Source organism: Gadus macrocephalus, chromosome 8 (assembly GCF_031168955.1).
Source record: "Gadus macrocephalus chromosome 8, ASM3116895v1".
Taxonomy (NCBI): domain Eukaryota; kingdom Metazoa; phylum Chordata; class Actinopteri; order Gadiformes; family Gadidae; genus Gadus; species Gadus macrocephalus.
Window position 1 is genome coordinate 23,087,298 of NC_082389.1, and position 288,358 is coordinate 23,375,655.

At 44.0% G+C, this 288,358-nt stretch overlaps 6 protein-coding genes, 7 long non-coding RNA genes, 3 other non-coding genes and 1 pseudogene across 24 annotated transcripts; 7 read left to right on the top strand and 10 right to left on the bottom strand.

Moving 5' to 3' along the window:
• Positions 1-26,808: 26,808 nt before the first annotated feature.
• On the bottom strand, positions 26,809-33,808 carry eif4a2 (eukaryotic translation initiation factor 4A, isoform 2). Its single transcript, XM_060059955.1, is given in 13 exon segments — positions 26,809-27,341; positions 27,343-27,405; positions 27,904-27,983; positions 28,214-28,313; positions 28,421-28,548; positions 28,959-29,113; positions 29,554-29,652; positions 29,736-29,878; positions 29,880-29,902; positions 30,282-30,421; positions 32,400-32,526; positions 32,870-32,921; positions 33,661-33,808. Coding segments are annotated over 13 exon segments (1,218 nt in total). The 5' UTR covers positions 33,690-33,808; the 3' UTR covers positions 26,809-27,262.
• LOC132463732 (small nucleolar RNA SNORA81) lies at positions 28,712-28,895 on the bottom strand. The gene has a single exon (XR_009527131.1). It is a non-coding gene; the product is annotated as a small nucleolar RNA SNORA81 (small nucleolar RNA).
• Positions 29,977-30,043, bottom strand: LOC132463734 (small nucleolar RNA SNORD2). The gene has a single exon (XR_009527134.1). It is a non-coding gene; the product is annotated as a small nucleolar RNA SNORD2 (small nucleolar RNA).
• On the bottom strand, positions 32,272-32,343 carry LOC132463733 (small nucleolar RNA SNORD2). The gene has a single exon (XR_009527133.1). It is a non-coding gene; the product is annotated as a small nucleolar RNA SNORD2 (small nucleolar RNA).
• Positions 33,809-33,971: 163 nt separating the features above from the next.
• Positions 33,972-37,818, top strand: dcun1d1 (DCN1, defective in cullin neddylation 1, domain containing 1 (S. cerevisiae)). Of its 3 annotated transcripts, none has more exons than XM_060059951.1 (7): positions 33,972-34,024; positions 35,118-35,331; positions 35,425-35,593; positions 35,949-36,079; positions 36,207-36,289; positions 36,368-36,464; positions 37,161-37,818. In XM_060059951.1, the coding sequence occupies exons 2-7, from the start codon at positions 35,160-35,162 to the stop codon at positions 37,235-37,237; spliced, it is 729 nt and encodes a 242-aa protein (XP_059915934.1). In that variant the 5' UTR covers positions 33,972-34,024; positions 35,118-35,159; the 3' UTR covers positions 37,238-37,818. The 3 variants fall into 3 exon arrangements, with proteins under 3 accessions (XP_059915934.1, XP_059915933.1, XP_059915935.1); XM_060059950.1 differs by lacking the exon at positions 33,972-34,024 and adding an exon at positions 34,331-34,556; XM_060059952.1 differs by lacking the exons at positions 33,972-34,024; positions 36,368-36,464 and adding an exon at positions 34,333-34,556.
• A 351-nt stretch (positions 37,819-38,169) lies between these two features.
• Positions 38,170-53,794, top strand: LOC132463684 (eukaryotic translation initiation factor 3 subunit A-like). Its single transcript, XM_060059982.1, has 15 exons — positions 38,170-38,259; positions 38,353-38,472; positions 38,860-39,006; positions 39,351-39,509; positions 39,809-39,901; positions 40,084-40,212; positions 40,560-40,731; positions 41,253-41,356; positions 42,469-42,601; positions 50,781-50,975; positions 51,416-51,580; positions 52,032-52,169; positions 52,458-52,666; positions 53,104-53,227; positions 53,657-53,794. The coding sequence occupies exons 1-14, from the start codon at positions 38,170-38,172 to the stop codon at positions 53,155-53,157; spliced, it is 1,908 nt and encodes a 635-aa protein (XP_059915965.1). The 3' UTR covers positions 53,158-53,227; positions 53,657-53,794.
• Positions 53,795-55,274: 1,480 nt separating this feature from the next.
• ccdc39 (coiled-coil domain containing 39) lies at positions 55,275-169,056 on the top strand. 2 transcript variants are annotated; one of them, XM_060059953.1, is made up of 8 exons: positions 55,275-55,513; positions 58,330-58,487; positions 67,157-67,297; positions 67,893-68,072; positions 69,348-69,427; positions 72,796-74,396; positions 75,479-77,148; positions 168,729-169,056. In XM_060059953.1, the coding sequence occupies exons 3-6, from the start codon at positions 67,160-67,162 to the stop codon at positions 72,992-72,994; spliced, it is 597 nt and encodes a 198-aa protein (XP_059915936.1). In that variant the 5' UTR covers positions 55,275-55,513; positions 58,330-58,487; positions 67,157-67,159; the 3' UTR covers positions 72,995-74,396; positions 75,479-77,148; positions 168,729-169,056. The 2 variants fall into 2 exon arrangements, with proteins under 2 accessions (XP_059915936.1, XP_059915937.1); XM_060059954.1 differs by lacking the exons at positions 55,275-55,513; positions 58,330-58,487; positions 67,157-67,297; ... (1 more) ...; positions 69,348-69,427; positions 168,729-169,056 and adding exons at positions 85,751-85,903; positions 86,064-86,792 and having other exon boundaries at positions 73,000-74,396; positions 75,479-75,609; positions 75,812-75,893.
• On the bottom strand, positions 65,603-66,169 carry LOC132463657 (uncharacterized). The gene is made up of 3 exons (XR_009527097.1): positions 65,978-66,169; positions 65,841-65,900; positions 65,603-65,757 (listed from the first exon to the last, which is right to left on the bottom strand). It is a non-coding gene; the product is annotated as an uncharacterized LOC132463657 (long non-coding RNA).
• Positions 98,498-99,566, bottom strand: LOC132463653 (uncharacterized). Its single transcript, XR_009527096.1, has 3 exons — positions 99,232-99,566; positions 99,065-99,095; positions 98,498-98,971 (listed from the first exon to the last, which is right to left on the bottom strand). It is a non-coding gene; the product is annotated as an uncharacterized LOC132463653 (long non-coding RNA).
• On the top strand, positions 111,481-112,329 carry LOC132463686 (uncharacterized; annotated as a pseudogene).
• A 9,406-nt stretch (positions 169,057-178,462) lies between the features above and the next one.
• LOC132463659 (Y+L amino acid transporter 2-like) lies at positions 178,463-210,165 on the bottom strand. Of its 5 annotated transcripts, XM_060059961.1 has the most exons (11): positions 209,722-210,165; positions 209,519-209,620; positions 208,697-209,413; positions 208,114-208,239; positions 207,861-208,005; positions 206,083-206,206; positions 205,714-205,817; positions 205,444-205,540; positions 204,734-204,883; positions 180,189-180,372; positions 178,463-179,665 (listed from the first exon to the last, which is right to left on the bottom strand). In XM_060059961.1, the coding sequence occupies exons 3-11, from the start codon at positions 209,196-209,198 to the stop codon at positions 179,571-179,573; spliced, it is 1,527 nt and encodes a 508-aa protein (XP_059915944.1). In that variant the 5' UTR covers positions 209,199-209,413; positions 209,519-209,620; positions 209,722-210,165; the 3' UTR covers positions 178,463-179,570. The 5 variants fall into 5 exon arrangements, with proteins under 5 accessions (XP_059915944.1, XP_059915943.1, XP_059915945.1 ...); XM_060059960.1 differs by having other exon boundaries at positions 208,697-209,620; XM_060059962.1 differs by lacking the exon at positions 209,722-210,165 and having other exon boundaries at positions 208,697-209,201; positions 209,519-209,715.
• Positions 193,450-197,647, top strand: LOC132463662 (uncharacterized). The gene is made up of 2 exons (XR_009527100.1): positions 193,450-193,768; positions 197,102-197,647. It is a non-coding gene; the product is annotated as an uncharacterized LOC132463662 (long non-coding RNA).
• LOC132463661 (uncharacterized) lies at positions 206,279-207,854 on the bottom strand. Its single transcript, XR_009527099.1, has 2 exons — positions 207,618-207,854; positions 206,279-207,584 (listed from the first exon to the last, which is right to left on the bottom strand). It is a non-coding gene; the product is annotated as an uncharacterized LOC132463661 (long non-coding RNA).
• A 1,066-nt stretch (positions 210,166-211,231) lies between the features above and the next one.
• ripk2 (receptor-interacting serine-threonine kinase 2) lies at positions 211,232-226,349 on the bottom strand. Of its 2 annotated transcripts, none has more exons than XM_060059957.1 (11): positions 225,918-226,349; positions 225,579-225,732; positions 224,006-224,161; positions 223,281-223,438; positions 222,783-222,832; positions 222,350-222,511; positions 221,704-221,789; positions 221,187-221,282; positions 219,352-219,439; positions 214,304-214,546; positions 211,232-211,756 (listed from the first exon to the last, which is right to left on the bottom strand). In XM_060059957.1, exons 1-11 carry the CDS (start codon positions 226,124-226,126, stop codon positions 211,353-211,355), a joined length of 1,806 nt encoding a protein of 601 aa, XP_059915940.1. In that variant the 5' UTR covers positions 226,127-226,349; the 3' UTR covers positions 211,232-211,352. The 2 variants fall into 2 exon arrangements, with proteins under 2 accessions (XP_059915940.1, XP_059915941.1); XM_060059958.1 differs by having other exon boundaries at positions 214,304-214,528; positions 219,346-219,439; positions 225,918-226,348.
• Positions 214,405-219,893, top strand: LOC132463660 (uncharacterized). The gene is made up of 2 exons (XR_009527098.1): positions 214,405-214,546; positions 219,352-219,893. It is a non-coding gene; the product is annotated as an uncharacterized LOC132463660 (long non-coding RNA).
• A 6,998-nt stretch (positions 226,350-233,347) lies between the features above and the next one.
• Positions 233,348-234,606, bottom strand: LOC132462339 (uncharacterized). The gene is made up of 3 exons (XR_009526818.1): positions 233,989-234,606; positions 233,799-233,890; positions 233,348-233,594 (listed from the first exon to the last, which is right to left on the bottom strand). It is a non-coding gene; the product is annotated as an uncharacterized LOC132462339 (long non-coding RNA).
• A 41,440-nt stretch (positions 234,607-276,046) lies between these two features.
• LOC132463663 (uncharacterized) lies at positions 276,047-277,430 on the top strand. The gene is made up of 2 exons (XR_009527101.1): positions 276,047-276,485; positions 276,854-277,430. It is a non-coding gene; the product is annotated as an uncharacterized LOC132463663 (long non-coding RNA).
• Positions 277,431-288,358: the final 10,928 nt, after the last annotated feature.

Consider the following 288,358-nt stretch of genomic DNA (forward strand, 5'->3'; position numbering starts at 1 on the left):
ATCCTGTCAATAATCGGTGGCCGCTTCATTCCGACCTTCATAACGAGGCATAGTGTTACGAGTAGCGTATGTGTGTGCGCGAGAATGGCTGTGTGTGTGTGTGTGTGTGTGTGTGTGTGTGTGTGTGTGTGTGTGTGTGTGTGTGTGTGTGTGTGTGTGTGTGTGTGTGTGTGTGTGTGTGTGTGTGTGTGTGTGTGTTTGACGTCAGCGAGGAGAGCGAGCGGTAGCGGGTGTCTGTGTTTTTTTTAGTGAAATGGCAGCTTCATTTTTCCTTTTCTTTTCTGCAATACAGTGCCAAATAAATATTATTTTGATGATAGCCTGGTGAGACAATAGCTTTCCTTTACAGTAGGCCTAACTTTATCGCTAGAAAAAGTTTCCCCCTTGTCGCCTGAGACGTAGGTCAAGGAGTGGACGTTACAATCTCTGTATAGCTTGTTAGTGTACTGATTCATTATCGCTTCATAGTTAGCAGGAGACATAATTATGAAGGGACAATGAATCAGTACACTGATATTCAGACTGACAAGATTAATAGTCTATGCTCAGTTTATTAAATAGCGTTAGGTTGGACGTAGGCTATTTAATAAACTTAGCGTAGCCTATTCATCCGTCAGTATGAAACGCGACTTGCCCATTCATGATCGGAAGAACGCGTATCGACCACCGTTACTGTAAAATATGCACGTATGTCCATTTAAACTCGATTTTGGTAAAATGTGAACTATACCATCACACTGTCAATATTACGACTACATTTAAAGATGACGTACCAAGTATGACAACGCTACGTTCAACTGCTTTGAAATTAGGGTGTTTTTTTCATTTCCTGAAAAGTAACCGTTTTGGACATACGCGGTTTTAATCGGACAGCGACGATATATGATAGACAGGGCTGATAAGAAGTGAAATTATCTGTGCCTGAAATTATCAAATACATTCGAAGACACCATAGAGAATTGCCTTTCTTGGCAACAATAAAAGGAGCGGAACTCGCACACCATGTAGCCGATGCAACAATACGTTTTTATTGCATAAAAGTGTAAAGTGCAAAACGTTTTCAGTCCCATTCAGGCCATCCTCAGTGCAAACATACAAAGGTAAAATACTTCCTTATATAGACTACGCCGAGTGTGTGGCAGACATGTCAATCAAAAGGTCAGGTAGGTTGACGTGTTGACTAAAGGCCTAACCTATTTTCCCTTTTGACAACATACATGGCTGAGCACAAGCCTGATTTCAGGCACCGCGCCTGAACTCTAACAGCCCTGTACAGATGTCTACAGACATGGGGGACTCGAGTCACATGACTTGACTCGAGTCAGACTCGAGTCGCAAATTTGCAATATCATCCCACTGCAGACACAAATGGGCGTTCTCGTGTGGTGGGGGTTCCCGTTTACGCAGACTGGAACGCCCCCTTCTTATTCTTCGTGTACTACTTCGAAACCATGTAAATAGTGTTGTAAATAAACTTCCAATGCTTTTCAAATCTTATTTGGAAAATAACTTCACATGGTGTATCTTTTTACAATTTATTAGTTACCAGCATTCGTAGTGTTGATCAGCAGTGAAATGGTCCGCCAAAGACGTTGACGTCGCTTAGCAACCGAAGACGTTGGGGTTGACAAGTTACCTGACAGGAACACTGCATACTTCCGCAATCCACCAGTGCTCAGCGGCCAAGCCTGGTATTGCAGCTGTTTAAGCGGGCTGTGGACGGGTCCCTCAAATCATCGGACCCAGAAGTAGATATCTCCGTTCACTCCAATACAAGTGGGGTACAGGAATGTGTCTCCGAAAAAAATGTCTGGATATCAATTAAAGGCTCATAATCACCTTCATGCCGTGTCCTAAAAAAAATTACGTTTTTTCTTTTCAAGACGCCACCTCAAGCGTTTTATTAGCCGTTATCTCTAATTATTTTTTGCTGGGGAAGAGGGGTGTGCAGCTGAAAGGAGTCGTAGTGAAACAAATGGCATCCGAGAGGGCCTAGTTCAGTGCTCCGTTAACGTGTCCGATTTTTAGACTGGTTCAGCTGCTGCTCAATAACTCTCACGGTCCTCTGCTTGCGATCATGTCATGGTCTTTCGGTTTCCTTGTTTTGTTTTGGTGTGTTACCTGAGGCCTGTTTCAGGTAGCTGGTTTTGAGGCAACCCCGAGTTTGTTCGCTCCGAGTTAGTGGAAACTCTGGGTTTTCCGTTTCAGGTAGCAGGTTCAGCGCAACCGAGAGTTAGTTGCTGCGGCAACATACGCCGTGGACCTAACCTGCTCGGGAGGTGGTTAGACCTACTCTGAGTTTGTTGTCTATAAGGCTGAAGGCAGCTCTCCGACAGAAGGAAGTGTTAGAAACGGTATGTCCTTTTCTACGAGAGCCTGTGGATGTAGAGGCTGCGATCCTCAGAAGGAATCTCCGTGAGGAACGATTATTAAGAACCCGGTTGGATATACTTTCTTTTCCTGATAATTTTCTTCACGAGCGCTATCGTTTTTTAGCGCAATCTATCATTTATTTAGTCCACCTTCTCAGTCCCCATGTTAACTGTCAAACGCACCGGGGGCATGCTTTAAGTTTAAGTTTTTTTTTTTTTTTACGCAATTAACACATGTGCAGAATGATCCGCCCCGTGCTTCCCGCCCGCTCTGTACTACATTCACTTTAACGTTGTGGCTTTCCCATGATCAGAGTAGCTGACTAACCACGGACCTATAACTGCTGCAAGTCAAGAAACTAATTTTAAGAATGCAAGGCAGAAAAGACCCTGGTACTGCTTTTAAGCTGTTCTTCTCTACATGCACATGCTCCGCATAATCGTCTGCATTGTTCACTGAAGTAAAACCCTTTGAGTAAACTGTTCAACAAAATAACTTTTCCCACCACAGCCCGTGTTCTAATAAATACAATCTACTTTTTATGAGGATTTCTTTATTTCCTGAAAGCACAAAAAAAGTCATTCATATCGGGTATGTTTTTAGAGCAGGGAACAGTATCCCAGTTTGCACCTCACTCACCTTTAACTTATGTTCCAAAATTTGGATCTCCAAAGCATCCTTTTGCATATTTTGAATTGTTACAATTGCATGGAGGTTGGTGAGGGCATCTGGTTCAAGTAGGGCGATGACGCCATGGAAGAAGATGATTAGACGGTGAAATTATTACTTGAGCGCAGAATATTGCCCCATCCAATTTGCAACATGCTGGGTTGCGTGTACATATTTAATTATTTTGAATAACCAACCTCTTATAAAGGCACTTCTATCCTGGGGGGTGGGGGGGAGGGGGGGGATCAGAGGAGTTCTCCCCAGGGATGCCCTCAGCCACAGGACGCATACTCTGTTGTCTGAGGGCCATCTCCTCAGCCTCTGTGAGGGCTGCAGAGGTGGCCTCTGCTTTTTTTTTCGATTTGCTAACATGGAGGAAAATGTTACCCTAATATTCAGTAAGCGCTATTTTGAAGACAATATATATATATATATATATATATAGGCAGTGTTGGGGGTGGCTGGGAAATGTACTACTTACATTTACTGCTTAAATATAGGCCCATCACATGTTGAATATAGCTGTTAAATTAGGTACAGCAGGCAAAACCGCACAATTGATTTGATTTCAATTCAACATTAGTTTACCTGTTTGAACTATATTTTTGTACTTCATCTTCATTTGCTGCCAAGTCCTCTTGGGGCAACTCCGGGTTGCGTAAATTGACACACACACACATTAACACCATTTACATATTGAATAAGTGGAAGATATTAAACTTTCCTTTTATTTTTTTTTATTTTACTTATTTATTTTACTCACGCATTGACTTGTTCAGCTATTTCAGGCCAAGCTCTCTCTGGGTAACTGCTCGGCATACGCGTTCATTAGAATTTCCAATTCCGTGGGAGAAAGTAAGTGGATCTACGCTTTTGGTCCATGTTTGATCATGTTATCAGAGATCCATTGATGATGGCTCTTTAGAGTCAACAGGCACGCCCTCAACCCAGAGTGAACATACTCAGAGTTGATTAACCCAACGCTGATCACCTGTGGGGTGTTCCACAAAGCCGGTTTTATCACATAACCGGGTAAGTTAACCCAGGGTTTTCGGTAACCCGAGGTTTTCCGTTCCAAAAGGATCACGGTATGTTAGTTGCTATAGCAACATATGCTCTGAATCAAACCTGGTCGGACCAGGTTTTGCGCAGGTTAAGTTTGAAACATAACCCGGTTTTGGGTATTTCAACCGGCGTTCACCGCAGATTTCATGTGTTCACAATGGCATGCCCTTTTGATGAGAGAACTGCTGATATCAGAGCGCAAATTATGCGTGCAATCCACCGGGAGCGATTGATAAGACCACGGCTCGACATCTTGGCATATTGGATGACTTTTTGCTGGAGTGGAGAGATATAGATTCTCGCGCAAATCTTTAATATATTTAAATAGCCTTACATAGCCAACACTACCAATCGAGGACCTGGCCTCAGTTCACTCCAGACTATTTGCGTAGCCCTCAGTTTTTTTCAAATGGTAGTTTTATCTAGGCTATAATGCTGGAGATGCTGAGCACATCACAGTCGTTTCAGATGACCCATCCAAGATTTGTATCGGCCTCCTATCATACAAAGAGCAATATTGTCTGAGTAGGCTACTATGCCGAGAGGCATTTACAACATAAAGTATAAAATAGTCCTAACGGACTTGCATCCACTGGAGAATGTTCGATCGTAGCCGGCGGCTTCATTACAAGCACTGATCCATCTTGATCTGTGAAGTTGATGAATGGTCACTTTTAGGTTTTCTACCCAGTTACCAAAAAAAGAAACATTTGGAATAGTATGCGCTGTGGCAAGCACACGGTTTGCATGTGTTACTTCGAAGGCAAAAAAAATACAAGAAAACACAAAAACCTACATTCAACCAGTGTGGGGTATGGCCCATGACTCTGAGGTGGTAGGTACCTCCAGGTACCCCCTCCATGCCAGGGCGCCCTGGATTTATGTTTATTAACAGCTCCTCCACCGGGGTCAAGACAATTTGAGGGCCAGATCCAGTCTGCCGACTGTCGGCCTTTTCACGATTGGCTTAAAAAAATGGCTTATTTAAATGTATATCAATACGATGGTGGGAAAAGCTTGTTTGTATGTTTTTTATACTTCATTTTTATACTTGATCCTCTGACCGCTTGGAAGCAATCGGAGTACATATTGTTTTAGAAGAAAGGGGTTATGTGGTAGGATCTTTAAGAATGCTTAACTGGGATATTTATATATTCATGGCTCAAATATTAAGGATCATACTTTTGACGTGTAACTAACGCATTTACGCGGTCAGCGATCCGCTGCCAGGCTTTGGTTCTCCGGGTTCCAGAGGTTTTAGCGTTCCCTTTTCTTGTGATAATGTCCTTCTCCTCGTCATAGCTCTCCAGGAGAACCTGGAGTTCCATTTCATTGAAATAAGCGGCCCGTTTCGCCATATCGATCAGGGTTTCCATGATCCATACATTACGTCTTTTTAAGTTTGGCGTGGACGCGCACAACCCTGTGTTAACCAACCCCGAGTTGATTGAACTAATGCATAACCGCTGCTGTGGAACCGAAAACTCTGGGTTGGTCGGCACAGGGTCAATCAACCTAGAGTTCAGCGTTAACTCAGTGTTTGTTAAACCTCCGTTCGTGGAACACCCCTCTGTTCTGAAACCGAAAACACAGAGTTTCTTTTCAACCCTGAACTCTGAGTCAACCAACTCAGAGCGCAGGATTAAACTCAGAGTATGTTAAACCAGCTACCTGAAACAGGCCTCTGTTTTACTTTGGTATCGGTCTTGTTTCTCCACATGTCAGGTTTCCCTCCTGTTTGATTACTGCTCCCTCCCCTAATGTGTTTCAGCTGTTACTCGTTGCGCGCCCTGTGTGTGTTTGGTATTTAAGCCCTTGTCTTTCCTTTGTTCCTTGTCTGATCATTTTAGTTTGTGGTGAGTGTCCTGTGTGTTACCCGCGTCACCCGCGTTCCTTGCCTTTTGAGTTAATAAATTATCCTTTTACCCGAACTGTCCTACCTGCCTGCCTGCCACCCGCTAACCGTGACAGATCATTGTGATTCACCATATATTGATCCATTTATTCAAAAGATCCAAAGAACGGGTGCATTACGGTATCATTTTATATTATTGTTAATAGTCTAACATTTCAGCGTTGGTATTTAACTTTTCATTAGCTTGTTTAGCTACCTATGTATGACAGTTAACAATGTTGGTGTATTACAATTATTTATGTGTGTAGGCCACTCCAACTTCGTTGCTGGTTGAAATGTAACATTTATTTGTACACAAGTTATTGATTGCATTTTTCGGAAATAGTTAGTTGGAAGGACTCTGTTACTTAAGCAGTGTGACACTTTGAGCTTGTATGACGGAGCACAAGTTGGCACAAAGCGCTCAAAACTGCAAAAAGACATTGTTGAATTGTAGACTTGGACCTTGCATAACGGAGCACAAGGCATAGTTTAATAGTGCATTTCTTTTTGAACAGCACATCCGATCAATGACCTCACTAACTGAGTTTAGCTTTATCTATTATTACTTTTATTTTCTTCCCTTTTCTTAATGTTATGTGTATTTCGTTTTTAAGATAAAACAAGAGAAACCCAAATATATCTTATGGTCTCGTATTTATGTAAATGTATTTATATGTTTCTTACATGTTGTGACTGTCTGAGTTTGATGTGGGGTCTATGGTCTCGTTGTTCTTTCTTTCTTTCATGTTTATTTCGAATATGTAGACAAAACAAAAACAACAAATTTTGCCAATTACAACAATAAAGCCATTCAAGAATGAATAACAAAAAAAATAATAATAATAGTGATAGTAAAAAAATAAAATAAAAATAAACATTAATCGTGGCAACCCGGCCCAGGCCAATTAAGGATATTCAGAGCACCTGAGGAACAAGTGGAGAAGCAGGGCTTAAATAGCCCGCTTCTCCACTCATTCGGGGCTCTCCCAGCCCTGGAGCTCCTGCACGGAGAGACCGGTCCTCGTGGGTGACGGGATTCCACCCACGAAGGAGGGGACCGTTGATTCCTCCCAAGGTTTTCAGAATGTGGTGGAAAAACAGTTTTTGAGATAGGAAGGTTTTAATACCTTAAATTTAATACCTTATTCTAGGGCCTAACTTGGACCTCCGCGCCGAAACTTGGCCCGGTCGGACCCCGAGGGCAGGAAGGGGGGGCCCTTCCTGCCCGAAACTTGGCCCGGTCAGACCCCGAGGGCAGGCCCCCCCTTCCTGCCCTCGGGGTCCGACCGGGCCAAGTTTCGGTGCGGAGGTCCCAGTTAGGCCCTAGAATAAGGTATTCAAATTTCAGGGCGGTAGGACCTTCCTATCTCAAAAACTGTTTTTCCACCACATTCTGAACCATTAGGTCTTGCAGGCTACACTTCTGAGGGGCTTTGTCCAAATGACACTCCATTTGGGAAAACTTTTTTTCTCTAAGGGCTAGAACTCCAAATCTCGGATCTGTCGTTCACGGGGCCCCGGGAAATGTGTGTAAACATTTTAGCATCCCTAGCTATCTCGAAAAGGTCGGCAAAGGGGCGTGACCTCCAACAGTACAGTAAATGTAGGCCTACATAAAACAGTGGTTAGTTTCTAATCCCCATTTTTTGTGGGATGGAGGTGTACATTTGTGGCTAAAGGTGTGTAGACACAGTTGGCCTGTGGCCACGTTTTTGAAGTCGGGGGTCAAAAGGTCAAAAGGAGCCGGCACCACGCCGCTTATGAGATAACAAAAAGTTAATGTGTGTTTCTCTCATAACTTTTTGTCATTATTAAAGAGAGGCCTGATTCTCAGATATGCATGTTGGATGGCTAGGGTGTAGGTCTGGGAAGAACTTCTGGCCAAAATCGTGCAAGCGAGCCGCTGGGTGAGTTGCAACGAGATGGAGCACTTGCTGAGTCATTTCCTGTAGTGCTGGAGCCACAGGTTGAAGCGTATGCGTCCTTTGAGACCCCCTTTGATATATAAGAGACCCTATACAGCTTACTTAAATGTTGTCGACTCAGTCACCTATTGCATCACTTCCTTTAGGGCTTCGGCCTCCTAATTGATCATTGTAGTAGGCTATAATTGAATGCCCTCTTTCATATATATATGATACCTCCACCACTGGGACGTGGCAACAATTCTCCAAATCCATATGGGGAGGGGGGGATGCTTGTGGACAGTAGGGATTTACCCTAGACATAAATAGGAAGTGAAATCAGGAGAAGGAATGACCTCTCACAAATATTTATTCAATAAATTGTTTCAAATAACCCTCCCTCATTAAATCAATGAGCTTGGTGTTTTGCTTACAAAAATTAGTTATAGAAGAAGTCTAAACTGCAGAAAATAAACACATCCAAGCTGCCTTTTAAGGATACCTTGGAATATCTGTCTATTTTTCAACCATCGGACCCTAGTTTACGACAAAAACAACCCAATTGACGGCAGCTCCTTTGCCGCGTGGTTTTTAGAGCCACGAGTATTAGAGGGGGCGGTCGATAGCAACCACCATAGCAACCATGACGGTCAAGTGACTGGATTCAGCCCCGTTGAAAAAAATAGAATACCTCCCTACACTCTCAGTAGTAGCTTAATGATATTTAAATTATTATGACCATGAAGTCTTTATTTGCATGGGTTTACATTTCGTTGTGTAGCATGGAAAAATCGGAGAAACACTCCCATTCAGAATGCATTGGTTTACACTTCGTTCTTTGGAGCACGGTTATTTTTATTTATTTATTTATTTTCCGTTTTTGAGGAGTTGAGGATTTTTCTGCAATAATCCAAAATCCAATGGAAAACCCGTTGGCTGTTTGTCAAGGGAACCGAGGGCGACGCTCACTTCCGGGTTTGCCAACATACGTCATCCCTCCACCACTATATACTGTAAAAACACATGTTCAAGTTGAATGATAATGCATGAATCTATTAATGCTATTCATAACAATTATTTTGGCCATGGTGGATCCAGATCTGCTCCGGAGCATTTCTGCACCTCGGGCAACAGCGCAGGGTTGCCAGGTCCTGCCTGCAAAAAACGTCCTGCCAACATACCGTTCAAAATCCACCCAAAATGTCCTAGAAGCAGCCCAAGTTGTTGTTTTAGCAGCAAAATGCATTGTGTGTGTGTGTGTGTGTGTGTGTGTGTGTGTGTGTGTGTGTGTGTGTGTGCGCGTGTTAGCGTGCGTGTGTGCGTGTATGTGTGCTTAGCACGCTATTTTATGTTGAAATGCGACGTAATCCAGTGTTCACGAAAACGTACACTGTCAACGTATGCTTTTGGCGACTGGGTTGGCTCTCAGATAAACGGGTTTCTAACAAGATGATATTTTAGCGTCACAGGGTTTGGGAGGAAGGGGCGGGCCTTCTGAGAGGGGGTTCCGGGGGTTTCCTTCCGGGCGGGAGTGTTGGTTGTTGTAGTTTTCCGGTGGAGCTGTGCCTGCCTGTCCGATTGTGGAATCCAATAAACCTGCTATCAAGCTTACTTCGCTCAATACCTCGCCTGTGGTTATTACAATGTCTTTAAAAGTTACATAAAGTAACGGTTTAATAACACAAACGCAGGAAACACGTGAGCTGCTAGTTTAGCGAAAGCAGCGTCCCTAGCAACCTGACGTCGTTGAAACATGCGAGCGAGCCGATTAAATCTTCCTAATAACTATAAAACTAAAGATCAGACACAATCACTGACTGAAGATTATGCAAGTAAAAAGTATATTTCTCGCTAGAAATGTTATTAGAAACAATATGTAATGTAAGTATAATAAAGTGTATGGGCGTTGTCCTTATACCGGGTTGTATCCTTATATCCTTATAGCCTACTCATCAAATGAATAGATTTAGCAAAAAATGTGAGTTATTTTTTTTCCAACCGTTGATTTGAGTTTTGATCTTAAATCATTTACACCTGAATAAAATGGCTAAAACCCTAAATGCACAGAGCAAAAATATATATGTGGCATACATACCTCCCGCGACCTGTAGAGGCGCTCGTTTTTGATACGCTCCAGTGGGTCGTAATCCGTGGCAGTACAAACGACCTATACGGTCATACAATTTTGCGGACTTGTTGCTTTTTTTGGCTTTTCCCAACGAAATGGTGTCCTGTTTGGGAGGAGTTGGTTCGCTCAACGTGCCGGGTTGCCACATAATGTAAACATATCCGAAAAGGAGTGAGAAGAAGTAAAAACGTATGTACTCCCACCCCTCTTATTCAGACCTGCAAACTCTTCAGAGGAAAAAAGGTGACAGGGTCACGGGGGGATTTTTTTTTTATTGTAATATGCAAATTACACTAGTCTGAGCGTGACTTAACAAAACTCAGCATACTTTATCAAAAATCAATGTCAAAACATCCTTGAGGCTTATAGAAAATATTTTATTCACAACTGTCACAAATTTTTTTTTTTGACTCTTAGCCTGTGGGGTGTTCCACAAAGCCGGTTTTATCACATAACCGGGTAAGTTAACCCAGGGTTTGCGGTAACCCTAGGTTTTCCGTTCCAAAAGGATCACGGTATGTTAGTTGCTATATAAACATATGCTCTGAATCAAACCTGGTCGGAGCAGGTTTTGCGCAGGTTAAGTTTGAAACATAACCCGGTTTTGGGTAATTAAACCCGCAACCAGCAGATTTCATGTGTTCACAATGGCATTCCCCTTTGATGAGAGAAATGCTGATATCGGAGAGCAAATTATACGTGCAATCCACCGGGAGCGATTGATAAGACCACGGCTCAACATCTTGGCATATCGAATGACTTTTTGCTGGAGTGGAGAGATAGGCCTATAGATTCTCACGCAAATCTTTAATATATTTAAATAGCCTTACATAGCCAACACTACCAATCGAGGACCTGGCCTCAGTTCACTCCAGACTATTTGCGTAGCCCTCCGTTTTTTGCAAAAGGTAGTTTTATCTAGGCTATAATGTTGGAGATGCTGAGCACATCTCAGTCCTTTCAGATGACCCATCCAAGATTTGTATCGGCCTCCTATCATACAAAGAGCAATATTGTCTGAGTACTATGCCGAGAGGCACTTACAACACAAAGTATAAATTAGTCCTCAGTGGAGGACTATTTTATACTATAGTCTCCAGTGGACTTGCATCCACTGGAGAATGTTTGATCGTTACACGCACTAATCCATCTTGATCTGTGAAGTTGATGAATTGTCACTTTTAGGTTTTCTACCCAGTTACCAAAAAAATAAACTTTTGGAATAGTATGCGCTGTGGCAAGCACATGGTTTGCATGTGTTACTTCGAAGGCAAAAAATATATAAAATACAAGAAAACACAAAAACCTACATTCAACCAGTGGGGTATGGCCCCTGACTCTCTGAGGAGGTAGGTACCTCCAGGTACCCCCTCCATGCCAGGGCGCCCTGAATTTATGTTTATTAACAGCTCCTCCACCGGGGTCAAGACAATTTGAGGGCCAGATCCAGTCTGCCGACTGTCGGCCATTTCACGATTGGCTTAAAAAAATGGCTTATTTAAATGTATACCAATGCGATGGTGGGAAAAGCTTACCAGTTAGTATGTTTTTTATACTTCATTTTTATACTTGATCCGCTGACTGCTTGGAAGCCATCGGAGCACATATTTTTTTAGAAGAAAGGGGTTATGTGGTAGGATCTTTAAGAATGCTTAACTGGGATATTTATATATTCATGGCTGAAATATTAAGGATCATGCTTTTGAAGTGTAACTAACGCATTTACACGGTCAGCGATCCGCTGCCAGGCTTCGGTTCTCCGGGTTGCAGAGGCTTTAGCGTTCCCTTTTCTTGTGATAATGTCCTTCTCCTCGTCATAGCTCTCCAGGGGAACCTGAAGTTCCATTTCTTTGAAATAAGCGGCCCGTTTCGCCATTTCGATCAGGGTTTCCATGCATGATCCATACATCACGTCTTTTTAGGTTTGGCGTGGACGCGCACAACCCTGTGTTAACCAACCCCGAGTTGATTTGAACTAATGCATAACCGCTGCTGTGGAACAGAAAACTCTGGGTTAGTCGGCAAAGGGTAAATCAACCTAGAGTTCAGCGTTAACTCAGTGTTTGTTAAACCTCCGTTGGTGGAACACCCCTCTGTGCCCTATACCACGAAGCTCGCTGAACATACCCAGGCTTTCTTGGGAAAACCTGGCTCGACAGAGCCGCAACTCGCAATCAGAGTTAAATGGTACCACAAAGCTCACTTTAGATTCAATTAGTTGAACCAGGTTTTCCGCTTTAGGTTCAGTGCGCGTTCACGTGAAAGGGGCGTTTTTTGCGTCATTTTTCTCACCTTTACGATAGATCAAGCAGTCTTTATGAGTATAAGTGAAAAGATTCTGCATATTGTCTATAGAATAACTATGCCAAATGCAGAATTGTTCGCCATTAATCCAAATAGAATGATGATGATTTAAAAATGCATAAGCAACGTCCATCCTGCCTTATTCTATCATTTAGGGAATTCACTTTAAATACACCCTATGTAGGAAATGTCTAGCATGTTTTCAACCGCTGAGAGGTAGCGGCTGTAGCGTAGTGGATTCGTATAAGACCTGGGGTTCAAATACGCCGGTCTATCATCATGCATTTTACCCCCATAGATGTGGTGCCAGCACGGCCTTGAAAATATGGGTTCAAGTTCGAAATAAGCACAAAAATATAATTCCATACGTTTTAGTGAATAAGTATTCCATATGCATGAGAATTGGGACTTTTTAAGCTTCACATAAATTCGCGTCACTTGGGAGTCGAACCCCCCGCTCAGAAATTCAAGACTGATGCGCTACCTCCACTCTAGCACTCTGTCACGGAGACTCAATGCGCAACAGTAAGCATTGTCTACATAAGGTCCAAAAGGACGATCAAATAACGAACACCCTCTGATGAGAATCTGTATCTCTCATGAAGAACCACAATTCCGTTGTTTGCATAATGAAAATAAAGTCTGAAATCTGAATATCGTCAGACAATGCCAAGGGATCGGTTCTGTCCCGTAAAACCCTCTGTCTCCGGAGGGACCATGGACATAATAAAGGATGGACCACGGACTGGAAAATGGCCGCCCATTCATTCCTATGCAAACTGCTCAGTGGCGCATGGTAACATACAGGAGCGATTTGCTTCCGCGGTATGTGGCCAGGACACGTGACCTAGTCCGTGACGTACCGGATGCAGAGATCTTCTTCTTCTTCTAGTTTAGTGGCGGATCATAGTTTTTCCCCATATACCGCGACCTACTGGACTACTACACAGGAGTTTGTGACAAGGACGTTGACAAGGACAAGGACGTTGGCAAATCATACTTTAAATCATACAAATAAATTCAAAGAAAAAACCAAACTAACGAAACAAAATAAACAAAATAAAACAAACTAACAAAATAAATGAATAAATAAAAAAAAAATATATATATACTTAAGGTTAAATTCTTCTAATTAGGTTAGTATCTTTTAGCTAATTTATCAGCAATTTCATTGCCATATATTCCATGGTGGGCTGGAATCCAACAGAACTGAATAACTAAACCAAGGCTTATAATATTTAAAAGAAGATGCTTTACCTCTATCACCAAATCTTCACATATTGAATTATTTGTTATAAAACTTAGAGAGACGCTTTTGGAGGGCTGACCATCCGGGGAAGCTAAATCACGCTAGGAAATGGGTGAACAGTGTGATGAACGCATTTGTTAGTGTAGAGCTAGGAGGCAACAGCGTAGAGCATCCTGGAATAAGGTTTAACTGCTGTGGTTTATACCTAAAAGACAAGGTTCATTTCACCAATAGGGGAAATTAAATTTTTTTAAAAAGCATTTCACAGTCTCTTGAAGCGATAATCCAGAGTGGGTGAAACTGACACTTTTAGGGCCAATGCCTTCAGCCTTCTCCACTCTGAATTGTAATTTCAACAGTTTTCAATACTGTAAGATATAATCCAGGTCCTTAATCTTTATTCGATGATGCTCTTCTCTGCGTATTTGATAAATCAGTAATTATAACCTTTTTGGTAATCATTTGGTAATCATTTGCGTTTATCACACTGTTCATTCATTTCACTGTTCTTCCTCTCATTCCTTTCCTTACTTCTTAGGCTACCTGTCTTTGTTTCCCCTTCCACTCTTCTGCCCCAGCCAAACAGCCAAAAAATGTGTTTTGTTCAAATTTGGGGTGGGGGGTCTTTTAATATAAGCTTTTTTTTATTGTAACACTTGGTTCAAATCCTATTTCTTACACATGCAGCCATTTGGACACCATTCTATGATAGCTGATAACCAAGGTACACACTGTAATACTATAATCAAGAGGACATACAGGCAGTTCAAATAAAAAGAGATAGAACTTTATTGATCTGGAAACTTCATAAATATGTAAGATTGCTCCATATAATACCATAGTAACATAGTAAACGTATGTAGGCCTAAAAAATTCAGTTCAATGTTATTGCTTAAGAAACAGATTCCTTCCAAGTAACTATTTTACGAAGAATGCAATCAATAATTTATATAAAAGTAAATGTTTACATATCGACCAGCAACGAAGTTGGAGTAGCCTACCCAAATATTGAATTGTAATACACCAACATTGTCAACTGTCATACATAGCTAACCATAACCCTGTCATACATAGCTAAACAAGCAAATGAAAATGAAATACCTACCAACGCAACTGAAATGTTAATATCAGACAATTTACAATATTATGAAAATTACGTAGGTCTCCCATAATCATTCAGGTAATCAATACGTGCGTGCCTGTTCCAGCTATTTCAATGATATGTGTGTTATATATCCGTGTTCAACGCCATTCATGTCAAGTAAAGGAAAAATCTCAGACTTTGGAAGTTAATGGAGTTAATGGAAGTTAATTCGGAATTTAATTTAATTCGGAAGTTAATGGAGCCGTGCACTTCAAAATAGGATCATAGCAAGGAGCCGTTTGTTTCAGTACGGCTCCTTTCAGCTGCCTACCCAACGTAAACTGCTAATAAAACGCTTGAGGAGGCGTTTTGAAAAGAAAAAACTTAATTTTTTTTAGAACAGGGTACAAATATAATTATGAGCCTTTGATTGATATCCAGACATTTCTTGCGGAGACACAATCCTGTTCCCCACTTGTATTGGAGTGGACGGCGATATCTACTTCTGGGCCGCATGAAATGACGGACCCCCGTCCACTCCCAGCTAAACAGCTGCAATACCAGGCTTGGCCTCTGAGCACGGGTGGATTGCGGAAGTATATGCCTGTCCTGGGGGCCTGGGAGGGACGCCTGTACGAGAAGTGCGCCGAGGTCCACGGGAACACCCACAAATGGTGACGCCATTGTCAGAGGAGGGGCTAGGAAGCTGCGCACGCCGATTTAAGTAGCCGATCTCCGGCTAGACTAAGCCGAAAAACTGCTCCCGACCAGGTTTGGTTGCGAGCATAAGTCACCATGGTGATACAGCGACGCTAAAAGAGATCGACTTTCGTGGTACAACTAACCCAGGCTTGGAGCTCAACATACCTCGCTAACCCTCTAAGCGAGCTTCGTGGTACAGGGCTCTGGACGAGTGTTTCGCAAGCTCTCTTGCGTTGTTTGGCCGCATGCATGGGCATGCGGATGCGGATGCGCATGCGCGGTAGCCAGGCGACCGTCTCATCCAATGGCGAGCTCAGTTGGCGCTGTGTGCTTCAAGATTCCGATTGGCCCAGAGAAATGTCAATTATAAGAAAGATTCTGAAGCAAGTGCTGAGATTCCGATTGGCCCAGAGAAATGTCAATTATAAGAATGATCCAATAATTTTTCGCAATTCTGGACCCCCCCCCCCCCCCTCCCCAAAACAAAACTCTCCGGTTCCACACGATTCTACGGTGGCGCTGAGCATTCACCAAATAAAAAAAAGTTTCACAGCTAATGTAGCCGTTCTCGTAAAGAAAAGATCTCGTAATTACGAGATAAGGATCTCGTAATTACGAGATAAGATATCATATATTTACGACATAAGGATCTCGTTTACGAGAAAAGGATCACGCCTCTCATTCATCAATAACGTTGCTGGCTAGCTGCAGGCCGGCAAAGATGACGCTATCCGACGCTATCGTATTTAATCTCCTGCTCGGGTTGAGGCATTGGGAAATATTGATGTTCCTTAAAAGTGAGGAGGGCATTAATATAAGTATGTCAACATTGCACAGACATCTGAAATCATTGGCCGGCAAAGATGACGCTATCCGACGCTATCGTATTTTATTTCCTGCTCGGGTTGAGGCATTGGGAAATATGGATGTTCCTTAAAAGTGAGGAGGGCATTAATATAAGTATGTCAACATTGCGCAGACATCTGAAGTCATTGGGACTGTTCAGGAGAAAAGCCCAGTCGGACCTGCTACAAGTGGCTCTCTTCCTGCAGGAGCAGTTGAACCAGTACAGGATGCTTGTTCCATCATTTGATGTGCCAAAGCCCCTCGAATATTGACCCGTTAATTGTTCAGTGGAACCCAGAAGTGGAAATGTTGTTGTCGTGGTGGTTTAAAGGGCATGTGGCTGGCCCCTCACATCGCAGCTCTTAAAAGTTGAATACAGCAGTGCATTATGTGTTTAACTTTATACTATGCATTATTGTTCAGAAAACGTCATACCTCAAGCTCTTTTCCAATTAATGAGCTAAATTGTTTTTATACAAATCAATAAAATATTGTTTTTGTGGGGAAATATAATTTTTGTCCCACTGCCCACATTAGATTTTGTTTTAATATTGGCTGTGACAGTATGTCACGTAATTAATGTATTCAAATTTAAAATACTATGTTCATAGTAAAGGCAAACCCTGTCAGTTGTTAAATTATTTTAAAAAATACTTCACGGTGGTATAATGAGCACGTACCACTGACCGAAGTGATCTGTGTTGGTGCTACACACTGGTGGTGGTTAGTGAGGTTCCCCCTTCCCTGTAAACAGCGTCTTTGAGTGTCTAGAAAAGCGCTATATAAATTCAATTCATTATTATTATTATCTATGGCTTTTATACAACGGTTACTATTATGGCAAAACGAAAGTCATTGACACACTACATTTAAAAAAATAAACAAGAAAGTCAAAGTAGCTGTTTTATTAAAGAATACAAAAAAGTAGTCCCTCCTGGCTGCCTTCAAAATGCACGACGGTCGCTATGCAACACACTTTAGCGTCCCTCCAAGAGAAGGCTCGGCTAGAGCGGTTCGCCGGCAATTTATCCTCTCGCCGTGTGCCTAAGCTTTTGTTAGTCTCTCCATCGCCTTGCTCACTCCCGGAGTAACAACATTTACACCCTCTACATCATTCTACATATGTTTTACTTTGTAACTGTTTCTACTTCCAGGCGCGGAGTGATATGCAAACTTTCACAAAATGATTGGGCGTCATGGCAGTTATGTATACGCTCATTATACAACAGTTATGAACCAATCAGATCGCTGGATTTAGGCCCCCCGTTTTATAATATCATATAAAGAGCTCCGGGAGTCGCATACGGCAACAATCACTTTCTCCTCCATGCTGCAGTTCACCCCGGGCTGCACTGCACTGAGTTGGCCGGTTGAACGCTGATTGGCTGTTCCGTTACACATGTCACTCAGTGGCCAGGCTGTTGAACGCCGATTGGCTGTCATCACGCGAATTACGCGTTGTTAGCTCTCTTGTTAGCGCTCTTCTCGGTCACAGGGCAATCTTCAGAGGCAATCGTCTTCTCACTCCTCTCTCTTCAAGACGGTGTCACGGCACCAAATGTTAGATTTCAGCTTATTTCTAAACTGTTCGGACAGACTCTGCGTTGTGTATTTTCAGTCGTAGTAGTAATTCTTGAAGTCGAAATCAAAGCAGCTTGACAGGTTGGATTAGAGGGTTGAATAGATGGTTTATTCCAGGATGTACAGCGAGATACAGACTTAGGTTGAATAATCTATAGTGACTTGTTCCTTGGCTGTCGAACCCTCTTCTCGTCGAACCAAAGGGTTGGGCGAGTATTATACAAAAAGGGGATACATGAATAACACGTGAACAGACGCACTCTCAGCCTTGATAAGGTATCTGGCCCTGGCTATGTCCCGGAGGACCAGGTCGGTTCAACCTTGTTGAAACATAACAATGGCAGAATGTTGGAGATAACACCTTGTATCAGTAAGAGAGGCCCTGGCCTGTCCCGAGACTAGAAATGTGAACAAAAGAGAGACACTAAAATACACCAATATTCTACAGCGTCAAAGTTCAAATATCTTTAAAGATTGATAGATTGCGGGGAACCTATGTTCCCCGCTTTTCCCAAAAAGGGTCCTATGCTCCCCGGTATGTATGGCTACAGGGGAACATAGGACCCTTTTTGGGAAAAACGGGGAACATAGGACCTGGGGAACATAGGGATGACCCCCGGTAATGTAGCATCTCTCAGAAAACTGGTTACACTTCATCAAGGAAGTAGCCAGAAATAACACGGGGATTGCTACTTTTGGTGTAAGCATGTAGCCATATGACCATATGGGAAAATCCATCGACAGCACCATTAATACATATGGATACAATTTGTATCCGTGAAGCATCCCGTACTGGTTCAACTGCTCCTGCAGGAAGAGAGCCACTTGTAGCAGGTCCGACTGGGCTTTTCTCCTGAACAGTCCCAATGACTTCAGATGTCTGCGCAATGTTGACATACTTATATTAATGCCCTCCTCACTTTTAAGGAACATCCATATTTCCCAATGCCTCAACCCGAGCAGGAAATAAAATACGATAGCGTCGGATAGCGTCATCTTTGCCGGCCAATGATTTCAGATGTCTGCGCAATGTTGACATACTTATATTAATGCCCTCCTCACTTTTAAGGAACATCCATATTTCCCAATCAGGGATGCAAACACATGTATGACAAAAAAAGAGAGAGCTACCCGAAGTCTGAAAAAATATGACGGCATGATATCCTATTATCATGAGAAGGCCTATGCTATATGCTATATGCCTAGAAAGATAAAAAATATATTAGTTACTCAGTTAAAGTGACTTTTTAAACTAAGTTAATTTATTTTCACAAACACACACCTCTGCATTGGATATGTGATCACAGGTACAGGTACTGGCAGTGTAGGCCTGGCACTGTCCCTGATCTTATCTGCTGCTTAGGGGGTTTCTGGAAGAGGGTTTCGGAGAAGCTGTGCAACACTTTGTGTACTTATTGTTGTTGTCACTTTCCTCCGATGAATGTCTGCCTTACAGTGTGAATACAGGGCATGTACACCCCTGCTGGCATAATTAATTTCTTTAATGAAGAGTGTGCATTTAGCACATCCTTTTTTCTATTTTTTTTTGAAAAAGTCAGACAGTGGAAAGTTATGCTTCACTGTATTCACCTTAATCGTGCCTTCTAATTTTAGCCATGATGACCACTTCCAACTGCACTTGCACCCTGCGTCCTGCTGTACAATAAGTGCATCCGACCTTCTCCGATATTTCCCACCACTATCCTCGGGCCGGGTCAGGCCGGGCCTTTGATCGAGCGTTTTTATTTTTATTTGTATCATTGGTTTATTGGCCTAATCTGAGGAGAAATCGATGCCATAAACAGAAATATTATAGGCCTTTATTACACAGGTCTTCTCAATGCCGTGGAACGCTCCGTTCACTTTGGAAGCTAGTCCGGTGACTTGTTAACCCCAGTGTCTTCCGTTGCTAAATGATGTCACCGTCTTTGCAGACAATTTATTATTGCACTGCTGATCAACACTACGAATAATAATAATAATACATTTAATTTAGAGGCGCCTTTCAAGGCACCCAAGGTCACCTTACAGAGCATAAAGTCATCAAAAATCTTTTAAAAACAAGACATTGTGAAAAAATGATGAATGAATGCTGGTAACGAATAAATTGTAAAAAGAATTTTTTTTAGTTTCGGCAAGTAGCCGTGTTATAAGCGGGATCATGCATAGAACGTCGTCATTTTCGAAAATAAGCCCCTTCAGGGCGAAGCAAGACGCCTTCGCTGCGCGTCGGTGTACTGTTCGCCCTGTCGGGTCTTATTTTCCCGATAATGACCGGCGTTCTATACATTATCCCTTACATATATTTAGCTGAGTAAGCCTAGTAACAAATGTGTACAAAGTTACATATGTGTTGAAATAATTGTCGGGTTGAAATCGGGCTAGGGCTCCTAATTACAGTTAATGTGTCGGGTCGGGCCGGGCTCGGACAGAACATGCACGGGCTCGGGGTCGGGCTTGATTTTCTGAGCCCGATCCAAGTTCTACCGTGCGCATGCGCATCCAATATTTTGACGCGACGGCAAGGGCTGTGATTGGTCCCCTAACAAAATCATTTCCGGAATCACTTTTCTTTACCTCGAAGGCACGGGGGGTCTCAGTCAATCAGATTACGGAATATTGACACCTGTACGCGAGCACTGATCGACGCCCCCCCCCCCCCCCCCCAAAAGAAAAACTCTTTGGATCTGCACGAACCACACAGGTCCCCAAAATGTATGATAAAAAAGCGACTCGCGCCAAAAAGCGCGCCGTTTGCATGTCTGCCAATGCCTCAACCCGAGCAGGAAATAAAATACGATAGCGTTGGATAGCGTCATCTTTGCCGGCCAATGATTTCAGATGTCTGCGCAATGTTGACACTTATATTAATGCCCTCCTCACTTTTAAGGAACATCAATATTTCCCAATGCCTCAACCCGAGCAGGAGATTAAATATGATAGCGTCGGATAGCGTCATCTTTGCCGGCCTGCAGCTAGCCAGCAACGTTATTGATGAATGAGAGGCGTGATCCTTTTATCATAAACGAGATCCTTATGTCGTAAATATATGATATCTCATCTCATCTCATCTCATCTCATTTTCTTCCGCTTATCCGGGGTCGGGTCGCGGGGGGAGCAGCTCAAGCAGGGGGCCCCAGACTTCCCTTTCCCGGGCCACATTGACCAACTCTGACGGGGGGATCCCGAGGCGTTCCCAGGCCAGTGTTGAGATATAATCTCTCCACCTAGTCCTGGGTCTTCCCCGAGGTCTCCTCCCCACTGGACGTGCCTGAAACACCTCCCAAGGAAGGCGCCCAGTGGGCATCCTTACCAGATGCCCGAACCACCTCAGCTGACTCCTTTCTAAGTAAAGGAGCAGCGGCTCTAATCCGAGTTCCTCACGGATGGCTGAGCTTCTCACCCTATCCCTAAGGGAGACGCCAGCCACCCTTCTGAGAAAACTCATCTCGGCCGCTTGTACCCGCAATCTCGTCCTTTCGGTCATCACCCAGCCCTCATGACCATAGGTGAGGACAGGAACGAAGATCGACCGGTAGATCGAGAGCTTTGCCTTGCGGCTCAGCTCTCTTTTCGTTACAACGGTGCGGTAAAGCGAACGCAATACCGCCCCCGCTGCTCCGATTCTCCGGCCAATCTCACGTTCCATAGTGCCCTCACTCGCGAACAAGACCCCGAGGTACTTGAACTCCTTCACTTGGGCTAAGGACTCATTTCCTACCCGGAGTAAGCAATCCATCGGTTTCCTGCTAAGAGTCATGGCCTCAGATTTAGCGGTGCTGATCCTCATCCCAGCCGCTTCACACTCGGCCGCCAGCCGATCCAGTGAGTGCTGAAGGTCACAGGCCGATGATCCCATGAGGACCACATCATCTGCAAAAAGCAGTGACGAGATCCTCAGACCACCGAACTGCAACCCCTCCCCACCACGACTACGCCTCGACATCCTGTCCATGTATATCACAAACAGGATTGGTGACAAGGCGCAGCCCTGACGGAGACCAGCACCCACCGAGAACGAAACTGACTGGCTGCCGAGGACGCGAACACAGCTCCGATTGAAGAAGGAGGCCTTCCGGGATATGATATCCTGGAGGACTCCTGACTCGGTTGCAGGGTACCGACAGGCCCGAAGGGCTGCAGCTGCTGCCGTGTCGGAGGCTAAGCAGCGGGTGTGGGAGAAGTTCGGAGAGGCCATGGAGAAGGACTTTCGGTCGGCACCAAAGTGTTTCTGGAAGACTATCCGGCACCTCAGGAGGGGGAAACGGGGAACCGTCCAAGCTGTGTACAGTAAGGATGGGACTCTGTTGACCTCAACTGAGGAGGTCGTCGGACGTTGGAAGGAACACTTTGAGGAACTCCTGAATCCGAATAACACGCCCTCTATGTTGGAGGCAGAGCTCGAGGTTGATGGTGTTTCGTCGTCAATTTCCCTGGTGGAGGTCACTGAGGTAGTCAAACATCTCCGCAGTGGCAAAGCCCCAGGGATTGATGAGATCCAGCCAGAAATGCTAAAGGCTCTGGGTGTTGAGGGGCTGTCATGGTTGACACGCCTATTCAACATCGCGTGGGAGTCGGGTACAGTGCCAAAGGAGTGGCAAACCGGGGTGGTGGTTCCCCTGTTCAAAAAGGGGGACCAGAGAGTGTGTGCCAATTACCGGGGTATCACACTTCTCAGCCTCCCTGGTAAAGTCTACTCCAAGGTGCTGGAAAGGAGGGTTCGGCCGATCGTCGAACCTCAGATTGAAGAGGAACAATGCTATGATATCTTATCTCGTAATTACGAGATCCTTATCTCATAGTTACGAGATCCTTATCTCGTAATTACGAGATCTTTTCTCGTAATTACGAGATCCTGAGTGTGCTAACGGCTACATTAGCTGTGAAACTTTTTTTTATTTGGTGAATGCTCAGCGCCACCGTACGATTCACATGAATGACCAAATTGACCAAGAAAACGGCGATTGTCGCCGAAAAGCGTCAAGTTTGCAGCTTTCAGTATGTGTACGTGATATTACTTTTGAAATATTCTTATTTTTCATGTCTGATGCCATGTGTTGTAAATAATATTCTACAACATGTAGGGAGATTGAGTGATTGACTTGAACTGTTCTCGTATACAGCCACCTAGACGTTCTATTTGATTCTGTTCATAGGTTGGAGGTAATGATCATAAAAACATTTTCAAACTATTCACATAATGGTTTTTGAATGTTTTGAATAGAGTTATTGTTAATGTTAAGACAGTTATTGTTAATGTTGAAATAAAACTCAACTTATGAACTACTCTTTACCGATTTTTAAATGTGGAAACTGGGTTAGATCAGATTTTTGTATGACTTGACTTGTGACTTACTTGACCTGAGCAATGACTTGACTTATGACTTGCTTGATTCTCACCAGTGACTTGAGACTTGCACATGAGTGACTCACTACAATAACTGCCTCTCCTCCTCCCTCACCACCCTGGCCCCCCTGAAAACCCGCTCAGTCTCATTCACCCACACTGCTCCCTGGTTCACTCCTCATCTGCGCCAGCTCAAAGCCACTGGTCGTCGACTGGAGCGACTCTACAATAAGACTCAACTCACTGTACACCGCCAAATGTATTCGGACCACCTCCATCACTACAAGAATGCCCTCACCACTGCCAAAACCTCATACTACTCCAACCTCATCAACACTGGTACAGGCAACAGCAGAGTCCTCTTCTCAACAGTCAACCACTTACTTCAGCCTCCTAAATCTCTCCCTCCAGATATTTCCACCACCCAATGCACTGCGTTCCTTGACTTCTTCAGCTCTAAAATCAACACCATTCACCAACAACTGGCCTCATCTCGCACCCCCTCTGATGACCCACCCTGGATGATCACCTCTGGCCAACCTCTCATCAGCCTCTCTGACTTCACCCTAGTAACAGAACAGACCGTTTCAGAACTCATCCGCAAAGCCAAAACCACCACCTGTCAGCTCGATCCTCTTCCCACCTCCCTTGTCAAAGCATGTCTTCCGTCCATCTCCCCCATGATCACCAACATAATTAACTCCTCCCTCACTACTGGTACTGTACCCCCCAATCTCAAGCTGGCTGCCATCACTCCCATCCTGAAAAAACCTGGTGCTGACCCAACTGACCTTAACCATTACCGGCCCATCTCCAATCTCCCTTTCATCTCCAAAACACTTGAAAGGGTGGTTGCCGCACAACTACAGTCCCACCTCGACATTAACAATCTCCATGAACCGTTCCAATCTGGCTTCCGTCCAAAACACAGCACTGAAACAGCCCTAGTCAAAATCACCAACGACCTCCTCCTTGCAGCCGACTCTGGATTACTCACCATTCTCATCCTCCTCGATCTCAGCGCAGCATTCGACACCATCTCCCACCCTCTGCTCCTTGACCGCCTAGCTGGTATTGGGATCACTGGTGCTGCACTCTCCTGGTTTACATCCTACCTCACCGGCCGTCAACAATTTGTTCAACTAAGCAACCACAAGTCTGGGTGTTCAGGTGTCTCACTGGGTGTCCCCCAGGGGTCAGTCTTGGGTCCACTCCTCTTCACCACTTACCTCCTCCCGCTGGGCACACTCCTCCGTCACCATGGGGTCCATTTTCACTGCTACGCTGACGACACACAGGTCTACATCTCCACCAAACCCACCGCTGCCATCCCCCCCACCTCCCTCATCACGTGCCTGGAAGAGATCCGGAGCTGGTTGAGCAGGAACTTCCTGAAACTCAATGGAAACAAGACCGAGGCCCTGCTCATCGGATCCAAATCCACCCTCACTAAATCACAACACACCCCAGCTCCACTCATAATTATCGATGGATTCCCAGTACCCTTCTCCTCCAAAGTCAAGAGCCTCGGCGTCATCCTGGACAACACCCTCTCATTCGCACCCCATATTCACAACATCACCCGGACTGCATTCTTCCACCTCCGCAACATCGCCAGACTCCGCCCATCACTGAAATCCTAGTTCACTCATTTGTCACATCACGCATAGACTACTGCAACGCCCTCCTCACCGGACTCCCCACCAAACTCATCAACAGACTGCAGATCATTCAGAACTCAGCCGCCCGGATCATCACCCGCACCAAATCATCTGACCACATCACCCCTGTCCTCATTCAACTTCACTGGCTCCCAGTACACTACCGTATCCAATACAAAACCCTACTCCTCACCTACAAAGCTCTCCACAACCTAGCCCCCAGTTATCTCTGCGACCTCCTCCAAGAATACACTCCCTCCCGCTCAACCTCTGCTGGACTACTATGTATCCCCACATCACGACTCACTACAATGGGTGCCCGGTCATTCAGCTGTTCAGCACCCAGGCTCTGGAACTCCCTCCCCCCACACATAAAACAGTCAGACACCATTACAACCTTCAAGTCACAACTCAAAACTCACACACGTCTAACTGATCACTGTTTTGTCTTGTTTTTGTTTTATTTATTTCTTATGTTTATTGATTTATTTATTTTCCACAATGTCTTGTTTTTTTAAAAAATGTATGATGACTATATGCTCTGTAAGGTGACCTTGGGTGTCTTGAAAGGTGCCTCTAAATGAAATGTATTATTACCCCCACCTCTGGATATCTATGTACAATATATTTAGATAGAGCTCCAGGACTCCCGCCGGAGCACCCAGTGTTCTTGAATATTGACAGAACACAGCCAAAAGCTGTGTGTGCCTCACCATTGCGATATAGCCGCTGTTAACATGAGCGCATGGTACCGTGGCCGCTCGTGGCCACCCCCACCTTAAACCGGTCAAAAGAAAATCCATCACGTTTTTGGAAAGCTCATTGTGGCTGATATTCTGCATTTCTTGAACGCCTTCAAATACTGTATTAAGGGCCCACTAACACCTATATATATTAGCATCCAATAGAAGAGATTCACTTTTCCAAGGTCTCGGCAGTGCATTTAGTAACGTCATTGAGTGTTTCATCGACAGCACTTCAACAACTGCATCGGCTCATTAACCAATTGAACAAAAATAGAAATGACGGGGCAATTTTTGTTTTATTAAGACTAGGGATGGGAATCGAGAACCGGTTCTTGTTCAGAACCGGTTCCGAGTCAACCGATTCCTTGGAATCATTAGCAAGCCTGCTTAACGATTCCCCTTATCGGTTCCGGTCGCGGCAAACGCGTTGTGACGTCACACAGACGCTGCTTTGATTGTCGCCGCCGAGGAAGAATCACATTGTGCGTACACACCAAACGCGACGGGGCGACAAGATCCCATACAAAGTGAACGTAGAGACACATAAGGGCGAATCACGGGAGAGAACCGTCGACAAGTTTTTGTTGTGATGACAGCCAATGGTAAGCGTTCAACAGCGTGATAACTGAGTGACATGTGTAACGCAACAGCCAATCAGCGTTCAAACTCAGGGCAGTCCGGGGTGAACTGCAGCATGGAGAAAGTGATTGTTGCAGTTTGCGACGCCAAGAGCTCTGTATATAATATAAATAATATCACAGCCAACAGCTCTGTCGCCTCCGGATGGCCGTAGCGTGAGGAGCTCATAGAGAATGGGCTTCTCGGCGTTTGTTTACCGGCATTGCTATGGTTTCCGGTCTTGTGTGTTCCAACGGTTTATTAGGTAGGCCCATTTAATAAATCTTGTCTAATCGATGCTTCATTTTGTTTATGTCAGTTGAGTTTTTTTACATGTTGAATGCAAATGAGCACTGTTAGCATTCCAAAAGGCACAAGCTCTTACTTGGCAGTTTTCAGTTGCATGGCACATGATGGCATTTGGGCTTAAAAAGCCAAACATATTTTTTCGTCTAGAGCCTAGACCAATTGATTTGAAAATGAACAATTTCCTAATACTAGAAGCACTTCTGATCAGATATTAGAGATTTAATACAAACAAACACATTTATACTTATTTTCTCACCCAATGAGAATCGATAAGGAATCGGATCGATAAGCAGAATCGTGAAATTCTCATCAATTCCCATCCCTAATTAAGACATTCATACAACTGCTGTAACGATTTACAAAAGTATCTTCAAAACGGTAAAGCCACAAACGACAAACAAATAAAAAACTGTTACAAGAGCCTACACATTTACATATATATTAGACATAAGCATAACATAATTTACAGACTTTATACAGCACATGTACTTTTTAGTCCACAAGTAAATAACTAAATGGTGAAGTATATCTAATACACTCATCACTATTGAACATGGAAAGAGATGCCTGCTAGAGACTCTGTTTAAAGACCCCATAGCTATTGTAGTGCAGACCAGCTAACTTTTAAGATGAGAACCTACTAACTGTCCTTCATTAAAGACGCCTCGCTTTTAACGTACGTGAACATTATCCAAAGTAAGATCGTTAAGTTTTCTACTTTTGAATGATATAAACGCGATTGGACGATTTACATCGCCTCATTCAAGAGATCTCCCGGCTCAAATCAGGTCGGCCACATCCATAGGCATCTCGTCTATAGTAGTGTTGTAAAAGGTCTCAATGTCCCGAAGAATCCTCGTCCTCCTCAGTGACAAAGTTGATAGCAACTCCTTTTCTGCCAAAACGACCACCGCGCCCAATTCTAGAAGGTAAAACAAGGCTGTTATTTTTGTTGTCATTAAACTAGGGCTGCATCAGAATACTTACTTGACTGCTATATAGTAGGCATTTTGTAGTAAGTCACAAATACAGGGCGTCCGAATGCTCAGTATGCATTGTGTAGCAGGCAAAAAGTTCCCAAATGCGTACTACCGCCACAGTATAAAACGGTAGGTGACAACGCTATCCGACAATTCAGCCGTAGTCTGTTAACTGAAGAAGGCTGCGGTGAGAAAAAATTAAATAGGTAAATTATCGCAGGTGACTATAATTTTGCCGGCATCTGATGTATGCATGCATACATGCATCGGAAATAGGTCATCTCCAAACATCCAGTGGCTTTTCTGTGGTGTTCGGAGGCGTTCTACGCAAAGTTGTACTACATTAACGGTCAAGTAGAAGAACTGAACAGAAATAGTATATTCTTAGTATTCGGATGCACCCTAGGAGTGGTGTAGTTAGGCATCGGGCTGCAACTTACCTATGAATATAATTCTCTCGATTAGTTGGTAGGTCATAGTTTATGACCAGGGAAACTTGCTGCACGTCAATTCCACGAGCCTTAACCAGAAAACAAATATGGTAATTGCTCTATTGTACTTCTGGTTCAAACTATTTGGACCAATGCATTTGTTGACTGCTTATAAAGCAAGATTTCCAATGTAGAAAAACCTATTGTGGAGCAGACTTTATCACCTCAAAGTGGAATTGCTTGGCCATTTTTAGGACAGTTGCACAGCAATAGACTGGGTAGGAAGTTTAAAGTATTGAGTATCAGAGCGGTCACTCACCAGCAGATCTGTGGTGATCAGGACCCTGCTGGACCCAGACCTGAACTCTCTCATGATGACGTCTCTCTCCTTCTGCTCCATGTCACCATGCTGGGAAGATTAAAGTTAGCATTTAAAAAAATTAAAGTGCACTATCCTTACTTCTAGAAGTGTTGCATTGATATAGCTATTAGATTAAAAAAAAGACACTAGATCTTACAAGAGCAGACACTGAAGTCCCTAGAATGCATCTCGTCAGTGAGCCAGTCGACTTTTCTCCTGGTGTTGAGAAAGATCACGGCCTGGGTGATGGTTAGAGTCTCGTAAAGGTCACACAGCGTCTCGAGCTTCCACTCCTGGTGACAATGATAACGACCAATACGTTAGAATTACCCATGAAACTGGAATGGCTCAATGCATTAAATTATAGGCAAGTATATCGGAATGGTCAAACACAAGTCCTGTTGAGAAGTGAATCATAGTAGATGTGTCCTAACACCACCCAAGTTAAGAAAAATTGTCTGTTGCACAGCATCTTGAGCCAAAGGATACTGGACATTAAGAAAGAGGTCCTCCCATGCCTCACTTTCGACACAGTGCTTATGCTCTCCTTCCATGGTGTACCCATGCTTACACGGCCACAAGAGCTAGGCATCAAAGCCTCGACTGTTGCAGTTTCAGCAGGGTGCTTTAAAAAGAAGGGTGCATTCAAGTGAATGCATTAAAAGTGTGAAACTAGAGACGTCAGTTGTCAAACTCCACCTACCTCTCGTTCAACATTTATGTAGAACTGTTTAATACCCTCCAGGGTAAGCACTTCCTTTTTCACCAGGATGCGAATCGGCTCCCTCATGAACTTTTTTGTCACTTCCAACACATCGGCTGGCATGGTAGCAGAAAGAACCACCTGTTAAGGTAGGGCTGTTAGAGCTGGACTTGAGGTTAAACCTCATCAAGTGGCATGTAAAGAACATTACATTAGATGTGGCAGTAGGCATTGAGACCAGTCAAGGAACAGCAAGAGGTTGGACTAAAGCCCATTTGCTGCACTCTACAATACTACAATACAATACTCTGTGATAAGGTAGGGCAGACGATATTAGCATTTGATGAAATGCTGTTAAAAATAATGCTACAAGGATGGATATCCGGAGGTCTGTATTAAGCCCATCCAAGCGTGACTGGCTTACAAATTTGTCTACCTGCATGCACGCTAGTCATGGTCTAAAAGAGTACATTGGGTGGTTTCTCCAAATTGTCTACCCTACAATATCGCATTTTGCAAAAATTGGATCATACAATTTTGGCAAAGTTATTGATACAGAAGAGTGATTGTGCAAGTTTCCTTATTAGTCACTTACTTGGACGTTTCTGAAAGACCTCATAGATCTGATCCTTGAAACCTCGACTAAGCATCTCATCGGCTTCGTCCAACACAAACATCTTGATCCATTTAGGCGCTAAGCAAATTCATAAGTCTATTATTAGACATTCAATACCTGAGGAAGCAATGATAAGTAGAAACTTGTGATAACGTACTTACAAAGGTATCTCCTATTCAGCATGTCAAAGACACGCCCTGGGGTTCCCACCACCATGTGGGGGGCCTCTGCCTGGAGCTTCTGCATTTCATTGCGGACATTGGTGCCTCCAATGCAGGCATGGCAGGTAGCTCCCATGTAGTCCCAACGCTATTATAACCTTCTGGATCTAATACATAAACAGACAAAATGATGCGTTTCAGTATGCATACAATACAAAAGTAGAAGATGGCATGATTGAATGAGTGATCAGCAAAAAGTTTGTCCCCATTATTGGGTAAGTCCCGAAAGATGAAAAATCATATCACTCATTTCTCACAGCAGGGAAGAATTTTTTACATTCCAAACAGCAGAGCCACATCGCCTTTCAGACCAATGCAGTCACGGACAGGGACTACACCAATCCTAAGAGGGGTCCATCTATTTGTTTTGGATTTTGAGAATGAGTGCTGGAAAAAAATACCTTTGTCTTTTGAGCCACTGTCCCGATTATGCCAGCCTTGGTCTGAGAAACAGTTAAGTTAACCCTGACTTCAGGACCAGCATACCTGCTGAGCCAGTTCTCTGGTGGGGGCCAACACCAGAGCTTGGGTCTCCTTCTGCTCTATGTCCAGCTGTTGCAAGATAGAGATGGCAAAAGTGGCTGTCTTACCAGTGCCGGACTGGGCTTGGGCAATGACATCATAACCTAATTGGGAAGGGAACACACTGAAGTCAACCATCAGCCATGTTATTTCAGACACTAAAGCGAGTAGCGACCAGTTGACCAACCACTCCTGCTTTAAAGCAGTTCAATGTCGTCAGTAGGCTTGGGCGGCATTTTTTGGATACCTTCCACCGGGCTATACTGTATGTGTAAACAAACTAGAAAGCAATATCCAACTTCGTCAAGTGTCTTGGTTTAAGTACAAATCCGGTGTAAAATTTATCTGGGATATGTTTAGTATGATAACGAGTTGGGATGTTTGTTTGGGAGCAAAAAGGCACATGTATACGCATTCTTAAGTTGGCTGTTTTTAGCCGATTCCACCAAAACGCTTTAGACTTGGAACAATGGGGGCATGAGTTATGGTAAAAACTAAAGTTATTTAGAGATTTTGCCATCCGTCAACAACACGCAAGCTGTGTTCGCCAATTTACTGATTGAGTCTTAAACACGAAATGGCGTAGACGCAGGGCTCCAGAGTGCGCCTAATTTGGGCGCACATGCGCCTAGAATTCGGGGGAGTGCGACCAAATATTTTATTTGGGCGCACCGGTGCGACTGAAAATGTATCTGGTATCATTATTTATTTTTTTCTTACAGAGCAGTCTATTCATAATATTGTAATAACCACGGAAGAGGCAGTGAATGAAGTATTGATTAGACAGCGATTTATTAGACACCTAATAAACCGTTGGAACACGCAAGACCGGTAACAATAGAAACGCCGGGAAACAAACCCGCGAAGCCCAATCCAGGGGCCTGTACTACGAAGCTCGATTAGAGGGTTAGCGAAGTATGTTGAGCTGAAACCTGGGTTAGCTGTACCATGAAAGTCGATCTCTTTAAGCGTCGCTGTATCACCATGGTGACTTACGCTCGCAACCAAACCTGGTCGGGAGCAGCTTTTCAGCGAGTCTACCCGGAGATCGGCTACTTATATCGGCGTCCCTTGGCATTGTGTGACGATATTCTTTATGAGAGATACAGATTCGGCATTTATTTAATGGTCAAGATATTATTAATCAATGGCGTAAATATCACACGGTGCAACCGGTGCAGCTGCCCGGGTTGCCCCCCTCCCCCTCTCAACAACTCAGCGCAAGGCAGGCACGGTCCAACCCCCCCCCCACCCCTCAACAACTCAAAACTTGGGTGCACCATAAATACGTGCTGGTGCACCCAAATTAAAAATTTAGGCGCACCAGTGCACCCAAGGAAAAAGTTAGTCTGGAGCCCTGCGTAGAAGGGTGAACTACTGATGGTATCGTTTATAAAATGTCCTTTTTAATAAACAATCTGTACTTTAAAAGTTATCAATGCCTCGTTTTATATTTTAAGACCCTTATTATACTACCAAAGTAGTGACGGGCTACTTCTAGCCTTTTAAGTGGTTTAAATAGCCATTTAGTTCTTACCATAACACATGCCCCCATCGGTCCAAGTTTAAAGCGTTTGGTAGAATCCGCTAAAAACAGCCAACTTAAGAATACGTATACATGCGCCTTTTTGCTCCCAAACAAACATCCCAACTCGTTAGCATATGAAACATATCCCAGATCCATTTTATACCGGATTCGTCCTTTAAGGCCCATCAAATAATTGCTGGATGTGACAGAATTGTCCCCGTCATCCATCGAGTTGGTCCAAACCCAAACGATAAATTTATAATATCTGAAGTAGCCTCATGGAAAGTGACCTGCATTATCTACAGTATGCATTTATTCCTACCATCTGCAAGTCTAAAAACCCTGATGTAACACAATACCGCCCAAGCTTAGTTTAAAACTGAGATTTTAGCAAACACAAGCAATATGGTTAGCCTGAATGATTTTGAGTGATCAGTAGTATAAAAAGTTGTCACCAGTTCAAAGTAAGTCCCGAAAGATGAAAACATCATTTCACTCAAAAGCACTAGGTTGACCAATCAAGAATGTTACTTGATAATTATTGATAAAAATACCTTTGATGCAAGGGATAATTGCCCTTTGCTGGATGGCAGATGGCTTTTCAAAGCCATAGATACCCCTCAGCAGGGCCTCCTTCAGGATCATGTCATCAAAGTTGTCTGTAATTTCAGTCCAGTTGCTCTGAAGGAAGAAGTAGAAAACTACTAAGCAACAAGTAAAAAGTTGTCCGAATTTGTGAATACGAGACCTGCACTTCATTTACACAAAACTAAACGAGACAACCGCTCATATATACAGCATTTGGGAGAAACTAGTTGAAACAAAAATATTTGACTGCTTATAAAGTGATCGATTTCGAATGTAGAGAAACCTATATTCGAGCACAGACCTTAAACTGCCCCAAAAAGGCCACTCAACTTTTGCAAATAAGAGTTATGGGGATTTACTTTTTTTTTTTTATCTAGGGGAAACCTAAAAATGAACGTTTATGTTTTCGATGGCAAATTCTACATTTATAAATTACCTCGATGATGCCACCTGGCTCCATCCCTTCTGGTCCCCCATGGTCTCCATCTCTGGAGAGAAAGGCAAGTCGTTAGAAGACATCCGAGCTTCATAAACCAGCATAAAGTTAGTAAGGATGACGTATTCAGTATACCAGATATCCAACTAGTACTATAAATCTCATGTTGACGGAATCAAACGCGTTGCATAATGTTCTCAATTCCGCATTAAATGTATAATAAAAAATATGAAACGTATTTAAATTATGGGCTTGAGACGGTTTTTTAAATTAGGAAATGTTACCATGTTTGAAACAGCCCGACTGCATTCGCCGGATATTACAGAAGACAATTGTCAGATATCGAGAACTAATCGTTCAATAATGAAACAATGAAACACGTGCACTAATGTTTATAAATCGAATTTCCGCTCATAAAAGGTAACGGGTCGGTCAAACGATTACTCAGCGCTGCATGGAAAACCAGGCCCTCTGGATATCTTCAGGGTACATGGTTCAAATTAAACGTTATAGTTTGGTCGTTTTTGCCAAAATACATTTTTAAACTACGGGCCCACAGCGATAAACATTTTGTATTCGACTTCACAAATAGTATTAAAACAGTGACAGCTTTGTACTCGAGTACGTCGAACAACATGCTAGCAATGAGCTCGGTGAGGCCTGGCTGGACATGCTCAAAGTCACGTTTCTTGAGGTCGAGCTAAGTAAATGCATAACATGTTGAATATAGCCGGAAATGTAACAAATAGGGATTTTAATGACCAATTTAGTAAACGGGCAGTGTCATTTACCTGTTGAAACCAGAAGACTCACTCGACATGGTCTGTTATCAACCTCGGCATGCGGCTGGAAAGATCGCTCATGACGACTGCAGCTGAATTTATATGGCGGGACTATATTCGTTGATGAATGTAAAATCCAATTATATGTATACTTCAAGAATATAACACTCACTAAATAATTAAACTCAAAATGTCATGTTATATAAACCATTTAGAAATCGTGAGCAGTGACTAATTATAATGTAACAAATACCTTTATCTATATTGGAGCGGAAGGATATTGCAGTAGTCAGGAGGTCTTGTGCCAGAGACTGAGGTTAAAATGAGTTCCAGCTAGGTTGAGATTTCCATTTCTTGTGTTTGATTAACTCAAGTAGGTCACACATGCTATCGCTTATTGGAAATTATTATTGAAATAGGCTATTTACCAGATCATATTCAACCAATAGTTATGTGTTGGTGTATTAATTTATTGATGTATTTAAGTGGTCTGAGGAAATCTCTATCTTATTGGCCTATATTGCAACATTATTAATTTTTAAGAAAATTAATTTCTTAGCTACAGTACTGGTTTAAGTTTTTTTTATTAAATATATTGATAATTAAACGTCAAACAAATAAGTAATTGAAACTTCGATTTATTTTTCTTAAACTACTTCCTGTTTTCTATCAAAATAAATGTTGGCTTAGATGTTTTATCTACTCTGGGCAGAACTTCAGTAAGAAAGAGCATAACATGTGTACAATGTAAATTATTGCAACATCTGATCCACTTGTGTCTATTGTTTATTTAACTTTTAATCTGAAGAGAACATATTGCAACCGGAAATATGTATTGTACCTAGTAACTTAGCACAGGCTAGCCAGCTGGATGGAAAAAAGGGAGTCGGGCAATTTCAAACATGGTAAACGCTACCTCAATCAATTGGTTTTTAGCAGTTCCAACGATAAATAGTGAAACACTGTGTTGCTCTAACATATGAATGATTAATCTGAGACAGAAGAGGCACCAAGGAACACGAAATCCCGGTAGTTTTAGCCATCGGTGGTTAATTAGCTAAAGATACAACATGGGGAACACAAGCTAGCCAGTTTAGCTTATTTTGTTATTAATTGTTTACAGCAACTTCCATAATGGTCTACTGGATGTCTTCGTTTAATTTGCAATTATAACGAGTGTTGTATTTTGCCCTAAACCGAAAGTTAATCAAATATCAATGAGGTAGCAAACCCGGCTAGTTGTTCAATGTTTTGAAGAAACAATCTGTGGATCAACATTTTCCGTGAACTATTGATAGTTTCACATATTGACAACACTAGATACCCTATATAACTTTACTGTGTAGATCCATAAATAAACCAATTCAGGTATACACAGGGTTTTGGGACCTGACTGGATGTGCTAGTGTAGAGGTTTGGACCGATGTTCTTCTCGTTTTGAATCTTCTTGTTATTTTTTTCTGCAGAACAAGCTGAAGTCCTCACAGAAGGATAAAGTTCGTCAGTTCATGATCTTCACTCAGTCCAACGAGAAAATTGCGTTAGCCTGTCTATCACAAAATGAGTGGAAGTTAGATGTTGCCACTGATAACTTCTTCCAAAACCCAGAGCTCTACGTTTCAAATTTAAAGGGAGTCTTGGACAAGAGAAGGCTTGAACAGCTGTACAACCGATACCGAGGTACTGTTTTTAAAGCAGATGAACGGGCAGACAATATAATTTGCTTTTCTCCCTAAGACCTCTTCTGTCTTACCTACTCACTTTCCCTCATAGATCCTCAAGATGATAACAAGATCGGTATTGATGGAATCCAGCAGTTTTGTGACGACCTGGGCCTGGACCCGGCGAGTGTAAGCGTGCTCCTTATTGCGTGGAAATTCCGGGCAGCCACGCAATGCGAGTTCTCAAAGCAGGAGTTCATGGATGGAATGACAGAGCAAGGGTGAGAAGAAAACTCCATATGCCAGTTCTGTTGCCAGTGTTGGGTAGCTGTCGCTGCAACGCCTAGACATGTTTAGCCTAAGACACATAGAGCTGGCAAAGATGAATACAACAGGGTAATTTTATTTTTCTTACTTTTTTCATTATTGATAATGTGTTCATATTTTGGTTTTTATTATATGACTAAAATATTAACGGGTCACTGTTCATCATAAACTCCATGCAGCTTGAGAAATATTCTAGCTTGCATACATTGAGGTTGAGGACCCTTATCCCATGCAGAACCCTTCTATAGCCAATACCGCACCAACGTAAATTAGTGGCTTTGGTTCTGAAGCTTGTTTTCTTTGTCTTAGGTGTGACAGTATAGAAAAGCTAAAAGCTCAGTTACCCAAATTGGAACAAGAGCTGAAAGACCAAGGAAGATTTAAGGACTTTTACCAGTTTACATTTAACTTTGCTAAGAATCCTGGCCAGAAAGGATTAGGTAAGTGTTTGTGCTTATGTGTGCATGCGTGTGTATGTGCAAATATGTATGTATTAAATTATACATGTTTTACACTTCCCTTTTGTATATATGCATGCATATATTTATTATATAAACTTTTTTTTAGATCTAGAAATGGCAATCGCATACTGGAATTTAGTATTGGCTGGAAGATTCAAGTTCCTGGATCTGTGGAACAAATTTTTAGTTGTAAGTGAATTGGTATTATCAATATTTCAACCGTCCTTTTTTGCTGGCTAACATCAGTCCATACCTCACTTCCTGCAGGAACACCATAAAAGGTCAATTCCCAAAGACACATGGAACCTCTTGTTAGACTTCAGCACAATGATCACAGACGACATGTCGAATTACGATGAGGAAGGTGTGTACAGAGATAAATTACTCATTTTCTGTGTTTTGGGGTTTGCACATTGTAGTAAAAGGCTGTGTCATACAACTGAAACTTCATAACTTGCCCCGAGGTCATATTCGGACCACATAAGCTTCCTGTTTTGGTCTGTACACACAAACACCAACCCTTTTTTTATTTATAACACCCGTCCCAATTCTATGTATCTTTTTATTTTCTCAAATGTATGTTTAATGCATCCACGCGGCAACATGAGGATGGCCCTTTCAAGGTCTTCCACTTTGAGTTCCGCACCTTAACGTTTTGGTTGGTAGTTAAACACTGGTCGACTCTTTGCTCATACAACCTTGTCTCTCGGCTCCATAACGCTGCCATAATAATTAAAGCGTTCTGCTTTCTCTGACGCTATCATCATCTCCCCACTTTCACTCATGGATGATATCATTGTGTGAACATTGATGGTTTTCAATGTACACAGAAATGGGTTTGTGATGCACCCTGTAGAGCATACGGTGAGTCGACGCTGACTGCAACACAAAGCAGCGTTTTCAGCCCGGGATTGAGTGTGAACAGATATTCAGAACCAAGGGGAAAATATATGTATCTGGCGTAGTGTGTATATGGCATCTATTGTGGGGTTGCATTACTGTGAAAAGCCTTAGCTGTCTGCAGTGTAAAGAAACTGTTCATTTTTTTTTTTTTTTTAAGGCGCATGGCCGGTACTCATCGACGACTTTGTGGAGTTTGCGAGGCCACACATTGGGACCAAAAGTACAGCGGTTTAACAGAGGCAGCCCGCGGTGGCTTCCGGAACATTAACGTTTGTACAAAACCTCACCGAACCTCGGTGGGGAGTCGGGGAAGGGGATTGCACTGAGCTGAGATCTACATTGCCTTTTCAACCCTCAGGACCGAGACGTTTTACAAAGAGACATTTTAAGATATACAACATATATAAAGAAGGCGTATCTCCTCGTCTGTGGAATGGGAGGGGTTGGTTTGGGGGCTTTTATTTCAAATCTAGGTCTTTTTTTCTTTGAGCTCAAACAAACTGAAAAGAAGCTACCATCTTGGAATGATGCAGATCCAGTCCAGCAAGTCGATTGAAATGGGCCTGGCTCAAGGAGCTACTACCTTGTTACACTGGCTTTTGAATCATGATCTGAGAAGTCAGCGAGGGACTCATACTTCGAAATATTGAATCAAATTTTAATACTTTTGAGTGCATACCTGCTACAATTTCTTTAACTTTTAATAAATATTTTGGTGACAGATCAGTACAAAATAGTGATTGTATTTTTTTTGTTTTAGGCATAATGCTGTTTTCAAACACATGTATAAAGACAATAAATATTTCAATATTGTATCTTTCTGCTAAAATCTTTGTTTATTTTTCTTTATGTACAAAGGGCTATACCCTTATTCTCGCTAAATAGTAAATAGTCTGCCATTTGTTCATTAATGCTATATTTAACTCATTAATATAAATGGGATAAATTGCATGTTTCTTTAATTGTGTGTTGGTTCCCTCGCCGCGTGCTGCTCTCTAGTGGCCGCACGGAGCACTAAAACCGGTTGCTACGGGATACTTGGCAAACAAGTACGGGTGGTCGGACCGTGGAGTTTGTCGGAGATATTTAGCTGGATCTAAGGCTGATTTACTTGGGCAAATATTGCTGATATTGATCAGGTCTTTGAATTTAAGTTTTAGGGTAAAATGTCGAGCACCGTTTTGGCTGAGGTCGACTGGGATGGCGGTTTTGCCATACCTGTGGCTAATGCTGCAAACAAGGCTCTGCAAGAGGAAGTGAGTGTCGCAGTGAAGCAATGTCCATTCCCACCAAATTTACAATTATAGTCAATTACATATGTTTATCCTGAGCGTTTTTTCTTCCAATAGGTTATGTGGAAGGAAAAGGAGAAGATTAGGGTGGAAAACGAACTTGAGAGACTGAAAGACAAAAAGCAAGCTTTGTCTGACCACTTGAAAAATGCAATTCAAGAGCTGCCCCGCACTGAGGTCAGTGACACACACTTTTGGATAAGTAACAAACATTGGCTGTTGGCTCACTGATACACAATGGCTGTGGGGACGCTTTAGTCTCGTTATACCACAACTAATCATTTCCGTAACAGCAGAGTCCTCCGGTTCCATTTCTTTAATTGGTTAAATAGGCCTAAAATAAATTCAAAATACATAGAATGCTTTTTTATAAGTCATGGCCTTTATTTATTTAAAGTAAGTAGTACAATTTTATTTCTTAAATTTAATTATTAAATAATACTAAAAGATGCTTTTATGCATAACTGGATCTATACATGACAATTATGATACCAAGTGATTCTTCACGTTGTCATGATTGATAGTGACATAATTTTCCTCCACTGTGCATCCTTTTCGCCTCAGGGTCTGTGTCAGGCCAAGGAGAGCGAGACTGCCTCCGAGAAGCACCTCAAGGCTCTGTCTGAGCGCGAGGCTGGCTGTCTGCACAAGGAGCTGGCCAGGGTAGAGCGCGAGCTGGGACTCCTCAAAGAGAAGAAGAGCTCAGAAGAGGTGGGTTGGTTCTGGTTGGTTTATTTATTCAAATTATGTATCCTGAAGACATTATTTTTTGGTGTATAATGTTAATTGTTACTCAGCAAGCGAGAGAGAAAGCAAGAACCCGTGTGTGACTGATGCATCACATTTAAATATTTCAAGGAAGCAAAAGGTAAAAAATCCACACTTTAATTTCTAAACTAATTATTAGTGTGACTGGAATAGCATAACAAATGCAAAACAACTGATCTGATGTCTGTCTCTCTTCCCATTAACACATGCTTTCACAAACAACATGACGCTTTTTTAAAATATGTAAGTAAAAAAAATATTTTTGATCCTGTTTGAACTCCTCTTAGAACGACATGAGCAAGGCCAGCCAGAAGCTGGAGGAGCTGCGGAGCCAGCTGAACTGGGACCAACAGACCCTGGACGGCTGGCTGGAGGAGTCGGCTCTCCGGGATGAGGACACCATGGCCCTGGTCAAGTTCTCCCAGCAGGACGAGCGCAGGATCAAGGTAACCAAAACAATCCCAAGAGAAGCTGCTTGTTTTAACTGTGATGTTGAGCACCAGTTGGTTTGGAGCTTTGGGTCGACGACGGAAGGAGATTCAGGGTTTAAGAAAAAGTATTGAACATTAGCAATTATTTCTTATTTTTCGAAAGGTTCTTAAAAGTAATAATTCCTTTTTTTTGGTAAACCTTTATCTCTCCAGGTGGAAAACCATTTATATTACAAAAAATCTACAATAGTTATACTATTTTTGTTGAGATATTTTCTGTTATCAATCTTTAATGTTATGTTCTCCTTTTCAAGTCACTCACTTTGGCAATAGAAAAGAAGACAGTGGAAGCCAACCAAAGACGCAAGGCACTGGACAATGAACTGACAGAGACAGTGTCCGCACAGGTAATGCACACAAACAAACATACACACACATGCAAACCACACTCACAGACTATATGTATTTTCCTTGGCTCTATCATTTCAGTACAGGCTTCCACTGCAAATGCACCACCAAATTGATTACCAATTATTGATTATAATGGCTGCATGTCCAAGAAGTCTTTCAAACTGAATCCGACTCCTAGATCGCTTTGGACAAGTCGGCAGAGAACTTCCGCCAGGCCCACCAGGAGAGGCAGGAGCTGCTGAGGCAGTGGGAGAACACCATCAAGCAGATGAAGAGGCGGGACACTGAGATGCAGCAGTGCACGCTGGTGAGTGTCCCCACACAGGGGAAACAAGCCCCTCACAGGGCTTGGAAGTGGGGCAAAGTGGGCGAAATTCAAATCAATCAATTCCAACTTTATTTTATGGAGTGCTTTTTCTGCAAAACAGCAATACAAAGAAATGAGGGAACAGGGAACAAGTTTAAAATAACAAAATGGATTATAATATTTAAAAATCGTCTCATTATCGACACAAATATACATCACATTATATGCTTACTTATTTAAAATGCTTAATTTCTATTGTAGGTTTAAAAAAGATATATTCTCCTCCATTACGTAATTAATTTAGAGTCCAAAAGTGTTATAGTTATGATCGTTTGGCTCTCCTGCAGCAACTGGCCGAGGTCAACCAGGAGGGGCGGGCGAGGTGCGCGGCGGTGAGGGAAAAGAGGGACTTCCTGCAGACTGAGGAGCACAACAACCGAGAGTGTGAGAGGAGGATCTCCAGGGCAGAGCGCCAGGCCTCCGAGCTGAGGCAGGACCTCCAAGAGCAGGAGCTCCACCGTAGCCGGCTGCAGCATGAGGTCCCTTTACTTCTCCGCCTGTATAGGGCTTCAGTTACCAAGCAGCCATCTTAGTTCTGAGCGCTAGCTGGGAGTGGATCCCAACCAACCAGCGTTTCACACCAATATGGATGTTTCATAAATTCGTTTTATTTTTCTTGTCTTTCTAATAACATCCATCACAGACAAGAAAAATACGCATTTTGTCTGTGATTGACAAATTTACCATCTCCTTGTCAAATTCACCATCTTTTATTTAGAGGGTGGTGGGGGCAACTCGTCTTTTGTTGTTATGACCTGTATAACTGTCATTAATTTTTGTATTGCTACTTTAGTAACAGATGTCCTCTCAGGGGTTAATTTAAGTACCAAACTTATCTTATCTTATGTCATAGGATCATCCCCGCACTAATCACAAAAAGCATGGTACGAAAAGCCTTCCATGCAAGTTGTATTTAAAGCTGAACGGATTGAACCCACAACCTCCTGTCCCCCTGTCTCTCTCTGTGTGCCTGTGGGCAGCTGGACAGTGTGAAGACCACTGTGGACAGAACGGCAACGGACGTGGAGTCGCTTCGGACACAGATCACCAGTGTGAAGGAAGAAATCCAGAACAAGACAGTCAAGTCAGAAGCAAACCTTTATATTCTCTATCTACCCTCTCTCCCTCTGCCTATTTCTCTCCCTCTCGTTCTCTCTAGCTCTGTCTCTCTCTCCCCTGCCACACACCTGGGCTCCTCCGGACCTGACCAGGAGACAGGTTGATGTTAATGTTAATGTTGCATTGTTTGGAGTAATATGATCCACAGAGCCGGTGTTCCATAGTTCCATGCTAGCGGTGTGTGTGGCTGATGGCTGATACTTGTATGCCCTGATAAGTGGAAGGGCAAGTGGTGAGCGGTCCCTGTAGGCTGTGATTTTTGATGGATGCCAAGGCCCTTTGAGAGCCAAATAATCTTTTGATTGAAATAATTTTTGAAGGATTTTTTAAATTAACAATCATTATTTCTGTTAAAAACATGACATTTGTGTTTTCTTTTCCTCTGATTGTTTCATTTTCGATCAAGAAGGAGTACATTTGTACTGCTGGGTTTCATTTATTATTTATTTCTATGCTGAACTGCTCCCTGATTGCCAGCATATCCTGCATGACCCTGAGTGTGTCGGGAGGAAAGCTTAATCCCCCTCAGCTTTTGAATCATGTGAGACGGCGCAGCAACGCCCTCTAGAGACTAAATTACACATTTCCCAGGATACAGTTTTATGCAACACTACCAAACGCTGTGATTATCACACCAACTCCTTCATTAAACATCTGTTGAATTATTCCACATTACTTAGAGCAGTTGTCAGGCGGGGCTTCATCATGCCTCGAGACAGAAAATGCCGCTTGCTATAGGAATGTACCCCAGATGTGCAGCCTCACCCAACCTCAGAAGGGAAATAATTAACCTGGGCCCGGTGAGGCTGCTTGAACCAGCCATCAACCACACATACTCCACAGTATAGGTCATATGCCTTTTGCCCATTTGGACTTTAGAACATTTTATGTGAAGCAAAGTACAGTGATTACAGCTGAAAGGTTATTAAAGTCTGAGGATGTTGGGGATTAAACCCAAAAACGTTTTGCTGGTAGTCGACCAAACTTGCCATGAGTCTATCCTTTGTGTAAACTTGCATGTGCTTTTTGTGTATGCTTTGTGTGTTTGTGCTATGTGTGTGCATGTGTGTGGTGCAGACTGTACAAGGCCGAGCTCCAAAATGCCGCTCTAGAGGACAAGCTGAGCAAGGTGACCCAGACGGCCCTCAGCGTGGAGGAGAGAGCCCTGCAGTTGGACCAGCTGCTCAGAGACGAGGACCAGGTCACCAAGGTAATGCCAGTAGTCAAGGCCAGTGCAGGGTACAGGAAGGCAATTCAATTCAATTTCATTTGTATAGCCCTTAATCACCATTTCAGTCTCAAACAGGCCAAATATTTATGTCACGCCCCTGACCCAAGCCTAGCCTGGTCCTACCAGACCATCGTACTTCATTTCATTTGTACAGAAGGTCTGGAACTGCTCAATTGACAAACGTTCACTCACTTGGAGGCGGGTGTCTGTAGAAGTTTTAAAATGATTATGAGATCTGCCCAGTGCCACTCTGGATCTGCCATAACCAATCGCATAGCGTTTGATCATGACCAGTGGAGGCTTCTCCATTGAGGAGAGGGAAGAAAATCCTCCATAACATTGTTGAGAATAAAAAAATGTAGATTGCCCAGACTACTGTAATGAATTAATGCCCTTAAATATGACTACTTTAATGCCTTTGAATACATAATTTTTGTTTCCCTGGGTAAAGGGACATTAGCTCCCCCTATCGCCTATTGACAATTACTTCAGGGTAGGGCTGGGCGATATATCGATATTTAAAATATATCGATATTTTTTCAAACGAGACCATATCGTCAATATCGATATAATTTAATTTGCGTTGAAATTACAGTACATTTGTTCCAAATAACACCAGTTTCGAACCGCGCCTGCCGCCTGCTATTTCGTAACTCTGCTTATGTCTCTCCCGCTCTGCCTCCGGCTCACACACACAGTCTCTGCCTGCCCCCGCCCCCTCCCCTCCACTGACTCACGTCACTTTTTGAAATCGCGAAACATGAGCCGTGTTCGAAATCGTTCACTATTCATTGGGTATTTTAAGTGCACTATATTGTGCATGAAATTAACCACTGAGAATTCGAACACCACTACAAAATGAGGAGCACCCTATATAGTGCACTATATCCGTGATAGGGAACGATTTCGAACACAGCTATGGAGTCCGCCTGCACAAGCAGCTCAGAGGAGCTTGTTTGCAAGCGAAAGACCAACGGCTCCATAGTATGGCAATGGTTTGGATATAAGGTGTCTGACGAATTTCAAAATCACGTAATTTGTAGAGAGTGCTGTCGCAACCAACGGGTTGCAATTCTGTGCATAATATTCCGGAGGCCGGCCAAAAGCACACAGCTTTTGGCCGTGATATTATATATTATAATGTTCTCAAATACGAGGCGGAGGCAGTGTCTAGTCCACGGTTTATTCAACCATCAAACTGTATTCAATTCTGAACGGTAGGAATAGTAATTGTAAATCGAAACGGTAGGTAGGTATAGTAGGTTTCTCACTCCGCGAGACCCAAACATAAAACATTAAAGGTCCCATGACATGAAAATCTCACTTTATGAGGTTTTCTAACATAAATATGAGTTCCCCTAGCCTGCCTATGGTCCCCCAGTGGCTAAAACTTGTGTTTGGTGTAAAACGAGCACTAGCTGCTCTGCTCGCCTTTGAAAAAACAGAGGCTCAAGCGCGCTGATTTGGAATGTCTTTAGGTCTGTCACAAAGCATCTAAGCATCCCCTTACTCTGCCTGGCCCGCCCAGAGACGTTGGCCCGCCAATGAGACACGACCGTGCGAGCGCCACGTGTGTGTGTGAATACACACACTGTAACGCAAGTGTTTCTTGTCGGTTCTTTGACGTCTCTTGTATTTCCACAACGAGACTGTAGTGGGGGTTATCTGAGCCATGGTTGAGAAGGAATTGGGGGAAAGGAACTTTGGCTTTGACTCGCTGAAGTACATGAACTGCGACATGCCTCCCGTGTGTTCTAGAATATTTACAGAACACGGCTAAAGGCTATGTGCGCCTCGCCATTGCGATACATCCACTGTAAACAGAGCGCATGGTACCGTGGCTGCAAGCTGCTCAGGGCCACACCCCCACCCTCCTCCTTGACCCGACTCGCTCCTCCTCATTAGCATTATAGCTACAGACACCAAAACAGTGCATTTGGGGGAAGCTCAATGTGCGACTGGCTCGGAGTGGCTGTAACTCTGCACCACGGCAGAATTTCGGGAACGTCTTTGAATACTGTGTTAGTTGCCCACTATTACCTTTATTAAAGAATACATAAAATAGCATGTCATGGGACATGACATGCAACGCCCCCCCACGCAGTCGTTACGGTTCGTAATATTTCGGAGGCGCACAAAGCTTTTGGCCGTGATGTTAAGTTACATATTATAATGTTCTCAAATACGAGGCGGAGGCAGTGTCTAGTCCACGGTTTATTCAACCATCAAACTGTATTCAATTCTGAACGGTAGAAATATTAATATCAAATCTGCGAGTGGAGCGCGCCGCCGCCGCCGCCGCCGCCCCCCCTATGACTTTTGGTCCATATCGCCCAGCCCTACTTCAGGGAGGACGTTCCTCCCTCAGCCTCTGTTGACTCCCATTCATTTCCCCAAAAGTACTGGCGGCCTGTGAATAACATGGGTTTCAATGGGAGAGAGGAGGAAGGTCCTCCTCTGAGTGGGTGTGACCTTAAGGCGTCTGATTCGCGCAAAATCTGTTCGGGCTGCGCTATGAACCAATAATCAGGATCCCTGGCTGGTGAGCAGTGTTGCCAGATTGGGCAGATTTCCCACCCAATTGGGCTACTTTTAACCACGTTAGGCTGGAAAAATTATCATTGGGCGGTAAATCTGCCCTATCTGGCAACGCTGTCGATAACAAACCCACTCTGCCTGCAGTGCCGTTCAGTCTAAGAGACGCAAAGCAGGTGAAATCATCTGAAGGATAACGAGATTCTAACATTTGCAAGTAAAGTGTACAATGGAAACATTGGAAACAGAGGACATTGTTCATGTTTAATTACAAAGCATTCAATTCATTGAGTTACAGTGTTAAGCTAGCGACCAAAGAAAAAAATCGAGGTCACCAAAAGTAATGGCAACGTCAGTATTGTGGGTGCTACATGGTTTGCTAGGTACTCATGGCTTACTGGTAGCATTACTACCAATCAACTGTATTGCTGGCCCTGTTTGCTAATGAATAATGGCAAATCTCCAACGTGGGCTGTTCATGGTTTCACTGATGTCAAAAATCTTTATAGGGCAACCAAACGGCACGACAAGTTTCAAGTTCACGTTGGTGCTGCTATGCGACATTCCTTGCTAGGCACCATGCCTATAGATCAGGTTGTTTGAAATAATGTTCTTGTTCTTTTACTAGTTTATTACTCTGACCGTTCTGTTTGATATTGTGGAAAGGGTGAATGATTCAGAGCATGATGCATTTTAAATGGCATCACTTTTGGTCTTGAGTCTTTTCTTAAAACAATTGTAACTGAAAATAAACATAGGGAAATAACAACCAATAACTTCTCTTATTGAGGGCAAAAATTGGCCCAGGTTTTTTTATTTACTTGTACATATCAAGAGTAGGCCTGATTTGACTAATGGGCTTTGCATCCTTTCCTTCTGCCCTTGGAGTCCATTTCAAAGACATGCTTCCCACCAGCTTTCAAATTACAGTGATGCCACTGGTGGCTTTGTATCAATTTTATTCACATAACTATCCCTCCATACTATTTTGTAGTTCACCAAAACAAACTGAAACAACTTGAGTCTCACATTCTTATGCCACCATACACCAACAGTGCAAACAGGCCAATTGCAACGAAGCGCGCAGTCCTTCCTCCCTCACTTTAAAAACCACCAGCCGCCACTGGTCATGACGTATGTCATTCGACGGGACCGTCCGGAAGCCACGTTGAGCGCACGCGCAGACTGTACACAAACAAAACAAGATGTAGCGTGAAGATGTCTCTGAACGATAGCTGCAGGTTTTGTTTATCTGATTTAAGAGTTCAAGGAACAATTGTACATTCTAAATTAATATTTCGATAGTAAGGACAGATAATGTTCTTTTATTTAGCAGGTGCATGTGCAGTTTTGTCAAATTGCACAAATTACAAACACATTTACAAAATATGTACAACTGACACCAACCATGATCCTGCAGAAGTACACAGAGGGTTTAAGTGTTAAGCATCACCAAATTTACTGTTCAGACTCAGAGCTACTGACACGGCTCATGAGTGCATCTTCAACATCATCATCTACATTGTCAAAGTAGTTACTGTAATAGATATCTGGGTCAGTTAAATACTTCTCTGAATCATATTGCAGATCCCCATCAATATCCCCAAAAACATCACTGATGATAATTAAAATCTCCTTCACTTGGTCATCCATAAGTGCAAAAAGAGGGGAGACGACAACAACTATCGGGTTAGCATTGCTAGCATTCGCCTTAGCTAACTCCTTGCCCACTAACGGAGCCAGCTGGGAAATCAACTTTTCCTGAACCCGGTGGGGAGAAGCGCCACAACATCATGGCCACCAACCAAACTTAGCAAAGCTTGTTCTTGCTCCGGCTTTAATTGATCAATCTTCGGCAGCGATCCCACAACAGACCGAATAGCTTCTCTCGTATCCTTCTCCATTGTCTTCCTCTGACAACTGAAACTGGCGCGCGACCTAGACGTCATCGTTCTCAGCCACTCCCTCTGTTAGCTGATTGGACCGCCAGAAATCTGGTTTCCATGGAACGCATTCATATTAAGCAGACCCAGACCTAGTACTGAAGTGAAATGAAAATTGAGCGGAAGTAGATAGGTGGGCGGTGCCAGGCTAACCCAAGCCCCCACAAGGGCAAGAAAAAACTCCCTTATCAGCAAGGATGAAATCTTGAGTTGGGTTGGTCAGGAGTCTAGTGGGTGCCATAATTGACATACATACATACAGGCAAAAGTATGTTTGCCTGTATGTAAAAATATTAAATTGATGATGGGGTGCTGGCCGGTTAAGCAAGAGGAGAGTCCAGGCATCCAGACGCAGTCACCGAAACATGCTAGAACGGACAGTATAGTGAATTAGAAGGGAAAATTGCATAGTGGAAATGAATAGCGCTACTAATTTAGTAACTACACAAACAAAAGCACAAACAAACACGCATCGATCTTCACATCGCATCAGTATCTTTTTCGCACCCCAATGTTTAAAATGAAAGGCTCTAGAGGTTCGTTTTTAGCTTTGCTTTAAATAGCTAAACAGCTTCCCCGATTACAGGTGGCAGACTATTCCATAGGTACGGCGCTTGATAGGCGAATGCACTCTGTCCAGCCGATTTCTTTTAACCTTTGGTAACGAAAGAAGGCCAGCTCCCGAAGACCGTTGGGGCCGAGAAGGACTATAAGGAATGATGAGGTCCTTCAGATATGATGGAGCTAATCCATGCAAGGCTTTAAAGGTTAGCAGTAGCACCTTAAAATCCGCCCTAGCAGTTATTCGTAACCAGTGCAGAGAGGCGAGAATAGGGGAAATATGATCAAACATTATTTTTCTAGTCATTAGTCTAGCTGCAGACTTCTGTACAAGCTGTAAACTTCTCGTGGTTGATTTAGGTTGACCCAAGAACACTGAATTACAATAATCCTGTCTTGATGATATAGATGCGTGAATCAGTGGCTCTGCATCTGCTGCAGATAACATTGGTCTGATTTTTGCAATATCTCTCAGACTGAAAAATGCTATTTTAGTTATACTCCTAACATGGTCAAAGCACTGCAGAGGGTCAAGCAGGACACCAAGATTTCTGACACATGCACTCTGCTGGATGGCCAAGCCATCCACACACAGTGGGACTGTCTCAAATTCTCTTGATCCATTTTGAGCCCATAATTATCAGCTCTGTCTTCCCAGTATTAAGCTGAAGGAAGTTCTGTGACATCTAACTCTTCATTGCAGCTAGACAGGACTCAACCTTCTGGATCTGGGCTGAGTCCCCTGATTCTACAGCATGGTTCTCATCGCGGGCGGTCCTGCCCCCTGGGGGGCGTTTGCACAACCTAGGGGGGGGCGCTGGGAACGTGAGATTTTTGGGTGTCAAACAGCGAAGCTGCAAGACAACCTATTGTTTTGGTATGAATTCCTATTATTATTATTTACCTGCCATGAGAGTCTATGGCAGCCCATAGAACGCCTGGTGAAAAGTTGTGAAATTTGGCACACTGGTTCAGGACAGTCCCATTAGCCCATGAAGCAAATTTGAGGTCGCTAGCTCATCAGCTCTAGCGCCACCAACAGGTCTAAGTTGGACATGCATTCATGTCCAAGATGTGCCTGCTCTGCGATCACTTTTTCTCTAATGAGGCCATGAAATCTTCACGGTTACAGGAACATTTATTTAAAAATCATCCTGACAAGGCATCGAAAGATCCGACAACCAACATCATGAAGGCGTCTTACAATATCGCTTTATTAATGGCTAAGTCTGGCGATCTGTTTCTTGATTGGTTTGATAGTGAACTGTTTTTCACTTGATTATTCAGGTGATGTTCATATGTTGTTCACGTGTTGTGAACATGATTTTTGTCCATGCTAAAGTTACACGTCTTGTAGCGTACATTTAATGTTCCTTTTGATTTAAAAAAACTACATTACAATGCTGACGTGGTCATGTTCGATTCTTATCCAGCCTCCTATTGCTTATAACAGTGGGCTAAATCTGCTTTATAATAAAACAGGCTCATAGGTCTAAGCAATGTGGTGTGAGTTTATTAATTATTTCTTTTGGGGGGGGGGTGGCTGCCAGAGGATCAGGGTAAGGTCAGGGGGGCGTTTGGTCATAAATGGTTGAGAACCACTGTTCTACAGGAATAAAGAGTTGGGTGTCATCCGCATAGTTGAAGCCAATTCCGAAGCTGCGGATAACGTCGCCCAAGGGAATAATGTCCATTGCAAAACGCAATGGACCAAGGACCGACCCTTGTGGTGGGACACCAAAGTGTAGTTTGCAGTGCTTCGATTCCGAAACCTCATAGAGCACAAATTGTGTTCTATCTGTGAGGTAAAAATCAAGCCAGCGAAGCTCGCATTTGTATCCAAAGCAAGAAGGATATCATTTACTCTTGTCAAAGCAGTTTCAGTTGAAACAGCAGTTTCAGTTAACGCAGACAAGACAAGGCAGACACTATGGCTTGTGGCACCACTGCGCACAGCAAGCGTTTTCGCCGGTTGTACATTGATCATGGAATGATGCATTGTCCTTAGATTGTCTATCGTTACGTTCAAATGTTTATGGTGTGAACCTCAACCACGTCCAATTATTTGATCTATCGCGTGGGCAATAAAGACTTGAGTGGGAGATGTTTATTTATTCTTTATTTCAAGGATAGCCCCTTGAGATGTACCATCTCATTTTCGAGGGGGTCCTTGCAACAATGACAAATAATACAAAGATAGTAAAGAGTAAGTACTAAACATAAATCAGGACAAGGACAAACACACACGCATACTCACACACCCACGCACACACCAACAATGCCCACCAAAGCTATTCCCCCATCTCAACATAGTACGATCAAATACATTAACATACATTACATACATTGAATACATTTTCTTTGCATGCCCAAGTAAAGTATACAGTACATATTTGTACCCAGATACATGCATACATAGAGTATAGTGGACAAAAGGAAAGCAGGTATGTGAAGAATGAGTCCTAGAGAGAAAATTTAAGATAGATCAGAAACAAGAGCAGGATGTTTTATAATGCGTAACTAAAGATGATTTGAAGAAATGGAAAGAAGTGATAGACCTAAGTGAGGAAGGAAGGTTGTTCCAATCTGATGGAGCTTTGAATTTGAATGCCCGACGACTAATTCCTTTGCTGATTCTAGGTGTAACTAGAAACAGGTGGTCCATGTGCCGTCGGCTGTATTGAGAAGTAAAAGAGATTAAGAGTTGTTTCAAATATGAAGGGAAATTGAAATAAATACATTTGAAGGTAAGTATTGACCAATGGAATTGCCTTCTGGACTTAGGGGCAGGCCAGTTCAGGGACTCATTCATTAGGCAGTGATGGGTTCTATAAGGACACCTGAGCACAAAACTACAAAGACTATTATATAACACATTAAGACGACTTCTTTCAAAGGTGTTACCATAGATCAGCATCGTCCAATATTGGGAATATTAATTGCAATTCTTATCTGGACTTCTTGTGAGAAGCAGTCAACGGAACCATAAAGTGATTTCAGACAACCAAATAATTTCTTGGTGATTGAATTAATATGAGGTTTAAAGGATAGCTGAGAATCAAGCCAGAGGCCTAGATATTTAAATTCTTCAATTTTTTCTGGTCTCTGATATACGCTAGGAGCTGGACATGCAGCTGCAGCACCACCGCGAGGCGCTGTTTGGCCAGAGGCAGAATCTGCAGGCACTCAGGAGCAAGGAGAAGGACCTGACAGCCCAGATACTGGGGAGCAAGGCAGCCCTGGCCAGCCTCAAAGGACACATGGGCAAGCTGGACCAGAACCTCCTCAAACAGCAGGAGATAATTTACAACCAGGTACAGACATGCTGTATATCTCTGGGGAAACATTATTGTTATTGATGACAAACATGCTTTTATCAAATGGGACTCAGAATGAATTGAGAAGGGAGACGCCTGCACAGAGTTGAGTTACAAATTGTGCTTTCACAAATACATTATCTGATTTTCAGTTTCAGATTGTGATGCTCTCATTAAATGATCAGGTTGGGGTTTAGGAAATTGTTCCTACGGTTGTCTACAGGTAGACTGTGGATAATGGGGATGGAGTATCTTCTGTATCTTCTGCCTGGGAGTCCAATCCCCTAGCCACCAGACTATCATGCCTCCATAACATTTTAATACACAATATACAAGTCAGTTCATCTTCCTTCATCATAACCCAAGGCGCTTGGGAAATAACAGCAATTCATCGGTTCTAGAAAGTAAACCTCCTTCTCTGCTCCCCCTTTCCCCAGAACATCCAGATCCAGCAGCTGGAGAGCAAGGTGGCCCGTCTGCTGGGGGAGGTCAACACAGAGGAGAAGCAGGCACTGGAGCAGGAGACGGCCCAGCTGACCAGTGCCCTGGAGCAGAGGACCCGGACCGCCCAGCTGCTCAGCATCCAGCTCAAGGAGCTACAGGTCCTTTTCTGTCCTACAAGCCCTCCCACCCTCCACTGGTCCTCCAGAGTGGCAGAGGACGTCTATCACCAGCGCTTGAAAAGCACGACTAATGCTGCTACTTTGATTGCGTAATCAAAACAATATCGAAAGACGTAGATTGATGACGTCGTCAGTTGTTTCGGACTGGTATCTGACGTGATTCAGACAGAATACAACTACAAATTCTCTTAATTTTAACATCGTTGGAAACAATTGTTTTTTGTACTTTGATACATCATTTGTTTATTTTACATACTTTGAATTGTTTAAAATAGATTATTCAGTGAACGTGCTTTAAAAAAACAAGACCCATATACCTTTTCCAATTGATGGACATTATTATTAAATTGAAGATCAGTGAATAATTTAGAAATAAAAAAAAATCCATGAGGGTTGATGGCTGTAGCCGTTATTATTGTGTTGCTGTCAGGACGACATCCGCTGTGTGAGGAAGGAGGCAGAGAGAACTGGAGCAGAGAACCGAGAGATGACAACCAAGATGGAGGAGCTGCAACTGTTCAACGACACCTCGGACAAGGAGCTGAAGAAGCTCAGGACGACCAAGCAGGTGAGCCCACCTGCTTACCCGATCAAGAACTTAACTTACAAGTAACATGTTTAAAGGATAATACATTTATTAGAAAATAGCACAACCTAAAACTAAACCGAAAGCACCACATTGCTGAGATGGAGGTGACAACTGGTCACTGAACGAGCAATCCAATCCAATTGTTACAACAACAAAAAAAACACGTATGATGGAAGGTCGGTGCACGTTGGAGGTCCGTTCCTAACGTCCCCCAACAACGGCAAAAAGGAAATTAACTTAAGGGGAAGGATCCTCCCTCTGGGCCAGGACACCATGGTGGAGGAGAACATGGTGAAGCTTGCGCTGCGGCGCCTGAGGGACCTGCTGTACAACAGAGCGGATGGCGTGCTGTCCAGGGAGAAGAGGAGGCTGCAGCTGCAGACGGCCATGAAGGAGCGGGAGGAGGAGATCAGAGTCCACCGCCAGATGCTGGCCAAGGAGATGAATATCGCCCAGAAGGAGAGACAGGAGCTCAGGTGAGAACAAGGACACTATTACCCTTGGTGACATCCTATTATTGGTTGTTATTTTAAACAGACTGTAGCATTGACCATGATACACTGCCTAGGTGACTATTACTGGGCTCCTCCAGACACAAGGGCGTAGGGTGGTGCTTAAGATGGTTTAGAGTTTGTAGAGTTTGATTGACAATGATGCATGAGATGGTGATTCATGCTGCCATGTAGGAGAGCTCCCTGTGTATGTGTGTGGTGATGGCTGGTTTAACCTTTGCACATTGATTACTCAATGCACAACAGTTGTGCAGCCTCACCCAGCCCCAGACTTCAATCAGTCTGACTTGGCCAGGTGAGGCTGCTGTAACCAGCCATCATATCACAAACTCCACACAGACGTGGCAGTAATGAGTCCCTTGTTGTCAGAACATAATTCTGTGTCTCTGATTGTGTGTCAGTGTGGAGGTGAACCAGAGGCTGTCCAAGGTCGACATGATGAAGAAGTGCTATGAGGTCTTGACCATCTCCATGGTGACACCCGAAGGAGAGGAGGACAAATCACAGGCTTACTACATCATAAAGGTCAGGGTTTTAGCTGCACAACCTCATCAAACCAGAGTTTGGTTCTCTGGCGGTACGTGAGCGGCTGCCACTAGATGGACATTCCCCGTTGCTTATGCCAATGGTGCATTGCTTTAACCAAGACCTAGACCTTCACAGCCTCAGGAATCTGTAACCCTCTCAAATGGTTAATTTGAGGCATTATAACATCTGAACATAACCCTTACCATAACTAAACATGGATACATTAAGGTATTAGACTAGAGATGGAGATTTATATACTTTGATTCATAATCGTAGACATTGTGATTCGTAAACTAACAACTACAGACGTATAACCAATTCTGGTTACTTATATTCTTATACTACCTAAAGCATATTTCCAGTACCTGAACCTGCACTATATGAACCAGCATCAGAGAAGTCGATTCAGTTTACCCCTCCCCCCAGGCAGCCCAGGAGAAGGAGGGGCTCCGGCGGAAGGGGGACGACCTGGACGCCAAGATCCGCAAGATGGAGACCGAGATCCCAGCGCTGGACAACACCATCCAGCTGGTCAACAACTGCAACTCGTCCTACCGCAAGTCCTTCCACAGAGTGTTCGAGTCCGGTGAGTTAGGATGGTTGATCATCAGCTACTGCGTCAGGGCTTAGATTTAGTTACCTTCCATCTGTTTCGGTGCCCGGTGGGGTGTGGTCACCTGCATGTCCACCCTACTACCGGATGATTCCTTATAAAAAAGTGTTTTCCCGTCAGCACACACCTTTCGAAACGTATCCATGTTTCCACAGCCTTAGATTGACAGAAGATTTCCTGTAGAACCAGTCAGATGTGGTGTAGAACCAGTGAAATGTAGTGTAGACCCAGTGAGATGTGGTGTAGAGCAGACCCAGTGAGATGTGGTGAAGACCCAGTGAGGTGGGGTGTAGTCTAGGGCTTTGACTTTTGCCGAAAAATAATATTCGAAGTTTGTTTGTTCATTAATATTAATATAAAAATATATTCGAATATTTATTAATAATATTTTTACCATTAAATGCCTTCAGTAAGACCTATATGGTATAAAACTTAAGTTGTATATGTTTTTTCCACAAGAGGGCAGTGTATCAGTCAACGTCAAATTGACGTTGACCGCAGCTTGCCGGGATAAAGTGTAGACAGGTGGGCTCTCAAATTGGTGGTTGTCCCTTTGTATGAGAGTTTGGTTCTATATATTCTACATATTACTTTATCCTTACTTGTTATTTTCCCCAATATTTTCCCCAAAGTAGCGAGACACTTTGCTTTTGAAAGGGTCAGGAGTGTAATTTTCGATCTCCTCCTCGGGGGCTGTTGTCGGTGTTGACGCGGCCATTGTTTTGCTATACAAAATTTGCACAAACCAGGGCGCAGCCACCTACAGGAGCCCAGATGACCAATAATAGCCTTGCTAATGAGCTTGCGATTGACAACTTCACCAGGTGTGAAAAAGCCTCGGCATCTGAATTGAAAACAACGTTTAAGCAAAGTCGTATCCAAAAAATAATGCCCATAAAAGGTTTGAATATTAAGGGCTGCCTAATATGTAACGAAAAGAGAGCTGAGCCGCAAGGCAAAGCTCTCGATCTACCGGTCGATCTTCGTTCCTATCCTCACCTATGGTCATGAGGGCTGGGTGATGACCGAAAGGACGAGATCGCGGGTACAAGCGGCCGAGATGAGTTTTCTCAGAAGGGTGGCTGGCGTCTCCCTTAGGGATAGGGTGAGAAGCTCAGCCATCCGTGAGGAACTCGGATTAGAGCCGCTGCTCCTTTACTTAGAAAGGAGTCAGCTGAGGTGGTTCGGGCATCTGGTAAGGATGCCCACTGGGCGCCTTCCTTGGGAGGTGTTTCAGGCACGTCCAGTGGGGAGGAGACCTCGGGGAAGACCCAGGACTAGGTGGAGAGATTATATCTCAACACTGGCCTGGGAACGCCTCGGGATCCCCCCGTCAGAGCTGGTCAATGTGGCCCGGGAAAGGGAAGTCTGGGGCCCCCTGCTTGAGCTGCTCCCCCCGCGACCCGACCCCGGATAAGCGGATGACGATGAGGAGGAGGGCTGCCTAATATTCGTTAAAATATTTATTTATTTTTTGATATTCAAATTATATTTGAATAACGAAGTTCGGAGTCAAAGCCCTAGTGTAGTCCCAGTTAGGTGTGGTGTAGAGCCAGTGAGGTGGGGTGTAGAGCCAGTGAGTCGGTGTAGAGCCAGTGAGGTGGTGTTGTAGAGCCAGTGAGGTGGTGTTGTAGAGCCAGTGAGGTTTGGTGTAGAGCCAGTGGGGTGTGGTGTAGAGCCAGCGAGGTGTTGTAGATAGGCCTGTCGCGATATGCAATAAATCAATAAATTGCGCGATAAATTAAAATGAGCGATAATTTTTTGCCAGCCGCAATAATTTCCATTCGCACTCTTTTTTTTAAATCATTGCTTTATTGGCCTAATCTGAAAAGAAATCTATGCCATAAACAGAAATATTATAGGCCTTTATTACACGGGTCTTCTGAATGCCGTGGAACGCTCCGTTCACTTGCATGGGTAGTAGTCCGGTAACTTGTCAACCCCAGCGTCTTCGGTTGTTAAGCAACGTCAACGTCTTTGGCGGACTATTTCTCTAACGAATAAATTGTAAAAAGACACACCATGTGAAGTTATTTTTTCGTCTTGGCAATAGCCTTGTAATAAGCGGGATAATGTATAGAACGTCGCCGGTCATTCAGGGCGAAGCAAGACACCTCCGCTGCGCGTCGGTCGCCTGTTCGCCCTGTCGGGGCTTATTTTCCCGATAATGACCGGCGTTCCATGCATTATATATCATCTCATCTCATCGTCATCCGCTTATCCGGGGTCGGGTCGCGGGGGGAGCAGCTCAAGCAGGGGGCCCAGACTTCCCTTTCCCGGGCCACATTGACCAGCTCTGACGGGGGGATCCCGAGGCGTTCCCAGGCCAGAGATATAATCTCTCCACCTAGTCCTGGGTCTTCCCCGAGGTCTCCTCCCCACTGGACGTGCCTGAAACACCTCCCAAGGGAGGCGCCCAGTGGGCATCCTTGCCAGATGCCCGAACCACCTCAGCTGACTCCTTTCTAAGTAAAGGAGCAGCGGCTCTAATCCGAGTTCCTCACGGATGGCTGAGCTTCTCACCCTATCCCTAAGGGAGACGCCAGCCACCCTTCTGAGAAAACTCATCTCGGCCGCTTGTACCCGCGATCTCGTCCTTTGGTCATCACCCAACCCTCATGACCATAGGTGAGGATAGGAACGAAGATCGACCGGTAGATCGAGAGCTTTGCCTTGCGGCTCAGCTCTCTTTTAGTAACAACGGTGCGGTAAAGCGAACGCAATACCGCCCCCGCTGCTCCGATTCTCAGATTCTCCGGCCAATCTCACGCTCCATAGTACCCTCACTCGCGAACAAGACCCCGAGGTTCTTGAACTCCTTCACTTGGGCTAAGGACTCATCATCACATGCATTATATATATTTATATTAGAGCCCGACCGATATATCGGCAGGCCGATATTATCGGCCGATATTAGGCATTTTTCAAACTATTCGGTATCGGCATTATAATGGCCGATAAATGAATATTTAAAAAAAAAAGTCCACCAGAGGGCGCTCTAACGCCCCAAACCCGCTGATTCAGGCAGAGTGAATGACGGAGATCGACGGAGATCATCGGTGTTGTTCATAGCTGTGTTCGAAATCATTCCCTATCACGGATATAGTGCACTATATAGGGTGCTCGCCATTTTGCAGTGGTGTTCGAATTCTCAGTGGTTAATTTCATGCACTAAAATTTGAGTGTACATACGATGTTCCCTACTTGTTACTTGTCCGTATACCACAATGCAATGCGGTAGTGTTCTTCCGGAGGAGAAGAAGAAGCTGAATAACCGCGAAAACTAATACATTTAATGATGGAGTCTCCGGCTTTCGTTTAGAGATGTCAACAATTTAATTGGGAGTTAACATAGAAAATGTAATTCAAGTCAAAATTAATAAAAAAAACTTGATCAAGGAAATGTTGCATTCAACATCAATACAAGCTCCAGCTTTCCTCGGGATTGCCCGGTTTGTTTACATGATGTGGGAGCATCTGTCTGCGTCACACAAATACCCGGCGCATTTACTGACGCAAATGACGCTTAGAAATGTTCAGCGTAGTGTCCGAATTCTCGTTTGTTCGTTCCCTATATAGTGCACTATATCATAAACACTATATAGGGAATAGTGAGGGAGTGAACAGGGAATGATTTCCAACACAGCTCATGTGTGCAAGTGTGTTCATGGTAAGTTGGCAACTGTCACAAGACATAGGCCTACATTGCTTGAATAACAATTAAAAGAACATCCCCATCAATTCTCTAAAGTCGATAAGCATGACTTAATTCATGACTACCATGTCCAGTTTTGCTGTTGTTACGTGTTAGTTGAGAGTGAAAAGGATTTAAAGGATAACTACAAATAACCAATGTTAGGGAAATCTGTTTTGTTGCGCGTTTCTGGATTTTTTTTTTTTATATATATCGGCCGATATATCGGCATATCGGATTTTTTAATCACAAAATATTCGTATCGGTATCGGCCTTAAAAATCCTATATCGGTCGGGCTCTAATTTATATATATTATATATATTTAGCAGGGTACTAAGTAACAAATGTCGGGTTGAAATCGGACTCCGGCTCATAATAACAGGGCACAACGAATAAACCCCCTCGTCAAGTGTCAGTCACTTGTTGCATGGTCTGTGTGGGAGGCGGAGCCCTGGTGCGTGTTTATTATTTTTTGAAGCGCAATCGCGTTTACATCCTTTTTATTTAGTGTTTCAATTTTATTTATTGTTTTTGGTGGTGTTTCGTTTTTATTCAAGAGCATTTTTTGTTAATAATAGATTGTTTTTGGTTGTTTTGTTAATTTATTCTGGATATTTTAAATGTCTTCCAGACGTCCAGTCCCAGTGTTCTTTAAAAATAAAAGTTTATTGATCTTCGGAATGGTGTACTTTATCATTATATTAGTTGAAAAACTGCAATATTATCGCTTATCTCAATAATTTCTGGGGCAATTAATCGCCCAGAAAAATTTGTTATCGTGACAGGCCTAGTTGTAGAGCCAGTGAGGTGGTGTAGACCCAATAGGTTGGGGTGTGTTCCAGGCCCGGAGCAGGAGGAGAAGAGCAGGCTGGAGGAGCAGCTGCGGGCAGCAGAGGAGAAGCAACGGTACAGGAGGAGGCAGATCAGGGAGCTGCAGGACGACCTTCAGGTGGGAATGCCTCTCCCCACACACGCATGGCAAACCGTCTATATTCTTAGGCTTATTCCTTCTTCGTTTTTCACCTTGAGTCTCTTTTCCAATATTGAAATATTTGTTAGGAATCACGTTTTTTATTTATTTATAAATATTATATTATGATCTTTGATAGTTAATAAGCCCCATTCTCTGAAACTCCAACTACTTCAGACTTCCTAATTTTAAACTTTATTAGGGCTGCAACAACTAATCGATAAAATCGATAAAAATCGATTACTAAATGCGTTGGCAACGAATTTGGTCGTCGATTCGTTGCGTCGCGCGATTAATAAGTTACTCATAGGCGCAGCACTGTTTACAGCCAGCCGCCGACAGGTTGGTTCACGGTTCATGCACGCCCACAGCGAGCTTCAGTGTGAGCGACCACAGCTTGTATTTGTCATATCTTAAAACTGGACTGTAGGCCTACATAAAAGTGTTGTACCTTCACTGTCTTTGGGTTAAAAAAAACTCCTTCAATACAGTATCCGTCTAGTAGTCCAACCGAAAATTCTGTCAGCTGCTGCTGCTGCAGACGTTGTGCAGACGGGCTCGGAGTCGGCACCGCGTGCATCAACAGTCATTCAAAGCAGCGGTATTAATCACACAACCGGACGGTGTAGAAAGTCAGTTAAAAATAGTAATGCCGTTTTTAAATCCATGTTAAAATCGGCAGGATATAGAGATAGTTTGCTTAAAAAAAAAAAACTAACCAATGGTCACAAACAGTGTCAAATGTGATGTGTTCAGGTCGGCTCAGAAATACGATTGATGCGTTCAAATGCAGCAGTAAAAAAAAAAAAAATGGAGGTTTTGGTGAAGACTTGTTTTCCCAGTAATATAAAATAGATAGTAAAGATAGAATTAATTATGACCTGTTTAATGTCCTATCTTGAACTATCATCATCTTATCAGCAATTAAAGCAATATTACAAGTTCTATTTCAAGGAGTCTCGAAAATGGTATCAATAGGTTTGACCGGTTAACCATGGACATCCCTTATATACATATAAAAGTATATCATACATTGTATGTTTCTTTTTTGTGTTATCCCAGTTATGTTTTTTTAATCTTTTTATTATTTAATATTACTTTTAATAGTTCCGGGACGTTGGAGCAATAACCTGGTGTTTTTACATTTCAGTCTGCACTGTGAATTTGAAGTAATGTTCAGTTTTTGAATAAAGATGCGGCAATTCCAATTTCTTTCTTTTTTTTTTTTTATCCGATTCATCGATTAATCGGAAAAATAATCAACAGATTAATCGATTATTAAAATAATCGTTAGTTGCAGCCCTAAACTTTATTCAAACATTTAACAATTCATCACTTTTTAATCATTATTCTTATGAATTTAAACCTTTTGATATTCAGCAGTTGTAGTTTTCTACTTTCCTCATATATTTTCATTTTGTCTCATTGAGCCCTGCTAAGAGCGTGATGACACCCCCCTGCTCTAGCCCAAGCTGGCTAAAACAAATCTTAAAAGTTTAAACATCATCGGTCCTACAACCTCAATATTGACCTAGAAACACTATGTTAAGCTTAAACTGTTACACTAGTTCTTGTTTCACTGGCACTAAAATTATTAACGATTGGCAAATGCTTGCTTTGCATCGGGCGGTTGTGTTTGGCGACCTTGTTTATATTACAAAGGGACCCAAAGGAGACTCTCCAGACTCGTCTTTTATGCCATTATTAAAATCATGAATTAACTGACATATTTGAAGGGATCGACACATCCATGGGTCTACCTCGTGAGTTTGACCGTGTCAAACTTATAGTAGTCTGAGTTGCAGTTTTTAGAGAACAAGTTTCATAATACAAGGTTGTCTGCTTCCGGTAGGAGCTAAATGTTAATATAATTGAAAAAATGACCCCTCAAGGAAAGAAAGGATGTGAACCGGAGTGTATATAGGGGGAGACTGGTGGTGGAATGAGGTGCAGGTGGGAAGATACACAAAGAAGCTCAGTTGAGGGGAATGAATTGATCCAGATGGGACTGACAGGTTCTTTGAATCAAGGGGAAACGCCTAAGAACATCTGGTGGAGACAGACTCAGACTCAGACAATGATGAATAATGTCTCATACTAATGCTTCTTATCATACCTACACTACCAGGTATAGTATTAATACTGTGTCATACTAATGCTACTTATCATACCTACACTACTAGGTACAGTATCAATACCGTCTAATACTAATACTTGTTATTATACCTACACTACAAGGTATAATATTAATACTGTGTCATACTAATACTACTTATCATACCTACACTACTAGGTATAGTATCAACACCGTCTAATACTAATACTTGTTATTATACCTACACTACTAGGTATAATATTAATACTGTGTCCTACTAATATTTATCATACCAATTCCATGTATTTAACTCAAACTGTATCAAACCAATACTACTCATACCAATACTACATCATACTAATACTAGATAAATAGGCCTATTATACTACTTCACCTACATTCTACTGCTACTACTGTTATCATACCAATACTACTTTTCATGCTTACACTACATCTACTACTTACCATACTAATACTTATCGTAATCCTTTTTACGATCAGAATGCGGCACGTCTGTATATATAAGAAACCAGATTTAATGAAGGAATAAATGGGAACAGAATGGCAAGGGAGACAGGAAGACAGGTGTGTAGGGCAGTGAGGGAGGTAGACAGGGCAGTCAGGGAGGTAGACAGGGCAGTCAGGGAGACAGGGCAGGGAGGTAGACAGGGCAGGCAGGGAGGTAGACAAGGAGGTAGACAGGACTGGCAGGGAGGGAGACAGGGCAGGGTGGCAGTCAGGGAGGTAGACAGGGCAGGCAGGGAGACAGTGCAGGCAGGGAGACAGTGCAGGCAGGGAGACAGTGCAGGCAGGGAGACAGGGCAGGCAATATAATATGTAACATTGCTTAGGGAGTCCAATTCCTCCAATGTAAAGGGTGGAGTGCTTACAACTCTCTGCTAGTTAGCGATCTATCTCTTCTCTACATGTAGTTGTGTTGTGCGAATGCTGCTGAGGGAGGTAGCCTATTTGATTGATTCGCTGAATTGTCCAATCATGTGGTGATAGCAAAAAAGAAAATCGATACCATTGGCCTGGGGTGCACACTTGTGCGACCAAAGGGCGAATTTTCTTGCGCCAATGAAAAGCTGTCTCTGCTTGATAGACAGCAAAAAGTTAGCGAGCTTACATTGACTTCAACGTGGCCGGCACCCCTGACTTGGAGGAGGGCTTTATTTTGAATGACCAATAACTAGCCTAGCCCAAATCATTGACGTTCAGACGCATTTAAATGGTTGCTGGCAGTGACAAGTATATCACACAATTAAACGAGGATAAACGCTATGGATTTTTGTTGATTTATTTTCTATTGATAATAGTTGATTAATAGTTGGCAGATATATTCAAGTGAATATTTCACGGAGGGGCGGCGCCCTAGCGCCCTCTATTGACCCACCGCCACTGTGCGTGAGATAATGAGAATGAAATGCTGCTAAGCGGCCGAGAGCGAGCTTGAAGGCTCAGGATGACCAGGGGTGAAATACTGTAGAAAAAGGTTGACCTGCAGGTGTGTCGACCAAGCAAGTGGGGTGGAATACACAGAGCCCGACACAGAGGAACGGGGCCAAACAGGCTCGCTAGCCTGGGACCAGGCTAGGAGGCCCAGGCTAGGGGGTACAGGCTATGGGGCCCAGGCGAGGGGGACCATGCTATGAAGAGATAGAGAGCGTGACACTGCTGGGCCTAGGGTCAAACAGCATCACTTTTGTGTATCTATTTCATATATTATCTCAAACTTTTTGAAACTATTTTACATTATTAAATGTTTGTGTGTTTGTACTGTTACGAATAATCCATTCAGTCTCAAGTACACAACTCTAATATTTCTCTTGAGTGCAGCTTTTCCCCATTTCCACATGTTTTAGATTGTGTAGCTTCATTAAACAAATATTTGATATTTGCCTGAACCTAAAAGAACAGCCTGAAACATTTTTTCACCTTTCACCTTTCATCAGGAGATCCAACTCAAAAGTATCGCTGTGGGAGGAACAGTCAGGAGCCTAAAGTACCAGATTCTGGAATGTGTCTGTGCCTATTCTGGAACACATAGACACACCTACTGTATTGATGATTAAGACGACTCAAGGGCTAGTGAAGCCCCTAGTGAAGCCCCTAGTGTAGCCCCTAGTGAAGCCGCTAGTGAAGCCCCCAGTGAAGCCGCTAGTGAAGCCCCTAGTGAAGCCCCTAGTGAAGCCGCTAGTGAAGCCCCTAGTGAAGCCGCTAGTGGAGCTGTCACAGCAAAATTGTACCGGGGGCGAAAATTTTAACGCCTACGTAATCCGCGTTCGCCCCCGGTACAATTTTGGTGTGAAAGAGCCCCTAGTGAATTTGTTAATGAAGCCTCTAGTGAAGTTGCTAGTGAGGCCGCTAGTGAAGTTGCTAGTGAAGCCGCTAGTTAAGTTGTTAGTGAAGCCGCTAGTGAGGCCGCTAGTGAAGCCGATAGTTAAGTTGTTAGTGAAGCTGCTAGTGCAGTTCTTAGTGAAGCCCCTAGGGAAGTTGTTAGTGAAGCTCCTAGTTAGGCCGCTAGTGAAGTTGTTAGTGTGGCCGCTAGTGAAGGCCGTAGTGAAGCCCCTAGTGAGTTTGTTAGTGAAGCCAAGACTGGTTACCCCCAGCCCGTTCTGCCGGGACTTTCAATTCGCCCTGCAGAAGGGTCTGGAGAAGAGCAATACCTTATTTTTCTGCTCCCGATACATTTTTGCAGGGGCAAAATTGCGTACAGAGTCAGTTGAACTAGGCTCGTTGATCACGCCTCTTGTGCTGAAGAAAATGACAGCAGCCACCCCAGACCAACGTGCAATCTATTATTGATCTTCGTCTGGCAATAGCCAGGTTAAGTAAAGCCCCTAGTTAGTAGAGCTTAGATCGGGCCCAGAAAATCAAGCCCGACCCGGCCCGAGCCCGTGCACGTTCCGTCCGAGCCCGGCCCGACCCGACGCATTAACTGTTATTATGAGCCCGAGCCCGATTTTAACCCAATTTTTTTTTTAATACATGTCTAACTTTGTACACATTTGTTACTAGGCCTACTCTGCTAAATATATATATGTAAGGGATAATGTATAGAATGCCGGTCATTATCGGGGAAATACGCCCCGGCAGGGCGAACAGTACACCGACGCCCAGCGAAGGTGTCTTGCTTCGCCCTGAAGGGGCTTATTTTCGATAATGACCGGCGACGTTCTATTCATCATCCCGCTTATTACACGGCTACTTGCCAAAACGAAAAAATAACTTCACATGGTGTGTCTTTTTACAAATTATTCGTTACCAGCATTCGTAGTGTTGATCAGCAGAGTAATAATTTGTCTGCAAAGACGGTGACGTCGCTTAGCAACGGAAGACGCTGGGGTTGACAAGTTACCGGACTACTACCCATGCCAGTGAACGGAGCGTTCCACGGCATTGAGAAGACCCGTGTAATAGAGGCCTATAATATTTCTGTTTATGGCATAGATTTCTCCTCAGATTAGGCCAATAAAGCAATGATAAAAAATAAAAACGCTCGATCAAAAGCCCGGCCGAACCGGCCCGAGGATAGTGGTAGGAAATATCAGCCCGACCCAGGTTGGGTCGGGCTCGGGCAAAGAATCTAAACACTACTAATTAGGCCGCTAGTGAAGCCGCTAGTGAAGTTGTTAGTGAAGCCGCTAGTGAAGTTGTTAGTGAAGCCGCTAGGGAGGTCCCGAGTGAGACCCCTAGTGAAGCCGCTAGTTAAGTTGATAGTGAGGCCGCTAGTGAAGTTGTTAGTGAAGCCGCTAGTGAGGCCCCAAGTGAAGCCGCTAGTGAGGCCCCTAGTGAAGTTGTTAGTGCAGCCGCTAGTGAAGCCGTCGGTATTGCTTGTACCATCTTTCTTGAAATGAAAAAATATATATACGTTTCAGTTATTGAAAATGCAAGAACCGATTTGCCAGACTCTGTACTTGTATGTACTTGAGATCTGGATGGTTATGGTTTTCCCAAACAATAATCACATGTTCACTAGTAAATGATACGCTGGAGTCACTTGTCAGCCTCTACCCCTTCACCACTCCTGCACTAAAATGTCCCGGCCCCTATCTAGTTCGCCATTGTTGTCTTTGAAAAATCAATAAAGACTACTACGATTGTGTTACTCGCACTCAAAGGACAGCCTATCCTTCCTGAGCCACTTGTTTTTCCTCTTTTTATTTTTTTCTCTGAATTAAAGGTGTGTGTGTGTGTGTGTGTGTGTGTGTGTGTGTGTGTGTGTGTGTGTGTGTGTGTGTGTGTGTGTGTGTGTGTGTGTGTGTGTGTGTGTGTGTGTGTGTGTGTGTGTGTGTGTGTGTGTGTTACTACTGCCTGTGACCCCCCCCTCCATCTTGTTTGTCTGCTCGTCTCCGTGTGTTATAGTGATTTAGTTATTTTGTCTTCTATGTTCCTGCCCACATTGTAAAGCATCCTTTAAAAATGTATTAGGTGAGTGCTGCATGCAGTGCTCGACTATTGTTCTTCATAATTGAGAGAACTATTGTCTCTCTCTCTCTCTCTCTCTCTCTCTCTCTCTCTCTCTCTCTCTCTCTCTCTCTCTCTCTCTCTCTCTCTCTCTCTCTCTCTCTCTCTCTCTCTCTCTCTCTCTCTCTTTATTATTCTCTACAAACTTTGGGACCTATTTTCTTCCTACATTTTTCACCTAGAGACTCCATTCAAATTTTAAAATATTCAGAATAGCTTGGCTTCTTTTCAGATTTTTTAAATATTTTATACTTTTTAAGATATTCTACTTTTAAAGTATTAACTTTTTTTTAACATGGGAGGATGGCAGAGCCGTCCTATGGTACTTCAACTGTTTAAGACGTAACTAAATCAATTTTCAACCGTTTATCTTCGTTCATAGCATTTAACAAATCGACACCCTTGTATCTTCAATAATATCTTAACGGAATTTCAATATCATTTAAACTTTCTTCAGAATCACAGTTTTAGTTTCAAACCGTCATATTCATAGTGGGTAAGACTGTTTTATTAGCAGGCTTATAGATTTTATATAAGTCTTTGACTGGAAGCTATAGGAATGCAAAAGATGAGATTGGATTTCACAGTGCCAAGTAGAGCGTTTCATTATAATTCCAGGGAGAATCTTACAGAGGTAAGCTGTGATTTAGAAGTGGATGGCCTCTCATTGGATTCGATTTCATCCTGTTTGAGAGAAAGAAGATGTCAGTTTTAAATTGTACAACGCTATCATCAACTTTTAGAGGTTATTTTTAAAAGGTGTTAACCTCAATAGGCCTTTCCTCTTCCCTTTCGAATGCCGCAGACAATGTTTCTCCATCATCTTCCTGTAATGACATTAACGGTTGTGTTCAGAAATTACCAAGACATTATTAATAATCTGTGGAAGGTGAAGAATTGTTACAATTGCATGGAGGTTGGTGAGGGCATCTGGTTCAAGTGGGGCGATGACGCCATCAGTAACTGGAAGAAGATGATTAGACAGTGAAATTATTACTTGAGCCAGAATATTGCCCCATCTAATTTGCAACGCGCTGGGTTGCGTGTACATATTTAATTATTTTGAATAACCAACCTCTTATAAAGGCACTTCTATCTGGGGGGGTGGGGGGGATCAGAGGAGCTCCCCCCAGGGATGCCCTCAGGACCCATACTCTGTTGGCTGAGGGCCATCTCCTCAGCCTCTGTGAGGGCTGCAGAGGTGGACCCCCTCCAGTCTGCCGGGGCTCTGCTTTTTTTCGATTTGCTAACATGGAGGAAAATGTTACCCTAATATTTATTCAGTAAGCGCTATTTTGAAGACATATATATATATATATATATATATATATATATAATGCATTTTGCCTAGGAGTAGCCTTCTAATATATCTAAATCCTATTAAATATTGGCAGTGTTGGGGTGGCTGAGAAATGTACTACTTACATTTCCTGCTTAAATATAGGCCCATCACATGTTGAATATAGCTGTTAAATTAGGTAGAGCAGGCAAAACAGCACAATTGATTTGATTTAAATTAAACATTAATTTACCTGTTTGAACTATATTTTTGTACTTCATCTTCATTTGCTGCCAAGTCCTCTTGGGGCAACTCGGGTTGTTCCTGCGTAAATTGCCACACACACACACACACACACACACACACACACACACACACACACACACACACACACACACACACACACACACACACACACACACACACACACACACACACACACACACACACACACAGTGCAGGGCAATACATTTGACGTTTCAGATTCTTCAGTTCAATTCATTTTACATTTCTGCATTTTTAGCAATGCTTTGCGCCTTTCATTCAGTGGTAACTTTATTTGTTTCCAACCATTTACTTTTTCTTAAATGGTGTGCATGTTTACATTGTTTACTTCTTTTAGACTTTTAACTTTTGTTCAAATCCCTCCAATTGATTTAAGCCATTTAACGTTTATTTATGTCTTAATCTATGTTGCTTTATTAAAAAATATTTTCAACTTCACTTTGTACTACACTCACCGCATTTTCTGCAGGAAATGCATTTTTCTAGTTATTATTGTTATTATTATTATTCTATGACCAGGGGATGAACAGGACCATGGAGTTGCTGAGGCAGGAGGAGCAGGCTGAGTGCGAACGGACGCACAGCGCTCAGTTACACGTGGCTCAGCTCAACAAGGAGGTCGATTCCCAGAAGGAGAAACTGGATCGAGTCACTAAACAGGTCTGCTGTTAGCGCTCCCTCTGTGGCACCACGTCCACAGTACAGTTTAGCCCCCTCTGTGGCACCACGTCCACTGTACAGTTTAGCCCCCTCTGTGGCACCACGTCCACAGTACAGTTTAGCCCCCTCTGTGGCACCACGTCCACAGTACAGTTTAGCCCCCTCTGTGGCACCACGTCCACAGTACAGTTTAGCCCCCTCTGTGGCACCACGTCCACAGTACAGTTTAGCCCCCTCTGTGGCACCACGTCCACAGTACAGTTTAGCCCCCTCTGTGGCACCACGTCCACAGTACAGTTTAGCCCCCTCTGTGGCACCACGTCCACAGTACAGTTTAGCCCCCTCTGTGGCACCACGTCCACAGTACAGTTTAGCCCCCTCTGTGGCACCACGTCCACAGTACAGTTTAGCCCCCTCTGTGGCACCACGTCCACAGTACAGTTTAGCCCCCTCTGTGGCACCACGTCCACAGTACAGTTTAGCCCCCTCTGTGGCACCACGTCCACAGTACAGTTTAGGCCCCTCTGCGTGTGTGCATGCTTGTGCGTTTTGTGTTTGTGGCTTCAAGTTGTCTCTTGGTGTTGCACGCCCCCAGTGTTCCAAGTTGACCAGAGAGACCCGGTCTGCCAAGAGCGGTGCGGGGCGGAGCTTCGAGGAGCGGGACATGGAGCTGAGAGAGACGAGGGACTTCAACCGCAGCGTCGGCCGTACACTGCTGGAGGCGGTGGAGGACACGCCCCCCCTCCGGGCCTCCATCCACCAGTACTTTCTGCAGGTGGTTCTCACTGCCTGTGTCGTTGTTGTTTAGTTTGTGTTTCATGAATGACTCAGTGAAAGCGATTCATGCATTCGTTCATGAGTCATTATTAAGTATTCATCCATTCGTAAGTCATTATTAGGGGTCCTACGAAATCGTAGGAACCCTATTTTAATCGTTGGTATTATTATTTATTTTTTTGGACAACAACTGCCATATCTCAAAAACTGCCAAGGCTTATAGAACTCGTGAAAGGAATTAGGGACAACAAGGATGGGCCAGAATGAACTATAGGTGGCACTTTAACAAGCCATTGAAGTGAAACGTATTTAACAGGCTGCCATTTCCCCTTGGAAAGTGCAATCTGAGAGTCTGACCCATATGGTCAGATCATTATAACTTGATGCAATGGCTCCAACTGGACCAAACATCCACACTGCAACATCTTCGGTGCCGGAAGTGGTGAAGGGTGCACTATATGATGTGAAATTCATATTAATATGGCTAAAGACGGCAGAGATATACATTTTAAACACGTAGGCTTGCATTTGTTGGAAGTTGCTTTCTAAACCGCGGTCTCTCTACAACCTGGCCTTAAATTGTACCCCTTTAAGGCCCGGCCTTCGTACACAGGTAATGTCGCAAACATCCGTTTGACAGTGGATTTGACAAGGTATACTTTAGAAACATGGTTGATTGTTTTAAATCTTGATTTCTGGTAAACCAGTTTTTAAGGCATATCAATGCCATATTACCATACCGACCAAGCTCACCATACCTCCACGAATTGAACACTTCTATTTCTCAAAATGTACTCTGTTCTGCCCTTGGCAAACTACATTTCCTCAAGTGCTACTGCGTCAGACTCATGACCATGGGGTTACTGGTTCAAGTCGACCTCAACCAACTATTCTGTGAGAAATAGCATGACTTCAAATAATGTTGACCATCATTCATTAGGCCATCGCCATACTCCTACAGTCATATGGCCGGTCATAAGGTCATACAGTTGGACCACGTCATGGTTGATTATTATTATGGTATATCGAAAGGTCTGAGCAGATCGCAGCTCAGATTTGAATGGTAAAGAAACAGAGAGGGTTCCACCATTTGCTTTAAACGGTAGCTAGGCAACAAGATGACCTTAGGTGACCTTGGGTGTTTTGAAAGGCGCCTCTAAATTAAATGTATTATTATTATTATTATTAAGATGCCCCGACATAGAGCTAAGGAGCTGATCTTCATGGCGATGAAATCTCTGGGTGTTTTAATCCAGTGTTCTGTCCGAATCAGGCCAACCTGTCCCTGCCCTCCCCCTCCTCCACCCGCCAGAGCTCCAGGACCAGCTCTGCTCGCAGCTCAGTCTCCCTGAGGTGAGACTCCTGCACCACCTCATCCTTACCTCTTCAACACCACCTCATCCTTACCTCTTCAACACCACCTCATCCTTACCTCTTCAACACCACCTCATCCTTACCTCTTCAACACCACCTCAGTACCTCTTCAACACCACCTCATTACCTCTTCAACACCACCTCAGTACCTCTTCAACACCACCTCATTACCTCTTCAACACCACCTCATCATTATCTCTTCAACACCACCTCATCATTATCTCTTCAACACCACCTCATCATTACCTCTTCAACACCACCTCATCATTACCTCTTCAACACCACCTCATTACCTCTTCAACACCACCTCAGTACCTCTTCAACACCACTTCATTACCTCTTCAACACCACCTCATTACCTCTTCAACACCACCTCAGTACCTCTTCAACACCACCTCAGTACCTCTTCAACACCACCTCATTACCTCTTCAACACCACCTCATCATTACCTCTTCAACACCACCTCATTACCTCTTCAACACCACCTCATCATTATCTCTTCAACGCCACCTCATCATTACCTCTTCAACAACACCTCATCATTACCTCCCCCAGCACCACTCCCTCATCATCACCATGGCTACCACCAGAACCTACTTAATCAGGAGAGACTAGTAATTCAAATTAAGATTAATTGACACACATTTAGAGATGAGACCCCATCAAATTATTCTACCTGGGTGATGCTGAGAGATGGTACTGGCAGACTGTCCCAACTCGTACTGGCAGACCATACCAACTCGGACCGTACTGGCGGACATACCAACAGTCTTTTGGCAGAACGCGTGCTACATTTTACGCTCATTTGCATAAAGGTAACTGAAGTTCAACTTTTGTTCCTACCCTTCAACGTGCCTCATTCCCCCGGCCGCAAGCAAGTTTTTCCATAACCCTTTGCCCCGAGCAATATCGTGCAATAGAAAGTGAATAGGAGGCAAGGCCACTCGTTGGATAGGGCCGGCCGGGGACAGTGTTCATACCACATCCCGCCAATCGCGAGGCCCCCTTTGTGACAATTATGCATGTGTTGTTTACGTAGCATAATAATATAGCAAGCAAGCAAGACCTGGGTAAAGGGGGAGCCATTAGGAACTGCATTGTGTTGAGGACAGCGCTGTTGTCGGCTAGACTATGGGCGAAGAAGAAGAGAGTCTGAAACAAGCGACAAGCATGAATGAGAGAGGTTTAAATACTCTATACTCTATTGTACTTAATTAATAGATAATGCATGAGTTCATGATTTGGTGAGAGATGAAGGAGAGGTGCCTGCAATTACCCATCACTTCCTCCTCATCCTCACCTCCAACATCACAACCGCCTTTATCAACATCTTCACCCATACCTCCACCTCCAAAGTTACTCAAAAAAAAACAATACAGCCTTCCTCCTGTCTTTTGGATTTTGCGTGAGTCATAAATCAAATGAGTGTAGTGCTTTTGCCATAATATAGCCATACTATAGCGTGTGTGGGGAGGATAGGATGATCTAGACTGGTTATGGCTCATGGCCCCCAGCCATGAGGCATCCTTGAGCTCAATGCCATATCTCTGGCACTTATTACATGTCATGAATGAAACGAAGAAAATTCATGCATGCATCCTATATCTATAGATTTGTTCCCTGTTGTGTCTTCACTCAACCTTAATTTATCATAAAGTGATGGAAAGCAGGATCTTAAACCTAAAATTACCATAACATATCACAGAGGGATGTATATACACTACCAGAGCATGTGAGCGGAGCGGAGCTTGGAGCGGGTGGTGGAGCAGAGCGGAAGAAATAGGTTGGAGCGGGTTGGAGCGCAGAGCGGTTTTAAATTCAAAGGCCGGAGCGGGGATTTCACTCCGCTCCAGTCCGCTCCGATTTTAACTGCTTCTAGCGGCTTACATGTAGGTGGTTCACGTAGAATAGAATGGGTTTCAATGGGAGCATCCAAGCAACCTGATTGGATAAAACGCGTCACGTGAGACCCTTCCACCCCCCCCGCAACACTGGCTCGTGTGCTCGCGAGAGTAGCAAGATGGAGTTTGGGAAGTACAAAAGTAAAAATTTGAGCGGAGCGTGGAGCGATTTCGCCGGAGCGGCAGGAAATTTAAGATGAGCGCGGAGCGGTTTTGAGCGGAGCGCCCTGGCACAACGTTGAGCGGCAGAGCGAATGAGCGGACATCCTCCTGAGCGGGGAGCGGGAATTGCGCGGCGCTCCGCTCCGCTCACATGCTCTGTACACTACACAAAATGTGTCTGACTTGCATCTAAAATTCAGTGAATAAACCTGGTCTCTGTACCTGGTCACTAGGGATGGGCAAAATGATTATTTTCCGGGACCTAGTTCTTTCAGTTCGGTTCACTATAACGATTCGTTTATTTGATTCGTTCGTTACGTCAGATTACGTCATTTGGCGTCTGCCCCGCCCCCCTCCCGCGAGACGACCATGAGCATAATTTAAACCACCTCTAGGTTCTAACCCCCGTGAAAATCGAGAAGATTTACTATATAGTATTACCGAATGTCCCACCAATATTTATACCACTTGCTTACTCTTTATATTTCATTCATGGTTTTACATTTATAACTTTATTTTACTTTACATTTAATTCTTCATTGTTCAGGCATTACAGAACTTTCATGGTCATAAATAAAAAATACGAACTGCAGTTTAATTTCTTTGTTTGTTCTTGAATTGACGTAGAATGGAGCAAAGACTCCTGGGATTGGGAAATGCGTTTATCCAATAAACAGATGGAGGTCAAGTCTATTTTCGAAAAAATGTAGGGGGATATATGAGTGGCCCCACGTCGAATGGTATGACCCAAGATACGTCAGACAGAGAAAGCACGCATATTCAACGGTACCGCCTTGTCATTCGTTTACCGAGGTGCCATTGCAACACCATTGCTACCTCTCATTGGCTGAATCTTTGAGAACGTTGTAGACTCAATCAATATAAGTCGCGGGGAGACGAAGCTCTGTTCGTTTGTATATTTTATTCACGTGACCATATTTTTGAATAAAATAACCAGTTCTTCTTGTTTTGGGTAACCAGTTCTTGTCGTTCACTTTCGGGATTCGTTCGTTGTAACGAATCGGTCGCGACCGACTCATCCCTACTGGTCACACGCAACCCGACTGAATTTTTTTTTCTTCCTTTTTTTTTTTATAACTTTACCATTGCAAAATTCCGGTATAAATTAACATTATTTACCTAGCCCCCATTTTGGTTCTCAATGCAGCTGGGTGCACTCAGTTACCCAATCCAGCTAGCATTTAGAGCCAAGTTTATTTTGGAACTCTCTTCACCCTCATGTTCTCCACCTATTGTTCACCCCATCTAATACTATGTCCTAGGTCCTCCGCCTCCGCCTCCTCCTCTGCAAGCAACAGTCCCAGGGGCTCAACGCTGTGCTCTCTCACCACCAGGACCCTGGAGCTGGGCCTAGGTCTGTCTGTCACCTCCCCAACTCCGGCCGGGTCCCCGGGCCCAGGCAGCACCAACAGCAGCAGTGGTAGTAGTGGAATTCGCAGCAGCAGACGCAATAGCCCCTAGTGTCGGTTTGATACTGGTTTCCGGAAATTGACCCCCCGTCGGCCATGGATACGTTATACGTCTGTGTTTAGATGATGGAAAGGATTGCGTTATGTTGCTTGTTAAAGGATTGTTAAAGGTAATGTTTTGCCTGTGATTTGTCTTCACACAGTGGGGGATATTCAGTGTATATATTTTTAATTTAATTTAGAGGTTCCAGAAATGATCCCGCATCTTGCTGGAGATTGACATGTTCAGACCCAGCCAGAGAGAGAGTCTGGGGGCTGGGGACAGGGCATCGTAGCTCCCTGTAGGATTAGCCAAACATGTCACATGATATCCCATTCACAGGAAATAGCTTGTTTCCGTGGTCAAACACAACTGGTTGGACAAGGGGGAGGTTCCTAGCCACCTGAGTATATAAAGTCAGTGGGCCGTTGTACACTTTCCAAAGCAGTCCCTCTTGATTCTTCCCTCACCCATATGTTGAGGGAATCAAAGACGAGAGTTGGTGTTCACCTGTATTAATTCCGACAGAGACCACATCCGCACACGTTCACATCCAGACGAGACGAAAAGAATTTCCTGCCAAGTTCAAACTTTCTGGGATTTTTTGAACCCAGACAACATGTTGCTTGGTGTTTTCTTTGCATTTTGGTTGGCACCTTCTGATGTGCAAACTACAAGTAAGGAAAGTTTCGTTATTTATTGTATTCCAGAATAACGAAATAGGCCTAATGGGGGATAAATTATATGAAGACTTTTTCTAAATCATTTCATGTTCTAATACACTACAATTAAATATTGACATAAGTGGAGTCATTCAGCTAATACTGTTCTTTTGTGCTAGCTATGTAAAATATTTTGCGACAGAGCTGATAAGTTCAGTGTATCATCCGATCATTTGATCATTCCATTCATTCATCCAAACAAAAAAACGAGTCAAATAGTTTTTCTGTTTTTTCTTCATGCACCAACATTTTTATAATGGTGTTTGTTTTCCTATTCTCAGCTCGAAACGGATATTATAATAAACAAGGAAACCAAAACTAAATAAAGAATTGACTTATTTCTTTATATATCTTCCCACTTCGCATGCTTTTGCGCATACACAATGTAGCTATAGTTGCTCGGTGTGTGCCAACACACTGGTGTAACACCAAATTTTGTGACCCCAAGTGTGACTCCAAGGGTCGCTGTTGCACATTTTCTGCAACATGCAGGAGTTTGAAGCATAGACAGGCATGAATTCCACGTGCGAAAACATGCAGAAGCTTAAAACGTAAAACTAGTCATTGATCGCTCAAAATAGGTGCATTCATTGCAACGGCTAATTTGAGCAAGTTGAGTGGCTGAAGCAAAACGGTTGATTTGCGTCTGTGCTGGCATGAAGATGATGGCTCTTTCTTTCTTGATACAAACGGTAATTCTAAACAGCCTTTTACACAGTAGTCTATAATAGGAAATGTTCAAAGGTAAATCAACGTAATTAAACACTAGCTTCGGAGAGGCCGTACTAAACACCCTATCTATATTATTGGTCTGTTAAATGCTAATCAAATCAAATGTATTTATTAAGCACATTTAATAACAAGGTGAGGGGGGGTATCTTGGTGGTGGTTAGTGAGGTCCCCCCTTCACTTTAGGCGTCTTTGAGTGTTATTAATTATTATTATTATTCATGTTTAACCTCTGTTTTCCTTTTATTCCTAGTCTGTTTTACATAGTTTTGAATGATGACTATATGCTCTGTAAGGTGACCTTGGGTGTCTTGAAAGGCGCCTCTAAATTAAATGTATTATTATTATTATTATTATCTTATGTTTTATTGCAGTTTATGTAATAAACTGAATTAATCTTATGCCTGCATTTGCATGAATTATGTATGTGTGCTTGCAGTGACTTGGGTGGATTTGCATGCAGTGTAAGGGGAGGGTTGGGTGATTGTAGTGGGTTTAGAGGACAATTTATAAGGGCACCAATTTGGGGCGATCCAAGGTCCCTTTGCCTATGTTTGATGGGTCACAATTCTGTGACAGTCGAATTCTGTGACCCCAGTGTAAATGCGGAAAAATCTCCCAATTGAAATGCCAAATTAATTCACAATCATATTCTCGGACACAATTCAATAGATTTATTTCCGTGAGCGTAAGCACAAAATAGCGTTTTACCTAATTTACAGTGGTTTCACAGAATTTGATTAATAACAATTAGATATATTTATAAAGAAATATTTCAATTGTCTTTTATTTCGTGTATCCTTGGTTATTATAATTTCCGTTTCGATTTGAAAATAGGAAAAAAAACTAATTTTTTGTGCATAAATAAATTAAAAAACGATATGTGACGAATATTTACTTGTTTTTTTATTTTTTCATTTGTATGAATGATTGGAATGATTGGATGATATATGGACCTGATAATCACAGCTGTTTTTTATTCGTTTTTTCTGAATCATTCATGCCATAAAATCAATATATTGCTCTCTATACCTTTCCCTATTAGTGCAGCCTACTTCTGCGACCTCCATGGAATCATCACAAGCGCCTACTGGCACGTCTTTTGCAATCCTCAGAGCGACCATTCAGTCTCAGTCTTCTTTAATTAATCGAGACATTAAGCTACTTTTGGAAAAGGTATATGTCTTATAGCTTCAGTAAGCATTGTGTGTTATTCTAGATTGAAGTCCCCTTCGTCTTTGTTCTTGTACATCTCCATGCCCTTAGCCAGCTATGTACCCTGGCCTAACCAAATCCTGACTATGGCCCTGTCGCCATGCTCTTTAATAGGTGTATATACATTAAGGAATAATACACGGCTAATCTTTTTATGTTTCAGCTCTCTGAAGTCATCCTTAAATTTCGACCAGACCTGAAGATCAAATTAACTACAACATACGTCCCTGTGGTCCAGAACGGGGGTAAGAAGCCTCTGGGTCAGGAGACTCCTGCTCCAGAGCCTCTGGGTCGGACGACTCCTGCTCCAGAGCCTCTGGGTCACGAGACTCCTGCTCCAGAGCCTCTGGGTCAGGAGACTCCTTCTCTAGAGCCTCTGGGTCAGGAGAGTCTGGGTCCGGAGCCTCTGGGTCAGTAGACTCCAGCTCCAGAGCCTCTGGGTCAGTAGACTCCAGCTCCAGAGCCTCTGGGTCAGTAGACTCCAGCTCCAGAGCCTCTGGGTCAGGAGAGTCTGGGTCCAGAGCCTCTGGGTCAGTAGACTCCAGCTCCAGAGCCTCTGGGTCAGTAGACTCCAGCTCCAGAGCCTCTGGGTCAGTAGACTCCAGCTCCAGAGCCTCTGGGTCAGTAGACTCCAGCTCCAGAGCCTCTGGGTCAGTAGACTCCAGCTCCAGAGCCTCTGGGTCAGTAGACTCCAGCTCCAGAGCCTCTGGGTCAGGAGAGTCTGGCTCCAGAGCCTCTGGGTCGGGAAACTCTGGACTATTGGCTCTTCCAACTTAAAGGTGCCCTTAAGGAAGGTTTACGTGCTTAAAAATATGTCCTGCTTTTTTGGGTAGCCATCCTGTATGCAGGGGCCAAATATCTGAGCGGAGCAGTGGCATAAAGAGAGGCATTTGACAATGCTGAATTGTTCTGAATGCTAACTGACTTTAACTTTTAACAGTTTGCTTGTAAGTTATTTGCTTTGATTTGAATTGATCATATGGTATTTATAGTTTAAATAGCTTTTGTTTGCCATATTTGTTCATCTCATTGTAAAGTGTTGCTGCTCACTGATAAAAAAGGTGCATATTATTACAAAATAGAAAAGGACGTCTACGCTAGTCTGCTACATACTATGCTAATTATGCAATTAGTTCACTTCTCAGGATTTTCTTTATTAGTGTGGTTGCTACTGCAAGCACATCTACTGTTCTTTTTAAGTTTTCTTTATTCCTTTTACGGCCCTATGTGCATTTAACTGCTCCTGCATGCTTTCAGCTTAAACCATCCAACTATAGAAACATCAAGCTGTTTGACGACATGATGGACATATCTCTGGCTGAATCCGAATACTTAGTACATACTATTTCTGTTCAGTGTCTACTACTTGACGGTACTACACTTGACAGTGTAGTACGGTCTACAGCTATGCATAGAACGCTTCCGAACATCGCCGAAACTCCACCGGATGTTTGGAGATGACGTATCTCCCCTCAGATGCCGGCAAAATTACCTTGATAAGTTACCTGTTTTCCGTCTTGTCAGCGTTGCTATTCAATTAAAAATGTCTCTTTTTTACTTGATTACTTACTTTACTATTTTACTCTTTTAAATGTCTCTTTTTTTTTTTAGCATTCGGACGCGCTATATTTGTGGCGTACTACAAAATGCATACTATATAGCAGTCAAGTATGAGTATTCGGATTCAGCGTGCGTTTTTCAACCCTTCAACTTTTTTAAACTATTACACCTTTTCAGCTTTATTTTTTTTTTTCAATGGTAGTCAATGTGCCATCTCTGACACTTCAACTACTCAGACATCGTAACTTGGTAAATTTTCAACGTTAACCTTCGTTCAAACCATCTAACAAATCAACACACTTGTATCTTCAATAATCTGAAAACCGAATTTGTTTACCTTTTATCCTTTTTGATAACATTTACCTTTATACTTTTTCAGAATCACAGTTTAAGTTCCATATCGGCTTTGTTTTGATCTCATTGATTGAACCAAAAACTCTGTCAGCTGCTGCGGTGTGCAGACGGGATCGGAATTGGCACCGCGTGCATCAACAGTCATTCAAAGCAGCGGTAGTAACCGCACAACCGGACGGTGTAGAATGTCCCGTCAGTTAAAAATAGTAATCCGGTTTTTAAATCCATGTTAAAATCGGCAGGATATAGAGCTAGTTTGCTAGCTCTATATCTTATATTAAAAACTTATATAAAACTTATATTATATAAGTTTTCAACAAAATAATATAAAAGTATCAATTGTGGTATCAATATAGACTTGGATCGTTAAGGAGTCTAGAAAATGGTATCAATATCAAGAAAAATGAACGATCTCCTGTCATCTGAGTGAAATTAAGATGATTCAATTTCTTTCTTTTTTTTTCTTCTTAAAGATCTTATCGGTTAACGGGTTAACCATGGACGTCCCTTATATACTGTATATATATAAATGTATATCATACATTGTATGTTTTTTTCGTGTTATCCCAGTTATGTTTTATTTTTTTATCTTTTCATGTTACTTTTAAAGACACCCAGTGCAACTTTATGTAAACATTCAATGAAAAATAAACATTCAATTTCTAGTCTTTTTTACACGTAGTAAGTTTCAATAACTCCATACCATTACATATCGACATTCAAGGAGCAAAGATGAGACGTCGTTGTGTGGTGAGAACTGATAGAAAATCGTAAACAACAACAATCGCCGGTGGGGAGAAGCCATTTTTCCATTGACTGGAAGCCTGCTTTATTTATTGTAGGTTACAAAAAATAAAGAAAATGGCGGCATTGTTGTTGTTATCGATTTTGTATCAGTTCTCACCACACAACGACGTCTCATCTTTGCTGCTTAAATGTCGGTATGTAATGGTATGGAGTTATTGAAACTTACTACGTGTAAAAAGACTAGAAATTGAATGTTTATTTTTAAGCCTCGAAAGTTGCACTGGGTGCCTTTAATCGTTCCGGGACGTCGGAGCAATAACCTGGTGCATTTAAACTTCATTCTGAACAGTGAATTTGAAGTAATGTTCAGCTTTTGATTAAAGATGCGGCAATTACAAATGTTTCTTTTTTTATCCGATTCATCGATTAATAGAAAAGATTATCGACCGATTAATCAATTTAAATAATCGTTAGTTGCAGCCCTACTTTAGAGATTACAGGTGAATTATTTACTATTTTTTTTATAAAGGGTTTCTCGGAAATATTGTAGAATTTAAGAAGAAGAAGATTCTTAGGAACTTTGTAGATGTCTCAGGAAACTTCTGGAGTGGTTTTGACACTGCTGACATCTCTATTTTCCTCTTCTTTTAAGCTTGAAGCTCCTAAAGAATGAATTATACTCACTCTGTTCACCCTTGTGTAATTTTATCAAACTGAACATGAATCCTTTATGATTGAAATCTGGAGTAAAACCCAAAGGCATGTTTTAATTCATTCAGAAGAGAGCTTGAGTGGTTCGTTAACCAGCTACAGTCTAGTGATAAGTATATGGCAGTTCCTTTTGTCATTCTTTATGTTTTGAACATAAATAAAAATATGTTAGGAATACAAATAAATATGAATTGACATTGGGTTGAATCTAGGGGATGAATGTCTAGATACCTTACTTTGAGAAATACATATTTTTTGTCTATCTTCACTATAGAATATTTTCTAAAATGCTTCTGGTCATCCAAGTGGGCTTGGATAACCAGCCCAATGTGTATACATTTTACGTTAATCTAATGTTTTTACCTGTCATGACAGCCATGTATGGTTCCAAGAGCTTAATGAAGTCTTTCCGCTTGCCCTTAGCAATATACAGAGAATTGATTTTAAAATCATGTTGCTAACCTATAAATCCCTACATGGTTTAGGCCCAAAATATTTAACTGATATGCCTCCACTACATAAGCCTTTTAGAGCACTAAGATCCTCTGAGACCAATCGTTTAACTATCCCCAGAGTAAACACGAAACATGGGAAAGCAGGATTTAGTTACTATGCAACAAATAGATGGAATAAACTCCCTGAGGATTTAAGACTTGCCCCAACTCTGAGCACCTTTAAAACAAGACTGAAGACTTTTGTTTGCTTTAGCTTCCTGCTAAATCTTAAATACATTGCACTTTCTAAAAAGCTTTCCTAACTTTGCCTTTATTTTCTATTCTAATGCTAAAATGCCCTTTTAACTTTCTATTTTACTCATTTCTTTGCATATGTTTTCTTTTACTTATCTATTATTTTATTTTATTGTATGACAATGTTTATATGTGAAGCACTTTGAGTCTGCCTTGTGTATGAAAAGTGCTATATAAATAAAGTTGCCTTGCCTTGCCTATACGTAAATAGTTCTAGTCCAATACAGTTCGACAGCTCTTTAATCAACATTGCCAGTGTACAAGGATCCTCATTTTTTTCAAACAAAGTGCAATGGCTCTCCTTGCTTGAAGCATTCCAAAGTCCAGTTGTCTGGTCTTTGACGCATGTGGAAAGTCTTTTGGGTACACCCCAAGCACACACAATTGAGGATCCAAAGGGACCCAGATTTTAAACATCTCTGAAAAACATTTTATAACTTCCTTCCAGAAATCCTGGATCCTTGAACATTCCCATAAGCAATGGAATAGTTTCTTTCTCATCTACACATTTTTAACACACATCTGGAATATAAGAAGACATATAATGAAGCTTGACAGTTATGTATGTTCTCCTCAGCCACTTATATTGAAGTAGCTTAAATCGAGTATTTATGGTTTGTTTTTGTGCCTTTAGCTTTATCACAGTCTATCTCATCTATATCATATTTTTTGTCTATTTTCCAAGCGTTTAGTTTATTTAGTGTTGATTCAGTACTATGTGTAACTAAGATACTGTAATATTTAGATGCATGGCCCTCTCTTTCCTAAGTTTGAGGAAGTGTTACTTCCTACATTTTTAACAAAGGGGTCGGTCCATTATATGTTTATGTTTTGTTGACACGTCGTTTTTTAATTGTAAATACTTGAAAAGGTGGGGATTTTTTTTCCTTTTTTTGGGGGATTTGGTATCTGACATAATTGATCAAAAGAAGTCAAAGCTCCATCTACATATAGATCCATTATTTTCTCGATGCCTTACGTATTCCATAGCCTAAACCCATCCTTTTTGCCAGGTGGAAACTGTTCATTACCACAAACAGGAGTAAATCGAGATAATTAGTACATGACTGATCAATGGTTAAAACATATGGATAAAAGGAAATTAGTTGTGGACTGCTCTTGGATTTTACTGCCGCTTTTGATGTCATTGACCACAACATTCTGATTGCTAAACTGAAATGTTATAGGTTTTCATCTTTAGTTCTTGCTTGTATAAAGAGTAACCTCATTGGCAGAACACAGCGATTATTTTTTAATGGCAATTTTTCTGCCAGTGGGAAGATGTCTTGCGGTGTTCCATAAGGGAATTGCTTGGGACCACTTTTATTTTCTATTTTCATTGATGATTTAACCTATGTTGTTAAAAATGCTGATGTAGGTATGTATGCTGATGACTGTACTTTGTTCTGCGCATCACCAACTTCAGTGGAGCTATGTGAAAATCTTCAAGTAGAGTTGCATAACATTACCAATTGATTGCCATCATTAGCATCAGAATCACCAAAAGTAGACATTCTTCTAAATGTTTGCTTAAAAAAACCATTGATGAATCCCATTTAGATCATCAGTAAGTGTGCTTGATTACTATCGGTTCCTATTGTTTGTCAGACATGGTTTCATTTATTCACTGTTCATCTTATTTTAATGATTTTGTTTATTTTTGTTTGTATTGTATTGTTTTATTGTTTGTTTTATTCTTGTTTTATTGACATAGTATGATTTTGTATTGTTGTTTGTTTTAATTGTTGTTGCTTTCTTTGTGGACCCCAGGAAGACTAGCAACCACCTTGTGGAAGCTTATGTTGATCCAAATAAAGAATAAAGAATTTATGCATGTCACCTACATGTTTGTGTGCAGCATACCAAACTGAAATCGTGTTTTTAAGGAGAGGATTTTTTGTATGTTTTTTCAATTTCTTAATTTCTGAGGAGTATAGATATAAACTTATTGGTAGTTCTGACGTTGATGCTTGTTCAATGTATACCCAGGTAGGAAGTGCAGTCGTAAAGAAATAATGTGATTCTGAGGCATAGGCGTCGATTCCGCTGACATGTCCCCAGCAGTTTTTGTCAAGATTCATTTTGTACCAACCACCGAAGAAAACTTGAGTTAAATTATTATCGATTATAACACGGGTCTTCTCAATGCCGTGGAACGCTCCGTTCACTTGCATGGGCTCTTCACAACTTCACCGTTGCTAAGCATAATTGACCGCTTTCAAGGAAAACAAAGGAGTTTTTGCCTCTAATGACGTCTTTGGTAGCACTCCGCAAGTAGTCTGGTAACTTGTCAACCCCAGCGCTTTCGGTTGCTAGGCGATATCAATGTTTTATGTCTGACTATTTCTATGCTGAACAACACTACGAGAATGCTGGTAACAAATAAATTGTAAAAAGACACCATGTGAAGTTATTTTTCGTTTTGGCAAGTAGCCGTATGATAAGCGGAATAACGTGTAGAACGCCAGTCATTATCAAAAAATAAGCCCCTTCAGGGCGAAGCAAGACACCTTCGCTGCGCGTCGTTGTCCTGTTCGACCTGTCGGGGCTTATTTTCCCAATAATGACCGGCGTTCTATACATTATCCCTTACTTGTTACACGGCTCTTCTCAATGCTGTAGACTGCTCAATTCACTTGTATGGGCCTTCCCAAAGTTCAGCTGTCAATTGTTTTTGTTTATTACATGGCTCTCCAGCATATTTGACCGCTGTCAAGGAAAGTGAATTTTTTGCCTCTGATTCACGTCATCTGTATCACTCCACAGTCCGGTAACTTATGAACCCCAGCGTATTCGGTTGCTAAGCGACGTCAACGACTTTGGAGAACTATTTCTCTGCTGATCAACCCTACGCATGATAACAAATTCATTGGACAAAGACACAGTGTGTAGTTTTGGCAAGTAGCCATTACAAATAATACCAATAATCTTTGGCTGGGATGATGAGGCATCACTCAATCAAGTCATTTTAGTAAGTAAGTAAGTTTTATTTATAGAGCACATTTACACACAGCATACACTGACCAAAGTGCTGTACAATAAGATAAAAATAATACAAATAATAATGATAATTAAAAATAACAATAATAATAATAATAAATAAAGATAAAAAGTGAATAAAATACAACAACACAACAATACATAGAGGTCATAATAATACAAAGGGGGAACATTCATTTCCAGGGCATACCACACAGACATGAACAGGAGGTAGGCTAAAAAGGTAAAGGGGCAAGGAAGGCCAGGGAGTAGAGGTGGGTTTTTAGCCTAGATTTGAAGGCAGAAATGGAGGGGGCGGATCTAATGTCCAGGGGGAGCTGGTTCCACAGACGTGGAGCAGCAATGGCAAAGGCTCTATCACCTCTCTGCTTGAGCCGTGAGTGTGGCACATACAGAAGCCCTTTGTTAGAGGATCTGAGGGACCTTTGGGCAGAGTGGGGCTGAACAAGCTCAGTGATATAGGCCGGGGCCAGCCCATTGAGTGCCTTATAAACAAATAAAACAATTTTAAATTGGATCCTAAAAATAACTGGGAGCCAGTGCAAGGAGGCCAGAATGGGTGTGATGTGCTCGTGCCTCCTGGTGCCAGTTAAAAGACGCGCAGCTGCATTTTGGACCAGCTGCAGACGTCTGAGTGAGGATTGGGGGAGGCCAAGGTAGAGGGAATTGCAATAATCCAGCCGTGATGTAATAAAGGCATGGATAACTATCTCGAGGTCGTTGTGGGATAGGAAGGATTTGAGGCGGGAGATCACTCTGAGCTGGTAAAAACTATTTTTGACTACAGTGCTGATCTGTTTGTCAAGACAGAGTTCAGAGTCGAGGATGACACCAAGGTTTCTGGCATGGGGTTTGGCAAGAGGCGTGAGGTGACCTAAGTTTGACAGTGCAGTGTGTCTTGCCTTGGAGGGACCAAAAATTATGACTTCAGTCTTGTCACCATTTAGCTGGAGGAAGTTGTTAGCCATCCAGTTTCTGATGTCTTCAAGACAGACCAGGAGAGATTGGATGGAGTCCCTAGATTTTAAGGGCAAGTACAGCTGCGAATCATCGGCATAGAGGTGAAAAGAGATCTTATGCTTTCTAATAATGTCACCCAGTGGGAGCATATACAGGCTGAAGAGCATGGGACCCAGGATGGACCCCTGGGGGACCCCATATGAGACAGGGGTGGATGATGACAAGAACTGACCAATAGAGACAGAGAAAGTCCTATGTTTAAGGTAAGAGCTGAACCAGAGTAGTGCAGTCTCCCTAATGCCCACCTGCTGGTCCAGGCGGGTGAGGAGGCTGTTGTGATCTACAGTATCAAAAGCAGCACTGAGGTCAAGTAGTATTAAGATGGCATTATCACCAGAGTCCAGAGTGAGGAGGAGATCATTGGTTACTTTGAGCAGGGCTGTTTCGGTGCTGTGAAGGGATCTAAAACCTGATTGAAGAGGTTCAAGTATGTTGTGGGTGGTCAGAAAGGGAGTCAACTGAGACAGAACAGCTTTTTCTAGGACTTTGGAGATAAAAGGAAGCTTAGAGATGGGACGGTAATTTTTCAGGCATTTAGCATCAAGGTTTCTTTAACGGGTTGGACAACCGCATGTTTAAAACATGAGGGGACAGTGCCAGATGTAAGGCATGAGTTTAGAATTATTTGAATTGAAGGGCCAACTGCATCAAAAACATCCTTAATGATAGAGGAGGGAATGGCATCATGGGGGAATGCAGTGGGTTTCATGTGCAATACTAATTCCCGCAGTTCAGAGAGAGAAATGGGCTGAAATTGGTTAAAAATAACTGGTGTACCAAAGTAATCAGGTGGAGTGGGTGATGGGGAGGGGGTAAACAGTGATCTGATGTTCTCCATTTTGTTAATGAAAAACTTAAGGAATTCCTCACAGGTAGCAGTAGATACATCAGCAGCTGGGGAGTTAACAGGGTTGATAACAGAGTTAATAGTGCTAAATAAAATCTTTGGTCTGTTTGAGTGTTTACTGATCAAATCAGAGATCAAATCATTTTAGCCTGAATACTTAGGTAAAAAGCACCAGAGCAGGTTGCTAGTACAATGGACAGTATCAGGGGCCTCATTACAGAAAAAATCCTAACTTCTCATCGTAATTTAAGTTAGGGACTCAAAGATAGGAAAAATCCTAACTTCCTATTACAGAAGCAGTCCTTAACCTGTTGGCCTTTTCCTATCTTATCTTTAGCCTCCTATCTTATCTTAACTTGGGTGATCCTAACTGTTCTTTCAATCAGATTTTTCGATCGGCAATCGTCAGGTTATGTCTGGTTCTGCACATAATGTGAATGAGATTGATATAAGGCTTTAATAACGGTTAATAATAACGGCAATCTTGTAGCAGTACTACGCTCATGGCGGGGATTGCTACGGAAAACAAGAAGAAACACCCAAGGTAAATTCAGTTCAACGCTTTTATCGCTAACTAGCTTAGCAACCGCGGATTATGTTTAAGTTTGACTTCACCAATACATAAGGCAAGAACGCTAGCGCAAAGGTTAGATTTTGGCATAAACCTAACGAGTGGACCACAGATGCACAGAATTTGTATAAACTAGTGTCAGTGTCCACATTTTGGGGGCGGTGTACAGGTAGTGCTACGGTGTAGCAACTAACGTTTTTCTTCTAAAACGTAACAACTATCGCGCTATCGATAAGTGATTTTGAGGAGTGGCTCCATAGTAGGCTAACCCTAACTAGAATAGGGCGAACAGACGTCCCCGATTTTAATTGCCTGTCCCATTGGATATTTCAATCACATTAATATCCAAACTGGAATGTCCCCGGTGTTTCTGCCTCATCGGGACCATGGCCTCGTTTGATTTCTGACGTCTGGTCACTTTAAACTATAAGCTAGATAGACAAAGATAGTTGTTGGACCACAAAATACAGAATATGGACCAGTAAACAGCAAAAGAAAAGCCAACGCTGACAACCCCCCTAACATGAAATCATTTGTGTATAGGCATTTCAACCGGCACAGAGGTGGGCCTGCCTGAGGAGGTCCTTGGGAACGACAGTGCCGAGGTGTCTGAATCAACTGAGGTCATACTGACGTTGATGGATTCAGAGTGTGACAGCAGGACTCTGCCAACAGCAAGAATTATCCCATCACCTGGTAAGTTGATGCTCACTGTTTAAATAAATATGAGGTGCATTTTTACAATGACGCTGTCTCAACTGTAGCTACTCCATTTATGAACAGTTGAGGTTTATAATAGCAAGGCTACTGTTCAAGGAAAATTGTCTTGATTCACAGTTTAAATTCTTCTCTACAGGTAAAAAGAAGAAACACATAAGCCTACAAGAGGAGTTTCTGGAGTTGGAGAAGGAGAAGCTGTTGGTGATGCGAGAGAAATTAAATGTTGAGAAGGAGAGACTGAAATTGGATAAAGAAAAATTTGAAGTATTTTATTTACCACGGGAACAATATTGTGAACTTATTTGAACAATGAAATTAAATAATTTGCACACTTATTTAAATTTGATTGAGTTAAACTGTTAATTTATTTTTTATATTGTTGAATTAAATATTTTAGATCAAATGGGTATGTTTTCTTTTTAATTATCTTATCTAAAATAATGTGCAATTAGGTTATTTCTGGCAGTTCTACCAGTTTGTGCACCATCATGTATGCCATCATGGCCTTCCTCCTCATCTTCAACCATGGCCGGGACGTCCTCAGGGTCCGGGAGATTAGCAATCCTGCATATGTTGTGCAACACAGCATCCCAAAAAAGCCTCCTTAATCTGCTGCAGCTCTTCTCCACAAGGAAACTGAATGTATTTCTTTGCAAGATTGCAGATGGCATTGGTGACCTCCCTGAGATTGCGTGAAATACATGGCTGTGAAACCGAAGACAGGCTTGCAACCTCAGTCTGGAAGTCCCCCTTGGCAAAAAAACTTAGAGCATTTGTTACCTGCACAACCACTGGCAAGGCTCCATGTCTCCTTGTAGGCCTCTCCAGAGCAGGACGTAATTCTTCCACCAAATTCAAAATGAACTGTCTTGGCAGGCGATAATGTGATATTAAAATATGGTCCGGAAAATGTAACACGTCATTATGCGGTCTCAGTAGCCTTTCAGTCATCACGTTTCTGTTTTTACATTCGTCCTCGTCTTCATTGCCACACAGCAGACCCACTAGGAGTGCTGCTGCCATTTTTTACAGTTATTTACAGTTATTTTGCCACCTAACTTAGGGAGCCTAACTTAAGAAATTCTTAACTTAGGATAGTTCTGTAATGGTTAAATTCCTATCTTAAAATAAGATAGGATTTCTTCCTAAGTTAAGTTAGGAAACCTCCTTCTGTAATATCAAAACCCTTAAATGCCTTCCTATCTCAAGATAGGATAGGATTTCAGAGTTAGGAAGTTTCTGTAATGAGGCCCCAGAACGATAACCTGTTGAACTAAATGGATGTGGTAGGCTACACCACCGGATGCATCTGCAGACCACTGCCACATAAATAAAGGTAAGACGCGATATTTAATGCTTAAGATTTGCTGGTGCTGTGGCGGGGTCTTTTGTGTTTTTTGCACTCAAGTGGTCGGCTGTTTTAACTTGCAACTGATAGTCGGTGGAGTCAGTCTCTTGTTGACACAAAGTGACTTTTGGTCATTCTTGCTTTGCTTGAATTCTGGAATAATTGTGGGGGGGAGTGCATGAGTTTTGGTCAGAATGCCTGTGGGGTATTTCCACAAAGCCGGTTTTATCACATTACCGGGTAAGTTAACCCAGGGTTTGCGATAACCCTAGGTTTTCCGTTCCAAAATGAACACGCTATGTTAGTTACTATAGAAACATATGCTCTGAATCAAACCTGGCCGGAACAGGTTTTGCGCAGGTTAAGTTTGGAACATAACCCGGTTTTGGGTATTTAAACCCGCGTTCACCGCAGAGTTCATGTGTTCATAATGGCATACCCTTTTGATGAGAGGCCTGTTGATATCGGAGCGCAAATTATGTGCATCTTCGCATATCGGATGACTTTTTGCTGGAGAGATATAGATTCTCGCGTAAATATTTAATATATTTAAATAGCCTTCTCCAGCCTTCCAACACTACGAATCGAAGACCTGGCCTCAGTTACCAAATAAATTGGACATTTGGAACATACATTGGCACGCACACGTTTTGCATGTGTTACTTCGAAGGCAAACAAAATCCAAAATACAAGAAAAACACCAAAAACCTACATTCAACCAGTACCCTCACATGGCCCCTGACTCTCTGAGGAGGTACCTCCAGGTAGGCTACCCCCTCCATGCCAGGGCGCCCTGAATTTATGTCTATTAATAGCTCCTCCACGGGGGTCAAGACATTTGAGGGCCAGGGGCCGTGTTACAGAAACTTCCTAAGGCCGCGTTCACATCTGGCGTTTTTTTAAATCTGCCAGCACTTGTTTTACATTATATTCCTATGGAGCAGAGCGTTTCTGGAAAAAGTCACGGCCAAGTTCAACTTTCAGGAAGAAAGCGGCCGACGTCAGCCGTCTTTTGGGCAACTGACCAATCACAAGCGGAACATTGACACTTCGTCACGAAGGAAACTCTCAACTGTCAAAACAAGAAACAATGGCAGACAAATCACTCGGGAAAGTGCCGGTGGAGCGATTAATAGTTTTAATTACAGAACATGTCGAGATCTACAACATGTCTAATGGGCTCTATCCTGGATACATAGTAGGCGGGTAACGTCGGGTCTAGAATGGGTTCGTTGATAGGCAATAGAAAAAACGCTCTTGGCGCTTTAAGGGCCAAAAACGCTGCCAGCTTTTCTTTTTGTTGAAAAAACGGTATAGGCTCAACTTTTCCCTATTAAAAAAAAACGCTAGATGTGAACGTGGCCTAACTCGTAAATCCTATCTTATCTGTTTGGTAACTATGGTAACAAGGGTTAGGACCGAATTTAGGAAAAAAGTCATTACAGAACGTCCGATCCTAAAGCCAGTGTTCTTAACTTAACTCCAGATAGGAAATGTGTATTACAGAAATATCCTAAATCACCAAAATCCCAAATAAACGGTCCTAACTTTAGGATGACCCATCAGCTCTCACAACTGTCATAACTGTCATTTACGGTTACAAATTAGCGAGATGGCTGCTCTTTTATTGCATATAGCGCAGCAAAATCGTAGACGTAGGCCTAATGGGGATCTACGAAATATGTTTGTGGAAATGCTTTTGAGTGATCCCAACGATGTTTTACGTTTCGGCGATACAACACTTATAAGCCGGTACAGGCTTCCCCGGGCCATGATCCTGGGTTTGGCCGAGGAGCTACGACCTTTTCTGGAGAGACCGACACGCCGTCATGGGGCTCTGCCTGTTGTCGTACAGCTGACAAATGCGCTGAGACTTTTTGCAAAAGGTGACTTTCAGAGCGAAGTAGCCGATATAGGTAAACTTTCACAACCTACAGTGTCGCGTAATTTAACTGAGGTGGCAAAAGCCATTGGCGCATTAGCCCGATGTTACATTAAGTTTCCAATGGGTGATGAACTCAACATCATCAAGGAAGCCTTCTATGAACACGCAAGGATGCCGGGTGTAATAGGACTGGTGGACGGATCCTTATTACCAATTAAAGCGCCCAAAGAGGATGAAGCTACCTATGTTTGCCGTAAAGGATACCATGCGATCAATATTCAGGCAATAGGAGACCATAACATGCTCATCCGACATTTAGTAGCGAAGTGGCCTGGGTCAAGTCATGACACCTTCGTCTTCAACACAAGGTGGCGTATATGATTAAGACTATTTCCCTAGGCCTATATTGTTAGAAATTTGGTTTTACTTGTTGCAACAACTAGTCTATCTGCAGTGACATCAATACGTATCTGGAGGAAAGTGGTTTGAGTGGATGGCTGCTTGTGGATTCTGGCTACCCATTAAAACGCTTTCTTTTGACGCCAGTAGCCAATGAGCGCACACCACAAGACATGCGGTATGCTAAATAAAAAAGCATAGCTTATATATAAGTATTCTTACATTTGTGTTGTTAGGACACTCAGTTTATGATATTTTCTTTGTATTATCAGATACAACCAAGCACACAAAAAATACAGGGCCAGAGTGGAACGTCTGTTCGGAGTCTGGAAGAGCAGGTATATTCATAAAGTAGTCAAAGGCCTGTGCATGGTGTGTTTCATTTGGAAGGTGTGAGTGCATTGTAAAGCCCTCTAGCTCAAGGCATACTTAGGTATACTAAAGACATATTGCAAGATCTTTCTAAAACTGCATATTTTCCTCATGTTAGATGGAGGTGCCATGACATGACATGAGTGGTGGATATCTCCAATATTCTCCAGAGAAGGTCGTTCTGTTCATCAAAGCGACAGCTGTGCTACACAACATCTGTAGACTGGCAAACCTCCCAGATCCAGACATACCAGATCAGGTTATGGAGCACCCCGAAGAGGCACAGGATGTCCATTTCAATGGAATGAACACAAGAAATCGACTTATATTAGATTTTTTTTAACCTAAATTAAAAATAGAAGCAACACAATGGTCAAGATTACAATTCATTCATTTATATTTCAGTTAAACATTTTTTGCACACTCTGGCCCTGCTCTTCTCCCATTCAAAATTTTCCCTCTCAAGGAGGAGTCGCTCTCTTTCAATGGCGACTCTCTCTCTGTATAATTGAATCTTCTCCCTCTCAATTTCTAGCAGAGCAAGGGTTTCTGGTGATGACTTCAGCGGACGTGTTTTCTTTTCTGCAAAAACAAAGAGAATTCTGATTAGCATACCAATAAAAGGGAAATAATCCTGGTGCCAGATATGTTAGATGATTTAATGTATGCACATTCATCTAATGTCATTTAAGCTATAAACTAATTATGAATGACGAGATCAATGACAGCTTAGCTGACATGACCCCAAGTCATCATCATCACAACGTCTTACAAGTAGCCTAACATCTTACCAGAGGCCTGTTTCAGGGAGCTGGTTTAACATACTCTGAGTTTAATCATGCGCTCTGAGTTGGTTGACTCAGAGTTCAGGGTTGAAAAGCAACTCTGGGTTTTCGGTTTCAGAACAGTGGGGTGTTCCACAAAGCCGGTTTTATCACATAACCGGGTAAGTTAACCCAGGGTTTTCGGTAACCCGAGGTTTTCCGTTCCAAAAGGATCACGGTATGTTAGTTGCTATAGCAACATATGCTCTGAATCAAACCTGAGGGGTATTCCACAAAGCCGGTTTTATCACATAACCGGGTAAGTTAACCCAGGGTTTGCGGTAACCCTAGGTTTTCCGTTCCAAAAGGATCACGGTATGTTAGTTGCTATAGAAACATATGCTCTGAATCAAACCTGGTCGGACCAGGTTTTGCGCAGGTTAAGTTTGAAACATAACCCGGTTTTGGGTATTTCAACCGGCGTTCACCGCAGATTTCATGTGTTCACAATGGTATGCCCTTTTGATGAGAGAACTGCTGATATCTGAGCGCAAATTATACGTGCCATCCACCGGGAGCGATTGATAAGACCACGGCTCGACATCTTGGCATATCGGATGACTTTTTGCTGGAGTGGAGAGATATAGATTCTCGCGCAAATCTTTAATATATTTAAATAGCCTAACATAGCCAACACTACCAATCGAGGACCTGGCCTCAGTTCACTCCAGACTATTTGCGTAGCCCTCCGTTTTTTTCAAATGGTAGTTTTATCTAGGCTATAATTTTGGAGATGCTGAGCACATCTCAGTCGTTTCAAATTACCCATCCAAGATTTGTATCGGCCTCCTATCATACAAAGAGCAATATTGTCTGAGTACAATGCCGAGAGGCATTAACATAAAGTATAAAATAGTCCTAACGGACTTGCGGAGAATGTTCGATCGTAGCCGGCGGCTTCATTACAAGCAATAATCCATCTTGATCTGTGAAGTTGATGAATGGTCACTTTTAGGTTTTCTACCCAGTTACCCAAAAAAGAAACCTTTGGAATAGTATGCGCTGTGGCAAGCACACGGTTTGCATGTGTTAGCCTACTTCGAAGGCAAAAAAAATCGGAAATACAAGAAAACACAAAAACCTACATTCAACCAGTGGGGTATGGGCCGGCCCCTGACTTTCTGAGGTGGTAGGTACCTCCAGGTACCCCCTCCATGCCAGGGCGCCCTGAATTTATGTTTATTAAAGGTCCCATGACATGCTATTTTATGTATTCTTTAATATAGGTATTAGTGGGCAACTAACACAGTATTCAAAGACGTTCCCTAAATTCAGCCGTGGTGCAGAGTTACAGCCACTCCGAGCCAGTCGCACATTGAGCTTCCCCCAAATGCGCTGTTTCGGTGGGCGTGTCAAGGAGGAGGGTGGGGGTGTGGCCCTGAGCAGCTTGCAGCCACCATGCGCTCTGTTTACAGTGGATGTATCGCAATGGCGAGCCGCACACAGCCTTTAGCCGTGTTCTGTAAATATTCTAGAAAACACGGGAGTCCTGGAGCTCTATATCTAAATATTATCATATAGCCTACACAGATATCTATATCATATAATATATATTATCACGGCCAAAAGCTGTGTGAGCCGATATTATGAATCTCAAACGACCGCGTTGGGTTCTCCGACGTTCCTGGTTCTTCAACGTCCACATCAATGTGAATACACACACTGTAACGCAAGTGTTTCTTGTCGGTTCTTTGACGTGTCTTGTATTTCCACAACGAGACTGTCGTGGGGGTTATCTGAGCCATGGTTGAGAAGGAATTGGGGGAAAGGAACTTTGATTTGACTCGCTGAAGTACATGAACTGCGACATGCCGCCGGTTGCCGCGAGGCACCATCGCCCGGCAGCGGGCAGCCGGCAGCAGGCAGCGCGCGGTTCAGTCGACTTCAGGTTGATGTGAAAGTGGAAGAACCAGAGACGTCGCAGAACCCGACAAAGTCGTTTGTGATTCATAATATCGTCTGGAGGCGCACACAATATGTTATATGATATAGATATCTATGTATATGATATTATTTAGATATAGAGCTCCAGGACTGTAACGCAAGTGTTGTGCACTTCCTTGTTATATGGATAACCGTTCTGCTGTTGGTGTGACGTCGGACTCTCGTATCTGGTATTTCTACAACGAGACTCGTATTGGGGGTTATCTCAGCCAAGGTTGAGAATGAATTGGGGGAAGGAACTTTGGCTTTGACTCCCTCAAGAACATGAACCACGACAAGGAGGAGAAAGGGATCTTTGCCGGGCAGCGCTTATGCACCTCCGCCTCCGGCGGTGGTCCCTCAGCGGGGCTCAAGCGGGAGACATTCGCCGCCAACAATCCCTTTCTCCTCCATGTCGTGGTTCATGTTCTTGAGGGAGTCAAAGCCAAAGTTCCTTCCCCCCAATTCATTCTCAACCTTGGCTGAGATAACCCCCAATACGAGTCTCGTTGTAGAAATACCAGACGTGTTATGCGCCATCACACCAACAGCAGAACGGTTATCCAAATAACAAGGAAGTGTACAACACTTGCGTTACAGTCCTGGAGCTCTATATCTAAATAATATCATATAATACATAGATATCTATATCATATAACATATTGTGTGCGCCTCCAGACGATATTATGAATCACAAACGACTTTGTCGGGTTCTGCGACGTCTCTGGTTCTTCCACATCAACCTGAAGTCGACTGAACCGCGCGCTGCCTGCGGCCGGCTGCCCGCTGCCGAGCGATGGTGCCTCGCGGCAACCGGCGGCATGTCGCAGTTCATGTACTTCAGCGAGTCAAACCAAAGTTCCTTTCCCCCAATTCCTTCTCAACCATGGCTTAGATAACCCCCACGACAGTCTCGTTGTGGAAATACAAGACACGTCAAAGAACCGACAAGAAACACTTGCGTTAAGGTGCGAACACACCAAGCGCGTACCTCGCGTACCATGTACGTGCGTAACGCAGCGAAAATGTTGCTTGACCATTTTGTGTAAAAAATGGTCAGATACGCGCGTATCTGACCATTTAAGGAGTCCGAGGAAGGAAACCCAAACGCCGCCGTGTTTGGATGGATGATAGAGCTTGGATCGGGTTAGATTAAATAATCTCGGATATAAATAACAATAATCGGGTTAAATAACTTCACATGGTGTGTCTGGTGTGTTTCCAGCATTCGTAGTGTTGATCAGCAGAGAAATAGTCCGCCAAGACGTTGAGGTTGCTTAGCAATCAGAGACTCTGTCCATGCAAGTGAACGGAGCGTTCACTCTTCGTCATAACTATCAAACCAAACATCCTTCACATTCACCGAGCGAACATTATGAGAGTAAAATGCACATTTCTCGCTAGAAATGTTTCCATAAACGCATTTAATGGCGTAACTATGTTACTATTTTCACTCAGAATAAAGAAAGTTGCCGGCCGTGGCTGCCATGGACATGGCTGCTCTGGAGTCCGAGGTAGGAAACCCAAACGTCGCCGTGTTTGGGTGATAGAGTTTAGATCGGGTTAGATTAAATAATCTCGGATATAAATAACAATAATCGGGTTAAATAACTTCACATGGTGTGTCTGGTGTGTTTCCAGCATTCGTAGTGTTGATCAGCAGAGAAATAGTCCGCCAAGACGTTGAGGTTGCTTAGCAATCAGAGACTCTGTCCATGCAAGTGAACGGAGCGTTCACTCTTCGTCATAACTATCAAACCAAACATCCTTCACATTCACCGAGCGAACATTATGAGAGTAAAATGCACATTTCTCGCTAGAAATGTTTCCATAAACGCATTTAATGGCGTAACTATGTTACTATTTCCACTCAGAATAAAGAAAGTTGCCGGCCGTGGCTGCCATGGACATGGCTGCTCTGGAGTCCGAGGTAGGAAACCCAAACGTCGCCGTGTTTGGGTGATAGAGTTTAGATCGGGTTAGATTAAGTAATCTCGGATATAAATAACAATAATCGGGTTAAATAACTTCACATGGTGTGTCTGGTGTGTTTCCAGCATTCGTAGTGTTGATCAGCAGATATATAGTCCGCCAAGACGTTGAGGTTGCTTTAGTAACCAGAGACTCTGTCCATGCAAGTGAACGGAGCGTTCCCTCTTCGTCATAACTATCAAACCAAACATCCTTCACATTCACCGAGCGAACATTATGAAAGTAAAATGCACATTTCTCGCTAGAAATGTTTCCATAAACGCATTTAATGGCGTAACTATGTTACTATTTCCACACAGAATAAAGAAAGATGTCGGCCGTGGCTGCCATGGACATGGCTGCTCTGGAGTCCGAGGTAGGAAACCCAAACGTCGCCGTGTTTGGGTGATAGAGTTTAGATCGGGTTAGATTAAGTAATCTCGGATATAAATAACAATAATCGGGTTAAATAACTTCACATGGTGTGTCTGGTGTGTTTCCAGCATTCGTAGTGTTGATCAGCAGATATATAGTCCGCCAAGACGTTGAGGTTGCTTTAGTAACCAGAGACTCTGTCCATGCAAGTGAACGGAGCGTTCCCTCTTCGTCATAACTATCAAACCAAACATCCTTCACATTCACCGAGCGAACATTATGAAAGTAAAATGCACATTTCTCGCTAGAAATGTTTCCATAAAAGCATTTAATGGCGTAACTATGTTACTATTTCCACACAGAATAAAGAAAGATGTCGGCCGTATGCTTCTGTCCAAGCTCACTACTCTCTGCCAGTGACGTCGGGTCAAGCTCAACGCTGATTGGCTATTGCGGCGCGTATGAGCATAAAAAGTTAAATTTTTTGAACTCCTCGCGTACATGTACGCGCGTATGTGTACGCGCGTATATGTGCGCGCGTATATATACGCGCGTATATGTACGCGCCTCATACGCCCCTACAGCGAGTAAAATGTTGCTTGGTACGCATGATACGCTGTACGCACCTCATACGCGCGTACACCAATGCTTCCCTATGGAAAAATTGCCGATTTTATACGCGTGGTACGCAGGTGACGCGTTTGGTGTGGCCGTACCTTTACAGTGTGTGTATTCACACACACACATGTGGCGCTCGCACGGTCGAGTCTCATTGGCGGGCCAACGTCTCTGGGCGGGCCAGTCAGAGTAAGCGGAGGAGCTGAGATTCCTCATGACGTCATGAGCACAGATTTCCAAATCAGCGCGCTTGAGCCTCCGTTTTTTCAAAGGCGAGCAGAACAGCTAGTGCTCGTTTTACACCAAACGCAAGTTTTAGCCACTGGGGGACCATAGGCAGGCTAGGGGAACTCATATTTATGTTAGAAAACCTCATAAATTGAGATTTTCATGTCATGGGACCTTTAACAGCTCCTCCACCGGGGTCAAGACAATTTGAGGGCCAGATCCAGTCTGCCGACTGTCGGCCTTTTCACGATTGGCTTAAAAAAATGGCTTATTTAAATTTATACCAATATGATGGTGGGAAAAGCTTACCAGTTTGTGTGTTTTTTATACTTCATTTTTATACTCTGACCGCTTGGAAGCAATCGGAGTACATATTTTTTTAGAAGAAAGGGGTTATGTGGTAGGATCTTTAAGAATGCTTAACTGGGATATTTATATATTCATGGCTCAAATATTAAGGATCATGCTTTGGACGTGTAACTAACGCATTTACGCGGTCAGCGATCCGCGGCCAGGCTTTGGTTCTCCGGGTTGCAGAGGCTTTAGCGTTCCCTTTTCTTGTGATAATGTCATTCTCCTCGTCATAGCTCTCCAGGAGAACCTGGAGTTCCATTTCATTGAAATAAGCGGCCCGTTTCGCCATATCGATCAGGGTTTCCATGATCCATACATCACGTCTTTTTAGGTTTGGCGTGGACGCGCACAACCCTGTGTTAACCAACCCCGAGTTGATTGAACTAATGCATGACCGCTGCTGTGGAACCCAAAACTCTGGGTTGGTCGGCACAGGGTCAATCAACCTAGAGTTCATTAAACCTCCGTTCGTGGAACACCCCTCTGGTCGGACCAGGTTTTGCGCAGGTTAAGTTTGAAACATAACCCGGTTTTGGGTATTTCAACCGGCGTTCACCGCAGATTTCATGTGTTCACAATGGCATGTCCTTTTGATGAGAGAACTGCTGATATCAGAGCGCAAATTATGCGTGCAATCCACCGGGAGCGATTGATAAGACCACGGCTCGACATCTTGGCATATTGGATGACTTTTTGCTGGAGTGGAGAGATATAGATTCTCGCGCAAATCTTTAATATATTTAAATAGCCTTACATAGCCAACACTACCAATCGAGGACCTGGCCTCAGTTCACTCCAGACTATTTGCGTAGCCCTCCGTTTTTTTCAAATGGTAGTTTTATCTAGGCTATAATGCTGGAGATGCTGAGCACATCACAGTCGTTTCAGATGACCCATCCAAGATTTGTATCGGCCTCCTATCATACAAAGAGCAATATTGTCTGAGTACTATGCCGAGAGGCATTTACAACATAAAGTATAAAATAGTCCTAACGGACTTGCATCCACTGGAGAATGTTCGATCGTAGCCGGCGGCTTCATTACAAGCACTGATCCATCTTGATCTGTGAAGTTGATGAATGGTCACTTTTAGGTTTTCTACCCAGTTACCAAAAAAAGAAACATTTGGAATAGTATGCGCTGTGGCAAGCACACGGTTTGCATGTGTTACTTCGAAGGCAAAAAAAATACAAGAAAACACAAAAACCTACATTCAACCAGTGTGGGGTATGGGCCATGACTCTGAGGTGGTAGGTACCTCCAGGTACCCCCTCCATGCCAGGGCGCCCTGGATTTATGTTTATTAACAGCTCCTCCACCGGGGTCAAGACAATTTGAGGGCCAGATCCAGTCTGCCGACTGTCGGCCTTTTCACGATTGGCTTAAAAAAATGGCTTATTTAAATGTATATCAATACGATGGTGGGAAAAGCTTGTTTGTATGTTTTTTATACTTCATTTTTATACTTGATCCTCTGACCGCTTGGAAGCAATCGGAGTACATATTGTTTTAGAAGAAAGGGGTTATGTGGTAGGATCTTTAAGAATGCTTAACTGGGATATTTATATATTCATGGCTCAAATATTAAGGATCATGCTTTTGACGTGTAACTAACGCATTTACGCGGTCAGCGATCCCCTACCAGGCTTTGGTTCTCCGGGTTGCAGAGGCTTTAGCGTTCCCTCTTCTTGTGATATATAATAATGTCCCTTTTCTTGTGATAATGTCCTTCTCCTCGTCATAGCTCTCCAGGAGAACCTGGAGTTCCATTTCATTGAAATAAGCGGCCCGTTTCGCCATATCGATCAGGGTTTCCATGATCCATACATTACGTCTTTTTAAGTTTGGCGTGGACGCGCACAACCCTGTGTTAACCAACCCCGAGTTGATTGAACTAATGCATAACCGCTGCTGTGGAACCGAAAACTCTGGGTTGGTCGGCACAGGGTCAATCAACCTAGAGTTCAGCGTTAACTCAGTGTTTGTTAAACCTCCGTTCGTGGAACACCCCTCTGTTCTGAAACCGAAAATTCAGAGTTTTACAGCTCAGAGTTGGCCAACCTAGAGTTAAGGTTTTAACTTAGAGTTTGTTGAACCTGCTTTCTGAAACGGGCCCCTGAGGGGTGTTCCACGAACGGAGGTTTAACAAACACTGAGTTAACGCTGAACTCTAGGTTGATTGACCCTGTGCCGACCAACCCAGAGTTTTCGGTTCCACAGCAGCGGTTATGCATTAGTTCAATCAACTCGGGGTTGGTTAACACAGGGTTGTGCGTCCACGCCAAACTTAAAAAGACGTGATGTATGGATCATGGAAACCCTGATCGATATGGCGAAACGGGCCGCTTATTTCAATGAAATGGAACTCCAGGTTCTCCTGGAGAGCTATGACGAGGAGAAGGACATTATCACAAGAAAAGGGAACGCTAAAACCTCTGGAACCCGGAGAACCAAAGCCTGGCAGCGGATCGCTGACCGCGTAAATGCGTTAGTTACACGTCAAAAGCATGATCCTTAATATTTGAGCCATGAATATATAAATATCCCAGTTAAGCATTCTTAAAGATCCTACCACATAACCCCTTTCTTCTAAAACAAATGTACTCCGATTGCTTCCAAGCGGTCAGAGGATCAAGTATAAAAAACATACAAACTGGTAAGCTTTTCCCACCATCGTATTGGTATAAATTTAAATAAGCCATTTTTTTAAGCCAATCGTGAAAAGGCCGACAGTCGGCAGACTGGATCTGGCCCTCAAATTGTCTTGACCCCGGTGGAGGAGCTGTTAATAAACATAAATTCAGGGCGCCCTGGCATGGAGGGGGTAGCGGCCTACCTACCACCTCAGAGAGTCATGGGCCATACCCCACACTGGTTGAATGTAGGTTTTTGTGTTTTCTTGTATTTTAGATTTTTTTTTGCCTTCGAAGTAACACATGCAAACCGTGTGCTTGCCACAGCGCATACTATTCCAAATGTTTATTTTTTTGGTAACTGGGTAGAAAACCTAAAAGTGACAATTCATCAACTTCACAGATCAAGATGGATCAGTGCTTGTAATGAAGCCGCCGGCTACGATCGAACATTCTCCAGTGGATGCAAGTCCGTTAGGACTATTTTATACTTTATGTTGTAAATGCCTCTCGGCATAGTACTCAAGACAATATTGCTCTTTGTATGATAGGAGGCCGATACAAATCTTGGATGGGTCATCTGAAACGACTGTGATGTGCTCAGCATCTCCAGCATTATAGCCTAGATAAAACTACCATTTGAAAAAAACGGAGGGCTACGCAAATAGTCTGGAGTGAACTGAGGCCAGGTCCTCGATTGGTAGTGTTGGCTATGCATGGCTATTTAAATATATTAAAGATTTGCGCGAGAATCTATATCTCTCCACTCCAGCAAAAAGTCATCCAATATGCCAAGATGTCGAGCCGTGGTCTTATCAATCGCTCCCGGTGGATTGCACGTATAATTTCGCTCTGATATCAGCAGTTCTCTTATCAAAAGGGCATGCCATTGTGAACACAAGACATGAAATCTGCGGTGAACGCCGGTTGAAATACCCAAAACCGGGTTATGTTTCAAACTTAACCTGCGCAAAACCTGGTCCGACCAGGTTTGATTCAGAGCATATGTTGCTATAGCAACTAACATACCGTGATCCTTTTGGAACGGAAAACCTAGGGTTACAGCAAACCCTGGGTTAACTTACCCGGTTATGTGATAAAACCGGCTTTGTGGAACACCCCACAGGTCTAGTTGGCACAGGGTAAATCAACCTAGAGTTCAGCTTTAACTCTGTTTGTTAAACCTCCGTTCGTGGAATACCCCACTGATGTAGGCTAGATTGGATGGAATGCATGTTGTGATTTGAGAACAGCCAGCTCATGATGTGATACAGCGTTCAGCTGTGCAACAAATATTTTTTTCTTTTTTTTGACGACTTTTGTAGTGCTGTGTGTAGCCACACGTTTGCCCCTTCTGAACTTAAACACACAGTTAATTTCCTTTCCTAGCTCCTCTTGTTTATGTTGGTAGCTTAGCCATGTCATGTCACATTGTCAACATTGGATACATGGAGCAGAACATAGTGGGTCATATGTCCGATGCTTTTGGGAAACGTTTTCTTCATAAAACGTGCCAGACAGATCTTGTATACATTTTATTCCTTAGTAATTAGCTACATGGGTATGCCGTCTTTCAGAACCTTTCATTACCGGCACTGAAGAGAGAAAAAAGAGGGCATCCTCATTGTACCTAGCACTTCTGAAAATGCACTTCCGAATGCGTCTCTGTCCCCAGCACATTTCAAACCAAACTGACACCCATGTGCTGAGGTTAGTTGAGCAGCCATATAGTACCATCTAAGATTGGTCAGATTTAGACCTCCTCTCATTAGGCAAGTTAGTAAGTATTTTTACTGTCTCTCTCGGGAGAGAAATTAGCTTTGGGCACACAGAGCATCGGCGACACATACGTAAAGATTTTACATAGACATCGATAAAAACATGAAAAATTAAAGACAGAAAACATGGAAAAAAATATATAATAATAAATATAACCGCAAGCGGTGATTAACGGGGTCCTAGCAAAATGAAAAGTCAAGAACACACTAATGGAAGATATATAAATATGACATAATTATGAAGGAAAGATGTTGATGTTCCACTTAATGCCATACTGTGCCTCGACTTTCATGTTCAGCTTGTTCATTATTGTCTAATCGGGATTCAAACTCTCAAACTAAGGATCACCAGTACAAGGCATTATCCCATTGGGCCACTGACAAACCTGAAATGTAGCCTCATTCACATGGTGAAAATGTCTATTGATAAGCACGCAACATCCAGAAAACTCCAAGCAAACATTTCTCAAATGAATTAAGGGCTTTCTTAAAAGAAAATACCTGAAAAATCTTTGAATTTCTGGGGAAATTAAACATTTGCTGTCAAGAACACTAACGGAAGAAAAACTAATGCCGCTTTTCCACTGCATGGTACCAGCTCGACACGACTCGACTCGACTCGACTCAGCTCGCATTTTTTGCGTTTCCACCGCGAAAACATGGTACCTGGTACCTGAAGTGGCTGCTTTTTCTAGTACCGCCTCGCTCTAGGTTCCAAGCGGCTGAGCCGATGCTAAAAGGTGACGTCGGCAGACGGCCGGCCACTTATTGGCCAGAGAGTGTGACGAAGTCACGAGAGCGACATGGCAACCATGCTGGTAACAGCCATAGCAGCGCCGCAGCCAACATATATTCCACTTCTTCAACTTCTTCAACATGCCAGCTAATAATAGTAATGTTATCGATGTCCTCCATTGTTGTTATGTGGGTTCTGTCCATGTGTGGGTTGCGTAGGTCTTGTTTGCGTCGCGTACAAAAATACGTCACGGCCCTTTCGCGCAGCCGACCCCGCCCACGTCCAGGAGGTACTATTTGCGGTGGAAAAGCACCCGTGCTGCTACCGTGTCGAGTCGTGTCGTGTCGAGTCATGTCGAGTCGAGCTACATGTGCGGTGGAAAAGCGGCATAATATGACAGAGTTCATTATGAAGGAAAAATGGTTAACGAAGAAGTTCCCCTGAATGCCATATTGTGTCTTGGCCGTCAGATTCTTGGAAACTAATGAGCCGGAATGTTGATTGCCTGATGAATATCAGGTGCTGTTCAATGTTGTGTTTCTTAAATGAGTGGTAATGACAGAATGTCATGCTCAGCTTGTTCATATTGCTCTAACCGGGATTTGAACACTCAACCTAAGGTTCACCAGTGCAAGGCATTATCCCATTGAGCCACCGACATTCCCGAACTGCATGTAGCCTCATTCACAGTGTGAAAATGTCTATTGATAAGCACACAACATCAAGAAAACTCTAAGCACACATTTCACAAGAGAATTAAGGGCTTTCTTAAAAGAGTATAGATCTGACAATTTGCACTGTTAATGGTATCCACCTAATGATAGCCGTATGGTAGTTGGGGCCTGCCCGTAATTCCGACGCCTCATTGTTCCGACATCTCAATGTTCCGAAATATTTCCCATTAGATCTACATGGCACTATTCCGATGGTTCAATGTTCCGAAAACGAAACCCATTGGTCCGAAGGTCCGTTAGTCCGACTTTTCAAATAGGAGGCACATTAGGCCGACGGTTCAATATGCCGAATAGGAAAAAGAGTTTTATACCTCGCTCGCTCCCTCTCTCTCTCTCTCTCTCTCACTGTGTGTGTGTGTGTGTGTGTGTGTGTGTGTGTGTGTGTGTGTTCGTGCCCGTGTTGAGAATTATTAGACCTCCGCTCTCTGTCCATGGTGCTGCAACACCGTGTCGAAATGAAGTGAAGCGTTGTCTTTTTGCCCTCCAAAATTCATCGTGAACGTGATATGTAGGCCTAGGTTTTATTTTGGAGACAGAGAGAGAGTGAGAGTGAGAGAGAGGGGGAGCGAGCGAGGTATAAAACTATTTTTCCTATTCGGCATATTGAACCATCGGCCTAATGCGCCTCCTTTTCGAAAAGTCGGACTAACGGACCTTCGGACCAATGGGTTTCGTTTTCGGAACATTGAACCGTCGGAATAGTGGCATGTCGATCTAATGGGAAATATTTCGGAACATTGAGACGTTGGAACAATGAGGCGTCGGAATTACGGCATGGCACCTGGTAGTTATACAATAACAAAATGGTTATATAGGCAAAATGGGTTGAGACTGTGGGCGTTTGGCTTTTCTATGAAATTGTGGGAAAAGTCAACATTTTTGGACCATCAGACCAGCGTGAAAAAGATTTATCTGATTTTAGAGATTAATATGATGAAAGAATTTTGATTCCAGGTCAATCTGGTAAGGAGAAATAAGGCTAGTTCATATTTTTTTTATATAGCGCCACCTTTGGGTGCAGTACCACAATTTGGGTTTATGGGTAGTGGGGGGTATTGGTATCCACCTAATAATAGTTGTATGGTTTTTTTATACAATAACAAAATGGTCACATAAGAAAAATGGGCTAACTGCTCCAACTTTATTGGCCAATATTTCTCAAATGGAACCAAATAAAACAAATTCTGTTCGAAGATTTTTGTGAGGCTTGGTCTAAAGATTTTACGTGGCGATTTTGGTGAATTTGGCAGTACCACAAATTTGCGTTCATGGTGGGGGATATTGGTAACCATACCTGAAAATTTCAAGAGTTTTCGACTTACGGTATGACTTTTACAGAATTTGAGGGGAAAAAAAAACATTACAGAAACAATATTATTATTTTTATTAATAACAAAGGGATTCAGCTCCATTCGTTTGAGCTTTTTTAAGTATCTGGGGGAGAATCGTATTACAAGCTGAACTAAAATCCATGAACAATAGTCTGGCATAAGCCTTGGGGTTTTCAGTATGTTTTAGTACAAGATGAGTTGCTGTGTTTAGAGCATCATCAGTGCCCCTGCTGTTCTGATGAGCATGATTCTGAGATGATTTACCTCATGCTTTAAAATACCCACCATTATACGCTCAAAAACTTTCACATTATCGAAGTCAGGGCCACAGGTCTAAAATCATTATTATCCTTTGGGCAAGGTTTCTTAGGGACTGGAATAATAATAGCTTTCTTCCAGCTTTTTGGAATTGTGTATGTGTCGATGGAAAGTTGAAAGAGAGGGCTCCAAGCTGGAGTTCACTCCTGGGAAAAAGATTTAAGGAGGAAATCTCCTCTAACGGCGTATTTAATCAGTCCTACTTCAACGTCTCCGGCCCACTAGCCTTTTTTTATATGCAGCCCCCTGAAAACCCTGGCAACCTCCTAAGGGTTAATTACAATTATACTCAGTTCATCACATGTTACTGAGCTCAACACACTGTTACACTCCTCCAAAACCCCATTAATATCAATCACAATTGAATTGCAGATAAAAATCATTCAGCTCATTTAATGGCCTCAGTGATGGCCTCAGCTATATTGTCTATGTCACCATTATCCTGATAAAAAACTGACCAGTCTGTGGCAAAGAAAAAAAGGAAACAAATAAAGTCCACAATAATATCCAAAACAAAACAAAGTACAATAGCTTTAGGTGAAGCTGGGCTCTCCTATCATTCCAGATGAATCGGCTAAAACATTTGTCAAGTTTATCATAGAACATCTTTGGTAATGGCAGTGGGTGTGTCTGAAAATAGTATAAGAATTTTGGTAGGACAGTCATTTTTATTGCATTTATTTGTCAGACTATAGATATAGGCAGTGTGGACCAGCGATTAAGTGCTTCGGTTACCCTTTCTATCAAGGGGTCATGTTTGCTAAGATTATATCACTTAGTTCAGGGGTAATTTTTACACCTAAATACTTAAAACCCTCAGTCGTTGACATAAATCGGGTATGTATACTAGGATTATGTCTTTCTTCCTTATTAAAAAACATAAGTACTGATTTCGAATTGTTAATTTTATATCCAGAAAACCCTCCAAAAAGCTTAATTAAGGTCATTAAATTAGGAATGCAATTTTTTATTTGTCAAGAAAAAAATATTATATTCTTCTGCAAATAAGGAAATGCAATGTTCTATTCCACTAACCGTAATGCCTGATATTCCTGTATGGGTTTGTACGGCCATATATTGCCAAAGTTAATAATAAGGGGGACAGGGGACAACCCTGCCGGGTAGATATCTGTAAACTGAAGGTTTTGATATTGTGTAATTAGTGAATATTTCAACCGTTGGATTTGTGTATAGTAGTTGAATCAATTTAAAAGAAATCTCGCCTAGTCCAAATCTTGGGAGTACATTAAAAAGGTAACACCACTCTATCCTGTCAAATGACAAGCATCTACTAATAACATTGCAGAGTCTGTTGCATTGTAATTCTCATGGAGTATATTCAACACTCTTCTAATATTATGGTAACCTTGTCTTTTTTGTATAAAATCGTGTTGGTCATTGTTAATCAACTGAGGGAGATAATTATCAAATCTGTATGAAAGGGCTTTACTCAGTATTTTCGTGTCACATTCCATTAAACTTATTGGTCTGTAAGACAAGCATTCGGATGGGGGCTTGTTTGGTTTTAATATGAGGGTAATTAGAGCTAATCTTAATGAATATGGGGGGGTCCCTACAGTAAAAGATTATTTATACATGTCAAAAAGTGGTTGCACAAGTTGCTTTTGAAATATTTTATAGAATTCTATCGGTAACCCATGGGCCTGGTGCTTTGCCCCTATTTATGTTCCCTATAGCTTCATAAAGTTCCTCTGGTGTTAATGGGCTATCTAATATAGTTTTGTCATCATCTGATATCTTCTGAAATGTTAACTGTTCAAGGAATGCATTTGGCTCTGTCACATTTTCTGTATTTTCAGATTTATACATTTCATAGTCCCTGAAATTATTATTATTTACCTCTACCTGTAAGTTATTAATTTTATACTAATTGTTCTTTCTGCTTGTATTTTCTTTATTTTCCAAGCTATTAATTTGCCCGCCTTTTCCCCTTGGTCGTAATATGTTTGATTAGTCCACATTAGACTCCTAGCTACTTTGTCAGATGATAATTTATCATATTTGGCCCACAGAACAGACAGATTGTGGTATTTTTCTGGATCATTATCTTTATACATTTCAGTCTCAACTATTTTAATTCGGGTTTCTAAGGTTTGAAACTCTTGTTTGAGCTGTTTAGTTTTAGAGCTTGTGTAACTAATTATCTCTCCTCTTATGTAGGCTTTGAATGGCTACCACCTGATGCTGGCCGTAGTTTCATCTCTGTTTAACTCAAAATATTTGTTAATGCAACCCTCCACAAATTTAACAAAAGCTGGATCCTGTAAAAAAATTCACCTGTAATCTCTTATCTCGAGCAATGTTTGAATCTACCTAGATGGATCTCCATAGAGACTCTTGCATGGTACCTAAATACACCACTATTGTTCCAGCGTTCTTTAACATTAGAAGGTATTTCCATAGAAAACAAAACAAAAGTCAAAGAGCTTCTGTAAAATGTTTCAGCCTCTTGCGGTGCCGCATAGAGATGAATCCTTCCATTATGAAGCACTCAGAGCTTGCAGGGGTTGTGTTGAAATGCGCGGAAAGCATAGATATCAACAAACAGCTTCGTAACAGAGTTAAAATCCACGGTGGGTCCGAACAGTATCCACTGCACAGACCTGATCTTGGCTCCGTCGTGAACGATGTCTTGCTGTCTTGATTCCCGATAAACAAACTCCTTCTCTTGAAAGTTGAGGAATCGGATGAGAATCGCTCTGTTTTGCTTTGGCTTCCCAGATGCTAGAGTGCGGTGTACTCGCTCCAAGGTGAATTTTCTGTCGGTATTCAGCCATCCCGGTAACTTGCTGTTGGTGAAGTCTATTGATTAAGTCTTGTGTATGCAGCGTTCAGCCTCCTCAATATGTGTTGCATTGGAGGAAACGTCCCGTTTTACTTCTTTAACCTTGCATTCCAATGCAGCCATCGAGTTCGCCATGCTGGTCAGACGGGTGTCAAATTGTCTAACTTTATTCCGAAGTCTGACGGAGTGATTTCAGCTCCCTTAACACTACGGCTAAGCTGGCCATGTCGCTAGTATCTGTGTCTCTCGGTGAACCTGGCTGGCTTCAATTCAAAGTTATTTTAGTATCTGCCTTGCGTCCCCGAGTAAAGATTTCACACTGTCTGGTTGCTGAAGTGTCAGACATCTCACCATAGGGGCTGTTTTCAAAGGTTTAGCAGCATATGTTAGTGTTTTTAGGTTAAATCGTGCACTATTGAACATAGCTCTCTCGCCAAGCTGCCATCTTGGTCGCGTCACCTTCGACATTATAGTTGAACAAGTCAATGTATTTTATTCTAGTTTTTCAGACTTTTGGGTGTGTCATATATCATCACCTATCTTCATATCAATTAGGATGACTGAAAAAAAAAAGATAAGAATAGTTTAAATAGTCATCCAATTGACAATGGTGGCTCACGTTCCCACTCATATTAATGTAGGCCTACATAGATCCAAAATAGTTTTTCCATTAGTAATGTTCCTGCCGGAAGGAATTGTGGGACGGCATTATCTCCTTTCCTTTGGTAAAGGATTGTCCAGTGTACCCTTTGCCAAAAGAGATACGAAAGGAAGCATTGAAGCACCTTTTCTGAGCATTTAGAGATTTCAAACAGCTCTTATCATGGCTGCCACTTGGATACTTCCGGGTAATTTCAAGCAGTAAGGAACCTTAAAGAAAATAGCCAGCTGACCGCGGCAGGCATTCCAAAAAGTGTAGGCTTTGTATGCGGCGGTGGCATGTGACAGCCCTCACCAACCCGCAGATTCTCCCCTCAAAATGTTGCACCATTTTTAAATGACCAGTTATAAACTCATTACCAAAGCAGGTGAACAATACAATAAAAAGGTCAGGTATATAGTATAATGTAAGCATAAAACGTTAAATACAATATAGATCTCAGATATTAAACTACTCTCTATTTTCGCAAATGGTTGGACTTCTGACTCTGTACTGCCACCTCGATTTACGTTGGTATTGCTCCGTTTCTCCCGGAGCAATCCGGATTCATAAGCTCAGAGGCGACGGACCTCCTGACGGACAAAACGACCTCCGGGACCGGACGAGAGGGTTCCTATCAGTATTTACCGTAGGGTGTGAATGGGCCTTTAGGCAATGACCCCTCATATGAGAGTAGTTATTCTTCATGCTTGGAGTGTATTGACTATCTCTGTTGTTGACTGCAATGATCATGGCAAGCTGCAATTTAATGAGAATAAGAAATAGAGAACCAGATTAATTGTTGTTTAATTTCAAAAGATGGAATGTGGAATTAATTTAAATCATCTACATTATCAACCACATAATTGAGTGTGTAAGAAGACGAAAGATTTGAATATGCTCTTAAATTGTGTGTGTGTGTGTGTGTGTGTGTGTGTGTGTGTGTGTGTGTGTGTGTGTGTGGGCTTTAACTCTACTAAAATGACTAGCCCAACAGGAGGTGATGGAATTGATGAGTGATCTCTGGGACTAGCATGCTTCTTAATGAGCTAGAGACGGGTTCTTGTTTATATGTAAGAGGGCCTAGAGGACAGACAACATCATCATGGTTCCACCCCAACTGGAAGTGATGCGATCCCTCCCTGAGAGTTCGTCCGTAGATTTAAAGAAACACCATTAATGGGAGCCTGGGGGTGGCAAGGGATTGCTCTGTGAAAACCTCAAGTCTCTGAGCGGCGTTACCCTAAGCCCTAAACCGTTGGCACACCCAGCCAGCCCCAGGGCGTACTTTGTGAGGTATTTCCTGTACCTGACCTGCCAGTGTGCAGAGAGAAAGGCAGCATAATCAGGGACACCACACACCCTGGGACACTCCCTGGTTTAACCACTGCCATCCTTCACATGTTTCGGATAATAGGATCCCATACAATAGACTTAGGATCAGCTTATTTTCCATAGCTGCGTCTATCACACCTCTCCCTTCCAAACCACAGAGCAGACTATTGGATCACACACACACACACACACACACACACACACACACACACACACACACACACACCCCCACCCCCACCCCCATCCCCTCCCCAAAGGACTGTGACACATTAAGAATGGGACACACCTACCATAGAGACTATTTATAAACACAGATTCATCATCTCTTTATTATTATCATAACATCCATACTAAATGTGCCCATTTCTCCAAGTTTGTTTACTTTAATTCAAGCAACTGGAAATACAAACTGCTACAAAATGTTATAGAAGTGTGGTTCCGCAAGTAAAAATCCCATTCATTTTTCCATAGAGGTTTTGATTAAAAGCCATAATGTCGTAACCATCCAAAGTATACTAACCAACGCTGTTATATTGTGAATCGATGGTATGTGCTCCTATATCCACCTTATTCCGCGCGTAAACATGGGGGGCACCATATTGGTTCCGTTTTGTGTTCTATCTTCCGGTTGAGCAACTCTGTCCGTTATCATTGGCACAATACATTAGCAATTTTAGTCAAGATGACCAGCATTATTTGTTCCGTGCGGGGCTGCCATAACCACTGGAATAAAAGACGGGTGCCCTTGCAGCAATACTGTGTTGTACACGGGAAAACCAGGGCAGAATGTTGTGGGGCAACCTTCAATCTTCATCCTCCGCCATCCAGCGATGAGGACCGGCGTAGGTGGATAGAGGCGCCAGAACCCTCCGAAAAAACCCTACTCTGTTCTTTTCATTTTGTGGACGGCAGACCATCAGATCAACACCCATACCCCGAGAAATGGTTGGGATATGTTATTCCTCTGGCGAAAAAGGCTTGTCGGATGCTTGTGAGGCTCCAAGGTAAGATAACATTTTAGCACTAACAGCTATGAATATCGCTAGTCATTAGCCAGCTAGCGTCTAATGAGTATGATCAGCATACCCGTAACTATGCCTTGGCTTGACCTCAATAACTGAATAGCATTACAAGATAAGATCAGGTCGAGGCTTTCTAATTTGATGTCCAGGGCTTGTTAAAGGCATGTTTAAAGGCAGCAAAATGATTAACCTTATCGTTGATAACTTCCTGATGTCTGATGCTGTTATTTCTACAGAACCCTCAACCAGCTCTGCAATCCAGGAGACTAAAGGTACGAACACACCAAACGCGTACCCCGCGTATATAGACGCGTATAAAATCGGCAATTTTTCCATAGGGAACCATTGGTTTACGCGCGTATGAGCTGCGTACATGCGTTACATGCGCTAAAGCAACATTTTACCCGCGTTAGCGGCGTATGAGCTGCGTACATATACGCGCGTACGCGAGGAGTTAAAAAAATTTAACTTTTTACGCTCATACGCATGACGATTAGCATACGGCCAACATCTTTCTTTATTCTGGGTGGAAATAGTAACATAGTTACGCCATTAAATGCGTTTATGGAAAAAAAAATTGCGAGAAATGTGCATTTTACTTTCATAATGTTCGCTCGGTGAATGTGAAGGATGTTTGGTTTGATAGTTATGACGAAGAGGGAACGCTCCGTTCACTTGCATGGACAGAGTCTCTGGTTGCTAAGCAACCTCAACGTCTTGGCGGACTATATCTCTGCTGATCAACACTACGAATGCTGGAAACACACCAGACACACCATGTGAAGTTATTTAACCCGATTATTGTTATTTATATCTGAGATTATTTAATCTAACCCGATCCAAGCTCTATCATGCACCCAAACACGGCGGCGTTTGGGTTTCCTTCCTCGGACTCCTAAATCCAGCGCAGCCACAGGCGCGTAGCTGCGTACGTAGGACCATTTTTGACACAAAATGGTCAAGCAACATTTTAGCTGCGTTACGCGCGTAAATCTTACGCGGGTACGCGTTTGGTGTGTTCGTACCATAAAGGTACGGCCACACCAACCGCGTTACTCGCGTAAGACGCGTATAAAATCGGCAATTTTTCCATAGGGAACCATTGGTTTACGCGCGTATGAGCTGCGTAGATGCGTTACATGCGCTAAAGCAACATTTTAGCCGCGTTAGCCGCGTATGAGCTGCGTATATACGCACCTAACGCACCTACGCGCCTCCGCCCGGAGTTCAAAAAATTGAACTTTCGACGCTCCAACGCGTGATGCTTAGCCGCGATAGCCAATCAGCGTGGAGCTTGACCCGACGTCAATGGCAGAGAGTAGTGACGCTTGCACAGAAGCATACGGCCGACATCTTTCTTTATTCTGGGTGGAAATAGTAACATAGTTACGCCATTAAATGCGTTCATGTAAACATTTTTAGCGAGAAATGTGCATTTTACTTTCATAATGTTCGCTCGGTGAATGTCAAGGATGTTTGGTTTGATAGTTATGACGAAGAGGGAACGCTCCATTCACTTGCATGGACAGCGTCTCTGGTTGCTATGCAACCTCAACGTCTTGGCGGACTATATCTCTGCTGATCAACACTACGAATGCTGGAAACACACCAGACACACCATGTGAAGTTATTTAACCCGATCATTGTTATTTATATCTGAGATTATTTAATCTAACCCGATCCAAGCTCTATCATGCACCCAAACACGGCGGCGTTTGGGTTTCCTTCCTCGGACTCCTAAATCCAGCGCAGCCACAGGCGCGTAGCTGCGTACGTAGGACCATTTTTGACACAAAATGGTCAAGCAACATTTTAGCTGCGTTACGCGCGTAAATCTTACGTGGGTTACGCGTTTGCTGTGTTCGTACCTTAATGGGTTGACTGATGGGATGACACATCATGATGCTTCTACACAGGGGAAGTATGCATTCATGGAAGATCACATCTATGCTGTCAGTGACTCACTCCATTGTCCTCTCCTCCATGACCAGGCAACACCTTGTACACACCGAACTTCTCCGGAATGATCGGCTGTGTCTACTGTACACTGGGTTGTCAGTGGATGCTTTTGAGGCTTTGTCCGACGACCTGAAAGAAGGATGCAGCATCTCTCAGCTACATCCCAAGGATCAACTGTTGATGACCCTGATGGAGCTCCGGCTGAACCTATTGCAGGATGACATTGCAGAGAGGTTCAGAGTGTCTCAGTCTGTGGTCAGTAGGATAATCTCTCAGTGGCTGGACTTCATGGAGGAGAAGATGAGGTGGTATGTTCCATGGCTGCCCAGGGAGACGATCCAGGCAACGATGCCACAGAGCTTCAAGGAACATTATCCATTAACCACATACAATCAAGTTCCTCATAGCTATTGCACCATGTTGTTTGATTATGTTCAGCTCTGCAGCATATGGTGGGAGATGCAGTGACAAGTTCATCACAGCCAACTCAGGGTTTCTGGAGTATCTGCTTCCAGGTGATGAGGTGATGGCTGACCGAGGAGTTGTTATCCAAGATCTTCTGTTTGAACGTAAAGTCAAGCTCGTCCTGCCAGCTTTCACCAGAAGAGGCCTTCCCTTGTCCGAAGAAGACACCACCAACACGAGGCGCATAGCCAACATCTGAGTGCCAATGAGAGGGTCATACGCCGCCTGAAGAACTACAGAATAGTCTCTCAAATAGTGCCCATTAACCTTGCCCCGAAATTTGACTATGTAATCTTCGTGGGGACATTATACAAGAAGATGAGGAATAAGACGTTCAATCAGTTATAAGTTAAATCAGTTGTAATGGTTAATGGTTAAAATGTAATGGTTAAAATGTTGTTACTAATCATTTGCAAAACGGCATCTAACGCTCACAGAGCAACAGGCGACCTTCATTATACTCGTCTGAAACAAAAGGAAGCATGTCTCTGAAATAGAATGCTCTTAGTCTAGCCACAGTCTTTGCACAGAAAGCCTCATCATATGGGATGTGAAGCATTGCCTGTTTTGAATGAGACCAAATCAGTAACTTGTATGCCTTTAGCTTTGTGCAGAACAAGCTAATTTGTACTTGCATGTAGGAGCCGGGGGTAATCATTAAAAATATCCCCATATGACACCTGAGGCCATTGCCACATGTCATCCACCCACTCGGTGGAGTTCATTAACCTCGTGTGGCAAAGTACAATCCCTCCATCCGAACTTTTGACATGTTTTATGTCTCTACCCACGTTAGCCTCTCATCTTAATTCGCCGGGTATTTCAATGTAGCTATCGAGCCGTAGCTAGCCGACCAAAAGTTTCAACACAAAGCCAATAGAAAATAACATTTAAAAAGGGGCGTGGCGGAATAAGGTGGATAGAAGCCACAAGTTAAACGGGCAGCATCTAGTTTTTTCGAAAAATACGTTTTATTTGCGATGTCTTAAACCACTACGCCACTGCCAAACCGCACGGATTCCGTACGGTTTCCGTACGGTTTCCATGCGGTTTAGCACTTTTACCACGCCCTTCTAGGGCCAGTTAGTGGCCTTCTTGGCTTTCCATAGAATCCACACACGGTTGGCCGGCATCAAATAAAGATTTTGGGGAGAAAAAAAGATCATCCTGGCGGCCTTAAACATACTAAACAGCGCCACCTGCTGTTGTGTAGTGTGATTCACAGGACATTTGTTTGTCACGTGACATTTGGCACTAATTTTCCGCCTTGCTGATCCGTGCGCAAATGCATTCCGATCCGTGCGCAAATGCATTCCGATCCACGCGCAGCTTTCGTGTTCCGTACTTGTAGAATTGTTTTGTGTACTTGAAGGATTTTTTTTTGTACTTTGTGTAAAACATACTGTATTTGTTTCTGAAGCAAAATGCATTAGTTTGTGAATGATGTTATGTATTTGCAAACCACACTGAGCGTGTGTGTGAATCATTGTGCGTGAGTAAAACACGTTTTGTGTGTGTGTGAATCGTTATGCGTGAGCAAAACACGTTTTGCGTGTGTGCGGGGTTTTGGCATGATTCTAACGCCTCGTGCCCACTACCTCCGTCGGTTGACTGATCCCCATTGACTTTGAATGGGGATGGACGCGCAATGCATTGTGGATCCATCCGTGCCGTTGGAGCCTTCGGCTCCGTCAAGAAGTTGAAAAATGTTCAACTTTTTCGGCAGCGACGGATCCGTCATCCAATCAGATCGCGTATGCAAATTTAAGCACTGTGACGCGACTCGGGCTCTGACGATACTGGAAAGCGGGAAAGCGGGTCATCTTGCATCGCAACAAGCAGGAAGAAGCGGGAAGAACCCGGCGAAGCGATTTGATTGGCTGACGGATGCCTCTGCAAAGACTACTCCCCCATCAGTCAGCAACGCCTTCCCACGTCCGTTGACTGACGGTGCAGTGGGCATGTAGGGTAACTCCATACCGTCGCCTCCTTGTTCACAATACATACGTCCGTCGACGAATCACATTGACTTTGCATGGGGCACTCGCGAAATGCATTGTGGGTCCGTTCGTAATTTAGGCTCCGTGACCTGCGTCAAAAAGCTGAGGAATGTTCAACTTTTCAGGCAGCGGCAGATCCGTCGGCCAGTCAGATGGCGGTTTTGCAAATAAACTCCACGCGTTTCCTGGATCCATTTTGCAATAACAAGCAGGGAGAAGCAGGAAAAATCCGGCGGAATGATAGGATTGTTTTTGGCCACCTGTTGTTTGCGTCATCTTTTGTATCCACACATCGGCTTTGTAGTGGGAAGCGATTTGATTGGCTGCAGTATGCATCTACATAGACTAGCCCCCTATACGTCAGACACGCCCTCGGCCATCTGTTAACGGACGCATGTAGTGTGAACAAGGCAGTGCTCCGGAAGAAACGGAGCAATACCAACGGAAATCGAGGCGGCAGTATAGAGTCAGATGTCGAACCATTTGCGAAAATAGAGAGAATATAATATCTGATATGTAATTGTATTTAACGTTTTATAGTTTATATTATACTATATACCTGACCTTTTTATTTCATTGGAAACGTGTCCCCCATGGGTTATTATGGTCTTATGAGTGTTGATGAAGCGCGGACAGAACTGGGATAAAAGGCCTTTAAGGTTTTTGCAACATCTTACTGGAATAACCCATATGAAAAACTTCTATAGTTTACTATAGTAAATAAACTATAGTATACCCTATATATACTATAGTAAATATTGTAGTGTTTTTGAACCTTACTATAGTAGTTTTACTACAGTAAACTATAGTATACTACAGAAAATTCTATAGTTTACTATAGTAAATAAACTACAGTACATATACTATAGTAAATATTGTAGTGTTTTTGAACCTTACTATAGTAGTTTTACTACAGTAAACTATAGTATACTACAGAAAATTCTATAGTTTACTATAGTAAATAAACTACAGTACATATACTATAGTAAATATTGTAGTGTTTTTGAACCTTACTATAGTAGTTTTACTACAGTAAACTATAGTATACTACAGAAAATTCTATAGTTTACTATAGTAAATAAACTACAGTACATATACTATAGTAAATATTGTAGTGTTTTTGAACCTTACTATAGCAGTTTTACTACAGTAAACTTCAGTAAACTGCAGTTTTATTGCTACAGTATACCACATATATACTACTACAGTAAACTAGTATACTACAGAAAACTGCAGTTTTATTACTACAGTATGCTACATTATATACTACTACAGTTTACTACATAAACTACAATCTACTGAAGTAAATTACAGAACTTTTATTATGCTTTTATTTTGCTATAGAATACTACAATTACGATACCAAAGTACTATACTGCATTACAATAACTGCATTATGCAGTATTTTGTTGTTCTTTTAACTATGTCATTGTACTTTACCTAATGGATATTTTCAAGTGTATCACTTTTTGTTGTTGCCATTTTTAACCATAGTGCTGTAACAATAATTCACTGCACATAAATTAGGCTTACAACCACCATTAACAGTGTTTTCTATAGACTGCTAAAATACAAAAAAAATAGAACAAAAGTTTAACTTTCTTTAAACAGTTGATAATTTATTGTTTCTGAAATTTGGCAGCATTGTTCAGCTTTTGTCGTATAAATGGTTTTATGTTCGTATCAGTTACGTAGGTGAACTTCAACTTTGCAGCATCTGTGGGAATACACACACACACACACAAACACATACACGAAAGATGTGCATGAGAATGAGGGTATCACTCAACCAACATCTTTTCTCATTTCTATATACCTACTTGTTATTTCAACAAGGTCCTGTTGGGCTAGGCCAGGTTTTCCTTCTGTGCAGCTGCTGGATGACTGGCTTTCAACAATAGTTTTCAACAATAGCATTACATTTCAATGTTGCTATTTTTGCCTTGAGAGAATCATTTTCCCTCTGCAGCCTGTGGTTGTTCTCCCTCAACAGCTCACAAGATGGGTGATGGCACCGAAAATAAAAATTCCATTAAAAAAACAAAACTGACTCACATACACCTGGGCAAATACCTACAGAAGCCAGTTAGAGGGTACAAAGCTTACAGCTGATAGATTACAGGAATATATTGCTGTATCTGTCCCTATACTATAGACTTAGGAAATAAAAACTTTAATTGTAGGTAGAACATTAAGTGCAGACAGTTTATTGCATTAGTGGATCTTACTTCATTCCTGGTTTCATTAATTGAGTTCAGCTCACATGATCCTATGACAAACAGAAGATGTACATAGTTAAGGGTTACATCAAGACTGTACAACAGAGGTCAGCAGGGGGGGGATGAGCCTGAGCGAGTAGACAATGCAGCGGAACAGGAGATGAATACTCAAATATAATCTTGTTAATATGCTTAATAAGTTGACAGAAAGCAAAAAGTCAAAATGATCTGACAGGCCAGGCAAAGCAGGCCAGTTTGCGACCCCATGGTGTACAATATGACAGACAACATTGGGCAGACACATTACAATAATTCACTGATGTTAAGAAGCACTTCCATACGGTGAATATTTGTACATCACTGCACCAATACCTTGCTTTTCCAGTTCCATTAAGACGTTAAGACCTGTGTTTTTTCTCTTCTTCTTCTTCTTACATTGACTTAACTGAGGATCCTTTAAATCATAATGAGTGGTACGTACACTAAATCTTTGAGCGGAATACACCATCAGGGCACACACAACATACCCATGGATGTCGCAGAAAGACTAGCCGTGACACTGAGGATTTTAGCTCCGGGTGGATTTTAGCTTTATCATGGAAAATATTGGAGGCTTCTCAGCCAAACTGTTGGAATATTGGTAGAGAAAAAAATGCATCAGCAGGGGGGGGAGGCTCCGGGCCCTGTTCCTTTGTTCTCCATCAACAACTCATAGGGTCCTGGGTTGACCGGCAAACACTCAGACAGACATCCCTCTGTAGTCAATGACATCAGTCTTACCCTTATATGTAACCCTTTTGTATGTAATTCTTGAACGTATGAGAATGTAATAAGGGAACAGGGAGCGGGAAGTTAAATGGTAATGGTGACCGGGGAGGGCCCGTAGATTTGATTTTAGAGCATTGTGATGGTCAAGGAGGTCACAGATTTTACCTCAGGAACCCCAGACTGGATGGGTGAGTTCCTTGCAAACAAACTCAGGTGATTTCATTACTCTGTGCAGTGACTGTGGGTTATATTCACGACCAGCAGGCTGTAGCGGCAAGCTACAAACTAGCTTCCTGCACAGTGTCCGGCATTTTGTCCGAGGTGTGCAGAGCGTTGTGAGAGGCATTGCAGCAGAATTCCTGCCCTGTCCTACTACTAGCCATTGGGAAGCAATTGCAGCAGATTTTTGGCGCGTATTGGGAGTGTAGACGGAAGCATGTCACGATCAAGGAACCGCCAAATGCTGGGAGTGATTACTTCAATTATAAAGGATCTCACCCCATCGTCCTCATGGCTACTTGTGATGCAAGATATCGCTTAACCATGGTTGACGTGGGAGGGTATGGACGGGAGAGCGACAGCGGTATTTTCCAGCAAAGCACATTTGAAGAAATTGCTCGAACATAAACTGAATCTGCTCCCAACCAGCTTTTTTTTCTGGGTCCAGGATCTTGGCCCCGCACCCAATCGTTGCTGATGCTGCCTTCCCCCTGCACAACAATGCGCCCCTTTTCAGGTATGTAACAAAATATACTAAGTCCACACGCTTTACATTATCTTTTCAAACCATAACATCGAATGCCTGAGTGTGCTGCATTTTGTCAAGTCAAATATTTTTGACTGTGGTGCAATAATGTGCCCGCAATGTTATTTTCTATTTAAATAAGAACTATATGGGGAATAGAGAAGCATATCTTCAATTACTGCATCTCTAGAGCCAGACGGGTAATTGAAAACCCCTTTGAGTTTATGGCAGCACGGTGGCGAATATTTTGCCGGGCGATTGAGTTCCGACCTGACAATGCTGTGGATGTCATCAAATCGTCAAATCGAATGCACCAGACAGCTGCTATGTACCACCGCAATTTACAGACACAGACTCTGCTGGATCTGTACAGCTCGGTGAGTGGCGCAGAGTGGTGTCTGGAGATGCCAGTAACCGTTCCAGCAAAGCTTAATTTGATTTAAGGATGGACTTGATGAGATTATTTCTTTCGTCAGAAGGAGCTGTGCCATGGCATGCTGACATTGAGTCCCATGGCACACTTGGACAGTGATGCTTATAAACTTGCTTAAGCAACTTCTGTAAATAAACATCCATAATTTTCTAAACGTACGTGTTTTATTTCAGTGCAAAGTGACAAGGTGCAAACAATAAAATGAAGTTAAATCAAAACAATTCAAAATATGTGCAAACTAAATGAAGTTAAAGTTAAAGTGCAATAGGGCAATGATGAACCTCTTTCCATCAATATAAATGCCTGAATATTTGGCAGAGTTCACACATGCTGACGGTTGGCATGTAAAATCTAAAATCTAAAGTCTATTAGGATCCCCATTAGCCATTGCACTTGGCAACAGCTACTCTTCCTGGGGTCCACATTTAACACGATTTTGGCCAACCCGGGACAGTGGAGACCGACCTGGGAAGCTTAGGGATGTCTTGCCTGGTGGACAGGGGAGCTGGGGAGACCCAATTTCATATGAAATGGCCTCAGAAGGAGTAGATGTGTCTGAATCTTCTTGAGAGGTTTGGGAGACAGAAGATTGCTCCATTGATGATGTGGATCGGGGTGACTCAGACAATGGGAATGGAGGCCTTCTGGATTCTGTGGTGGTCGATGAGGTCTGTGGTAACGAGACAACAAATAGTTGGCCTTGTCTGTGCATGCCATTACTTTACAATTGTTATACTATGAGAAGTTTTGATTATGGCATGGTATGGATTCTAGCAACTTGAAAGCCGAATAGGACTCAGACAATGTGCAACAAAAACAGAAGATAGGCTAGTTGGTCGTCGTTGTCCATTCTGGTCATTACATTCAAAGTCTGATGACCGAACACAAAACTTCTCTACTTCTAACGGATTACTAGCAAGTACATAAACAGTTTACGGCTATGTAGGCAAAAGTTACATATATTTTTTACATATATTTATATATCAGTCGAAGCATTTCTCACACGCTAAAAACAATATTCTATGATTTGCACTCACTGCTAGTATGCTAGCTAGCCCAAACAAAGGCTGAACAGAAAACCACAGGCAAATATTTGCCTGGTTGTCAAAATTCCACAAGGTAAATATTCGTCAAAGAAAATTTCCATGTGTGGGGCGGCATTCCAGGAGAGAATGATGAACAATGCACACTCTTGCCGCCTGCATCACTGCTTCATTTCGGTCCTTGCAATTTCGGGAAGACACATCGTATAAGTGCGTGTATCTGCGCATTTCCTCTGCCACACACCCTGCAATTTGCTCCATTCTTTTCATTGTCTCTTCTTACAAAAACACAGCCCACTCAGACACTTTTAAAAATGGCGCTGGTTAGGGAAGTGAGAACCGGAACAGCGGATTGCTGGAAATGATGTGGTTGGCGGCAAGACCGGCGCTCGGCAGGGGCCTGCCCGTAATTCCGACACCTTATTGTTCCGACGTCTCAATGGTCCGAAATATTTCCCATTAGATCGACTTGCCACTATGCCGACGGTTCAATGTTCCGAAAACGGAACCCAATGGTCCGAAGGTCCGTTTGTCCGACTTTTGAAAAAGGAGGCGCATTAGGCCGACGGTTCAATATGCCTACATATAAAGAGTTATATCTCTCGCTCTCTCTCGCTCTCTCTCACTCCAAAATACTACCTAGGCCTACATATCACGTTCACGATGAATATTGGAGAGCAAAGTGACAACGCTTCACTTCGACACGGTGTTTCAGCCCCATGGACAGAGAACGTAGGTCTAATTCTAACACGGGCACACACACACACACACACACACACACACACACACGACTAAGTACACGGTATGAGGTATAAGTTTGACTAAATCAATACCAGCGAAATTATTTAGGCTAAAAGCCCACTGCAAACACAGTAAACAACAAATATAGGCCCACACACAGCTACTAAAGATAAAAATTGTATTAGTTTTTCACTCACCGTTTGACTTCTTTACGGGAAAATTATTAGGCCTTGTATAACGTGCGCTTCATAAATTCACCTCTTGTGACCGTTCAAGCCCACAGCAACAGTCTGGCTTGGTGAAGTGCACTGCTGGAACTTACGCCTCATGCCCACTGCACCGTCAGTCAAAGGACGTGGGAAGGCGTGGCTGACGGATGGGGGAGTAGTCTTTGCAGAGGCATCCGTCAGCCAATCAAATCGCTTCCCGCTAACAACAACAAACCCGGGTTCTTCCCGCTTCTTCCTGCTTGTTGCGTTGTCATTGCAAGATGACCCGCTTTCCCGCTTTCCAGTATCGTCAGAGCCCGAGTCGCGTCACAGTGCTTAAATCTGCATACGCGATTTGATTGGATGACGGATCCGTCGCTGCCGAAAAAGTAGAAAATTGTTCAACTTTTTGACGGGCTCCAACGGAACGAACGGATCCACAATGCATTGCGCGTCCGTCCCCATTCAAAGTCAATGGGGATCAGTCAACGGACGGAGGTAGTGGGCACGAGGCGTTAGCCTACATCGTCTTTTATTTTTGGTTTCATAATCACACATGCGGAATTGCGCCTTGGCCTATTCGGCATATTGAACCGTCGGCCTAATGCCGACTTTTTTTGAAAAGTCGGACAAACTATCGGCATAGTGGCATGTCGATCTAATGGGAAATATTTCGGACCATTGAGACGTCGGAACAATGAGGCGTCGGAATTACGGCATGGCACCGCTCGGCATAGGCGACCTAGGCGATTGCCTAGGGCGGCAAATGTGTCGGTGGCGTCCTCTGGTGGCGCCCTTGATTAACTAGGGAAACTAGGGAAATGAAACCAAACATGCTCCCAAACGGAACGGAGAAGGGAGGGGGCGCGGGATTAATTGTTAGGGTGCACTGAACCCCCCCCGTGCTCGGAAGCCCTGTCCAGGGCCCAATTTAATGTTGAGTCGCCTAGGGCATCGAAACGGTCAGCGCCGGCCCTGGTTGGCGGACCAATCACTTCCCTGCCTGCTGCGTCGCCTCGATGCAAGGTTAACATTTTTGGGAGGCACACGTCAGGCCCTAGTGGTGGATGCAAGGAGGGTCCGCAAGGATGTAACAGGTCCGTAACCCCCTTGCGTTGTGTTGACGGTGGAAGCCTAATCAGTCCCATTACCATGGAAACGTAAAAGTCAAGTCGTCAATAAGGGCTGCTACTGAACTCGATCGCTCATAAAAACGAGTGCATTTATTACGCGGTGACTGCACTCAGGAACGAAGGAACATACCATGTCGATGACAACGCTATACACTATACCAGGGGGATTCAACTAACATTTGAAGAGGGTCCAGTTAGAGAAAATATCCTCAAGCAAAGGCCCTGAACATCAAATGTGTAACTTGCGTTATGATTGTGATATATACAGAAGTAGTACATGAACAATGGAATGTCAAATCAAGGAAAATACTAGTTAAAAACAATTGAACAAAATGTATTGTTAACATGGAAACATATGATACGCTACTTTAGATATAGCCTATGAACAATCTTATTCTACCAAGTTAAAGAAGGACTGCATTTTAAAATGATATTTAAAAATTGTGCATCTTAAAACAAAGTGCTTAATTTCTGAAAAAAATAAATAAAGTGTAGCAGCAGCTTGAGTTTTTCTTTTTCTGTAACTTTCACCCCAACCCTAACCCTTAACGGTCTCAACAAATTTTACAATGGATAGATCTCAAAAACATCTTAAAGGGGTAGTTCGGAATTTTGGACATAGGGCCTGATTCCCAAGTGAGCATTGGTATTCTATATCACTGGAGACAGTTTTCAACACATTTCATACAGTCCTTCTAGTTGCAGAGTTCGCTCGTGCTAGGCTAGCGCAAGTCAACGGGCAATGCTAGCCTGCTATTAAAAACAGTCTTACCCACTCCACAGTACACCCGAGGTAAATCAATTATAACGACAGACTATAAATCTAAATGTCTGTTTATAGAATAATGTTAGAAATAAAACCAACCTTGCATTGCATTGCATTTTGAGGGAATTGCGGGGTCTCAGCAGCAGTGTTTATCTTCCTGTACGTAGGCTACGGCAGCGGCGGACTGATACCTAGGTTACCTGCCGCTGTCATTGCTACAAACGCAGAGTACAGTGAGCGAAGGAATTCTATAAGCGTATTCAATTAACAAGATATGCCCACGTTTGGAGGAGCTAGCGATGCATCTGCTTTTGAAGACGATTATGAGGAATTTGTTGCATCCAACGAACCGTACATGTACGAGCCGGTGTTTTGATGTCCAAGCCAGCAGCAACAAGCCACAGTTGAGTCCTTTCTGGATCTCGCACTGGAAATTGGTGGAAACTTTGTGGTGCCCATCTGTACCGTTTATTTCTACAATTTCAAAAAGCACACTGAACCATCATGTTGCCTAGTCGTTCAATTGCGCTTCTGTCCCACGCTTCTCTGTTTACGTTCTTCTGTCGTGATTCGGTTACAAACCTAACCAGCGCATAGTAAAATTCCGCTTCTGCTGAGAGTAGTCCCTCGATGATTCATGCGATGCAAGGTTAGTTTTTTTTCTAACATTATTCTATCAACACAGACATTTAAATCTATAGTCTGGCGTTATAATTGATTTACCTCGGGTGTACTGTGGAGTGGGTAAGACTGTTTTTAATAGCAGGCTAGCATTGCCCGTTGACTTGCGCTAGCCTAGCACGAGCGAACTCTGCAACTAGAAGGACTGTATGAAATGTGTTGAAAACTGTCTCCAGTGATATAGAATACCAATGCTCACTTGGGAATCAGGCCCTATGTCCAAAATTCCGAACTACCCCTTTAACAACTTTAGTTTTACAGTTTCTCATGTCTTTCCCTCTTATAGCCTATTCCACTTCCCTACTTTCTGTTGTAAATATGGTGTCAGTGTTCTCCTACACATGATGGTAAACCAAACAATATCGACCTTTGGTTTTGGACATACTGGCTTTGGTTTTATTTTACAGATAGTTAAGGTTAGGGACTTCAACGTTGCACCAACGGCGTTGTTAGGTTTGCTTATCATTTAATATGCATGGCCAATGCCATGCGCAAGAAGGGAGTAGTGTGAAATTAAATGAAGGTGGATAGTGTAAGGTGGGTACTGTAATCAAAATTTTGACTAGAGATGTCATGCCAAGGTTTGAAATTAGCCGAGAACATGGAATGGGACGCTCAAATAAAAAAATAACCAAAATCTGTGCAAGCACTAAATAGAATTGGGTAGATGCACTACCACTAGAACTACTGAGTTATCACATGGAAGCTAATAGGATGACGCATCCAACCTTGCATGAAATGCTTACGGGTCGACTCATGCCTTTGTAGCGAGTGGGGCGATGAGGATGGGATAAAGTCTAGGGGGGAGGGAGGACCGACAACGCCACCAGGGGAATTACACCCCTGGAAATAAAGTATAATAAAAGAGATGTAACTTGTGTGTGTTAAATAATATTAATAATGCTGATAAGGCAAACAGATTCGTTTAACTGATAGACAGAGACGGGGATTCAAAATAAACCAAATCTTTATTACAAACAGCTAAAACTCATTTATATCTAAAAGTCACAATATCTAAAATAGCAGTCCCAAACTTAAACAAAACCAACCAGACTAAAGCTGAGGCCAACTGCTGAGAGGCAAACTATGCCGAGGAATGCCTAGGGGTGCTACCACTCACCACAAGTGCCTCACATCAACAGTCACTACACACTAAAGCTGGTGAAAAACGTGTTATATCCCTGTGCTTTAATTCACATGCAAGTGACGGGACCTCACCAGGGGTGCCTAGCCTCCTTACAGTTTGGCACCCAGCTCCAGCCTAAATAAACAATAACTATTAAAACATCAATCAAAAACAAACATTTAACCCCCAGTTGGTTCGATAAATACTCAAAACAAAACAATAAGGCAAAGCAAAACAGGGCAAAACAGCAGCAAGTGAACCTACAAAATGGAGGAAAATATAATTAAGTACGGCTCACTATGCTGCATACGTAGATCAATTGGTGTGGCCTACAAACTACTCACCACCACGGGTTTAGGGGTAAGCATGAAAGTCACTCGGCCACAGGTGGATATCCTAAAGATGGTCACCAGCCACAGCAGAGACAAAGCCATACTGAGGCACATCACACCTGCTTTATACAAGGGGCTTGATTAGGGGACTGGGCCATTTCCATGCTGTGTTCAAGAGCACTATGTTCAACACCGTTTAGAAATGCTTCTACATTGCTACAATCTACCCCTAGGTTTTAAATCGTCGGCCCGACGATTGACACTTACTGCCAAGGCCGAAACATAAATAAAGTGCTAGGCCTCTGCACCTGAGAGTTCGTAGCCCCTATTGCTCTACTTCCAGCCGCTTGAGGTTGGTGGTGGAGGTTGTGGTGCCTCCCGGCATTGGTCCGGTTGGTCCTTCTGGGGGGTGCCTCACTGGTGCCCGGAAAAACAGCAGTTATATCAGGTAAATAACTTGCTTGGTGTTGGCTAGAAGGTGGTACCTGCACTTCTGGTGGAGTTTGTGGAGGGGTGGCTTGGGTTTGCCGACTTGGTTGGCTGTCCAATCCTGAAGGAGCCAGTAGGAACCATTCACCATCCTGTGCAGTCCCATCTATAAGAGGCGATTCTACCTCCTGGAGTGGCTCGCTAGAGGGGCAGTCAGTCACATGATCCAATTTTCTTTTAAGTAATACACGATGAACATGTTTTACCTGATATAGATCAGTTACAGGGGCAATGGAGTACACTGGTCCTTGTCCTGATGGGGCCTTCAACACCTTGTACACTACAGAGCTCTAGATGTCCTGAATCTTGTGTCGACCTCTTAGCCCGACATTTCTAAGGAAGACCAGCTCTCCTTCTTGTAAGGATGGATCCCGCACATGTTGATCATGATTCTTCTTGCGTCGCTCAGACGCAGCCGCGAGATTCTTGGTGGCACCCTCAAATGCATGGCACAGCCGGTACTGGTGTTCAACAATCCAATCATGGGCACTGCCAGCTACAGGTTCCTGCACTCTGCTCAAAAGGAAATCAACAGGTAACTGGGGGTCTTGCCCAAACATCAGAAAAAATGGGGACTCTCCAGTGGACTGATGTGCTGTTTTGTTATATGAGAATGTCACTTGTGGGAGGTAGCAGGACCAATCCCTCTTTTTGGTAACAGGCAGGGTGCGTAGGAGGTTGTGGAGGGTGCGATTGAAACACTCACATTGGCCATTACCAGCTGGATGGTATGGAGTGGTGTGGCTTTTGTCTATACCATACATACCACAGAGCTGTTGGATGAGTTGGCTCTCAAAGTTTCTGCCTTGGTCCGAATGAATACGCCCTGGTACCCCAAACTTATAGAACCACTCATTCACCAACACCTGCGCCACTGTGGTAGCCCTTTGGTCATGGGTTGGGACTGCTTGAGTGTACTTGGAAAAGACATCCGTCATGACAAGGACATTCTCCATCCCATTCCTGGATCACTCCAATGTTGTGAAGTCAACAGCGAGTATCTGATTTGGGCGAGAAGCAAGTAGATGTCCCATGTATGTACGAGTAGCAGGATGAGTATCTTTGGCTACCTGACATCGTTCACAGTCCAGACACCATTGCTTGATGTCCTGGTGCATCCCTGGCCAATAGCACCGCTGCCGTACCAAGTCGGTTGTCCGTTCGACACCTTGATGCCCATGCTCCTGATGCAGCTGATGAAGGACCTGATTATTGAGCGACATGGGGAGCACCAATTGAAGGAGATCCCCCGCTTTGGGGTGGCAGACTGTGCGATGCAATACTCCATCTTTTTGCATCATTCGATCCCACTGTCTGACTAGCCCAAGCACTTCCTTGGAGGTTTGGTGCCGTTCAGCTGCATCTGGGCCCTTCTTCCAGGTCCAAACCCTCAGGAATTCCTTGATGACAGGGTCAACTTCCTGTAAGATACATAAATCAGATGGGGAGTGAGAGGGGAAAACAGTGATGGTGGCCTGGGTAGCCCTGATTGTCTGATCAGGTTTAAAGAACTACTTCAGTGGTTCTGGGACATGACTGCCAGAGGCTACACCTTCAACTTCATTTCAAGTGCCCCATAAGGGACTTCCATTAGAGCAATTAGAAATATAATTAAGCAAAATATGTTTGGACAACTAACTGCTATACATACGAGTTTGTATTCCAATAAGAGAAACACAAAGTTCCAGAGCCAGATGCAGACACGCCCGGAGCCTACCAACTACCCCAGGATCAGACCCAGCCGAGCCTGGAGCAATAGCCACATGATGCGATTGCATCATGTGGCCCTGCCGCTATTTGATTAAATAGCGGCAGGGTTTGAATCAGTTCTGTTTTGGTGGTCCAACATTAACCAAAATGTTTATTGATCAATTACATATACTATAATCAGCAACTGTTTGTCATTTTTTCCACGGATAAGGTCAAGGGACTATATAGATATGTTATTGGCAGAGCATGGAGGGGTCTGTGGGATGATGTGACGACATGTTGTACTTTTATCCCCAATAACAAAGCTCCGGATGGGTCGGTGGCAGGGCGCTGGCAGGGTTACAATCCCTCAGGTAAGAATTGGCAGAGAACTCCGGCATTAATTACCCTTTCACTGGATGGATGGAGAACCTCTTTGGTAGCTGGAAGGGCATGATCCAGCCAGTACTCATCGGGGCAATAGTAGCAGTGACGCGTTATTTGAGGTCGGTTGCTGTTGTATTCCCTGCGTGCTACTGAATCAGCTGATCACCACAGCAGTGGGCGCTCCAGGAGGACCAGGTGCAATCCAGGCTTACATGGGGATCAGATATGACCCGGTGAACATGGACAAAATATTACCTGAGGGGCCTGACCTGATCCAGCTGCAGTATGTAGAATAGTTAAAACCTGTAGTAACACCTGACAGATTATTAAACGACCACACAGGGTTATCAACTCATCAAAAACCAAAGTAATGTGAATCAACAACAAGAACAACGCACCAATAAGGGCCAGCAAAGCCATCTCTGCTGGCCTAGACACTTTCAGAACAATACATTATTTTTATTTTTATAAAATATATAATTTATACCTTTTAATATATTGTAATGACCTCGCCGGTGTAGTAATTAGTAATTGAAGGAACTTTTAATGAACCAAAACCAGGTCACTGAAACCCGTAACCAACGGCAGAAATCCCACACCAAAACAAACCCCGGTTACCCCGGCAACCCCCAACACGGTCTCACTCACGTGCAGGCCCCCACCCTCCTGTTCTTCCAAGGCCCTCCCCCAGCTGACCTAATGATTCTCCCCCACACTGATTGACAAGAAGAACATTACAATACATGCACATAGAACAACTGGCATAATGGACAACGAAATACAATGCAACACATAACACACAAACTATTTAACTGTCCCAGGGTTGCTACATTGCCTCCCCCCTTCAAAGTTCCTCGTCCTCGAGGGAACAAACAAAGTCCCGGAAGCGACCCGGCGCTCTCCTCTCCCTACGAGGCCGTGTTGGGGCCACGGGGGGCTGGGGAGAAGCGCCTGGGGGCGAGAGGGGCCCACGAGTGTCAGGTCCGGGGGCGGGCAGGGGGAAAGGCAGGGGCGGGGCTGGGGGCCAAGTTGCTGACTGTGGACAGGGAGGGGAGACAAGGATAGGGTTAGGTGGGGACCCAGGGCCAGAACACTGAGGTGTGCGTGTCCGGGGCCCATTCGCACCGGTGCGGGGAGCTGCAGGGCTCGCTGGAGCAGGTTGAGGGGTGGCGGTGCCTCGATAAGGGGCCAACCGGTCTCTGTGGAGAGCCACCCTCCTTCCCCGAGGTGGTATCTGGACCCTGTACACCACCTCCCCCATCCTCTCAAGGACCCTGCATGGCCCGATCCACTCGCCTGCCTGCCACGAGAACGCACATCATAGTTCCTTTTCTGCCTCACCCCTGCGCTCAGCAGCTGTCCCCTGGCGAAGGAGTGAGCCGTCTCCAGGCGGTCCTGGAGTCTCCTGGCATACTCTGGGCCGGGAGGAACAGGGGGAGAATCGGGCGGCGGGCCAAACGCCAGGTCAGCTGGGGATCGAAGCTCCCTGCCCAACATCAGCAGAGCAGGCGTGCAGGACGTCGACTCCCGGACAGCTGACCTGTATGCCATGAGCACCAGAGGCAGATGATTGTCCCAGTCCCGCTGATGCTCAGCCGAGACAATGGCCAGCTGCCCATACAGCGATGAAATCGCTCCACCAAGCCGTCACTCTGTGGGTGCAGGGGGGTAGTACGGGTCTTCTGCATGTCCAGCCTGCTACATAAAGCCGCAAAGACACGGGATTCAAAATTTCTCCCCTGGTCACTGTGGATGGACTCCGCTGCCCCAAAACGGCTAATCATCCCCCCGACCAAAGCATCCGCTATGGTCTCCGCCCCCTGGTCAGGCAGAGCGTACGCCTACGGCCACTTGGTAAAATAGTCCATGGCCGTGAGGACATACTTGTTCCCCCTCTCTGTGCGGGGTAGCGGGCCCACCACATCCACCCCAACCCTCTCCATAGGGAACCCCACAGGGAACTGCTGTAACTGGGCATGGGACCTTTCAGTGGGGCCTTTGCGGGCTGTGCAGCCATCACAGCGGCGACAGAAGTCCTCGACGTCCCTCTTGTGCTGCCCCCAGTAGAAGCCAAGGCGGAGGCAACGCAGGGTCTTTGTCACCCCAAAGTGCCCTGAGCCCACGGCACCATGGACCGCCTGAAGCACTTCCCCACGCAGAGAGTGAGGCACCACCACCTGCCACCTCACCTCTCCGGTGGCGGGTTCCTTCCAGGCCCGCTGAAGCACGCCATCCCACAGCCGCAGGGCCTCGAACTTAGCCCACAGTCCCTTGGTGACCAGGGAGAGAACGGCCACTTCTTCCCATGGGGGCCGCCGCTGTTGGTCCAACCACTGGAGCACTGGTCGAAGGTCTGCGTCCTCCTCCTGCTGCCATCTCCATCCTGCGGTGTCGACCTCCCGGAGCTCACAGCGGACTGGGGATGCCACCTCCACCGCAGAACATCCCTCCTCCTGGCTGCACAGCTCCTTCTCACGGCTCTCCCTCCTTTCACAGTAGCGGCAGCCATCCTGACTGCAGGGGCGTCGGGAGAGGGCGTCTGTATTAGCATGGCGTACCCCTGCCCTGTGCACCACACTGAAGCTGTAGGACTGCAGCTCCTCGATCCACCGTGCGACCTGCCCTTCTGGCTCTTTGAAAGACATGAGCCACTGGAGCGCGGAGTGGTCAGTCCTTACAGTGAAGCGCAGGCCACAGAGGTAATATTTGAAGTGGCATACAGCTCTAACGATGGCCAGCAGCTCGCGACGAGTGACGCAGTAGCGGCGTTCAGCTTTGTTAAATGTCCTGCTGTAATATACGCCACCACCCGCTCCCCTTCCGGCCCCTCCTGTGTCAGCACGGCGCCATTGCCAACGTTACTAGCGTCAGTTTCCAGGATGAAGGGCAGGGCAGGGTCAGGAGGGGAGAGCACCGGGGCTTTGGTGAGAGCTCCCTTGAGTGTCTCGAAAGCAGACTGGCAATCCTCAGTCCACACAAACTCCCTGTCCTTCTGTAGCAGGCGGAACAAGGGAGCGGCCACACAGGAGAAGCCCCTCACAAAGCGTCTGCAGTAAGACGCCAGTCCGAGGAAGCTTTTCAGCTGTCTGGTGTCAGTGGGGGTGGGCCAGTCCTGGACAGCTTGCACTTTGTCCTCCATGGTGCTAATGCCTTCTCCCCCCACCCTGTGCCCAAGGAAAGTTACCTCTCTCCTCAGGAAATGGCCCTTATCAGGATGGAGCTTCAAGCCCGCCGCAGCTACTCTCTCCAGAACCTGACGCAGCGAGGCAAGTGCTGTCTCGAAGGAGCCCCCGTGTGCCAGTATATCATCCAGGTAGACGATACACTGCTACCGGGGGATGCCGGCGAGGACTCTGTCCATCAGCCTCTCGAAGGTCGCAGGTGCATTGCAGAGGCCGAAAGGGAGGACCCGAAACTGCCACAATCCTCTGCTAGTGCAGAATGCAGTCTTGGGTCTGGCGTGAGGGGCCAGAGGGCACTGGAAGTAGCCAGAGCGGAGATCGAGTGAGGAGAACCAGGACGACCCAGCTACGACATCTAAGGCCTCATCAATGCGCGGGATGGGGTAGGAGTCCTTCCTCGTCACTGCGTTAAGTGGCCTGTAGTCGACACAGAATCTCCACTTACCCCCCTTCTTAGGCACCATCACCACGGCTGCTGCCCAGGGACTATCTGAGGGCTCTATGAGGCCTGCCTGCTGCATCTCCCACAGCGCCTGGTCCGCAGCCTCCTGGCGGGCCAAGGGCAGGCGACGCGGGCGCATTCTGATCTCATGCTGTACCAGGTGCGTCTGACCCACATCTCTCTCATTCAAGGCAAAGCTGTCCTTAAACTCTGCCAGTAGTAGCCACAGCTGCTCCTGCTGTTGAGGGTCTAGTCCATCACAGTGCCCCTGCCAAATTGCCCGCACAGTCGACAGCACAGTCTCCTCACCTGTCTGAGGAAGCTGGGCAGGGCAGGGGAAGGGGCCCAGGCTCATGGGGTGGGGTGCTGGGGTTGCAAGGGAGTAGTCTGTAGGGGCCGAAACATTGACACAAGGGGGTGGGAGGGAGGGGGAAGGGTTGCGGGAGGAGGACTGAGACAATGGACAGGGATCGGGAAGACAGGGTGGTTGGAAGATCTTTGCAAGGGGGTGAAGGGGGCCGGTGACGTGTGACTGGTCCATCTGAGCTGTTGTCGGTGGGGGCTGGATGTAGGAGGTGTTTGGCCATAAAGACTGTGGGCCCTCCTTGGAAGCCAATCGCCCCCCTCTCAAGGTCCAGCTGGCAGCCAGTGCACCGCAGGAAGTCCAACCCTAGGATACAGGGGTCCTGCACAGCTGCTACCCACACTGGGTGGAGGACAGTCTTTCCCCCTACGCAGATGGACAACAACCCCTTCCCTTTCATAAGAGCCCTCTCCCCCGTGACTGTGCGGAGCTGCACAGTTGTAGGTTGGAGTACCGTCCAGGTCGGCAAAATGTCTGGCCGCACCAGGGTCACAGTAGACCCCGTATCGACTAAAGCCAAACAGGCCACCCCCTCAACAGTGACAGGAACATGACAAAAGTCCCCCGCCCAGGTCCGCCCCACCACGAAAACAGGCTCCAGGATGTTGTCGTCTGCTTCTAGGGGGGGTGGAGCCCCGCCCTCCCGGCTGCGATGATGGGCTACTCCAGACGACGACGGCAGGGGTAAGGGGGCAGGGCCTCGTGTCTCCCCAATTACGTGGACCCTGACCCGTTTCCCTGGGCTCTCACAGTTGTAGGGCACTCTCTGACAAGGTGGCCAGGCTGCCCGCAGCCCAAGCAGACCCTCTGCTCTCGACGAGACGGGGGGCGGCAGTCCGCCTGCATAGAGACAGCGCGGACGAGTTCAGTGAGCTCGTCCACCAAGGCTGGCTTCTGTGAGTCCTCACTCCTCTCCCTTGCCGATCTCACCATCGGATGAGGAGCAGGATGACCGTCGATTGCTCCAGCCCACACCAGCTCCCTCTCTATGGCCATCTCCAAGGCCTCTTGCAAAGTCTGCGGGTGGGCTAGTAACGGAGATTAACCGAGATTTAAAACACTTAGCCTAATTTAAGAGAGAGAGTGCAAAAGAAATCGAGGGGTCCGGAGCAAGAATTGACAAAAGACTTTATCGTGCAGAAAAACAACAACGACAACAGCCTGAGTAGGTTTGCAAAGTCACTGGCTGGACTTCGGTCCCAGCCCTCCTTTATACACATACAGGAACTTCTCTAATACAATGGAGGTTCCCTTTGTCCCTAATGAGGTTTTCCACCTAGTCTCTTCGTCTCAGCGTGTTATCAACCGTGCCCCGGTCTGAGGTCCGCAGGGATTAGCCTTGTCAGTCAAAATGACCCACGCCTGAAAGGTGGAGGTCAACATGACTTGACCCCGCAGTTACCAGGACATTTCTGCGTGCCTACCATCTGGTGTGAACCCAGACTCAGGCGTCATGTGCTTTCCACTATTTAAAATATTAAGCCTATTAATAATCATGGTTTACTATAGAATATACTCACTAATTTCTACCACACATCTCCCCTTTGTGACTACTAAGGTCACAACAAAAACATAACAGTCGTTTGGGTCATATTTTGCACTACATTTGATCATCGTTAAAAACCTTTAAACATGTTCAGGAGTCTCAACCTGATTTAAGGCAAAAAAGATCTATCAAATGTCTAACATGTCTAACTAGAATTCACACATAACACAGTATTTTCAGCATGCATTGAAAATTAGCATTTCAGAATATATGACATAAAAATATGAAACTCAAAAAATGACATTTCAAAAAATAAGTAAATAATAGAAATTAGAAACTAAAATTGTTAACAAGCTTGCATGGATTTGGATAGCTCTGATTTATCATCATGTACTGGTATACTATATAACGTGGGGGGTTAGGGTACCGCAGTTGCTCCTGTTCGCAGCCACCATGAGGGCCATCTCTTTAGAAAGCCTGGATGCTATTACGGATCTGACTATGGGAATGCAGCAGCAGAAGATCAGACCCATCACTGTTAGTACTATTAGGAGCACTACCCCTATCTTTGCGAACATCATTCCCCACATACCAAACTTTGTTTCAAGCCATCCAAACATTCCCTGATCATGGCCTGCGTTTTCCTTTAACTCTTTTCTTAAACGTTTTAAATTGTTCATTGCAAGTGTAAATGATCCATCTGGGGCAGTATTATTTGGAATGAAGGTACAACACATTTCACCAATAAGATCACAAACTCCCCCCCTTTCTGCTAGAAGCCAATCTAAAGCCTGTCTGTTCTGCCAAGCCACAGCGCTTGTGGCTGTCAGCTGTTCGCCCAATGCAGATAATGCATCATCTGTGTAGTTAATGAACTTCTGTTGGTTGTAAAAGATATAATTGATCCATTCCGCATTTTTAGCAATTCCGATTGCTGGCAGTAGTGCCTCAAATCCTGCTGCTACTTCACTTCGTGCCTTAAATTTATCGGGTATTCCCCTGGGTTGTCCTATTTTATCAATTTGTATGTTCTCGTCTGCCTCGTATGCTCTCTTCCGCCTATTTAGGTTATCTGTTTCTAAGTTATCGACTACATCTTTTATTGATGGTAGTATTGCAATTTCCGTAACCACTTGGACTTTCGCGCATCGTCCTCTCCACATTTTAGCAAGTATGGGACGAAGAATGTTATTACCGCAAAGCCAAAACTGATCTGCCACCACTCTGTCCTGGCTCACGAATGCTCCATCACTACACAGTATTGACATGTAATTCTGAGAGCCTGGTAAAAGCTGAACATTTTTAATCGCAGGTGGCTGATATAACATTCGTTTCCCGTCTATATCGAATAGCGTGACATTCCAAATTATGTTACATTGTTCCTCTGGTATACTACCTACATCGCTGGCATTTTCGTTTCCTTCGTCATTTTGAAAGCATTCTAATCCTTCTTCAATTTGAAAATTGGTTTGTGTTGGTCGTGTTACTTCGCCTATTTCTTGTGATAGAGTTATATCAAATTCTCGGCATCTTTTCATGATTACATTCCATGGCATTCTGTCATATTTATCTTCAAGATATTTGTTATGTTGACTCGATCCTAACAGCAGAAAACATTTCATTGAACATATAACATACTTTTTCTGATATGGAATACCTTCTGTTCGTGTTGTATTTAAATTGACCTCTATATCATACTCCTGCTGTGTCCGTTCTTCTAAGCAAAATTCAAACGCTGTAGAGCGGCGACCAATGCTTAACAGTTGTTCGTTCTACAAGAGTCTCTTCAAGAGACATGGATGTTGATGTAAAGATCCTTGTCGCCATAGTTTATTTTTGATTACACAAGGATCTTCTGCTTCTAATGTAAAATTAAACGTTCTGTCTGACACTGCTTTAAAAAATATAAATTCTCTCACGTTCAATTGATAATTTCCGTTGTAGTCCCATGTTCTTCCTGACGTTACTTTTAGACACCATTTCATTGAATCAAATTGGATATGTAATTTACACCGATCTTTCCTATGTGCATGTTCATAATTCTGGCGGAGGGTTAATGCACATAGGTGTTCGTCATCCGACATAACAGTATAGACAAAGTCATTGATTTGGTCTTGCGGTGGTATCTGAGCATACAAGACTATTTTCCCTTTGTTGTCAACCAGTCCTGAATGATTTTGGGCCGGATTATCCTGTGTTCCTCTCTGGCTCTCTTCAGTAGGCCTACCACCCCCTAATTCCTGGCCCTTCCAGGTTTGTGTTGCCCCCGTGGTTTCATCCTTCCTCGGGGTCTGTGCTTGTGCCAGCGGAATCTGGCACAACCCGTAAAGGATCAGAAACAGGCTCCCTGTTTTCAGCATCACCATGCTGCTGTATCTCTTGGCTCGACTGGATCTGGTCCTGGGGCAGCTGGTCAGCCCCACGTGTGTCTGCGTCTGGCTCCTCCTCCTCACTCCTCACGTGCAGTGGTTGAGATGATACCACGTGGCACTTCCTTCCACTTGGATGGCTGTTGGTGTTGCGTTGGTGACTTTGTATGGTCCTTCTCTCCTGGGTTCGTTTGTTCCACTTTCTCCTGAAGACTCTGAGATACACGTGGTCACCTGGCTCCACCCCCCTTGGTGGCTCCTTCTCCAACTCTGGAACTCTGTTTTTCTCCTGTTAGTAAATAAGCCTGTGTATGCCAGTTAGTTGTCCCATATAGCGTCTTAATTCAGTTTCCAATTGTTCCAATGGAGGTCCTTTGTGAGGCCCTCGAATGACAGGCGAAGGCATGGGTCGACCCGTAAGCATTTCATGCAGGGTTAGATGCGTCGTTCTGTTAGTTTTCATGCGATAACTCATTAGTGTCAGTCGTAGTGCATTAGTCCTTTAAGTTAGTACTCTAATTTAATTTTGTTAATCTTTGTCTTAAGCGTCCGATTCCTCTCTCCACCATACCTTGTGGTTTGAGGAATGTAGACACAGCCTAATCTTTGTTTGACATGCAGATGTTAAATCACTTGTTTGAGTGTTTTCTGAATAAACGCTGCCCTATTGCCTGAGCTAATTTGTGACGGAATTCCAAACCTTGGCATGACTTCTCTAGTCAGAACCTTGATTACCGTAACCGCACTTTGGTCTTCTGATGGGACTGCTTCTACCCATCTGTTGAACACTGTTTTTTCAAATATTTCACACTCATTTAGCTGGATGTTAATCATTGTTTGCAAGTATGGTGAAGAAAAACCTTGTTTTCAATTTTTTTCTAATTCTCCTCAATACCTCCCCCCTTGCGCAATGGTCAAAGCCATGCGCAGTAAATGATAAGCAAATCTAATAACGCCGTTGGTGCAACCAATGTCGAAACGTGTAACCTTAAGCATCAGCAAACTGAAACCAATCTTTTGGGAAGGGAAATCGAAACCTGTATGTTCAAATCCAAAGCCCAATATGGGTGGGTTTACCATCAGCCGCCTGAAACCACGCTGTTCCAAAGTCATGCACTAAACCGAAAAAACGTACATGCATTAGTGGCCTTCTATACCACAAAGGAAAAATAAAATAAAATAAAAACGCGACATGCCCCGTTCCAAGACCACTTCTGCTGCCATAGCTGACACATCTGACTCCTGTTCCCCCTCCACCTTTCATCAGCCGGCTTTTCCTATGATGGTTGCAGTCCGTCACTCCATGATCAAGTGAGCCAGTGCTCACAGTGACTCTGCCAAGTAATCGTGACTGTGCCTGACTTAGGTTGTCCCGGGCTTCAAGGTGGGATCTTACCCGTCGTTGGCTAACCAGCCTTCCATACTGGCTTATTGCAGGATGCCGTACCTGGGATACGATCAATCCCCACCTATATGGTGGTATAGATCGCAAAGTGGAGGGATGGAGACAGAGTCATCAGCCGCATCTGCCTTATGCAACCATATGTGTGCGTAATGAATACAAATCAGGGCGACTATAAAACAAAAGATAATTTATCAGAGTTAAAATTATTAAAGTGTTGCAGCAGTATTAGTGGCATTTGAAGGTAAACCCACTACTTCCGAATCCAATTTGACAACATAGCACGTATGACTCCTTCCCAGCAGATGTGGCGTCAACCCACCTACTGTCCTTTACTAGGGAGATGTGAAAGAAAACAAAAATCACAATATTAAAACTTGCATTTTTCAATATTGGGCGACTCACTTTTGTCTTCACAATTCTCTTCATAATCCCACCCGATTGCCCTACACTATCTATTTAAATTGGACGACCTAATTAAACCTTTTATTCTACCTATTGCTTGCATTTAATGTTTTCCATATTTTGATTCACTACTATACCAAACCCAAACCCTCTATGTTGATCTTAACTAGTTTATTTCAACACTGAATTGATACACTGTTTCTATTTACTAATTAACCATATTGTTTTATCTGAAGTGTGCTTGTGTATCCCCTTGTGTACTCCATCACTCGGAGTAGGAGAGGATTCTCCCCTACCTTGGCAGCCCTGACACACACACGAGAACAGACTCACATACGCATCCTTTCTTATTTTATTTTACTTATTTAGTTTGAATGACATGTCATTGTGGATAACCTAAATTAGAAATTTGGATAACGTTTTATCATACTTATTCGGTCTAATTTTTAAGTATTGCCGATTGTTTTTTCTAAATTATAAGATCACTTTTAATAAATTGTCTATTACTTATCATAATCTCGAGGGAAATATTTTATTTGTGTTGTTATCTTGGCACCTAGACCTCGTCAGGTCCAAGCACCAAAATAACATCCACCTATCCACACAGAGTCCATGGGTTGGGTCTGCTCCTCTTTTGATGAGTCACTTTACCCTGGCGCCATTGAACCCATTGACTCCTGTGGAGTGTGGTGTGCAGACTATTTTTTAACGCTAATTGCTCATGTTTTGGAGTCTAAATAATTATTCCTAAATCCTGTAATCACCATTTAACTTGCTCAGGGACACATCAACACTCAGCTAGGAGAGATGGGGATCGAACCAGCAACCCTTCGGTTACTAGACAACTGCTCTACCTCCTGAGCTAAACGACCCCAGCCACCTCTCCGCTGATTTATTACCTCCAGGTCGGTCCGCATTCGCCCTTTTTGCTTTCTATACATTCCTCTCCCTTCTCCAAACACCTCCTCTCTCTGATCCAACCCGTTGTCTCACCAGTGCTCTGTGTACCAAGATGTAATGATATATACCACATGATATTCCGACGCGATGGAGAGTCTCCAAGAGCCACAGAATCACCAATCCCAGCGGTGGTTCTAGGTTTTTTCTAAAACAGTGGACATGGGTTACATACAGGAACCAATTACAGAGTACATCCAAACGCATAAATAATGTATTAGGCACAATGCAAATTCAATCTCTTTCTCTCTGTTGTCTCTCTGTCCAGCCCCCACCTGCGGGTTTTTTCATTACTTACGTTCCTTCTCTCTAACTTTCTTTACCTCTCTTTATCTACTTCCTTTGCTTTCACAAATCTCCATAACCATTTTCACTTTCAGTAATCCTTTCCTTTCCTTTCTGGTTTATTCGTTTTTTGGACACTCTCCAAAACTAGATTTATTAATCTTAAAAAGGCCATCGAAAGATATGAATCTCCCCAAAGAAAATTCTAACCGGAAAGCCTTCTCCAATCTCATCGTCACTTCTCGTTGCCAATCTACACACTCTTCCTCTTCTCTGTCTCACTCTTCACAAATCACTTCATCTGTCCCCTCTAACTCAACTCAATGCTAACTCTTACTCACTCACTCACTCACTCACTCACTCACTCACTCACTCACTCACTCACTCACTCACTCACTCACTCACTCACTCACTCACTCACTCACTCACTCACTCACTCACTCACTCACTCACTCACTCACTCACTCACTCACCCACTCACTCACTCACATATACAACTTAAAATAGGAATTCACCGATTCTCATCCTTGGAGCTGTCATAGGCATTAACTGCGTGTGTTCCGAGAATCCTAAAGTTTTGGTGAATTTACCTGCCAGGGTGAGGTGAGAGGCATAATTTGGACCTACGCAAGTGTAAGTGGCTCCAGTGTGGGCCATCATTGGCGTGCCTCTATAATTTATCAGAACCTGCAGTACTGGTTCCTCATCAGCTTGTTTTGTGATTGCTACAAGCTGACCCTCCCCCTGTGAATTCTCTGGGCACCCCTAGTATCCCTGCCCTAAAAAGGGACCTGCCTGGTAGCTACCTCCTTGTTCCTGTCTTCCCTGATAGCTGTTACCCTGCCCTTGCTGTGGTGGATAGGGGTTAGCCAAACAATTCCTCCTAATATGTCCTTCCATGTTGCACCCATAACATATTAAAGGACCTCTGCGTTGTCCTTGGGATCCTTGTTGTTGATTGTTTCTAAACTGTCCTTGGTGTCCTTGTTGTAAATTGTTTATATACTGACCTTTGGGCCCCTTATTCTGATTCTGCCTATTCCCATTTGTTGGGTTCCCAGTATTATGTAGGTGTATCTGAATGGTGTATATGAATGGTGGAGTGGGTGACCATTGGCTCTGAAGCTGTTGTACTGGGGGGGGGAATGCCTGTTGAGGAGGTTGGGTTTGTGGTGCGCCCTGCTGGATGGCTTGCAATATTGTATCAACAGACTCTGAAACAACAGCCTGCTTTTTCTTCTCCTTTTCTCTTTTTGTGAGTCCTTCCAACTGAAGCTGAGATAGCTTCCTCTGCACCTCTTTGCTTTGTTCCTGTATTTTGTGTTTATTTTGCCGATATTTCTCCACTGCATGAACCACATGATCGCAGAAGTCTCTATGAGTTTTATTTGTAACCAGTCCAACCACATCCTCTAGCTTAACTTTGATTGGGCTAGGTAGAATCTCTATCACAGAGTTTCTGAACATGACCGAAAACACAGGATGGATCTCAGGATCCTCATTCGTCTCCAAGCGCCATCTGTCCACTTGGGCCTGGAGGTAGGATGCAGGATTCTCTGTGTCATTGATGGGGAGGCCTCTCATGTTTTTATGATCGATATGGGTAGGGAACTCCGTTCTTAGTGCGTTCCACATCGCCACTCTGTAGTAATCAAGTGTAGTCCCATCATGCATTCCGTCCATTATGTCCAACCCTCCATTCCTCAGTACAGACTCCATTTTAGATAACCCCAATACTCTTGCCAACAGAGCTTTCAGGTCCCCCACTGCCATTAGCTTTCCCACTGTGAGTTCCTCAAATGTTCGAATCCATTTAGACGCCCCATTGTGAATGTTAGGGAGTTTAGAAATAACTCCCTCCAAGTCCTGTGAACCCCACGGTTGATAGTGGACATGTTGTCCTTTGACTAGAATAGGATAATTACCTGGGAGGGTGTCGGGTGCCTTTCTTCCCCTTCGTGCTCTCCTTAGTTTCCCCCGTGACTGGAGTACTAGGGGGCTTTGTATTGATATACTGCAGCCAGACTCCTCTGTGCCTGGGTCCCCACTGACCCTCCCTTGTGTGTTACATTTATTATCTCCTTCATCTAGTGTGACTTCCCCTTTAAATTCCACGTTGTCTGTTATCAGTGGATGCATGTTAGTTGGTTTGTACGGCGGTGGCTCAAGCTTCAGAGGCAAAGGTTGAGCCTCTTCTTCCTTTGTGATTATTTTTCTGGCCACTCGTTGTATTGCGCGCCACCTCTCTCCCTCCATTTCAAACAAAGCTAGCACTAACCTTTCCCTGTCTCTCATCTCTAAGGCCTTTTTTCCACTTCTGTTAGGTTTGTAGATCCTTATTACTACCTCCATGTCCCTACACATTATTGGATCAAAAGTCCCTCCCATGGGCCATATCGTGTTTGTTTTAGCTGTTCCTTTCTCCCATTTCTCAGAGATCCTTGTTATCTCATCTCTGAGCAATGGATTATTTTTGCTCAAAATCTCTACCGCTGTTGGTGCCATTTTAAATTATTACTATTAATTATTATTAATTTATTTGAGTTTATCCTACTAGTTAGTTTAAATACTTTATTATCTCTAAGCTACAAACGTGAACTCCTCCCAAGCGCTCGTCTCCCTCCTGAAGATTGGAATGTGGCCCCAACACTGGCCTGCAGGCTCCTGCTCGTCCCCTGTGTGTTTGCTCGTGCACGTGCAGTTAGTCAGCGCGGTGATGTCAAAGAGGATTTACACATTTATTCAGTACTTCAACAAATTAACTATTCTCTATCCGTCTAATTTATTTATGATTATCAACTACTTCAAACAAATTAACTATTCTCTCTCCGCCTAATTTATTTATGACAGAATCAACAACAAAAAATAAACCGGGTCGTAAAAACCTCAGAGGACTTAATCCTAACACGACTTAAATACAGACAATAAGCCGGTTCATACAATTTCTTTATCTTATATTAAAAAATGTCTGAATTGTTTGTAATTAATTACAAAATAAAAAGTTGACCGAGTGTATAAACTGGCCTTTTGGTTAACACATGACCAGTCGGATGAATTATGAATCAACCAGAATTTCAAACAAGAACCTATCGCCACACAGCACCAAGATCAGAGTTACAGACTGGCCCTTTCTTTACATCCAACACTGCAGCGTGATTGGAAGATTAGCGGGTCAAACTCATTCAAACGGAACGTCAAGCGACAAGCCCATTCTTTTAAAATAATGGCTGAATACATAACCATTCGAACAGATCAAGAACAAACAAGAAACTTCTCAAAACACCAAGATCAGGATTAGCTAATCACCTGAAGCGGTATCCCAACCAAGAGACTTATCTATTCAAAAAGTGCGAGAAGCCTGTTTCCTCAAAATAGCAAGATCGGAATCAGAAATTCACCATCATTGGTGCAGGATCTGCAGGTCAACTGCACCAAGATGAGCATTTAAAATTCACTAGTCAGCATCCCAAGAAAGCTCCTCAAATAAAAACGACTGAATTCATTCCCAACTGACAACTCAACTCCAAATAGGATACTGTCAGAAAAAATCCTACAGGTCTGTTTCTTTCGACCTGCGGGCCTGCTGGCCCTGTCCTTGTTAGAACTTTCGACTAATTCGTTCCTCCACAAGACAGTCACAGGACTTACAGTAAGCCTATTTAACCAAAACACCAAAACACCAAATAACAACAACTCGTTTACTCGTTTCAAAATAGGGAACCACAATGCGTCTTGGTCATTTAGAACCACAGCGCCTAGGGCATATGTGCGCGCGCACGTCAATCTCTTCCGGAGCTCCCGTCTCTCTCACTCGCTCGTTTATCTATAATTTTAGTTTGTTTGATCAAAGAGACACTTTACCTGCTGCTCGGCGTTCAGACGGGGCAAGAACAGATCAAACGACTCTATCCTATATATGGCAAGACAACTTACCCTTGAGCTCTGGTCGTATGATCCGTTCGCGTCCCGTCCTCTGGCCCGGCAGCTGACGAGTCCCTATTTCCTCCTGGTCGTGACGCCAATATAACGGAGATTAACCGAGATTTAAAACACTTAGACTAATTTAAGAGAGAGAGTGCAAAAGAAATCGAGGGGTCCGGAGCAAGAATTGACAAAAGACTTTATCGTGCAGAAAAACAACAACGACAACAGCCTGAGTAGGTTTGCAAAGTCACTGGCTGGACTTCGGTCCCAGCCCTCCTTTATACACATACAGGAACTTCTCTAATACAATGGAGGTTCCCTTTGTCCCTAATGAGGTTTTCCGCCTAGTCTCTTCGTCTCAGCGTGTTATCAACCGTGCCCCGGTCTGAGGTCCGCAGGGATTAGCCTTGTCAGTCAAAATGACCCACGCCTGAAAGGTGGAGGTCAACATGACTTGACCCCGCAGTTACCAGGACATTTCTGCGTGCCTACCATCTGGTGTGAACCCAGACTCAGGCGTCATGTGCTTTCCACTATTTAAAATATTAAGCCTATTAATAATCATGGTTTACTATAGAATATACTCACTAATTTCTACCACACTAGCTGGGTCTGCATGCGTAGTTCTGTAGGGGAAAGGGCCTGGAGAAACTGATCCCGAGCGAGTTCGCTCTGCATGGCTGGCGGCATGTGGGCGTATCCTCGCCGAGACAGGCTTTCGATATCGTTAGCCAGGGCCCGCAGCGTCTCCCCCGGCTTCCTGCGCCTATTACAGAGTTCTGAGCGCATTAGCCCCGGCTTAACACACAGTCCAAAACGCCTCCTTAGTGCCCCCACTAGGGCAACATAGTCCCCCCTGTCCTCTGGGCTAAGCAGCAACAAACAAGACAATGCGTCGTCCACCAGACCCATCGCAAGCTGCAGCGCTTTGACCTTCACTGACCATCCGGCAGCATCGGCTAAAAGTTCAAATTGCGCGTGGAAAGCTTCCCAGTCAGCCCTACCGGTGTATCTAGGCGTCTTGATGGACACCGGGCTTGATGTGAGAAAGGCGCCGCCATGTCTGTCACCGTCTTGTGGCGGCCACAGGCAGTCGGCGCTGCGAACTATGCGGGAAAAATCATCTTTTTCAACGGCGGCCGGTTCCCGTTGGATTCTACCCCTCACCAGAGACTCCGAAAGCTACTCCACAGGCCCCCTCGCCGTAGTCGTCCATCTCTATCTTCACCCGACAGTCCGCAGGGAGCATTATTGTTGTAGAGAACAAGCGACAACAAAAACAGAGCTAACGGCGATAGCAACTTCAGCCGACTCGCCGAGCACAGCAGGACCGAGAAAAATAAATAAAAAATAATAATAATAATACTTTCACTTCTGACACCAATGTAATGACCTCGCCGGTGACATAACGATGTCAAGTCATTAGTAATTGAAGGAACTTTTAGGCCCAATCCCATTTCTACCCCTTACCCCTTCCCCTTCCCCCTTACCCCTTCCCCTTACCCCTTACCCTTGCCCCTCAATACAGAGGGGTAAAACGTTCCCCTAAGAAATGAGACGCCCCTCCGTTACGTGGCTTCATCATCGTTGACTGCGGACAGCTGACTGCTATGTCAACAGAGGCCACGAGTAGGCATGTTTCAGATCAAGCATACTTTGCGTTGCGTTGCCTCACATAACATAATGAATTAGTGGATAAAAACGTCAGAAATGCTGGCGTTAACTTCCATATGTGACGCGTCACATGGCTTTAAAAACTCGCAGGATCTCCATTGTAACTCCCTCCGTCTGCTTTTCTGTGCATATGCTCTTTCAAATAAATGCAGACATAAGACACTCCCCTCAACGTTGGAATGAAATCTAACCAAGCTCCTTCAATCGATAGTGTACACACACATCGCTTGGAGGAGCTATGCAAAAGAAGACGTGTCTTGTCGTGAATAATTTGTTGATAGGCTACAAAAATCCATGTCTTACATGCACAAAAACATTATGGTCACTGGAATGTGATTTGATCTTCATTCTAACTGACCACTATATCAAAGCACAACAATACAAGAACATATTGCACAGCATTTGGTTTCTTTATTAAAAGTAGACAATAACCGATGTACAGTATAACGACACAGACATTCAGTAGGCTATTAAGATCAACACAGAAATACCAAAGTAGAAAACAGACGCAAGAATGAAAAGATTGAACAAAGAAAGACTCACTCCCACTGTTTTCTAGCAATCATTTTAGATTTCAGGAACTCGTTTTCCCTGGTCGCTCTGAAATTAATGAGCCGTCTGGTCTCCTGTGGTGTCCCTGAGTTAAAAGTGGAAAGGAAATCTTCAGTTTGACAGGCGAATGACGTAGCCTAGGTGGCAGCTTTACCGATATCAAAGCAGTGCGCCGGTATAATCAACCAAGGAATAGTAATAGTAAGCAAATCCACTGCACACAAATTTTACTTGAAACCTAAACATGTCATGTCAAGGGTTATCGGATATCTATCACAACAAATAGCGATAGCGGAACACATTAGCATCGGCTACTATATGATTCAAAACAAACTTGACTAGTGAATCAAAACAAACTTGACTAGTGATTCAAAACTAACTTCACAATTAAAAACCGCTCGAAAAATAGTATTATTACACCAGTCTAGGGCTGCAACAACGAATCGATAAAATCGATAAAAATCGATTACTAAATTTGGTCGTCGATTCGTTGCGTCGCGCGATTAATAAGTTACTCATAGGCGCAGCACTGTTTAAAGCCAGCCGCCGACAGGTTGGTTCACGGTTCATGCACGCCCACAGCGAGCTTCAGTGTGAGCGACCACAGCTTGTATTTGTCATATCTTAAAACTGGACTGTAGGCCTACATAAAAGTGTTGTACCTTCACTGTCTTTGGGTTAAAAAAAACTCCTTCAATACAGTATCCGTCTAGTAGTCCAACCGAAAATTCTGTCAGCTGCTGCTGCTGCAGACGTTGTGCAGACGGGCTCGGAGTCGGCACCGCGTGCATCAACAGTCATTCAAAGCAGCGGTATTAATCACACAACCGGACGGTGTAGAAAGTCAGTTAAAAATAGTAATGCCGTTTTTAAATCCATGTTAAAATCGGCAGGATATAGTTTAGTTTAGTTTAGATAGTTTATTTCGAACATGTGCGGGTAACACAACAAAGTGAACTGAAAAAACAAAAACAAAAAACAAATCCAATGAGAATAGTGAAAACAACAATAACAATAGTCAGTATAAAAAGTAATAATGTGAACCCAACATGTCCGAAAAGGAGTAGGATGAAGCATATGCTTATTTAAACCTGCCCCTTCTCCACTACTCAAGTAATAATCTAACTCCCCAAATATACATATCTAATAATACATATTTACAAACAAAGAAAATAGAAAAAAATAGAAAATAAATAGATTAAATAAACAAATACATAAGTCATTTATAATTCATGGAAACACCCGTTGTTAAAGCCCTTCTTCCTCCCTGTACCTTGTGAAAACCATATGTTTGAACCGCTTTTTAAACTGGATCATGCTTGGACATTGCTTGAGTCCCACACCCAGTCTGTTCCACAACCTCACTCCACAAACTGAAAGACAAAAACTTTTTAATGTTGTTCGTGCCCGCTGATGTTTTAAATTGAACTCCCCCCTCAGATTATAACCCCCAACTCTGTAAAAAAACAATTTTTGAATGTTGCTAGGAAGTAGATTGTTTTTTGCTTTGTACATGATTTGTGCTGTTTGGAAATGAACCAGATCAGTGAATTTTAATGTTTTTGATTTTAAGAATAGTGAATTTGTGTGGTCTCTATACCCAGTATTATGAATTATTCTTATGGCTCTTTTCTGTAGTATGGATAGAGATTGTATTGTACATTTATAAGTATTGCCCCAAACCTCTGCACAGTATTGTAGATATGGTGAAATCAGTGAACAGTAGAGAATGTGGAGTGATTTGTGGTCCAGAGTTTGTTTAGCTTTGCTCAGAACTGAAATGCTTCTTGACAGTTTGCTTTGTACATGTTTTATATGAGACTTCCAGTTTATTTTATCATCAATTGTTACCCCAAGAAACTTGATTTCATAAACCCTTTCAACGTCCACCCCATCTATTTGTAACTGTACTTGTGTATTCTTATTGTAATTGCCAAATAACATGAATTTTGTTTTACTTAAGTTTAACGATAATTTGTTTCTGTCAAACCACATTTTCAGTTTGCACATTTCAGTGTTGATCCTCCCCAGTAGTTCATGTAAATCCCCCCCAGAACAAAAAATACTAGTGTCATCTGCAAATAATACTAATTTTAATGTTTCTGAAACTTTGCATATGTCATTTATGTAAAGTATAAATAGTTTTGGACCTAATACTGACCCCTGTGGGACACCACAAGCAATGTCCAACCATGAAGATGAATGTTCCCCCAACTTCACAAATTGTTTTCTGTTACTTAAATAACTTCTCACCCAGTGCAATACTAACCCCCTGATCCCGTACCGTTCAAGTTTATTGATTAATATGTTATGATTAATTGTATCAAAAGCTTTTTTGAGATCTATGAATATTCCAACTGAATGCAGTTTGTGATCTATAGCGTTTGTGATCTCCTCAATTGATTCTGTTAATGCCAGTGATGTAGAGCTGTTTGCTCTAAATCCGTATTGACTGTCAGAAAGTAATTTATGTTTGTTTATGAATTTGTCTAATCTGTTATTGAATAGTTTTTCTAGAATTTTGGAGAATTGTGGAAGTAAAGAAACTGGCCTGTAATTTGTGAAGTGGTGTCTATCCCCAGTTTTATACAGCGGCACAACTTTAGCTATTTTCATGTTGTTAGGAAATTTTCCGGTTTGGAATGATAAATTACAGATGTATGTAAGTGGTTCAGAAATCCCCTCAATGACCTTTTTTACAACTTTCATATCAATTTCATTTGAATCAGTAGATGTTTTGTGTTTACATTCATTTACCATATCTATGATTTCTTTTTCTTCCACTGCTGTGAGGAACATTGAACTGGGATTTCTCACTATAAGGTTATCATTCCAATCCTCAGGTAACAATGGATCTGGAGTTTTTCTTGCCAGGTTTGGTCCAACATTTACAAAAAAATTATTAAAGCTGTTGACCACATCGTCCATATTGTCCTTTTTAATGTTTTTATCAATAAAATATTGAGGGTAACTCTGTTGATTAGCATTATTTTTAATAATACTATTTAATATGTCCCATATTCCTTTAATATTGCTTTTGTTATGATATAATATTTTACTATAGTATTCTTTCCTACATACCCTTATAATTTTGGTTAACTTGTTTTTATAGTTTTTATATTTCTTTTCTGCCTCTTTAGTCCTTTGTTTTATGAATTCTCTATATAGTGTATTTTTCTTTTTACAGGCATTTTGTAATCCCTTCGTGAACCATGGTCGATCTTTGTATTTTTGTTTTCTGTAGTATCGTTTTATTGGACAATTTTTATCATATAATGATGTGAATATTCTTAAAAAGGTTTCATATGCATTATCAATATCACTTTCATTATATACCTTTTCCCAATTTTGTGCCAGTAAATCATTTTTTAATGAGCTCATAGTTTCCTCTGTCCTCACACGTCTGTATTTTAGTTTTTCCTCTGACTGATTTCTCTGGTAGTTGCTGTTATAAACTGTAAACACTGGTAGGTGGTCACTGATGTCATTAATTAATAGTCCGCTCATTATATTATTTTCAATATCATTGTTAAATATGTTATCAATTAAAGTGGCACAATGGGATGTGATTCTACTAGGTCTGGTGATTTTTGGATATAAACTCATGCTGTACATAGTGTTGATAAATTCATCGGTCATTTTGTGCTTATTTGGATTGAGCAGATCAATATTGAAGTCACCACAGATGAAAACAACTTTTTGATTAGTTTTTGAAAACATTTCCCCTATCCAGTCCTTGAATGCTTCAGTACTAGATCCCGGTGCTCTGTATATACAGCTGATTATTACATTTTTGTTTTTTTCTTCACATATTTCAATTGTTATACATTCTAATAAGTTATCAATGACAGTTGTCATATTTTCTACTACTATATAATTCCAGTTATTATCCACATACATAGCCACTCCTCCTCCACTCTTGTTCTTTCTGTTTACACAGTTAAGTTCATATCCCTCAAGTTCAAAGTCCATTCCTTTATCTGCATTGATCCACGTTTCTGATATTGCAATTATTTTAAATGTTTTTTTTAATTGACTTAAATATTCCTTGATGTTATTGAAATTTGCATACAGACTTCTGCTATTGAAATGAATTATAGACAATTTGCTGTCCATTTTAATGGTCTGATTGTACTGTTCAGCTGTGTAGTAGCAGCAGTTGTCGTTGATGTTAGAGAAGAAGTTATTGTCCGGGTCTATATCGTGCTCCAAGTCCAGTAAATTATGGTCAGTGTATTGAAATGTTCTCAGTTCCAGTTTTTCATGATCAGCAATCCTTTGAATTATATCCCTGTTATCTCCAGTTGTAGATGAATGAGTTCTTTCAGACTGTGTCATGGTGGTGTGTTGTGTATGAGTCATCATACCTTAGTCTGGATTGTGATAATCATTCGTGGTTGTCCATTTCCTCGATGTTCCTGATGACCATTACTTTGGCTTGTTCTGGCGTTCCGTTTAGTTTAATGAATACTTTACAGTTAGATGTCCATGTGTGTTGAATTTTTCCCTGTTTTTTCATGAAGCGTGCTTTTCTGGCGATATCTGCGTTTCGTTTGGTCAGATGCTCATTGATAAATACGTTTGTTCCTTTCAGTTTCCTTCCTTGTTTTAACAGTGCGGTTTTGTGTTTTCTGTTGACAAACCACATGATCACGGCTCGTTTGTCGCTGTCATCTCTCCGGGGCAGAGGGTGGCATGCCTCCACGCTGTTCCAGTCCATGTCAATCCCTTTGGACTGTAGGAAGGCAGCCACCTGTTGCTCCACAGAGCGGACATCCTGCCCACCGGGCTCCCCCTCGTTGTCAACGGTCACCGCCCGGGCGTATGACCAGGGTTTGATATTGAGCCCGGTCACAATCACGTCATTGACCCTGGTGTACTGCTCCAGCTCCGCCACTCGACACAGATAGACACATAGAGATAGTTTGCTTAAAAAACAACAACTAACCAATGGTCACAAACAGTGTCAAATGTGATGTGTTCAGGTCGGCTCAGAAATACGATTGATGCGTTCAAATGCAGCAGTAAAAAAAAAAAAATGGAGGTTTTGGTGAAGACTTGTTTTCCCAGTAATATAAAATAGATAGTAAAGATAGAATTAATTATGACCTGTTTAATGTCCTATCTTGAACTATCATCATCTTATCAGCAATTAAAGCAATATTACAAGTTCTATTTCAAGGAGTCTCGAAAATGGTATCAATAGGTTTGACCGGTTAACCATGGACATCCCTTATATACATATAAAAGTATATCATACATTGTATGTTTCTTTTTTGTGTTATCCCAGTTATGTTTTTTTAATCTTTTTATTATTTAATATTACTTTTAATAGTTCCGGGACGTTGGAGCAATAACCTGGTGTTTTTACATTTCAGTCTGCACTGTGAATTTGAAGTAATGTTCAGTTTTTTAATAAAGATGCGGCAATTCCAATTTCTTTCTTTTTTTTTTTTTATCCGATTCATCGATTAATCGAAAAAATAATCGACAGATGAATCGATTATTAAAATAATCGTTAGTTGCAGCCCTACACCAGTCTGCCGTAATTAAAATGCTGAAAATGCTTACATTTGTGCGTGTCCTTCGCATGAGCCATCGCTGCTGTTTGTTTATTTGGCGATTTCGGTTGGCCACTAGAGGGCGCCAAAAGCTTGTGTGTATAGTTCAACGGTTATTTACCGTTATGTCATGTTTTATATCGAGCTCAGAGATCGCATTGTCAGTGTATGACTTCGAGCCGAATATTACAGTCAACTTTACAGCATGAGTCCGAATGATAACTAGTAAAAATGCATTTTCGTCAGGATTTTCCTCGAAGCCCTCCCTTTAAAGTGTGGTCCTTGGAAAGCTTCGCTTCAAGGGCTACGTAGGCTTTTGTCTTCGCCCTACCCCTTAAAGGCACCCAGTGCAACTTTATGTAAACATTCAATGAAAAATAAACATTCAATTTCTAGTCTTTTTTACACGTAGTAAGTTTCAATAACTCTATACCATTACATATCGACATTCAAGGAGCAAAGATGAGACGTCGTTGTGTGGTGAGAACTGATAGAAAATCGTAAACAACAACAATCGCCGGTGGGGAGAAGCCATTTTTCCATTGACTGGAAGCCTGCTTTATTTATTGTAGGTTACAAAAAATAAAGAAAATGGCGGCATTGTTGTTGTTATCGATTTTGTATCAGTTCTCACCACACAACGACGTCTCATCTTTGCTGCTTAAATGTCGGTATGTAATGGTATGGAGTTATTGAAACTTACCACGTGTAAAAAAGACTAGAAATTGAATGTTTATTTTTAAGCCTCGAAAGTTGCACTGGGTGCATTTAACCCAAATGAGAATTGGGACACCCCTTACCCCTTCAAAACAAGGGGGAGGGGTAAGGGGTAGAAATGGGATGAAGCCTTAATGAACCAAAACCAGGTCACTGAAACCCGTAAACAACGGCAGAAATCCCACACCAAAACAAACCCTGGTTACCCCGGCAACCCCCAACACAGTCTCACTCACGTGCAGGCCCCCACCCTCCTGTTCTTCCAAGGCCCTCCCCCAGCTGACCTAATGATTCGCCCCCACACTGATTGACAAGAAGAACATTACAATACATGCTCATAGAACAACTGGCATAGCGGACAACGAAATACAATGCAACACATAACACACAAACTATTTAAAGGCCCACTATGCAACTTTTTTAGCCAAAATTACATTAAGTATGCAGGTTGAGAGTTATGCTGATGGTTCTGCATCCATTTCTGGGTCGATTGGTGGGTGTGTCATTTTCCCATGTCGCCTCTACAGTGAAAAAGCGCATATGCAACTTGATCTGCTCGGACCGGGACATTCCGGATGTGACGCAGCGGAAGTATCCTCGAAAATGTAGTCAGATTGTAGTTTCAAAAATGCTTTACGGCACGGTCTCAGAACACGACTACAGCCAATCAGTTTTCCTTTGCGCATGAATATTAGTGAGCTCACATCGATCCCTATGCAATTCACAGGGTATTGTAATATTATATACAGTCTGTCTATGGTATGGTATTAATAGCTAATCAGTGGCAAAGAAGAAATGAAAGTCTGCGTCGATGCCTCGCAAGTCCAGTGTCGCGAGTGGACGTTGCCATGACATCTAGAAATCATACTGGTCTACCGTATTTAAAGGCCCACTATGCAACTTCGGGAATTTCTTCGCTGTTTTCTTGGTTTTGGCACGCACATTTCTCTACACAACGCCCCCTACAGCTTCGTAGTAGATATTTTACAACACTGTCATAACAACTCGTTGACGACCCTTCCACATGCACTTCTACGCGAGCCATGTCCATTTGTTTTCAAAGAAGCCGGCGAATGCGTGGAGCCATGTCCGAAGTAAATGTTCATGAAGTGTAGGCAAGGTTATACATTTTTTAAATGGTGTATTTGTATTGCAATAAACATAAAGCCATCCTTTTTTATAGTTGACAGGGAGAATTTATATCCTAGATTATAATTGTTTTATCTTAGGTTGAACAGAACAATCAGTGTGAGAGTGTTGGCCAACATAATAATCTAAATAAACAAGAACCTGGATTCGGGGATTCAGTCCGTATCAGGGGGACGAGACAGACGAACAGCAAAACACCAATGGAAACAAAGGTGTTTATATGGTTGCAACCAAGCAAGCTAGAAACATACAGGGCTCACAACAAAACGGTCGAGAAAACAATTTTTACAGGGCTCACAACAAAATGGTTTCATCAAACACATGTGTACAGAGACTATCAACATCAAGAATACCACGAGGACAAAGTTCACCCAAGGGTACTTTCAATTTCAAAAGCAACACGGCCAAGTCGGAGTCTGATTTGCAGTCTTTTTCTTTCAGTTCACGCTATTCCTGAAAAGCTTGCCCAACGTTTACTCGTGTCTGGCCTCTCTGTCGGTCAGTCTCCCCTTTCTCTTCTTCTGTTCCTCCGACATTGGGTTTCTCTGTCTCTTTTTAGTCGGCTGATCTATGATGAATGTAACAATCCCTTAGTTACTTGTGTTTATATCGAGCCGGTTCCGTGTTTGGGGGTCTGTGCCGTAAAGCAATTCGTTACTTCGCGAGACCCGAGACTCCCGCGAGAGTGGGTGGCGGGTCGCCGGCAGAAACATATTCCTTTTCTCCGCCAAGATGCGCAAGGGGGAGTTGAAACAACGAACAATCAAACAAAAATGTATAATGGAACCATCGCAATGACTCCTAGCCTGTTATATTAAGGTAAATCAAGCCAAAAAAGTTGCATAGTTCCCCTTTCACTCGTGTCTGATCTCTTTTCTGGTCCATTCTTCTTTTGTTCCACCGACAGTCGCCTCTTGGGTTCCTTATCAGTCGATTGATCCATGATGAATGCAACAATTGCCTCGCAACTGGCTGTTTATATCTAGCCGGTGCCATGTTTGGGTGTGTGTCTGTGCCGTAAAGCATTTTTGAAACTACAATCTGACTACATTTTCGAGGATACTTCCGCTGCGTCACATCCGGAATGTCCCGGTCCGAGCAGATCAAGTTGCATATGCGCTTTTTCACTGTAGAGGCGACATGGGAAAATGACACACCCACCAATCGACCCAGAAATGGATGCAGAACCATCAGCATAACTCTCAACCTGCATACTTAATGTAATTTTGGCTAAAAAAGTTGCATAGTGGGCCTTTAATGGGTTATGTGTATGGTTGATTATAAGGTAGGCCTATGTATATATATATATTATAATGTATATTATAATATATATGGTTTGAATATAACTCGTGAATAATATTGTATGAATACTTATTATAATTATGCACGTCTTGAGCCATCTGTCGGAACGTGTCCGTGCCGCTTCCAGTGGGGACTGCAGTACGGAACACAGCCGCTTCGCTGCTGTGGCGCTTCCGTGCCGATTCCGGTGGAAATTGGCCTTAACCCCAATAACCCCTCCCCCTGCCTTCCACTTAAGGCACATTTAAGTGTCCGACACCCTCCCCTCCCTCACAGACAACAACCCTCCCGCCTACATATGACTAAATAGCAGCAGGTCCAGGAAGGTAAGCATAATGAGGAATGTCCAGAGGTAGTGGTGATCGTTCATGTGGTTATTTATGTATTGCACAGGGGTTATTGTTTGTTTAGTGTACGTATGGCCCAGGGGAAGAAGCTGTTGGTTAGTCTGGTGGTGCATGATTTCATTGACCTGTATCGCCTGCCAGAGGGAAGCAGATCGAACAGGTGGAGAGCAGGGTGCGCAGCGTCTTTTAGAATGGATCTGGTCCTCCTCTTCCAGGGAGGGCAGTGGGCAGCCTGTGATCTTCTGAGCTATGCCTATGACCCTGAAGTGCCGCCCTGTCTGCCGCCGAACTCTCAGCATACCATGCTGTGATGCAGTAAGTGAGCACACTTTCAATGGTTGACCGGTAGAAGGACACCAGCAGCTTTTGTTCAAGATGTTTTTTTTCTGAGAATTCTCAGAAAGTGTAGTCGCTGCTGGGCCTTCTTTTGTATTGCTGTTTTGTTTGTGGACCAAGAAAGCTCATGAGAGATGTATGTTCTAACACGATGAGAAAGTCAAAAACAAATTTCTCATCACATTAACAAGACTGCTGCTAAGTTTATAATAATGCCTACTCAAATCAGTTTAGAAAGCCGTAACTAATTCTGAATAACTGGGGCAATATACGTAGTCAAAGTTTGTATCAAAATATCAAAATAAAAAAAATTGGTATCGGCGCGTCTACGCCCCTATACCAATGGTTCCCTATGCAAAAATTCCAATTTTCGACGCCCCTAACGCGAGTAACGCGGTTGGTGTGGCCGTACCAGGCTCCTTCAAATGCGGCCGGCAAATGCATCCTTCATTTCCCGGATTTGAAGGATACACCCGGTGTATCCCAGCCCAATGTTTCCCATGATTCATTTCGCATCGGATTTCATTACAGATGGCGGCGGCAACTTTTACAAATGTAAGTATTTGCTTTCAAGTCACTCAAATATTTAACAATACAAAAAGAAGAAAGTGCCCATAAAACGTTAAAACCCATAAAACGTCAAACGTTATTATTACCTTAAAACCTTAATACTTCGTTAAAATAATAGGCAATAGATAGTAAGGTAATGGTACAAGCTAACTAGCATCCGACAAGAGGTCAAAATGCTTACATTTACCGAAATTGTGGCGATTATATAACGTTACTTCATATTATGTTACGTTAGATAAATTAATAAACTACTGCGAACAGGTTGTGGAGCCTGTTTGGTTTTCGGACAGTAACGTTACAAACGTTGAGTTTGTTTAAACAACTAACTTGGTTATTTTGCTATTTCAACTGTTTTTTTTTGGTAGTGTAAAGCAAAACTAATAGTAATACGAACAAAACTAATACTAACATTTGGTTTTGGTTTAGGGAGCCAGGAGCATACTGCTGCATTCATTAAATTAAGGGGGGAGAAGGATGCACTTTTCACCGGGGTCAAATACTCGATGCACTTTTCACCGGGGTCAAATACTCTGCAAGTGTGGCTTGGGGGTAAGGAAACGATAGTTTATTTATATCGTTAGTTAGTTTATAATAAATATATATAATTATTTAGGTCAAATGTATGTATAAGGCCTATTGTTAACATGGGCTAATAACATGATGGATAAATGTTCCTCTTTTCTCTTGTTTTCTCTGTGATTAATCATCTCTCTGTGATTAGGATAATTCTGGAGGAATTAGGCCTGCAGGGGAAGGTGACTCCCCTGCAGGCAAAGAGGGACAATTTGAAAAAGAAATATAAAGTATGTACATTTTAAATATGCATTATTGGTTTTAACCATGCAAGTTCATAAACACTTTTGCTGAAATTTGTTATGCTACTGCTGTTGTGGTTAACTGCCATGGATGATTTCCTCTGCCTTAGGATTGCAAGTTTCCAGGGTCAGGAGAGGGAGTAGGGGGGAAACCCACTGCTGCCACTTGGCCCTGGTTTGTCCTCATGGATGAGGTATTGGGACAGAGGCATTCCATCACCCCCCCTGTCCTAATTGCCTCCATGCCTGAGGATACACCAGGGCCAAGTATTTGATTGACATTTATTTCGAACATGTAAAAGAAAACAAAAAATATATATCATACACAAATTACTGATTTTAAACAAAATAGAAAGCATAATTAGTTACATAAATGATAAACACTTGATCTTATCCTATGTTATGTTACACTTGTAACATGTTCGAAAAGGAGTGGGAAGAAGTTTACACTTATTTAATCCCATCCCTTCTCCGTAACTCATTGAAATTAAGATTCCTTAGTCATAATAATAATAATTATTAACATTTTCATTTATTATTAATAAATAAACAAATATATATATATATAATTTTTTAACGTATCCAAACATATGATATATATATTTTTTTTTTTCTTTTTAAATATAATGTATAACTTATATGTTCATATCAGATATATACTATAATTTCTTACACATTTTGTCAAAAAAAATAATAAATAAATAAACAAAATAAACAAAAAACATTCATGAAAATATAAAGATATTATCTCACTATTGATATATTTTAGTATCAAAACTATAATTTACTACAAAAAAAAAAAGAATAAATAACAAACTAAATAAATAACAATTAACACCCAATGAAAATCAAACACCTTCATCCTTGTACCCTGTGAGAATCATTTCCTTTAACCTTGTTTTGAATAGTTTTATGTTAGGACATTATTTGAGCTCTTCTTTTAACCCATTCCACAATTTTACTCCACAGACAGAAATACAAAAACTTTTTCATTTTAAAATTAAACAATCCCCGTAAAAAATAACTCCCTTCTCTTTGTGTGAACATTTTTTGAATATTTGCCGGTAGTTTGTTATTTTTTGCTTTAAACATTAACTGTGCTGTTTGAAATTCAACCAGATCTGTTAATTTGAGTATTTTTGACTGCATGAATAATGAGTTTGTTTGATCCCTATACCCAGCATTGAAAATGGTCCGTATAGCTCTTTTCTGCAGAATAAAAAGTGAATGTAATGTACTTTTGTAATTATTGCCCCAAACCTCTGCACAGTAACTTAAATAAGGTGAAACCAGTGAACAATAGAGGATGTGTAATGATTTATGATCCAGAACCTGTTTAGCTTTATATAATACTGCAATGCTTCTTGACAACTTGGAGTGTATATGTTTTATGTGAGATTTCCAGTTTAGTTTCTCATCAATTGTTACACCAAGGAATTTTATTTCACCAACTCAATCTGCCATCAATCTGTATTTTTATTTGTTCATTTGTTCTGCAGTTTCCAAATAACATAAGTTTTGTTTTGCTCAAGTTTAACGATAATTTATTATTATCGAACCATAATTTTAATTTACTAATTTCAAAATTGATCGCCTCTACTAATTGATATAAATCATCACCTGAAAAATATTTGTATCGTCAGCAAACAGAACAAGCTTCAACACATTCGATACATGACCAGTGTTGGGGGTAACGCGTTAGAACTAACGCGTTAGAGTACTCTTATTCGTTTTTTTCAGTAACGAGTAACCTAACAAGTTAGTTTTGCGAATTCAGTAATCAGTAACTCGTTAATTTCCAAAATAACCACTCGTTACTCCGTTACTTTAAGATTTTCCCTCGATAAGGAAAGTAAAGTCCCGGGTTTTCTGCATTTAGTCAGATGCTGCTGCCCTGCTCCTTGCATCGCTCTCTGTGTGTGTGTGCGCGCGCACCTGTGTGTGTAAGCTACGTGTGTCACCGCGGCAAGATGGACGAGAAGATAGCCTTAGATTCCTGGAGGTACGCTCATTATTTTGAGTTACAGAGCGAAAAGGACAAGAAGAACATAGTGGTCGTTTTGAGCACCTTCTTCTCCTACGTTTCAACCATTACTTTGGTGATAAATAGGCTAAAGGTAGCCTACGTGATTGTTATGAATGTAGGGCTATAGGGTCACACGAACATTTTCAGTTCTTCAATGTTTTTTTAGTGCCATGCACTGTTCTTTTGTGCAACGCATACGGTTAAATTGAGTTAAATTTCCAATTCTAAAAGGTTGCGTGCCTACCTGTTAAGCACTTTGTTAGGCGCCTGCACTTGTAAAGTGGATAAGCTATGTGTGACGCACTGTTCTTTTGTGCGCAGCCAATACGGTAAGCTACATTCTGTTAAAATAACTGCCTGTTACCGGAGTATGTTATTCATGGAAGCTGTTCAAATGATCAAAGGATGAATGCCTGTTAAATAAAACGTGCAATATGATGACTGTCTTTCCTGTCCTTATGCTATAGGTTCATGATTGATTCATAAACAGTCAGCACTGTTGGTGCATCTAAAGGAGGATGTGTGTTGTTGTTGCGCTAGGCGGACACGCACGCACCCCAAACGCATTTTAATTGTTGGTAACGCACGAGTACTCTAACGCGTTTCTTTTATTTATAGGTAACGTAGTAACGTAACGGATTACTTTTAATTGATAGTAACAAAGTAACCTAACTGATTACTTTCAAAAGTAACGATACCCAACACTGTACATGACATATATCATTTATGTAAAGAATAAACAATTTTGGGCCCAACACTGACCCCTGGGGGACCAAGTGTCACAAATTGATGCCTGTCCCTCAAATAACTCCTCACCCAGTTGCCCACTATAGCCCTGATGCCGTAACGTTCCAGTTTTTTTATTAATGTGTCATGATTTATTGTGTCAAATGCTTTTTTTAGATCTAGGAATATCCCTATTGATTGTTGTTTTTGGTCTATAGAATTTGTGATTTCTTCAACTGAATCTAATAAAGCCATTGATGTAGATCTATTTGCTCTGAATCCGTATTGATTATCAGTGAACAGTTTGTGTTTATCTATGAAATTGTCCAGTCGATTATTGAATAGTTTTTCAAGAATTTTGGAGAATTGTGGCAATAACGAGACCGGTCTGTAATTTGTGAAGTGGTGTTTGTTCCCAGATTTGTACAAAGGTATGACTTTTGCTATTTTCATTTTGTTTGGAAATGTACCAGTTTGGAATTAAAGGTTACAGATGTATGTGAATGGTTTTGTTATTCCATCAATCACTTTTTTTTACCACAGTCATATCTATCTCATCACAATCACACGATTTTTTACCCATACAATTCAAAACAATATCAACAATTTCCCTTTCGCCCACTGCTGTGAGAAACATAGAGAACTAATTTCTACTAATTAATTTTTCCATATTTTGCTCAGATGACCCTTGATCAGGATTGTTTTCTGCTAGGTCCGAACCAGTATTCACCAAAATTATTAAAGCAGTTGGCCACAACGTCCATATTGTACTCCTCCTTATCATCAACCAATAAATACTTGGGACAATTTCTGAGTCCAGAACCATTTTTTATAACACTGTTCAGTATGTTCCATATTCCTTTAATATAGTTTTTGTTTTTTTCCAATAAATTCCTATAGTAGTCATTTTTATTAGTTCTTATGATTTTAGTTAACTTATTTTTATATGTTTTATATCTGTTCTCAGCATCTTCAGTTTTCAGCCTTATACAATTCTGGTACAATGTATTTTTCTTTTTACAGGCATTTTGTAGGCCCATCGTGATCCATGGACATTCAGAGTATTTAATTTTTCTTGTATATTTTCTTTTTGGACATTTTTTATTGTATAATGTTTTGAATATCCTGAGAAATTCTTCATATGCACTGTTAATGTCTATTTTCTCATATATTACATTCCAATTCTGTGCCTGCAGTTCATTTTTAAAAGCAATCATCGATTCTTCAGATCTAACTCGTCTGTATTCTTTATTTTTGACTGGCTTATTGATCTTATAGTTCCTGTCATAAACTGTAAAAACTGGTAGATGGTCGCTCATATCATTTATCAATAGTCCGCTTAGTGTATGGTTTTCAATGTCATTGGTGAATATATTGTCTATGAGAGTGGCACAATGTGATGTGATTCTGCTAGGTCTGGTAATGATGGGATAGTAGCTCATGCTGTACATTGTGTTTATAAATTCCTCTGTCATTTTATGTTTATTTGGATTAAGATGGTCAATATTGAAGTCTCCACAAATAAAAATGGTTTTGTTACCCTTGTTGGAGAAAATGTCTTCCATCCAATCTTTGAACACCTCAATATTAAGGTACGGCCACACCAAACGCGTTACCTGCGTACCACGCATATAAAATCGGCAATTTTTCCATAGGGAAGCATTGGTTTACGCACGTATGAGGTGCGTACACGCGTATCATGCGTACCAAGCAACATTTTACTCGCTGTAGGGGCGTATGAGGCGCGTACATATACGCGCGTATATATACGCGCGCACATATACGCGCGTACATATACGCGCGTACATGTACGCGAGGAGTTCAAAAAATTGAACTTTTTACGCTCATACGCGCCGCAATAGCCAATCAGCGTTGAGCTTGACCCGACGTCACTGGCAGAGAGTAGTGAGCTTGGACAGAAGCATACGGCCGACATCTTTCTTTATTCTGTGTGGAAATAGTAACATAGTTACGCCATTAAATGCTTTTATGGAAACATTTTTAGCGAGAAATGTGCATTTTACTTTCATAATGTTCGCTCGGTGAATGTGAAGGATATTTGGTTTGATAGTTATGACGAAGAGGGAACGCTCCGTTCACTTGCATGGACAGAGTCTCTGGTTACTAAGCAACCTCAACGTCTTGGCGGACTATATATCTGCTGATCAACACTACGAATGCTGGAAACACACCAGACACACCATGTGAAGTTATTTAACCCGATTATTGTTATTTATATCCGAGATTATTTAATCTAACCCGATCTAAACTCTATCACCCAAACACGGCGACGTTTGGGTTTCCTACCTCGGACTCCAGAGCAGCCATGTCCATGGCAGCCACGGCCGGCAACTTTCTTTATTCTGAGTGGAAATAGTAACATAGTTACGCCATTAAATGCGTTTATGGAAACATTTCTAGCGAGAAATGTGCATTTTACTCTCATAATGTTCGCTCGGTGAATGTGAAGGATGTTTGGTTTGATAGTTATGACGAAGAGTGAACGCTCCGTTCACTTGCATGGACAGAGTCTCTGATTGCTAAGCAACCTCAACGTCTTGGCGGACTATTTCTCTGCTGATCAACACTACGAATGCTGGAAACACACCAGACACACCATGTGAAGTTATTTAACCCGATTATTGTTATTTATATCCGAGATTATTTAATCTAACCCGATCCAAGCTCTATCATCCATTCAAACACGGCGGCGTTTGGGTTTCCTTCCTCGGACTCCTTAATCCAGCGCAGCCACAGGCTGGGGGGGGGGGGGGGGGGGGTTTTGGGCGGTCTCATCTACGCGCGTATGCGTACGCGCGTATCTGACCATTTTTGACACAAAATGGTCAAGCAACATTTTCGCTGCGTTACGCACGTACATGGTACGCGAGGTACGCGCTTGGTGTGTTCGCACCTTTAGAGCCAGGTGCCCTATATAAACAGCTAATGATCCGATTTTTTCTTTTTTCTTTGCAGATTTCTATTGATATGCATTCCAGAACATTGTCCACTACTGTTGTCATTCTGTCCAGCACCTTGAAATTTAATGTCTTGTCCACATATATGGCTACTCCTCCTCCTCCTTTATTTTGTCCATTTATATAACTAAGTTCATAACCATCCATGTCAAAGTCCAGTTCTCTGTCCTTATTGAGCCAGGTTTCAGATATTGCGATGATATTGAATGGTTGTGAAAATGTATCTAAGTAATCCCTGATAGAAGTGAAATTTGCATACAGGCTTCTGCTGTTGAAGTGAATAATTGATAATTTGCCATCGGTCTTAATGCTCCGGTTGAACTGTTCCCCAGTGTAATAGTGACAGTTGTTGTTGATGGTAGAGAAAAAATTGTTGTCCGGGTCTATTTCGTGCTCCAAATCCAGTGCATTATGATCCGTATATTCAAATGTGTTTAGTTCCAAAGTGTCATTATTCATAATCCCCTGAGTTATGTGGCTATTGTCTACAGATGCATTTGAGCGAATACTTTGAGTTTGTGTCATTGTTGAGTGTTGTTTTTTATTCACTGGTATTTATCCAGTTCCTCAATGTGCTTGACGAGCAACACTTTAGCCTCCTAAAGTGTGGGGGGGGGGGGGGGGGGGGGGGGTGGTGGGGGGGGGGGGGTGCTACGCTGACGGTTTCGGGCCGCCCTGACAATTACTCCCGCGCCCCCTCGCTTCTCCCTGAGTGAGATGGTCGTTCAGGAACACGTTACTTCCTTTCAGCTTCCTCCCCTGTCTCAGCAGCGTGGTCTTGTGTTTGCGGTTAACAAACCTGATGATGACCACCGGATTGCCGGATAGTACAGCAGTGGTGGATCAGGAGGTGGAGGACGAGGAGGAAGAAAGACAGCGAGGGCCACGGTCCAGGCAGAGGAAAAGGGGCAGAGATGACGAACTTCTAGACCTCTTAAAAGAGGACCTGAGGTTCCAAAGGGAGGCAGAGGAAAGAAGAGCTCAGGAGAGCAGGGAAAGAATGGAGAGGCTTTTCTCCATTTTAGAGAGAATAGCTGATAAATAATTAATAATAATAATGTTCAATAAGAAAGTTCAATAAGAAAGTGTTAATAAAGTTGTTATATTTCAACAGTTTATTTTTCTTAAACCCCAACTGTAGTTACATGGTTTCATGTACGTAACTATTTACATCTATTTGCAACTATTTACAATACAACTATTTAAAAAAAAAACAGAATTGAGCAGAGCAGGGAGCCCCTGGTGCTGGTGCTGCTGGACCCGGATGGGCTGCCACATCTCCTGTCAGTGGGACATCCAGGGGTGGTCTCCAGAGTGTGTGGCAGACGCCTCTCTCCACTGTCCACCGCATCTTCCCCGAATGGGTTTGCAGGGCTGACTGAATCGACGGCTGCCTTGTCACTAAGTTATTTTTGGAAAAGGGCAAGAATAAGAAAGGCATACAAAAAACTACTTCACAACCTCATTTTGACAAAAGAAATCTCGCCATAAATTATTTTAACTGGCAAAATCTACAAAACATTTTAAATAAATAGAAATCATAGCTTTTCAATTATTTTACTTGCCTGTATATATTGGTGGTCAGGGTGGGCCTCCTCCAGGGCAGACACCTCTGCAGACAGCTGGTCCCGCCAGGGAGCACCACTGGTTGCCTCCAAACCATTGCCCCCCTCATCCTCCTCACATCGTCCTCAGGCTCATCGTCCTCCTCTGGGGCCATGATGTCATCGTCCCCAAGGCAGATGTTGTGGAGGATGGCACATGCTGTTATGACCTGAAATAGTAAAAAAAAAGAAATATATATATACCTCCTGAAATAATAATTCATGTTTTTGGTTTTACTCTTCCTCAGTATTCTAAAAAATCCTGTTGAGTGATTACTTACATGAGGTACGAAGGTGTGGTGAACCTCCAGCGCTTGTAGGAAGATGGCCCGGAACCTGGTCTTCATCATTCCAAAAGCACGCTCTATAATGGAGTGTGCCCTGGAATGATGCCAGTTAAAGCGCTGGGCTCCCACACCTCGCACTGGCCTCTTGTAGGGAGTGATGAGGGGTAGTGGGTGTTGGAGGCAAGGGTACCCGCCGTCTGCAAGGATGAAGTGCTCTCTCTCCACAGGCTGACCCGAGGCTGCCGTGTGACGCCGCAGACGCAACTTCCGGGTAGCCGGCGTGGTTTGGTTTGTTTGGTTTGGTTAGCAGGACGCTTAGCGTCGACCTGCTATCTCGGTTTGTATCTACTTTTCGGTATTTATATCTGTGACCTGTTCTGCATACTCTGTATTGTTTTCGCTGCTTCCTCGCTGGAGCTCCGTCTGCATCAACCACGGTAAGCATGGATTGGGATTGTTCTTGCTCTGCCTTTCTCATGGATAAGATAGCTCTGTTAGAGAGACGTATCTCTCAGTTAGAGGATGAAAGGGTAGCGAGAGTAGAGAAAACAGTTATTCCAGAAAGTATAGAGAAGAGACCCGCCAGGCGGACTCGTGGAGCTAACGCTATCGTTAGCAGTGACTCCGTCAAGGCAATCCTGTCGGCAGAACCACTTGCGAGGCAGGTTGCGGTCAGTACCCTGCCTCGCAAGTCTTTTTCGGGGGTAGAAACGCTAGTCATAGGTGACTCTGTTACACGTAAAGTTAGGCTACACTCGCCAGCGACAGTTATTTGCCTACCCGGGGCCAGGGCTCCCGACATTGAAGCTAAACTTAGGGTGCTAACATGCGGTGAGACCTCATACGGAGTTAGATTAGATGCACCAAACACCGACATTAGCTTCGACAACATTGTAGTTCATGTCGGCACCAACGATGCTAGGACAAGACAAACTGAGGTCACAAAAAGCAACATAGCTAGGCTTTGTGACTTCGCCAGAAAGATGTGTCGGCATCGATTAATTCTCTCTGGCCCTCTACCCGATAAGGGTAATGATGAGCGTTACAGTAGACTATTGTCTCTAAATCGCTGGCTGGCCCTATATAGCTCAGAGCAGGGCTTTGGTTTCATAGATAACTGGCCCTCCCTGTGGGGTCGCCCTGGTGTGCTCATGAGAGACGGCCTACACCCTACTGGGTTAGGTGCCTCAATTATGTCAAAAAACATAGATAGATGTCTTAGTCAGGCGTGACTCATCCACTCACAGCACGCTGGGCTGCAGGAGTTTAGTAAACCTGCTAGCAACATGATAGTCTACGTTGCAGAGTCTAGAACAGAGTCTAGAATAGCAGATGGGTTAGCTGAACCAGGATCTATTGCACCAATTGTTTCAGAGCTGAGTGTTAACCGGACTCCCTCTGTAACTAACGCTGTACCTATATGTACAGTGGGCCAAAACTGCATGTCAAACCGCATGTCAAATCACATGTCAAATCGCATGGTAAATCGCATGACGCATGACGCATCGCATGAAATTAACGCTGTACCTATATGTACAGTCGTGCAAAATCGCATGTTAACTCGCATGACAGAGCTGAGTGTTAACCACACTCCCTCAGAAATTAACGCTGTACCTAGTACATGCGTGCAAAATCGCATGGCAAATCGCATGATAAACCGCATGTCAAATCAAATACTAACAACTAACCGGACTCCCCCTGAAATTAACACTGTACCTATATGTACGGTGGCGCGGCCCCGCTCTGTCTCGAGGTGTAAAACCCGCAGGCGAGCGCCGCGACCAGTAAGTCCAACTCTGGCGATCCCACTGATCGCCTCAGAGCTGAGTGTTAACCAGACTCCCTCTGAAAATAACCCTGTACCTATATGTACGGTGGTGCGGCCTCGCGCTGTCTCGAGGTGTAAAACCCGCAGACGAGGGCCGCAACCAGTATGTCGAAACCGCGGTATCCCCTTGACCGCTTCAGAGCTGAGTGTTAACCAGACTCCCTCTGAAAATAATAAAAGGGAAGTACTCAGAATAGGGTTCATGAACATAAGGTCGCTTTCATCGAAGGCGCTCTTGGTCCATGATTTAATTATTGATAAAAAGATCGACATACTGGGGCTTTCTGAAACCTGGTTAAAACCAGATGAGTTTCTAGCCTTAAACGAAGCTACTCCACCCCATTACGTTAGCACCCAAGTATCTAGAGAAGTTAAGAAAGGTGGTGGAGTAGCCCTGATATCTAATTCTAAGTGTGGCATTAAGGGGAAAAACAAGCTAACCGACAACGCCACCCTAGGGATTGCACCCAGGGATATACTAATCAATTAAATCCAAACAATTATATAGCACACACGTTCGTTGACTGACGGCACCAGAGACGAAGTTCCAAAAATAGGTTGTTTTTATTAACTAAAACATGTGTGTTCCACATGTAACAAACAGGATAAATGAAATCAATTGGTATGTAGGGGATAGACAGGATGGTTAGGGCTGAGGCTTACCAGCAGGGGGGGCAAGATACCAGGAGACGGAGGGGGGAGACACATAAACACCAACCAGTCACTCGTGCTCGCACATACACACAGCAACACAGGATCAAAATGATAAAAGAGAAATTCCAAGAGGACACACGTGAAACCACACTCGGGAAGGGGGCACCACCACCTAAAGGATCTAGTTGCCTCCCTGCGGTGGGCACTCAGCGCCTGGAAACGAAGGAACAAAAGAGAGATGAGGGTAGATACAAGCGACCAAACAAAACAATAAACACAACTACACAAAATGTAATTCACAAAAAGGAAATCAGTAAGAAAACAAAATATAACAAACACACGAACCAGGCCAAAAAGGATCTTAAACATGCGTGATAAACTATAAACAAAATCCCCACTTCCCCAGGACAAACACGCACGCACTCGCCAACACTCTACACACACACACACACACACACACCGACACACACTAGTTGCGACACGGGCAGATGGAAACACACAAGGACAAGTCAACAGACAGATCACGTTCAAAGAGTGGTCGTTAGCGTCTTCGCCGCTATCCTCCAGGCTAGCCCAGGACAAACACGCACGCACTCGCCAACACTCTACAAACACACACACCGACACACACTAGTTGCGACACGGACAGGTGGAAACACACAAGGACAAGTCAACAGACAGATCACGTTCAGATAGTGGTCGTTGGCGTCTTCGCCGCTATCCTCCAGGCTAGCCCAGGACAGTTGGGCAGCTTTGGTGGTAAACAACGGGTGGCAAAAACAGCAGTCGGCAACGACACAATCGGCAGTACCTAGAAGGCATACAGGTCACCCCGTTAGTGCTAAACATAATTCTAAAAACAATAGCGATATAAAATAAGGGATACCTACCAGGAAGTTGGCAACTTCCTACTTAAGCCAGCGGCTCACAGCTGAATGTTAGCATTCGGTTGGAATCCACACCGAGACTGTTACGCGATCAACAACCTGCACGCATCACCAACCAAGGCAGGGCACCAGCAGGCACCAGCAAGCAACAGGCACAAGCGCTGCAAAGCGACCAGTGTGAAAAAGTAAATCACCATGCCAAACAAATCAGCCAGAGCGTCCATAGGGAAAGCACGCGTACATACCGGTAGCAAGTTGCCTGGAGGGGCGTAGCAGGAAATAACGAGGAGACAAATTGTGGCACCTCCCGACACAAAAAGCTACCTCAGAATAAATAAGGTGGAGACGCAAGCCATTGGCTGTGACGGCCCTGATCATTACAAAGGGCTCTGCCCCTGCGTCTCACCACATAAGCTTAATTTAAAGCCGAAGAATAGATATATTTTCAGATCCTTTGAGGTGCTAGCGCTCTGCACCTCAGCTCCTCGAGAAGCAAAACGAGTTCCAGACTCTTTTGTTTTAGCTGTAGTATACCGCCCTCCAGGACCGTATTCAGTTTTTCTGGATGAGTTTTCTGACTTTGCAGCTGATTTGGCTACATATTCAGACAATATTTTGCTTATTGGGGATTTCAACATTCACGTGAATAACCCGTCTGATGCCCTCGCAAGGGCTTTTCTGTCCATTACAGATACGCTTGGCTTCAAACAGCTCGTCCAGCAACCAACCCACATCGGTGGAAACACGTTGGATCTCGTTCTGACCCGCGGTGTTGACATTTCGCAGCTAGTGGTCTCTTCCTACACCTCAGCTTTTTCAGACCACTTTTTGCTCACTTTCCAGGTGGTGGTATCCTGCCCCTGCGACGATCAGCAAGCTACTTTCAGCTGTCGCCGCATCACACCTGCAACCATTACAGCTATGGAAGATAAGTTATCTGGTTCACTTGCACCTCTCTGTAACTATAGTGGTTCTGTGGAGTGCCTTACTGATGACCTCAACATTGCCTTGTCTGTTGCCATTGATTCAGTTGCTCCGTTCGTAACTAAAAAACGAACATTGAAAAAACCAGCTCCTTGGTTTAATGCAGAAACTCGCATTTTGAAGCAAAATTGCAGGATCCTTGAACGCAAATGGCGCTCGACTAAACTTGAGGTCTTTCATCTTGCATGGCATAATAGTCTGATCACCTATAAGGGTGCGCTGACTATCGCCAGGAACGCCTACTTTTCTAGTATCATTAATTTGAATAGAAATAATCCTAAATTTCTTTTTGACACGGTGAGGAGTCTCACTCAGAAACAGAATCAGACCGTAGGCTCCTCGATCTCGGCAGGTGAATTCATGGATTTCTTTGAGAATAAGATTCAATCAATTAGAGAGGAAATTTATGCTTACCGGGCGACTAATCTTACACATCCTGTGGGGCAGGATGGGGTTCTGCCAAGTAGGATGGTGAACTCTGACGCAACTCTTTTGGAGTTTAAGGCGATTTCCTTGGTGGAACTTGAAAGGGTGATAAAGGCCTCAAAGCCAACAACTTGTATGTTGGATCCGCTCCCTTCTAGGGTTCTTAAGGAACTTTTTCCAACGGTGGGGCCTGTTATCCTCTTGCTTATGAATCTTTCGTTTTCAACAGGAATTGTTCCTTCCAATTTCAAGGCTGCGGTGTTAAAACCGCTACTCAAAAAGCCTGGCCTAGATCCTGAATTAGTCAGGAACTATCGGCCTATATCGAATCTGCCCTTCTTGTCTAAGGTACAGGAAAGGATTGTAGCAAAGCAAATTGTTGATTATTTGACGAGGAATAATCTCTTCGAACCTTTCCAGTCGGGGTTCAGGAATTTCCACTCAACTGAAACTGCTATTACAAGAGTTGTAAATGACATCCTTCTTGCTTTGGATAAAAACACAAGCACAATGCTTGTGATGTTGGATCTGAGCGCTGCGTTTGATACGATTGACCATAGCACTCTTCTTCACCGTCTTGAACACTATGTTGGTTTCGGGGGTACGGCTCTTGGTTGGCTTGAATCATACCTCACAGATAGAACCCAATTTGTGCTTCATGAGGGTGCAGAATCGAAGCATTGTAAATTGCGCTTTGGCGTACCACAAGGGTCGGTTCTTGGTCCATTGCTTTTTGCAATTTATATGCTTCCCCTCGGTGACGTTATCCGCGGCTTCGGAATTAGTTTCCATTGCTATGCGGATGACACCCAGCTCTACATTCCTGTAGATTCCGGGGATTCTGCCCGGGATTCAAAAGGTTGAGTCCTGTTTGGCTGCTGTGAAGGGCTGGATGTCACAAAACTTCCCACAGCTTAATACTGGGAAGACAGAGCTTATGATTATCGGCTCGAAGCGGGACCGGGAAAAGTTTGAGGATGTCTCTCTGTGGTTGGATGGCTTCGCCATCCCACAGAGTGCATCCGTCAGAAATCTTGGTGTCTTGTTTGACCCTCAACTATGCTTTGATCAGCATATAAGAAGTATAACTAGAATTGCCTTTTTCCATTTGAGAAACATTGCAAGAATCAGATCAATGTTATCTGTAGTGGATGCAGAGACACTGATTCATGCGTTTGTCTCGTCAAGACCGGACTATTGCAATGCACTGTTCTCGGGATTACCGAACTCTACTACAAAGAGTCTACAGCTGGTACACAATGCGGCAGCTAGATTGCTGACCAGAACGAGAAAGTTTGATCATATTACACCTATTCTCGTCTCTTTACATTGGCTACCAATAACTTTCAGATCAGACTTTAAGGTGCTATTGCTAACCTATAAAGCCTTGCATGGACTATCTCCATTGTACCTGAAGGACCTGATTATTCCTTATAGTCCTTCTCGGTCTCTCCGGTCTTCGGGAGCCGGCCTTCTTTCATTGCCGAAGGTTAAAAAGAAATCGGCTGGACAGAGAGCATTTGCCTATCGAGCCCCCTTTTTATGGAATAGGCTGCCATCAGCGATCAGGGAAGCTGACTCTGTGGAGCTATTCAAAGGGAAGCTCAAAACGCACCTCTACAATCTTGCATTTGGAGTGTGAAAACAACAGATGCGTAGTGAAGACTACTCTGTTTGCTTGTGCTTTTCTTATTAGATTATACATTCCCACTATGTACTTTTCCGTTCTAATTCACTATTCTGTCAGTTGTAGCGTGCTGCGGGTGCTGGACTGGATGCCTGGACTCTCCTCATGGATAACCGGCCAGAACCCCATCACCATTTTAATATGATGTACATGTATTTACCTGTATGCCATTTGTGGCACCCATTGCACTCCTGACCATCCCTGGAAGAAGGGATCCCCTACACTGCGTTTCTTCTCAAGATTTCTTCCTTGCTGATTCAAGGGAGTTTTTTCTTGCCCGTGTGGGGGCATGGGTAAAGGGGGGTGTCACAAATATTTGGCCTGTTAAGCCCTTTGAGACTGTAATGGTGATTAAGGGCTATACAAATAAAATTGAATTGAATTTAATTGAAGTGCCCTGGAGGAGGGTATAGTGACCTATACAGGGGGCTTTGGCGGAGGACTCTAGAGTCATGAACCGACCCAGGCCAGCCCACGTACGTATCAAGGAAGCGGCCCTGATGGTCACAAACAGCCTGCAGAATGATTGATGGAAAAAGTTTCCTGTTCATGTAGCAGTGACCTTCAGGGCCGCTCGGTGGCTTGATATGGACATGGCAGCCGTCGATTGCTCCCGCTGCTTTCACAAAAGCGCAGTGTCTTGCCAGCCCTGCAAACCCACGGGTCACCTCCTCCAGGTCTTCAGGGGTCTTCGGGAGTTGGATGACCTTAACATAGGATAAGATCAACTTTATTATTCCCCACAGAGGTTATTTGCTTGTTACAGCAACTCAAGAGTCAAAGGAAATGAGTGATCAAATAAAAATATATACTCTCTGGCGAATGGCCTACACCTCCTCAGTGACCCTGTGGACGATGCGGTGGACAGTGGAACGAGGTATCCCAAACACTCTGGAGACCACCCTGTATGATGCCCCACAAGCCAACCAGAAGAGAAACACCAGGGTTTCAATGGTGGCACCCCATCCATGTCTCCGCTCCTGGTGGAGAAGGTCAAGCAGCACTGTCAGGGCCTCCCTGCTCAACCTAAAATAGGGTCTGGTGTCCTGGCCATTAAAAAAACGGTCCAGGACAGGAACATTCAAATTTATCCTGCAGTACAGGGGTCTGGGCTGGTTTAGGGAAAGAAAGAGAAGAAAAAGGGTTTAACAATAGCTGGACATTAAGTTTTAGGAATATTAAGCAAGTGCAGGGAGTTTAGATAGATAAGCCTTAACTATATCTATCGTTATCTATCTATGTTATATATCTTATCTTAGTTGCTCAAACTTCTTTAGCTGATTAATGACAGAACCATTTATTTCATATTAATGGTTGTTAACAGGGCTGTAGTGGAGGGTAAACGCACGTAAACGCCGTTTACGCACCTCTGGAATTTAGGAAATAGCGTTTACGCACCTCTAAATAGCGTTTACCTACCTCTAAGTGGCGTTTACGCACCTCAAAGTTCCCTGTGCCTTGTATTCTACCGTTGGAATAATCGGAAAAAAATTTGGTATCATTTTAAAACACCTAAGACAAAGTTTCATATTGTTGAACAAAAAAACGCTGTAGTCTGAGGCCACGTTTATACGTAGCAGGGTATTTATAGAAACGAATATATCCCCCCTCCGTTTTCAAAAATAACATTGTGCACACAGCATCGTTTTCAAAAAAGTTGTCGTTTACATCAGGTGTCTTGCTTTGCCCCGAAGGGGATTATTTTCGACAATGACCGGCGACGTTCTATACATTATCCCGCTTATTACACGGCTACTTGCCAAAACAATAAAATAACTTCACATGGTGTGTCTTTTTACAATTTATTCGTTACCAGCATTCTTAGTGTTGATCAGCAGAGAAATAATTTGTCCGCAAAGACGGTAGAAGACGCTGGGCTTGACAAGTCACCGGACTACTACCCATGCAAGTGAACGGAGCGTTCCACGGCATTGAGAAGACCCGTGTAATAAAGGCCTATAATATTTCTGTTTATGGCATAGATTTCTCCTCAGATTAGGCCAATATATAAATAAACCAATGATAAAAAATAAATAAAAAAATCGTCGATCAAAGGCCCGGCCCGAGGATAGTTGTTGGAAATATTGGCTCGGGCTCGGGCAGAGAATCTAAACTCTAGTAGGGAGAAGGATAAAGCCATGCAAGCCAATCAGAATCCTCAGAATCAACAACAACGGATAACACGAGCGTCTTCCTGTGACAAACAAACTGTAAACATAGGGCGCTCATATGACGTTAAGCATTTCCTGGCGCATAATGTGACGCTTCAGAACCTAAAACCCCGTTTCTCCCCGTTGACACGACATAACCAGCGTTTTCAGAAATCTCCACTTTGGCTGGAGTTTTTAGAAATGATCGTTTTCTGTAACAAAAACTGTGTTTTCGTGGAAATGAGAGGCCAAACCGCGTGGAAATATCTGCGTTTTCCCTTCGTGCAAACGGGGCCTGAATCATTTTCATCTGCGCTGTTAGGCCTATGCTATTATAGTCTGTGACCCTCCAATCAGTGCCTTGCGGCTGCGGCGGCGACACCAATCAGGATCCAGGAAAATATGTAAACAGGAAGTATGTAAACACATGGCCCTACGCGTTGTGGATTATCATGCCTGCCTATCTGTCATTAATTAGCCATGGATGTCAGGTGATTTTAAGAGACCTTCGAGTGCTCCCACTCCAACAGATGCCCGAAAAAGGCCTCAAGTGCAAAGTAAGACTGAAGATGATCAATTCACATGAGTTGTTTTTGTGATTTATATATAAATCTTACTTGACAAACTATTAAATGACTACGAGCATTCAGATTGGCCAATTATAAATATTTTTATTTTATTATTTATTTTCTTTAAAGTTATTTTCCCAGCAAACTGGCCTGTTCCCCTAGAGCATTGGTTCTCAAAGTGCGGCCCGCGGAATCATTCCTGGCGGCCCGCAATGACATACATAATTATGTAAGTTATAAAAAAAAAAATATATATATATATATATTTTTTTTAGCAATATTAATTTAAACAAATATAAATAAATATAAAGAGAAAATTCGACTCTCTCTAGCTTTCAATTAAATCCTTTTACATTTTTTAGTTTTAATCCGGCTGTGAAAGGATCACCTTTGAAAGGGTGAACCTCAGTTTCATGATTTAGACCTCACTTGACCTCACTCCCAGAGGTCCACGGTGAGGGTGCACTGTTTTTTTTCACCACTGGGATGCTGACGGCGTTTTTTTCCTTTGGCGGCCCTCAGTCAAATTTTGGGTTCCTAAATTGGCCCTCAGTTGTCAAAACTTTGAGAACCCCTGCCCTAGAGGAACCGTATGGGGAATCCAAGGTGAACCAACTTGCCCAAAGGTTCAGACTTGATGAGAGAAAAATTCTTGAAGGCTATAGGGATTTCAAGGATAACTCAAGCATTATTCCAGAAAACCTTGCATCACTCCTGAATATCCACCATCTTTCCAGTTAGCACTGCTGAGTGTGAGAGGGGGTTCAGCTTAATGAACATTTTAGTGTGCTCCCTGAGATGCAGTCTGCACATGGTCACAGTTTCGTCCTTGATGTTTATTTAACTGAATGGCCCACCACTCACAAAGTTCAATCCAACACAGTTTGTGAAGTCCTGGCTGGTGAAGCACAGGGGAGCCATGAACCCCAGAACACGCCCCTGCAAGGCAGGACCTGACGTGGAGGACAAGGAGGCCCTCTGGGCACTACTGTGAAAAGCATGCATACTAATACACACACATACACACATGCCATATATAGATAATTCTTAATCTACACATACTTTTCTTTACTGTTGAAATTTGAATAACTTGAATAAACTACAAACACATTCATTGACTGTCAATGATTGATTTAATATGACTTTAATTGATAACATAATGGAATATAGCCAGGCTAGCCTTACAGAGTCGCAACACTTTGCGTTGCTTTGTGTCGAGGTCGGTCTGATCACAAAATTCATAGTTTACCCACCTCCAATTTGACCACTACAGCCCTGGTTGTTAATTAGCAAACTGACGTTAATGCTAACATTACCGCTCATTAAAAGTAGGCAAAAGGTAAGGTAAAAGTAAGGTTACACAGCTTTACCAATCTTTGGTCGTCTCTTCTTCTGAGCCGGAGATATAACACCCGCCGACTCTGGAGGCGGTGAACATCCAGTAACTCCTCCAATAAAATATAAAAACTTAGTGTCTGGCTCCATTTTTTTTCCTGTGAAACGTTTGCCGCGTCATCACGCAAGGCAAAGGGCGGTAACGGCTTGTTACGCAAACCGGAAATGGTCGGTAGGCTAGACCGTCTCATTTAAAAACGTTTGTTCGGCCTTCGGTCCGGCCTTCACGGTCTACGAAGGCCACACCTTCATAGACCGCGTCCTTCGAAGGATGCGTCCCCTGAATTGGGACACAGCCTAAGATGATTTCCTTAGTTTTTTATGTGTTTAGTTGGAGGTTATTTGCTGAAGCCCATGCTGACAGCTGCTGGACCTCATCTCTATATGCCGTCTCGTCGCCCCCCGAGATGAGTCCGACCACAGTGGTGTCGTCAGCAAATTTCATGATGAGGTTGGAGGCGTGGGAGGGGGAGCAGTCAGATGTGTATATAGAGTATACAGAAGTGGGCTCAGCACGCAGCCTTGGGGGGAGCCAGGGCTGAGTGTGAGGGGGGAGGAGAGATGGGGGCCGAGTCTCACTTGTTGTGGTCTGTTAGAAAGGAAGTCACCAAAGTACACCAAAGACACCAAAGTACGGCGGGCCACTTGCATGCCACAGTCTTGTTGAAGACGTTCGGAGACACCCGAACGAAATCGTGAGGAAAAATCGGGAAATACTCAAGAAACTAATCGATTGCGTGGCACTGAGTTTTAGCTAACACAACTTGAAAGCAGTACATTCGAAAGGCAAAACCGGACTGAACTGGACGGTCGTTCCGTCTGCTAAAAGAGTCTGTGCTAAACACACCCCCCACCCATAGTTCCATGGGTGAATTATGTTAACCACCACACAAGCCCCCCCAGAATTCACCCATAGTCAAAGTCCTTGTGACGGGATAATAATAATCCTATCCCAGGAAATGGACCTTGGCGGTTTCCAGGAGGGAGGAACGTTGTCTGGCCAGGTAACCGAGGCATCAGGAATAAAATCCCCTGGCACTCGTAGGGCCTGCCCGTAAACCAGCTCCACCGATGAGGACTGCAGGTCCTCCTTAGGGGCACACCTGAGGCCGAGCATTACCCATGGCAGCCTATCCACCCAGTCGCTGTCTTTCAAGCTGGCCCGTAGGGACGCCTTCATGGAACGGTGGAAACGTTCGCACAAGCCGTTTGCCTGGGGGTGATAGGCGGTAGTGCGGTGCAGCTTCACCCCCAACCCCTCAGCCACCGCGTTCCAAAGATCCGAGGTGAACTGCGAGCCCCGGTCCGAGGAGAGGTCTGAAGGAGTCCCAAAGCACGCGACCCACGTGCAGATGAACGCGCGTGCCACGTCAGAAGCCGACGTCGAGGAGAGGGGAACAGCTTCAGGCCAGCGGGTCATCCTGTCGACCATGGTGAAGAGGTAGGTAAACCCGTAAGAGGAGGGAAGCGGTCCAACCAGGTCGACGTTGACGTGGTTGGACCGGAGCGCCTGGGTGATGCCAGGCGCGGTGTCCTCCACCGTAGCTGGCAGGACGCTCCTCTGAGCGCCGGTGTCGCAAAGAAACTCGCGGCCGGAGAGAGTGTCCCTGATGAACAATAGCCGGGTTGACGTGCCTGCACTCACGGCCACTAATGAGCGCAAGCCTTGGCGTTTCCCGTCGATTTGAAGTTGCACGGGGACCGGCACATCTTTGCCTTTGCGCCGAAACGCGCGTGAAAATAGCACATACCTGTGCTGGCACGGCCTTCGGCGGCCACTGGGGCTCTGTTGGCTAGTCTGCCATTGTCCGGGGGTTAGACACTGTGTGTTGGGGCTAGCACCTCGGGCACGAAACTCTGAGCATCCAGGAAAAACCGGTCGGCTTCTTCTGCCAACGCGCGTGGCTCGGTAATCCTCGTGCCCGCGCCGTCCGGACCTGCGGTGGCATGTGTTGGAGGAACAGCTCTATGAAGAGGAAGTTAGGCTCTTCCGCACCCAGCAGGTTGAGCATCATCTCCATATGCTCAGAGGGTTTGCTGGACTGGACTGACCATTGGCATACAGTGGGCCGGCAGGCATTTTGGGCCGACGAGGTTTAAAAAGAAATGTATAGATGTAAAAAGAAAATTATAATAATAATTCTGGGCCCGGCCCGGCCAGGCCAAGTCACACAGCCGAGGGCCGATGGCTAGGGGGACATGGGGAGGGGTTCAGTCCGCGATAACAGATAATCCCTCATCCCTATCGTGATGACAGCCCTCACTGCTGTCTCCGCACACAGCTATATGATAAATGCCAGATTATAAAACACGCGTTTCAAAAATCAAGTCTGACTGTCAATAACAATGCGGGTCAACGTCTCAATTTGCGGGATGTGTACAGAGTGATGGAAATGCGGTACTGTCCCTCACAAAGCTGTACGTCTGGTCACCCTACCGAGGGCCGAGGTCCTTTCCTTCGCGGGCTGCCTGTCAGTGTCAACTTAACTTGAAAGGCCCATTACTCATCATCAGGGCTTGAAAACGAAATTATTTTTCAACCGCTCCGCTCCGAATGGCACCGGTATATTTAACGCTTTCGTTCTTGCGTTACGCCACCAACATATCGTTCCTGAACCGGTTCGGAACGTAAAATAACGTTCGTTCTTAAAGGTCCCATGACATGACAATCTCACTTTATGAGGTTTTCTTACATAAATATGAGTTCCCCTAGCCTGCCTATGGTCCCCCAATGGCTAAAACTTGCGTTTGGTGTAAAACGAGCACTAGCTGTTCTGCTCGCCTTTGAAAAAACGGAGGCTCAAGTGCGCTGATTTGGAATGTCTGTATTTATTCCTTTACTTAGAAAGGAGTCAGCTGAGGTGGTTCGGGCATCTGGTAAGGATGCCCACTGGGCGCCTTCCTTGGGAGGTGTTTCAGGCACGTCCAGTGGGGAGGAGACCTCGGGGAAGACCCAGGACTAGGTGGAGAGATTATATCTCAACACTGGCCTGGGAACGCCTCGGGATCCCCCCGTCAGAGCTGGTCAATGTGGCCCGGGAAAGGGAAGTCTGGGGCCCCCTGCTTGAGCTGCTCCCCCCGCGACCCGACCCCGGATAAGCGGATGACGATGAGGATGATGAGGATGAGGTATTTATGACGTCACCAAGAATCTCAGCTCCTCCCCTTACTCTGCCTGGCCCGCCCAGAGACGTTGGCCCGCCAATGAGACTCGACCGTGCGAGCGCCACATGTGTGTGTGTGTGTGTGTGTGTGTGTGTGTGTGTGAATACACACACTGTAACGCAAGTGTTTCTTGTCGGTTCTTTGACGTGTCTTGTATTTCCACAACGAGACAGTTGTGGGGGTTATCTAAGCCATGGTTGAGAAGGAATTGGGGAAAGGAACTTTGGCTTTGACTGGCTGAAGTACATGAACTACGACATGCCGCCGGTTGCCGCGAGGCACCATCGCCCGGCAGCGGGCAGCCGGCGGCAGGCAGCGCGCGGTTCAGTCGACTTCAGGTTGATGTGAAAGTGGAAGAACCAGAGACGTTGCAGAACCCGACAAAGTTGTTTGTGATTCATATGTCGTCTGGAGGCGCACACAGCTTTTGGCCGTGATAATATGTATTAAATGATATAGATTTCTATGTATTATATGATATTATTTAGATATAGAGATCCAGGACTGTAACGCAAGTGTTGTACACTTCCTTGTTATTTGGATAACCGTTCTGCTTTTGGTGTTATGGCGCATAACACGTCAGACTCTCGTCTCTGGTATTTCTACAACGAGACTCGTATTGGGGGTTATCTCAGCCAAGGTTGAGAATGAATTGGGGGGAAGGAACTTTGGCTTTGACTCCCTCAAGAACATGAACCACGACATGGAGGAGAAAGGGATTGTTGGCGGCGAATGTCTCCCGCTTGAGACCCGCTGAGGGACCACCGCCGGAGGCGGAGGTGCCTAAGCGCTGCCCGGCAACGATCCCTTTCTCCTCCTTGTCGCGGTTCAGTCTGCTTCACATTGATGAGGACGTTGAAGAACCAGGAACGTCGGAGAACCCAACGCGGTCGTTTGAGATTCATAATATCGGCTCACACAGCTTTTGGCCGTGATAATATATATTATATGATATAGATATCTACGTAGGCTATATGATAATATTTAGATATAGAGCTCCAGGACTCCCGTGTGTTCTAGAATATTTACAGAACACGGCTAAAGGCTGTGCGCCTCGCCATTGCGATACATCCACTGTAAACAGAGCGCATGGTACCGTGGCTGCAAGCTGCTCAGGGCCACACCCCCACCCTCCTCCTTGACCCGCCTCGCTCCTCCTCATTTGCATTATAGCTACAGACACCAAAACCGCGCATTTGTGGAAGCTCAATGTGCGACTGGCTCGGAGTGGCTGTAACTCTGCACCACGGCTGAATTTCGGGAACGTCTTTGAATACTGTGTTAGTTGCCCACTAATACCTATATTAAAGAATACATAAAATAGCATGTCATGGGACCTTTAAAACAGCACATTATTTCACTGATAATCTGATAGAAAATATGAAGCTAAGCCATTTTGCTTTGCTGCTCAATTTATTTGCACTTTACTTTTGTGGTGTTTTTATGTTTACAATTTCAGTATGTATGCTCTGTTATGCACTACTTGTGCTAATGGTACGTAGCATATGTTTAAAAAGACTGTTCTATATGCACTTATATAGCCTTGAATTTTGTTGAGGTGTAGCCTGTAAGATGTGTTTTATGTTAGGCTACAGAGTAAAAAGACACATGGTTAAATAAGGTTTATTTAATCATATTTCATGGTTAAAAGAGTTGAAGTGATTGTGATTCATGATAAATAGCTAAATATAATTCATATTTAGTCAAAAGATTAACACATTTCATGTGTGGGAAAAAGCTGTACAGTTAAAAAAGATAATTCATTCATTGTATTACTATGGTGGTTCAACAGTATGTTGAGGATTTTGATGATATCCATTATGGCCATAAAGAGTATTATTCTAAGACCCATGTAGTAATAGCCTGTTTTTACTAAAGGCTAGGTTTTTTGGAGTCCTTGGAAACCCTTGAGAATCTTGATGGAATTCCCCTTGACGAAGGGGTGGCGAGCTAGTGAAGACACCTCCTTATCCAAAGGAGTGGACCGACATCACCTGTGCCGAGCAGGATACCAATCTTCCTTTACATCAATCACTTGAGCATATCAGGAGAAAGCGCTCTGACATGACCAATTTACTTTTACTTTTTGACTTCTGACTTGACATTCCCCTTTTTTGACTAAAGTACGCTGAACTGGCCGAACCAAGGCAATTAAAGGAACATTTGCAAGGAATTTATCTTTGTTTATATAAATTTTTTTCCTTATGGACATTTTTCAGGCATGGTGTTTACCGATAATTGTTTCTGACCTAATGTTAGGGTCTAAATTGTGGAATTCCTGAATATGCTTGATTGTACTGAAATCTATTTTATTCTTTTTCTACAAGGTTGAATACAGTAAATCTAAAAGTTAACCTTTGGCTCCAGTTAATCATTGTTTTGTCATTTTATTCTTTCCCTCATTACGAACCTATTGACAAGTCCATATCTGAATGCTCTACTGCCCACTAGGGCTACATAAAGCTTGTATGTAAACCCTGTACAGAGTGGAAGAAGAATATGCAATACTTGGATGTCCTTCTTTCAATCCTACTTTTTATTTAAACGTGCATGTTGTTACGCGGCTCAGACGTAACAAAGAAACGGGGCAGGAGACAGTGCGACATTCCACGTTTGTTTTAATTAATAAACAAGATCAACTGATCTAGGCAATGATAGAGCAAAACACAAATCAAATCTTCCGCCGCCGTCTCTCGGAGGCCAGGCCTACTTTTATCCGGTTCACAGGGACACACCCCGTAAGCGGGCACACCACCATCCTGGAATATGCGGGACCAGGCCAATGAGAGCAAAGGCAGACAAAACGAATAGCACACACACAATGACGACTGAAAGGCCAATGTGGCCGTAACAATGTCTAAGTACAAATAGAAGACAATGTTTACTTTGGAATCCATCAGTATTTAAGTAAAAGTACAATAACCTTAATTTGACTTGATTAAAGTACTTCAGTGAAACGTCTCTCCGGCTCCCTAGGTTTCTGCCGTTGGGAGGGTTGGGCTGACATGGAGGGTCACTTTGTGACTGCTCATAGTGGCTGTGCTGTGGCACTCTCTAATGGCACCATGCACCTATTATATCAAAATTGAAATGTGTTTATTACAAATCCATAACAGTTTCATATAATTTGTGGTATGGTACTAATTATATAACTGTGGTTCTATAAAACTATTGTATTCACACTAAATCTTTTCACTTCCAACATGGGCATATATAAACATCCAAAAGTACTTTAGATAAAAAACAAGCACATATTTCCCAATAAGGATTATTTTGTAGTCAGTTTAACGGATTTCGGCTGCAACGGTCTCGCTCAGTACTGGACCAATTAAAATAAATTGTGCTATGCATTAGTCCTTTAAACCAAAAATGATGGGAAAATATTGTCAAGGTAGAAATATCCCGATGGTATCCTTTAATGAAACACAATCAAGCCTTGCTCCTCCTCCTCCTCTTGATGGCAGTGTGTTTGTTTACGTTGTCAGGTCGCTGAACTGGACAGACAGTATGCTGCCTTCCCACATCCATGATAATGAGGATAGCATCCTCCGATCCGCTCTATGCTCTGGGAGTGGCCAGGCACAGTGGGTGTTTTGTGGGGTGCTGCCGACTGGGCCCCCCCCTCACTGTGTTTCATCAACCATTGGGGCCCCGGTCTCGGTGTCCAGCTCGGTGAGGCAGCAGTAACAAAGCATCTGGGTGTACCTGGTGAAGAAGGCTGGGAAAACATACCAGAGGATGAGTTTTTGTGTTTTCTCTATGTGTCTATGTGTGTGAGTGAGGGATATAAAAAGATCAAGATACAGGATATATATAGAGAGAGCCAGAGGGTCACAGACAGACGGAAGGACGGATAGACAGACAGACAGACAGACAGACAGAAAATGACCAGGGGAATTATAGCTTGGTACTCCTTGCAGTGATTATGTTAGTGTGTCCTGTAACAACACCAGAAACAAACCCATGGTGGTCAAGTTAGGCTTTATAAACATCCTGTTTATTCCATCTATTCAAACAACACAGCAACTTGAATGCACTGTGATAACAAATTACAGTTGAACTGGATTCATCATGTATACGTAGAAATGCAGTGACTTTCTTCTTGAGGATGTATCATCTTAAAACAAACGCGCACACACACACACACACACACACACACACACACACACACACACACACACACACACACACACACACACACACACACACACACAAGGCTGTGTTTTCCATTTAAAACAAACCGTTCATTGTGCCGATGAGTTTGGGTCTGTTGTCCTCAGGCAGGTAAATGGCCACGTAGTAGACAGGGACCCCAGAGAGAGCGATCCCTATCCCTATGAGGGAGTTAATGGTGTCGCTGTAGAGAGGAACCACCACCAGAAACAGGCTACATACACAGTAGAGGATGGGGAAGACCAGAGACAGCTGGGAGGGGGGGAAAGACAAAACAGGATAATACACTGGTTCATTCGTGTTGGTGATACACTGGTTCGTTCATGTTTTTTCCATCTGGCTGGTCCTAAATGACCTATGGTTTACCCCTCTGTCCCTCTGTCCATCTGTTTTATGCCCTACTTGGACCAGTGTGTATTAACTCTGACTGTCTGCCTTTCTGTCTGACCTACTTTGATGGGTCTCTGTTTGACTCTCTGTCCCTTGACAGATTTTGGGAGAGACGCTGAGTTTGCTTATTGGCCTGTGGCATGTGCCCCCACGACCACTGACATAACATGACAAATGCCGTTCAGGAACGGTAAATGCCGTTCCCAACAATGGTATACGACACCAGCACGCCCCGCCTCCTCCCAATAATTTCATGACAAGTATTGCCGTAAATGTAATGGTCTTTATTGACATCACAACTAGGGCTTTCAAGCGATAAACAAAAATGTATCTAATTAATTACAGGCTGTGACTAATTAATCTAAATTAATCGCATACTTACATTTTTCCGAGAAGGTACTTCAAAATAATTGAATTCAAGTAAATTATAGCTGATTTATTCAATGAATACCAAACATAATGAACTTTAAAGTTCAATGTCTCTTTTATTTTAAACATGTCTTTCATTGACATACGGTGCATTTTAAGATCAAATTAATACCTTGCGTGACGACGCGCTGCTCCTGTCACCTAGTAACCCTGACTGCGGTTCAAACCAGACGGCGGAGGAGAAACAGCCGTTATATAATAATTATATAAAATATAATATTAATTAGTTTAACATTATATGGCTCGTGTTAATGGCATTGAACTTTGACAATAAAGTTACAAATTTAAAATAGTCCCAACTTTATTTTAATATAAAAAAATGTTTTTACATAGTTTTGTCATTATGTAATCTGCTGCAACTGCCGCTTCCGCTCTCTCCGACGCCATTTCTGAAAAAATCCAATGCGCAATGAATCTTGGGGATGGGCCTTGAAGGATCCAGCCGGTGGACCCTTCAAATCTGGGAAAAGAAGGCTGCATTTCTCGGCCGCATTTGAAGGAGCCTTCGAAACGGGACAGCCCAGAGTGATAGATATAACAGATATAAGAGTGGCGACACTTCCATTGGGCTCCGTTGTAGCATTTTTTGCCTCCTATTTCCGGGGTATGGAGCCTCGCATAGTTCCAAAACATCCATTTATGGCGCAGGAGATCATTAATTTCCATTGCTGGCCGTCTGGTAACTTCTGAGGTAAGTGCATTGGCGTCAGTTTGGTTTGAAATGTGCTGGGGACAGAGACGCATTCGGAAGTGCATTTTTAGAAGTGCTGGGTAGGCTACAATGAGGATGCACTACTTTTTCTCTCTTTAGTGCCGGTAATGAAAGGTTCTGAAAGACGGCATAACCATGTAGCTAATTACTAAGGAATAAAATTTATACAAAATCAGTCGGGCACGTTTTATGAAGAAAACGTTTTTTCAAAAAGCATCGGACATATATGACCCACTATGTTCTGCTCCATGTATCCAATGTTGACAACGTGACATGAAATGGCTAAGCTAACAACATTAACAAGAGGAGCTAGGAAAGGAATTTAACTGCGTGTTTAAGTTCAGAAGGGCCAAAGGTGTGGCACAGCTGAACGCTGTAGCCTATCACATCAGGAGCTGGCTGTTCTCAATTCACAACACACATTCCATTAAAACTAGCCTACATCAGGCATTCTGACCAAAACTCATGAACTCCCCCCCTCAATTATTCCAGAATTCAAGAATGACCAAAAGTCACTTTGTGTCAACAAGAGACTGACTCCACCGACTATCAATTGCAAGTTAAAACAGCCGACCACTTGAATGCAAAAAACACAAAAGACCTCGGCACAGCACCAGCAAATCTTAAGCAATAAATATCACGTCTTACCTTTATTTATGTGGCAGTGGTCTGCAGATGCATTCCGTGGTGTAGCCTACCACATCCATTTAGTTCAACAGGTTATCGTTCTGATACTGTCCATGGTACTAGCAACCTGCTCTGGTGCTTCTTACCTATGTATTCAGGCTAAAATGACTTGATTGTCTGATGCCTCATCATCCCAGCCAAAGAGTATTGGTATTATTAGTAATGGCTACTTGCCAAATCGAAAAAATAACTTCACACAGTGTGTCTTTTTCCAATGTATTTGTTATCATTCGTAGCGTTGATCAGCAGAGAAATAATTCGCCAAAGTCGTTGACGTCGCTTAGCAACCGAATACGAATGTAGTCTACAGCATTGAGAAGAGCCGTGTAATAAGTAAGGGATAATGTATAGAATGCCAGTCAATATCGGGAAATAAGCCCCGACAGGGCAAACAGGTTACCGACGCGCAGCGAGGGTAATTGCTTCCCACTGAAGGGGCTTAAATTCGACCGGCGACGTTCTATACATTATCCCGCTAATTACACGGCTACTTGCCAAAACGAAAAAATGACTTCACATGATGTGGCTTGTTAAAATGTATTTGTTACCATCATTCGTAGGGTTGATCAGCAGAGAAATAGTCAGCCAAAGTCGTTGAAGTCGCTTAGCAACCGAAGACGCTGGGGTTGAAAAGTTACCAGACCTCTTGAGGAGTGATACCAAAGACGTCATTATAGGCAAAAAGTCCTGTGTTTTCCTTGTCAGCGGTCAATTTATATCTAGCATTCACCGCAAAGTTGTGAAGAGCCCATTCAAGTGAACGGAGCGTTCCACGGCATTGAGAAGATCCGTGTAATAATCCATAATAATAAAACTTTCTTTTGTTTATTCATTCTTTTTAAAAGTGGTGGGTACAAAATGATTCATGACGAAATCTGGTGGGGACGCGTCCCCGGCGTAATCGACGCCTATGGGTAAGTGCATTAAATAGCTACATCTTTTGAATTGTCAACTGTCTATATTGTATTAGAGGCCCTTTATGATGCATATACTGATATTTATTTGTATATGCACAGCGTAATTATGTATATTTTTATCTTTGTAGACAACCGATTGCCTGCTAGTTTTTTAGCTTGACTTCACCATCTGTGAAGGTATCTCTGGGGGTAAATTGATTAAATTGCTACCTCGTTTGAATTGTCAACCCTCTATATTATATCAGAGGGCCTTCATGAAGCATATACTTATCTTTATTTGTATGTGCAAAGCGTAATATATTTTTATCTTGGTTGACGACCGTCATTTCCTGCTAGTTCGTCAGCTCGATTTCGCCAGCTGTGAAGGTATCACTGCACCAGAAGTTAAGTAGTGAATCTGACTACTTTTATTGTGTTAGTTATTGATGTAGGATTACTAGGATCAATAAGGTTGGTTAACGACGGGTTTAACATGCTGAACCTGACGGTGTTAGCTACGGTGTTGGAGTACTGCGAGTCTGATGCTATAGCTAGTAGAAATAAGGTTGTTTTTGTTTAATTATACCCTTAAAAAAAGGCTGTTGGATTACATATATGAATAGAAATTATTCCACACAAAAAATATAAGCCATAACGACAAGCTTTCAAATGTTATTACACAGACAGTTGTGTCATTCTTTTTTTTACCCCTTCCCCAGCTTGGCAGCAATTTGGCCATGTGTGGGGAAACTCATTGACCTACAGGCATATTCAAGGTCTACTGATTATTTTCACTCTCCTGCAGGTGGTGGCTGCTGATGGTGGATGCGGCTGATGGTGGATGCGGCTGATGGTGGATGCTGCTGATGGCGGTGGCTGCTGTAGCTGGTGGCTTGAGCTGGCTGGTGGTGGCGAAGGATGGTGGTGTCGACTTCTGCTGCTAGTGGTGGCGGCTTGTGCTGGCGACGGCTGTTGGTGGTGGCGACGGCGACTGCTGGTGGCGGCGGCGACGGCTGCGATTGTTTCCTTCCATTCAACCTGATGCACTTTACTATCCTTAACCCCAGCCTGATGTATGTGGAGTATTTTCTATGTTTATTAATAATTTATAATATTCCTCCCTGTTCCTTAACATTGTTCTTGTTTTACAAGTTAGATATACACGCACACCTGTTTACCCATTTGTTGTTCTTGTTCCACACATGACAAACTTTGTTTTATTTATTGATATCTCCTGGCGCTACTTTGCTGTTCTTGTTCACACTTACTGTATGTTTGCTTCGTTGTTCTTAGAATCTTTTTTTTTTTAGATTTTTTTCTAAACACTCAAGCATCTCAAACATTGGGTCCAGCTTTACATGGTGCATCCTCCTTTGCAGCGTGCAGATGTTAGGCAGTGGAATCTGCATTTGCTCGAGCGTTTTATAACCAGTGGTCCATTTTACTTGCATTGCTATTTTAATTATCTCCTTTCCTCACCGTATTCCTCTCTTGTTAACACTTATACATACAATCTTCATCCCTGTTCCTTCACTTTGTTCTGGTTTTTCAAGTTGGATACACACACACATTCTTGTTGTCTCACCCATTGTTTAATAAAAAAAATACTATTTCATCATCCAAGCGAAATGATTTGTTAATCTTTAATGTATGTGATACTTTGTGTATGGCTTAGTCTTCAAAGTATCATGGTTGTGTGGTCAGCTCCTGCCTCATCAGAAGGAAATTAAATGCTAAATGGACTGTTGCTACTCTGCTTTCTCAAACGCTCTCTGACCACGGGTAAGGGAATCGGAATTACAAGCAAAATCAAGGAAATCCAATACTCCAGTCGCGCAAAAATTAACATCTTGAATCGTCTTTGATTTCAGAACAGATGTAAGGTAAAGTTAAGGTTAAGCCACTAAAGTCAGTAGCCTAGTGCTACCCATGCTAACACGAAGGTGAAGCTCTCCCTCAAACTTAAAAATGTTTTTTAATTATATTTACCATTCAATATTGCAATCGCTGCTGTCAGTCCCATTGAAGAACACAGCAGCGCGGCGTGTTTTCGAACTATACAAGCTTACATGAACCACGTGACCACCCTGCCGGCGAGATCAGATAGTGTCGCAACTCTTCTCTCAGCCTTCGGGATGCAGCCTTCGAAGGATGCATCCCCTGAATTGAGACGCAGCCTACGACTACAGAGGCAGGTCCCTATATCTACCAGGGGGTGGCACTGTAGCCTATTGCTAGACATTCATAAATTTTTTCAATCGTGTTTTATCAAGGTGTCCTAGTCATAGACATCTTGGAGTGGTCATCCGCTCCACTCAGTGTAATCCGCTTGGCTGGAGCAATGAACTGTCAGCGCATTTAATTAATCACACCTCACTGAATACCACTGATTTTCATGCAGTTTTTTGTCATACGTGTAGCTATGATAAAGGCCACATGGTTTGGCGTGTTTTATTATTCGATACTAATTATACCAATAGTACGGTAATGTTAAATCTTGCTTGTGAAAAGTAATCCCCCGATTCCTATTATGGATTGTCCGCCGATTTGAGCAGGAATACGCTGAACAACAGCCCGGCATCCTGTTTCTGCTGCTGTTTCTGCTCCCGGTTGACCACTCCAAGATGGTGGCCGTATTTCTCGCGTCCCAGCAGCCAATGCTCCGTCTATCTATAAGATGTCTATGGTCCTAGTAGCCTATTCGTTTGGTTCACTTGACGTCACCGTAGCTTTGCGCCGCCTTCTTGATGACCGATCCCACCCACTGACCCACTGATTTCAGTGGTAACTCAGCACCAACAACAACACCTACGACCACAATCAAACAATGAGGATGCGCTCTTTTATTCTCTTTAGTGCAGGTAATGAAAGGTTCTGAAAGATGGCATATCCATGTAGCTTATTAATGAATAAAATGCATACAAAAAACTTTGACATATGACCCACTATGTTCTGCTCCATATACCCAATGTTGAAAACGTCCAGGCCAAAGAGTATTGGTATTAATACCTCATTCATTGTCCAAAATAATTCAAATCGGGTTTTGTAGTTGGTACAAAATGAATCTTGAAGAAATTCGTCCCAAGCGTCCCCGGCGAAATTACCGTCTACGATTTGATGACTGATTTCAACGATCAATGATAGTAACCCACCACAAACTGTTCACAAGAAGTCCCAAATATATAGTACTTAACTTTGCCATTATCAGATAAAAATTATTGGTGGCCAAGTGCCTCACTTTAGCGTCCTTCACCCATCCAGCCACAGCATATTGGTAGGCATCAGTGCTCTTGAACGCTTTCAAGATATCTCCTCTGTATGGGGAGGTATACATATATATGAATATATATGTCATGAAAATTGATTTGAGGCAAGCGTGAGGCCGATACTAATGGACTAAAAAAACCTGGGGGTAACAAATAAGGATCGGAGCATAAAATCGATTTTTCTTTTCAGATATCTCTGTCTCTCTCTCACATTCAGATGAGCGGTGTGGGTGGCCATACTAGGCGAGATCGGTCGTGCAAATGGCGGCGTTCCAGATAACGTGACGTAGATGAACCGTATGAATAGCCTACTGTATGACTGCCTCAGCTCATAACTATTCAATAGGCCAAATTGAAAGTTTTACATTTGTTCTTATTGGTGTTTAAACAAAAATGAAGTAGGCCTACAGGTTCCTATCATTTAACACTGATCCAGTGTCATAAACCTTTCTATACCGACATGATCCAGTGGTATCATGGCATATAGGCCAACAGTTTTTCCGCTGGCATGCCAATTATGTTAATGGGAAGTGCCATTTCCTACTGGAACCTACCGTTTTTCCATTGGCATGCCACTCATGTAAAAATGGTAATTACTATTTCCTCCTGGTACCTACCGTTTTTTCACTGGCATGCCACTCATGTTAATGGTTTGTAGGGGAGTGCCGGGTCGATTGACACACGAGACGATTGAAAGACAGCAATTTCCTCGAAAACCATGCAAGTCTTTCACGTCAAATTCCGTCACTACGTTCAGCACACAAGACTGACCAACCCCGCGAAATTTTGTGTCATGATGTTGTTCAAATGTTATTCCCGCGAACCTGTTTTTGAGTGCGGCAAGTAAAATCTTCTGTGCGGTAGTTTTTTGTAATAAACAGTTGTGTTTTCTGTTTCATGGCATAATAATATGACAATACAACAGATTAATTAGTACTTAAACCTGTCCTAAAGTGTGCAATGTCAGAGTTTTGAAGTTAAGAGGCAAAAAAGTTTTAAGTGCCAGTATGCGCTGTCGGGACGAATGAAACACTTGTTTCAAACGTCCCGCACGTCACCAATTTGTTTAAAATAAATAACAGGATGTTCAACTATGTATCCCTAAACATGACTAAGGTGACAGGGAAAATAAGTAAATTAAATGAAAATGTAGCCGTCCAACTGGTATAAAAGAAGAAAGGTGAGTTTTAATCCAAGTGTGCATCTTGACAATTACGCACAGGACAAAAATATGTTTTGACCTATTTATATCATGAGAAATTATGTGAAATTTTAGCTAGTATGTTGTCCGGTATGTTGCATAAAACCAAGAGCAAGGTCAATAGTTTCTGTTTAAAATATGCTGTTTCATTCGTCCCGCATATGTGTTTCAAACGTCCCGACGAGGCGGGGTATTTGAAACAAATGTCCACACACGTTCAAAGTTAAAAACAGCGCGATCATCCAACATATGTATTTAATTACACTTGTGTTTCAATCGACCCGGCTCTCCCCTAGCATTCCCTACTGTAACCTCCCGTTTTTCCACAGGCATGCCAATCATGTAAATGGTATGTACCATTTCCTACTGGCAACTACCGTTTTTCCGGTGGCATGCCACTCATGTAAAATGCTGAGTAATAGGGATGTGCATTACTAGGGATGTGCATTACACTATTCAATATTCGCTGAGAAGTTTTCAAATAATATTCGAAAATCGTTCAATCAAGAACCCCCCACGCACGCACACACACAAGCACCTTGGAAACACGCACACACAATGACACAAGGAGAGGCTTTTATGATTTGTATGAAATCAATTTATTTCAACAACTGTCAACAACTGCGCCATCAACATTTACCATCAAAATTATTTCAACGTGGGCTTAGGTGGATAGGTCTACATGTGCCGAAAACAGATCACTATTTATTTATTTGACTGAACACAGCCTGCATGACGGTGAACTAGACACGTCTTTAGCATATGGAAACTATGGCATATGGAAACGATAGTTATGATATTATAACTCTAGTTCTGTGTAGGCGTAGCCGTCTTGGCTTCGCCTATGGGCTTGTCCCGTGCGCGTGCTCGCGCGCACTGATAATTTCAACCATGCACCCCCCACATTTCCCACGGCACGTGTATATAAGGCGGAGAGTACCGCCGCTCATCCTCCACGCTATTCTTTCAGCATTTGGAGGGTACAGCAGGTGGGAAACTAGACGGCTACGCCTACAATCATAGAAGTTATAAAATCTAGAGTTATAATATCATAACTATCGTTCTATTTCATGCAGGCTACGCCGTGGCGTCTAGGTTTCGCCTTATGGGCCAAGGCGAAGCTTTGAGCGGAGCCCAATCAATGTACTCCTGCTGGACCCCAGTCAAAAATCTTAATTCCTCCTAGATCAGGCAAGGCGATGATCAAGAGAAAAAGTGAGTCTGTAAAAACTCCGGCTCAAGCCGTGCTTCATGGAATCCATGAAAAGGAAAAGAAAAACCGGAGTAAGACGTTTTCCATTAGGTCCACTACCACCGGGGGCGGAGCTATTGAGACGCGCGGCGTCTGGCCTGTAGGGGGATTATGGGCATGTTGGAAGCGCACCGGATCTGCTGGGGGGGAATGGGTCTGATTGCGGGCACCTGCTCGCAATCAGACCAATCAGGAGTGTGTATTTATGTGCCTGCTTTGTCTTGTAGTAAGGAGGAATGGGGAGCAGAGAGACAGGGGCGATCGCTGCCAGAGAGCGATCGCCTAGGTGGAGAAATTATATCTCAACACTGTCCTGGGAACGCCTCGGGATCCCCCCGTCAGAGCTGGTCAATGTGGCCCGGGAAAGGGAAGTCTGGGGCCCCCTGCTTGAGCTTCTCCCCCCGCGACCCGACCCCGGATAAGCGGATGACGATGAGGATGAGGATGTATTGATTACGCAAAGCTGGTGTCCAAGCGCTCTGTGAATCCTGCTACAGTCGCTATAACACACAAACAAATGTTGTGTGGAGCGGAACGCGGCCGAGCGTTTCACGTACATAGCCAGCGCCCGCACCGGGCACAGGAGATGCAACTCCGCCACCGCCTCACTAGAATGAGGCGGGGGCTGAAAAGCCTTAAGCACAATATCACTTGACCGGAAAGAACTGTTAATGTTCTTTTGGAGGAACGCAGGATTAGGTCTGAGCAGTGCAAAAGAGCTGTCCTCGTTAAGCAACAAGCAGCTTGGGCTGACAGACAGAGCGGTCAACTCAGCGGCCCGCTTGGCAGAAACCAATGCCAATAAGAGTGCCGTCTTAAAGGACAGGGCATCCAAAGGGGCCTAAGACAGAGGCTCGAAAAGGTCCCTGGACAACCTGCGCAACACGTCGGGGAGATCCCAGCGTGGCGTAAGCATGTGCGAAACCGGCCTAACACGTCTAGCCCCACGCAAGAATCTCTTGACCAGTGGATGGCTGAAGATCGGTCTACCGTCACAGCCTTCATGGCCAGCCGAAACAGCTGCCGCATAGACCTTGATGGAGTGGAGAAGGCCAAATCTTTTTCCATAAGTACTGCAGAAACGCAAGCACGCTTCCCACCTCGCATTGAGATGGGACAGCGTGTGAAAGTGCATTCGAGAGAGCACCGCTAGCTCTGGAAACCAGCTGAGCGGTTCTCAGGAGCCACTATAATGAGGGACAATCTCTCCTGTCTGACTAGGGCTGGGCGATATACCGGTTTTAAAATTATACCGGTATATTTTTTAAAGCGATATGTAGTTGAGACAATATCGCCATACCGGTATATTATATATTATTTTGATGTTGCCTTGCGAGAGCTATTTTATAAAGCCGACCGCTGCTCTCTGAGCCTACAAACCATGTTCAGGTGCTCAATCCCGCCCCTTATATGTACGTAGCGTTCTCCCACCCACAGACGTTTCGCATCACAACAAACTTTGAACAAAAACATGAAGGATACGGTGGTAGAGAGTACTGAACCCGTAAAAGGACATGGGGTAAAAATAATGTTTTTAACGTTTCTCGTGAGCACGAGAAAGTATCTGGTGTGCACGGGAAAGTATCTTGTTAGCACGAGAAAGTATCTGGTGCGCATATCTGTGTGTGTGTGTGTGTGTGTGTGTGTGTGTGTGTGTGTGTGTGTGTGTGTGTGTGTGTGTGTGTGTGTGTGTGTGTGTGCGCAGAGGACAGAGGACGAGGACGAGCGAGCGCCAGCGTGCATGTCCGTCATGTGAAGTAATGATTGAATCTGGTTGTGTGTAAAAGAATAAAGCACCCGGCAAGAATCGTTGGCCGCTTCATTCCGACCAAATTCCGACCTATAAGCAGACCCACTGCCGGTCAAAGTGAAGGGTGTGTTGCCCCTGAGAGATCATCGACCCTGGAGGGAACGTGTCTGGGAGCCGACAGCAGAAAGTTGTAACACTAACCATCTCGTAGTCAGAGGCGGAGCGCAAGAGAGTAGTAAGTGCTCCAATAGTGCAAGATAAAAATAAAGCACATTCATTTGAATGATTTTAGCTTGTGTGTGATTTATCGCGGGCAGAGGCACACACAAGCTAAAATCATTCATATTATAGAAGAGGCTGTCAAGGAAAGCAGGATTTTTTGTCTCTAATGACGTCTTTGGTATCACTCCGCAAATAGTCCGGTAACTTGTCAACTCTAGCGTCTTCGGTTGCTATGCGACGTCAACGTCTTTGGCAGACTATTTCTCTGCTGAACAACACTACGAATGCTGGTTACAAATAAATTGTAAAAAGACACACCATGAAGTTATTTGTTCGTTTAGGCAAGTAGCTGTGTAATAAGCAGGATAATGTATAGAACGTCGTCGGTCATTATTGAAAATAAGCCCCTTCAGGTCGGTGTCCTGTTCGCCCTGTCAGAGCTTATTTTCCAGATAATGACCGGCGTTCTTTACATTATTCCTTACATATCTGTTCTTAAAGCACAGCTGTGCTTTGTTGAGTAAAAAAAAACAAAAAACACTAAATAAATGGTTGATAGTGAATACTTGTGGCGCGGAGTTAAAACTACACACTTTACCCGTTTTGTTCAAAATATCGTTATAATATCGCATATCACCATTCGAACAAAAAATATCGAGACACGAGTTTTGGTCCATATCGCCCAGCCAGTGGAAGGATCAGCTGGAGCAGGGGAAACACATTCAAGAGAGCCCGCGGCCAAGATGTGTGTGCCAACGCATCCATCCCTAAAGGGGGAAGATCCCGAGGGTTGAGAGAGATCCATCACCCGCAGTGTGTGTTCTCCCTGGACGCAATGGCGTGGGGATTTTTTTTGAGGATGCCAAATGAGACAAAACCTTTAATTAGTAGCCCAATTGGGTGGGAAATCTGCCCAATCTGGCAACACTGCTCACCAGCCAGGGATTCCTGCTTATTGGTTCATAGCGCAGAGTGATTCGATTTTTGTGCGGATCAGACCCCTTAAGGTCACACCCACACAGAGGATGACTTTTCTCCTCTCTCCCATTGAAACCCATGTTATTCACCGGCCACCAGTACTTTCGGGGAAATGAATGGGAGTCAACAGAGGCTGAGGGAGGAACGTCCTCCCTGAAGTAATTGTCAATAGGCGATAGGGGGTGCTAATGTCCCTTTACCCAGGGAAACAAACATTATGGGCCCTATTTTAACGGTCTGAAACGCAAGTGGGAAGCGCAAAGTGCAAGTAGCTAGGTGTCAAAAGGGTTGGTCTGAAGCAGCCTAGTTACCCGTAGGTGTGGTTTGGGCGTAACGTCCAACAAACCAATGAGAGTGCCAGCTCCCATCCCCTTTAAGAGCCATGAGCGCATTTGAATCGGACGAGTTGATATTTTGACAGCGCGTCTGCAGTCTCCGATGAGACAGATGCACATGAATTTCAAACTGCAAATGGCTCAGTTTATTGCCAAATAATATGGCCTAATTCACACATGGAATAAGGGGTTTTCTTCCACAACTTCAGAAATACTGAGTCCTCAAATAAATTTCGGCAAATAAAACGTATATGATATAACATATGATATGCCGCAACTGTGGTTCTATTTAATGATATACGCAATACATTATAAACATTGTTTCTTATCAGTATTGTATGCTATCCTAATATGCATGTGTCCCCGCGGTAATAGACATTGCCATTGATTGTATTATGCGTTACGTGTTTAGTTTGCGTGTGTTTAAACAGAGCACACACGCGCGCCCGCATTCATTCATTCTTTTTAACACTCACTCGCGGTAAAACAATGTTTTTCACGATCAAATACTCATCAATCCTAAAAGTTATGGGCATGTAGGCCTACACGATGTCTCTGTCAAGAAAATATGTGTTTGCTGTACGGTGTTTGCAGATGCATTGATTTAAAAGTACAACTTATTACCACTGCATCAGCTGTTCTTTACCAAATAATTTACCAAGAATGTGCGGCTAGGTAGATGGGAGAAGCAAAGTGTATGCGCGAGGTGCACAAGCAATCCGTATGCATCGCATGCGCATGTATGCATGCGCCCTTAAAATAGCATCTGAACAACGCGCCACTGACTTTAAACCAGGTATTTCCTGATCAGTAGCGCAATGGTATTCAGAAACGGCAAAATACCGTTTGCGCCAGAACACGCCTCCTCCTTCCGCCGAACCGCCCCTTGGGGCGCATGATCAATCCCTAATTTACCGGCGAGTGGCGGTAGTGGGAAAAGAACGCTCTGCGCCAGTTGTAAACTAGCAACGACACATGCGCCAGTGACTAAGTCACTTGCGCCGGATGCAAGATAGGGCCCTATAATTTCAAAGGCATTAAAGTAGTCATATTTAAGGGCATTAATTATTTACAGTAGTCTGGGCAATATACATAATTTATTCTCAACAATGTTAAGGAGGATCTTTCTCCCTCTCCTCAATGGAGAAGCCTCCACTGGTAATTTTACCAGGATTTACACACGCCTGTAATCTGACCGACGCTCGCTCTCGCTCTCTCTCTCTCACAGTCCTCTTAAACAATGTTCCTTATGCAACACTACTTAAAAGACAACACAAGACAACCCAGAACAAGCGGCTATAAGCAACCACAGCCGCATCTGTTCAGGTGAGCCCTGCTGTCCCTGGTGCTTATTCTCAGCATTAACAACCGTGATAAATCAACAACCTCATTTGATGGACCAATGCAACTTATTCCAGGCCATCAAGGCACAATTAGAAATATAATAACACAAAAAATAATTAACGGACAGCTCAGGGAACAGTAATGCGGCACCGGGAGGTGTGTATTATACTCACCCTATTTGTAGAGGTGGAACCTCTCCTCGAACTATCACCTTAACGCGGTGGAGAGGTTTGCGTGTCCTGAAGAACCTTGAGAGCTATGCTGTCTGGAGCCTTGTGCTCCTGGTAGGGTCACCCATGGCAGCTTGGTCTCGGGGGGAGGGAACAGACTAAGAATGGTTCAACAACTGCCTTGTGGCCTGGGAGGGAAAAAGGCTAAGGGAGCAACACCCCAACAGAAAAAGCATCCTCTAGGTAGGCCAATCCCCCGCTTAGAGGTTAGCAAAACTGATTACAGAAACACTGAAAAATATAACTACCACCTTAGAATTGGGAGGAGAAGGACCTTCAACTAGAAGACGTATGAAGCCCTGTGGTGAAAGCCGAAAGGAAGCCAGAGGGTGGAAGTTTCTGAATCCTAAATCTATCACAAAAATCGGTACATGGAATGTACGCTCAATGCATATCACAGGAAAAGCGCAGACCATCGCGAATGAAATGAAGGCATTTGGCATCCATATACTTGGAATTGCCGAGGCTAGGTGGAAGGAAGCAGGACAAACACGGCTCGCATCAGGTGAATCAATCATATACTCTGGACACACAGGAGATCATGCTGCTCATTCGGACGGGGTGGCAATCATGCTATCAAAGGAAGCAGGGAAAACACTTCTAGGGTGGGAACCAGTAAGCGCGAGGATCATCCTGGCCAATTTTAGGACTTCACATAAACGCATCAACCTTAACATCATCCAGTGCTACGCCCCCACCAATGAAGCAGAGGATGAAGCAAAAGAGGACTTCTACCAAAGGCTAGAGGAAACCATCAGGAAATGTAAGGAGAAGGATCTCACCATTTTAATGGGAGATATGAATGCTAAGGTTGGCAGTGACAACACCGGCTTTGAGCAAGCGATGGGAAAGCATGGCCTTGGAGTGATGAATGAGAACGGAGAACTCTTTGCCAACCACTGCGCCAACCACAGTCTCGTCATTGGTGGAACCCTCTTCCCTCACAAACCATGCCACCGGGTAACTTGGGTCTCCCCTGACAGGAAGACGGAGAACCAGATAGACCATATTTGCATCTCCAAGAGATTCAGGAGAAGCCTCCAAGATGTCCGGGTGAAGAGGGGGGCCGATGCAGCCACGGATCACCACCTACTGGTTGCTAACCTACAACTTAAGCTGAAAAAACATCAAAACAGCACGCCAACAGGCAAACGCTACAATGTGTCACTACTGGCCACCAAAGAGAAACAAACCAACTTCCGAATAGAACTCAGAAACCGCTACACAGTACTGCAAGCCAAGGAAGTAACAGAAGAGGAACACAGGACGATAGAACACCACTGGCAGCAAGTAAAGGAGGCATTTACAGGAGCCTGTGAAGCAGCAGTCGGGCTCAAGAAGAGGACGCACCAGGAGTGGCTCTCACCAGAGACCCTTAGCAAAATAGAGGAAAGGAAGAAGCTAAAGAACGTACTAAACAATAGTAAAACAAGATCAGTTAAGAAAACAGCGGGGGAGGCGTACAGTAAGGCAGATAGAGAGGTCAAAAAGAGTGCACGGAGAGACAAGAGGAACTTTGTAGAAGAGCTTACAAACAAAGCAGAGGAAGCTGCAAGGCAGAATAACATCAAAGGGACAACATCCGACTGCTGACCAAAAAATACCAGAAAGGGAATCACCCAGTCAAGGATAAGGAAGGGAGGACACTGAAAACACAAGAAGAGCAAATGAAAAGGTGGGTTGAGCACTTTTCAGAGATACTGAACCAACCACCTCCGTCAATAAAGGCGAATATGCAACCTGCAGAAGTTCCCCTGTCAGTTGACTGCAAGCGGCCATCAAAAAAGGAGATAAGAAATGCCATCATGCACTGCAAGAACAACAAGGCACCAGGTCCTGACAACATACCTGCAGAAGCTCTTAAAGCAGATGTTGAAGCGTCCACACAAATCCTATATGACCTGTTTGGTAAGATCTGGGAGGAAGAAGACGTGCCTGGAGAATGGAAGGGAGGCCACCTAGTTAAAATTCCCAAGAAAGGCAACCTAAGCCTCTGTGGCAATTACAGGGGAATAATGCTTCTATCCGTCCCGGGCAAAGTGTTAAATGGAGTAATTTTACAACGCCTCAAGGCAGCAGTGGATGCAGAGCTTCGAGACAACCAAGCTGGTTTCAGGCCAAATAGATCATGTGCCGACCAAATAGCAACCCTGCGAATCATCCTTGAACAATCCCAAGAGTTTAGGTCCCCGCTTTACGCAGGATTTCTGGACTTTGAGAAAGCATTTGACAGTCTGGATAGGGAAGTGCTCTGGCAACTCATGAGACACTACGCCATACCCGAGAAGTTCATCAACATCATCAAGAACATATATTCTGGAACGCAGTGTAGGATCATACATGAAGGCCAGCTGACGGAGGCATTTAACATCACAACAGGAGTAAGACAAGGCTGTTTACTGTCACCTTTACTATTCCTTTTAGCGGTAGACTGGATCATGAGGCAAGCGACTTATAATAGACAAAATGGTATCCAATGGACCCCGTTTACACAATTGGATGACCTAGACTTCGCAGATGATATTGCGCTCCTGTCCCATAACCACCAGCAAATGAAGGACAAACTGAGAGTGGTAGAACAGAGAGCAGCTGAAACAGGCCTCCGCATTAGTACACAGAAGACCAAAGTTCTCAAGGCCAATACCAAGACACTAGCAAGCTTGACAGTAAACCAACAACCACTAGAGGAAGTTGACTCCTTCATTTACCTGGGAAGCGAGGTAGCGAGTGATGGTGGATCAGAAGGGGACGTTAAGAGGAGAATAGGCAAGGCAAGAGCGGCATTTGGAATGATGGGGGCCATTTGGATAGCACGCAACATCACCCTCAGGACCAAAATACGGCTATTCAATTCAAGCATTAAAACCATTCTCCTGTACGGATCGGAAACGTGGAAAACAACAAAGAAACTACTAAAGAAGCTACAGGTTTTCACAAATCACTGCCTAAGACGCATCCTCAACATCAGATGGCCTGACAAAATAAGGAACAAAGAGCTGTGGGAAGGAACACACCAACCTGCCATAGAAGTGGACATAATGAGACGAAGATGGGGATGGATTGGGCACACATTACGTAAGCCGAGGAACACCATCACACGCCAAGCCCTGCAGTGGAATCCGCAGGGTAAACAGGAGGAGTGTTACAGCAGAGATGGAGAGAACAGGCTATAGATGGCAAGACCTGGAGAGGCTGGCACAGAACAGGACGAGGTGGAGAGATATAATCAGTGGCCTATGCTCCAACTTGGAGCAACAGGCCTAAGTAAGTAAAGTAAGTATTTGTAGAGGAAGGCCAGTCTTTCATGGTGGCGAAGAGGTCAATAAGAGACCCAGGGATTGTTCAGGGAGCATGAATCTTTGCCAAAAAGAAGACATGGCCAGCAAAATAGTAGCTGAAGTTTAGCGATACCAGCTAGCCACTCGGTGCGGACATAGTTCTCCTCATTGAAAGTGCGATAACCACTCGTCTTTCTCTCCACACGCAGCTGAAGCTTTGGCATTGGCCTGCCGTCAGATTAAATTTTTAGTTTCTGCCCATGTGGCAGTTTGGTTAAATTTTACTAAATACTCTAAATCTCGACCCTCCAAAGCTGCACTTGCTTATACGATAAAAATGCAAACGTGCTAATCTCCAGCTATTTGTTTACGTTGACGTTGATGCTTTGATTTGATAGGTGTGAAGCCAAGGGCCCGCTGGCTTCCCTTGGCACCCTGCTGACTAATCACAGGAGGGCAGTGTCATGACGGTAGCCTCACCTGATTGGTTAATCCTTCTTTTTTTTTTAAGAAGTTTGTTAGGCTTCAGTAGAAAAGGATCCAATTGCAGACAGAAGGCTTGGTTTCTGAGTTTATTTCCAGCAAGGCACAGGTAACATACTGGCACGATCCGACAGACTGATGGGCACACTGAGCTTAAATACCCACAAACCAATCAACACACATTAGCAACAGGCGTGTTCATAATGAGGCAGCAATTCAAATCAAGACAGGAGTAGCAGGGTGGAGTCACAAGTACATGGCAATCCAAAACAAACAGAAAAGCACATGACACCACCAACTGACCTACAAAATGAAAATAAAAGCACATGTTGCCGAAAAAACTTAAATATCAGGATCCCTTACAAAGGAATGCCATCTCGGGCTGGCTGCCTTGCGGACATACAGCGTGCGAGGTCATGTTTTACCGCGTATTCAGTATGTATGATTTAGAGGGGCGCCGTTTCGGACATTTTGAAATGCTCAATGAGATGAGAAAATGTGGAAGAAATGACAGCACTGTTTATGTTAACAACACAAACTGTTAACATAAATGTTTTTATTAGATGTCTAAAAAACAGGGAAGCCTGGCTTCCCTTAGCCTTCGGGAGAAAACGCCACTGCCTGGATGCGAACAGGTCCACCTGAGCCGTCCCGAACATCTGCCAGATCAGTCTGACAATGTCGGGATGCAACTGCCACTCGTCTCGGTGGGGACTGCCACGAGACATGAGGTCCGCCCCAAAGTTCTGGGCGCCCGCGATATGCAGGGCTCTTAGACTGAGGAGATACTGATGAGCCCAAAGCCAGAGCTCGACCGCCTTTCGGTGGAGAGCAGATGAGCGCACTCCCCCTGTCTGTTTATGTACGCCGCCACCGACACGCTGGCTGTCCTGATCAGAACGTGGCGGCCACGTGCCAGGTGAGAGAAATGCAACAGCACTTTCCTCACAGCGGCGAGTTCCAACACATTTATGTGTGCTGTGGGGGGCGTAAGCCACTCGCCTCCGACTGAGTAGGAGAGGCACGTTCCTCCCGAACCCGTCAACGAGGCGTCCGTGAAGACCACTACGTAGGACGTCAATCTGCCCAGGGGAACACCCCTGAGAAGGGCGGGGGGTTTTCCCAATGTTCAAGGTCGTGTGACACCGAACGGGGTACGAGGAGCAACCGGAGCTTGTGTCGCATGGGGTCCAACTGTTGGCGTCTGCTGGAGTCTGCCCATAAAGAGCAGACCCAGGGGAACCACGGGATGGGCGACTGCCATCAGCCTTAACAGGCGCATGGTGGACAGTGCGGTCACGTTTCTGCGAACACAAGTACAAGAGCATCGCTGTCATGGTGGCTTAGTCTATGTAGAGCCCCAAGTAGACTATTGGCCGGCTGGGGAGCGGGGAGCTCTTTTCTCAGTTGATGGCAAAACCCAGGAAAGAGAGATGGTTTATCACCGTCATGGTGTCCCTTCCCCCAGCTTCCTCTGAGTCGCTCAGAATAAGTAGGTCGTCGAAGTATAAGAGAACCCTCTTTCCCTGATGCCTGAGCGCTCCCAACCGTCGCGCTCCACACACTTTGAGAAGGTGCGAGGGGCCAGGGAGTAGCCGAATGGCAGGTAATGGTACTCGTACGCCACCCCCATAAAGGCAAAGCGGAGAAACTTCCTGCGTGCCTGCCGAACAGGGACATGGAAGTAAAATCCTTGAGATCCAGGGATGTGAACCAATCGCCCTCTCTCACACATAGTGAGCATTCTGAATTTCGGTCAGAGAGAGGGGGAGCTGACAGGGGAGACTGATACAAGCATCCGTATCTACGGGCTCGTGTAACGAGTCTCCAGTCCGCCCACGAATCTCAAAGGGACGCCGCATATTTGAAGCAGGTGAACCAGAGGTTATGTAAACACGCCGTCCGGCCACCACCCTACAGCCACCAGACTGAGGGGGGGAAAGAAGCAGCCTAGAGGAATGCACAACAAGCGTAGGACACAGTTGGCCTAAGGAATATCGCCCTTTAGGAAGTATGTACTGCTGTTCGGCCGAACAGTCTTTTGAATCTTTATTCAATGGTACAGAAAAAACGGGAGCCAGCTTGTGGTACTTCTGGCTCCGCTGTGCTGCTCCTGCTCCCCCCTGCTGGTGCTGGGGCGGCTGCGGCGGTGGCATCGGGGTAGAAGGAGGCCCCCTGGAATGCTGGAACCTGGCTCGACCCCGCTTCCTCCCGGCCTGCTGGTGGGAGAATCGCCCCGAAACGGGAACGATTCTCACGGACAGACTGCTGGTGCGCGAGCACCTCAGAGAACCGGGGCCCAAATAGCCTATCCGGAGCTAATGGGACCCTGGACGAGGCTGGCCCGCTATCGCTCCGGCACCACAGTGTGGGAGAGCCAAATGGCCTGGAGGATGGCGCTGGAGAACCGGGAAACTGCAAGCCATCTTGCCGCTTCCTCCGGGCCGTAAGCCTCCCTGCCAGCCGACAAGGAGACCAGGGCATAGAACAGGGCGATGTTGTTGACCGCCGCCGCAGATTGCGAGGCACAAAGTAACACTCTGTCCGTCACGCCGACAATCTGCTTCTGGAGGCGGTCGGGGGGCAGCAGCTTCTCGTTAAGGCGCTCTCCGCGACCCGGACAGAGAAGCGCTGCCAGGGGAGGCTCCAGGTGAGGGATCCCCCTCGCCTGAGTATCAGCCCACCCCTCCACGTTGGTTAAGTCAGTGAAGGCCTTCACCGGGGCTTTCAGTGTAGAAGGGTCTCCACCCGCAGCGGTGAAGAAATGCTAAACGGATGGGAACAGGAGACACTGGGTAGCACGCCGGGAGGAAAACTGGGTGCGAAGCACTCGCCCTGCATGTCATCCGACATGAGGGCGGGAGGCAGGGCTGGCATAGCGATGTCCTTGATGCCCGCTGCCTCGCCCATGATCTCCCCGAATAATTCGGCCATCTGGCGTGGTTTCTCCCTTCGGGACGACTATGGAGATGGAAGCCCTGGAGTGGGAGAGCCCGGACGCGGAGTCCGCAAAGACATCGTCAATGGAGGTGGAGTCGTCCACCTCGATGAGGTCCTCGTCTTCTACGTCCGGAACTCCGGCTTTAAAAATGTCGATGGCCTCGGAGAGAGCCACCGACGGTGAAAAGAAAAGGTGCCTGAAGAGGGGCTCCTCTTCAGGCACCTTTTCAGCACACGGCAGGTGGCGCAGAGGCGGGGGTAGACAAGGCAACCCGTGGCCTGCGCTGAGGGACCTGAAACACGCCAGGTGCCCGTCACCCGGCGCGAGAGAGGCAGGACAAGAAGAGCAAAGAGGCCCTGAAAAGGGCCCAGCTCTCAAGGAATCACTCTTTAATGGCCCTGAAAAGGGCCGTTGGTCCGTCACCTCGCCCACGCCGCTGCCACAAGGTTCTTGACGTTTTGAAGTCATAGCTGTTGATTAGTAGAAAGCTGAAAGAAAAGGGAGGATGAGCGGCGTTATGCGCCGCCTTATATACACGGTGCCGTGGGAAATGTGGGTGCACGTTGATGGGTCCATAGTTGAAAATATCCGTGCATACGAGCACGAGCACGCGCACGGGACAAGCCGATAAGGCGAAGCCTAGACGGAGTAGCATGCATGAAATGGAACTATAACTTCACACGGTGTGTCTTTTTACAATGTATTTGTTACCAAGGACGCTATACCATATGCCATAGTTTCCATATGCTAAAGACGTGTCTAGTTCATGCAGGCTGTGTTCAGTAAAATAAATAAATTGCGATCTGTTTTCGGCACATGTAGGCCTATCTGCCTTAGCCCAAGTTGAAATAATTGTGATGTTAAAGGTGCCATGACATGCTATTTTATGGATGCTTTAATATAGGTATTAGTGGGCCACTAACACAGTATTCAAAGACGTTCCCGAAATTCAGCCGTGGTGCAGAGTTACAGCCACTCCGAGCCAGTCGCACATTGAGCTTCCCCCAAATGCGCTGTTTTGGTGTCTGTAGCTTTAATGCAAAGGAGGAGGAGCGAGGCTGGTCAAGGAGGAGGGTGGGGGTGTGGCCCTGAGCAGTGTGCAGCCACGGTACCATGCGCTCTGTTCACAGTGGATGTATCGCAATGGCGAGGCGCACACAGCCTTAAGCCGTGTTCTGTAAATATTCTAGAACACACGTGAGTCCTGGAGGTCTATATCTAAATAATATCATATAGCCTACATAGATATCTATATCATATAATATATATTATCACGGCCAAAAGCTGTGTGAGCCGATATTATGAATCTAAAACGACCGTAGCTCCGACGTTCCTGGTTCTTTCACGTCCACATCAATGTGAAGTAGACCGAACCTCGACAAGGAGGAGAAAGGGATTCCTCCGCCTCCTGCAGCGCCGAGACGGTGGTCCCTGATCGGCAGCGGGAAGCGGGGCTCAAGCAGGAGACATTCTCCGCCAACAATCCCTTTCCCTTCCATGTCATGGTTCATGTTCTTGAGGGAGTCAAAGCCAAAGTTCCTTTCCTCCAATTCAATCACAACCATGGCTGAGATAACCCCCACTACGAGTCTTGTTGTAAAATACCAGAGACGAGAGTCCGACGTGTTATGCGCAATAACACAAAAAGCAGAACGGTTATACAAATAACAAGGAAGGGTACAACACTTGCGTTACAGTCCTGGAGCTCTATATCCAAATAATATCATATAATACATTGATATCTATATCATATAATACATATTATCACGGCCAAAAGCTGTGTGCGCCTCCAGACGATATTATGAATCACAGACGACTTTGTCGGGTTCTGCGACGTCTCTGGTTCTTCCACTTTCACGACTGAACAGCACTCTGCCTGCTGCCCGCTGCCCGCTGCCGGGCGGTGGTGCTTCGTGGCGGTGGTGTCTCGCGGCAACCGGCGGCATGTCGCAGTTCATGTACTTCAGGGAGTCAAAGCCAAAGTTCCTTTCCCCCCAATTCCTTCTCAAACTTGGCTGAGATAACCCCCACTACAGTCTCGTTGTGGAAATACAAGAGACGTCAAAGAACCAACAAGAAACACTTTACAGTGTGTGTATTCACACACACACACACACATCACACGCTCGCACGGTCGTGTCTCATTGGCGGGCCATGTCTCTGGGCGGGCCAGGCAGAGTAAGGGGAGGAGCTTACTGCAGTGTGACGCCATAAGAAACTCACATAAGGGGAGGAGCTGAGATTCTTGGTGACGTCATAAATACAGACATTCCAAATCAGCGCGCTTGAGCCTCCGTTTTTTTCAAAGGCGAGCAGATCACCTAGTGCTCGTTTTACACCGAACGCAAGTTTTGGCCACTGGGGGACCATAGGCAGGCTAGGGGAACTCATATTTATGTTAGCAAACCTCATAAAGTGAGATTTTCATGCCATGGCACCTTTAAATGTTGATGGTGCAGTTGTTGAAATGAACAGATTGATTTCATACAAATCATAAAAGCCTCTCCATGTGTCATTGTGTGTGCGTGTATCCGAGGTGCTTGTGTGCGTGCGTGCGTGGGGGGTTCTTGATTGACCGATTTTCTAATATTATTCGAATACTTCTCAGCGAATATTGAATAGTATTTTTGCCAGAAATGCACATCCCTAGTACTTACCATTTTACATGAGCGGCATGCGAGTGGAAAAACGGTAGGTGCCAGTAGGGAATGGTACATGCCATTTACATGAGTGGCATGCCAGTGGAAAAACGGTAGGTTCTAGTAGGAAATGGTAGCTTGGCCTATATGCCATGATACCACTGGATCATGTCGGTATAGGAAGGTTTATGGCACTGGTTCGGTGTTAAATGATAGGAACCTGTAGGCCTACTGTATTTTTTGTTTAAACACCAATAAGAACAAATGCAAAACTTAAAATGTGGCCTATTGAATAGTCATACAGTAGGCTATATAGGCTACTAGGACACCTTGATAAAACACGAGGGAAAAAATGGATGAATGTCTAGCCATAGGCTACAGTGCCACCCCCTTGTAGGTATAGGGACCTGCCTCTGTAGACATAGACTGTAGGCTATAGCTTTAAATCTCTCTTATCGATTAGTCAGACCTGTTTAGGTGGCTAGGCTAACCACCATCACCGGGGCAAGTCTGGCTGTTTTCAAAAGCATCTGTCATTTCAAAAGCAACAACAAACAGATCGCTCACATCCTAACAACAGAACGGACCAGAGAAACATATGAATCCCTTTATTTACGGCGCTATGTTGTGATATAGTGTCAATAAAGACCAAATATATATAGCTTTACATTTACGGCAATACTTTTCGTGAAATTATAGGGAGGAGGCGGGCGTGCTGGTATCATATACCATTGTTGGGAACGACATTTACCGTTCCTGAACGGCATATGCCATGGTATGTCAGTGGTCGCGGTGGCACATTCCACAGGCCAATAGACGATCTCGGCACACCTGGATCTTGGACAGGGGCACAGGCGTTTGCCGAAGTGTCTTACTCATCTGTTCTACCTTGACAAAACCTGTCAGTCTATCTACCTGCCTTCCTGCCTGCCTATCTGTTAATCTGTATGACTTCCTGTTCTACTTTTATCTGTCTTATTATTTGTCTTTTTCAGGCAGGTAATTGGCCACGTAGTAGACAGGGACCCCAGAGAGAGCGATCCCTATCCCTCTGAGGGAGTTAATGGTGTCGCTGTAGAGAGGAATTAGCTCCAGAAACAGGCTACTCACACACTAGAGCAGGGGTGCCCAACCTTTTTTGACCCAAGATCTACTTTTCAAGTAGCCAACCTCCCAAGATCTACCAGCCTAGTGTCACCTACCTTCAAGCCGGGGGGGGGGGGGGGTGTTGTCAACTGCTGTTGTCAACTGCTGTTGACAGCGCATGCGCTACCGCGCGTATATGTCCCGTGCAAATTTAATTTTATTTAAAAAAAATATATATATATATTTTTTTTTTTCTTCTTCACCCCTCGCGGTCGACTTGGGATCTGTCGGCGGTCTACTGGTAGACCGCGATCGACTGGTTGGGCACCCCTGCACTAGAGGATGGGGAAGACCATCCTCTAACTTGACACTTCTGAGCCTTTCCTTTTTTCTGTCTGTCTGTCTCTCTGTCTGTCTGTCTCTGTCTGTCTGTCTACCTGCCTCCCTGTCTGTACCTCAATCTAGTGAGTCTGCATGGTGTCTGTCTGTCCTACCTTGACAGGTCTGTGTCTGAGCGGCTGGGTGTAGCGCAGGTAGATAAGGCCGGCGACGGAGAGGCCCACGTAGAGCCAGTAGCTGAAGCTGAAGTAGTTGATGAGCTGGAAGACGTCCTCCACACAAAGGAAGATCAGGCCCATCAGGCCCTGAGACCCAACAAGCTCGATTAGGTCCACACAAACACAGACATAATAACGCACTACTATACATGCACACGGAAGGTTTCCATGGCCAACCCAGTACTTAATTTTAAGTTTCTTGATACACACACAGACAGTTGACAGTCCACTTTTTTTATTCAAATCTTATTTTATCTTCACCTAATTTGCCTCCACTTCTGTTCTCACACCTGAATGTGCCTATATGATCACATCTAGGTTGATTTTACATGAGTGACATGCAATATATTACAATTTACAGTAGTTATCATTGTTTGTGGTATTCACAATTTTGATTACTGTATGTGCTTTTGCCATATCCTGCATGTACCACATAACAATTTGCGCATTTCATCACCTTGCAAATTCCTTAAACATTGCTTTAATTTAGTATTTATTTTAGTTTATGAATTTATTATTTTTGTAATTATTTTGATTCATTATTATTTTACTTTTTGAAAATATATTTGAATCACATGCATGTGTTGTTGTGTAGCTATTCTGTAATAAAAACATTTCATCATTGGTAAAAATGCATGAATGCTCACATTGAACAGCAGTGCAGGAATGGGAGTGTATCGCTCCATGTGGATCAAACTCAGGCTGTTTGGAAGGTGGCCCTCTCTGGCCCCCACGAAAAACAACCTGGATGACAACATTAGCTTAGAGTCATCAGCGCAGAGTTAACACAGCTATAGATCCTCAAATGAACACATGAATATACATGTGTTTACTACGTTAGAGCCTAAAGACACATTGATTCTGTGTAAGATGTCAGAACAGATAAAGGCATCATTAAACATGGGCTTGGTGATCACCGCGAGGCGGCGATGACGGAGGCGTTGAGTCCTCCGTAGCAGGACATGGCCACCGCCACTGGGATGATCCAACTGAAAGGGCCCAAGACGGCGTTCCCAAAGGTCTGCCGGTCGGATACAAAAGAGTCATTACACTTAATATCAGAGTGACTCAGCATTTGTTCATGCTAGCAGAGACATTTGTGGAGTATTTATTTGGGGAATAATACATTTTAAAGTAAAATGACGTATCTTTAATTTACTGGGTCGTCAATCTTCAAATATGCCAAGGCGTTGTTCTTATTATGTTCTTATTATCAGGGTTGCATATGCTTTATGAAATTAAACTGTTCTAAGAAGAGCCATGCTAAATATAGCCTAGTAACATACCACAGCCACTGCATCGCTAGCCAACAGGGACGGCATGTCCAGCACCACATAATACGCCACGTTGGTCAACAGGTAGATTATGGTCACTATGGGCATAGAGACGGCAATGGCCAGTGGCAGGTTCCTGAAACCAAACAACCACTACTGAAAAATAATTACTATTGCCATTAACAGTTTCATAAAACAATTGCAATAGTTTATCCAGACAAAATCTATTTATTTACTGGCCTTGCGTTCTGAATGTCATATGCTGGGAATGGGAAAAGGCTATACAACAAAATATATTTTTGAAAGTGGCTTTTATGCTATCAGTGTTAAAATGATCAGTCAAGTAAGCCATATACTACACTTAACAAAGCTATATACTATACTATGTGTTAAAATACTGCATATATAATAACTGTATTTATCATGTCATCACCTATTCAGTAGAACAATTTTAGGTTTCATTACATGCTCCAACATATATTACCAAACCCGCAGCTGACAGAGGGTCATTTGGAAATAGCCCATCTGTTTCCCTTTTAAAAACAGGAAACCGTGAACAGGCCGTATGAAACATTTAGATCAGAGGTTAGGTTGGGTGTGCGAGTAAACTGTCAGTTTCAGAGTGAAACTGAGCTACAAATTGAAACCATGAAGACTGCATGCTTCTGTGTGTGCTTTTGTATGTGGTGTACGCACTTGTTTGTTTGCATGCCTGCCTGCGAATGCAGCAGGACATTTTAGTGTAGTAGCTATGGTAAATTCCCCAGCGAAAGATACTGGGTTTGATCCCAGATGTTGGTAGCTCCGCCTGGCCTGTAGGAGTCATTCTGTAAGAGGCCTGCCCCCTATACATTCTCCTCAATCTCTTGTATCTGAAGTCAATGGAAGTTGCTTCCTGAATAAATACCGTATTGGTCCGAATATAAGATGACCCTGATTATAAGACGACCCCCCGTTTTTCAACACAAACATAATATAATAATAATGCCAGTAAAGGCCACGGCACTTTCAAGGCAAAATATGTACAGTATGATTCAAAATTAATAACAAGCAATAATCAAGCAACATTGGGAACATTTTTAAATAACATAGAAAAATACAGGCCACATATTTAACTAAACTTAACTAAAATTCGCCAAACTTCTCCTCCGATCTCTCTCTATCGCTCACACACGTCCTCTGCCCCACTGTGTTTGCTCTCGCTGTCATCGCTCCCCAGCTGCTCCGCTTCCACCGGCTCCGCCCAAAGCGCGTTTTCTCTGACGTATTCAAAAACTCTCCGGTCAACCTCACTGAAATGGCCACTTTGAGGACCACGGTAGGACTGTTGACGTCTTTGAGACGTTATTTTGGTGCTCGCCATCTTCTTACGTTACACTCCGTGACCCCAAACTTCTTGGCAGCTTGGCAGTTGTTACTTGACTCTGCCTTATTGACGACCATTATTTAAAAATTGGCATCATAGCTCCTCCGCTGTTGTTGATTGACCTGACCCACTTTTGAGCCACTTGTCTCTAATGGTCAGCCTGTCTTTAAACACCGGTAACGGTCTGGTTAAGGACGCTGGACTACTTCTTCCCGGAACCAATTTCTGGCGCAACCTGCGGCCGCGAATGTGTATTGACATTTAAAGGGAGAGGCGAAGAAGAGAAACTGCGCTCTGAATACTAGACCCCGAATATAAGACAACCCAACTTTTTCAGACCTATTTCGAGGGGAAAAAAGGCCGTCTTATATTCGGACCAATACGGTAGTAGCGTAAAAATGTGTGAGGGGGGGCGATATGCTACCTCTCCGGATTCTGAATTTCCTCTGTGACGAAGTTGAGCGTGTCCCAGCCCGAGTAGGAAAAGAGTGCAGAGTAAAGAGCCAGGGCAATGGCTCCGGGCTCCGAAGAAGACCCTTCGAATGGAGCGTCAAAGTTCCTCGTCTCCCCTGGAAGGAGACAAGAAAACCACCAACATTAACAGGATTTGCTTCAACAGACACCGGCGTCATACGCCGCAATGCACTCTGGTCTCCGTGTCTCGATGTTGAACTCACCTGAAGAGATCTTGAGGATCCCCATGATGATGACCAGGATGAGCGCCATGAGCTTTGCGTACGTGAAGATGTCCTGGACAAGCGTTCCCCACTTCACGTACGCACAGTTGATGAAGATCAGTACACCTGGACCAAGCAATAGAATGAGAACATTGAGACAACAAGAGGTTAGCTGATAAGGTCAGCTGGTTTCTAAACGCACTCTCCGTTGAACCATGAGAGTGGGCTCCACTGTGAAGGAGAGGGGCAAAGGACAAGTGTACAGCACAACTATTAATACACATACGTTTGCAGAAGTGTGTGGCTCTGCTCCAAATTGTCCTGTGTGCGAGTTGTGTGCATGAGCGGTAGACAATAGATAGCCTTACTATCTTTGGGTGGGGGGGCTGGAATAGAAAGTTGGAACAGAAAATGGTATCATATACCGCTTACTTAGTCAAATTGTTCACACTGGGGCCATAGCTCTTTAAATGGCGGCCTATTTTACAACCACTAGTCCTAAACTTGTATGCAGGCGGTCTAAACTAAACTTCACACATGGCTCAAAGGCTTGTTTCTGCTCGCTGGAGTAAATAGACCTTACATAGACAAGCAGCAGCGATGAGTCGGATGGCGTCGTAGGGGGGATGGCAGGTGGGGTACAGGGCCTCCACCAGGTAGTTGGCGAAGGTGAGCGAGATGACTGCCTGGCTGGCAGGCTCGATCAGCAGGATCGACGTCCACAGGCGGATGAATGCCGGAAAACCACCGAAGGACTCAAGGATGTAGGCGTAGCTGGCGCCCGACTTGGTGATGGTGGTGCCGAGCTCGGCGTAGCAAAGCGCGCCGAACACGGAGAAGACGCCCCCAAGGCCCCAGATGACCAGTGACAGGCCGTAAGAGCCGCTGTGCATCAGAACCCCCTTGGGCGACACGAAGATGCCCGAGCCGATCATGTTGCCGACGATAAGGCATATGCCGTTGATCAGCGAGATCTCCCGCTTCATCTGCATCTTCTCAACCTTCCCGCCCGTCGCCTTGAGATCCTCGACTGATGGAGCTTGACGGGTACATAGCGCCCCCGAACTCTGACCCCCTTCCCCCATACCCTGCACCAACACACACTGTTACCGAGACCACGGTGCCACAGGTCAGACGTTCAGTTCAACACTCAAAAGTGGAGTGGATTGTGTTGTCTTACTTTCATGTGATGGTTTTCAAATGCAGATTGTATGCCTTTAAATTGTGATTAAACACTTAAGCGTGTGAAAGTCAAACCAACAGTTGATCTATATACGCTCCATATACCTTCAAGAACCACCTACAAGGGTGAGTCAGAAAATATGTTGATTCATTAACACTTATACATTGCAATATCACTGACAGGAAACCAAAAACACGTGAATGAAAACAAGAGGGAACTCACCTTGTGTGTTCACCATAAAAAAAGAGAACAAGGAATCCTCACGCCAGCACTACACTGGAATGTTTTGAAGTCAAATTGAGCAAGGCACCACATGAATCACATCTGAGGGGGTAAGCAACAAGCCTGTCAGTGTTGCAATCGCTGCCTCCCGGTTCCAGCCAGGAGGGTTTTTCCAACAGCATACACTACTCAACACTACTCACCACATCCCGTCCCCCAACCGTCTATTTTGAAAGGGAGTAAGGCTCCTCCTTTTCTGCGTGAAGCCTTAAAGGGAACTGGGACACAATTACAGGCCTGATGTCTCGTCATTAATTCATTATTAGTATTCCCATATCTGCAGCACAGCATACCCAGTACTTTTGACCTACAAGAACTAGGGTTAGTTTCAGGCATTGCAATGGCAGAGCTGTATCCAGAATGTCATCTAGGATGTTTACTGAAGGCCTTCTCCTGTAGTCCTAAACACAATGTGTGCTCTGACAACATGCCAAAGACACACAGCCCTACCATGGCTCCATGTACATGTACTTGTAAAGTAATTCAATGCATTGCATGCCTGCAAAATAAAGCACACACCCACACACCACAGGTCAGAAAAAATAAGTTGCGTAATTTAATAACACTTCCCTGGAAATTATTAGGTTACCTTGGAGATAACTCCTCCCAAGTAATTGCAATTACAACATCTCTCTGTCATGTCATCGTTTTAGACAATGGTAACAAACAACTTTAAATGATAGCGGTCCACGATGGTGCGGTTATGTTCGCGAAAAGGATTATGGCGTGTTGTTAAATGTTGGGGGTAAAAATTGCTGCTACTCGAGGCGATGCGGGCCACACACACCTTGTGGAACACATGGTCCACACCGGACATACCCATCCCATCCCTCAGGCGTCCCCTGCCCCAAGTAGGACCGGCAGCTGCCGAAGGGGCTTTGGCGGAAATGCAAGCTGCTGGCGTCAGTTAGTCGTCAGTTAGTCTGTGGGCCTTGCCTGTCTTCATGGTGCCAAAGAGAGACAGGACTTTCTTCTGTGTCGTTTCCATCATATTCCGCCTGAATCTTCAGAGCAACTTCCTGCATGCGGCTTCGCCAAGCAGCCATTAAAGACGATTTTTAGTTTTATTCATATGTGTGTAAAAACTGCAAATGCAAATGCTGAACATGATATATTATATCAAAGACACCATATATCCTACTGAGTAGAATATGGTAGAGGTGCCTCCTGTTAAGTCCAACACAAGCCATCCTTCAACTACTGCAAGTTATGCACCTTAATGACAGCATTACCTCAGTGCCGCACTTAATAACAAATCACAAACCATGAAGACTATATTTTGAACTGCCATGAAATGCAGTGAAAGAAGACACAGCTACTCTTGTTCTTCCATTCATACCTAACACAACTTAAATACGTATCTAATTTAGACCAACTGAAAATACTTAACATTTTTATAAATAAATGGACATACAAAAAGACTTATGTACAGAGCAATACATAACTGAACCTCCATAAAACTTTTTTAAAAACAACATATAAGCAACAACGGAAGCAGTCGACCGTATTCAACGCCAACTCCAAAGAATTCATCATCTTCCTTGCGACCGTTTCATACCGCTGTATCAACCGCTGCAACTTTATGAATTCTGTACTGTATGTCTGACTGTCTGTCTGTCTGTCTGTCTGTGTGTCTTGGAAACCAAAAAACCAAGATGTCCGCCAGAATCCCAGAAGTCTCCTTATTTGACCCATTTTTGTGGAAGCTCCCTTCATGAGCTGCCCCATCAGTCCACTTCAAGGCAGCCCTGCTGATCTTCTTTTGCTGCTGCTGCTACCTCCTCTCGGGGCCGGTGTCACCAAGGGAGAGCAGCGGGGCGCTGGGCCCCGGCGTCACCGGGGACACGATCACGGCTGGGTATGGCTGCAGTCTATTCTGCTTGTTCCTGTACAAAGTGTGCACTACCAGGCGGCAGCAGTCCTCGCTGTGCCGGTGGGCGGTGTCCAGCAGCTGACGTACCTTGGCCGTGCGCGTGGGCTGGTTCAGCACAAGCTCATAGTCCTCGCGCATCAGGAGGCTGCGGGCCAGAAGGGCATCAAGGCTTTGGTTCAGGCAAGCCTCCGTCATGTTCTGCACGATCTCCTCGCGGCGAGATGTCATCCAGCGGCCCACCGGGCCCTGCTGGGGCCCCGAGGGATTGCTTGTTGCTTGGTGAACCAATGCCGGGTCTGGAGCCCCTGGGAGAGGAGAGGGGACATTCTTTTATAGAAATACAAAATATTTAGTAAAAAAAGTGTGTCAGTGGGGCCTGATAATGGGACCGACCCCCTTTCCACCGCCCCTCTGACAGATCTGGGCTAGAACACTAAGGAACGGTAACTATCAGTGAAATAGGCCACACACTAGAATCTGTTCAATGCTGTTTTTCACATAGCCCATTCATGGGATGTTTTTCTATTTTTATTGTGAAAAAACATCTTTCAGCTCTATCGGATAAACCATTTAGCATCAAATAATGACGTCAGAGTAGTGCCAGTCACAGCTCTTGAGCGGCTGTTGGGGCATGAAACAAAACCTGGGATATGTGGAGTCAGCTTTCCTCAAAACACACTCAGCGCTGTACCCCCCTACACTTTGACGTCTTTCTATGCGCTATCAACACAAAACTTTACACAATATCTAAGGGGGGTCCACCAAGTAATCGGTCCCTGGATTTCTCTGAAGCAGACCTGTGATTGATTGAATGATGACAGCTAATTTGCATAATCATATTTGTGCGTAAATCTGTCATTACTGTTATTTTTTAACAGATTCAAGAGAATTATGATGACATAAAGTTTGGCATTATCAAGGAGCACGTAGACAAAATGTTGGGTCATTTTTTTGATTTTTTCCAAAACCTTCAAAGTGCAGCAAAATCTATCTAGATGGATGTTATGGGTCTTCGATTCAGCATGTCAGATAAGGCCCAAAGCCCCCATTCACTTTCAATTTTAAATAATAATATTATAAAATGTTATAAATAAAATAATAAATCAAAAACAATTTATCATATTATTATTAGGGGTCCAAGCCAACAGGTTGGATCCCTATTGTTTTTGTAGCGATTCTTATTATTATACTTACCTCCTTCAAAGTGGTACCACAGCCCAAACCGTAAATGGTGCAGACACGCCAATTGCATGACTAGATCCAGATCTGTTCGGACTACGCAGACAACAAAATCCAGACCTGCCGGTCCCTATGTGGCGCTATACCAAGGAATACGCGTTTGGGGCTATAACTCCCACACCGAACCTCCCGCAGTCCAAAACGTTATACCCACAGATTCACTGGAGTCTGCTTCATATTTTGGCATAGGCCACGCCCATTTGCCATTTTCACAAAATCGCGAAAACCGCTAAACTGTCTTTTCGCTACTCCTCCCATATTTCTTGCCCAATCGACACCAAACTTTGCACACGACATCTTCAGACGCATACAAAAAAAATAAAAACAAACACTTTTGTGATCCGACCATCGACGACGAAACGGTAGCGTTTTTAATATTTGTTTATTAGCTACGTTACACGTGGAAAATCATAAATCCCAAAAAATCATAAATTAGACATCGGATCGAGTCCAAATTTTACACACATGTCGGTGCTACCCTTAATGGCGTTCGATAAAAAATTCGGAAATTTCTGCCACGAGAAAAATTCTCTTCGGAAAATTACGCCACAAGGCGGCGCCATAAACGACGACGTTGTGTATTTTATACTTCCCCCCCTAAAAGTGAGTCCACAGCCCAAACCGTAAATGGTGCAGACACGCCAATTGCATGACTAGATCCAGGTACGTTACCGCTACTCAGACGACAAAATCAAGACATGCCGGTCACCGGGTGGCGCTATACCAAGGAAAAACGCGTTTAGGGCTATAACTCCCACACCGAACCTCTCACAGTCAAAACCTTTATATCCACTGGTTCACGGTAGCGTTTTGAATACATGCTTCGCGATGTGCCGGCGAAATGCACATCGCTTGGACCCCTGGATAACTGCTTGCAGTTCTAGTTATTATTATTATGTTACGAAAATGTCACTGTACAGCAAAATATATATATCCTGGCTGACATTATGGGTCCATCAGCCAAAAATGTTCAGCATGCCAAATAAGGCAAGACCATCAAGTTTCAGATTTTTTCTGTAATCGGGGGGGATATGCCGAGCATTTAACTTTGACCACGATTTATAGCGCCACCTATGGAAACTTTGGCACCAAACTTTTTGAGCATCTCCTTCCTGGGAATACAAATGTCGTTGGCATTTGAAAACTTTGTGCAATCAGGGGCTGAGCTATAAGCGTTACCATCCAATATATTAATACATAAACCCTACAAAGACAATAGGTATCCACAGATACACTGTGAATAATAAGGGAGCTGATAGCAATAGTGTGGTTTGCTTTGCAACCACACTTATTCTCTTGCCTGGGAATACACCTCATCCACAGCTTATATGGACCACTGGTGTGTGTTTACATAACCTATGTATGTGAATGATTTGGTGTGTGTAACTCATGGCAAACACATGCAATCACACACATTATTTCCACCTTTCATCATTACTCATAGATATTCATAGATGTTAAGCGATAACTCCAGTCATAACATACCACTCTACTAATGAGAATGAACAACTTTCCAAAACCTGTTAGGTTGCGTTACATTATGAAGAGGATACATTATGGAGTAAATTAGACATTACGGGATGAAAAATAACAAGATAACTCTTGGCCCCCACCTTGTTCCTGCAATTGTACGATGGGCATGACGAGGAAGTCGTCCGTTGTCTGTTGTTTGAGGGTCTCACACATGGCGACGCCCCCGTGGCAGTAGGCATGGCCGGGGTCCTTCATGGGCCTTGTGGGCGTGGCGTGGGGACAGTTCATGTCCTGGTCGGGGCTTAGGTCCCTCAGGGGTGCCGGACGTTCCAGGGACTGGCATAGGAATGACGCCTGAACTCCGTCTGAAGTGGGGTCCAAAGGTCAATAGGAGGAACAACAAAGTGAGGGTGAATCTTCAGCATGGTAGAGATTAGAACTGCAGCGGGGGAATTACCATGTTTGGTCAGGACTTGGGATTTTTCGATACCAGACATTTAGTAGTCGATACCAATACCAGTGAAATTCCACGATTCTCGATACCCAATTCGATACCACGGTAAAAAAAACTAAAACAAAACAATAAATCGTGTATTTCAACATACTCATTTATTAAAAACATTTGAACATTACAAAATACAGTGGCAATGCCTTGTAGCCTTCAAGTAAGGAATAAAAATAAAGAACAGTGTCAAACAATATAAAGTGCAAAATGAGGCATTATTCCTTCTTCTTTTAAACCTGGATAGTAAATAAAATAGAAAACCTGCGTCCAAAGGAAGCACAGCAGACCTGGATTAACAACTTGAAATTATTTTATGTCTGCAGTACCTGGGGAGAGTGTAGAGTCTACACCAGGGGTCGGCAACTGGCGGCCCACGGGCCATAACTGGCCCGCCAGACAGATTATTCTGAAGTTATATGAATTTATTATTATTATTATTATTTTTTTTTTTTATATTGATTATCGAATATCTATATCTGTTAGCTTAAATGTAAAGGGCCGGATACAGTGAACTTTATTTTTCTTTCACAACCGCTTTTGAATTTAACTTTATCAAGTCCTGCTACTACTCCCGGAAGGTTAGAGACACACTCATCACGGTCACGCGTAAACTCCGAGGGGCTGAGCGGGAGCTATTGGAAACCATGCAATATTAAATTAAACAGACCCCCCCTCTATAGGCCTATATACAACAATCTAGGCGACCCAACATTACGTATTTTTGTGTGATACTGCACGTAGAGAAAGGCAGGAGCTGTTGACAAAAGTCCACAAAAGATTTAAGTCGCCAATCTCTGAGACTTTGCTGTTGAATACAATTAGAGTCTCTGATGAGGCTACTTCGCCTACAGCTCTTCTAACGGTGGGCAGGGTTTGTGTGTGTGCGCAATCAATCAGCACCCGCCATGGTGTGTGTGCGTGTGCCACTGTATTTAATTCTAGACAAACCAGAAAGGGGGCTATGTGCTAAATACCGAAATTGTCATTTAAACATGCGCCGATCACGTGAACGGACAACTTTTTTATTTTTGTTTTTGCATAGTCGGCCGAACTGCGGATCACTTCCGTGAGGTCCCGAACCGTGAGGGTTGATCCGTATGGATGACAGGAAATCCGTGAGCCGTTGTACCACTATAAACTAATGAATTTAAGCGTTGCGTTGGATATACAAATTAATGCATGGTTGATGGCTTGAAATATGTATCATGTTGAGTAAATGGTGGATGGATTAAGTGGGTTGAACTGAGGTGTGTGGTGGTTGTTTGTAGTGTGGCGCTATGTGTGCATGCAAACGGTAAACGGGGAAACTCGGTAGGCTCTGTGGAAATACGACCCTCGCTTTTCACAGTGTATTTCAGGATAAGTCAACTTGAATTCTTTGAATAAATCTGGATGTCTGTCTTTGAGGTGCTTCGATAAGTTGGAAGCGTTTCCTCCTTTCGTTTGAAAAGCTCAATGGCACCGTTTGCATTTAGGTTTTGCGAATCTATTATTAATCCATGATCATCGGCCTCAAACGCTAGGTACTTCCAGAAAAGACTCTTGCTATTTTTCGAGGCGGAGCTGTCACAGCTTGTAGTTACCATCTTCTGTGTTCCTTTGGCATTTGACGGCAGACTACAACACTTGTAGGTTTATATGCTGCCCATGTGACGTTCGGGGGAATTGTATCCCCGGTACCTACGGTACTGTAGAAGAACGAGTACCATCACGTTTTTAGAATTGTGGCATCAACTTGTTACCGAAGTATCGGTTCTCCCGACATCCCTAGTCAGGACGTCTGCAGACATGAATCTGCAGCTTGTTTATTTTGAAAATGTGCTATTTCCAGCTAATGATTCCACGTGTACATTGTGGCAGACTGCCGGGAGGAGTGAGGGGAGTGGTAGGTCTGGCAACCTGCTGGCTCCATCCCAAAGCCTTACATGGACTTCCTCCTTTTAACCATGTGAAGGGGAAGTTGGAGCTAGAGCTGGAGCTAGGGAGGCTAGGGTAAGCACAGGAAAGGCAGGATCTGTGTGATCGCCTGGCAGCGTGGTACGCCATAAGGGAGAGAGATAGGTGGAAGGTGTTGGACGGACATTGGACTGGAGCATAAAGGAGGTGGATGACGAGGCCGTAGAGGGAGACGAGGCCGCAGCGGAAGACGAGGCCGCAGCGGGAGACGAGGCCGCAGCGGGAGACGAGGCCGCAGTGGGAGACGAGGCCGCAGTGGGAGACGAGGCCGCAGTGGGAAACGAGGGCGCAGTGGGAGACGACGCAGTGGGAGACGGAGACAACGCTGTGGGAGACGGAGACGACGCAGTGGGAGACGGAGACGACGCAGTGGGAGACGGAGACGACGCAGTGGGAGACGGAGACGATGCAGTGGGGGACGACCCAGCACAGGGGATTGCAGAGGCCCTGTCCAGGAGGGTTGCTCTAGGGAGCCGGACCGCCCCTCCCTCCCGGTCGGAGCTGAGATGGAGGGTGTGTGGCAGACTGCAGGGAGGAGTGAGGGGAGTGGTAGGTCTGGAAACCTGCTGGCTCCACCCCAAAGTCTTACATGGACTTCCTCCTTTTAACCAGGCAAGCCTGGGGATCGTTAAGCAGGGGTGCTGGGGCTTAAGAGGGCTAGCAAACAGACATGTGAAGGGGAAGTTGGAGCTAGAGCTAGGGAGGCTAGGGCAAGCACAGGAAAGGCAGGATCTGTGTGATCGCCTGGCAGCGTGGTACGCCCTAAGGGAGAGAGATAGGTGGAAGGTGTTGGACGGACATTGGACTGGAGCATAAAGGAGGTGGATGACCCTTTTCCCACCCTGGTTTTGTTTACAAGATGAATAAACCATTCGGCATTTGAACTGCTCTCTGTGTGTCGTGTCGTTTTATCTGTTCAACTTGGTAGCGTGGAAACCCCACACCCACAGGCCCGCTACAACATATATAAAGAGAGACTAAGAATCACATGTATCTCCTCAATGGGTGCCAACTCAAACCTGCACCCTACTTAAACCAAACACACTGTAATTCTACTGCAAAGATTCAACAAGTAATTTGTTTCATCAGGTTAAACTGAATGACCATTCTGGTATTCCAACAGCGCAGCCATTAATGCCCCCCATTCCCGTTTAGAATTACCTTTTCTAAACTAGAGGGTGCAATTCCGAACAAAATGTATGATTGCATGTTGGTCCATTAGCCTATTTACATGCCATATGCAATACCATGCCTTCTAAGGCACGGTAAATGGTATAGAATATGGCCTCGTTCACAGTGCAAGCAAAAGTGGACATAATTTTCCTGTGAACATTTGTGTTCCTATATCAGATACAGGTCAGAGTTCAGGCAACCTTTCAGTCACTGGGTCATTCTGACACCACTCTGAACACACAGTGAATGCAAACATGGAAAAGAGCTGCTAATGAGGTCATTGGAGGGACAAGTGACAATAGCAGTTAATAGTAGTAATGTCTATAAAATCAGCAATGAAGATAAGATAATAGCCCTTGACAATGAAAAGAAACAAAATCTGTTTCAGTGAAACCATCATTGCACATGCAATGATGGAAGCGTGCCATGAGACCTCTTTGTTATTGATCTTTTGCTCATGCGGGTCTGTCGGACTGACCAGTTTGATCTGGAATCCGATATTGGCCACATTTTAGTAAATGATGTGAACAATCAAACAGTAACGTTAGATGTGGGCAATAAATCTGAATTGGGCAACAAGGCGTGAATAGTGAGCGGAGCCTATGTGTGCAGGGTGTCTAACCCAAGGCTGACATGTGGTAAGGAATGTCTGGCATCTCAGAATGTCTGGCAGACATCAGCACTGTCAGACAATGTCACCGGAAGCTTAACATCAACAAGACTGAGCTCCTCCTTATGCCAGTGAAAGATTGCCCTAACATGGACTGACTGACTGGTCACTGTCGAGGAGATCGCTGAATGTGTAAAATGCATCAGCATTTTCATGTGTGTTTTCCAGCATACGTTTTATGTGGGTGTCTGTCCAAATTCCCAGACGGTCCGACAATTTGCTGCTAGTCTTGGAGTTACCGTTAATCAAACAATAATTCCCATAATGTGCGGGACTGAGCGGGTGCCTGTTACTTCCAAAGAGGTCATCATATGCTTTGTAGAACTGGATCGGACCGAGGTGCGTTCGCTTTCACAAATCAAGCGAACCGTACCAGGGTTTGTTTGGAAGCGAACCGAGACCAGCTGATCAGGGAGGTCTCGGTCGGCTGATTTGGTGGTTGCATTCATGCCAACACAAACGTACCGAACCAAGGAGACCAAACTCGTTTAGTGCGCACAAAATGCTGTTGGTGTGAAAGCACGAATAAACTGCTGAAACAGAAGTATCTTCATGTAATCCATTGATTTCAACAATGTAACTGTATTCTAAATACCAACAATTTCAATTGTAACTGTAACGGAATACAGTAATAATATAATTTGTATTCTGAATACGTAACGCCGGTACAAGTATTCCGTTTCTCCCCAACACTGCTTGGTTCTATGAACATCCTTAATGTACCGACAGTGATATATTGTTGTTTCACTTTCTTATGACAAATGTACTTCTTGTAAGTCACTTTGGTTAAAACTGTCTGCTAAATGCCCTAAGCATAAATGATAAGGGGCTAGCATGCTAGATGCGTTGCATGGCATCATACCAAGTGGCTTTATTACCTTTAGTTGGAGGGGCGTCGATGCTGGTGAGGAGCCCTGGCTGAGATATGTCAGTTTCCTGAGAGGAGGCGGAGCCTGAGGAGGTGGAGGATTCCTATTGGAGGGGAAGACACACCGGCTAAACACACCGGCAACACTCAACACTCCTTGGAGTTGGCATTTGAAAACATTTTTAAATATCTCATCTCATCTCATCTCATTTTCGTCCGCTTATCCGGGGTCGGGTCGCGGGGGAAGCAGCTCAAGCAGGGGGCCCCAGACTTCCCTTTCCCGGGCCACATTGACCAGCTCTGACGGGGGGATCCCGAGGCGTTCCCTGGCCAGTGTTGAGATATAATCTCTCCACCTAGTCCTGGGTCTTCCCCGAGGTCTCCTCCCCACTGGACGTGCCTGAAACACCTCCCAAGGAAGGCGCCCAGTGGGCATCCTTACCAGATGCCCGAACCACCTCAGCTGACTCCTTTCTAAGTAAAGGAGCAGCGGCTCTAATCCGAGTTCCTCACGGATGGCTGAGCTTCTCACCCTATCCCTAAGGGAGACGCCAGCCACCCTTCTGAGAAAACTCATCTCGGCCGCTTGTACCCGCGATCTCGTTCTTTCGGTCATCACCCAGCCCTCATGACCATAGGTGAGGATAGGAACGAAGATCGACCGGTAGATCGAGAGCTTTGCCTTGCGGCTCAGCTCTCTTTTCGTTACAACGGTGCGGTAAAGCGAACGCAATACCGCCCCCGCTGCTCCGATTCTCCGGCCAATCTCACGCTCCATAGTACCCTCACTCGCGAACAAGACCCCGAGGTACTTGAACTCCTTCACTTGGGCTAAGGACTCATTTCCTACCCGGAGTAAGCAAACCATCGGTTTCCTGCTAAGAGTCATGGCCTCAGATTTAGCGGTGCTGATCCTCATCCCAGCCGCTTCACACTCGGCCGCCAGCCGATCCAGTGAGTGCTGAAGGTCACAGGTCGATGATCCAATGAGGACCACATCATCTGCAAAAAGCAGTGACGAGATCCTCAGACCACCGAACTGCAATCCCTCCCCACCACGACTACGCCTCGATATCCTGTCCATGTATATCACAAACAGGATTGGTGACAAGGCGCAGCCCTGGCGGAGACCAGCACCCACTGAGAACGAAACTGACTGGCTGCCGAGGACGCGAACACAGCTCTCGCTTTGGGAGTACAGGGATTGGATGGCCCTGAGGATAGACCCCCTTACCCCATACTCCCGCAGCACCTCCCACAGTTTCTCCCGGGGGACCCGGTCATACGCCTTCTCCAGATCCACAAAACACATGTAGACCGGATGGGCATACTCCCAGGCCCCCTCCAGGATCCTTGCGAGAGTGAAGAGCTTTCCAGCTTTCCTTTCCAGCACCTTGGAGTAGACTTTACCAGGGAGGCTGAGAAGTGTGATACCCCGGTAATTGGCACACACTCTCTGGTCCCCCTTTTTGAACAGGGGAACCACCACCCCGGTTTGCCACTGTACCCGACTCCCACGCGATGTTGAATAGGCGTGTCAACCATGACAGCCCCTCAAAACCCAGAGCCTTTAGCATTTCTGGCTGGATCTCATCAATCCCTGGGGTTTTTAAATATGTGGATAGTAATTATAGAAATTATTGTGGCAGGTAGATAATTCCTTCAGAATATTTAATCAGCCACTTAAAATCAGACATTTGATTTATTCCAGTCTGGAAATGTGGAATAAAACACTGCATAAGTACAGGACAGTAATAATATAAAAAAATAGTGAACGAATGTCAAATAAAAAGGGGAAAATAAACTAAATGTCTATGTAACATGGTGGTTGTATCAGAGCAGGATACATACCGGCCAAGGCCTGGGGCTTTCCTTCAGAGAGTCCATGGATATCTGTGCCTCCTTCTGGCAGACTGCCTGGCCCGGAGAGCAGCTCACACTCCTCCTCTAAGGTGGGTCCAACACAAGAAGAAAGGGTATTTTTGCTTGATGAACCATCCTTCCAATTTTTTTTATTTTGTAATCTTTTTGTAAAACTTGATAAATGCTGACTAATGAGACAAAAAGAAAATACTATTCTAAAAGATAAAAGATGTGAAACCGAGGCTGAAAAGAGGAAGGGTATTTGCAACAGGAAAGGAAATGAAATGCGTCTTCAAACTCTATGTCACGGCTCTTGCCCAAAATGATCTCCAATATGAGTCTTCATAACGCCACACCATGCAACGTTTCGCTGTACACAGCGGTTTGAGCAACCTCACCTAGCCCCAGAGACTAATCAGTTTGACCTGACCAGTTGAGGCTGCTTTAAAACAAGCCTTCAAACACACACCCACCACAGACCCAAAAACTCGGATTTCTGACCAACCTTTGACTTCTTGATTTCAAAGACGGCCTCTAGGAAGTCAATGTCGTCATATCTCCTCAGCATGGGCTCCAGCTCCATCAAGCACTCTTAGAGACACACAGTACACATTCAAAGTGTGAGTGAGTGATTGTGTTAGAAATGTGTCCCTGAATTAGGGCCTATTTTGCATTTCCTCCGCAATTGACTGAGGTTGATCAATGAAGACGTTTGCCAAGTGCTACGATGCAGAACTTCTAGAGAGAAGCGTGACTGAGCCTATCCAGGAACCGAAAACTTAAAGAGGCGGGGTTACGCCTTATTTCCCGTTTGTTATATGGTTATTCTACCGAAGTGTGAGAGTGGGCGAAGCTTTTAGAAGAGAACTTTAAGAACAGTTTATCTAGAGGGGCCAGTCTACAGTGTGTTGATAGATTAACTAGATGAGGCTCACCTAACCCCTACCTGCTTCTTAATGGCTTTTATTATGTAAGCGCCTCCTATATGCATTAACAAAATAGTACACAGTATTTGCTGTCACACATCTTTTACCAAAGATGGTGCCGTCCGTACGGTGCCACTGGAACGTTTTTGTTACCCTGAGCTTTATTTACCAAATCCAATGACCTGCAAGCCCCTTTATTTGGGGGGCCCTGTGTTGTGTTCTTACGAAGTAAGGTGGGCCGGTCGTCAGGCTCGCCCGCCCAGCCGCAGGTCATGAGGCGGACCAAGGTCTCTCTACTTGGGGTGTCGGCCGGCAAACTGCCTGCACCCGTGTCAGGGCGGGTCCCGTTTATCACGCAGAACATAATCTGCATGGGGTTGATCGTGTCTGACACACACACACACACACACACACACACACACACACACACACACACACACACACACACACACACACACACACACACACACACACACACACACACACACACACACACACACACACACACACACACACACAGATTAATTTGTATTGCTACGATAATGAGATAGTTAAATGCACTTTGACAAGGAATCCATTTCAGAGTAGGAGCTGTTCAACTACTTTATTCAATGTGAATTTAAAAATATACTTCCATATACGCCATCAGTCTGGTTACCTTCAAACGGAATCTGCCTGGACAGCACTTCCCACATGATGATGGCGTAGCTACAAAGTGAACATAGAGGGGGGGAACCCGTGAGGGACGAAGAGCATGGTGTCACTAATGTAATTCCCCTTTTCTTTAAAATAATTCACCTTCTGAAAGCTGGCTGTGGGTTGGATTGTTCGGTTGGCAGCTACTTAGCCATGCCATGGTGTGGTCTATTGTCTATCAGTATGCTGAAAATCCGGTTCAACAAACTTCCAGAAAGTCTGCCTCAACGCGGTGTACTCTTTTAAACCAGGGCTTAAAACGTTTCCGTCTGTCTATACTGTCGCTAACATCCACTGTTATGGATGGTGCTTCAAGTGTCTTTAAAAAGTTTATTCTTACACATGTAAAGCACTTTGAATGGTCTTTGCTTTGGGAATGAACTATGAATGAGTATGTTTCTGATTGGACATGGAAGAAAAGCAATTAGTATGTTAATAGACATGGTGGCCTCTCTCTGACCTGTACATGTCATACTTGACGTCCGTCTTGCGGATCCTGTTGGGATGGTACTCCTCGGGGGGCATGTAGATGATGGTGCCCCCTATCTCTGTAGGTTTGGACCCAGAACCTTTACTGATGGACAACTGCCGCCATTTGGACAGGCCAAAGTCTGCAATCTAAGCAGCCGAACATGAGCATTACAAGTTTAAAGAGAAATGTATTTCTTGTTCTTGTTTCACTCAGTTAATCTAAATACTGTTTTTTGTACTCTGCAGATTGTCTATAATCCATCTTAATTCTTGAGTAAGGAGACCAATGTTGTTGCATAAGGAAATACATTTCCATAATACATTAAGCAATCACATGCATTTTTAGTCCATCACAAGATGTATTTTTGAATGACCCTGGGTCATTTGAAAAGAAGAGCACAAGCCTATATAAGGGATTCCACAACAGATCCAACAGGACCACTGAGCCATAAACTGAGCTGGAAAGAAAATATATTCAGATTCAAATCCACTCTTTCCCTCCACTCATAACAAAAGGTTTAATCAAAACTGAAAAGGCTGTACACTACTCAAACTGTATTTCCCTTATCATGCGTGCACCACACACACACACACACACACACACACACACACACACACACACACACACACACACACACACACACACACACACACACACACACACACACACACACACACACACACACACACACACACACACACACACACACACACCTTGACGTGAAATTCCCCGTCCAGCAGGATATTCTGTGTCTTGAGGTCGTGATGCAGCAGTGGCGGGGTCATTTTATGGAGGAAGTTGACCCCGAGCGCGATCTGGTAAAGGATCCTCAGCCGCAGGGGCCAGTGGAGATGGGGATACGAGTCTTTCTGTACAACATAGAGACCAAGACTCACTTCAGCAATTATCGCGATTAACCTGTTGTTATTTATCCATCTTCACTTTGGTTGTACTATCGTTATCATTATGTTAAATTAAGAGCCGACTCCAGGTGTGTGGATCCCAGTGCGTATGTGTTGCATTCCGGATACTTAGCTGAGTCAGTGATATTGATTTATATTGTATTGTTCTATTACTGCCTACTCTCTCTAACCTCCATGCTTCCTGCCATTCTGCCCTATGTATTTTAACTTATTATGTTGTCCTTTCTATGTCTATTTTATCACGTTTTTGGTATATTTCATTGTGTGTTTTATTGTGTGTGATGTACAGTGTCCTTGAGTGACCTGAAAGGCGCTTTTCTAAATAAAATGCATTATTATTATTATTATTACAATAACTGCTGTAAATATAAATCGGCAGATTATCCTATGGTGTGGGGTCTGTTAGGATTGGATTATTCTTCCCCAAACCTGACAAGGCAACGCGCATTCGCAATCATAATATTGAACATGTTAAATATGATCCTATATCCTGTGGTGAGGGGGAGCCCAGAGCCGGCCAGGTCCACAGGGCTAGGATTGTCAACCTGGAGTTCGGTTTTGAGGAACACAACTGACTTTGCCACACTTAAAGACCAAAACAGTAAAATATTGTGTGGTTTATAGGCAGGTGAGGTTTATAGGCAGGTCATGTTTTCTTGTTGAAGGTGGTTTTGAAAAGCACAATTTAAAACCTTTTCCTCATTTTGACAAGACTTTGGGATAAAGACAGATTTGTTCATTGAGATGATTTCTATGATCATGCTTCACTAAATAATCAAAATAGCTATTGTGCAGTCAGGGACCACATTGAGGGAAGTCCCTCATGGACTTTCCCTCGGGGGTAAATTATGTTGTCACAAGCTATTGTGAGATAAAGGATCGAGAATAGTATTCTATATTCTCTTTGGACATAGTGAAACTTCACCCGATCAAATGCAGGAGTTGAAATTACTAATTTCAATCACTGGGGCCAAGAATAAATAAATAGATGAATAAAACATGAGATGTATACGGGCTTGAGAACTATTCAAAACTGTCATCAGAAAAAATTTAACTGAAATAAGGAACAGATCGATGTCAAACATGTTGGCACAAAAATGTCGAAGTAATAAAACAGAATAATTGTACAAATAAATACAGCAAATAGAAAGTGTTTACATTTGACATTTCGTTGCATTCAGGGAGACATTACTTAAGAATGAGGAACCACGGTGATAACTTAGTTCTCCTTTATGTTAAAAAAGACCAGGCCCCATCAATGGGTGAATGTTATGTTAAGCTTGACAGCAGCAAATCCTTACACATTAACCCACGCATTAACCAACCACTGCAAAATACCAGTAAGCCTAAATAAGGTCATTACCTCGTGGAGCAGGCGGTCCAAAGAACCATTGCACATGTACTCTGTAACGATACAGAAGAACTCTGGCTCGTTGCACACACCGTAGATCTGGATGATGTAGTTGAACCTGGCTTTGTGGAGTACCTCAGCCTCCTTCAGCAAGCTATTTCTCTCCCTGCAGCACACACACACACACACACACACACACACACACACACACACACACACACACACACACACACACACGCGCGCGCGTTGTCCATAGCCAGTGTGATTTAAGGAAGTAATATTAAAGATTACTGCGAACAAATTAACATAAGAAGGAGATGTATCAAGGGGGCTTAGGGAAAAATAGCGTACCTTTCGCCAACTGGAGAGTCGATTTTCAGGCACTTGATGGCTACAGAGGTTCGCCAGTCCGAGTGCTGAGCCTTGAACACAGTGCCGAAGCCTCCTTTGCTGAGGTAGTGTAGATCAGTCAGCTTCTGATAAGGGATCACCGGCAGGGTGCTCGTCAGGGTGCCGATGTTCACACAGCCGATATGCGTGTGGTGTGCGTTGTGGTCCATACTCTTCAAAACGTCCCGCCGATACTCACTCCAACCAAGTAATAACCTAACTACTGGATGCGCAATTCAACATTAGGACTAGGCTTACTGTTAACATATAATACGAATTTTTTTAAACCGAGTTCAACGGGGAAATCAGCCGCTCATTTCCAGTAAAGCCCGTGTGCTCAGGGTCGTCAGCCCGTCTCTGGTTCACACTGCCTGTCTTTCTGTCCCGTCAGATGACAGAAGTGAAAGCCCTTGAGGGGGCGGGCTGTGGGGAGGTCTGACTCGTTCTTCCGGTAGCTTACTCAATAATGTAGCTGTTATTGTTTCTATAATTCTTATTATTAATTTATTGTGCGATAAATTTATGAGCATTAAATTACCTTATCAATTAAGAACCGTGTTTGTCTGAGTGTGTGAGTCAGTCAACAGTCCAGTCCGTTCACGTTATTCCACCAAAAGCAAACAAACACCTTTAAGCACCTTTTAACAACAACAACAACAACAACAACAACAACAACAACAACAACAACAAAAAACAACCACAATATTGCCATTATTTGTGAATAAATTTGGTTAGTTATATTTTAAGTTTGAAAGACTTAAGGCAACACATTATAGCCCATAGCTGTGTTCGAAATCGTTCCCTATTCACTCACTCACTATTCCCTATATAGTGTTCATGATATAGTGCACTATTTAGGGAACGAACAAACGAGAATTCGGACACTACGCTGAACATTTCAAAACGTCATTTGCGTCAGTAAATGCGCCGGGTATTTGTGTGACGCAGACAGATGCGCCCACATCATGTAAACAAATCGGGCACTCACGAAGAAAGCAGGAGGTTGTATTGATGTTGAATGTTACATTTCCTTGTTCAATTTTTACTAAATTAATTTTGAATGTTAAATATTCAATGTTAAATCCCAAATAAATTGTTGACATTTCTAAACAAAAGCCAGGGGGTATACCACAAACCTCGCTGAACATACCCAGGCTTTCTTGGGAAAACCTGGCTCGACAGAGCCGCAACTCGCAATCAGAGTTAAATGGTACCACGACGCTCACTTTATGCCGCGTTTCCACTGCAGGGTGCGGAACGGATCGGTTCGCAAAGGTGCGGTACGGGGAGCTTTTCCACCGCCAAAAGTGGGCGTGACCCGGACTTAGCTGTACCCGTTTTGGCCTGAAAACGAGACGAGACGCCTGAAAGGGTCCCGGGAAATTCTAGCTACACACCCCCTCCGTTGATTGGTCGACAGAATCATCACTTCCGGGCGACGTGGGGATAAAAACAAACAAACAGTAGCCTCAAGGTATTATTCTTTACAATTAACATGTCGCGTAAAACGCTTGCTTGGGCGAACAAGGAGGTGGAGATGTTCGTCTGCATTCTTGGGGAGGAAGACGTTGTTAACGATGTTTACGTAGCTGCCACGGCGATCGACATCCGGCCTACCTTAAAGGGTACTGTCGGCGGTGGAAACGCGACCTCGGAACTGAGCTGGGCTATACCGCCCCCTCGCTACCCCACCTTTGCGAACCGATCCGTTCCGCACCCTGCAGTAGAAACGCGGCATTAGATTAAATAGGCCTATCTCACAACTTCCTGGTTCGGGGTTCGATTTTGCCTTCACCGGGTAAAGGGACTTCCGGTCGAGTAGTCCATGATATTTGACAATGGCGCAGTCAAAAAACAAAAGCTTCTGTTGTGTACCTCTATGATCCAATTACAAAACAAAAACAACCTTATTTACATTTCCACGACTTCCCAACTAATACCCAATACAGCAGTGGATCAGGGCGTTCAGACGGGATGAAGGAGTTAATTTCGTAATTCAGAAGGGGAGTACGCTGGTCTGTAGTCGGCATTTCTCAGCGGCTGATTATAACGACGGGAGTGCTAGGCTGAATACTGGAGCTATTCCCAGTCGTTTTGACTGGAACAGCTACACCACACAGCCCCGAAGAAAACACCTGTGTATAAACGGGTGTCAGCTCAAAAAGATGAAGGAGAGGACAAAACAAACGGACCGGAGAGGTACCGGGGAACATGACTACACGACACGCCCCCCTGGGCCCTGCCGGTAAGTAGATGTGTGCTAACTAGCTGTTATGTCTGTTATTTGTGTTCAACACTTGTTGGGCTATTGTATACTTTTGCCAAACATGGCATGGTTAACGTTAAAACATTCAATCAACATCAGACGTACTGTTAAACTGGGGTTGCATATTAATTCAGATTCAGCTTTATTGGCCAGGTTTGCGAACAAACAAGGAATTTGATTTTGGTTTTTGCTCTCTATGTACAACACTCAACATTTAACCTATTGTTAATATATAAAAAAGAAAAACAGAAAACAGTACAAATAAATAATAATAAATATAAATAAACTGTTAAGTATACAGTGTGGCAACCCCACGCCATTGGCCAGGGGCCAGCCGCTGCAGCACCCGCCCCGTGGACGGGTGGTGGAAGGAAGATACCTCCCCCTCCACCCAGCTGCACTAGAGGGAGCATCAACCGGGTCCAGGGAATCAAGAACATTGGGGGCACCTGGGGGACGGGGACGAGAGAGGAGCTTTAAGGGCTGGGGACGGGTGAGACAGGGGAGAGGGCTGACGAGGAAGAGACGTGTGGTTGAACCGAGGTGCTTTAACCAAACGTTTTCCCCACCAGGAGTAAGCCGGAGGCGTCGGGTGCTGTTTCCCCACCGACCCCGAGGAATTGCTGGACCAGGAGGTCCCGTGCCCTTATTCCCGATTACGGAAGAACCTTAGTTTATATATGATTTCCCTTTTGGTGACTGGACTTACAATAAAACCCGTTGCACCGCAACCCTGCTTCATTCATTAATTCCCAAATCCCCGCCGCCGACGAAGGGGGTTGCCACAGTGGTGGAGGACGCGGGCAACGCGATCCCTGGACTTAAACACAACCCAGACCACGATGGAGCACGCCGACCAACCCGCCACGAGGGACGAGGAGATAGATGTCCTACGGAGATGCATGGTCCGAATGGCCGAGCAGCTCGCTCGGGGTCCTGCATCCGCCGCCCCCACGAAGAGGCTGACAAAGATGGGACCGGACGACGACGTAGAGGCGTACCTTGAGGTGTTCGAGCGGACCGCGGACCGTGAACAATGGCCAGCGGACCAGTGGGGCCACATCCTAGCGCCCTTCCTGACCGGGGAAGCTCAGCGCACCTACCGGGATCTCAACCCCCAACAGGCGGGGCATTACCCGACGCTCAAGCGGGCCATCCTCGCCCATTATGGACACAGCCTCCCCGCCCAGGCGCAGCGCTACCACGACTGGAGCTATGAACCGCTCGGCTCAGTGAGAAGCCAGATTTCCCAACTCATCCGGCTGGCCGAGCGGTGGCTCGTAGAAGGCGACGGCCCCCCTCTGCTGGATCAGCTCGTCATAGACCGCTGCATCCGATCTCTTCCCCCCGGCGCCAAACGCTGGGCCTCCGGGAACCAGCCCCGAACGGTGAACGATCTCGTGGAACTCCTCGAGAACCATCAAGTAACCCAGCGGCTTTGCGGAGGAACAGCCCCGCCTCCCGGAGGGGGGGAGCCGCGGACCGAGCGACGCGGACGGATGACAGAGACCCCGCGCTCCCAGACACCGGTCGTCCGAGGCCCCGCCTACCCGGCTCAAAACACCGTGGCCCGCAGAGGCCCCGCCCCCCCGACTCCGAGAGAGGAGTGGAGGTGCTACACCTGCGGCCAGAAGGGCCACCTGGCCCGCCACTGTCCCGGCGCAGGGGACGTGTCAATGCCCACGGCCAGTCCGTCCGACCAGAGGGGAGGAGCCTGCCTCCGCACCACCTGCTGGTCACACGAGAGGACCGTCTCGCCGAGCCTGCCGGTATGGGTGGGGCGGCGCGACACCCATGCCCTCCTGGACTCAGGGAGCGTGGTCACCTTGATCCGGCCCGACTTAGCCTGTGGAACGCCCGGGCAGGACGTGGAGGTGGGCTGCATCCACGGACAGATGGAAACATACCCCACCAACCACATCACAGTACAAACCCCGAAGGGGACCTTCACGGTCCAGGCCGGGGTAGTGCCCAACCTACCCATGCCCCTGTTAATTGGACGCGACTGTCCCATCTTTGGACGACTGTTGGGGGCGGAGCTTCGCCCACCAAGACCCCGACATCCAAGGACGAGACCGTGCCAGCTACGAAGCCGACCCGTCTATATGGCAGGCCTACCCCCGCCATCCCCGACTGACTCCGACGAGCCTCCGCAGAGACCCGCGAGAGAGGTAGGACGCCGGCCTCACGCCTCGTCCACGGAATCCTTTCCCCCCGGGGACACCGGGCACGATGACCGCCTCCGAGCCGATACCCCCACCAGAGGAGAGTGAGAGCCCACCCCTCATCGACTTCTCCGACCTCCCCCTGGCCGTTGAGGGGCGAGCGGACAGGGGCGGACGGTTCGCCACCGCCCAGCTGGAGGATGACTCCTTAAGACACGCCTGGGGACACGTGCAAACCCACGAGGGACTATCACGGGACTCGGTGAGTTGCCGGCAGTACCCACATTACAGCACACGGGGAGGGTTACTGTCTAGGGTAATTCAGAGGGGGGGAGAGGAGGTGGAACAGCTGATCGTTCCACGGTCCTATGTTAGCAAGGTGTTGTACATGGCCCACTCACACCTCCTAGGGGCTCATCTGGGGATGGATAAGACCAGGGACCGGGTGTTAGATAGATTTTATTGGCCAGGGGTAAAGAAAGACATAGAGGACTACTGCCGAGCCTGCCCCGAGTGCCAACGTACCGCCCCTAGACCGTCCGTACAGAATCCCCTCATACCCATGCCCCTGATCGAGGTCCCCTTCGACGGACTAGCATTAGACATCGTAGGCCCCCTCCCCAGAACTAGCCGAGGTCACGCTACATACTGGTCATGGTAGACTACGCGACCCGCTACCCAGAGGCCATACCTCTCCGCGCCGCCACAGCCAAGGCAGTGGCAAGAGAGCTAATGACGTTATTTAGCAGGGTGGGAATAGTTAGGGAGATCTTGACAGATCAAGGCTGATGCTTTATGTCCCGGGTGTTAAAGGACCTACTCAGTCTGTTACAGATCCGCCACCTCCGGACCTCCGTCTACCACCCCCACACCGACGGACTGGTAGAGAGGTTTAATCAGACCTTAAAACGCATGCTGAAAAAGGTGATGGAGGTCGATGGAAAGATCTGGGACCAGCTACTCCCTCACGTCCTGTTCGCCATCAGGGAGGTACCCCAGGCCTCCACCGGCTTCTCCCCGTTCGAGCTACTCTATGGGAGACGACCGAGAGGGCTCCTCGACATCGCCCGGGACGCCTGGGAGAGCCAACCCTCCCCCCACCGCACCATCATCGAGCACGTGGAGCAGGTGCGGGACAGGATGGCGCAGGTGTGGCCCGTGGTCCGGGAGCACCTTGGACGAGCCCAGCAAGCCCAAGCTCGGGTGTACAACCGGGGGGCCCAGCTGCGCACCTTCGACCCGGGCGACCAGGTCCTCGTCCTCATCCCGACCTCTGAGTGCAAGTTCCTGGCCAAGTGGCAGGGACCCTATGAGATCATCGACCGGGTGGGCGAGGTCAATTACCGGGTACGGCAACCGGGGAGACACAAGACCACCCAGCTGTACCACATCAACCTGCTGAAGCGGTGGCAACCACTGACCACTCCGCGGGATCCAACTCTCCTGACGCTGGCCGCTCGACTGCCCCCTCCAGAGGTCCCAGTGGGGGAGCTGCTGAGCCCGAGCCAGACACAGGACATGCGGGACATGGTGCTCCAACATCTGGATGTCTTCTCAGAGCGACCCGGCAGGACCACAACCGTCAGCCACGACATCCGGACAGAACCGGGAGTCAGAGTCCGCCTCCGGCCCTACCGCATCCCGGAAGCACGGCGTGCCGTCATCAGAACAGAGGTCGCCCGCATGCTGCAGATGGGGGTCATAGAGGAGTCCCATAGCGCGTGGTCCAGCCCGGTGGTTCTGGTACCCAAACCAGACGGGACCTACCGGTTCTGCAATGACTTTCGCAAACTGAACGAAGCGTCTGTCTTCGACGCCTACCCTATGCCACGGGTAGACGAGTTGATAGAGCAACTGGGCCCGGCCCGGTTCATATCCACCCTAGACCTCACGAAGGGATACTGGCAGGTCCCCCTCACCAAGCGGTCCCGGGAGAAGACGGCGTTAGCCACACCAGACGGGCTATACCAATACACCGTCCTCCCGTTCGGGGTGCATGGGGCACCCGCAACCTTTCAATGGATGATGGACCGGATCCTACGGGCCCACAAAGAATACACCGCCGCGTATATAGATGACATCGTAATGCACAGCAGCACCTGGACCATCCATCTCCACCACCTCCGAGCCGTCCTGGGGGCGCTTCGAACCGCCGGCCTCACGGCCAACCCCAAGAAGTGTCGCCTGGGCCTGGAGGAGGCCTCCTACCTGGGCTATCAAGTCGGGAGGGGCTGTGTGAGACCCCAGGACGAAAAAGTGCAAGCCATCCGGACCTGGCCCAGGCCAACCACCAAGAAACAGGTGAAGTCCTTCCTGGGACTAGTCGGGTACTATCAGAGGTTCATCCCCGCGTTCGCAACACTGGCCAGCCCCCTCAACGAGCTAACCCGGAGGACTCTACCCGACTGAGTAAAGTGGACGGAGGAGGTTGAGGAAGCCTTCTCCCACCTACGGCAGGCTCTCTGCACCGAGCCCGTGCTCATCACCCCGGACTTCAGCCTCCCCTTCGTGGTACACACGGACGCGTCTGAGGTGGGGCTGGGAGCCGTTCTATCTCAGGTCCGGTCAGGAGAGGAGCATCCGGTGACCTTCATCAGCCGGAAGCTCCAGGCCAGCGAAAGGGCATACTCAACGGTGGAAAAGGAGGCGCTGGCAATCAAGTGGACCCTAGAAAAGCTCTGTTACTTCCTCCTCGGTCGGAACTTTAGCCTGGTCACCGACCACGCCCCCCTAAAGTGGATGGCAACGGCCAAGGACACCAACGCCAGGGTGACGCGCTGGTTCCTGGCCCTGCAAGACTACCGCTTCCAGGTGGTCCATCGACCCGGAAGGGCTCACGGTAACGCAGACGCACTGTCCCGAAGGGACGCCTGCCTAGGGCTAACAGGAGGAACCCCCGGCTTGCTGCTGAGGATGGGGGTGTGTGGCAACCCCAAATATTACACTCTGTTTCCATCTCAAGAAGTGTTTCAAATGTTTTGGGAGTCTGTTTGCCCCTCAACACAATATATTGTTTATTGGAGCAAAGCACAGAGGATTGGACAAGAGGCGATTCCAACACCAAGCCCTTCAAGGAAGATTCCAGTCATTGATGAGTTTTTCATCTACTGTTGTAGAGTAGCAACTGGCCTTAAAGAACAGGTCATTGCTGACATCTTCCAGGTCAGCACATCTGAGATGGTACCAACTCCAAGCTGGATATTCCCTCTAGGATGTGGGACATCAAAGGGCGAGGGTGAATCTCACTCAGCTTTGCTCCAGACGCCAAGATGTGTTGTTCTGGTAGGGCCCTCAAATAAAAATGGGACTGTTTTTTTTTTTATATTGTAGTGATAACAGATATATTCTAATATGCATCTTGTCATAATGAGCAAGTTTAACAGACTGCAAATTGCAAAACAAATTTCTTACCAGCATACGCTCTTTGGAGTGTGGACTTGACTCTTCCCCACCGACTTGGGTTTTTTCACCACAAGGTCACTCACAGCCTCTTGATGGATTCCCTGAAACGAACAACAAAAATGTAGTCGCACAGGAAATGCTCATATACTCTAGACAAATACTGAAGTGTATGATTTGAACAGAGGACACAACAGCACACCTGTGTTCTAGGTCGATGCCACATCTGTGGTTGACTGGTACAGGCCAGGGAAGGTGGAACCACATCAAGGCCCATTTGCACATAATGCGCTGTCTGGAAGAGCAGAGTGGTTACATGGCTACAGAAGCCTTTGCCCGCAGCACAGCTACAGCTGTGCTCTGAGAGACCAAGTTGTCCAACAGCCTCCAGGGTGATCTGTGAACACCATAGGAATTGAGTTACTGAACTTAGTAGGTAGGACCTTGATATAAGGCCAATTGGAAACTGGCAAGGAGTCTGCAACCGCAGAAAAGCCATGTACAGTTCCGTGCAAAACTCTTGGGCCACCATTACATCTGTTGTTTTAGCAATGTTATAACATAAACTAGCCTAGATGTTTGTCCTTTTAATGCACTGAACAAATTTCCTCTATTTACGGCTTGTGCTTTAATGAAGAAGAAGAAAAATACATAAGTCTGTACAGCCACAACATTGCAGCAAGCTAGGTGGGCCAAGTCTTAAGCACGCTACTGTACTGTTTGTAAGAAAGAACAATGAAAATGATCTGAACTTCAGAAGAAGAGGAAAACTGTAACTGCAGTTGTTAGTCCAGACAGACTATCAAAACAAACACAGACTTGGGCCCTAACTCAGCAGAAACCTGTAGTATGTTGGGCTCCTCATTCCTCCTCATCGAGCGGTTGCATCTACCTCTCACTACCACCTTTCCATCAACTATATTTGACACTGAACATATACATAATGTTAATAATATGTCGCTGATCGGACAAAAACGGGTCAGCAAATAACTAGCGGAACCTATCCTTGGTTAGCCTATTAGTAAAATGCTAACGCTACACACGGAGACTTCGGCCACCATGGCTAATTATATTCATAATATTATAGTCTACACGTAACAAATATGATCATTTTACACACATTTCACACACAGACAATATTTCTGACGATTTATATGGATCGTATATGGTTTGCTTGTCATCACAAAACATGAATGAGCAAGGCCATTGAGTTATGGAAAGCCAAGAAGGCCACTTACTGGCTCTAGAATGGCGCGGTAAAAGTGCAAAACACTTGTACGGATTCCGTGCGGTTTGGCAGGAATTCCGTACGGTTTTTGAATGACTAATACACTGTAAAAACGTCTCAGAAATCATGTCTCATTATGATTTCTGAGTAAAATGAATATAAAACATTAAGTATTCATATCAACTGTGCAATGCAATTTAGTCCAACCAACAATGTTGAGTTTTGGGTCAAGAGTTGGGCTCACTGAAGTCTCTTTGTTAGCAAGACACACGGGTTTAAATCAGACTCTGGCTGTTTCCCAAAGTGAAGGCTGCAGCCTTGCTAGGACGCGTCCTTGCTAGGACGCGTCCTTGCTATGAATGCGGTCATGTCTCCTTCGCATGGAGCCTCTTTGGGGAAGTCACAAAAGCTTTGTTGTGGTTGATCGAATTGTCTTTATTAAAAGGAAAATCCATTCAATTCTTATAAAACTAATTGAAATTGTCTGAGAACTTAATTCATGCATCACATTTACAGTACGGTTGATTACTATTATGCAGGGGGAAAAAGACAAAGAAAGAGATGATAAACGTGTATTTATTTGGATATATTATTTAACTGATCTGATTCATTCATTCATATATGCCTACAATCTACCAGTGCTTTGAACACATAAGTATATCATATAAAATACAATTAAATACGTTCATTAAAAATTACAAACATTGCAAATGATCGGTTGTGCATTAATTGTACAACATTGGATAGTGGCACTATCCCTTCCACCGGTAAACAAATGTTTGTGCGCCACCCTAAGGCGCACAAAAGCCTCCGTTTGCTGGGCTGACCCTAAAAAAAAACGATTCAACACAAACATAAATAGGTATACATCCTCATCCTCATCCTCATCGTCATCCGCTTATCCGGGGTCGGGTCGCGGGGGGAGCAGCTCAAGCAGGGGGCCCCAGACTTCCCTTTCCCGGGCCACATTGACCAGCTCTGACGGGGGGATCCCGAGGCGTTCCCAGGCCAGTGTTGAGATATAATCTCTCCACCTAGTCCTGGGTCTTCCCCGAGGTCTCCTCCCCACTGGACGTGCCTGAAACACCTCCCAAGGAAGGCGCCCAGTGGGCATCCTTACCAGATGCCCAAACCACCTCAGCTGACTCCTTTCTAAGTAAAGGAGCAGCGGCTCTAATCCGAGTTCCTCACGGATGGCTGAGCTTCTCACCCTATCCCTAAGGGAGACGCCAGCCACCCTTCTGAGAAAACTCATCTCGGCCGCTTTTACCCGCGATCTCGTCCTTTCGGTCATCACCCAGCCCTCATGACCATAGGTGAGGATAGGAACGAAGATCGACCGGTAGATCGAGAGCTTTGCCTTGCGGCTCAGCTCTCTTTTCGTTACAACGGTGCGGTAAAGCGAACGCAATACCGCCCCCGCTGCTCCGATTCTCCGGCCAATCTCACGCTCCATAGTACCCTCACTCGCGAACAAGACCCCGAGGTACTTGAACTCCTTCACTTGGGCTAAGGACTCATTTCCTACCCGGAGTAAGCAATCCACCGGTTTCCTGCTAAGAGTCATGGCCTCAGATTTAGCGGTGCTGATCCTCATCCCAGCCGCTTCACACTCGGCCGCCAGCCGATCCAGTGAGTGCTGAAGGTCACAGGCCGATGATCCAATGAGGACCACATCATCTGCAAAAAGCAGTGACGAGATCCTCAGACCACCGAACTGCAACCCCTCCCCACCACGACTACGCCTCGATATCCTGTCCATGTATATCACAAACAGGATTGGTGACAAGGCGCAGCCCTGGCGGAGACCAGCACCCACTGAGAACGAAACTGACTGGCTGCCGAGAACACGAACACAGCTCTCGCTTTGGGAGTACAAAGATTGGATGGCCCTGAGGATAGACCCCCTTACCCCATACTCCCGCAGCACCTCCCACAGTTTCTCCCGGGGGACCCGGTCATACGCCTTCTCCAGATCCACAAAACACATGTAGACCGGATGGGCATACTCCCAGGCCCCCTCCAGGATCCTTGCGAGAGTGAAGAGCTGGTCCGTAGTTCCACGTCCGGGGCGAAAACCGCATTGTTCCTCTTCAATCTGAGGTTCGACGATCGGCCGAACCCTCCTTTCCAGCACCTTGGAGTAGACTTTACCAGGGAGGCTGAGAAGTGTGATACCCCGGTAATTGGCACACACTCTCTGGTCCCCCTTTTTGAACAGGGGAACCACCACCCCGGTTTGCCACTCCTTTGGCACTGTACCCGACTCCCACGCGATGTTGAATAGGCGTGTCAACCATGACAGCCCCTCAACACCCAGAGCCTTTAGCATTTCTGGCTGGATCTCATCAATCCCTGGGGCTTTGCCACTGCGGAGATGTTTGACTACCTCAGTGACCTCCACCAGGGAAATTGACGACGACACACCATCAACCTCGAGCTCTGCCTCCAACATAGAGGGCGTGTTATTCGGATTCAGGAGTTCCTCAAAGTGTTCCTTCCAACGTCCGACGACCTCCTCAGTTGAGGTCAACAGAGTCCCATCCTTACTGTACACAGCTTGGATGGTTCCCCGTTTCCCCCTCCTGAGGTGCCGGATAGTCTTCCAGAAACACTTTGGTGCCGACCGAAAGTCCTTCTCCATGGCCTCTCCGAACTTCTCCCACACCCGCTGCTTAGCCTCCGACACGGCAGCCGCTGCAGCCCTTCGAGCCTGTCGGTACCCTGCAACCGAGTCAGGAGTCCTCCAGGATATCATATCCCGGAAGGCCTCCTTCTTCAGTCGGACGGCTTCCCTGACCACCGGTGTATACATAGGTATACATAAATAATGTAATCTTGTGAGCGAGTAAATTTACATTGGTGACAGTGGTGTTTAACACCAGCTACGTCCATGCAAAATATAGCAACGTATCATTAAGTTGCAAAAACGTTTGAAAAGTGGCACAGGTCTTTAGGCTTGATTATTTGCATTAACATGATGAATCTATAAAAAGCAATACAGCACAAAATATTTCTGAAAACTAATATAACTTCACTTCGTTTGAACGTGTACTGCTCTGCCATTTTCAAGAACCCGCCCAGTGAACGCAGAGGATTGTGGGTAGTTTTGGCTCGTCTAGGATGCAGCGATGCATCCTTGAAAAATCTCGGAATTCTCAAAAACACGCAAAAATGGCGCGGCTTTCGAGTGTCCTCAACATTGGAACAGTGCTTGTCGGCGTTCTATGACGTAGCGTCCTTAAAAGGGCGGCCGTTGAGCATGCTTCCTTGACATTGGGAAACAGCCTCTGTCTGAGGCTGGGCCAACTACGGTGCACATGCGCATTTCGACACTACCCCCCGGGGTGTCTGGGTATTCGTGATGCCGTTTGGGAGAAAGGGGTTTATTGCCTTTTGTCAATTTGTTTCTGTTAGGTTAAGTTGGGTTAACGGGTTTGGGGTCTTTATTGTTTGTGTGTTGTTTATTGTGCGTAGTGTTGCCGCTACCGTTACCAAGACTTGCATGTCCGTTGGTTGGGTGTGCGGTGCGCTGTGTGTTGCGGGTGTGTGTTAAATAAAGGCAGCTCTCGGGATCGTGCGGTGTATGTATGGAGTCAGTTTCCTGCCATAATTCAAACCTGAAAAAAAAGGTTTCAAAGGCTTGTAAGTCTGGGTTTGAAAACTCAACACCTTGTAAAAAAGGTTTTGCAACACTGAAAAAAGAGATTATAACCTGAAAAAAAATAAACCTAAAATTCAAACATCTGTAAACATGATTTTGTGTTCTATTTTATCGTCTTCATCATTTTCAACAACACATTTTCAAAGTTCAAACAATTTCACCAGCGCATTTGCAGAGTTTCAAATCTGGCACTGTTCTAACAGTGTATTTCATTGTTGCCCGGTTTTGAAACCTTGTAAATCGGATTCTGCAAACAGGTGTTCATACATTGAGAAATACGTTTTGAAAGTTTGAATATTTAGTTTTAAAAACTTGTAAAGGTGTACGTTTACGACATTGCAACGTATTTTTTCAGAACTGACTTTTCAGCATTGACTTTTCAGAGATTTGACCACACAGGCGCAAGCTTTGAGTCACGTGAATATTGGCAGTGTTCTGACGCCACTCGTTTTGAAACTCCTGACAGTCGAATCTGAAAAAAAAAAAAAACGTTCCTGGGGGCGGGACCAGTTAGCTCTAAACCTATTGGTTGCTCTCGGCTGACGTACATTCCAATCACATGTGCCGTTCACCGGGCTGTGCGTGATTGACAGTGCTCTGCCGATGACACGAATAACAAGCGACTTTCGCGGTTGATTTTGATTTCCATTTTCTGGAACCGTGGCTGTTTCCCAAAGTGAAGGCTGCAGCCTTGCTAGGACGCGTCCTTGCTAGTCGCGTCCTATGGAGATGAGACTATGGTTCCAGAAAATGGAAATCAAAATCAACCGCATTGGGGGATTATCACGCTGATAGGTAGTACTTCCGCATTCTGTGTTCTTTGTGCACTGTGACATCCGGTGAATCACTCATCACTCTGGCGAACTGATGATGGAGGACTGGCAGTTCACTTTCACGACATCCCTGGTAAATGTACCCAAAGTCACGTTTTCTGAAGTTCACAGACTTACCGAACAACACTCCATAACAGCCCGCTCCAAACTGGACAAAGGATTGTTTATTTTTCGAGAAATATATCGACTACGAATGCGAGTGTCTGCTAGCTAGCTTACGCTAGGTGGGTTGGCTTATGCTAACGTCAGTTTGGCGTCAGCTCAGTCTGGAGGGATGATGAAATGATAAGACATGAAAAAGGTAGACTTGTACTTCTTTGGTACATATATGAATGTGTATCTTCAGCAGAAAGTGAAATTAATGTGAAATGAACTGAATGAATAAAGGAACTGAAAGAATAAAAGGATTTAATTCATTCCCTTTTTCTGAGTACATAATTTACTACATTACATATTAACATTATTTTGAATACTTTCAGGATGGACTGACTGGACTTTAAAATTGATTATAGATGAAAGACTCATTCAATTACATACATGTCATTCAATATATACAATGTTTTCAGTATACAGAATTACAGCTCCGGAAAAAATGAATGGACCACTCCAAATGTTCAGTGCCTCTCGTTTTAATATTTATATATTATATTTATAGGTACATGTTTGAGTAGAAACACTATTCAACAGGGATGTAGCCTTTTAAATCAAGTGGTCCCTGGAAGTTGGTCATCACACAGCAGACGGTCCACAGCTGGTTGACTGTCGCAGACAAGGTGAAAGGACAGTGCGTTCCCAGATGCGGTATTCCTTGACTCTGCCTATTGCTCTTTCTACGAGGATTGGAAGTCGGGCGATTGCTTGTGTTTTCAGAGCATCCTCTTCGGTGAACTGCGCAGTGGTTAGAGATAAGTTAATTAGTATTATTATTGTGAGTGCTTCAGTCCATCTTAAACATTTGTCTACATATCTTAAAGGTTGGGTACGGAATTAGCTTTTTTGGCCATTTTTGCAAAATTACTTGAAATCCTTATCATACCCCGCTTACAGCCACTGAGTTAGAAGTACTGACATGAAAATTAAGCAAGTCAATCATCTGTGGAACGGGCAGGGCTCGAAAAACTCCAGCCAATCATTTGGATTGCCACCTCGTTGCATTGGACAGTAAGTACGTCAATCAAACGGTCGTACTGCACTCCCCTTCCCCCGCGCGCGACCCCTTCGTGCAGTGCTCGTGACCCAGAGCAAGCTCCTGTTTGTTGTTATCCTGCGGTAGTACTGGAACTAGTTAATCCACATTTGGACCTAGCAGTAGAAGACAATTTCCATGGCAGACAAGACGCCACCATCCCCACCACCACCACCACCACCACCACCAGCAAAGAGAAGGAAAACTCTTTTTCAGAGAGTAATTGATATTAAAAACGCTGAAAGAGAAAAACTGAAATCAAGAATAATCCTAGGCGCTGCTTTCGAACGTTGGCGGCAACTGAAGGACGAGAAGGGTCTAAAAACCGATGCTTGTGTGGCGGTTGACATAGTTTCAAAGTTTGTACCGTTTATACTCGGTAATACCGGTGTTGAGACGAGTGTATTACTCGTTGTGAAAATGTCCACACCGCAGCAACCCTAGTGAAAACCAGGACTTCCAATACAATTATATGAAACAAACATACATTTTCTAAAAATAGTCATGATTTATGTGACCGTTTAATGTTTATAACATCTGGTGCAACCATAGCCGCGAGAACGTATTCTCAGCAGGGGGTGCTGGAAAAAAAAACTCAGCCTGCACTAGACTCGCAACTCGTTACATTGATAAAAAAGATATATAGCAGCGCAGCTCAATTACACCAGTGCATGCGCGCACAGTTGAAAATCGATCGTTGTGTTCACTTTCTTCACACCATGGTTCACATCCAGCTGCTCACAGAACAAGTTTAGCGCACCACCGCTACCCTCACACTTTTTCATATAACCTTTTTTCAGCACTAGGTCATATGAGCATTAAATAAATGCTGCGTCTCAAAATGCCTTGGACAGCAGCGAGGATGACTCGCTTTGCCACGGGCCGAAACAGTTCGGAGCGACCACAGCCAGAGCGAACACAGCGGGGCAGAGGAGTGTCAGGAATAGTCTTTGGTGTACACATCAGTACGGCCTATTTGCACTACTGTTTAGTGGCAATGCAGTGTTTTATTCTATGCCTTTTTATTTTCGTATATTATTTCAATGAATAAAATTTATTTATTCATAAAAACAAGATCTGGTCTTCAAATCTTTTTTCCAAATATAGGTCGTCTTACAATGGGGTTTGTGTTTATATTCGGACCAATACGGTAGGCCTACAGCGGGCGCTCACATGACGTTAAGCATTTCCTGGTGCATAATGTGACGCTTCAGAACCTAAAATCCCGTTTCTCCCCGTTGACACGACAACACATAACCGGCGTTTTCAGAAATCTCCACTTTGGCCGGAGTTTTTAGAAATGATCGTTTTCTGTGATAAGACAGGGCCTCGGACAGGGGGTGTTGCAGCACCCCCAGCACCCCTACTTCCCGCGGTACTGGGTGCAACTTACAGCTGAATGTAGTGCCATGTTGTTAAACGAAAACCTACGCTAGCCTGGCTCGCTCTCGCGCATCTCTGTTTGCGCTCGTGCATGATTGCGCGTCCAGGTACTTGGAATGGGTGGAGTCAGAGTCAGCGTTGAAGGAGAGGGGGTAGGACCATTTGAGTTGTGTATTTTCAAAATCTGCTGGCGTTTCGCAAATCGCATACCCAACCTTTAATGGTCACATTTGGGTCAAAGTTTTAATTTGAAATGTTCATTCCTTTCATGCCTACCTGTCATCTTGAAGGGTGGTATAATCAGCGTTGCCCCACGATCAGCTAGTGGCTTCACGATGGTGAAACCCTTGTCTGCCATGCAGCCATCTCCTGGCTCCAGTAAATCCAGCAGTCCACTTCGTTCAGTCAGCTCTGGGTCGGAGATGGAGCCGGTGAAGAGACTTGACACAAAAGTCACAGCACTACAAGGGGCAATCCCAATCAAGGCCTTAAAGGTTGTTGTGTTCTTGTAAGATGATGTTCGGGTAATCATCGACTGCACCTCGGTGCAGTCGATGATTACCTGAACATCATCATCTGGACTGTACTGCACAAATTTGCTTGGCATGGTGGACTTGCTGTTTACTTATCCAGATGGGGAGGGAGCCAAGGAGCAGGTAACGGTAGTTGGCCCACGGTATAACAACATGGGAGACAGTGGACACACTGACCTGACGCAACCCGGCAGCAGAAGAGAATAAACTTTCTTTTTCTGAGATTTTGACCAATAAAACATGGAGGCAGATGGTTGAATAACCTCCCAGAAGTCACAAAAAACATCTCTTGATGTGAATCTGGTGTAAAAAAAGGATGTCCTTGTCTAAACCACAAAATCTGTGAAAAGGCCCTTGAAGTCTTGAACCACTTTCAGCTGTGACAGCTCTCATCAGCTCCTTAACTGTTTCTTCCAATTGCTGTATGCATACAGCAGCAGCATCCAGTGCACCTGTATGAGATGAGGAAAAAAAATTAAAACATCTAACCCAGATTTAGGCTGTGACTTGCATATTGGAAGCAGTTTGGACCTCTAAAGAAATTGCTTTTTGTAGCTCAATATTGCTTTTAAAATTAGCTTTTTATAGCTCAATATTCACCTTTACAGATATAGAATGCAACATTTGTACTTGTGATGAAGCTTTTCACATTGTGGTTTGGTCAAATGCTGGGACATCAATAAGACTAAACATTTTGTGCCCGAGTTCTGAAAAGTTGACCTACCTCCTCGGTAAAACCTACTAAGAGCCCATTATGTGATTAAACCATAGGTAGCACATCCTGTCAGGTAGGTGGTTTAAGAACAGTATGGGGTAATAGTAGGCCAATATTTCAGAACACTAACAAACACTGACAAACCTGGTTTAGGAGCAGAACCGAAATCATGTTCTGTCATCACCACCGAAGCTGCGATCTCCTCCATCGGCTCTTATTCACAGGGCAGCGGTTGCTCATGAGGAAGGCCTGGGTGAACGTCATGGCCTAAGCGAGTTGATGCTCTTTTATAAACAGACCCACTTCTTGGCAGTCCCCAGATGTTCCACTGGAAACAGGAGGGTACAGACCCGATTTTCAGTCGCTTGGTGTGACCCCGGTTGGTTGCTAGCTGTAGCATTAGTGTAGTCTGATTCACTAAAGTGCCGGCTACAAACAAACGTGCTACCTTGTTTTATTTTAAAGTTTGGCCCTTCATCCCGGCGAACCGCCTGAATCCACTTCTTCCATAGACTCAATTCAGTCGGGAATCCATGAAAACTTAAGTAGGGTTGGTGTTGTTTGTTAGATGTACAAAGTGGAACAGAGCAGTGACATCTAGCCTTTGTTTCAGCCATTGTTGAAGTGCGCCGGAAGTGTTCATGCACAACGAAGACAAATCAGAGGCAAATCCCGCCAACGGAACCCGGAAGCGTGATAATCCCCTGTTTTTGGAATGTACGTCAGCCGAGAGCAACCAATAGGTTTAGAGCTAAATGGTCCCGCCCCAGGAACGTTTTTTTTTTTTCAGATTCGACTGTCAGGAGTTTCAAAACGAGTGGCGTCAGAACACTGCCAATATTCACGTGACTCAAAGCTTTCGCCTGTGTGGTCAAATCTCTGAAAAGTCAGTGCTGAAAAGTCAGTTCTGAAAAAATACGTTGCAATGTCGTAAACGTACACCTTTACAAGTTTTTAAAACTAAATATTCAACCTTTCAAAACGTATTTCTCAATGTATGAACACCTGTTTGCAGAATCCCATTTACAAGGTTTCAAAACCGGGCAACAATGAAATACACTGTTAGAACAGTGCCAGATTTGAAACTCTGCAAATGCGCTGGTGAAATAGTTTGAACTTTGAAAATGTGTTGGTGAAAATGATGAAGAAGATAAAATAGAACACAAAATCATGTTTACAGATGTTTGAATTTTATTTTTATTTTTTTTCAGGTTATAATCTCTTTTTTCAGTGTTGCAAAACCTTTTTTACAAGGTGTTGAGTTTTCAAACCCAGACTTACAAGCCTTTGAAACTTTTTTTTTCAGGTTTGAATTATGGCAGGAAACTGACTCCATAGTATGATTTGATTTGATTTATTATTTATTTAGGCCTCGGAAGACACATTGAGGATTAAGATCCTCATTTTCAATGGTGCCGAGGGTACAACAGGAGTTAATACATTGGAAAGAAAAAATAAAATAAATATAAAATAAATATGCATATAAAATAAATACAGTAAAATACAATGGTTGGGTCAAGAGTAACAATCATTGCAGGAGAAGGCAGGTGTACATATGATAAGACTTGTGAATTCCCTAAGTGAAATAAATGAGCACAACCTTAGTGATTTTTGGACCTCATTCCAAATGAAGGGTGACTTAAAAAAGAAGGCTGTCTTCCCCAGTTTTGTGTTGGCATGTGGCAGATGTAATGTAAGCAAGCTTTGGGAGCGTGTATTAACGGTGTTACGGTTCCAGCTTATGAGAGAGGCGAGATATGGTGGCATTAGCCCAGTGATTGTTTTATAAATTAAAAATTTCCAGTGAAAATACCTTCTTTCAGACAGGGCTGGCCAGCCAACCTTGTTATACAAAGTGCAGTGGTGTGTGCCATAGCGGTCTCCTGTTATAAAACGTAGGGCAGAATGGTACACAGCATCCAGGGTTTTTAGGGTGCTGAGGGATGCATTGCCATAGATTACATCACCATAATCTAAAACTGATATAAAAACAGACTCAATAATACGTTTTCTGGCTGGAAAAGTAAAACAGCATCTATTTCTGTATAAAAAACCCAATTTGATCCTAAGCTTTTTAGTGAGTTGTTTCACATGTGGTTTAAAATCAAGCTTCTCATCTACCCAAATGCCTAGGTACTTGTAGCTGGTGACCCTTTCTAGAGTGGTACCATTTGTAGAGCAGAGTTTTAAGCTGTTAAAATCAGTGCTTCTAGCTTTAGTAAAAATGATCCATTTGGTTTTTGCACAGTTAAGAACAAGTTTCAGGTCACTTAACAGTATGTGGAAGGAGAGCTGCAATGAATTTATGGCAGAGTCAGTGTTTGAGGCACTGCAGTACAGAACTGTGTCATCCGCATAAAGATGAACTTGACAAAATGGAGTGAGTGTGGAGGCAATTTCATTGATATAAATAATAAAAAGTAAAGGCCCAAGGACAGAGCCTTGGGGTACCCCCTTGTCAATATCTAAAAAAGGCGATATTATTTTGCCCACCTTTACACATTGGGAGCGACCAGTCAGATAACTTTTAAACCACTGAAGGCTCATATGGTCAAAGCCCATGAGTGACAATTTGTTTAAAAGCAGGTGGTGGTCCACAGTGTCAAAGGCCTTTGAGAGGTCCACAAATAGTGCAGCACAATGTTGCTTATTGTCCAAGGCAGCAATGACATCATTCACCACAAGGGAGGCTGCAGAAATAGTGCTATGTCGGGCTCTAAAACCTGATTGAGATGGACTCAGGAAAGAGGATAGTGATAAAAATGATTTTAGCTGGGAATTAATAAGGGATTCAAGAATTTTTGAGAGACATGATAGTTTTGAAATTGGCCTGTAGTTGTTCATGTTATAAGTGTCACCACCCTTGTGCAGTGGGAGAACATGAGCTGTTTTCCAGGTTGAAGGGATAACACCAGTTGTTATGGAAAGATTGAAGATGTGAGTAATATATTCAAAAATTACGGTAGCTGAGGTTTTCAGAAAGAAAGGGTCAAGCTTGTCATCTCCAGTCGATTTCTTTTGATCAATTTTGATCAGGGCATTGCAGACCTGGGCTGAGTCTAATATTGTCAGACTAAGGCTGTTCTCAGAGAGTGGAGCTGAGATAGCGGGGGGTGTGCAGGGATCTGCTTGAGGATCTGTAGTATGGACATTTTTATCAAAAAGGTGCCCAGCTGCAGCAAAATGTCTGTTAAAAGCAGAGCAAATGACCGAGGGCTCAGTTAAAACAGTGGAGTCTTCTAAAATGCTAGCAGGCAGGCATGTACTGCGCTCACCTTTCAGACTTTTAATTGCTTTCCAGAAATCACCTGGTCTATTGGACGATTCTGTGAATTTTTGTAAATAAAAATCTGCTTTACCTCTCCTTATTGCTGATGTGCATTTATTTCGCAATTGTCTAAATGTAAGCCAGTGGGCATGGTCATTGGTCTTGCTAGGTTCCATGCCTTGTTCCGGGAACAATGCAATTTAGCAAGTTCATTGCAGTACCAAGGGTTGACTTTGTCCTTAGTCCTGCATTTTTTATAGGGTACATGTTTGTCAACTATAAAGTTAAAAGCTGTGGTGAAGTGTTTTAGGGCCAGATCAACATCAGGTATTTTGACAGTATCTGCTATGTCACTGTAAAAAAGGTCATGTAAGAAGGCCTGCTCATCAAAGTGCTTAAAATTCCTTTTCATTACTACCCGAGAGCCACATTTCTGCAACCTCAAGTAACGGATGCATATTATGGGGCAATGGTCACTGATCCCCAAGTCTAAAACACCATTTGCAACATATTTTTCTGGTTTGTTGCAAAAAATTAAATCAATTAAGGTTGATTTATAAAAGTCTTTTAGATTAGGACGAGTGGGCACAGAAATTAGTTGGGTAAAATGCAGGTCAGAGGACATCTCCTTCAGAGCTTCTGAGGCATCAGTTGACCAATCTAAATTAAAATCACCCAATACAATCAGTTCTGAGTCAGTAAAAGGCATAAACAGTTCTGCCATCTTGTTTAAGGCCATAGTCGGGGCACTAGGGGGTCTGTAGACTCCAATGACAATAATGGAATTATTGTAGCCAAAGTCAATTCTTAGGGAAATAAATTCAAAGCATTTTGGGATGGATACAGTGTTTAAAATAACGGCAGCATAGGTGCTTTTAACGTAGACAGCTACACCACCACCCCTGCTGGCCTTATCAGATCTGTAGATGTTATAACCCTGAATATACACAGTTTGATCTTCGATATCTTTATGAAGCCAAGTCTCAGATATGACCAATATGTCAGGGTTTGCTTGGCTTACTAAAATATTAATGTGGTCCAGTTTGTGACGGCTCAACAGACTTCTTATGTTAATGTGTAGGAAACCCACCCCTTTCCTATTTCTAAATTCATGGGGGTCATTTATAAATCTAGTGACATTTTGCTTCACTGTACATGGGTTGTGGTGCGGTGAAATATCTTGTATCTGCAACAAGCCCCTGAGAGTTCGTGTTCTGAAATGTCGCGGCGGATGAGTTTTCCTCCGCGAGATCAGGGTTGAAATGTAAAGTTGATCAGGCAAATCAACTATCTTGGGGTTCCAGTAGAGGGAGCTAGTTTCGGGCTTGGAGTGTTGCTGAACCGCAACCTGGCCCTGGTAGGAAGGTTCCGGGGCGTGGGCTGTGGATAGTCAGTAAGAGGAAGTGTGTACAGCGTGTAGGATGTTTGCTGCTAGGTGTTGAGAGCCAAGGGAGTTTGGGTGGATGCCATCAACTTTAAAAAAAGCTGCACGGTTCCAGAACAGATTAAAATTGTCAATGAATTTGAAATCGTTTGCATCAACAGCAGACTGGAGCCAAGTGTTGAGGCTTAAGAGCCTGCTGAAGCGCCAGTCCCCACGGCCTAATGTTGGCATGGGCCCGGAGATAAAAAACATCTTGCCACTTTGTTTGCACAAATTAAAAAGACAGTTAAATTCATCTTTGATCGTCTCCGACCCTTTGGTGAAGATGTCATTAGTTCCCACATGGATTATAATCCTCATAATTGAGGATGGGAGTGAGGGAATGTGATAGCGTTGAAAAACCGCACTGACCTGATGATCGAGTCTCCTATGATCAGGGTGGATGGGGAGAACAAGGGGGGGATGAAAGGTGAATTCGGAGACCTGGCTGATGGTGTGGGCGATAGGCCCGCAGCCGACTGCACAGGGAGTGCATCGGCCTGGTCCACCAAATCAGAGCGGGGGCAGCCACCACCGCCAACTCTTACTGAAGCTGGATGAATGAAGTCACCGGAGCGCCTGAAGACAGCGTCCCTTAAAATCCTACGGCGGTAGGAGGATGGCTTATTCCAAGCAGCAGCCAATCGTTGCTGGGGCTCGTCCGCTGCTGAGGTGGTGTCCCTGCCGATGGTGGCTGCTGCCCGGATTGAAGGGGGCACAGCAGCGGCAGGGTCGGAGTAAGATCCCCCGTCTTGCGATGGTTGAGTGTACGATGAGGCACTCTGGTCCCGTGTCTGTGGGCCCGTGGATGTCGCCGCATCGGATGCCGGCTGGAAAGCCACATCATCATGGGCAGGGGTCTGGCCCGGCGGCGCCGGCGTCGCAGAGAATGCCACAGCGGCAGCCGCAGCCCGGACCAGGGGACGAGCCGACCGGCACGCCGAGGAGCCCGGCAAGACGGCTGGGACGACAACGACTGGACTCTCGCTGTCGGCCAGCAGCTCAAACCTGTTTGACACACTTAGTCGGGGTGGAGAGTCTCCGTTGATGGTTCCTTTCTTCCTCTTGCGAACCCCAACTTCGGTCCAAGTGGTTTCCGATGGGAAGCACGGCGTGGAGCAGGCAGCATGCCGAGGATCGATTGATGGATCCCAGAGTATGGTATCCTGTGTGGCACTACCTATGGACGCGAGGCGTCTCAACTGGCTCGAGGCAACTTCCATGAAGCCGGTAAGTAGAGTTTCTTTTTTCCGAAGCTCATCTGACAGCCTACGGATGTCCTCCAGTAGATCAGCAATTTTCTTATTTGCCTTTTTTAATTGCATCTCACTGGACACGCTAGCGGGACAGGGTCTCATTTTTGGGCAGTTTTTGAGGCACGAGAGTTGCGTCACCGTTTAACCTGGGCTCCCGTCTCGTGCAGAACAAGTTTGACCATAATGTCAAACTTGTTCTGCACTTTGGTTTGCTGCATTTAGACAGCGATTCTCTGCTGCTGAACTAGCTACATGTTGCTTGTTCTATTGCTGTCTGGCATTCAGAAATGTAAAATGGAAGTTTCAAATTATTAATTTTAATAAAGTGAACTTAAAACTCGTTTTGCATTCTTTGAAATGTATTTTTTTTTAAATAATATTAACCTTAATTTGAAATATTAAGTTAACACCCCTGACTTATTTTTTTGAGTTTGTAAAATATAAAAATCTTAGTTGGTATAACTCTAACTTTCAAGTTTGTCTAAAGGTATGGCCACACCAACCGCGTTACTCGCGTTAGGGGCGTCCAAACTCGGCATTTTTGCATAGGGAACCATTGGTATAGGCGCGTAGACATTGAAGCGTCGCGTTAGGGGCATTGGGCGCGGCAGACGCACGTAATTACGCACGTAAACGCAGTAACGCACCCAACGCACCAACGTGTTCAGAAATGTGAACTTTCAACGCTCCAACGCGTGGCGCTTAGCCGCGATAGCCAATCAGCGTGGAGCTTGACCCGACGTCACTGGCAGAGAGTAGTGAGCTTGGACAGAAGCATACGGCCGACATCTTTCTTTATTCTGGGTGGAAATAGTAACATAGTTACGCTATTAAATGCGTTTATGGAAACATTTTTCGCGAGAAATGTGCATTTTACTTTCATAATGTTCGCTCGGTGAATGTGAAGGATGTTTGGTTTGATAGTTATGACGAAGAGGGAACGCTCCGTTCACTTGCATGGACAGAGTCTCTGGATGCTAAGCAACCTCAATGTCTTGGCGGACTATTTCTCTGCTGATCAACACTACGAATGCTGGAAACACACCAGACACACCATGTGAAGTTATTTAACCCGATTATTGTTATTTATATCAGAGATTATTTAATCTAACCCGATCTTCACCCTGCTACCCTCTGGCAGGCGCTACCGGGCCACTACAGCCCGCACCTCCAGACTGCAGAACAGTTTCATCCCCAGGGCCATCACAGAACTTAATAATCACACTACACTCCAACCCTCCACCCAGCACAACTGCACTTTTGTTAGTGGTTGCACAAACAAATTTCGTTGTGTATCCAATGCACAATGACAAATAAAGTCTATTCTATTCTATTCTAAACTCTTCACCCAAACACGGCGGCGTTTGGGTTTCCTACCTCGGACTCCAGTGCAGCCACGGCCGACAACTATCTTTATTCTGGGTGGAAATAGTAACATTGTTACGCCATTAAATGCGTTTATGGAAACATTTTTAGCGAGAAATGTGCATTTTACTTTCATAATGTTCGCTCGGTGAATGTGAAGGATGTATGGTTTGATAGTTATGACGAAGAGGGAACGCTCTGTTCACTTGCATGGACTCATCTAGCTGCGTTGGCGCATTGACGCGTTGGAAGCGTTGAACCACCACACAATGATCAAGCGTCAGGTTAGGCGCGTTACTCGCGTTATCCAACGCGAGTAACGCGTTTGGTGTGGCCGCACCGTAAAGAAGAAAATGACCTTTTTGATGGGCTCAAAACTCAAAAATTGATTGCAGTAAGTTGCCTTGCAATTTTGAGTTTGCTCAACTTTTTATTTTTTACAGTGTAGCCGCGGCTATTAGTTATTCACACCGGCTATTAGTTATTCACTCTGGCGATTAGGTAGGCAGAACGAGCCCCTCCCTCTTCTTTGCTTGACCACTAAGTTTGAAGGCTTAGTGGAAGGGAAGGAGAGTGAGTTTGTCTTGCTACATTTTGTTTAACAGGTGCTTGTGTGGTAGATGTAAGGCTATGCCGTCAGCAGTGGAGAGTGTGTGCAGTAGGGAGATCGACGCCTATTGGTCCCTTGTCCAAAACCTAGATCCCCCAGAAGATATTGCCTGCCTCACACTCGATCCAGGGTTTGAAGCCTCCTGTCTGAATCATTTTGTGCTGCAGATAGCTTCCATGAACTTCAGACAGGAGAGTAGTATATGATTCTACCCTGTATGGACGATTTTTAAAATAAATTGCATCCGGTGGCCTGTAGGGGGCGCAGGGAGGCGGGTGTATAGAGGGGAATCATTGTTGCCTGTATAGTCAATGGAATGTGTGTTATGACGCGTGTGTGTGTGTGTGTGTGTGTGTGTGTGTGTGTGTGTGTGTGTGTGTGTGTGTGTGTGTGTGTGTGTGTGTGTGTGTGTGTGTGTGTGTGTGTGTGTGTTTTGGTGTCTGTGTCTCGGCGGCCTGTAGGGGGCGCGGGGGAGGCGGGTATAGGGGGGTCATTCTCGCCAGTATAATGAAAGGCATGTGATTAGTGCATGTGCGTGCGTGTGGGTGTGTGTGTGTTGGTAGGTGCTTGTGTGCTGGTGTGTGTGTGTTTGTGGTGGGTGTGTTTTTTCGTAAGGGAGGGGGTGGGCGTGTGTGTGTGTGTGTGTGTGTGTGTGTGTGTGTGTGTGTGTGTGTGTGTGTGTGTGTGTGTGTGTGTGTGTTTTAACAGATGTTTTCTTGGTTTTTGGTTCTATTAACATCCTTTATGAACCAACATCAATATATGATGCACTTCTTATGACAAATGTACTTATTGTAAGTCGCGTAGGATAAAAGTGTCTGTCAAATGCCCTGAAAACAGATGGGGTTATTCGGTGCCTAAAAGTCTGGTGAGGGCCTGAATGAGAGATATGAATAATGAGCAATAAAAAGAATTACAGTCGGTAGGGGTGCTATCTGGATGTAATACCAGGGTCTTACATGGATGGAACACCTAGAGTGTCACAGAGATGCTTGAAGTCCAGACAGGAGAATGGGGTGTGGGTGAACTGGGGTGTGTGTGTGTGTGTGTGTGTGTGTGTGTGTGTGTGTGTGTATGTGTGTGTGTGTGTGTGTGTGTGTGTGTGTGTGTGTGTGTGTGTGTGTGTGTGTGCATTGTAATCAAGTTGTATCGAATATATTTTTCTATGAATCCTCTTAATACGTCAAACTCATGACGAGTGCATTATTTTGATAGGAAAAAAACACACCATAATTATCAGTATAGCGACACATATAGGCCTACGGGATATATCCATATGTGGTAAATATGGGTTCACCAACGGTCCAGAGGGAAACGGGGGAAGATACGGGCGATAGTTCACATAGATGACTAGTTATTATGAACCTATTAACAACTATTCTATTAATTTCATCAAATAATTGTAGGTGTATTAACTTTGCTCATTCTCAACGGTAAATGGCAAATGACCCCGCGGAGGAGGGGTGGGGGTGAATCCCTATTGGGTCTATGGGTCCGATCACTCAGGTGGGTGTGGGTCGGGGGTGAGTCAATATCACTATGAAGTGCCTTTGGTGTCCTCATCAGACTCACTCAGTCATCATGAAAATGTAGCAGAATAATGAAAGAGGTCTGAGGTCTTATTATAAGTGGCCAAACATTTGCACACATATCAGTACAATGATCTCTTAAAATGTGTCTCCTTCATTTTATACAGATTTTTTTAATTGGATGTACGTGATTTTGGCATGTCCCACACACTGTGGGACAATGTGTGTAATAATTGGTTAAATTATACTAAATAAAAAAAGAAATTACATGGTTTTATTGTCCACCATAAGTTATTTGATAAAACAAGTCATTTTGATCATGTATATTCTATTCTCATAATCATATTGAACATTTTGCATGTACCTATCAGAACTTTGAAATATATTTGTAAAACAGTACACGGTCAGCTTGCTAACTGTTGCATGTTGCTAAGTGAAGGTCCACCATGTGCTCATGAAATGCTAACATTAGCCAAAAATGTCCACCCTGTCATTGTCCACCCTGTCAGCAAGCCTTCCATGACAGGGTGGACATGGTTCATGACAGGAAGGACATCCACTTATTGTGGACAGTTTAGGCCACATGCTGATAATGTTACACATATTACAACAGCTATTACACACATTTTATAGCAGTACATGCTATACATACGTAAGAATGGACAATATGGAGAAAAAAAAATTGGCGATATCTGTATCAGCAAGCCTAGTTTGATAAGGCAAGCCTAGTTTACCGGGACTGCCAATTAAAGTGTGTAAGGGAATATTTTGAATCGCCTTTTCAAGGAATGAGATCGAAAGGAGCTGAGATAGCAAGGAGATATCGGGAACGTCGTGATGCTGACCCAGACAGAAAAAGAAAGTACCTTGAGAAAGAAAGGGACAAATGGAAAAAAGACAGAGAGACTGGAAAGAAGAAAGGTGTCAATGAGCTCAGTGAAGTGGAGAGATGGAGAAATGGAGAAATGGAGAGAGGCAAAAAGTCAAGCCAGAGCCAGAAACAAGGCCAGTGCTTTGCTACAGTCAGAGACACCACCCAGCTCCCCTGCTGAAACTCCTGAAAATCTACGTGAGCCAGGGCCCTCCAGGTTAGATCATTGTTTGTTTAGCTGATGAGACTCATTAGAAAGTTTAGATTTATTTGAAGGCAATTATCAACTGTTTGAAATAAAATGACATATTGATAACTAACTTGCTAAAATCGTATAAAAAATCCTTACAAATATTTGGTGTTTCAGGCAACGGCGTCAAGGGGAAAGCATTTGAAGGAGTGCGAAGAGAAAACTGAAAAAACAGATCGAAACATTAGAGGCACAGCTTGCAAAAGAGAAAAGTAAAACTGAGAAATATAAGAAGAGGTACCATCGGGCCAAGAAAGAAAGTGTGTCCAAATCACCACGTACAAAAGTCAATGCTTTGTTGGCAGGTCAAAAAGTGAATTCACCAGTCAAAAGAGCTCTTCTTTTCCATACATCCCTGATTGAAGATATTAGAAGAAAATATGAACAGGCAAAAACAAACAGAGCTGATAGCAAAAGTGGTCAGTGGAAACATTCTGAAGAAGTATAAGCTCCAAAAGCATGCCCAGATGCTTTTGGCTACTCTAAGAAGAGAGCAAAGTAACCTGTAGATCTGACCTACCGTGGGAGGTGGTGCTTCAGTCGAATGAGATTAGGAAGAACGTTAAATAATTTCTTCTTCGAGATGATGTTAGTCGCAGGACAACTGGCCGCAAACAAAGTCACACGGCTGAAGAAAAAAATGCAAAAGAGGTTGCTTACTGATACAATGAAGAACTTGCATAGGAGGTTTCTCTCAGAGCACATTGGCCACATGTCATACACCTCCTTTTGCCGTCTCAGACCCTTTTGAGTGGTAACCCCCTCTTCCTCTGACCGTGACACATGTCTCTGCAAAAAACATGAGAATTTGCAATTCATTGCCAATGCCTTCCAGAGCCAAGGGTTACTGTCCTCAAGAAACATCGAGGAAATGTCTGAAGCAACCATGTGTGACCCGAAAGCCAAGGTCTGTGCTTATGGTGAGTGCAATGATTGCCTCCTAGCTTGTCACCCGATGCTGAAAACCCCTGGGGAAGAGTACATTCGTTTATCTCAGTGGATGACAGAGAAGATCAAGAAGGATGAGAAGGTGTCAACAATAACAGTGAAAAGGGAGATAACAACAGAGCATGACCTTAACACAGATTTCCAGGAGAGGCTTCTCCATTTTAGGAGACATGTCTTCAACATTAAATGGCAGTTTGATGCCTACAGGGAGCTCAGGAGGAGTCTGAAGCACAATGAGTCCCTCATCCATATCGATTTTAGCGAAAATTACTCATGTAAGTACAGCAAAGAGATCCAATCTGTGCATTTTGGAGGTTCACACAAGCAGGCCAGTCTGCACACTGGAGTGCTCTACACCACTGGTGAACAAGCGCCACACACCTTCTGTTCCATATCACCATCCAGAAGACATGACCCTGTGGCCATCTGGGCCCACCTTGATCCAGTTCTGAAGGTAGTGAGAGAACGACACCCTCAAGTCAGCACACTTCATTTTTTCAGCGATGGGCCTGCAACGCAGTATCGACAAAAGGGAAATTTCTTCTACCTCTCAACGGAACCCTACAAGTATGGCTTCAAAGAAATAACGTGGAATTTCTTTGAGGCTAGTCATGGGAAGGGGGCACCAGACGGTGTTGGTGGGGCCCTCAAGAGGTCAGCAGACCGGATTGTAGCCCATGGAGGAGACATTCCTGATGCCCAGAGCTTGTATAACAAGCTGAAAAGCCTGGACACATCTGTCGAGCTGTTCTTCATCCCAGAGAGGGATATTGAATCAAAGCCGGAGGTACCTGCAATAGCTGCCATAAAAGGCACTATGAGAATCCACCAAGCTATCAGTCTGACACCCGGCCAAATGAAATACAGAGACATTTCATGTCTGTGTAAAAGGGAGGAAGGTGTTTTGGACTGCCCCTGCTTTAACCTTCAAGAGGTCACTCTAGCTAATGTTCCTGTTTCATCTGACAAGTCCCCAGCATGTGGAAAGTAGGGATGGGCATAATTAATCGATGCTCGATAATTGATCGTTAAGAAATGCGTAGATCAATTTATATTGTTATCGATCAAAAGGACGTTGTGTTGCATACTGTGAGTCTTGAAGCATTTAATTGAATATAACCCTGCCGACTGGTGGAAAGTGAATGGAAGAAGGTTCCCCAGGCTGTCAAAGTTAGCGCGACAATACCTCTGCATCCCCGCAACTTCGGTCCCGTCAGAGCGGGTGTTTTCTGCTACTGACAGTTACAAGGCTGCGTTCGCGTCTGACCCCCGAGCATGTTTACATGCTTATATTCCTAAACAAAAATATGTAGGCTGGAGTTACTGTATGCTATGGACAGTAGGGACAGTCACCACCGTGTGTGAGTCGCTCTTTTTTTTTTCTTAATGTGTGTTGTCTCTCGCTCCGCTTTTCTTTCGGCTTGGTGCCTCTTGGAGTCGTTACATTTTGCCAAAACTGTGATATTTTAGCAACAAGTTCCGCCTTATATATGTTCAATAAGGTATTGCTTTTAGATAGACTAGTTCATGCAATTGTTTGTAAATGGGTGGCTCATCTTTTTGTTGCGAGCCTTTTCCGCGCGCCTGCTGCAGCCTTTAGGCATTATATGTCGGCCTTTCCCCCCCCTTTTTTTCAAAACAGTTAAACAGTTGAATGCCCACTTTTAGCCTACTGCCTTTGTTTGATTATTTTTGTCCGATAAGTTCGCTACTTATTGTAATTGGAATAGGGTACAGATTTAGTCTTGTTGAATCGTTTCCAAACCTTTAAGAGCGCGTGTAGGCGCATTGTTCGGACTTTACGAGCGCCGCATAGGCCTATAACCTATAATGCCTGTATTTATTATTTTAAAACTGTTAAACAGTTGTAGGTCTTCAAGTTAACTGTATTGTATTAATTTTGGCCCGTACATTATTGTTGGAATAAAGATTTCATTGATAAAAACATTAGAAAAAAAACATAGAAAAAGTTAATGATTAATCGATAATTGATCGATAACTCTAGCGATGCTCGATCAAGAAAATTTCTTCAAATGCCCATCCCTAGTGGAAAGACACCAGATAATCCTAGGAGACCAGAAATGATTGAGGTAAAGCACATTGGAGAGTGGTGCGTCGTTAATTATGACAATGAAGCATACCCAGGTATCATCACGGATGCAGAAGGGAACAGTGTGAAAGTTAAGTGTATGCAATGCCATGGTATGAACAAGTTCCGTTGGCCAAGTCTTCGGGACGACATCTGTTGGTACCATGACTGGCAGGTACTTTGCCTAATACCAGAACCACAGGCTCTGAACAAGCGCTCTGTACAGATTGAAGCGTCTGCATGGAAGTATGTGGAACAGCAACTGCAGAACTGAGCCATGTCTCTGCAGAAAGGGAGATGCGTCCAAGTGATCTTTCTGTAATATTCTGTTTTTTTTTAAATCAACTGTAAAAACATTCTTCTTCTTGTTCTACAGTTGAATCTTTGACTTTCACTGTGCAGAATGATGTACAGAGTTTAACGCTGGAAGGCCACATTAATGTCTCATTTTGGGCATCTTTATTTAGTGGCTGCATGCAGGTTGAGTGGATCAAAACCAGTCTGTTCAACTGGTAATTTCCCCCTACATGGGAAAAGGCATTTTTTTTACATAATGTTCTTGCATTGTTCCTCGCATTTATGAGGCCATTCAATGACATTTCACAACGTGTCCACCCTGTCATGCCCAGGGTCCACCCTGTCATGCCACTCTCCACCCTGTTAGTTTCATGTTCTAGAGAAATAAACAAACTATTTTCACAAGTTAGCAACATCTTTTGTGTGATTCCTTTATAAACAAATGAGGGCCAAATAGTATTGTTTGAAATTTTGACCAGATATCTTTGTTGTTAGATTTTATTTAGAAAAGAAAGTGCAACTCTCGCAGATTTTTTAGAGAAACAAATGGTTTGCCATAATTTCATTATTATCCAAATACTTTTCCCATTAACTAAAATATATTGTTGAGAAAGGGACTAAATACCTTTCCGAAAATTTACATTTTATAATCACTATGTAATTACAATGTAATTATTCTGCTTTGAAATTGCCCATGACAGGGTGGACATATTTCGCTGTTTGCATGTAAATTGTCTGCTTGCAGTTAATTTATGTGTGGGAGCTTGGCCAATATGCATTTCTAACAGCATAACATATACTTAATGCAATGAATATGAAGTTAAATGGAAAATCTCAGCTTTTTTGGGGGGAAATGGGGAAGTCTCAAAGGCACCTTATGGTGATATTGACTCGGGTAATGATTAGCATACAAGTCTTTTTGTTGAAGCAGTGACTCCAGCCGACGACAACATGTTGACTTGCCGTAAGTAGTTCTTTGACCGTTGCTATATTTCGGATATCATGACTATGACAATGTGCATCTGTTGTCTATAGCTGACTGATGAATAGTATCTCAATAGTGATATTCTGAGATGTCGATGAGGCCTTGAAACATCCAACCTCCGCTACGATCACGTATGTTTTTATTTCACAGCGTTTTATTCTATCACTCTATTATTATTACCATGTTTAGCATTGCTATCCCACTATTATCATTAGTTAAGTGTAGTTAAATGTGGTAGGTCTGTCTGATGCGGGGTCTCGGAATAAGCATTGAACAGCTGCTGGTGGTCTGAACAACGTGGGACTGGGGCCAGCAATTGTAAGCTATTAAAACATGTATAAAGAATACATGTCTATTCTTTGTGTCTCATCACTATCACTACATAGAAAACCGGATGGGTTTCTTTGGGGGCAACAACTATGGCTGTGAATATTGATACAAGAGCAATGCGCACCCCGCTGTGCCATAACTTTACATTCTTGTATGTCTACAGTTTATGTTGTTAGGTGCAATGATCATGACAAGCGGCGTATTTAGGGGAGTTAGGAATAGAGTACAAGATTAATAGTCCTTATATAATAATAATCCTCCATATTTCAAAGACGCGATATGGGATCTATTGTGTGTGTGTGTGTGTGTGTGTGTGTGTGTGTGTGTGTGTGTGTGTGTGTGTGTGTGTGTGTGTGTGTGTGTGTGTGTGTGTGTGTGTGTGTGAGACATTGATTTACATGTACTCAAATAAGAATAACACATTCACAAAATATTGTATTTGTTGACAGTATATAGTGTGAGTTTGCAGTTGTTTGTGTATTTATTAAGGAATCAACTACGGTCTACAGCTAAATCTGGCTGTCTCTCATACCAGGGGGGGCCACAGCCTCATGGGATAATGGAAGTGAAAAAGGAAATATATGATGAACCGGAGGAAAAGGTACCGTATGACACAAGATAAAGACTATGCTTAACAAGAATATAATAATCATTAGCCTGCACCCATTTATTCTTAACTGTAAGCTAACTATTTTCATACAATGCCATTGTTTTGCACAAAGTATCTAATTTCACAGATCTGGTCTGGTGAATATTCTTCATTCCTGCTGTAAGTTATTTTGAAAATGTTATTGCATTCAGACGTCATAATCCGTTTCTTCCATCACATTATGTTTCTTCCGTAGGCCAAAGAGCTGAGGCCTGTTTCAGGTAGCTGGTTTAACATACTCTGAGTTTAATCCTGCGCTCTGAGTTGGTTGACTCAGAGTTCAGGGTTGAAAAGCAACTCTGGGTTTTCGGTTTCAGAACAGTGGGGTGTTCCACAAAGCCGGTTTTATCACATAACCGGGTAAGTTAACCCAGGGTTTGCTGTAACCCTAGGTTTTCCGTTCCAAAAGGATCACGGTATGTTAGTTGCTATAGCAACATATGCTCTGAATCAAACCTGGTCGGACCAGGTTTTGCGCAGGTTAAGTTTGAAACATAACCCGGTTTTGGGTATTTCAACCGGCGTTCACCGCAGATTTCATGTGTTCACAATGGCATGCCCTTTTGATGAGAGAACTGCTGATATCAGAGCGCAAATTATACGTGCAATCCACCGGGAGCGATTGATAAGACCACGGCTCGACATCTTGGCATATTGGATGACTTTTTGCTGGAGTGGAGAGATATAGATTCTCGCGCAAATCTTTAATATATTTAAATAGCCTTGCATAGCCAACACTACCAATCGAGGACCTGGCCTCAGTTCACTCCAGACTATTTGCGTAGCCCTCCGTTTTTTTCAAATGGTAGTTTTGAGGCTATAGCTGGCCTAATGCTGGAGATGCTGAGCACATCACAGTCGTTTCAGATGACCCATCCAAGATTTGTATCGGCCTCCTATCATACAAAGAGCAATATTGTCTGAGTACTATGCCGAGAGGCATTTACAACATAAAGTATAAAATAGTCCTAATGGATCGTAGCCGGCGGCTTCATTACAAGCACTGATCCATCTTGATCTGTGAAGTTCATGAATTGTCACTTTTAGGCAAGCACACGGTTTGCATGTGTTACTTCGAAGGCAAAAAAAATCTAAAATACAAGAAAACACAAAAACCTACATTCAACCAGTGTGGGGTATGGCCCATGACTCTCTGAGGTCCAGGTAGGCTACCCCCTCCATGCCAGGGCGCCCTGAATTTATGTTTATTAACACCTCCACCGGGGTCAAGACAATTTGAGGGCCAGATCCAGTCTGCCGACTGTCGGCCTTTTCACGATTGGCTTAAAAAAATGGCTCATTTAAATTTATACCAATACGATGGTGGGAAAAGCTTACCAGTTTGTATGTTTTTTATACTTCATTTTTATACTTGATCCTCTGACCGCTTGGAAGCAATCGGAGTACATATTGTTTTAGAAGAAAGGGGTTATGTGGTAGGATCTTTAAGAATGCTTAACTGGGATATTTATATATTCATGGCTCAAATATTAAGGATCATGCTTTTGACGTGTAACTAACGCATTTACGCGGTCAGCGATCCGCTGCCAGGCTTTGGTTCTCCGGGTTCCAGAGGTCTGCTTTTCTTGTGATAATGTCCTTCTCCTCGTCATAGCTCTCCAGGAGAACCTGGAGTTCCATTTCATTGAAATAAGCGGCCCGTTTCGCCATATCGATCAGGGTTTCCATGATCCATACATCACGTCTTTTTAAGTTTGGCGTGGACGCGCACAACCCTGTGTTAACCAACCCCGAGTTGATTGAACTAATGCATAACCGCTGCTGTGGAACCAAAAACTCTGGGTTGGGGCGTGCCTGTTGACTATAAAGAGCCATCATCAATGGATCTCTGATAACATGATCAAACATGGAACAAAAGCGTTGATCCACTTACTTTTCCCCCACGGAATTGGAAATTCTAATGAACGCGTATGCCGAACAGTTACCCATTTTAACAAAAAAAAAGCAATTCCGCCGCGGCAGCGAGAGTGCGAGAGAGAGCTTGGCAGTAAATAGCTGAACAAGTCAATGCGTCAGTAAAATAAATTAGTAAAATAAAATAAAATAAGAGGAAAGTTTAATATCTTCCACTTATTCAATATGTAAATTGTGTGTGTGTGTGTGTGTGTGTGTGTGTGTGTGTGTGTGTGTGTGTGTGTGTGTGTGTGTGTGTGTGTGTGTGTGTGTGTGTTTCAATTTACGCAACCCCGAGTTGCCCCACGAGGACTTGGCAGCAAATGAAGATGAAGTACAAAAATATAGTTTAAACAGGTAAACTAATGTTTAATTGAAATCAAATCAATTGTGCTGTTTTGCCTGCTCTACCTAATTTAACAGATATTCAACATGTGATGGGCCTATATTTAAGCAGTAAATGTAAGTAGTACATTTCCCAGCCACCCCAACACTGCCAATATTGAATAGGATTTAGATATATTAGAAGGCTACACCTAGGCAAAATGCATTAAATAGAGTATGCGTCCTGTGGATGAGGGCATCACTGGGGGGAGCTCCTCTGATCCCCCCACCCCCCAGGATAGAAGTGCCTTTATAAGAGGTTGGTTATTCAAAATAATTAAATATGTACACGCAACCCAGCGCGTTGCAAATTAGATGGGGCAATATTCTGGCTCAAGTAATAATTGCACTGTCTAATCATCTGATGGCGTCATCGCCCTACTTGAACCAGATGCCCTCACCAACTTCCATGCAATTGTAACAATTCAAAAGATGCAAAAGGATGCTTTGGAGATCCAAATTTTGGAACATAAATTAAAGGTGGGGGAGGTGCAAACTGGGATACTGTTCCCTGCTCTTAAAACATACCCAATATAAATTGCTTAATTTTTTTTGTGCTTTCAGGAAATAAAGGAATCCTCATAATAAGTAGATTGTCTTTATTAGAACACGGGCTGTGGTGGGACAAGTTATTTTGTTGAACAGTTTACTCAAAGGGTTTTATTTCAGTGAACAATGCAGACGATTATGCTGAGCATGTGCATGTAGAGAAGAACAGCATCTGGTTAAAAGCAGTACCAGGGTCTTTTCTGCCTTGCATTCTTAAAATGAGTTTCTTGACTTGCAGCAGTTATAGGTCCGTGGTTAGTCAGCTACTCTGATCATGGGAAAGCCACAACGTTGAAGTGACTGTACAGAGCGGGTGGGATACACGGGGCGGATCATTCTGCACGCGTTAATTGCGATAAAAAAACAAAACTTAAACTTAAAGCATGCCCCCGGTGCGTTTGACAGTTAACATGGGGGCTGAGAAGGTGGTCTAAATAAATGGTAGATTGCGCTGAAAAACGAAAGCGCTCGGGAAGAAAATTATCAGGAAAATATATTATATCCAACCGGGGTCTTAATAATCGTTCCTCACGGAGATTCCTTCTGAGGATCGCAGCAGCCTCTACGTCCACAGGCTCTCGTAGAAAAGGACATGCCATTTCTAACACTTCCTTCCAGGGGCGGAGTGGGGCACTAATAGCCACCGGGAGAATCCTCCCCGGTCCGGCCCCACCCCCCTGCAACACCGTTTATTTATATATTTTTTCAGTAATAAAAAAAAAAAAATGTAAAAATGAATGATATAATTATAATTAAGAAATTAAAAATGGGTAAAATAGGTCACAGTTCTGCTCTGTGCGGAAGAGAATTGGCGCTCCGAGAATTGGCGCACTTCCTTACAAGACCAGTAACCATAGCAACGCCGGTAAACAAAAGCACTCCGGATGGCCGTAGTGCTCCCCGCACTACAGCCATCCGGAGGCGCAGAGCTTTTGGCCGTGATATTATCTATAAAATTATATTATACTATTATATAATATAGAACGTTATAAGACGCTGTCACCTAGTGTGAGAGGAGAGTTGACGGAGTGACCTAGTTTAAAAGTTTATACCATTTATGCTCGGTAATACCGGTGTAACGTGTTGAGACGACTACTACTACATGTTCCAAATCTGTTAACGTATTCTCCATCCATTAAAAGAGAAAGATCAGTTAAGTCATTAATTCGTCTGAAATATACCAGCCTGCACATACACATTTGACTAGCAGCTTGTGCTAGCTCCCGCCTAGCAATAACGTCAATGGTGGAGCTCTGGCTAATTCACCTGCACAACTCTTTAATGCCTGATTTCAGCACTTAGATGCATCCCCCTCCAGCATCCGCTTCTTCTTTATTCTGGCCTTTTCAGCCCCTCCTTTCTCTTTTCTCTTCTTGCCTTCCATGAGTGCCACAACAAGCAAAAGCAAGCAACCACGAACTTGCTCGCCTTCTCTGTCTGACGCGTCTTTAGGGCTATCCCCCTACATTTCCGAAAATGGACTTGACCTGCAAGCTGTTTATTGGATAAACGCATTTCCCAATCCCAGGAGTCTTTGCTCCATTACGTCAATTCAAGAACAAACATATTAAAGTAAACTGTAGTTCGTATTATTTATTCATGGCCATGAAAGTTCTGTAACGCCTGAATAATGAAGAATTAAATGAAATAAAAAAAAATAATATAAAAAAAAAACCATGAATGAGACATAGAGAGTAAGCAAGTGGTATAAATATTGGTTGGATGTTCTTGAGACATATATTGTTTATTTCGGGGATTTTCACGGCGTCTTGGCGGGGAATAAATTATGCTCAGGGCCGGCTTGCAGACGCCTCGCGGCCGCTCACAACTGTGGGCCGGTCCAACTGACTTCGCAGGCTGCTACACAATTGTGGGCCGGTCCACCTGAACTCGCTGGCCGGCCGGCCGACCGGGAAATCTCCCGATCGTCCCGACGGCCACTCCGCCTCTGCTTCCTTCTGTCGGAGAGCTGCCTTCAGCCTTATAGACAACAAACTCAGAGTAGGTCTAACCACCTCCCGAGCAGGTTAGACCCACGGCGTATGTTGCCGCAGCAACTAACTCTCGGTTGTGCTGAACCTGCTACCTGAAACGGAAAACCCAGAGTTTCCACTAACTCAGAGCGAACAAACTCGGGGTTGCCTCAAAACCAGCTACCTGAAACAGGGCTCTGCACTGCCATCAATTTTCCTGCAGGTTCGGGAAGAAAGATCCGTATGATGTTGTATGCAATAAGGCGGGGACTATGTACGAATTACTTCAGACATGCGATAGGTTTAAAGAAAAGGCTTCCAAAAACCAAGGCAAAGATCTTGTTCTCATAAAAGAGCTATTAGTATGCATTTTCCATGCCACAAAATGACCGAGATTGGCACTGAAACCCTCGTAATTAGGTACATCAGTGAAGGAAGGAACCAGACAACCAGCACAAGCAGTAAGGACAAAAAGGAATATCGTGGAGAGATGGCAATATTTGACGTGAAAACTACTGGCGATACTAACATTCTTACTAAGGTTATGAACAATTTGGGGCTGAGAAAGTTAATGCATTAACGTTGTGGAAGGGATCCTTAATTCTCTGGGCGATGATTCAATCTTACCATCCAATACTAGATACTGCTCACTATTGATGACATGCTGAATGATGCTTGCAATGATTTAGAGGTTCTGCATGTTTTTTTTACTAAATATGTACACCATCGTAACCTCAGTTGTATGTATCTGGTACAGAATTTATTTATGCAAGGTAAAAACCAGCCAAACAATAAGCTAAAATACAAATTACATGGTTTTGTTTAAGAATCCTCGTGACAAATTTCAGATTTGTTGATAGTCAGACAGATGTTTCTGTGTAAGACAAAGTATTTTCTAGACTCCTTTAACGAAGCTACTAGTATACCGTATGGATATCTGCGCGTATACTTTGAAACCACGACCCCAGACAATATGAGAACAGCAATTTTATCAGACCGAAAAGTTGTTTACCCCCCAGTTAGCAAAGTGAATAGCCGTAGTCCATTATGTAGCGCATTAGCAGAAATCTAGGCATACCCAATCTAGGGGTATGGGTAGTGAGAATTTGAGTGTGTGAACGTTAATGTGTTAAAAGGAGTGTTTGAAAAACACACATTAAGCTCTAAACCCTCACTGAATCTGGTAGTGAACAATGTTGCTGTTGAGCAAGTATAGGATACGAAGCTTCTGGGGGTAACCTTAGACTGTAAATTATCATGGTAAAGACGTATAGATTTCTGATGCACAAGATGGGGAGGAATATATCTATAGTCAAAAGATGCTCTTCTTTTTAACATCTGAACAAAGAGGTCCTACAGACCCTGGTACTGTCCAACCCGGTCTCACGAAAATACGTGACACTGTCACGTTATTTAATCTATTGAAACGTGATCAGGGACACGTATTTTCAAATTTTTCGTGTCAAAAAGCACAAATTTCAAACCCATGTATTTCAATTGGGAGTATTTGTCGTGTCACTAAACACGACTTCCAAACTAAGGTTCTATCCGGGAGCGTTCTCCCTAATGTCCCTTAAGGAGCTCCGTACAGAACATTTATTGTTAAAAAATTGTCTGTGATAACTAACAATATGACAGCTTTTGGCCACCCGTTTCTACTTAAACTTGTCTGTGAACAACCCTGTCTCGTCAAAATTACGTTCCCATAGAACTATTCGGCATTCTCAATTACGTTTGTCATAAAACGTATTTTGTCCGCGATTACGTTTTATTGAACGTATTGCAAATACGTTCGTCCTCAGCCTATTTTTTGCCATTCATTAACCTCTAGGATTATGTTTGGTTGAAACGTATCCCAGATAGGTTAAATGTCAACGTATAGCACATTATTGTCATTAAGGCATATCTTCCTTTCAGGGAACGTTAAATTTAACGTATTTTGTCTGAAAAATGTATCTTGGCCGTGAATACGTTTTATTGAACATATCGCAAATACGTTCGTTGTCAGCCTATTGTTTTGCCATTTATTAACCTCTAGGATTAGTATCCCAGATAGGTTAAATGTCAACGTATAGCACATTATTGTCATTAAGGCATATCTCCCTTTCAGGGAACGTTTCATTTAACGTATTTTGTCTGAAAAACGTATCTTGGCTGTGGATACGTGTTATTGAACATATCGCAAATACGTTCGTTGTCAACCTATTTTTTGCCATTCATTTACCTCTAGGATTATGTTTGGTTGAAACGCATTCCAAATATGTTAAATGTCAACGTATAGCACATTATTGTCATTAAGGCATATTTCCCTTTCGGGAAACGTTTAATTTAACGTTATTTTGTCCCTGATTACGTCTTATTGAACATATTGCAAATAGGTTCGTTCTCAACATTTTTGTTGTTATTTATTTAAGCTACTTGGATTACAGGCTACATTTAATTGAAACGTATCCTTAATAGGCTACGTTAAATTTCGATAACACATTATTGTCAGCATATAGTCTACCTCTCGGGGAAGCGTACGTTTGATTGTAATGTTAATAGTCCAACGTTATATCAACATGTCACAAGAGGAGAAATTAGCTGCTGACGGGGTAACTGTAGGAGCGGGGGTTGCTTGGTTGATTTCTTTATCTAGGGCTATAGCTGTGGTCAAAGCGGGAAGTGTGCGTTGTCTGGGCGGCTGCCTGAACTGAGCTGCAGGAAATTATGTTCACACGTTTCTTCATTCATTCATGAAGGCTATACCGGTGAACGGTGACGTCAGACTCACGCCCACCTACAAACCAATCAATGTCCAGTATCAGCCTGTCCTCTCGGAAAATACGACCACGTTGGTTTGTTCCGCCACAGATTACGACCCATTGGAATTTATCCAAAACGAGCGAACGAGGCCCTCTACATGTGCGGGCAACCCTTTCTCATCAAAATTACGTTCCCAGAGAACTATTCGGCATTCTCAATTACGTTTGTCTAAAAAACGTATTTTGTCCGTGATTACGTTTTATTTAACATATTGTAATGACCTCGCAGGTGACATAACGATGTCGAGTCATTAGTAATTGAAGGAACTTTTAATGGACCAAAACCAGGTCACTGAAACCCGTAACCAACGGCAGAAATCCCACCCAAAACAAACCCCGGTTACCCCGGCAACCCCCAACACGGTCTCACTCACGTGCAGGCCCCCACCCTCGTGTTCTTCCAAGGCCCTCCCCCAGCTGACCTAATGATTCGCCCTCACACTGATTGACAAGAAGAACATTACAATACATGCACACACAGAACAACTGGCATAACGGACAACGAAATACAATGCAACACATAACACAAAAACAATTTAATTGTCCCAGGGTCGCTACAATATCGTAAACACGAATTCGTTCTCAGCCTATTTTTGCCATTTATTTACCGTGTTACTATGGCAGAATAAAGAATAAATTCATGCATTATCATTCAACTTGAACATGTGTTTTTACAGTATAGAGTGGTGGAGAGGGATGACGTATCGACAATAATGAACACACGAACAATGTTTATAGAACAACACGCAACCACATAACATCCCGAACCCATTAACCCCACTTAATCCTAACAACAAAACAAGTTAACAAAAGCCCCATTTGTCAACTGAGAACCCCAATTCCCAGAATCCCCCGCGGCTCCGGAACACGGCGTAGCTCATATTAATCTTTATTATCTGAATGGGAAATGCAATATTTTAGGACAGATACACCATTAAACGCGTTTCTAATGACATTTCTAGCGAGAAATGTACATTTTCCTTACATAATCTTCAGTCAGTGAATGTGTATGATCTTTATTAATCTTTATTATCTGAATGGGAAATGCAATATTTTAGGACCGATTCACCGTTAAACGTGTTTCTAATAACATTTCTAGCGAGAAATATACTTTTTACTTGCATAATCTTCAGTCAGTGATTGTGTCTGATCTTTAGTTTTATAGTTATTAGGATTTGATCGGCTCGCTCGCATGTTTCAACGACGTCAGGTTGCTTTCGCTAAACTAGCAGCTCACGTGCTTCCTGCGTTTGTGTTATTAAACTGTTACTTTATGTAACTTTTAATGATATCATCTTGTTAGAAACACGTATATCTGCCCAGTCGCCAAAAGCATACCTACGTTGACAGTGTACGTTTCGTGAACACTGGATTACGTCGCATTTCAACATAAAATAGCGTGTTATACACACACACACACGCACGCACACGCACAGACACACACACACACAAGCACACACACGCACGCACAGACACACAGACACAGACACACACACACACACACACACGCACACACGGTGCATTTCGCTGCTAAAACAACAACAAAAAAATATTCCCTCAAATAGTATTACTTTCAAAACGTTGGCCAAAATGGCCAATAATATCATTTTTTATTTGGGATGCTTCTAGGACATTTTGGGTGGATTTTGAACGGTATGTGGGGGGCACGTTTTTTGCAGGACCTGGCAACCCTGCGCTGTTGCCCGAGATCTGGATCCACCCCGGCGTGGTGCCGTCTCCTTTTGACCTTTTGACCCCAGACTTCTGGGGGAATAGCTGAATCAATTCATTAGTCAATCAGAAGCATGTAAATATCTTCACGGTGGCGTAAGAGGACGAACAAGGTGTCCTTCAACATCTACGCTTCCAGGCGATTGCAACGGTGCCACACATGAGCATATTCGAACATGTTTAATGGTAGTAATTAGCTGTCGAAATTGGAGGCCTTAATCAATACTGAGCAGCTATTGATTTGCTTCCCGATAAAGATTAGTCACAAATGACAAATGACAAAAACAGTTTTTGAGATAGGAAGGTCCTACCGCCCTGAAATTTTAATACCTTATTCTAGGGCCTAACTGGGACCTCCGCACCGAAACTTGGCCCGGTCGGACCCCGAGGGCAGGAAGGGGGGGCCTGCCCTCGGGGTCTGACCGGGCCAAGTTTCGGGCAGGAAGGGCCCCCCCTTCCTGCCCTCGGGGTCCGACCGGGCCAAGTTTCGGAGCCGAGGTCCAAGTTAGGCCCTAGAATAAGGCATTAAAATTTCAGGGCGGTAGGACCTTCCTATCTCAAAAACTGTTTTTCCACCACATTCTGAACCATTAGGTCTTGCAGGCTACACTTCTGAGGGGCTTTGTCCAAATGACACTCCATTTGGGAAAACTTTTTTTCTCTAAGGGCTAGAACTCCAAATCTCGGATATGTCGTACACAGGGCCCCGGGAAATGTGTGTAAACATTTTAGCATCCCTAGCTATCTCGAAAAGGCTGGAAAAGGGGCGTGACCTCCAACAGTACAGTCAATGTACATAAGACAGAGGTTAGTTTCTAGGCCCCATTTTTTGCGGGATGGAGGTGTACATTTGTGGCTTAATGTGTGTAGACAGCGCTGACCTGTGGCCACCTCTTTGAAGTCTGGGGTCAAAAGGTCAAAAGGAGCCGGCACCACGCCGCTTATGAGATAACAAAAAGTGAATCTGTATTTCTCTCATTACATTTTGTCATTATTGAAGAGAGGCCTGATTCTCAGATATGCATATTGGACTGTTAGGGTATAGGTCTGGGAAGAAGTTCAGGCCAAAATCTTGCAAGCGAGCCGCTGGGTGCAGGTGCAACGAGATGGAGCACTTGCTGAGCCTGGACTTTCATAATCTTCGCTCTGTGAATGTAAAGGATGTTTGGTCGGATGTTACGACGAAGAATCATAATGTGAATGGGAATATTCTATAAATCTCTTGATATCATCTTTCGTCTCAACACTTCTGCTGCAGCCACTTAAAGTCTCACTCCGAGAACCTTCAAATATGAATCAATCCATTAGAAGTATGAAAATATCTTCCCGGTGGTGCAACAGAGCAAACAAGGTGTCCTTTGACATCTACGTTTCGAGACGATTGCAACAGTGCCACACATGATCATATTTGAATATGTTTCGGGGTAGTAATTAGCTGTCGATTTTGGAGGCCTTTATCAATAATGACCAGCTATAGATTTGCTTCCCGATGGAGATTTTTGACAAATTACATGTTAATTAGCATCTACACGTTAAGCTGAGTCCAATGAGATCAAGCTCGGCCTCTTGCTACACCGAGATCATGTCCTAGACCTAGGTGTACCATGTAAAATACATGTTACCATTAGCTAGAGTGTCGTTCTTGGTGTCATTGGACTCAGCTCAACGTGTAGATGCTAAATAACATGTCATTTGTGACTAATCTTTATCGGGAAGCAAATCAATAGCTGCTCAGTATTGATTAAGGCCTCCAATTTCGACAGCTAATTACTACCATTAAACATGTTCGAATATGCTCATGTGTGGCACCGTTGCAATCGCCTGGAAGCGTAGATGTTGAAGGACACCTTGTTCGTCCTCTTACGCCACCGTGAAGATATTTACATGCTTCTGATTGACTAATGAATTGATTCAGCTATTCCCCCAGAAGTCTGGGGTCAAAAGGTCAAAAGGAGACGGCACCACGCCGGGGTGGATCCAGATCTCGGGCAACAGCGCAGGGTTGCCAGGTCCTGCAAAAAACGTGCCCCCCACATACCGTTCAAAATCCACCCAAAATGTCCTAGAAGCATCCCAAATAAAAAATGATATTATTGGCCATTTTGGCCAACGTTTTGAAAGTAATACTATTTGAGGGAATATTTTTTTGTTGTTGTTTTAGCAGCGAAATGCACCGTGTGCGTGTGTGTGTGTGTGTGTGTGTCTGTGTCTGTGTGTCTGTGCGTGCGTGTGTGTGCTTGTGTGTGTGTGTGTCTGTGCGTGTGCGTGCGTGTGTGTGTGTGTATAACACGCTATTTTATGTTGAAATGCGACGTAATCCAGTGTTCACGAAACGTACACTGTCAACGTAGGTATGCTTTTGGCGACTGGGCAGATATACGTGTTTCTAACAAGATGATATCATTAAAAGTTACATAAAGTAACAGTTTAATAACACAAACGCAGGAAGCACGTGAGCTGCTAGTTTAGCGAAAGCAACCTGACGTCGTTGAAACATGCGAGCGAGCCGATCAAATCCTAATAACTATAAAACTAAAGATCAGACACAATCACTGACTGAAGATTATGCAAGTAAAAAGTATATTTCTCGCTAGAAATGTTATTAGAAACACGTTTAACGGTGAATCGGTCCTAAAATATTGCATTTCCCATTCAGATAATAAAGATTAATAAAGATCATACACATTCACTGACTGAAGATTATGTAAGGAAAATGTACATTTCTCGCTAGAAATGTCATTAGAAACGCGTTTAATGGTGTATCTGTCCTAAAATATTGCATTTCCCATTCAGATAATAAAGATTAATATGAGCTACGCCGTGTTCCGGAGCCGCGGGGGATTCTGGGAATTGGGGTTCTCAGTTGACAAATGGGGCTTTTGTTAACTTGTTTTGTTGTTAGGATTAAGTGGGGTTAATGGGTTCGGGATGTTATGTGGTTGCGTGTTGTTCTATAAACATTGTTCGTGTGTTCATTATTGTCGATACGTCATCCCTCTCCACCACTCTATACTGTAAAAACACATGTTCAAGTTGAATGATAATGCATGAATTTATTCTTTATTCTGCCATAGTAACACGGTAAATAAATGGCAAAAATAGGCTGAGAACGAATTCGTGTTTACGATATTGTAGCGACCCTGGGACAATTAAATTGTTTTTGTGTTATGTGTTGCATTGTATTTCGTTGTCCGTTATGCCAGTTGTTCTGTGTGTGCATGTATTGTAATGTTCTTCTTGTCAATCAGTGTGAGGGCGAATCATTAGGTCAGCTGGGGGAGGGCCTTGGAAGAACACGAGGGTGGGGGCCTGCACGTGAGTGAGACCGTGTTGGGGGTTGCCGGGGTAACCGGGGTTTGTTTTGGGTGGGATTTCTGCCGTTGGTTACGGGTTTCAGTGACCTGGTTTTGGTCCATTAAAAGTTCCTTCAATTACTAATGACTCGACATCGTTATGTCACCTGCGAGGTCATTACAATATGTTAAATAAAACGTAATCACGGACAAAATACGTTTTTTAGACAAACGTAATTGAGAATGCCGAATAGTTCTCTGGGAACGTAATTTTGATGAGAAAGGGTTGCCCGCACATGTAGAGGGCCTCGTTCGCTCGTTTTGGATAAATTCCAATGGGTCGTAATCTGTGGCGGAACAAACCAACGTGGTCGTATTTTCCGAGAGGACAGGCTGATACTGGACATTGATTGGTTTGTAGGTGGGCGTGAGTCTGACGTCACCGTTCACCGGTATAGCCTTCATGAATGAATGAAGAAACGTGTGAACATAATTTCCTGCAGCTCAGTTCAGGCAGCCGCCCAGACAACGCACACTTCCCGCTTTGACCACAGCTATAGCCCTAGATAAAGAAATCAACCAAGCAACCCCCGCTCCTACAGTTACCCCGTCAGCAGCTAATTTCTCCTCTTGTGACATGTTGATATAACGTTGGACTATTAACATTACAATCAAACGTACGCTTCCCCGAGAGGTAGACTATATGCTGACAATAATGTGTTATCGAAATTTAACGTAGCCTATTAAGGATACGTTTCAATTAAATGTAGCCTGTAATCCAAGTAGCTTAAATAAATAACAACAAAAATGTTGAGAACGAACCTATTTGCAATATGTTCAATAAGACGTAATCAGGGACAAAATAACGTTAAATTAAACGTTTCCCGAAAGGGAAATATGCCTTAATGACAATAATGTGCTATACGTTGACATTTAACATATTTGGAATGCGTTTCAACCAAACATAATCCTAGAGGTAAATGAATGGCAAAAAATAGGTTGACAACGAACGTATTTGCGATACGTTCAATAACACGTATCCACAGCCAAGATACGTTTTTCAGACAAAATACGTTAAATGAAACGTTCCCTGAAAGGGAGATATGCCTTAATGACAATAATGTGCTATACGTTGACATTTAACCTATCTGGGATACGTTTCAACCAAACATAATCCTAGAGGTTAATAAATGGCAAAAAATAGGCTGAGGACGAACGTATTTGCAATACGTTCAATAAAACGTAATCGCGGACAAAATACGTTTTATGACAAACCTAATTGAGAATGCCGAATAGTTCTCTGGGAACGTAATTTTGACGAGACAGGGTTGCTGTGAACAATATGACAGCTTTAGGCCACCCGTTTCTACTTTCACCTTTGATTCTGAGAAATTGTGACAATTCACGGATATATTAAATGCAGGTGCGCTGCTCAGGCAAACCGCGAAGGAAAAAAGGGTAGCTGCTTCATCTGTTCTTTTTAGAATTGTATGTCTTGATGTTTTGATCTAGCCATATATCTATTGTCTTGTTTTTGGCTATGTGAATGGAAGTCCGCGTCGATGCCTCGCAAGTCCAGTGTCGGGAGCGGACGTGACATCTAGAAATCATACCGTATAATAATGGGTTATCATTAATATTGATGTGTATGGGTTGATTATAACTCGTGAATAATATTGTGGCGAGCAGCGCGGGAAGGACGAGACGGGAGCCCAGGTTTAAATGGCGGCGCAACTCTCGTGCCTCAGTACACCGCACGACCCCGAGAGCTGCCTTTATTCAAACACACACCCATAACGGAAAACACGGCACACCTGACCGACGGACATACGACTCCGGGTAACGGTTGCCGACAACACTACACACAATAAACACACAAACAATAGAGACCCCAAACCCGTTAACCCCACTTAACCTAATAACATAAACAAGTTATCTAAAGACAATAAACCCCCTTTTCCCCAAACAACATTAAGAATACCCCATTACCCAGACTCCCCAGGGGGTAGGAGTCGCCACACAGCCCCCACCTTAGGGGTCAGACGTCCCGACGACCCCAACACCCAATGCACAGTCCCGAGTGTTCAGGGGGCCGGCGCCGCCGCCTTGGCCCCAGCCAGTAGCGGCCCCGTTGCGGTGCAGCCTTCCCCTCGGGTTGGGACGCCCGTCTCCAACTGTCCGCAGAGGACCTGGGGGTGTGGTCGGGAACCACCTCTTTCGGGGCCCCCACCAGGTTCTGCTGTAGGGGGGCTCTGGAGCGCCGTTCGGGCACCCCATCCTCCGCCGCCCTCCGACGTCTGGCCTTCCGACGGCCACGCCGGCGGCTGGGACGAGGGTGGGTGGCACGCTGCCCCATCCACCCGCAGTCCTCGACCAGCCTAAGCTGCCGACACTGCTGCGGCTCAAGGTCAGCCCTGTCGTGCCGCCACAGTGCACGGGAAGCCTCAGCCGCCTCGGTGGCGGGAAGGGTGGCCGTCCGGACCCGGCCCTTCCGCTGCCTGAACCTGACCTCCACGTTCGTTGTGCCGGGGGCGGCCGCTGCCCCAGCCGCGTCCACGGATGCACCATCAGGACGGCGGCAGAGCTCCACCTCAGCCCGTTCCGCCTGGTCCAGAGCCGCATCGAAGGTCTGGGGCGCGGTGAGGCGGACATGCTGTCCGAGACTCTCCGGCTGCAGTCCCCGCAGGAAAGCGTGGAGCGCCAGGGCCTCCCGTGTAGCCGCGTTGAATTCCGGGTAGCTGCGTCGGGTCAAGAGCTGGACGTCAGCAGCGTAGACGCCCAGGCTCTCCTCCTCCCTGCGGCGGCGAGAAGCCAGCAACTGCTTGCTCTCGTTGCTGGAGACCCGTTCACCGAACCGCCTCTCCAACGCTTGGATCAGGGCCTGAAGGTCTCGCTGGTCTGCTTGGTCCAGGTCGAGCAGCACCCGTGCTGCCGTCCCCTCCAATGCCAGGGCAAGGTGGACAACCGCCTCGTCGGCACCCCAGCCGTTGTGCCACGCTGCAAGCCGGAACTGGGCCAGGTATGGTTCCAACTGCGTTACCCCAGTGAACTTCGGCAGCCTAACCGCTGTCCTGGGGCGGTGGGCAGCTGCCGGTCCTCCGGGCCTTCCGGTCGTGTCCACAGGGGGGCGCTGCGCTCCCATAGCGCAGGGTGCGTTGTCCATGGGCTCGACCGCGAAACTCAAATCCCCCCGCGCATGCGCAGGCCACATCCCACTTCTGACACCAATGTGGCGAGCAGCGCGGGAAGGACGAGACGGGAGCCCAGGTTTAAATGGCGGCGCAACTCTCGTGCCTCAGTACACCGCACGACCCCGAGAGCTGCCTTTATTCAAACACACACCCATAACGGAAAACACGGCACACCTGACCGACGGACATACGACTCCGGGTAACGGTTGCCGACAACACTACACACAATAAACACACAAACAATAGAGACCCCAAACCCGTTAACCCCACTTAACCTAATAACATAAACAAGTTATCTAAAGACAATAAACCCCCTTTTCCCCAAACAACATTAAGAATACCCCATTACCCAGACTCCCCAGGGGGTAGGAGTCGCCACAATATTGTTTAAACCACAGTCTGGGGGAATACTCGTATTCTGCTGCAGGGTGTGTATTATCTCCTGATATAGGCCTACAGACACCTGCTAAGTAGTTCCAGTCAGTGTTTGGATTCTCTGCCCGAGCCTTTGCCCGACCCGACCCGACCCGCGGGCCGGGTCGGGCCGATATTTCCCACCACTATCCTCGGGCCTTTGATCGAGCGTTTTTATTTTTATTTTATCATTGGTTTATTAGCCTAATCTGAGGAGAAATCTATGCCATAAACAGAAATATTATAGGTCTTTATTACACGGGTCTTCTCAATGCCGTGGAACGCTCCGTTCACTTGCAAGGGTCCGGTGACTTGTCAACCCCTCTGCTGATCAACACTACGAATGCTGGTAACGAATAAATTGTAAAAAAGACACAGCATGTGAAGTTATTTTTTCGTTTTGGCAGTAGCCGTGTAATAAGCGAGCTAATGTATAGAACGTCGCCGGTCAATATCGAAAATAAGACCCTTCAGGGCGAAGCAAGACACCTTCGCTGCGCGTCGGTGTACTGTTCGCCCTGGTGGGGCTTATTTTCCCGATAATGACCGGCGTTCTATGCATTATCCCTTACATATATATTTAGCAGAGTAGACTAAGGTTGCGTCCCATTTCTACCCCTTACCCCTCCGCCTTACCCCTCCCCCTTGGTTTGAAGGGGTAAGGGTGTCCCAATTCTCATTTTGGTTAAGGGGTAGGGCGAAGACAAAAGGCTACGTAGCCCTTGAAACGAAGCGAAAACGTAGCTTGAAACGAAGCTATCCAAGGACCACACTTCAAAGGGAGGGCTTCGAGGAAAATCCGGCCGAAAATGCATTTTTACTAGTTGTTATCATTCGGACTCATGATGTAAAGTTGACTGTATATTCAGCTCGAAGTCATACACGGACAATGCGATCTCTGAGCTTGATATAAAACATGACATAACGGTAAATAACCGTTGAACTATACAAGATTTTAGCGCTCTCTAGTGGCCAACCGAAATCGCCAAATAAACAAACAGCAGCGATGGTTCAAGCGAAGGACACGCACAAATGTAAGTATTTTCAGCACTTTAATTACGGCAGACTGGTGTAATAATACTATTTTCGAGCGGTTTTTAATTGTGAAGTTAGTTTTGAATCACTAGTCAAGTTTGTTTTGATTCACTAGTCAAGTTTGTTTTGAATCACTAGAAGCCGATGCTAATGTGTTCCGCTATCGCTATTTGTTGAGATAGATATCCGATATCCCTTGACATGACATGTTAAGGTTTCAAGTAACATTTGTGTGCAGTGGATATGCTTACTACTACTATTCCTTGGTTGATTATACCGGCGCACTGCTTTGATATCGGTAAAGCTGCCACCTAGGCTACGTCGCTCGCCTGTCAAACTGAAGATTTCCTTTCCACCTTTACATCAGGGACACCACAGGAGACCAGACGGCTCATTAATTTCAGGGGGACCAGGGACAATGAGTTCCTAAAATCGAAAATTATCGCCAGAAAACAGTGGGAGTGAGTCTTACGTTGTTCAATCTTTTCATTCTTGCGTCTGTTTTCTACTTTGGTATTTCTGTGTTGAGCTCAATAGCCCACTGAATGTCTGTGTCATTATACCAATTGCCTAATGAATGTATCAACCAAACGAGACCATTGTTTTTGTTGTAATTTAGTATTTTGGTGTGTGTGTGTGTGTGTGTGTGTGTGTGTGTGTGTGTGTGTGTGTGTGTGTGTGTGTGTGTGTGTGTGTAGCCGAGCTAAATTTAATTTGATTTTGTTTTATTTTTTATCATTGTTCATACCTTTTTTTATGTGAACTCCACCAAATATTGGTTCCTAAGTAAGTTGGTTTCGTTGTTCCCTATGGCATGCCTTTTGTTTCCCTGGGGAGTGGTTTGGCGTTGCACCTGTGTGCACCTGTGTGTACCTGTGTGTACCTGTGTGTATGTGCAATGACAACAAATAAAATCCTATCCTATCCTATCCTATGGCAATGTTTTGATATGTTGAGGGGAGTGTCTTATGTCTGCATTTATTTGAAAGAGCATATGCACAGAAAAGCAGACGGACAGAGTTACAATGGAGATCCAGCGAGTTTTTAAAGCCATGTGACGCGTCGCATCTCATAGGGAAGTTAACGCCAGCATTTCTGACGTTTTTATCCACTAATTCATTATGTTATGTGAGGCAACGCAACGCAACGTATGCTTGATCTGAAACATGCCTACTCGTGGCTTCTGTTGACATAGCAGTCAGCGACGATGAAGCCACGTAATGGAGGGGCGTCCCATTTCTTAGGGGAACGTTTTACCCCTCTGTATTGAGGGGGAAGGGGTAAGGGGGAGGGGTAAGGGGAAGGGGGAAGGGCTAGAAATGGGATTGGGCCTAAATGTGAACAAAGTTACATATGTATTAAAAAAAATGTTGGGTTGAAATCGGGCTCGGGCTCATAATTACAGTTAATCTGTCGGGGCGGGCCGGGCTCGTACAGAACGTGCACGGGCACGGGCTCGGTTTTCTTTATTAATCGAATGGAAAATGCAATAGGCCTATTTTAGGACCGAATCACTGTTAAACTTGTTTCTAATAACATTTCTAGCGAGAAATATACTTTTTACTTGCATAATCTTTAGTCAGTGATTACGTCTAATCTTTAGTTTTATAGTTATTAGGAAGATTTTATCGGCTTGTTTCAACGACGTCAGGTTGCTAGGGACGCTGCTTTCGCTAAACTAGCAGCTCACGTGTTTCCTGCGTTTGTGTTATTACACCGTTACTTTATGTAGCCTAACTTTTAATGATATCATCTTGTTAGAAACACGTATATCTGAGAGCCAACCCAGTCGCCAAAAGCATACGTTGACAGTGTACGTTTTCGTGAACACTGGATTACGTCGCATTTCAACATAAAATAGCGTGTTATACACACACACACACACACACACACACACACACACACACACACACACACACACACACACACACACACACACACACACAATGCATTTCGCTGCTAAAACAACAACAACAGATATTCCCTCAATTATTATTACTTTCAAAACGTTGGCCAAGGTGGAATATCCTTTTTATTTGGGTTGCTTCCAGGACATTTTGGGTGGATTTTGAACGGTATGTGGGCAGGACGTTTTTTGCAGGACCTGGCAACTGCGCTGTTGCCCGAGGTGCTGAAATGCTCCGGAACCGATCTGGATCCACTATGGCCAAAAGACTTGTCTGCCCCCCCCCCCCCCTTAGGCAAGGCAAGGCAAGGCAATTTTATTTGTATAGCACATTTCATACAACAATGGCAATTCAAAGTGCTTTACATAGAGCATAAGAAATACAAAACAGGGAGAATAGATAGGAGAATGCAAATGAGCATAAAAGATAAAAAGTAATAAAAATAGAGGGTATATAAAGATAAAAGATAAAATTAAATAAGAATATAGCTCAAAATAAAGGAGTGAATCAAAGTGCTAGTGTTGTAGTCGAAAATAAAACAGTGAAACAAAGTGCTAGTGTTTAGTCGAAGGCACTGGAGAACATGAAGGTTTTAAGCCTGGTTTTGAAGGTATTTAGAGTTTTGGCTTGTTTTAGTTCATCAGGGAGTTTATTCCACTTGCACGAGGCAGAATAACTAAAAGCTGCTTCACCGTGTTTTGTTTTCACTCTTGGAGTGATTAATAGACTGGTCCCAGCTGACCTTAGGGGTCTAGCTGGAGTATAAGGTGAAAGGAGGTCTGACATGTATTTTGGCCCGAGACCATTTAGCGATTTATAGACTATTAGGAGTACTTTGAATTCAATCCTCTGACAGACTGGTAACCAGTGTAGAGATCTGAGAATAGGTGTAATATGTTCAATTTTTTTTGTTTTTGTTAGGACTCTGTTAGAACTCTGTTTTGTTAGAACATCTTGAGCACAGTAACACATATGGGCGACTCCTTTTTGTTGACTTTAGTTCAGCTTTCAACACTATCCTGCCTAACAAGCTACACAGCAAACTACACAAACTTGGCCTGAACACCACTTTATGCAATTGGATTTTGGACTTTCTAACACACCGTACATGTCAGGATTGGCAAGCATGTCTCCCCCACCCTGCCCATGAACACCGGGGCCCCCCAGGGTTGCGTGCTCAGCCCACTTCTCTACACACTTTTCACTCACGACTGCTGCTCCTCTTCTCCATCTAACCTCATAGTGAAATTTGCTGACGACACAACAGTACTTGGCCTCATCACAGGAAATTATGAGACCTCATACAGGGAGGCCGAGAGACTGGTAGAGTGGTGCGGTGATCACAACCTGGTTCTCAACACCACCAAGACCAAGGAAGTGATCATCGATTTCCGCAGGGCCAGACACCTCAGCCACTCTCCACTCCTAATCGGAGGGGAGGAGGTAGAGAGGGTGTCCAACTTCAAGTTTCTGGGTGTGACTGTGGCCGACGATCTGTCCTGGAGGACCAACATCACCTCTGCCGTGGGTAAGGCACAACAACGCCTCTTCTACCTTCGGAAACTAAAAAGGGCTAAACTTCCACAGGGACTGATGGTCAACTTCTATCACTGCGCAGTAGAGAGTGTACTCACCTACGGACTCCTGGTGTGGTTCTCCAGCTGCACCAGGGCCGAAAAGGAGGCCCTCCACAGAGTGGTCAAGGCTGCGGGGAGGATCATTGGGAAGAGCCTCCCAGAGATCTCCACAGTCTTCACCTCCCGCTGCCTACGCCGGGTGAACAACATCCTAAAGGACCAGGTCCACCCAGCGCACCATCTCTTCCAGCGACTGCCCTCCGGACGGAGATACCGTTCCATCCGCTCCAGGTCCAGCAGATTGACCAATAGCCTCTATCCAAAGGCTGTCAGACTGCTGAACGAACAACCTGGCCCCCGCACCCCCCACCCCACCCCCTCGGTCATATAACTCATATAACACTATTTTCCATCTATTGCAGGACTGCAGCCCCCCAACCCCCCTCACTCTCACACATCACAACTATGGACTGGACTTGGCTGCATTCTTATTCAAGTTATTATTGTTATTTATTTATTTACTTATCTATTTATCTTTTTTTTTTTTTTTTTTTTTTTTTTTTTTTTTATTATTATTTATTAATATATTTATATTTATATACTATGCCAGTGGTGATGCTCTAAACTTAATTTCGTTGATTAACTCTGTTAAACAAGGACAATAAAGAATCTGAATCTCTAGCAGCAGCGTTTTGAACAAGTTGCAATTTACGAACAGCTCCTTTAGAAAGGCCTGTCAAAAGACCATTACAATAATCAAGCCTACTCGAAATAAATGCATGGATGAGCTTTTCAAGGTCTTGTTTAGACATGAAGCCTCTAATTCTTGCTATATTTTTCAGGTGATAGTAGGCTGATTTGGTTATTGAGTTTATGTGGCTGTTGAAATTTAGATCAGAGTCTAGAATTACACCAAGATTTCTAACCTGGTTTTTAGTTTGAAGAGAGAGAGAATCAAGGTAGGCACTGACTTTTGATCTTTAGTCATTTGCACCAAAGACAATTATCTCAGTTTTATCTTTGTTAAGCTGGAGGAAATTTTGTCTCATCCAGCTGTTTATCTGTTCAATGCATTGACGGAGATTGTCGATGGGACTATAGTCGTTTGGTGACAGGGCTATATAAATTTGAGTGTCATTCGCATAGTTGTGGTACGCAATTTTGTTGTTTTTTAGAATGTGTCCTAATGGAAGCATGTAGAGATTGAATAGAAGAGGGCCCAGGATTGATCCTTGGGGAACTCCACATGTCATTTTAATTTGACTAGATACAAAATTGCCAATGGAGACATAGTAGTTTCTGTCCTGTAGATAGGATCTAAACCAGTTTAAGACAGTGCCTGAAAGCCCAACCCAATTTTCGAGTCTGTCTATTAAAATATTATGGTCTACAGTATCAAAAGCAGCACTAAGATCTAGTAAAACTAAAACTGACATTTTTCCGGAATCTGTATTTAAACGGATGTCATTTAGGACTTTGATAAGGGCCGTTTCAGTGCTATGTAAGGGGCGAAAGCCTGATTGAAAGTTATCAAAGAGGTCATTTACGGTTAAATAGTTGCTGAGTTGTTGGTAAACAACTTTTTCAATTATTTTACCTATGAAAGGTAAATTTGATATGGGTCTATAATTGTTAAGTGAAGATGGGTCTAGGCTGCTCTTTTTTAATAAAGGCTTAATAATTGCAGTTTTCAAGGTTTCAGGAAAATGTCCTGATAGGAGGGAATTATTGATTATTTGTATTAATTCACTCGCCAAGCAGCTAAAAATATTCTTAGAAAAACTTGTAGGTAAAACATCGAGGGCACAGGTGGAAGGTTTAAGATGTGATATGATTTCATCGAGAGTCTTATAGTCGATGGTGTTAAATTGTGTCATAGTTATAGTATTATCCTTTTCTGGGAACAAAGGTGACATGTTTTTCGTACCGGACAAGGCGGAGTTAATAACTTGTCTAATGCCTTCTATTTTATTGCTAAAAAAGGATGCAAACTCATTGCATTTATTAGTCGACAGGAGTTCCTGAGCAATTGAAGCTGGAGGATTTGTTAGCTTATCAACAGTGCTAAAAGGGATGCGTGCGTTATTTATGTTATTGTTTATGATCTTAGAGAAAAAGGATTCTCTGGCGCTTCTTATTACTGTATTATATATTTGAAGATTCTCTTTATAGATATCATAATGGACCTGGAGATTTGATTTTCTCCATCTGCGCTCTGCTTTGCGACACTTTTTGCATGCCCGAGATGGATTTAACCCTAATCGGCGCAATAGCATCAATAGGTTTTTTGATTTTGGAGTTGAAATCCTGTAGACGGTCATTGACTGAGGTTGAAATAGGAGTCGTAGAGGGTGCCAAGGAGATGGCCTCCATAAACAGTGCATTAGTATTTTCATTGAAATGTCGCTTTGTAATTGTTTCCGATAGGATTTGAGTAACCGGAGAGATAGACATATCAAAGAATATGCAGGAATGGTCAAATAAGGCAATGTCAGTTACAATAACATTAAAAATGTTTAGACCTTTGGTGATAATAAGGTCCAAAATGTGACCTCAATTATGAGTTGGATGTTTCACATGTTGTTGAAGGCCAAAAACATCCAACAAGGCAGAGAGTTCTTTGGCTCTCTTATCCTCTGATTTATCTATATGAATGTTAAAATCACCAGCAATAATTAAACTATCAAATTCAGTAGTAATAATAGAAAGAAATTCAGATAGTTCGTTGAAGAACATAGCAGGGTATTGAGGTGGTCTATATAAAATTATTAAAAGTATTCGAGGGGAGCATTTAAAAATGGCTGGAAGATATTCAAATGATAAAAATTCTCCAAATGATATCTGCTTGCAATTAAAACTATCCCTGAAAAAGGTGGCGACTCCACCTCCTTTCCTGTGTGTTCTAACAACATCCAGGCTTCTAAAATTAGGAGGGGCTGATTCAATAAGAATCGGTGCCTTGCTTTCTTTGTCTAGCCACGTTTCAGTCACAAATAAAAAATCCAGTTCATGGGAACTAATCAAGTTGTTAATTAAAAATGACTTATTTGCCAGGGATCTAGCATTAAAAAGGGCAAGCTTAAGTTGTTGAGTGGCTGGTCGCAGTACAGATTGTGAATAGCAGGGTACAGAGATTAAGTTAGAGACATTTGTAGAAATCCTGTAAGAGGAGCGATCTGAGCTGTAGTTCATTTTTCTGTTATTGATGTGAACAGGGATTTTGAGAATTCAAAGTCCCAGCTTTATATGAATATGGGTAGTATCCCTCTGCGGTGGCGTGATGGGGGGATGGGTGTGGTTGATAGGGGTATCATCCCTCGGCGGCGGCGGGGTTTGGGGGTGGGGTAGGGTGACATGTTGAGTGGGTGAGTGTATCCTTAAATAAATTCTATGGCAGAATAAAGAATAAATTCATGCATTATCATTCAACTTGAACATGTGTTTTTACAGTATAGCGTGGTGGAGGGGGGACGTATGTTGGCCAACCCAGAAGTGAGCGTCGCCCTGGTTTCCCTTGACAAAAGCCAACGGGTTTTTCCATTGGATTTTTGCAGAAAAATTAGCATCTTTGAAGCACCTCCTCAAAAACTGAAAATAAATAAAAATATCTGTGCAAAAACAACACAATGGACGGCAGCTCCTTTGCCAAGTGGTTTTTAGAACCATGTAAGGATTAGAGGGGGCAGTCGATAGCAACCACCATAGCAACCATGACGGTCAAGTGACTGGATGCAGCCCCGTTGAAAAAAATAGAATACCGAAATGTAAACCAATGCATTCTGAATGGGAGTGTTTCTCAGATTTTTCCATGCTACACAGAACGAAATGTAAACCCATGCAAATAAAGACTTCATGTTCATAATCATTTAAATATCATTAATCTCCTGAATGTGTAGAGTGGTATTCTATTTTTTTCAACGGGGCTGCATCCAGTCACTTGACCGTCATGGTTGCTATGGTGGTTGCTATCGACCGCCCCCTCTAATCCTTACATGGTTCTAAAAACCACGCGGCAAAGGAGCTGCCGTCCATTGTGTTGTTTTTGTCGTAAACTAGGGTCCGATGGTTAAAAAATAGACGGATGTTCCAAGGTATCCTTAAAAGGCAGCTTGGATGTTTTTATTTTGTGCAGTTTAGACTTCTTCTATAACCTATTTTTTAAAGCAAAACACCAAGCTCATTGATTTAACGAGGCAGGGTTATTTGAAACAATTTATTAAATAAATATTTATGAGAGGTCATTCCTTCTCCTGAGTTTGCTTCCTATTTATGTCTAGTGTACAACCCTACTGTCCACGAGCATCACCCCCCCCCACCCTCCCCATATGGATTTGGAGAATTGCTGCCACGCCCCATTGGTGGAGGTATGTATATGAAAGAGGGCATTCAATTATACTACAATGATCAATTAGGAGGCCGAAGCCCTAAAGGAAGTGATGCAATAGGTGACTGAGTCGACAACTTTTAAGTAAGCCTTGGGGTCTCTTATATATCAAAGTGGGTCTCAAAGGACGCATATACGCTTCAACCTGTGGCTTACAGGAAATGACTCACCCAGCGGCTCGCTTGCCAGATTTTGGCCTGAAGGATTTCCTTAGTTTTGGATCAGTCACAGTTAAATGTGCTTTCCAGGGTAGGCTACCAAGAGGTTGTCAAAATTAATATGAGTAAATAACATAATGCATTAATGTATTACTTATAACTATTACGTATGTAAGTGCTCTCGTAGTTCATTATCGTGAATGTTGTAGCGTAGGCCTACATGGGTCGTCGCCGTCGGAGGTTCCATTGCGATGTGTTCGTCTTCAAACTTACAATCTAAAATATGCCATCGCTTTCTGTGATAAGTTGCTCAATAAGCGAATGCGCGTTCACGCGAAGGGGGGTCGTAATATGCGGGGGGGTCGAAATTCGGCACAACAGGCCCGCGGGTCGGGTCGGGTCGGGCTAAGGCTCGGGCAGAGAATCCAAACACTGACTGGAACTACTTAGCAGGTGTCTGTAGGCCTATATCAGGAGATAATACACACCCTGCAGCCATTCAGAATACGAGTATTCCCCCAGACTGTGGTTTAAACAATATTATTCACGAGTTATAATCAACCCATACACATCAATATTAATGATAACCCATTATTATACGGTATGATTTCTAGATGTCACGTCCGCTCGCGACACTGGACTTGCGAGGCATCGACGCGGACTTCCATTCACATAGCCAAAAACAAGACAATAGATCTATGGCTAGATCAAAACATCAAGACATACAATTCTAAAAAGAACAGATGAAGCAGCTACCCTTTTTTCCTTCGCGGTTTGCCTGAGCAGCGCACCTGCATTTAATATATCCGTGAATTGTCACAATTTCTCAGAATCAAAGGTGAAAGTAGAAACGGGTGGCCTAAAGCTGTCATATTGTTCACAGACAAGTTTAAGTAGAAACGGGTGGCCAAAAGCTGTCATATTGTTAGTTACCACAGACAATTTTTTAACAATAAATGTTCTGTACGGAGCTCCTTAAGGGACATTAGGGAGAACGCTCCCGGACAGAACCTTAGTTTGGAAGTCGTGTTTAGTGACACGACAAATACTCCCAATTGAAATACATGGGTTTGAAATTTGTGCTTTTTGACACGAAAAATTTGAAAATACGTGTCCCTGATCACGTTTCAATAGATTAAATAACGTGACAGTGTCACGTATTTTCGTGAGACCGGGTTGGACAGTACCAGGGTCTGTAGGACCTCTTTGTTCAGATGTTAAAAAGAAGAGCATCTTTTGACTATAGATATATTCCTCCCCATCTTGTGCATCAGAAATCTATACGTCTTTACCATGATAATTTACAGTCTAAGGTTACCCCCAGAAGCTTCGTATCCTATACTTGCTCAACAGCAACATTGTTCACTACCAGATTCAGTGAGGGTTTAGAGCTTAATGTGTGTTTTTCAAACACTCCTTTTAACACATTAACGTTCACACACTCAAATTCTCACTACCCATACCCCTAGATTGGGTATGCCTAGATTTCTGCTAATGCGCTACATAATGGACTACGGCTATTCACTTTGCTAACTGGGGGGTAAACAACTTTTCGGTCTGATAAAATTGCTGTTCTCATATTGTCTGGGGTCGTGGTTTCAAAGTATACACGCAGATATCCATACGGTATACTAGTAGCTTCGTTAAAGGAGTCTAGAAAATACTTTGTCTTACACAGAAACATCTGTCTGACTATCAACAAATCTGAAATTTGTCACAAGGATTCTTAAACAAAACCATGTAATTTGTATTTTAGCTTATTGTTTGGCTGGTTTTTACCTTGCATAAATAAATTCTGTACCAGATACATACAACTGAGGTTACGATGGTGTACATATTTAGTAAAAAAAACATGCAGAACCTCTAAATCATTGCAAGCATCATTCAGCAAGTCATCAATAGTGAGCAGATATCTAGTATTGGATGGTAAGATTGAATCATCGCCCAGAGAATTAAGGATCCCTTCCACAACGTTAATGCATCTCATTTTAACCTATTCGGCATATAGGTGGCCAGAATGAATAAATATATGCAATATTGTCAATCTTTTCTGAAAATAGACTATCATATTTTCAATAACTGTTTTGACAATGTAGGTTTTGCTGGTGTTTGATGGTCCTGCTGCTACTACCATGCTGAACGGTTGTTGAAGCCTAGGGTCAAACATATTGTGTACCACATCCAGTTTACCACCCTGCTTGCATCCCCTCTGATGGGATGGATACTTTGTGACATAAAAAAAAAACATTAAGCATTCAACATTTAACATACGATATATGACATTCTTTATTAACACATTAATATACAAATCATCAATACAAAAGAGACCGATGACACCAACATATAAAGCATACAAATAATAAACCAATAAAAAACAAACAATGAACCAAAACATAATCTGTACAAAACTCGTACCACTTCTTTATCATTACGGGTGATAGCCTTATAGCTAATATCCATAAGTAAGTGTGGCGTTATCATGAAAGATCCTAAGTATGTTGTAAACCACGCACGGACGTTCAACTATCACTGCGTTTTTAAGCAGTGACCTCTTGTTATCTTGAAACATCTACCATCTAGATAATCTGCATAGGTGGACATTTCCGTACGTATACCATTCTTTGTGTCCTGCAGAGAATAATTGCTTTGTAATACCTTGTCACTAAAACTTCCATCTTGCTCCAGCACTTCTCTCACTGTTTGACCTTTGTAGCCATACACTGTAACCTCATCCGCTAACTTTCTCAGCCCCAAATTGTTCATAACCTTAGTAAGAATGTTAGAATCGCCAGTTGTTTTCACGTCAAATATTACCATCTCTATACGATATTCCTTTTTGTCCTTACTGCTTGTGCTGGTTGTCTGGTTCCTTCCTGCACTGATGTACCTAATTACGAGGGTTTCAGTGCCAATCTCGGTCATTTTGTGGCATTGAAAATGCATACTAATAGCTCTTTTATGAGATGTTAAACTAACAAGATCTTTGCTTTGGTTTTTGGAAGCCTTTTCTTTAAACCTATCGCATGTCTGAAGTAATTCGTACAGAGTCCCCGCCTTATTGCATACAACATCATACGGATCTTCCTTCCCGAATCTGCAGGAAAATTGATGGCACTGCAGCTCTTTGGCCTACGGAAGAAGAAACATAATGTGATGGAAGAAACGGATTATGACGTCTGAATGCAATAACATTTTCAAAATAACTTCCAGCAGGAATGAAGAGAGTATTCACCAGACCAGATCTGTGAAATTAGATACTTTATGCCAAAACAATGGCATTGTATGAAAATAGTTAGCTTACAGTTAAAAATAAATGGGTGCAGGCTAATGATTATTATATTCTTGTTAAGCATAGTCTCCATCTTGTGTCATGCGGTACCTTTTCCTTCGGTTCATCACCTTTTTCACATCCATTATCCCATGAGGCTGTGCCCCTCTGGTATGAGAGACAGCCAGATTTAGCGGCAGACCGTAGTTGATTCCTTAATAAATACACAAACAACTGCAAACTTACACTATATACTGTCAACAAATACAATATTTTGTGAATGTGTTATTCTTATTTGAGTACATGTAAATCAATGTCACACACACACACACACACACACACACACACACACACACACACACACACACACACACACACACACACACACACACACACACACACACACACACACACACACACACACACACCCCAGTTCACCCACACCCCATTCTCCTGTCTGGACTTCAAGCATCTCTGTGACACTCTAGGTGTTCCATCCATGTAAGACCCTGGTATTACATCCAGATAGCACCCCTACCGACTGTAATTCTTTTTATTGCTCATTATTCATAGCTCTC

What these genes read in the sequence shown, in the direction of transcription:
- dcun1d1 (XM_060059950.1), top strand. An exon ending in GATGGAATGACAGAGCAAGG is followed by an intron (nt 35,594 to 35,948) that starts GTGAGAAGAAAA and finishes TCTTTGTCTTAG; the next exon opens with GTGTGACAGTATAGAAAAGC. An exon ending in TCCTGGCCAGAAAGGATTAG is followed by an intron (nt 36,080 to 36,206) that starts GTAAGTGTTTGT and finishes ACTTTTTTTTAG; the next exon opens with ATCTAGAAATGGCAATCGCA.
- LOC132463684 (XM_060059982.1), top strand. Translation starts at nt 38,170, where the DNA reads ATGTCGAGCACCGTTTTGGCTGAGGTCGACTGGGATGGCGGTTTTGCC. An exon ending in ACAAGGCTCTGCAAGAGGAA is followed by an intron (nt 38,260 to 38,352) that starts GTGAGTGTCGCA and finishes TTCTTCCAATAG; the next exon opens with GTTATGTGGAAGGAAAAGGA. An exon ending in CAGAGACAGTGTCCGCACAG is followed by an intron (nt 39,902 to 40,083) that starts GTAATGCACACA and finishes TCCGACTCCTAG; the next exon opens with ATCGCTTTGGACAAGTCGGC.
- ccdc39 (XM_060059953.1), top strand. Translation starts at nt 67,160, where the DNA reads ATGAACAGGACCATGGAGTTGCTGAGGCAGGAGGAGCAGGCTGAGTGC. An exon ending in TCCACCAGTACTTTCTGCAG is followed by an intron (nt 68,073 to 69,347) that starts GTGGTTCTCACT and finishes TGTCCGAATCAG; the next exon opens with GCCAACCTGTCCCTGCCCTC. An exon ending in CGCAGCTCAGTCTCCCTGAG is followed by an intron (nt 69,428 to 72,795) that starts GTGAGACTCCTG and finishes ACTATGTCCTAG; the next exon opens with GTCCTCCGCCTCCGCCTCCT.
- LOC132463659 (XM_060059961.1), bottom strand. Translation starts at nt 209,198, where the DNA reads ATGGGGGAAGGGGGTCAGAGTTCGGGGGCGCTATGTACCCGTCAAGCT. An exon ending in GAAATTCAGAATCCGGAGAG is followed by an intron (nt 206,207 to 207,860) that starts GTAGCATATCGC and finishes GTTTGGTTTCAG; the next exon opens with GAACCTGCCACTGGCCATTG. An exon ending in TTCCTGCACTGCTGTTCAAT is followed by an intron (nt 204,884 to 205,443) that starts GTGAGCATTCAT and finishes GTTGGGTCTCAG; the next exon opens with GGCCTGATGGGCCTGATCTT.
- ripk2 (XM_060059957.1), bottom strand. Translation starts at nt 226,126, where the DNA reads ATGGACCACAACGCACACCACACGCATATCGGCTGTGTGAACATCGGC. An exon ending in CGACCGGCCCACCTTACTTC is followed by an intron (nt 221,790 to 222,349) that starts GTAAGAACACAA and finishes TGTGTCTCTAAG; the next exon opens with AGTGCTTGATGGAGCTGGAG. An exon ending in AAAGCCCCAGGCCTTGGCCG is followed by an intron (nt 219,440 to 221,186) that starts GTATGTATCCTG and finishes CCCCTCCAATAG; the next exon opens with GAATCCTCCACCTCCTCAGG.